Source organism: Cricetulus griseus, chromosome 2 (assembly GCF_003668045.3).
Source record: "Cricetulus griseus strain 17A/GY chromosome 2, alternate assembly CriGri-PICRH-1.0, whole genome shotgun sequence".
Classification (NCBI taxonomy): Eukaryota; Metazoa; Chordata; class Mammalia; order Rodentia; family Cricetidae; genus Cricetulus; species Cricetulus griseus.
Window position 1 is genome coordinate 342,597,424 of NC_048595.1, and position 288,358 is coordinate 342,885,781.

A 288,358-nucleotide genomic window follows, 5' to 3' on the forward strand; every position below is an offset into this window, starting at 1 on the left:
TAATTGAGTAGTCATATAAATAATTAACCACAGCTATAATAAATACTATAAAGTATAAGGTTATGGGTATGTTTTTCTGTCAGGCTATTATCAGTTCACAGAGGTGTGGTTATATATTATTTATGATCTAATAAAGCTTGCCTAAAGATCAGACTGAAAAGCTAGTCACAGCCATAGAGGCCGGGCAGTGGTGATACCTTTTATCCCAGCACTCAGGAGACAGAGGCAGACAGATCTCTCTATGAGTTCAAGGCTACCCAGGGCTACAAAAGAGCATGGATCAGTCTAAAAGAGAAACAGTTCACACCTTTAATCCCAGCACTAGAGGGAATATAAGGAGCTCAGTGCAGTCTCAGAGAGAGCTGAGGTTTTTGATGGAGAGCATTGCAGTCTCAGAGAATCTGAGCAGCAGTGCAGTGAGGAGCAGTCTGAGGTTCGGTGGAACGCCCACTTCAGTCTTAGCATTGGTAGAGGTGAGAACTCTCTAGTGGCTGGCCGCTTTGCTTCTCTGGTCTTCAGCTTGAACCCCAATATCTGTCTCTGGGATTTTATTATTTGTGTTACACAGAGGGACAACAGTCTGCCATATTACAATCCCAGTCTTGAAGAGAAAAGGGCACAATAACCAACTTATTAACATAATTATTTTTAAGTAAATTAATAAATGAACAATTCCAGAGGCAATGCCAGTTTTGTCACAATATGACTGTTAAAAGAAATCTTGATTCTCCCCTCCCCTGACTGCTGCGTCCACTGTGCCAGTTTGGGTAGAATTTTTGACACTTTGGAGGGCCTTAATTTGATCTTCAAATCTCTTATAGCTCTCTTTTCTCACAAACCTTTTTAGTCAAAGCTTCAGGCTTTGCCTACAGCAAGGACATATTTTTGTCCACAATCAACGGGAGTCTGACCTTTAGAATTCTTTCTCAATCTGAACTCAGTGACCTCTTAACTTTTGGAGCAGATCTGCAAGGCTGTGTAATTCTATGACTCAGATAGCTGGGCCTTGAGGGTTCTGGTGGTCAAAAGAAATGAAAGAACACAGAGGGAAATGGATTGTGTTCCCACCTCTGAAAGTCAGCCAAGTACACATTCCTCAAGCCCATTCCCCACCCAACTAGGATTTTAAAAAGAAAGACAACTGCAGTTAGACCAAAGATGATAAATAAATTTGGTAGAGTCCACAGCAGCCCATATTAAAGATGGTATTTCTAATTTCCTTTCAGCTAGCTATGCTCATGTGACTAAACACTGACCAGTGAGGGGAGAGGAATTACACATGAAATACACAGACCATAATAAGAAAGCAACGTGGTCCCCTTCACCCCATCTCATTCTAACTACACATGAAACACACAGACCATAATAAGAAAGCAGTATGGTCCCCCACACTACATCTCCTTTCTAACATCTGCCCATTGAAATGCAGGTATTATGGCAGAATAAGACAATACTCAATGGCTGGCAATATAACAAAAGAAGTCTGGGACCTTAACATCTTGGCAAAGACTAGCTGCCTTACCAGTACTGCTTTTGAGAAAGGAAAAAAAATTCTATGATTAAGTCCTAGTTATTTGCAGTCTTTGAGACACAAAGTCAAACAATGTTTCAACTGGCACAGAGGCCATCTGACTTAGTGGTCCTCACCATAGACAGGAGGTATGATTGTTTTCCAGGAAGCATTTGGTAATGTGTGGAGATGTTTCTGGTTGTCATACATGAAGCGAATGTGGAATATGCCACAACTATCTACCTAGGAACACTGTCAAACAACCAAAAGCCAAGGTAGCCTCCTTGCAAGAAAAGAATTGTGCTGACCCAAATACCAACATCTCTGAGGTTGGTAAACCACTGAAGCAACCCTATGATCTAGTGAGATTATCAGGTTATGGTGCCACACAGGTGATTGTGGTTAAGGCCATTGCCCAAGCCAGGCCATTGTTGATGTTTTAAATATACTATTTTACCAGTTGCCAGAAGAGATCTACTGTATGTTTGATATTTAAGTCACTCTTCATGCTTATAGAATTTACAATGCTTCATCACCAGATTAAATGCTGAACAGCTATTTAATCTGTCTAGGATGGTTTCCAGTCTGTCTAGTTGAAGAACTCACGTATGACAAGGGAAGATAAGCAGTGTAATGGAGCAAAGGGCAGTGTCCACAGGAATGTGGCTGCTACGTCAGAGGGAGGATATGGTAGAGTGCTCCAAGGGGAAGAATGTTGACTACAGAGCCAGGTTTTTAGGCCAGGGACTTCAGCTTTGACTGCAATGTTTTGAACATCAAAACCTTCACCTGTGCTATACAAATTGCTAAGCACAGGCCCTAGGCACAAGCTACTCACCTTCATCACTTTGTTCTCTTGTCATGGGTTGTCAACCTGCTTTGCCTGTGCAAGGCATCTCCTTCTAGTGGGACCTCAATCACACCTTTTATTATACATATTCTCTATCTTGCTTTTTGAGATCCTTTCTCTGACTACCTGGCCTATGTAAATGAGACATGGTGTCCTGTACCCTCTGGCTTTCATTTGGGTTCAGCTATTGGGCCAGTGATTAGAGAAACAGAATGAGTCAGGAATATTTCTCACAAGTGACTTCTCTATTGCTTGGGAGACAATTGGCTGTGTTCTACTGAAAGGCATGCCTTTTATCAAGAGGGCTTTCTGCTTGGCAACCACTCCTCTTTCCAGGAATCGCTCATCGAACTGCCCCTTCTGAATTCAGGATGGCAAGAATTCCTATTCTTGTTTGTCTTAGCGCTCCACGGTTGGCTTCCTTGATCCAGACCAGACCATTGTATGTGTTCTCAGTGTTGCACTATCTTAAAATTCTCCAGCTGAGTGTGTGCCATCTGTTTAATGCTGTGAATGTGATGGATCCCAAAGCCTATCCACAACTAGAAAAGTGAGGAGACATCCTAGTATTTGGTCAAGCCAGCTGTATGAGTTGCCTCATAGACTGGGTGTCTGATGTAAAACAGAACTATTTGGAGCCCTTCCCTGAGGTTTTGAGGAAGATAGTAGACAATCACTTCCTTCTAGTCACTAACTGGAGTGTATAAGCTTGTTCTGTCAGTGCTGGCTGCCTTCCCATGGAGAGAAAGCCCAGGTTTAATGGGATAGGACAGAAGATGAGACTGGTCTAGACTGAAGTAGAGATAGAGACCTGAGAACATCATTTGAATCCCTGGTCCAGGCACTCACAGACTTTGTGGTTGAGTGGATCAATAAGGTTTGCTCAGTTTTGTTTCCTTCTGGATAGTCAGGATAAACTTAATCTTAGGAAGTGAGTGTAATGAGAGGATGTGAGGTATCTTGAAGGTGGTGATGGTGGTTGTGTGTGTGTTACTTCCCTTGGGTGGTAGCAGAGCTGAGAAGGCCTGGAAAAGACAAATTGTGTGTTCATTTGCAGTTCTAGACCACAGTTATGTTAACCTCCATTTCTGTCCGTCCTTGGCAAGGCAGAATTATCATGATGGAGGCAGAATGGAAGAAATCTGTGCACCACAAGAAAGTGACAAGTTGGAAGGAGGAAAAGAAGAGGAAAGGGAGAGGGTGGGCAGAGGGAGAGGGAGAGAACTTGGGAGGCAGAGGCAGGTGGATCTTTGTGAGTTTGAAGCCATCCTGTTCTACAAATCAAGTTCCAGGACAGCAGGATTGTTATATGGAGAAACCCTGTCTTGAGAAACCAAAGAGAGGGAGGGAGGGAGGGAGGGAGAGAGAGAGAGAGAGAGAACATTTTTCAAAAGCCTGCCCCTAGTGACCTATTTTCTCCAAAGAGGCCCACTGCCTTATAACCTATTTGGTTATGAACTCATCAATATGCTAATGCTCTAACAAAGTCAACACACTCATGATCTGGTCACCTCTCAATAGTACCAGCAGCTGGGACCAAATCTCCAACACTTGAATATTTAAGGGCATGTTTCATTGCCAAACCTGTTACAACAGCAATCATTTCTTATAACACAACTGAGTGTCCTGACCAGATATGGCAAGAAGCTGCTGGTGGCTTCAGACAGAATCTGAAATGGTTCTTCACAGGACTGTGAAGATTACACTGGATGCCATATGCTTGCACTCTGGAACTGTCCTGAATGTGCTACAAGGACATGAACACACCCATGGACACACTTCCACTCATGGACACACATACTAGGAAAGCTTCTAGCCTCCCCTTCAACTTCAGGGAGCCACACTAGTAGAGTAACACAGAAAGGTCTAGATGATTTATAGTTGCCCACAGAAAAATAGTACAAAGTCTGACACTTCACAAAATCTCCAAAGAGCAACTGAGATGGCAGCTCCATCAGGACAAGTAGGCATCATCTGGGTTCTATTCTTGTGCCATTCTCTTCCCTTTAGAAAAGCTTCCTTTCGAACACTCCTCCATTGCTGGTGGGAGTGCAAACTTGTCAGACCACTTTGGAAGTCAGTATGGCGGTTGCTCAGGAAAATGGGAATCAGTCTACTTCAAGATCCAGCAATTCCTCTCTTGGGCATATACCCAAATAATTCATACAACAAGGACATATGTTCAGCTATGTTCATAGCAGCATTGTTTGTAATAGCCAGAACCTGGAAGCAACCTAGATGCCCCTCAACTGAAGAATGGATAGAGAAAATGTGGTACATTTACACAATGGAGTACTACACAGTGGAGAAAAGCAATGGAATCTTGAAATTCGCAGGCAAATGGATAGAACTAGAAAAAAAAATCCTGAGTGAAGTAACTCAGTCACAAAAAGACAAACATGGTATGTACTCACTCATATATGAATTTTAGACATAGAGCAAAGGATTACCAGCCTACAATCCTCATCACCAAGGGAACTAGAAAACAAGATGGATTCTAAGAGAAAAATGCATGGACCCCCAGAGAATGGGAAGGGGCAGGATCTCCTGAGCTAATTGTGAGCATGAGGAGCCCTTATCAGATAGCTGATGGAAGCAGAGGCAGACACCCACAGCTATACACTGAATTGAACTCTGGAACCCAGTTGCAGAGAGGGAGGAATGAAGATCAAAGGGGTTGGGACTAGGCTGGTGAAATCTACAGAAACAGCTAACCTGAACAAGGGGGAGCACATGGACCCCAGACTGCTATCTGGGAGGTCACCACAGGACCGAATCAGACCCCTGTACGTAGATGTCAATGAGGAGGCCTCGGCACTCTATGAGCCCCCTGGTAGTGGATCAGTATTTTTCTCTGGTGTAAGAAGGGACTTTGAGAGCCCATCCCACATGAAGGGATGCTCTCGGCCCCTGGCACATGGGGGGTGGGGCAGGTCCGGCCCAGGATGATGTGGTAGAATTAGGGGAGCCTCCATGGAGGGCCTTTTCCTCCCTGGGGAGTGGGAAAGGGGGGATGGGTGGGGGCTGGTGGGGCTGGGGGAAGGGGAGGGAGAGGGAGAAAGGATTGACATGTAAAACAAGCTTGTTCCTAATTTGAACTAATAAAAACAATAAATAAATAAAAGGAAAAGCTTCCTTTCTATAGTTTTGTTTCAAGCTAGTGTTGTCATTAGTCCTGGAACATTCTCTTGCTGTTCCTAGATGCACCACTCTCCTCTGTGATAAGCACACAAATTTGGTTCAGCGGTAACCTTCCCAGGATCCACAGCGTCCTGGGGAAAAGGCAGACAGGTAGTGAGACATGTCAACTCATTTTGTCCATGTTTGCACAGAAATCTGCAATGTTAGTTTTAGGGAGGTTGGTTCACAAAAAAATGCTGTATTAGTACTTTTGTTTTCTAAACATGACAGCTCAGTTACTGAAGTGTGTAACCACTTCTATTCTTGATGTGGCTGACTACAAGATCTTAAACTAAGGCCATGTTTTCTAATTAGTTCTGCAACTTGTCAATTCAATCATTACAATAAAAGGAAATGGTAGCTCAAGTGCTGCTCCAGGTCCCTAAGGCTTTGAATGTCCATCTTGCTCCATGAATTGTCTAATTACCTGCATTAATATTTATTTTGTTTATGTAAGTCAGTATGTTTATTAGGCTTTTGTAAACAGGTCTTTCCTTAGCAAGTATTATTAGTAATGCTTTTGCAATGGAGATATTAGGTCAGATAGAAAGACTGGGGCCATGCACAGTAGGATACAGATTATTCAGTAAACATGCCAGGAGAGGGCCTTCTGCTCACTCCAGAGAACCCTGGGAGATAAGGAAGTTGTAGGAAAACAGCATGACACAGCATTACAAAGGAATGATGAAGGGACATCACTCACACGCACACACACACACACACACACACACACACACACACACAGTCCTTGTATGCACACACACACACAGTCCTTGTATACACACACACACAGTCCTTGTATACACACACACACAGTCCTTGTATACACACACTCAGTCCTTGTATGCACACCACACACAGTCCTTGTATACGCACACACACAGTCCTTGTATACACACACACACACACACACACACACACACACAGTCCTTGTATGCACACAAACACACACACACAGTCCTTGTATGCACACACACACACAGAGTCCTTGTATACACACACACACAGTCCTTGTATACACACACACACAGTCCTTGTATACACACACTCAGTCCTTGTATGCACACACACACACAGTCCTTGTACACACACACACACACACACACACACACACACACAGTCCTTGTATGCACACAAACACACACACACAGTCCTTGTGTGCATACACACACAGTCCTTGTATGCACACACACAGTCCTTGTATGCACGCACACACACACACAGTCCTTATATGCACACACACACACACACACACACACACACAGAGTCCTTGTATACTCACACACACAGTCCTTGTATACACGCACACACAGTCCTTGTATACACACACACACAGTCCTTGTTCGCACACACACACACACAGTCCTTGTATGCACACAAACACACACACACACAGTCCTTGTATGCACACACACAGTCCTTGTATGCACGCACGCACGCACGCACGCGCGCGCGCGCTCGCGCGCACACACACACACACACACACACACACACACAGTCCTTGTACACACACACACACACACACACACACACACACACACACTCCTTGTATGCACACACTTGCATTCACAGAGAGCAGTCTTTGATGCAGCCTCTAATCACCCCTTCCACAGCAAAGCAAGCAGTGGAAATTTCCAGCAGGCAGTTTCTACTTGTTAACTCCCTGCTTCCTGAACTTGAGCAAGGCTGTATGGTAGCTTCAGTCTACCTATAAACTTCGTGTTAGAAACTGTAAAATTTCCATGTCTTTCTGTATCTGAGTGCTCCCTCTGCTTGCTTTGTGTTGGCAAACTTCCTCTCCTAATAATTAAGCTTAACTGCTATTGAGATTATAATGAGACAACTGGACAGATTTCTTTTAAATTGTATTTTAAGAACGCCAGTGCACAGTAGTACCAAATAGCAAGCCACAGCATATGTCCCTTGATGCTTAGTAGCTGGGTCAACTTAGAAAAGAGTCTTCTGAACCGGTGAAGAGACTAGACAAAACCTTTAACATCACTCATTACTCAGCCTGCTTACCTGGTAGGACTCTAAGGCTCATGAGGGTTTCATTAGAGGCTTTTGAACTTCCCTCCTTGCAAATAGATAGCAGCCTCGGAGTAGGAATGCTCTGAACTTTGATTCAAAGAGATCCTGGTGTGGCTGTTAGTGTCAAAGCTTTGTAACCACACAGGCAATAGCAACAATAAAAACTAGTAGAGATGACAGAGGTTTACTGAGTACTTTGCAAGGTACTAGCTACTGTCTTCAGCCTTGCTTTAAATTTGAGAAAATGAAGTTCATGCGGTCAATGGCTTGCTTGAGATCAAAGGTTTACAAGTTCAGCTCTTGGATTTGAGTCCAGGACATATAAAGGTCAAAAAAAAAATGGCTTGATTGATTTCTTTTTTTCTTTTTAAATGTGTCAGTGTAAATTATGTATATGTATATGATGCTCATGTGTATGTGTACACACATATGTATGCAATGTCCATAGAGGCCAAAAGAAGGTGTTAGAGCTGGAGTTACATGGGTGCTGGGAACCAAACTTTTGCCCTCTGGAAGAACAGCAAATATTCTCAACCACTTAGCCATTGCTCCAGTTCTGATGATGGAGTTCTTAACCACTACACTATCCATATGGAAAGTTTCTTATTGGTTTTTTTTTTTTCTGTCACTTGTCATCTCCCTTAGCACCCCAAATCACCTAGTTGTACTAAGGATGAAGATTATACCAAATAATTGATCCTGTCTTTTTTTGATACAGAATTGACTTTATTATTTATTCAGTTACAAGACATAATCAGGAACAGAAATCATCCCATATATATAATACACATCCAATCCCATATGGGTCTTCCAGGCCCTCTAGTACAAGGTAATCATGAGATTGATCAACGATTGATAGGAAATGTGCTAAAGGCTTGATCCTGTCTCTTAACTATTCCTTGAGATGCTGCTTTCTGGTTGGCATTCTGCTAAGCTATGGAAAGAACTTCAGAAATAAATAGCCAAGATCACTGATGACTTTACAGTCTTATGAAAAGGTAAATATATTTACAGACAGAGCTAGAAGACAAACTTAGGCAGAGAGTGATGCCATCACAGAAGTCGTAAGTAGCCAGGTAAAGAAGAAATCCATTCAAACAGGAGATTTGAGCTGTTTCAGGGAATTCTTGAGTTGGACTTTAGAGGATGGCTAGGACTTTAAAATCAGGTTCCCTACAGAGAACAAGAATTATCAGGAATAAATACAGTTCTGACACAGCTGGAGTCCTGAGCCTGCAAGGAACATATGCTTCTCCAGGGTGACTTCCCTACATACCATGGGGTGCCCTCAAAACTATGGGCTCAATGTAGTTCTCTTTGCCCATCTAAAATCAGTTGTCTAAAAATTCTTAGAGTAGACAAGTTGCCTCGTTCCCAGCATATCCCAGGCTGACCTAAGGTTAAGGAAGCACCTGCCTGGGTAGCAGGTACCCCTGTTATGTTAATTGGTGGCTATTCTGATTGCCTGGGCTTCTATCCAGGTTCGTAGAAACCCACGAGATTTTAAAAGATGGCTTCCCTTTAAAGGGTTTTCAATATCCTGAAGTTAAGGAACTCCCTGTAGATAAATTGTACTGAGTGTTGTTTGTTGTGTGTAACAGGCTGCAAAGTTAAAGTTAATTGTTTCACAAACTGCATATGGATAACTCCATTAATGAGTTACAAATAATCTTTCTTATTTTTCTTTCTTTATTTATTCAGTCTTTCTTTATTCAGTCTTAAGCTGAATATCTGCTTTGGGAGGAAGAATAAAAGCTGTTTTTGATGTTATGTGCATTTAATAACCCTGCAATAATTCACAGGAGCATAAAACAATGGCTACCTAGCAGAGCATGGGGATGAGCTGGTGAATGGAATAGAAACCGTAATAAAACCGTTCCTTCCTTGCAAGGAGGAACGAATATGAGGTCAGCAAGCAGGGAACAGAGGGGAGGGAGCCTTCTATTCATTCACCTGTTGAATACTTTAATTTCTGTGCCCTGCACATGCAATGTCTGCTTATAAATAAATGCCTTAAGAACAGCAGTAATTCTGAACAAGAATGACCCCTCTGACCCCTGTGGGGGCAGAGGGAACAACCAAAACTGCCCCCAAACCTTTAGCAAAACCTGTTCCTCATCACAATGGGAATGCCTGCCTGTCTTAAAGACTGTTTCCTCCCCTCAACTGCTGCTCAGACCCCTATAGTTTAGCCTTAACTTGTTACAAAATGCTTTGTTTTCTGTTTGGCTAGAAACAGCCACACATAGACCTTTGGTGGACATTTGCAACCTAACAGACAGGTAAATGCCACAATGGAAATATTCCAAGGGGAGCAGAAGAATCAAAGAACACAACAAGCCCCACCTTTCCTTGCTCCAATTACTAAATTTGTGGTGTGTTTAAGAAAGGGTCTCAGGAAAGGTTATATTCTTTTGAGTCTTGGTTTTTCAGGTTTTGCCCCCATCCCTACAAGATTAATACATTTCAGAACAGAGTTTAAAGCAGGAAGGAAAAGGGCAGATGCCAATGGGCCCCTCAGATGGGAAGGGGACCAACAGAAGAAGCAAGGTGTCAGTGAGAGGGTTCACCTTAATGGATCAATTGTACTGTTACAAGAAAGGTAATCAAAACACAGCATGCCCGACTCTTTAGGCAATAGAGCAGAAAAAGCCTGTCTGTTATGGGGCACTACTGGGTGAAAGCTGGCACTGTTTTCTGGCAGGTGGCAGATGGGGTAGAAGAAGGCAAGGTGGATCTAGGATGTCTCCTGTAAACAAGCCTTGAAAACACTCGTGTACAATGTTTTCTGGGGAATTCATCAGTACAAAGGAGTCCCTCCAACAAAAAGACTTCTGTGACATAAAGGGCTCTTTTTTGGAGTCCTCAAATAATAATATGTAGCTAACTCCAAATTTCCTAAATTAAAGAAGCCATGGGTATAGTCAGGAGTAGCAAAGTCTCTAGAGACTCTTGCTGAGAAATGTACTGTGGCATTGTGAGATGAGAAGATGGTTGAATACTGCAGTTCTTGTGATCTCACCATTTCCTAGAATCTTCCCTGGCTACACCCTGACCTGTTCTCTAGCCCATGCCAGAGGTACATACTCCTGACCACAAAGAATTGTGTAGCCTCCTCCAAATCCCTGCTCTTCCTTCTTGAGACCGACTATACATGGGTATATAGAGGGTAGGAGACCACAGATCTCCTTGGGTGTATGGAGGGTAGGAGACGACAGATCTCCTCTCTCAGATCCCTATCTGAACAGCAGAGGCAATTCTTCTCATAACTTCCTGAGACTGTTGCTTTCTGACACCAGTCTGAGACCTCTGGGCACAGCAGAGCCCAGGACAATGTTTACTTGCTTGTTTCTTCACAGTCTATGGGGCATAATCATCTCTGTGTTTGGGGTGTGGGGGTGAGGTGGGGGTCACCTGATTTTAGTATTGGAAAGATCATCTCACTCTCTGGGAACAGACCCTCAGCTGGCATAGTCATGACCTCCTGCTCCATCATTTAGACTCTTGCTGTAAGCATTTGGGGAAGAGAACATTTCTATCAGGTCCTCTTCTAAAGCTTCCAAGCTTTTTGCTCTGATTCAGCAGCCCTTCGAACCCCCTCATCCAACATCACAGATATTACTATTTTACTCATATTTCCCTTCCTGAAAATAACTCCTGGGGAATGTGCTTGCTCCCTGGGTGCTGCCTCCACTGTGTATGCCCCATATATTTTCTTTAGAATATATTGGGAGCACATTTTTCCTTCTGAGGTCCTGCCCTGCTCTTGTCATCCCCATACGGTGGATGGTACAACATACACTCGGGATACTGCTAGGTAGAAAGGTGATTGTCCAAGGAAGAAAGGAACTAGATCCCTTAGGCTCTGAGTATCCCAAACCCAGCCTGGAGAGGGGACAAAGGGAATTGTGCAAATATAGGAACAAACCCAAGTTTAGGGACAGGCTCAAGACTATTTTCTATAGACAAGTTCAGCTATGACTTGGACTGTCTTCAAGTTCAAGGGACCCCCCCCCCCCGGAACCAGCGTGCTACACCACTGATGAAACTGACTGTCAGAGTTGGATCCAGGGATCAAAGGACCATGGTAGAAGTGAGAAGGGCCCACAGAGAAGCAGGTGATGGACTTAGGGAGAGTGACTGGAGTTCAGAGCAGAAAGCTGGTTCAGGAAGAAGATATGGAAGAAGAAGGGTGATGAGGAGAAATGACAGGGAAGCCAGTGGACATTGTAAACTGTGACACCCAGAGGTGAAGAGGTGGTCCTAAAGTCCTGACCCACACAGCTCCCAGGGACGCCTAGCACTGCCCAGTGTGACACCTTATAATTGAAAGCCAGCCTCACCCCTGCTTTACTTCACAAAGGAACTTCAATTTCCTTCAAGAAACAATGCAACCCATTAAAGGGTTCATCTCCCCAGATATGCAAGGTGTTAATTCATATATAACCTGATTTCTGGGAGCACTGTAGGGAAAGTTTGTTAAAGGTCAGGTCTGTGGGCTTAAGTTTTTGTCCTCCGTCCTTTCTCCATTTTTCTGCTCACAACTCATACAGGATATCGAAAAGAAATAGCTGCTTAGTGAATATGGAGCCCACCAGGAAAGACAGTCTTTGGCTAGTAAACCATAGTTGTGGTTCTATTTCATATACACAAACCTGACCCTAACAGGAACAAATCTCTTTGGCAAGATGCTCTGAGGATCAGATACACTTGGAGACTGGAGACTCAGAGGTTTGTGGCAAATCCAGCAGGCATAGCTGAGCTTCTAAATACCTACGTTGGGGACTTGGCCTCATCTTAAGCCCTCTAAGGTGGGAAACATAGTTTCTTATACACTGTCTGTCCCCAACATGATTAGCACAAGACTTAGGGTGAGGGTAATCCTGGAAGCACCACGTAGCTATGTCAGTAAGCTATGGAAGTTGTTTAGGAGGGGAAAAAACCCATAATACGTCACACAAAGGATGACATGTGGTTCATGGGAACTCCAACTGCATTTCTAGAAATATTTCCCCTGATTATGTCCTATCAGTGGGTGGGGCCTTGGCTCTTTCACACTTCAAGTACATATTTCATCCATTTATACATAAATCTATTCATCCATTGATTCATCTAGTAAATACCTGTTGGGTTCCTGTAGAGTATCAGACACTGTATGAGATGCTGAAGAAACATAATGAATAAAACATACACCTACAGCTCAAGCATCTTTGAGTTCTAAATTCTTTAGGAAATCTTGGCTAGAAGATGAAGGGTGTATTTGGGGTTAATATGGGGAAGAGAAAAGGCTCTGTTGCATTTGCTGTCATTTTGTACCCTCTGAGTGACCCTGTAAAAACAATGTGCTTCAAGTTTGAGGAGATGGAGGGATACCTCCTTTCTAGACTGAAGTGGAAAGTTACTGGTATGCTCAGAAATGAGCTTACATAATTATGGGCTGAGCTCAGACAAACTATAGTCGTTAATTTCTAGAATTTCCTTGGGCTGTGAGTAAACTGCCATTTGACCCAGGTAAAATATGATGCCTCTTCGAGTGGAAAACTACACAGATGGTGGAAATTTTTTGTTATTTACCAACAGGAAGCTGAGACCTCCCAACTTTCTGACCAGAAGGTTGTGCAGTCCACCATTTTCCTAACAGCTCCCAGCAGAATGGCTTCAGGCTTATAGTGCATAGATTATGATTTGGAGGTCAGCCACTAGAGTCAAAACACAGGCCTAAATTTTAACTCTAGTCCTCACCAGCTTATGAGAAACTAACAAGTGCTGAGCATCACTGGGTCTCAGTCCCATCAACAAAGTGGACGTAATAATATTTCCCACCCAGGGTTGGAAGATTTTAAAATATATTTTGCAAAGGAAAAATATATTTGGCACAGGGTTAGAACTCAGAATGTGTAGACTGTAGGGGGATGAGGCAGGAGTGGGGTGAAGAGTGAGACATTTTTTTCTCAGAGATTTCTGGGCTGGAGTCACTTTCCCTCTGGTTGACATCCTTGTGTCACCTCTATCCAGACACGGCCTTATCCTCTGCAGACTGAGCTAGTTTAGTTTGTCTGCTACCTCACTCTTTCTCAGCTGTTGCTGAGAACATGGAGAAGTTTAATTATTTAACCAGAGAGCTGCCCACTGGGAGAGTGTCCATAGCTGAGGATGGGCTAGGGGAGGGCAGCTTTTGAGGGGCTATGAAATAGATCCAGTCCTCACTGGATAAATCTGCCACATGACGATAGATGACAGACGGTTGTTTATGGAAGATACCTCTAGCTAATGCCATCTTCTCTTTGGCATAAGAACTATGCTGACCTCATCTGATGCATGTGGGATTCAAACCAGTTAAAAGCACCCAGCAGGATTATGGGTAAGCAGGAGCTCAATTGCTTCATCCTTTGTTGTGGCCCTGCTCTGGTGACATGCTGGCCTAGTCCAAAGGAATATTACTGTTGATGTGCTCAAACTCACAGTGGAGGGTAGGTAGTAGAGTCACTTTTCTTTGTAGATGTGGCCACTGATGGGCTGACCTATTGTATCCAGAAAACACTGCTCCCTTATAGTAATCCACTGCCCCGGCTCTTACATTCTTTCTGTGTCCTCATGGGCATAATCTCTGAATGTTAGTAGAGCAGGGAAGAGACATTCATGGTACATGTTTTATTTAGGACTGAAATGTTACTGCTCTAACAAGCAGTTTTCTAAACCACAGCTTCTGAAACAGCATATACAGGTCTGGGAAAATTTGCAGCAAAGCTCATACATTATACTAAGACCCTCCACTATCATTCTTTACACTGTTTTTTGTAAAAATTATTGTCATCATTTATGGCACTTCATTCCTCAAATATGAATTCACAATGGTTGCAACAGCATGCACACTATCTGTGAAAGCCTAAGCTAAACCAAATCCCAGCACAGAGAAAGGAGTTGCTCCCCATAGCCATAACAATACCAGCAATAGAGAGCTGCTGGGAGAGAGAGGCAGTTTTCCCAAAGAGTAGTTCCTGGTAAGTCAACCACTCTCCAGTGGAAGGCCATTCCTTAAAAAACATTTGGGTGGCATAAATTGGTCTTGAGAGGTTTTTAAAAAATAATACTGAGTTGGTGCATAGGGAAGAGGGGCTAGATCTGGGAAGTGTTGGAGGAAGGGGTAAATATGATTAAAGTGCATTGTGCATAACTTTAAAAAACTAATGCAAATTTATAAATTTGAAATATATGGGAAAGTATGCTATAGAAGAACTAAAGTCAAACATATGGTACAACAAAGTTGAAGAGTAAGGCAGAATGAATGCTGAAAGAAAACAGTGTGCTTGGTTAGTGTAGGCTGGGAGTAAAGAATTTAGTTAAATTAATTAATTTAACTTAATTAAACTGGCCACTAATTTGACAAGGGTTGGGTGAATTAGCACAAGTAGAACTGAGATTGCAAGAGACTCTGGAATGACAAAGGAAGTGAGGAGATGTAGATAGGTCAGCAATTCACATATAGATGAAGACCTATGTGGATGTTGTCCATAGCCTTTATTTCAGAAAAACTCGCCTTGCTGAGATGTACAAGTTTCTTTGTAACTGACCTACTTGGAATAGGAGGGTGAGAAATAATCAAATCAGGTCCTTTGCTATGAGGAAGTGTCCAAATGACAGAGCATTCCTACCTAGATCCTTTGACTACTAAATGCATTTTACCACTCTGTGAGAATAAGGTTTTTGACTTTCTCCATTGCAGTCCTTGTCCACAGGAATGGGTTGGCATTGTGTCCATTGCGAGGTAAGCTTGGAGCCTATATAGACATGGAGCCCTTTCACAGTGGTAGGGCAAGAAGACGGACACTGAGTTGTGAAACATCAACCACAGAGGCAGGAAAAAGGTCTCTTGATCTGCCCTGTAGAGACATGTGTTGCTTTTTGGGTCAACGGTGAAGATAATTAGTGAACTTCAGTTCTACAACTTGGTCAGAGGCTTTGCATAAACAGAGAAACACCCTGGTGATGTTGGAAGGCAGATCTTGCCTCCTATTAAATAATCACAGCTTCAAAGTTGTTCATGCAGATCAGCCATTAAAATGCCAAGAAAAATATTTCTATGATCATTTGTTCTATTTCACAGAGCCAAGAGTCCTAGGTTATCACAACACCCGAGGACTTTCACACTTTTTGTAGTACTAAGTCTTTTCCTGTGACCTAACACAATCACTGTCCCCTCTCTCTCTCTCTCTCTCTCTCTCTCTCTCTCTCTCTCTCTCTCTCTCTCTCTTTGTGTGTGTGTGTGTGTGTGTGTGTGTGTGTGTGTGTGCGCGCGCGCGCGTGCACGGCTGGACACTGACTCTAGTTCCTGCCCTAGAGAAGATTCTATTATCTCCATTTTACTAAATAAGACCTCCAATTTATAGAGAAATCTCCTATTGTACTAATAATCAAGAGAAACAAGTATGTTGTTTAATCAAGCATGACTACACATTCTTGGCACTCCTTTTATAAGATACAGCAGCTTTCCTTTCCCCTTGGATCCGGGCTGGCCTTGAGTCCCTCTCTGACCAATAAATGCAGTAAAGGTTATATTGTACTTGTCATAGGCCTAGATTTTAAGGATGTCAGCATCTTCTGTCTTTGATCCCTCATAAGATTCAGCTACTTTATAAAGTGGCCCAGATGTCTTGCTGTGGAGACTACAGGGAAATGATATGTATATATGTTCCGGCCATCCTAAGGTTATGTTATTTTAAAATGTAGCCTTAGGACTACTGTGGAATAAAGTTCATATTGGCTGTGAGGAATAGAACTAAGGCATCATAGCCAACAGTCCTGGATCAGCTTCTAGGTAAGTTCAAACTCATAACTGACCCAGGCAGATTAGCAGAAGACCCAGTCAACTGCAGAATCATGAGAAACAACATAACTTAAGCCAATAAGCTTTAGACATGGTTGTTACACAGCAAATATAACTGAAATAGAAAATGAAAGCAGAGAACATGTGCAGGCAGCTTTGAATAAGTTTGTCTGAGGTCCTGCGAGTGGCAGAGACTGATCATCATGGCGGCCAAGAAAGTAGTGAAGGACTTGCTATTAGAAGGCAGAGGAAACAAAATTCTTACTGTGTGATGCTGAGTTATTTGACAACATTATTGACTATGGTAACTTGTTAATGCATGTATAGATCTGACTAAGGAAGTGGTCAGTGAAAACAATAAAAGTGAAACTTGGGTTCTTTGAGTGGCCCATGCTAAAGGATGGAGAAGCTGGCCACAGGAGAAAACTCTTCCTTTTAAAAACAGAATTAAGGGGAAAGGTTTCAACCTAGGGATTCACTGGATCTACTAGGGAGAAATAAGGCTGTGTTTATTTCAGGAGGCAAAAGGGTTGGTCCCTCGGCAAAGGCCAAATTCAGAGTCTCCAATAATGATCAACATTTGCTTGTGGTACACAGCCCTTAGTTAAAACCTCACAGGCCTTAAGAATGCTAGATTCAAAAACTTCAAAACATTTTTCCACAACACCAATGTGCAGTTTTTAAACAGACAGTTGTATTGAGGGAGTTTATGCCTATGACTTTCATTTAATGAAGTGAATTAAGAATTTCGATGTTCAAAAACATGCAAAAAAGTTTTTAAAAGGACTGAAAGAGATAGCATAGGATGGTGAGATTGCTCAGTGGTTATGAATATTTGTTATCCTTGTAGTGAACCCAAATTCCATTCCCCAAACTCACATGATGGTTTAAAACCAAGTTCAGGGGATCTGTTACCCTCTTCTGACCTCTTCAGGCAACACACACACACACACACACACACACACACACACACACACACACACAATAAATAAGTTGTGATAGTAAAATAACGATACACGGTATAGGGATGAAGTAGGATAATTTTATTGGGGAGAAATCACTTACCCAGGGTCAGTGCTCCAAGCATCCAATCTTAGCTGCCCTCTGAGACCTGACCAGAGAGAGCGGGCCTGCCTTCCCCTCAGACCTAAATCCCATATGCTCACCTGCACACCTTTGGGAGTGGTCAGCTCCACTGGAACCTAGAAGCTCTCTCATTACAATAAGTCTCTTTAAAAATGTAAGCAAGACATAGGGTAGTAGTACAAAATAAAACAGTCCATGTGGGATATGGACTTTACATAAGCAACAAGGCAGGAAAATCTACTCAACTACAGAAGCAGAAAGGTGGGCCTTGTTTTATGGAAGAGGAAGAGGGTTTCCTTAATGAAGGGGGGTTTTGTGATGGGCAGGAGAGCATAAAAACAAGATAACGAGGGTAGACACAAGGGGCTGGAGAGATAGATCATCAGTTAAGAGCACATACTCTTCTTTCAGAGAACCTGGGTTCAATTCCCAGCACCCACATGGCAGTTCACAACTGTCTGTAACCCCAGTTATTGGAAATTCAACATCCTCACAGAGTTCTATATGTAGGCAACACATCAATGCTCATGAAATAAAAATAAATTTAAAAAAAGAAGGCAGAAACAAGAACTACCAAGAACAATATAAAAATGAGCCAAAGCGTGAAACAAGAAATGGGGGCACAGAAATAGACTCTCATCTAGAAATAACAGTATTGTAGCGTTAGCCCAAGTAGATTTAAAAATTGCTATGGAGCAGTGGCTGTTCTGTACAACTCTTCCATCACTTTTTGAATGTAATTATGCCCTACTGTTCATTTTCCCTTGTGCCATCTTCCCATGCTGAGCTTTGGGGAGGCACATAGTTCAACTTTTTAATTCAGAAGTCGGTTGGTGCCACACTTAAGTGGCAGTATTCAGGGAATGGTAGTTTTGGAATTGCATTCAGATCTGGACCTGATTCTAATGACAAAAGAGGTTATTAAGCCTGATCGGTTGTCATTGTAGGATGAAGCTTATGAGCATCTTGGGAAAGTATGGTATATTTTTTCACATGGGAAGAACATAAATAACTTAGAACCACCGTATATTTTTTTATTTTTTTATTTTTTTCATTTGGAAAGTACTCTTTATTATATAATGAAACAGGTAGAAAATAATAGGGAGAACTGTAGCACATATATTCTTTTTTTAAAAAGGTGGTCAGAAATTCTATTAAGAAATGGTGTTTATCTCTCACTCTCTTTAGTGTGGATGACATTGTAAATTTATTTATCTAGTAGAATATGGCAAGTGTGACAAAAGCTTAGTCTAGCCTAGTATAGATTTTAAGAATTAACAGCTTTTGTTTGATGAAAGTCTTGGGACCCTGTGTAAGGAATCTAGCTATATTGACAGAGAGACCATATGGCCAGCCCCAAGCTACTGTGGCCATTTTATCTAAAATGCCAGGCATGCAATTAAGCCACCCTGAGATGTTTGCCTTGAGACTATTATTTTGTGAGGAAGCCAGGCTAGCCATACTGAGATGTCACATAGAGAGATAGCAGGTATTACATTTGTGGACTGACCCCAGATATAGTTATGCACCTGACCTTAGACAAGATTATAAGAAGTATTCATTTAACACACAAATTCATTAAGAATACTCATTATTTTAATCCACTTGTTTGGAAGAGGTTTGTTTTTAAAAATGGGTAACTGTCAAGTTATAAGCTGCAGTTGGCACATTCTTTGTGTGCAGTCTTAGCTGAAATGCCAGTTAAAGTAGCTTTGGTTTATATTAGAAGGAATTTTTCCCTGCATCTCAGGATGACATTAACAAAATTAAGCCTAAGATTTGTTTGTTTTGTTTAAGTGTTTTGGGGACCAAGATGTCCTGGTGCTCTCTATGGAACTTGGGATGTCTCACTTCAAACTTTTGATCATCCTGCCTCAGCCTCTCAAGTGTTGGGATTACAAGTGTGCACCACCACACTGGATGTTCCCATGATCCCAGTGTAGTGTAAAAAGAGAACTTTTATTCTACTTATTCTATCTTAGACCTGGATGGGAAAATTTACTCAGCAGATATTTACAAGATTACCAGGCTTAGATAAGCAAAAAGAAAAGCATCACCAGTTCCTCAGGAAAGGTGGGTTTTGATTACTTGAATAACTCAGTATTAGTCAATTTAATAATATTCATAACCCTGGACATTAGCGAAAGGACCTTCTTCTGTTTTCTAGAAGAGGTTATGTATGATAAGTAGTAAATCTTTCTTAAACATTTGGTGGAATTCTCCACTGAAACCTTCTTGGCATGGAGATTTCTTGTTTGTGAGTTGTGAAATTATGAACTCAGTTTCCTTAATAGTGTTAAGACTATTCAAATTATATCCTTCATGTTGAGTGAGCTGTCTTTCCTATAGTTTTACAAGGAACTGATCTATTTCATCTAAGCTGTCAGAGTTTCTGTACAGAGTTGTGGGTGCTATTTCCCAGTTACCCTTCCAGCATCCACAGGGTCTGTAGTTATAGCACCATCTTTAATTTGAGCACCAACAATTTCTATTTTCTCTTTTTGTCAGTCTTGTTAGAGTTTGTCAGCTTTGTTGGTCTTTTTAGAGCACCAACTCTTCTCCCTCAATTTTGGTCAGTTCTTTGAGAATTTTGTACTATGTGTTTTCCCAACATACATCCCCTCTCCAAACTCCTTCTAGATCCCTCCCTCCCTTTCTACCCACCTTATCATGTGTCCTCTCTTTTTTAAGCCTATCAAGTACAGTTGTGCTGTTAATATACACTAGGGTGTTTGGCCATCAACGAGAGCATAGTTGCCTTACTAGGGGACATACCCTCAAAGAAATCTGACTCTCCCTTTTCCAGCAGCTGTCAACTGTCAATAGCTCCTTAGTTTAGGGCCAGAATCTCATGTCCACATCCCTTTGAAGCTGGCATTTTGTCTATTTGGAGTTTGCATATCTTGTGCATGCTATCTAACTGCTCTGGGCTCATATGTGTATCTGCTCTGCTATATGTAGAAAACATTGTCTCCTTATATTTATCCACCACCTCTGGTGGTGGATAATCTTCAATCTTTCCACTCTCTCTTCCACAACAATCTATGAGCTTTGGAGGAAGGAATGTGATGCAGATACTCCACTTACAAATGAGAATTCCAGAGTCTCTTAGTGTCTACACCTAACCAGGTGTGAGTCTTGGTGTTGCTCACCATCTACTGCAAACAGAAGCTTCTCTGATAAAGGTTGAGAGAGGCATTACTTTATGGCTATTACAAAAAGACATCAGGAGTTAACTTACTAATATGTCCATTTAACAGAATAATGGTGGTAGTATACTCTCCCCTGAAGCAATGACCTCTCTATTTAGCCACAGGTTCTTGGCACAGCAATACTATCAGGTACTGGGCCCATCTTGTGGAGAGGGCCTTAAATATAATCAGAGAGTCGTTGGTTCCTCCCATTATATCCATGTCATTATTGTACTAGTGGGCTTGCCCTGTCACGCCAGGCATTATTGTAGCTTGTATTACTCACAGCTCAGTAAGATTAATGATTACTTTCCCCCCTGGTAGTATGAATAGCCCCTTCTAGCACTATGAAAGCCAACCATTATGGATGTAGCTGTCAGGTAAGTGCCAGCCTGTTTTCTACATGTTCAATGACTCAAGTTTATAGTGTCTTCTGTAATAGAGTCGTACTGTCAAGTTCTGGAGGATAACCAGGAATATTGGCAAAGACTTATAATGTTTGGGAGTATATGGAACTTCACTGGCCAACAACTCCAAAAGAGATTGATACTAAGCTTTTAATTAGTTAGTTTATATTATCTTTTAGGGCATCGTTGCCTCATATAGGATAACTCCATTTAAGCACATTGTATGTGCATATGTATATATTTTATGAAGCTTCTATGACAGCAGGCATCCACATGACTTTTGACAAATAGTTGACAAAACTAGCCAGTACTGTTCTCAAAAGAAGAAATGTGAATGGCTAAGAAATATTTTTAATTATTCAGTATATTAGCAATCAGACATATTCGAATTAAAATGGTTTGAAAATTTATATTACCCCATTCAGAATGACTAAAATTAAGAAAACAAATGAGAACACATGCTGTGAGGATGTGGTGAAAGAGGATCCCTTATAACTATTGGTAGAATGTGAACTGGTGTGGCCACAATGGAAATCGGTATGGAAGTTCTTCAAAAGGCTAGAAACAGATATGCCCTATGATCCAGCTATTCCACTCCTGAGCATTTCTCTAGGGAATCTGTGTTGTATGTACTGTAGAGGTACTTGCTCATCTATGTTCACTGCTGCTCTATTCATAATAGTTAATAAATGGAAACAACCTAAATATTCATAATGAAAATGTGGTGCATTTACACAATGAGATATTATTCCACTAACAAAAAATGAAATCCTGAAATTTTACAGTAAATGGATTAAAATGTTGCATGTTTCATCTCATTTGTGGGTGATAGCTTTGAATTTTCAGATATGCAAGTATCATTTGGAATACCATAGAGGTCAGGAAAAGGGCCATGGGAGAATTTCAATAGAGGGGAGATAGAACACAGTGTGATATAAAAGGGTCAAATGGGAAAATGACATCAACTATTTGATTAATTGTTTTTCTATGCTTTGTTTTTAGTGAATGAGTGTGTGTATTTGTTTTTGTGTATGTATGGGGGTGGGATTCAAGGGTCATGGTTTCTACATAGTGGGGCCAGAGGACAACATGTAGTTGTCCGTTCTCTTCCTCCACCAGGTGGGTCCCAGGGGCTGAATTCTTGGCATCAGGCTTGGGGCTAAGCACCTCAATGCACTGAGCCATCTTACTTCTTTCTCTCTTTTTCTACTTTCAATTTACTTATTTATTCTCTCATTTTTTCCTTTTATTTGTTTTGAGGCTTTTTTAGTCATATTTTTATAGTTTCTTGGGGCTTTCATTCTTCAGAAATATTATTTTAGTTAAGTATATATTTATTTTGCTAAATACAGTATACATTAAATATTATCAAACAATTGATTATTTAGTGGCTATGTGCTTTCCCATAGCACATATAATATCCTCCTCACATATTCATGAGAAACCACATGAGTATATTCAAAAATAATAAAACTTACACACTGTATGTGGATGAAGAAAAATCAATCATAATAGCACTTGTGTGTCTGCTGTGTTGGGAATGCCAATCAACATGACTTACACAATATCAGGAGGAACCCATCAATCTTTCCCTGCTGCTCTGAAATTTTCCCCTAGGCAGTAACCACACAGTGGAAAATCCCCAGCATGAAGGTTCATAGATGGTGTGTGCAAACATATGCTGGTTGCTAGATTTGTTTGTTGATGATGTTTCCAATAATGAAGAGCTCTTAGAACATCTTAGAACAGTAAAGGACTGAGTGGGATGAGCCTCAGCCCAGGGGCCCAGCTGCATAAAGAACAAAGTATGCTTCAAAAGGAACAGTTGGCATCTTTTCTTTTTACATTTGTATCCATATTTACTTAAGTTTTTAAGAAAAAGAATAAACCATCAACTGAGTTTTAAATTATTCTCTCTCTCTCTCTCTCTCTCTCTCTCTCTCTCTCTCTCTCTCTCTCTCTCTAAGACATAGAGAACCTGAGAAGAAACAGACAACCAGAACTATGGAGTACTTTCTTCAAAGTCATTCATCTGGGTGTAAGTGGAGCCTGAGTTCAGAGTCCCAGCCTTGTTCTACTAAGTTATTAATAAGTATTCATTGATGCTATAATAGTCCAGATACTAGGTTGCAGAAGAAAAACATTCCTGATCCTGTCAAACAGAGTAGGGAGAAGCGATAAATAAGGCACTAATGACATGACGTGCAGTTTATAGAATGGCGTGTGTTGAATGTGAAAGAATATGTAGCAGCAGGACGGGAACTAGGGGTCTAGGAGGGGTGGAGGAAAGAAATGATTCTAAATAGAGTCATCAGGTGTCCCCTTTGAGAAATTGTGAAGGAGGGAGTGCTTGGTGCATGGGGATTATGTGGGAGAGACAGTTCCTGCAACAGGTCATCCCAAACCACAAATGTATAGACTTTAGTGCTGAGAAAGCCTGGTCAAGTCCCACTTCTCAGATGAATCATGAATGCTCAGCACAGAGTAAAGACCCTCCTCTCAGTGGATTTACGAGTGTTCAGCACAGACCACAGATCACAATCATCCTGGCTCTCAGTGAGTGGCCCAGATCACACTGTCTTATACACCAGCTAACCCCTCCATCTTTATTTGGCTACGTTTGGTGGCTCAAAATTCTTAATGTGGAGCACAGAGCTGCCTCCTTTGACCTCACCTGTGATTTAGCCTCTACGCTTTCAGGCAGCACAAAACTCTGTTCAGCCACTGTCCATTATTCCTTTGTGATGGGACAGCTAGCACAAAGTTATGAATAGGGCTGAAGCTTCATGGGACTAAGTTCAGATACATTTAGACATTATTCAGGCTTGAGCAAGCTACTCAATCCCCTTAAATTTGGGGAAATTCTCATCCCAGGAGGCTGTTGGGGGCATCTGAGAGTGTACCTGATTTCAATAACTGTCAGCTGTCTGTGCATTTTTTCATCTGTCAGGTAACATATCTCTTCCTTGTGTTCTCTCGACTGTTGAAAGCCATTTTATGTATGTCCCCTAAGAGGGTTAATTTAGATATAGGAGCCTGGGGCTCTTTCTGTCTGTGCTCTCAATAAAATAATTTCATCTGTTTGGTCTCTTGATTTCAGTCAGACACAGAATACCCAATAGCCTTGGCTAGGGGCTGGATGGTTTTATGGTTTGCTCACCACAAAAAATCTGCTTCATTAATTTGCCTCTCTTCCCTAGAGAAAAGTAGTGAAGAGAGAAAAGACTTCACGGAGTGAAAATGTTCCAGATAAGTCACTCTGTTATAAGAACATTCTAGGAACTTCCAAGGGGGAAATGCAGGCAATACACCTCTTTTAGTCACTGTTCTGTTGCTGTGAAGAGACATCATGATCAAGGCAACTCTTAGAAATTCTTTAATTGGGGGCTTGCTTATAGTTTCAGAAACTTAGTCCATTATTTTGGCAGAGATCAGGAAGTAGCTAAGAGCTACATCCTGATCTGCAAGCAGAGAGAGAGAGAGAGAGAGAGAGAGAGAGAGAGAGAGAGAGAGAGAGAGAGAGAAGACTCAGAGCTTAATGTGAGCTTTTGAAACCTCAAAGCCCACCCACAGTGACACACTTCCTCCTACAAGGCCACACCTCTTAATTCTTCTAATCTTTTCAAACAGTGTCACTCCCTGGTGACTAAGCATTCAAACATATTAGCCTATTCAAACAAACCACCACAACAACTAAAGTACAGACTATGTGTACTCAGATGTTCAGAGCAATGTTATATACACTGAAGAGTCTTGGGACCATCCTGCTGCCTAAGTGAATTCTCAAGAATTTGGGGATGGATTCTACAGAGGCTCTTTGACAGATATTCTCAAACTAGGTATGACATAAAAGATTACAACTGTAATAGCAGAAGTAATTCCTATTTATTAGATACTACCTGTGTGCCAGGCACTGCAGATTTAAGGAATGTTTCTCCTTGAAAATATAAAATGCCCAGTACAGTGCATCTTCGGTCAAATTTCCCTTCTAAGAAGCAGCCAGCAGTGCAAAGACAGAACTACCACTGGCAACTCCCCTTTCTCTTCTCCAAAATCAATTTATTAGATCTAATTCAGGCAGAATTAGCCAACACACATAAAACCCTTCTTGTCAATAGTCATTGCTAACTCTTCCCATGACTGAAGATGTTCTTTGAATCTGGGTTTAAAAACCCCATTATAGAACCTTTCCTTTAGCAAGTAGAAATTAGTCACCCAGCAGTGTTATGTAAGTGTGGTTTGTGCTGTATGTTCAGCTCTGTGTGCACATAGTTTAGACTATCTGTTGTATTTACCCAGCAGCAGGGCAGCTGAATCAAGACAATTTAGAAAACTCAGACAACACTGTGGATATTCTCAGTATTTGTTAGTTGAAACATTCTGTCTTTCAAGTATGCATTCAGAAAATCCGGCATTATTACTTTAACTCATTATCCATTTCAACACTCCCTCAGGTTTCACCCACCATTCTTCTGATTGTCAAGCTCTCAGGACTCTCACTTGCTCTGTTCTTGACAGTCCAGCTTCAGTGCAGAGACCTTGAGATCCCTAACTGAATGATGGTGATGGGGATATTCTTTGTCGAGCTTGTGTTCCCTCCTTAGTGGACTCTACTCACCTGTTGTGAGGGGCAATCTAGGAAAGTCCATACTCTTAGAGAAAACTGACTGACTCACTCTCTCTCCTAGCAATCATCAGCTGCCAATAGCTTAGGTAGAGGTGTGGGCTCATGGTCCTCTCCCTGATCTACACTGGGATTACTTCCTGGTTTGACCTCATGCAGGTACCCACTGATGCTGTGACTCAGTGAGGACAACAATCATTTAATGTACAGAAGACAATGTTTTACAACATTTCTCCTCATTCTGCCATTCTTACATTCCTTTGGATGCCTCTTCTGGAACATTACCTGAGCCTTGCAAAAGTTGATATAGATGTCCCATGTGGGCCTGTCATTTCACAGCCACTTGTATTCTTCACTTTGACTACCTGTCAGTCTCTGTGTTAGCCACCACAGAAATGATGTTTTTGGTGAAGAGTGAGGGCTGCACTAATCTATGAATATAATGCTAGTATTTAGAAAGCTGTTTGATGCTATGTCCATTTAACAAAATAACAGTACTACGTTCTCTCTTAGAAATATGACTTCTCCATTCATAGATTCTTGGCCAGGAACTCATACTGTACCAGGTATGAGATTCCTCCTGAGAAGCAGGACTTAAATCCAATCAGAAAGTTGTTGGTCATCCAGTAACGTTCATGCCACTATTGTACCAACATTCGTTATTACAGCTTATTACAGTTATTACAGTAGGGTTCACAGCTGGGTACAATTGCTATGACTTTTCCACACCTCTTAGCATTATAAAAACCATCTGACAGGGAGGAATTTTCCAATGACCTAATTTCTCCATGACCTATGACCAAAAATTATGTGGTATCTTCCACAGTAAGGTCTTACCATCAAGTTCTGGGGGATGAGCAATAACAATGTCAATATTCTGTATTGTTTTGGGTGTAGTCTCTGAGACTCCATTGACAAACAATTTGAAGGGCGGTATCAATACCTGGTACTGGACTTTTGACTTAGTAACCTGTGGCTTTTGTAAGGAGCATTATTCCTTGTGTAGGATAAAGCCGTCTCTATCTCTCTCTCTCCATATCTCTCTTCTGATACCCACATGTTATATATTTTCCATTTACTCACCATCCTCCATTATTCTCACCCTTTCATATGGCCTGTGTTCTACCCCTCCTTTAAGCCCATCATGAACTCTTTCTAGTTTCCTGGTTTTTACAGGCACTTCTAGTTCAACACACAAATCTAAGGATCTGAAGCTAGGATCCATGTATAAGAGAGAATATGTAGTGTTTGTTTTTTCTGTGTCTGGATGACCTCACTTAGTATGCTTTGTTCCAGTTCCACCAATTCATATTCAAAAGTCATAATTATGTATCACATTTTCATTATCCATGGACATCTAGGCTGTTTCCATTTCCTAGCTACTACGAATAGAGAAGCAATGAACATGAATGAGCAAGTATCCCTATCGTACAATATAAGCTCCCTTGAATATGCCCAGGAGTGGTAAAGCTGTTTTATAAAGTATATCTTTTTCTATTTTTAAGAACTTCCACACTGATTCCCATAAATAGCTGTACTTATTAATCTTTCCATCAATAATGAATAAGAGAGCTTCTCTACATCCTCACCAACACTTGTTGTCATTTGTTTTCTTAATCTTAAGTAATTCTGATTGAGGTAGGATAACATTTCAAAGAGTTTTAATTTGCAAATCCCTGATTACTAATGATATTGAACACACTGAAAAATATTTCTTAGTCATCTGTATTTCTTCTTTTGAGAACTCTCTGTTCAAATCTAAAGCCTAATTTTTATTGTGTTGTTTTCTTGATACTTTGTTTTATGAGCTCTTTGTGTATTCTAGGTACTAACCTTTTTAAGAAGAATATTTTCACTCTGAGGGCTTTCTTTTTACTCAGTCTACTGTTTCCTTGCTAGGTGGAAGATTTTTAGTTTCATGAGTTTACATTTGTCAAATATTGGCATTAACTCTTGAGAATTTTGACAAATGGAGTTTGGGAAACCACATTTCTGCATATAGAAGAATGAAATTAGACCATTACCTCAATATAAAACCCAAAACTCTGAAAGCACCATAGGGAAATGTAGGGGCTATTGCAACATGCAGACACAGGTAAGGATTTCTGAATAGGACTACTTTGGTAATTAAAAGAATAACCTTAACTCAATCATCCATTTTAAAATATAATTAAAACCCAAGCTATTTAGTTTTCATTGCTTTGGCAGTCATGCCTTGGTATAAAGAATGAGTTTACAAACAAATTCAAATAGTCTGTTGAATTATTCTCCATACACATAAAATATGCAGTGTCTAATCCAACTGAAATACAATCACCAGCTACTACAGTCAAGAACCTTTCCAGGAAGACAGGTATAATAAGACATAGCATACTCCCATCAGTTATTCTTTCTTTGGTGTGCTTACCTCCTCTTCTGCACTGTTATCTTCCTGTAATATTTCAGGGAAAGGCAGTATGTCTCAAGCCCTCACCTAAACAAATCAGACTACTTCACTGAGCTCTGGATCCTTTCTACAACTCCAAGTCTCCCTTGGCCACTTCCCATTACTGGCAACCATTGTAACAAATGGCTTCACTGCAGATTGACTTGGAAAGAAGACAATTCTATTTTTATTATGCAATCAGTGTTTACTGAGTATTTGTGGAATAAGAATTTAAAGAGAAGACAAATATCAGTCAAGTACAAAACTGAAACCAATTCTAAATTACTATTTTTAGATATTATTCTTATAAAACTAGCAACTTCCTTATTCCTGGGAACCTTGCCAGCCTGAATTGATGCTATATTGTTTGAAACTCCCTCTTTTCTGGTTGTTTTTCCACAGGCAAGGGCTGGTATAGAAGGGAAAAGGCGGAATGCCTTAAAAAGACTGCGTGCATAGGATTTGTTTGTGAGAGCAGGAACCCAGATTGCATGTAGTGAAAACAACATCCGACATCCAACTAGAGTGCTTCTACTTTGTAAGTCCTTACACTTTACAAGTCCCCCTGCACCCCCACTCCCAAATGGAAATGTGTGTACCTCCAAGATTCTTTTTTTTTTCTCCCCAAGACAAGGTTTCTCTATGGCTTTGGAGGCTGTCCTGGAACTAGCTCTTGTAGACCAGGCTGGCCTCGAACTCACAGAGATCCACCTGCCTCTGCCTCCCAAGTGCTGGGATTAAAGGCGAGCGCCACCAGCCCCTCCCCTCCAAGATTCTTATTCGATGCCTAATCTCAATTGTGCTGGTATATGGGGATGGAGGCTTTGAGTAATAATTAGGTCATGAAGACAGATCTCTAACCTACCCTGTTAAAAGGAGCATTAGAGAAACAGCATCTTTTCTTTGATGTGTGAAGACTAAGTGAGAGCACAGATATCTGAAAACCAGCTACTCTCATCAGACATTAGATCTGATGTTGGACTACCAGCCTCCAGAACTATAACAAATAGATGTTCTACCCGCCCAGTCTATGGTGCTTCTTCTATAGAGGCTTAAACTGACTCACACATCTCCCTCAAACTGAATAAATAAGTACTACTCCCTCGAAGTCATGTTCCAATGTTTATGTTTGTGCCTCAAACTCATCATTTGATATAACCTCCAAAGGGCAGGGGCTCTCTTTGCTCTACTAACTGATGAAGCCTCATTTTTCCTAATAGGCCCCAAATATATATATTTTTGAATACAAGATTACATAAGCAAACACCAAATCCAACACCCTAGGATTCCCTAACCAGGAAATATGTTATTCCAAGCTACAGGCAGTAAGTTCTAAGAGACAGCTGCAAAAATATTAAGAAGACCATGGCAAGATAAGCTTTGTTTTCTTATTTCTGGAATGAGCACAATTTGATAAACAATTTTTGAATCAAAACATATCCCGGGGGAAACCAAATCTAGAAAATAGTTTTGCTTTGAATGCCTTCATGACTGAATTTGGTCAAAATAAACACCAAAGTGATCATATTTATTTGAAAAGTGAACTTTATAAAGCACATCAGTGATTTATCCAAACACTTTGTCTTCAGAGATTTTCTTTTCTAATTATGTTGGCATTGCCTCTTCTGGAATGTATCTCTCAAACTTCTTTGAGAAGGTGTACGAGAAAACTTTACAGATGAAATAAGAATTCACTGAGTAGTATTTTTGAGCAACTTTCCTTTATCACTAAAACGTATTATTTTCATTTATTTTCATTTATCTATATACTTCCTGCTTCTGGTCAGCAGCAGCCAAACTGACCAAGATGCTATTATTTTCCCTATTGAGAGCTGACTTAGCATTTTCCAAATCAACTGTGTATAAATATGTTAGCTTACTTCAGGATAACATATACTTCAGTGTATATGAAGATCTATTTACCATCATTGGTTTTGGTCTTTCCCTGTTTGGTTCCTACAACTATAATGAATCTTCACCAAGTACTACTAATTCTCTAATTTTGTTTTTTTTCTCAAAAATAAATTTGGTGATTCTATGTCCTTTCGATTTCCACACATTAGTCAATCTGCACAATTGTATTTATTGATACCACCAATTTCCTTCTGAAAATTCAGTAATTTTCCAGCTGAAATTACACTTAGACAGAATTGAGACTACAGCAATGTTGCACTTTCTGTCTTATGAACACAGTGTGTTTCTCAATCACTTAGGTCTTCAGTTTTTCTAATAAATGTCTAATAAAGGTTTTCAATGTTTGGATCATTCACATAATTTGTCAGATTTTCCCCCAAAGATTTCGTCTTTCTTGATATTATTGCCAATGGTATTGGTGAAAATCCACATACTATAAGAGAGATGCATAGAGATAATTATATGGTTTCAAATTTTAAGATTTGCAGAAATTTTCATGAAATTATTATTTAATTGGTAACTGTAGTAAGATGGTCTACTGCTGTTGTTTTTGGTTAAAATACTTTCATTTCATTGTCTAAGTTGAAAAATTAAAAACTGGTAGCTCACTCAACTAAGAAAAAAATTCCTGGCTTATCATATTTCAAAGTCTACAAAATAGTATTTGAAATGTCAAAGCTAAGAACTAGTAAACTCCAGATGGCTACGGAATCATTAATTTCTGGGATGACCAAAAAAACAGAACTGTTGAAACTTAACATAGTATTCATATTCATCATTTTTATTTCCAGATTCTAAAACATATTTAGAGCCTAATATCTGTTTGTTGAATGAATGAGTGAATTTTGTACCTAACCATATAATAGCCTAAGGCTGCTAGTCTGCCAGGCTCAGGAATTTTCCAGTCTAGCCCTCCTCCAATAATTGATCTACTTCATTAAAATGGAAACAGTGCAACTAATTGGCTTTGATACAGGTTATTTTCCCAGGTCATTGATAGGGCTGTCTCACACTCCTCAGCAGAGAAAGGAAGAGGGGGGAAGAGGGGGAGAGATAGAGAGAGAGAGATGGAGGAAGGAAGGAAGGAAGGAAGGAAGGAAGAAAGGAAGGAAGGAAGGAAGAGAGGGTGTTGTGAGAAGCACCAAAGGCTTAATCAGTAGAACAAAGTGGTGGGAATGAGAACAGACACAAAACTGTCAAAGAACTGACCAAACAGATGCCTACCTCAGAGGTTAAAATTGTGGATGCTTTTAAAACGTGGATGCTAAGCAACATGCCAGCGCGTTAGACTCAGTCTGTATGGAGGTAAAGAAACAGATATTTTCAAGTTCTTAGGTTATTCAGTTGCACAGAAATCATATATCAGTGCTTCAAGCTAACAAAATAATAACTTCTGTCTTTCTCCCTTGGTCGATATCCTCTCAATAAGTGATGTGCTTCAGAAAAACTCAAATAAGATGTGAACAAAAGGTCATATCTTTATTTTGCTCTGGTTTTCCAGCTCTGTTTTACAAGCCTGGCTCTTGCTATCTAGCTGAAAAATTAAAGCACACTTTGGTTAGCACTGATCTAATTTTATATATCTGTAGTCAAATTTAATATTTTCATTTCAATGACTATCCAGTTCAAAACTCCCTTGTCAAGTCTCACTGGATTTCAAGGGACAGAGTATTGTATTTGAGAGAAAAGAGCGAGCCAGCCCACTGAAGGCCGCAGAAGGCCAGCTTTAGAAAGACCTCTGCTGACCCCAGCTGTGGATGTTATCCCATCAGGTTTGTGGGTGTCTTCCTTCTGGCTCAGAATCTCTCTGGTGTCTCAGGCATCCTGGGACAGCCTTCTGCTTTATACATTTTCAGGATGGTGGTTGTCTATTCTGCCCCTCTGATGGTGGGGTTCTCTCATGCTTATCTAAATTTATGCTTGTTTAATCTTTCATGCTTATCTAAGAGGTTTGAGACAGCAGAGCCATACATTGTAAGTCTATATATTTAAGTGATTCTCCCCCCTGTACTTAGGGGTTGGGATCAAATACAAAACTTCAAGTGTGCTAGACATGCACTCTACCACTGAGCTATATAGACAGCCCTGCATTTAAGAGCAGTAAATCAATCTAACAAGTAACTAAATGAAAGGTATCCTACTATCCCCCGACCTCACAAACACACTTAAAGAGCATTAATTAGAAAAATGCATGAAGCCAAGTGTCATCAAATTACCAAAGATTATTGAGTTTAAGTGTGGTACATATAATCCCAGCACTGGGGAAGTAGAGACAGGAAGACTGAAGATTAAAATGTTGATATAAAATGTGAATTTTATTTATTGTTGTTTTAAATTGTATTCCTCCTTTGAAAATTTTGTACGTTTTCATTGCTCCTAGCTCTTCCCAGATTCAATCCCCCTTCCCTATGCACCCAACTCTCTCTCTCTCTCTCTCTCTCTCTCTCTCTCTCTCTCTCTCTCTCTCTCTGTGTGTGTGTGTGTGTGTGTGTGTGTGTGTGTGTGTGTGTGGTCTTTCTCTAATTGGTCCTGCTAATTCATGTAGTTTGTTGGTTTGAGATGGATTACATTACTGTTAGTTTTCTTTGTCCCCTATTTATGCTAGGGGTTTTACAGTTTGCTGTGCTGGACATGAAGTATTCCTTCCTAATTCTCCTTTGTTTATCTATCCCTCTTGGGAAGTGTATTCTCCTGCACCTGTGAATGTGTTTACCTTCTCTCTTCCTTGGTGTATAGAGTTCCTTTAAGTGTTTTTCATGGAGATGGCTTGGTTGTCATGAATTGCCTTAGTTTTTGCTTGCTTTGAAGTGTTCTTATTTCTCTATCAATTTATTTGGGTTTTTGTTTGTTTGTTTGTTTGATTGATTGGTTGTGTTTTTTTGTTTGTTTGTTTTCAAAACAGGGTTTCTCTGTGTAACAGCCATGGATGTCCTGGAACTTTTTCTGTAGACTAGGTTGGCCTCTGCCTCTCTAGTGCTGAGATCCAAAGTGTGCACTACTACACTCAATTTGAAGAGATAGCTTTGCTGGATATGAGTAGCTTGGCTATTATTTACTCTAAGTGTTTGAAATATATCATTGTATACTTTCCTGGATTCTAGGGTGCCAACCTAAAATCCAAGCAATGTGATGTTATTCTAATATATTTACTTTTATAGGCAAGTTGACATTTCTTCCTTAGAGCTTTTAATAATATTTCTTCACTCTGTATTTTTGACATTTTGATTGTGATATTTCCTGGAGTGGCTTTTCTCTAGTCATATCTATTTGGATTCCTAAATGCTTCTTGGTTTTGGATGTTTGGTTTTTTAAAATAATATTTTGAGATTGTAATACAATACATAATTTTCCCCTTTTAAGCTTGGGGAATTTTCTTCTATAATTTCATAAAATAAACTCCCAATGCTTTTGTGCTTCATCCCATTTCCTTCTTTTCTGTGGATTTTTAGAATGTGCCTCAGACTTCTTCAAAGTTTTGGCTATAGTCACTTATGTATTTTTCTTAGTATTTTTTACATTTACTTATTTGTGTGGGGAGAGGGCACATTAGATCCCTATGATATAACTTTGTTCTCTTACAGATGAACAAATTATATCGTATATTATATTTTGTATTTTATTCATCTATTCTTTTGTTGTTGGCCACATAGATTGTTTCATCACTTAGCTATTGTGAATAGTGCTACAATAAATACCGATGTGCAAGTATTTCTGAGCTATGTTGACTCAGCATCCTTTGGGTTAATACCCAGGAGAGGAAGAATTGGGTCATATGGTAAATCTATTTTCAGTTTTTTTGAGGAACCTACATATTGGTGTCCACAGTGGTTGAACCAGTTTATATTCTCACCAGAAATGTATCATGGTTCCTTTTGACCACAAACCCTTGTGGGCATGTGTTGTTTGCTTTCTCAAATACCACCATTCTGCCTGGAATGAGATGAAATCTTATCATAATTTTCATTTTGCTTGGCAAAGGAAACAGCTAACTGAATCAAGAGGCACCCTAAAGAATGGGAGAACATCTTTGTTAGCTACACATCTGATGGATGGCTACTATCTAGAACATACAAAAAACTCAAAAATAACTAAACAAGAAATGAAAAAACCCAGTCAATAAATGAGTTAGTAAAATGAACAATTATCAAACAATAGATTACAAATGGCCAACAAGGCTATGAAAAACCATACTAGCCACCAGAGAAATGCAAATTCATTTCATTTTTAATAAATTAATATCGTTCTAAAATCAATATAGTTATCATAAAAGAACTGAGTATGGGGAGAAATAGAGACAGAGAAGGAAGGGGAAGTAGATGGTATTGTAATTTAAGAAAAGCATCACTCAAGAAAGACAACAAATGACAGAATTCAAGCAGAGGGTTTTTTTTTAATTAGGGAAAGAGATCATAAAAAGGGAAAGAGGAGGGGGAAGACCAGACTCCTCCGGGGCCAGGAGCAGTGGGAGAGAGGAAAGAGGAGGGGGAAAAAAGGAGGGAAGAGAGATAGAAGGGTGGTAGGTGGGCAGGGCCCTTTTAAAAGGGAACATAGTGAAGGTGCACAGGTGGTCTCTTAGTGGCTGCAGCTGAGGGAGAATCCTGTCAGAACCTCAAGGACAGGCCAGTACAGATGGAACAATAACAACAACAAATCTCCTAATAAGGAAAGGAGTTATGAAGGGACCATCATTTGATTAGCATTTGATTCCTATTAATATAAACTTACATGAAGTAACAGAAGTTTGATTTTTATGAAGGTTTATTTTCATGTTTACCTTTAAAGAGCTCTGTTTTGTCACAACTCATTCATTCATTGCACCTGTGGACAATAGTCAGATTCCAGGAATCAGTTTATCCTTCCTGGAAGGTAGACATTTTGGCACCAGAATCAATGTATTTTGGGTATATTTTCCACTAAAACAATAATAAAACAGCTTTTTTTCCTCCTGAGCTTTGGTTTTACTTTGTTTTATTTTGATTTTGATCAAAGGCCTTCAATAAAGGTAGACAAAGTGTAAGGCTATGGGAGATTAAATTCCACTGCACAGCAACCAAATTTCACCCATAGGAGAATGATGAGGGCACTTTCCCACCCCTGCAGACCATAAACATTTCCTGAACTCAAAAACACTAGACTTGAAATCCTGTGGATCTCAAGTATCCTGAGGCTGAGGTGAATTAGCTACCCACTCTTGGATTCTGCTGACCTCCAGAGGGAGCCCTGCAGCAGTCAGAGCTTGAGCTCTTGGACAATAGTTATTCACGTAAGACTGTGTCTAGTAAAGCCATGTTTTCACGAATAATGGTGGGAATCCAGCCAACTCTATAACTTAGGAAACTATGAGCTAAAAACAAAACTCAGAATAACCTAAAATAACATGACTCTTGCTAGACACAGCCCACTTTCATGGCTATTTTATTATATGGAATATGCCACTGTAAGATCTTAAAACTCAGAATTACCATCCACAATGTCTGTGGTCAATATATTAAGGATGAATGATCTAAGGGAAAACTAGTATTGGCTTACATAAAGGAACAAAGGTTCTGTTACTCTAAATGATGGGAAGCCTAAAGCCTCAGCAGTAATTCATTAGTCCTCAACTACAATGGCCTTTTAAACATTCCTGGAGTTAGGAGATCATATTGAGGCCAGACTAGGTTCTCCAGCTTTCATCTTTATAATCTGTTAGAGGTTTTCTATCCTATCCTTTGAGGATGAAAATGACAAATGCCATACTATCGCTTTCTGCCATGCAACACCTTTCATCAAAGACTGTAAGCACCAGAGGTGGTGACTGAATCCTAGGAAATGGTGTCTTCTGGGCAGTACAGAGCAGGTGGACATATGAGCTCACAGCAGAGTAATTTCAAGCCAGACCAAATCTCAGTGCCGGCAGGGGAAGACTGACATGAAGTCCCACTCCTAGCAAAAGAACTACCGACAGTTGATGGCTTCTGAGAGACAGAGAATTAATTTTTGTCAAGAGTATTGCCACCACTAGGTTGACCGTGCTGCACTAGAAAGCCACACATCCAACAGTATACAAATGGCAGCACAAATAGGATGCCATGGGGGGATAAAGAGGACAACAAACTGGGTGGGTAGGGAAGAGGTGGATTTGAAAAAAAGGTGGGGGAGAGAGTGGACATGGTCAAAACTCATTGTATGGAATTCTCAAAACTAAACTAAAACTAATAATACATCCATAGACTTGATATTACAGATATATTTGAAATAAGCCAAGCTATGAATTAAATAAGTAACTTTCTTGAGGGTTAATGCCAAATGGATGCATTTCTGCTTTGTAAATGGTTCCATTAAGAGGAGAGAATTCTCCAATGAACTCAGTATTATTTATATTGTTCAACTGTATTGTCAACTCTAATCAGAAGATACCAAATTTCCAAGCATCTTTCCTGGAGTGGGAGCTGACAGGCCGCTTACCTGTAACAACACACCACTCCACTCCATCCTTTGGAGAGCACAGAGATGCAGGTTTCCAGAAAGAAAGAAATGACAGGATAGAGGAGGAAGAGCCCAAATAAGACAGTCTATAGGATCTAGGAGAATGTGCCCAGGGTAAGTACTTGCTATACAAACATTGTGGCTTGAGTTTGCATCCCCACCTGATCCTGCCCAAACACACCTATAATGTCAGTGCTGGAGGAAGGGATAGACGGATCCCTGTGGCCTGCTGGCCAGCCAGTCTAGCGAATACAGTGAGCCTAACGTTCAGTGAGAGACCCTACCTCAACATGTAAGGTGGACAGTAACAGGAGAAGACATTGGAAATCAAGCTCTGGTTTCCACATGGGCACACAGGGGCATGTGCACTCCCACACACAGCACACACAGTGTTATTCTTTGAAGAGATGGGGGTCACAGCAAAGAAAAATTACTCTTACAATATTACAACATATTTTTAATCAAATTGTAAATAAAAACAGCAATGGTTATTCAGTTTCTTGACCTAAGCAACGTTGCCATTCCAATGTCTTGCTTTTCCTTATAAGCAAAAACCATAGTAAAGCGTGGCTGTTATGAAGTAACTTGTTGGGTATTTATAAAAGTGAGTAAAAGAGGTGGCTGTGATGGAATTGCTCATGCTGCAGCCCTTATATGCTTTTTTTTTTACTCCTGTCACATACAGAGTTAAGTCATGTTGGATTCACTCCAGTAAAGTGCGGAAAACCCAACTCCACAAGAGCAGAAGTGTAACTCAACACTCAGGGAAAGAACTCAGGCATCCCCTTGATGCAGATGATTAGCCATAGGGTCACTACCTAGGACTGCACAGTGATACCCAAAGCAGACCCTTAAGGGTCCTCAACATCAGCCCTATCCTCTAACATGGTCGCACTTGAAAAGGTCTACAGGAAAGTGTCATTAATCAAAGAAGGCAAAAACCAGCTCTGTTTAAGAAAGCTTTGCTTCTTTATCTGGAACAGAAGAATTAAGAAACGCATACATTTGTGTGTGTGTGTGTGTGTGTGTGTGTGTGTGTGTGTGTGTGTGTGTGTGCCCACATGCAGGTGCACTTCTGTGTGCATAGATTCTGTATGAATCTATGGTCACAGAAATTTTAAAAAGAAAAATCATACATTTCATGAGTTTTTAGAAACCAAAATATGCCTGAGAAATTGTGAATTGCCTCATAGTGATAAAAACAAAACAACAGCAAGAGACACAATCCCCCTGCACCCAGATATCGTGAGGAAGGGGCCATACTAGGGTGCTTAATACCAGTCTCCAAACACAAACAGGAAGCCTCAGCATCCAGACAGTTCTGGCATCCGTAATTCTGCCTGTTACCTACTTTCTGATTCTATGAGGAGTGAATGCTGCAGGACAGGACCTATAGTATTCATTATGACTTCATTGAATTGAAGGTGTTTGGGGTTTGGTTTCCAACAGTAATGAACTGGCATGCACTAGGAAAATTCACCAGCTGTCTTGTCTTAGAACCTAGAGACATCAATGGAGGCTATACTAGAAGGAAAGGTAAGGCTCTGGGCAGTGTTTCGTGTGTTTATTTTTCTTGCAGAACTCTAAATAGTTGCTTTGGCCCCATAACTGTCCTGGAGACTCAGAGCTGTTTACGGAATCCAAGAGTTGCAGCAGTACATTTCCATGAGCTCATGAGCAGCCAGCCCCAGCTGTACCTTTTCCATTTCACACGTGCCGGAGAACATCCGTGCCACTCAAGCCCTGCTTTGGGTTTGTGCTTTAATGACAAAGCAGCAAAAGTCAGACGGTTAATTACTTCGCTCTCAGGGCTTCTTTACAATCGCTGCTTTGGTCACTATGTTAAAGCAATCAGAAGGCCATTTCTTGCCTGCCTCTTTATGCTAATTAGCTAGTTCTCTCTGCTCCTCCCCCTGCAGCCTCCCTTAAGAACTGTACACATCAGTTGTCACAGGGGTAAACTCTGACCAAGCAGAGAAACCTTGATTTCATCCTGCAGTACTTTAAGCCCCTTGCCTGTGAATTTCTCTGGCAGTCCTCTCTATGCTTGAGAGACTGGACTCCAGATGATAGAAGAAACCGAAAATAGCTAAAACTGACCGAGAGAGATAGTTTCTTTGTAGGATTTTACATTATAAAGGGAAAGTTTCAGAATGCTTTGAAACAAAGTAAGAACGAAGTCTTGCTTCTAGCCAAGTAAGTTGACATCTTTGTAGGCAGGAGACGTAACATTGGTAAATATTTACTGCAGGATTCTTAACCAGGGAAAACTCTGGCATGTTCTTCGAGGAGTAAATGTTTTACATGCGAGGCGAGATCTGCGTGGGCCTCTGTGTCCTTTCCAAGAGACTTCTGGAGACGCTTTTAGATGACTGGCTAAGACAAAATGCCCTAGTGATTCCCCAAGCTGCAGCCAGATTGTTGGTACCATGTCTAGCACACAAAGGAAAGAAGACGGCCACCTGTTCGCCAGTTTGGGCACGTGTCAGCTGAAAGCGCAGAAGGACCAGCAACAGCAAGGTGGGTCTGGCGAGCTAAGTCCTGTGTTTTGTGACTTTCTGGCCATTTGCATGTCTGGGAAAAGGGTGGGCTGCTGAAGCACCTGGCAAGCTCTGATTATAAAATGCTTTTTAAACATGGGGGAGAGGAACGACAGTGAGGCGTGACAGCGGGTCAACATGGTCTCACTGTTGCTTTGGAGGATTATCAGTAGAGTATCGAGAATACACATTCCTTGGAAATGTGCACTTAAACTTCTAGCCATTGTCAGTTGTGTAGAGTTTGACAAGTGTGTATAACTGAAAACACCGATTGGGGCAAGGTTGACTTGGCTACTGAAGCAATTTAGCAGAGAACAGCTTTGCTAGCCTGGCACTGTTCCCCATGTCTTATTACTGGTAAGGGCTTTCTTTAAATCTTGTTTTCTGTGAACTTGTGACTCTTTCATCTGTGGAAAATACATATTTTCGATACTCATTTTTTTTTTTATAGTCCCAAAAGAGCTGGAACAGATAGTGTGGTATTTTACCTGATGGGCATCTAAACTCCACACCACAAAGCTTTTCTGGGAATAATCTTTAAAAGCATTTCAGATTGCCTAACCCAAGCAGCAGACGATTGACATGCACAGAACAACTATTACCCTATTCAATTTTTAAGGACAGTAGAGGACACTTGTGGGAAAGGTGGTGTGCTGATGACATCACCCCAGAGGTTAACTTCTTGGCAGCCTGTGATGGATCTGTGATATATGGCACATGAGCCCCTCGTTTATTTCCCTGTAGACTCAGCTTTAGATTTCACTCTCACAGAGAGTAGCAACTAATGAACTGAAGCCTCCCATGTTCCAGGTGGCATCTGTGTGCTAACATTTGGTGGATGTCGCAAAGCACCTCCCTGCAAGAATCCTGAGCTGAGCCAAGTGATCTCATGTCACACAGGACTTAATATAGCATGGATAGGAGAAGATTCCTGCAAAATGACTACAGTGCAGACATTTCAGAACATGCTACGACATGATCTGGAAAAAAATTGTTTTGAACCAGTAGCCTTAGGCAGCACTATACACATAGCTCCTGTGCTGCTAGAAAATCTTAGTTTATTATGGTTTTGTCAATGTCTTGTTGCTTTTTTTTGTTTTTATTTGAAATGTTTAAGGCCTTACCTTCCCTCATTTAGATGTAATAATTTATAATTGAAAATTTTGTGAGAGGATCCTAAAGAAATCAGTAAAAAAAAAAGAGGGGGGAGGCCTTTAACTTACTACCTAAAGATAGGTGCTATGGACATTTTAAGAGGCAGTCTAGCCTCTTTTTCAATGTTTATACTTGGATTGTTACTTTGATTGCTTTTTAAAATAAAAAAATTGACTTGTTTGACACATAGTTCTCTGTTAACTGCCTTTTAATTAACAGTATATGATGGCCAAATTCTCATGTCATTATATGCTCTCCAGAGCGTTATTTTTTAGTGGTCAATGTCAGAAATTTTTCACTAAAGTTAGCACTGTTAAATATAAATTACTAGTTATATCTGTGCACAGATGATTATTTTCACTGGCTAAGTTCTTAGAAAAGCATATGTTTAAAAGATTATTGCTGTTTTTAAACCTTTTTTTCTGGCCAAGTGGTTTTTCCACTCTTCAATAATGAATGAAAGAGTATGATCTCAGTGGCACTGGGCATTAATTTTAAGATTTGTTTCCAATATTATAAGCAGAAAATAATATCCCACTGTTGTTTTAATTTAAGGAAGGCTGCCTTGATGGTTTCTCCTTTATTGGCCTTATACAAAGAAGGCTGGAAATACCATTATGATGACACATTTCCCCAAGTAACAAGAAGACTAGCAGCCTTCTCTGACTTTCTCAGCCTGAAGTTCTCTCCTTGGAATGTTTTGAAAGTAACCACATTCTTCTGTGGCCCACTCTCAAAATATCTGCCCACAAAAACCATAATCCATAAAGTTGTGAGGCATGGTAATGAAATCCAGACTAGCCATTTAGAGTCACAAGACATGTCAGCTAGAGGTCTGAGCTGACAAGTGACATTGTGAAATGCTGTTCCAGTTCCTAGAATCTGAAAGCTTCCATTTATTGCCATCTTGGTTTAAAGGTGCCCATTCACTGTGGCTGCAATGGTTTTTCCCAAAAGCTATGTTTGCACCTTGCTATTATGCAAAGTTCAGCAAAGGTTCAAGAAGGCAAAGCCTTAGAGTGATGCCTGGCTACAGATCTAAACACCAGCTCCCGAGTTCATGCCTTTAGCCTTATTTCATCCAGGTTGATATTTCAGCTCTCTCATCTACCATGTGCACTGTGATTTATTAATATGAAGCAGTCCAGCTTTAGTATACATTCATATTTCTAGCCCTCCATACAGTGTGTGAATGTGTTTTACTTTATTTGAGTCTTGTTATCTAGTCACTCAAGAAAATGTACTGTTTTTGTTGACTGCAGGGATAAAAGTTATTTATTCTTTGACTATTTGGACGACAACTGTGCAAAGTATTATGTCAGATGCTGGGTAGATAAATGAGCTAAGCTAATTCAGCTACAGTTTCCTGTCCATCCTGAGTTGACTCTCATTGGCACAGATACTACATTTGCCCTGAACAGAAATTTAGCACCTTCTTCTTTCTTCTTCCTCTTGTCTCACAGCTTCTTCTATGCTAATTTTAATCCATTTATCTGTAATACTGACCATGCTGATAAATATTAACGTTTATATTTGGGAGGTATGAATTACATATATTAAGCAAACAACCACCCTTGTCTTTTCTGCTTTAAAATTTACAAATGACTTTATATATGTTCTCTTTATATATGTTTAATGCATGCAGCAAAATAGTGCACTATTTGGGGTGAGAGGGAGGACAGTTATGGATGCTGTCAAGTCCAGGTATGAGTTTGAGCCTGATGCTGTTCCAGTTGACGTCTGTCCCTTGTTCAGGGGAAAGTAATCTTGTTTTATTCAAGCCTTAAGCTGACTGGGGAAGCCTGCTCACATTGTGGAGAGCCATTTACTTAACCACACATTTGAAGTCACTCAAAGCACTTGTAGACATGCTGAACAACTATTCTGGTACCGTAGCTCAGACACAAAAATGTTCTACTAAAAACCAGTATATGACCTCATTTTAAAGATGTATAGAAAGCCTCTTCAAGGCTAAATTACTTTTCTAAGATTATATAATAATTAAGGGCTATTTTAAATGTTATTTTTGTTCTATATAATTGTTTTTCAAAGCATATGCCTTAGGGTTACAATATTTAATCTTTTTCATAGGTTCATATCAAAGAAACTTTCTGACAATTATTCAAAATGCCTTGGAATGCCTCTTGATTTTCTTTGTGTGTTCTGATACCATTTTTCTGACACCAGTTCTTTGAGTATCCTGTGATTCAATCCACTACCGAGACTTAGGAAGGACTCCACAAGCTGACCACATCATTTCACAAGGATGCCCCATTTCACACACCCATCACTGATTTCAGGAGTCTGCAAGCTGCTTGTACCCTGCCAGCTCAACCACAAATTCAAAGTTTCCAAACACTCTCCCAGACTTGATAATTGACTGGGATGGCTCACAGAATTCTGTGTTATTCTCTACTTGTGATCACTATTTTGTTACGAAAGATGCAGATGGTTAACCAGGTTAGAGATGCAGACTCAAGGTCTGGGAGGACTATGAGTGCAGGAGCTGGTCTCCATGGAGTCAAGTGTGCCATATTCCCATATATTGATATATTCATCATCCAGGAGACTCCACTGATCAGAATATGAAGTTTTTATATGAGTTTCATTATGTAGGTGTGATTGATGATGTCATTGATCATGTCATCAGCCATTCTCTACATCCCTGGAGCTGAGTAGTTCAACCTCCAACCAGAGGCTTAGTCTTCTTGACGTGGCCTACCCTTAAAAATAACTAAGTGTCCACTACTGATCACTTCATTCACTTAAAAGGACATACCTATCACTCAGGAAATTCACAGCTTATGAAGTTCTGTGAAAGAAATACACAGAATATATATATTTATTATTGTATCATATTTGGCAATTTTCTGGATGTGCTTTATTCTCAATATTATTCAGTTTCCTAAAAGTTACAAATTGAAAGATATCCTAAGATGCTTATTTTCTAATGAGAAATAGGAAGGGGTGTGGATTCTTATAAGAGGGGAGGGGAGTGTGGAGAGCCTGGGAGGATTTGGGGGAGGGGAAAACATAACCAGAATATATTGTATGAAAAAACTTTTCAATTAAAGAAAAATATACAAAAATACAGGCCAACACCCTCAGCCTTTAATTTATAATCAACACATTTTAATTAAAACCTACCATGGAGTAGATGAGTATCAGACACTGAGAATGCAAACACATTTTTCTCCTAGATTTGTTTTCAAAATGTGGGTTTTCTGAGAAATTAAATATTAAGAACTGAGCAAATATTTTTCAACCCTTTGGGTAGACTCTAAACCATAAAATACACATTATATTTGGATTACTGTGAATGTGTGATTTTCTTCAAATGTTTCCTGTAGCTATGTATGAATGGCCCTCATTTATTACCTAGAGAACTTATTAAGTAAATGAAATAAACATACTGGCACAAAGAGAGACTTCACTGTTACTGCATGATTATAAATATTTAATTTCTTTTAGATGAGGTTATCACTAAATAGTGTTATGGTTCTCCAAATAGATTTGTACTTTCCTTTGTGGTTTGAAGCACTGATGCTGTGCACATAATGTGACATCATATGGATGACGCATAGTCAAAATGGACTCAGACCAACGATGGAAGACCTACACTTCAGTTTTCCTGCAACCCAAAGGGAACATTGAAGAGGCTTAAATGACCCTTGTTCTAGCTTTGCAGTACCACTTGCATTTAGAGTCACAAATTTATAGAGATCGGTATGGATTACTTTAAAAGAGCTTGGAAAGGGAGAAGCTTTAGGCTGAAAACCATTGACTCTTGTGTTGAAGCTTGTGCCTAGTGTAGGAATCCTTACCCTCGTGGATGGTGGAGCTAAGTGATGGCTGAATGACACAGTTTCTGTTTTGTAAGGCAAACAGAGCTCTGGAGGTGAGGAGAACATCAACATCAGTATCATTAGTTTTGAACTGACTGCTAGTGCCACAAGGATAAACATTGTAGCAAGTATATTTTACCTCATTTTTAAAAAGCCACAGTTGCCCAAGGCCATATTAATTACATATTTGAATGTATATTTAGAAAAACAAACAAACAAATGTCATTTGGTTTTCTAGTCCTGAGAATAAAATGTCAAGGCAGTAGTCTGCACATCCTTGGTTCTCAAAGGCTATTTATTTGAAAACAAACAATAAAATTTACAATCTTCTAACTAACAAAAAACTGCAAAACTTACTGCTAATACCATGAGTGTCATCAGTACTTTTTCTAAAACAAAAAAAAATGTGAAACAAACAAAATTCAACACTAATTGGGAAAATGAAAATCAAAATATTTAGAAAAGAAATGAGCTTTCTGAACCTGATGACAGCAGGATACTTATAAGATAAGCAACAATTAATGTCATTGGACAGAAGACAAAAGACTTGCTTCCTGAAGAACCGAGGGCACTCACTATCATCACTTCTAGTCAACACAATACTAGGGAGTGTACTAAGTTTTTTTAGAAGAAGTAAAAGGCTCAAAAATTAGAAAGAATTTAAAGTGCCTTCGCTTAGAGATGACTAATAGAAAATCCCCAAGGAGAATCAAGAACATCGAGTCAACACACAAAACCTACATTTTAATATATATATATATATATACATATATATATATATGTGTGTGTGTGTGTGTGTGTGTGTTTAAAGTATAATATATACACTTGCATGTTAAGCCAACAAAATATGTATAAAGTCTGTGCACTTAAACACTGGCAAGAGAAGCAATAGCTCACTGAATTATGAGAAAATATCTATCCTTGAGGACTGGAGAGACTGCTGAATGGTAAGAGTGTTTGCTGTGAAAATATGAGCACTGAGTTCAGACCCTAGCATCCACATAAAAAGCGGGGTGTGGCTTATAGGTGTTCCTGTAACACTAGTACTGTGTTGGGCTTTCTGGCCACCAGCCTAGTTCAGTGAGAGACCCTGTTTCAAGGGAGTAAGTTCTCTCTCTCTCTCTCTCTCTCTCTCTCTCTCTCTCTCTCTCTCTCTCTGTGAGGGGGTATTTGATATGGGGTGTGACTGTAACACAAAAGCTAAGTGTATAAAATTTCTAGATGAAAATGTATGAAAATATCCTTACTATTAGAATGGACAGATTTTGATGACAGGCATGAAAATCACTAAGCTATAAAAGTATATACATTAGATAACCAACATAGAAAGTATCTGTTGTTAAAAAGACACTAAGAAGGGAGATTGGGAGAAAATGATTGTGTCACATATACATACACAACTTGCAGCCAGAAAACACTGAGCACTCTTACAACTCAAGAAAAAGAATTTGATTTGAAATGTGGGCCAATGGTCTGACATATACTTCTATAACAAAACGGCCAAGAAGCATATCTAAAATGCCCAACATTGTTCTTTCTTAAAGCAATACAAAATAAACCCACCACAAGGCATCAACGTGCATCTTGAGTGCCATGGTTTGAATTTGGGCCGTCACCACAGGTCCATGCCTTAAAGGCTACTAAGCAGGTGTGGTACTCCTGGAAGGTGCTGGAGCCTTTAGTCAGTGAGGCCCACTGGAAGGCCTCATGGTGGTGAGCCGCATGCCTTTTCTTTTCTCTTTAACTTTCTGACCATAGAGTTAGTAGCTTTGCTCCCTCCCCTATGTTCTCCCATACTGCTGTGCCACTGCCGGCCCAGAATGATAGGATGAACTTAAACTGCTCAAACTGTGAACCAGAAGACATTTTTCCTCTTTCTAAATGGGTTATTGGAAAATTTTGTCACAGTATGGAAAGATGTCTAATGTAACCATGGCTAAAATTTAAACCACTGATATGATGTTTGAAAGAAGATGTGGAGAACTTATGCATTGCTATGAAGTGGTTTAACCAGTTTGAAAACTGAGTTAGTAGTTTTTTTTTTTTTAAGTTAGTCCTATGAACTATCACTTCCATTTGGGAAGTATGAAATGATTGAATGCACATACTTATAAATGGATGTACACAGATAAGCACTCTGTGGGTATTCATAGGTTGGAATACCATTTAGTAGTGTGCCTGGGAGGTTTTGCTCTCTAAAGGTGCCTCCAGGCCTCTTTTTGGCAACTTCCGTGAATAATGAAGGGACTGGAGAGCATTGGTGGATTTTAACTACTTGCCAAAGAAGCATGAAACATAATGGTGTCTTATGGGCAGTGTAGCCACAACTCGCTCAGCTCAGGAACTCTCAAGCCTTCGGTATGATACATGAGTCATTCCCTAGATGAGCTTAGTAATTAGTACTACTCTGTTGTTTAAGTGATCCCTGAGCTGAGAACTCCTAAATTAATAGCACAGTAATGTAAAATTAGCAAATCAATGAGATTAAGATAGATAAATTGAAATATGATAAATCACTATCTCATATCTTGGGCTGGTGGTAGAGATTAGTGGTAGATTCTGTGATAAACATGAATAAAGAATTAAATTTGATCCCATGAATCCCCCTAAAATAGTTAGGGAGAGATCTTAGCATTTTGCTTTTTTAGGAAGGCCTCTGTCTGGCATCAAACATCATTTGGAGTCAATGGCTTATCTGAAGTTTCTTCAAAATTCAGTTTTTTTCATTAAACCCACAGTATCTCATAAATATTCTTGGTGTAAACAGCAAAAAACAGACTATTTCATGAGTGCCCCCTACACACACACCAACTACTTCCCCTTGCTTAAACCCATGAAGTGCTTCATTCATCCTATTAAAGAGATGTTTTCTGAACCTCTGGCATGAAGACCTGTGTTAATGTTCTAGAAAGCAAAGCACTCAGAATTCCCTGCCCATGTAGCACCACTTTCTAACAGGCTGAAGGGCAGACAATAGAGAAAAGAAATAAAATATACAGTATGTGTGATTATACCACAGATGGAGAAAAACTGAATAGAAAGGATAGAGGGTGTCCTAGTGGAGGGTGCTCATTAAGAAAGCAGGCAGGCCTTACTAAGAAAGAGGAGTGTGCAGAGACCTGCAGGAAGTGTGGGAGAAAGCTGTGCAACACGGGGTCACAGCCCTCCGGGGTTAGTTTGGTGCAACAGCGTGCATGGGGAGGCTCATGAGTTAGACTCCGCATGTGGTTTTGGTTCTCGATTCACTTGCTTTAGTGCGACATCACTACACTGTTACCTTCATGTCCAAGGGTTGAATACACACCTATGATAAATTTTATTATAAATTAGGCATAGTGCATGGTTAAGACAGTAAGAGACAAAATCGAATACTCACAACAATATCTGAGAATAACTTGGGGGCTGTTGTATAACAGTGTGTCAGTTGGAAGTTTCCAAACTTGGGGGTTGCAGCTAGCATGTAAGAGCCAGAGGCAGGATTGTCAATTCCAGGCTAGCCTGGGCTACAAAGCAAGACTTTGTCTCAAAATCTAATCAACCAACCATCACCTGGGCACAGTTTTTGGAAGTTGCTAGGTTTTCCCATGGTGAATTTCCAACTAGAATGTCTGGGGGGGATGATGGACTGAGAATTTTCTCTTCTAACATGTTCTCATCTGCTGTTTGTGGCTGCTGCAGGTCACACTACAGTACCAGTGCCTTGGGAGGACCAAAAAAGGCATGAGTTGGCCAAGATGGATGCTAAGAACCTAGTGAGAGATGAGAGAAGGGATGGAGGGCACTTATATAATAAGATCTTTGGATTTGACTGTGCTTGAGACCAGAGTGACTACATACTAATTTGGCTTTTTGGTCATTTTACAGCCTTGGCATTTTTGTGGAGAGGTAACCACCAAAAAGTTAGAGATGTGGTAAAAATTGTTATTTCTTAACAATTGCACTGTCACATTAAAATAAAGTAAGTCTTAGGCCAAGCACATGTGAATGGACAGGCACTTATTAAGCAACCATTTATGGGCAAACAAGCACGAGATAGTTAATACGATGCTCAGAACTTTCTTTGCTTTTAGTAATCTGATTACATCTTTCCTACCAAGTTTGCTCAGACAAAACAGCATTCTGCAGACCATGTTTTGTATAGTCAGTCAGCACCTAGGAATTCTTCTGTTCACTAATGAACACTGGACCTTTCAGTAAAAACCAGTGGACACTGATCTTGGGTACAGACTGTGTGCCTATCCATTTGTGCAAGACTAGGAGGCACGCCTAAAATATTTTAGATAATCCAAGGTTCTTGAATGTCAATAATTTCACCACAAATTTATCTCTGATGCTTACTGCAGTAACTCTCACATTCTTTTGATGTTGAGATAGGTAAGTGAGGAGCTAGTAGTGAGAGTTTCCTAGTGTGAAAACAGGCCCATGTATACAAATCCCCAAGTAAGCCATTGGATACCACTGAAGGTAGTGAACTCTGGCTGTGCCTCCATGCATAAATCATAAGCCTTTGCTGATGTCTTCTGAAGCCAGATGCAAATATCATAAAGTGCATTCTCATGGGATATGAAATCAGGTGTCTATACAATGGTGATAAAGTATGCACAGCCCTCAGAAGTAGAGTCTGGAGGCTGCCACTGTGGGATGAAGAGGCAAGACCTTGACATGCTGCCACAAGTGGTCTAGGGAACGTGGTACTAATCTAACTGTAGTCCTTATTTTCTATACTGTGTTATGTAAGGATGATACCTTCTGACAGGGACTTACAAGATCCAGTAATTTGAGGAGATAACCCCGTGAAATAACTAATGTTTTACAACCTTTTTGAGAACAGAAAAGTAGGTTTGTATCTTGGTGCTCATCCCACAGCATTAACATGTCAATTATAAACAAATTGTGTTTACGGAACATGTGTTATATGCCAGACACCTCTAAGCAGTTCATAGATCTATTTCATTATGAAAGGTAGCTAAGATAACCTTGAGGCTGGCCTGAGTCTCAGTTGACTGACCCATACTCAACTGCCTGTTAGATAATCAGGTACATTTGTGAAAGCACTGCCCAGGTGGCTGGTGCCCTTGAACTCAATCTGTGCTTTGGTTGCTTCGAATAGGCTGTTACTAGGTCACTGATTAAATTCTATATGGATTTTGAACCACATCCAACTGATATAAGGAGGGTAATTTTTAGTCTAAACAAAACCAGTAAGAAAATGTAGCTGTGTCAGTGCAAACCTATGGGCTCTATGCCAGAAACTTGCTGGCCAGGCTAGCAATTTTGTTTAATGCTGAAAACGCGTGTCTTTTACATCTTATGAAATATTCAGCAAAGTAACACACCATTAAAAAAAGGGGGAGGGGCTGAAATGGCTTGAGAGAAACAATTTGGGTTTTTGATTATTCAAAGCTATACATTGAAAATGAGCTAAATAATGGTCATTGTTATAGTTCACCTTTTGTTTTTGACAGCACTAAAGATTGAACCCAGAGCCTCATACATGCTAGGCAAGCGCTCCACAACAGAGCTACAGCCCCAGGTCCAGATTTCTTTTTTAATTTAAACAGGAGACTACACTTCAAATGCTGGGTCAGCTATTGTCTTAAATCATTAACTTGTCTTGAAATCTTAATCAACATTTTGGCAAAGGAAGTTTCACACCTGAGTTGCTTTTTAATGAAGTCAATGGGCAAATCTAGCAAAATACTCAAAAGTAAGAATTTAAAATGTACTAAAATCTCTATCCATTGTACAGCTGCATTCCTTCAGGCCAGTGATCAGACACTTCGCCTGCCAGGGATGGTGACAGACAACCAAAAGGCCATAGGAATACTATCTAGACTTTCAACCAGGGTCGATGATATGAAGGGATTTGTACAGTGACATGCTGAAGTAATTGACTTCAAACCTTCTCTTGTTCCAATACCAGTTGCAAGAAGCTAGGATATAATAGGCATGATGACACATGCTTATGATCCAAGCCGCTCCAGAGACTGAAGCAAAAGAATCACCCAGCTCAAAGTCTTCTGGCCTAAGAGCAAGTTTTGTCAAGGGCAGCCTGGGACACTTGGTGAGATCTTGTTTCAAAGTAAACAAAGAAGAGAGGACTACAAACACATCTATGTGAAGAGTACCTACCTAGCAAGCATGAGGGCCATGGTTAAATCCACAGAATTGTCAACAAAAAGCATACAAGTTTAAAAAGGGGGTAGGGCATTGCCAATTAAAGAGAAAGAGCAAAGTAAGGAAAAAGTCTGAAAATGTTAGAAGTAGATCATTTGGCATTGGCTGTGTTACCCTTTCGTCATCTGAAGAGAAATGTGGTTGAAGATAGAGATGTATGTGTGTGGCGTGTGTGTGTTTGTGCATGTGCATGTGTGTGCATGTACATGTATGCTCATGTGTGTGTCCATATGTGTGTTAACAGGCCAACCACCAGCAAGACTTATACTAGCACGCAACTTTGTTCATAAGATACTTCATTCTCAAATATGGATAGAGTTAAGCATTTTTTTTTTTTTTTTGCTGTTTTGCTTTTTTGAGAACAGAATTAAGCTAAAATTAATGAAGGAGGGTGACAATTTTGATTGTGAAGAAACAATAACATAGGTCTGGAGGGAGTTTTAGAAAACAAGTGTAGCTACAAATTTAAAGATGCAGAAAAATAATGAAAACAAACCCCGTGTGTCCCTGAGGGGACAGGGGCTGCAGCCTTCTGGGTCTAGCCACAGGTTGGCTTCCTTTTTGCTGGCTAGGCCTGCAAGGACCTGACCAGAGTAGAACACTGTTATTCCCATGGAAATGGGGAAGCAAGAAGTCTAAACCCCTTGCTTACTCAAAGACTCAAGGCAGAGATGGATGGGTTTTAGAAACTGGAGAAAGTCCCATTCATTATTTTCATTCTGATCATGTTTTGTGAATCACGAAGGAATTTAAAAACAGTGTTATTTTTCTGTTGAAATGGATGAATGCATGAATATACAGTAACCTATCAGTAGTCTTTTAGAACAGTGATTTAATTCTTATGAAGGAGATATTTTTGCATCAAAATTACCTGCTTATTTTAACAGTAACACTGAGGGATGATTAGTTTCGATGGACGCACTGTGAACCAAGTGCCTTCTCAGGACACAGCTTCAAAGTCCCGTGAAGCCTAGAATGTGTTTCTGCTTCTCCCCTCCCTCAGCTAAGTGAGGAGCCATTTACAGCATATGGAAGCCTTTTCACACTGCGAGCTCTTATGAGGGGGAAATTGTGCCTTACAAATGCTGTCAAATGAAATATGTATTTCCAAATGGTGCTGGCTGACCAAGCACATCCAGGGACCATTCTGCCTCATTATTAGCCCTCCGGCCCAAACAGGGGAATGGGGTAGAGAAAGAGCAAGCAGGTCACCTGGGAATTATTCCTCCAGAGGCCCATATACACTCTGATAAATACATTTAAGATTACAGGCACCCTTCTTACAACAGCCTTATTAATAACAAAATAGTACTTTCAAATTATGGAGAAATAGGTACACTCTTGCAAAAGGCAATACTTTCTTTTGTTACTGTTTTGCCAGTGGCTCAACACAATGACATGAGGCTTAGAGTTGCCAGAGCCACCATGTTATTTACCTGCAGATACTCTCGAACAAAGTCCATGAGTCAGAATATGAACATGGAACAGAATAGATAAAAGACTCCTTTTTCATAACTTTATTGGCAAAAATCAATGTACAGGAGCATGCATGCAGCATTGGATCACATCTCCACCAGGCCTGTCCAGGTCCATGGGAGCAGGAAAGAGCCATTCTACCCCAGCCATACCACTCTTCAGAAACAACTGTCCAATCATCATAGAGCTCACAGTGGAAGCTCAGATGGAGGATGGACTAACATGAAAGCTGAGAGATTTAGAACCCTAGGTACTGTCTTTTGACATTGGCACATGATGTGATTTTAAAGTCTTAATTCCTTTGTGGGTAAAGGGTATACTAACTCATTCCTGAAGAGCATATCATAGAGTAGAGGCTGGAACTCTCTTCCTACGAGCCGAGCACTGTGCTCTGTGTTCACATAGTAACCTTTTTCAATCATTATGACTCAGTGAGGTAGGTCTTGTGATCCCCATTTCATAGACAAGGAAGTCTGCTCAGAGGAGCCAGTGACCTTCCAGAATTCACATAGCAAATTATTTGAATTTTTAAAGCATAGGTTTCTATGATCCATATATTCTGGCTCCTAGTAATCATTTATTTATTTGCCAAATATGACTATATTTAAATGTTTCACAATAGCTAAAGTATGATGCAAATGTGTAAGTCTTTGTACTATGGCAGTGCATAAAAGCAGAAGCCAGAGAACTCAGCCAGGTCTAATGTTCATAGATTTGTTGGGGTCATATCCAGTTAAATGTTTCAAAAGGCAAACAGGTGAAGACAAGCCAGGGCTTGCATAAGCATTTCATATGTCAGTTACTGCCTTGAAGAGGGAAGGAAGAAAAAAATTTACCCAAAGAATAGTCTCTTGACATTGAAACATGCAGTTCAGTTGGTTGTGAAATCCATGAAAAATCAAATCTATTCATTTATTGAAAACAAATAATTTTTAAAGAAGCATTAGGAAGAAAGCTTTTTCATTGCTGGCTCTTTTGCTTTCATATTTTTATTGAAAATAGATTTTTAATACAAAATAAAATATATTCTGATTATGGTTTTCCCTTTCCCCCAGTTCCTTCCAGATCCTCTCCACCCACCCAAATGTATTTTTGTTTCTCATTAGGATACAAACAGGCATCTAAAAAAACAATAACTAAGCCTGGTGTTGGTGGTGCACACCTTTAATCCCAGCACTCGGGAGGCAGAGGCAAGCAGCTCTCTGTGAGTTTGAGGCCAGCCTGGTCTCCAGAGCAAGTGCCAGGATAGGCTCCAAAGCTACACAGAGAAACCCTGTCTGGAAAAACAACAACAACAAAAAAAAAACCCAAAACAATAACTGTAAAATAAAATTAGATAAAACAAAAACAAACAAGCCAGAATAGGACAAAGTGGACAGAAGAAAAAGAGCCAAACAAAAAGCTCAAGAAACACACAGATGCAGAGACACACAGGAATCCCATAAAAACACAAATCTAGTAACCATAATATATATTCAAAGGTCCTATAAAGGAAAAAAGACAAGACAAAACAAAAAACAAAGCCCTGACAAGGCATTATGAGACAAAGGATCTCTAAAAATGCCATTGATTTCACTTTGTGTTGGCCATTTACTGCTGGGCATAGGGTCTGACCTTAAAAGTGGCTTGTATATCAAGTGAGTCTCCATTGAAGAAAACGAATTTTTCATTTGCAAACAGTTAACAGTGTGGGCTTGTGTCCTTTTCCCTTTTCAGCACTGGAACCCCACCAGGCCCAGACCTGTGCAGGCAGTGTGCATGCTGTCACAGTCTCTGTGTGTTCATATGTGCACTGATCCTGCTATTTTTAGAAGGCCTTGCTTCCTTAGGGTCCTCCAGCCCCTCTGGCTCTTAAAGTCTTTCTCCCTCCTTTTCCACAGGGTTCCCTGAGCCTTGAAGGGAAGGATTTGGTGGAGATATTCCATTTAGGACCAAGTATTTCAAGGTCTTCCATTCACTGCATATTGTCCTGATGTGGCTGTTGGTCTCTGTATTTGTTCCCATCTGCAGCAGAAGTAAGCTCTGATGATGGTGAAGTGAGACACTGAACTATGGACATATCAGAATGTTGTTGGAAAGTCATTTTATTGCTACATTTCTTTAGTAGAACAGAAGTATCTGGTTTCCCCTAGGTCCATGGCCTATCATTGGGTCATTGCTGTTTCAAATTTCCAAGTTCTAAATACAAATAAATCACTGGTCGCAACCATAGGCACAGGGAGCTCATAGCTGAGCTACACAGTTTGGAGTTGTGTCTGTACAAACAGAACTTTCAAGGGTTTGCTGTATTTTCAGAATCATAGCCAAGTAGGTGTTGGACACCATCTGATACTTCTTGAACAAATAAGACATGTCCTTATTTCTGTGTTGCTGTTTTTCAAATTTGCCCTCTGTCTATATCTGTCTATATCGTCCACGAGGAAGGGACTGAGGGTCTCTGGAGCTTAAGTGGATGGATCCCTTGAAGGCTCTCAGCAGGAGAAGCAAACAAGTTTGGGAAAGGACGAGCTAGGCAGGCTTAGGAGGGCGCTGGTTGCATTCATTGTGACAGAGTTCTCTCATCTCCTATACAGTTTCCTGCTGGGAAATGATTCTTTTTCCAAAAATGGCTTAGTAGTCACAAGAAGGGAAACAGTGTTCTTCACTTTCTTCTCTTTAGTATGTACTCCTTAGATATGAATCCAAACTAAAAATTTCCAAGTTTCCTACAGTTGGCATGTGACAAATCCTTTTCTAATAAAAATAGAAAATAGTGTTTAAAGCTGCAGAATTAGACAGAAGGGAGAAAGGGTTCCTCCCCCACTTTTCTTAGCATATTTCTGTACGTCTTACAATTGGCTGATATTTGTAATACACAGATTGCTCACAACCAGGCTGAAGGGGCTGTAGCAGGTCTACTCACTGAGTGTTTTGAGTGAGGCTGAGAACCTGCTTGTAGACTCCCTGATTCACCTAGGGTCCTGTTTTCAGCTTTCATGACAAAGAAAAGAATCTCATAAGGCAGAAATTAGAATGCTCTGTCATAGTAAACAATGACCTGAGACACTGTGTCCCACCATCTTCATCTATGGACACATGTTCTTAAATGTTATCACAGGCAATTTTCTGCTTATTTAAATCTGTGTGCATCTCACAGAATTCCCCCTTGTGTGGCTAGAGATATTATAGAACATTATATGTGAATTGGCACCAAGCTAGCTAGTGTTTTGTCCATCTTAGAACATCCTCAGGAGATTTTAATAAAGCTTTGGACTTTGTTTATTTTGTTGTTTCTTTAAATAAACAAACAAACACCCAACCCTTCCCAGGGATCCATGCAGTAATTGAGGTCACTTGCTTTGACTGTCTATTTTTCCTAAAGATGTGACCATTTTTCACACTCGAGACTTCAAATGATTCAAACTCCTTTTGAAGACTCAGAACTGTGACAAATACTTTTATGAAGTACATGCTTCCAGGCTAATTTTATTGAAATGAACATTTTAATTAATGTTTAATAATCTCATGCAATGACATCTAAGTTTTTTCCATGAAAAATGGTCAGATCCCAGACATATTTTTAAAACAGCAAACAAACTTCTACATCTCAAAGGAAATCATCCAAATCTGAATAACTGGTTTCAATATCAATAGTGACATTCCAATATCTGTAATATAGAGATTTCTTTTAAATTGATTAGAATGGCCTATGAATTCACATTGAATTACAATCAATCATAGTATAACGTTTGAATGGCATCATTTCCTTACTAATTGCAAACATTCTCAGCACATCCCACAGTTACTCACTGACCTCAAGAGTCTCTACCGCTATCTTTATAAATTTGACCTAGGTTGACAGAAACCCCGTGTTCTTCAAGACTTCTTGAATGACTAACTTACCAAGAAAGGATGTAGAGTATAGATTTTAATTCACAGTCCAAATCTCTAACAAACTCAGGTCAATGCTGCTGGTTTATCTCAACCACACTTTGTGTGTGTGTGTGTGTGTGTGTGTGTGTGTGTGTGTGTGTGTGTGTGTGTGTGTGTGTATGTGTGTGTATGATGCTTTTGTAGAATATATATACACACACGTGTGTGCACATGGAGGTCAGGGAACAAGTCCAGGAGTTGGCCCTTGCCTCCCACCAGGGTCTTTGTTGTTCACTGCTTCAAACATCATGTTAGCTGGCCTACAAACTTCCAAAGGTTATCTTGTCTCTGTCTCCCATCTTGTCATCGGAGTCCTGGGATTACCAGCTTTAAGTGAGTCCTCAGGATCCAAACTCTGACCTTTGAGCTGTAAGCATTTTACCCACTGAACCCACCAGCCCAAGGACTACATTTTGGGGAGCAAGAATTTCTAAGACTACTTCTGGTCACAGCTTGAATACAGAACCATACTGATAGTAAACTGTTTTAAAAGAGAGGTGGCAAGGGAGAAGATAGAAGAAAACTCAGGGTAAGAATAAGGAAGTGAGTGAAAAGAAAATGCCATTTTGAGGAGAAGTGACCTACTTCCACCAGAGCTACCACAAAGTAGCATGTCCACCACTGACAGCTTAGGACCCAGAGGAGGGGGCAAGGAATCCAAGGCTTTTGTTTTTGTTTTTGTTTTCAAGACAGGGTTTCTCTATGTAACAACCCTAGGTGTCCTAAAACTAGCTCTGTAGACCAGGCTGTCTTCAAACTCATAGAGATTAACCTGCCTCTGCTTCTCAAGTCCTGGGATTAAAGGCACCACCACCCACTAGGAATCAAGTTTTAATGAGTGTTTTCTATGCAACTTTCTAGTTTATTGCTACATGTTCACATAGAGAGACGTGCCATGTCTGGTTATGTAAGGAGATCTGTGCATATAGGAAGGATCAAGGATAGATAAATAGATGTTGGACACAGAAATTCTGCTTTGTTGCAAAAAGGGGGTTGAAGAAGAAACTGACCCTGTGCACAGGACTTGCTTCAATCCTCATAACAACCTTTACACACACACACACACACACACACACACACACACACACACACACACACACACACACGAACACTAACACAAGCCAGGTGGTGGTGTATGCCTGTTATTCTAGCCTTCAGAGGTAGGAGGATTAGTAAAGGCAAGTCTCTGAGATAGATGGGGAAAGAGAGAGAGAGACAGAGAGATAGAGAGAGACAGAGACAGAAACAGACACACATACAAACACACAGAATTTTAAAAACAAACAAAAACAAGACAACAGGTCTTGGACTGTCTTCAAGCTTTGACAGTAGCAGAAAAGGACAGGGGCACAAAGGAAGGTATTAGGGAATAGTGGATGTCCAAGGAGAAAAAAAATCAGAGAAAGAAACGTGACACCCACACATGGAAGATCCAGAAAGAAGGAAAGAGGAACAGATAAAGCCCACCAGGGATGAAGTCCAAGGGGAGAATTCCAGTTCTGGTGGCAATTAGAAGTGACCCAGTTGGCAGGGCTGGCCCACTGCAGAGAGGTTGCTATCACCCTCTTTCCTACTAGGGTAGATTGGTTCTGGCTAGTACAAAGAAGTCAGTTTCTACATCCCCTCAACTACTAGGCTGCAATGAGGAGAAGACTGCTTCCAGGTGGGGAACCAAGCAGCAGAAACCTGAGTGTCTGTAGGCTTTCAGACTCAGGATAAAGCTACTTCACTCTTGGTCTCTTTCTCTACTTTCAAGGCCCTTATTTTGGTTCAGTGAATCCTTTCAAATCCCTTCCTCTAAGAGGACCCATCAACAAAATCTCCAGCTACTTTCCTAGTGGAGATAGGTATATTCAACAAAATGGGTGTCAACTAGATATATGGAAATAGAAAGTTGAGGCAAAAACTTATGAGTCACCCTAAGTTTTTGGACTAGGCAAACTGTGGTATGTATTAAAATAACAAAATATTGTATATTTGTTGTGAACACTGTCACAGCACTTGAAGATCCTGAAAAGCAGGGCCATCACATATACACATAACACTGAGCTGAACTCTTGCCAGAGGATTAGATTGGGTGTCCTGGGCAAAAGTGAAGATCCTGGACTTCTGATAGGCTAGGAGTAAGACAACTGAGTTACTTTGTTGTCAATATACACAAGATCTTCCTATCTTGAGCCCAATTTAATCTCTTCTTCTAGAAGTTCTTAGTTCTATCAGTATTTGAATAGTGTTCCTAGGGGCATGCTGCTCTCAGTTGGTTTCCGCATCCCCACCACTTTCAGTTCAGCCTTCATGGTCTGCTAAATTGAGTACCACCTATCTTTCTGTTTCCCAGTTTCCAAAGTCTTGTTGTTATTGTTTTTCTTCAGTTTTCCTTTACTCTGTGGCTCCACACTGCTTGAAACTCTTAATTGCTTGTGTGTTCTGATTTCCTAAGGGAGTAGCACAAGACCTTGGATTCAGTTGAATCTGAATCCTGAAAAAAGAAAGAAAGAAAGAAAGAAAGAAAGAAAGAAAGAAAGAAGGGAGGGAGGGAGGGAGGGAGGGAGGGAGGAACGAGGGCTGGCAGGGAGGGAGAAGAGAAGAATAGTGGAAAGATGAGTAAGACTGACAGGGTTTTATGTGCTTTGTAATATTGTGTAAGACTAATTTTTAACCTAAATATTGAAAATGTGGTTTGGCATACAGCAATTCCAGTAAAGAGAGTATGATTCTGAGGGATTATCTCATGGATGAAATGTACTGCATGTCTGCCTCCTCTGCATGTTGGCTGGGTAATTTGTTTTGAGTAGTCATCTTTAGCCTCCAAATTCCTCCAATGGAGGTTCATTAGGCTGAGAGATACAATTTGTGCACCCATGCATGCTAAGTGTGTGCCAAGACAATATACTGATAATGACTTCATAAGCCTCTTGTCTCCACCTCCTAAGAGCTGAGAAATAGGCATGCATCACTGTGCCCAGCTGCTTGTACCTTAAGGTACAATGCAAATAGAACTTTTCTCCAATGAGACTTCTTACCCATTGAAATTTTTATTCTTAAAGATTTCTTAAGCACTGTCCTGATGAGATTCTAAAAATAGGCAATTTTGTTTATTTTCCTTAAACTCCTACAGCATGGTTTTGCTGTTGTTGTTTTGCTGTACATGGAGTTAAATCTACAACCTGAGCATGTTCCTTTAGAGATTATCATTCTCCTTACATACATACTACTATCACTTTCCTTGAGTATTATGTCTATTATCAACTGTATCCATCAGAAATAGTTTATATTCTACCCAAAGATAAGTGTTGTAGCTACTTTTCTGTTGCTATGATAAAACACCATGACCAAGGCAACTTATAAAAGAAGGCATATAATTTGGCTAATGGTTTCAAGTTAGAGTCTGTAATGGTAGAGCAAAAAAGCATCTGAGAGCTCTCATCTTGATCCATAACTACAAGGCAGAGAGAGACATGGAGGGAGGGAGGGAGGGAGAGGGAGAAAGGGGAAGGGCAAGGAATGGTACCATTCTCTAAAAACCTCGAAGCCTGCTGTTTTTCTTGGGGTTACTGTTGCTGTGAAGAGATACTATGACTAAGGCAACTTACAAAGGACAACATTTAATTGTGGACTCGCTTACAGTTTCAGAGGGTTAGTACATGGTTGTCATGGTGGGGAGCATGGTGGCAGGGAGGCAAGCATCACACTGGAGCAGTAGCTAAGAGCTCACATCTTGATCAGGCAGCAGGCAGAGAAAGACAGTGGGCTGGTACAGGCTTTTGAAACCTCAAAGCCCACTCCCTGTGACACACCTCCTCTAATAAGTCTGTACCTCCTAATTCTTGCCAAAAATTTCCACCAACTGGGGACCAAATATTTATAAATATGAGTCTATTAGGGCTATTTTCATTCAAATCACCACAGCAAGGAATATGCAAAACAAAAAAAATCTTCAAGTAGTTTTAGGTGGCATTAGAGTTGTCAGTGTGCTGTGAGTTCTTGAATATTCCATTCTTTTGCAGAAAAATATGTCATTGCTCAACCAGTATTTGTTTTTGAAAAAGGAGAACACACTTTCAAGGTAAGATCAAACTACTTTGGCTTTGATAAATATTAATTTAAGAATGTAGTTATACTAAGATATAGTAGCTGCATGATATTATCCTGTCCTCTGCTAGCTGAATGTTCATGTAGCTGCGACTCACAGACATCAGTTTGGTTGAAGTCTCTAAGTTTAGGTAAAGTGGTTTACCTAAAATAATATGCTTATTTGGAGTGTCTTTTAAAAAGTGACTTTAAAAAAAAACAACCAACAAACAACAACAACAACAAAAATCCAACCAACCAACCAACCAACAAAAAAACAGGGAAAGATTAGGAAGGTTAAGGATCTCCCTAGGTCCTCAATACTGAAAGAGCCTAAAACTGGGTATAAAAATCCCCAGCAAACAATATTAGTTTGAAAGGGTTTAGAGAGTGTGTCTGATGTTGAAGCATCATCCTGGAACCACAGGAGTTGGAAGATCAGCTATATCTACCAATTGTCTTATTGCGGCTGCAAGAATTCATTCTTATATGTAGCCATTAATATGTAAACATTAATTATGTTTACAAAATAAACTAACTTTACTCCTTTGTCCAAAAAACGGATTCTTACTCCAGATCAACCACTTCAGAATCCTGATAGCAGGTGCCTCAGAAATCTACATGTTAAACAAGTTTTCAAAATTATTCTACAGTCATTGAAATCTATAGCCACTGGGCTAGACTTCTCTGTTGACAAGTTCTTGGTGAAAAGTGTGGTGTGTCCCTTTGTCCTTGTGAGCTGAAGAGCCCTGGCTCCTGAAATCCTCTTGTATGGAGGCAGGGTGAAAAATGATGCAATAACAGCAAACACTCAGTTTTCACTGGCAGTTTTGTGTCTTTTCAGAGACCTGCAGAAGACAGCCTGGACGAAACAGCAGAACGTGGTAATGAATTACATTCTGTGTTGGAAAGCCCCAAACCCTAATCTTTATACAAAAAAAAAAAAAAGTAAAGGACAGCAATTGGCCTTGTGACACCGACTTTGTAAAACATAACAGGTTTCCTTGTTTCTAAGTGTGCACATGGACTGGCCTTTGGTTTGAAAGATGACAGGCCGACAGCTGAGAACAGCCTCTGTGGTTCTGAGCAGAACTGTAGCATGTGTATACAGTTCCCTGCCACAGACTCATTCCCAACTGTTCCACGCTAATATGTCTGTAGATTTACAATCACCTTAAGATCGCTAATAGTTAATGTGGGGCTCCATGGGTCAGCATGTGAAATGATTCTAGTCTCATACTGTGTGTTATTGTAAGCCCAATATTACGGTTCCTGTTGAATTTCTTTCAGAACTCAGTGTTTTCTCAAGAAAGCGTGTAAGGTCTTCGTCTGTCACGCTTCATACTACAGATTCTCAGTCTCCAGGAGGTAGGTATAGATTTGACTATTATTCTGCATGTGAAATTACTAAAGAACTTTCCAACTGGCCATTGGAAAGTAAACACCTCCAGAATAAAAACATGCTGGTGCTTTAACAGCTTCATCATACACTGTATTCTGAGCCAACTGAGAATGTAGTTTGTCCATGTGCACAACAATATACCCCAGTGCTGCTCTGCCTAATGGGTTTTACTGCCCTTGGGCTTTGTTAAGCCTCAGTTTATGTACAAATATCTCCATACAGTATGAGTTCACAAGTGGCATCTTTTTTTGTGTCTAATGTATGTCTAATACATGGTCAGCATTCAAGAAATACTAATTTGAGTGAAAATACGGTTGATTTATGATCATCAGAGGCAATCTTTGTTTCAACTAATAAAAATACAAAGAAAAATAGTTTTGTTTGAAATTGAGATGTAAACTTTTCTTCAAACAACAGAATCCTTGTCAAAATAGATAGAAGACACACTTCTTAATGACCTGTATTTTTTTCTTGTTTGTTTATTTTTGTTTTTTCTGTTTTTTTTAATTTTAGAGGCACTCATATTTACATATCCATCCCCCCATTCCTTCACCCTCCAATCCTTCCATGTTCCCCCACTCCCCTCCAACTCACCCCCACCTACTCTCCAAGGATAGTGAGGTCCTCCATGGGGGACTTTCAAAGTCCATCATATCATTTGAAGGAGGCCTAGGCCCTCCTTGTATCTGGGCTGCAATAGTATCCCTCCATAGGGAATGGGCTCCCAGAGTCCATTTGTGCATTAGGGATAAACACTGGCTCTACTGTTAGAGGTCCCAAAGACTGTCTTGGTCTACTAGCTGGCACTTGGGTTGATCCAATGCTGTTCCCCAGCTTTACGACTAGGTAGGGTCTCTGTGCTCTCACTAGGTCAGGTCAACTGTTTCTGTGGGTTTCTCCAGCACTGCCTTGGCTCCTTTGCTCATCCCTCCTCCCTCTCTGCAACTGGATTCCAGGAGTATGGTTCAGTGCTTAGCTGTGGGTGCCTGAATGACCTGCATTTGTGATCTGCTTTTTAGTGGCAGCTTTGTCTCAGACGCGCCTGAGGTCTTCATCATTCACTGAGGTCCCAACCTTCCCCCCTTCTGGGCCAGGTAAGGACGGACTCATAGAACCTTAACCCTGACACTGTGATGCCTCAAAATCATTCCTATCAATGATGTGTTTTCTTTGTCAGACAGCATACCATGTAATAGTTTGAGCAACAAATCAAGAGAGAAATTGTAGGCTCATGTGCAAGAGGGCTATCTAAAGAACATTAACTCACCAATCCATGCAGTCAATGTGTCTTTCATTTTTGGCAAGAATTTTGAGCTTGGAATGTTTTAGGGCTTCATATATGAAATAAACAGATGCCTACTAAAGGGTGAATTACGAATACAGAGCCAGGTAAAGATATTAGGGTATTTATTAGGGAGATGCCTTACTTACAGAGCAACCCAGCCAGCCGGCAGGGAATGGAGTAAGTAGAGCAAGCTGATGATGAAAGGGAAGAAGAAGGGGCTACCATGTTCATATCCCTCACTCTTAAACCTCCCTCATGTCACCCTGACCATATCCTGTAGCCAGCCCCGAGCAGGTGTGGTTATAATGTTCCCTACAGCCTACATTTAAAAAAGAATTCTGATCTGCACTGTATGCTCAGTCAGCTAGGAATTTAGTTTGCCTTGTTTGTATCAAGGGACTTCAGGAATTCTCTTCATAATAGGTCTTATAAGACTTTACGGCCTTTGTGCCATAAGCAGTACTTTATGGAAGGTATAGTTATAAAGTAAAAAATCTTGCTTTGTTTTATTCAGTATTGTCTATACATATAGCTTATATAGTACTCAGAACATAACCGTGCTTTCAAGTAATATTCTAATACTTAGAATATGATTCTGTTAAAGATTGCACTAATTAAAATATTGCTTTGCCAAGTAAAATGATTTTGTGATGAAATGTTTATCACAACAAAATGGTTGCTACTACCTTCACATTAAGCAATGACTTATATTCCTGGCTATTTTTATTTGTACTGAACAATCAAGTGCATTTTCTAATGTATGAAATTCTGTTATCTATCTATCTATCTATCTATCTATCTATCTATCTATCTATCTGCCCTTTTTATTTCTTTTTGATTGTCCTGTACCCCAAAACTGCAGTTTTTAAACCAACAAATGGACATTAGTAACATTAATTGCAATCACCTGAGCAACAGTGTATCAGACACTTTTAGTCACAAAAGAGACAATAGACTCTCTGAACCCACATGGCAAGCTGTACAAGAGAAATGGAGAGGTGGCCAATCCCAGAGGCAAAGCATTCTGCTTCATTATGTTTTTGTGTAAAGCAAAGGGACAGCTTTATTTTACCTATATACCTACTTTATTTAAAAAAAACAGCCCTACTTTACGCTCCCAGAATCATAAATGGTGCCCGAAATGAGAAAAATAGTACAATTTATGTGGTGTATTTCTTGTTCTGTTTCAAGTAAAAAAGATAATAAACCAAATCCAGCTTGGTTAGAGCAGCACTTCCATTACAACATTCATGAGATGAGGCACTTAAGTGTTTCTATTCACTTGTCATCTCCATTAGTCAGATGCTGGCCACGGCAATACCAAGGAAATACCCTCACTTTGAAAATATAGAAACCCAATGCCACGATCAATGGTACCCAGCAACAAACCCAGAGGAAAAAAATCTGGCATCATTGTTGCTGTAGTTTGGTTTGTCTTACTGTACAAGACGCCGAGAAGAAGCAGCTTAGGAGAGGGCGGGGTTTATTCACCTTACATCTTATAGTCCATCATGAAGGGAAGTCAGGGCAGGAACCGGGAGGCAGGAACTTGAGCACAGACCATGGAGGAAGCTGCTTCCTGGCTTACTCGCTTTAGCATGTTCAGCTTGGTTTTTCAACAGCCCAGGACCATGTGTCCAGGGGTGGCACTGCCCATAGTGTGCTGGACCCTCCTATATCAGTCATTAGTCAAGAAAATGTCCCCAGAGACTTGCCTAAAGGCCTAACTTAATTAGGTATTGTTTCAATTGATATTCACTCTTCCAAAGTGGTTCTTGCTTGTGCCAAGTTGACAAAAACATAAACAAAACAAACAAAACAAACTTACATCACAGTTGCCATCTTTAATTCTCTCCTAAGTATCACTAAAAGAGGATGTAAAGACTTTTTTGATAGTGTTAGAGCATGCTATGGGAGGTATACATATGCACACAGGATTCATTATCACTTCGGTGTTCATGATTTGCAAAATTTCTTATGGTACTAATCTATGTAATGACTGTAAATAAGATTACCTCTTCTATAAAAGACCTATTTTTAGATTTTTGAGAATTGAGCAGAAGCAGATAGCAAAAGTCACCTGGCAATCACATTTTTAACAGGACCGGCCCTCCCATGAGCACTGCTTTCTAGTGGTATTAGTGCTATAGCGACATCTACTGGTGATCTCAGAATAGGTCTTTTCTACAAAAATGTAAAGTGTTTCAAGAACTTTAAAGGTTTTTAAAATTTTTTTCTTATAGTGAGGAAAAACAATGTTTTTATGACATCAAGTCTGGTGCAAAGGAATATTGACATGAACAGTGGAGAGCAAGGTATGACTCTTCAGTTTCAAGAACCCCAGAAATTCTACATCTATCTATCTATCTATCTATCTATCTATCTATCTATCTATCTATCTAATGCATTTGAGGCACAAGGGAAATTGTGTTACAGATTAGAAGAAAAACATTGGGCAGGCAAGCTATAGAACCTCAGCAGATGCCTGACAAATAGAAAGGATAAAAGCCATGCCATTGAGGTCGGCAGGCAGGTCAGACACATGGTGGATGAGTGGCCACATGGCAAGGAGGGAAGCTTTGTCCAAAGGGTAAGGAAGCTCAGAATATTGGTATAAGCATGAAGTGTCAAGGGAGGTATGCATAGAAAAAAGATAGAAAGAAATAAACTAAACTTTAAGCTTGTCTAAATAATTTAGAAAAGTAGGTAGACTCAGGACTCTGTTGGCTGCAGTTTAAAAGCTTCATTTGCCATACATATTTTAATCTCTCTGTCTCACTCTACCTCTGTGGTGTGTGTGTGTGTGTGTGTGTGTGTGTGTGTGTGTGTGTGTGTGTGTGTATGTATGTATGTATGTATGTTGGGTGAAGGACAGAGTGACAAAACATGGAGAATAAAAATGTTTGATTAGACAAGTCATGCAATCAAAAGAAACACTTATTTGGCAAAAGCTAGGTAAGAACTGAGTGGCAGCCAATTCATGGACTACGTTGAATTTGACTAATTTCTAAAAACTTAGTTATATAATGCTTTATTATATTAAAGCATTATATTAAAAACAGGGACAAGGGATATTTCACCAAAATGTATTGATCTTTTCATTCTGCTCTTTCAAGGTCCTGTGAGACCTTCCGAGCATGTTTTAAGACCTGCTATTCTGCAGCCACCTCAAGCTCAAAGCTGTGAAAACATAAGCAAAACATTTGGTCACAGTGCATCCAAATCCTGCAAAATTAAGGAAAATACCAAGCACAAGGTATGAAAATCCCCTTTGGTAGGAGGGACATTGATATGCTCTTGGTACTGTTATTAAATTGGAGCATGTTCCTTGAACCAGAGTTTGTGGTTGCTGCCACTCCCAAGTGGGAAAACTGTGCAGCAAGCAGCAGGAACTTGTGAACATAGTAGGAATACCAGAATGCTGACGGTATAAAACTCGGGGAAGCAAGGAGATGGGCAGGGGTCAGAACCTATAGTCAAATATCACAGAAGGGGGTCCTGCATCCCCGCTGGCCAACACCATAGTGAGGCTTTGGCAGTCTAGGTTACACCAGACATCTTCACAGATAACAGCAGCAAAGATTCCATACACGGAATAGCTGTGGGTGGAGTAGGGAAGCTTGGCAACCTCCAAAGACAGATACGAACTCTCTATCTCTCCTAAACACTGAAGGGTCTGAATCAATCACTGAAAAGCTTTCCTAAGGCGATACTCTTTTGTTGGGGCATGCAGATGTGGGGTTCAGGAATGTTCTATGACTGCCACTGTAGCTATGACACTCTGGAGGAATGGGACAGGACTTTGGCAGCTGGAATTTGAACTATTCCATCAGCCATTTGATTTTCAAACTCCTGAGGTTGTTCAACTGGTTTGGTTTGGTTTTCACTGAACACAATGACAATAACACATGGAAGGAAATATATCAGTCATTTTGATTAAGGGAAAAAAATATGAAGGAAATAGTCTTGCCCTGCAATCACCTGTGCTTATCCAAACCAGGCACTCAACATTCTCCTTATCAGAGAAAAAAGGAAGATGAACTTGGTCAGCATTTCCCAAAATTGTTATGCTTCCAAAACCTCTTCTTCATAAGATATGATTTTGTGAGGCCCATTGTGAATTTTAATGATTTAATAAATTATATATGGCAGATGACAAGTGGTTTATAAGGTAAAACATTAATTTAAGATTTATACATTACTGAAGTTTTAATTAAATACAAACTAGTAATTACTTATTCTATTTAGGAATGTCAGGGAGAATGGTATTAAATCAGTCTTAAATTTTATAAGGAAAAGTTGACTAAATTTTGAACTGTTACATACTATTTTGGAATGGTGTGTACCATAGACAAAATTTTTGTTATATGTTATGACATCCAAGTGTAGTGATATTTCTTCCTTGTCATGACTTTCACAAATCTCATCCATGTCTGTGTGTGCATGTATGTGCATTTGGAGGCCAGAGAACAACCTTGCTTTTTGACACACAGTTTCTTATTGGCTCAGAGTTTGACAGGTTACCTGGTCAGCAATCCCAGAGATCTGTCTCTATGTTTGCTACTGCACCTGGCTTTCTGGGGATTGAATGCAGATCCTGGTGACTGCTATTTATTACTTTAAAATAATTTTCTGGCTAAATTATAAAACAAAATTTCCAGCTCTAGTTTTCAATTATTTCTTCACAATTTAAAGGTCTAATAAATAGAGATTACTCCGAGTTATAGAGGAGCCCAACTGAGTATGCCTGTTATTGGGTTTTCTGTTCCATGATGGTCTTTGATGTTCCAGAGACACATAATCTATGAAATTCTATGGTTTAAGTTTGACTAAATGAATGTAATCTTTAAACAATGTGAAAATTATGCTTCAGTGAATTATATAGAATTACCATCTTATATTCTTTATTGACAAGTATCAAAACTAGATAAATTAGTGTCCACCCTGCTATTTTTAAGTAAAATTATTTACTGTCATTCATAATTAAAAAACTACAAACCAAAAAGGGCTACCATTTTAATATACAAGTTTAATGAAAATATAAACTTTGGTAACACTGTTTCTTACAGTCTTTAAAAGGTTTCCTTTTGGCATTAGATAACCAGTTGGTCTGCTCTTTCCCGAGGAAGACTATTTCTTCAGTTCTCAGCATTCCTTAGTTGCCTGTTGTTCTTTGTATAGGATTGAGGCCTCATGGGCTCCTCCCCCCTACTGTCCCTGCCCTAGTCCACTTTAGTGTGTCTACTGTGGTCTTTGTTCAGCTCATGTTTAGGCAGCCATGTTGGTGAGACTTTACAGGATGGTCAACCCTGAAAACATACATGCAAGCACAACATTATACTGATTACACAGGTTATATTGGGAATTCTATCTATCTATCTATCTATCTATCTATCTATCTATCTATCTATCTATCCTGATATAGATACATGTATTATATAACAACAATTAGTGAAAATAGAGGCTGTGAATCTGAAAAAGATCAGACTGGAGTATATGGGAGGTTTTGGAGGGAGGAAAGAAAAGGCAATCATAATCTCAAAAAGCAAAAGAAATATTTTTAATTTTCCTTCTACAAGGTTGAGGATTAGGCTCAGTGGTAAGAGCACTTGCCTACCAAGCATGAGGCCCTGGGTTGGTAACTGGCTCCTGAAAAGCAAATTCCTGTTACTTAGCATACAAGATAATGGGACTCATTATGGCATTTTATGCAGACATAGCATCTTACTTGGCCCTTCATCCCTCCTCCTCTCCAACTGGTCCCCTTTCTTCTCCCAAATAGTGCTCCGGCTGCTTTCATGTCACATATTTAAAACTAAAACTACATCCTGCAGACAATGTCCACTTATTGTGTATAAATCAAACCAAATATACCTAAAACTATTTTAGGCAACAGAGAGTGAAAACTATCATTTAGACGGAAAGATCCATTATTTGAGTGACAAGGTCACCAGCACATACTTTGACTTAGATAACCGAGGCACATGCTCTCTTGTAGATATCTGTCAGCTTTTAAGTTTCTGTTACAAGAGGAAAACAGTCATACTTTTATTAGTTAGTATAGAAATTCAAGAGGAGACAGAACTGCCTGACTTTGAAAACATGAACTATTCCAGAGATGAGCTGAGTATCCTCTTACACCAGGTGGCTGTGGTAGCAAAGCTCTTAGGGTACTGCCAGAGGTTGAACAGCCCTGAAAAGTCCCCTACTATCCAGAAGTAGTCACTAAGCCCAAATAGGTAAAATAGCTAAAGGTATCAAAAAGCAACAAGTTTGTGAGTATTATGACGATATAGGAAGTCTCTAGATAAAGGCTTGCACTAATTGTCACTTCCACTTGGTTATGTGACTTGGGTGAATTCTCCAAGTTCTTTCTGTAAACTGTGGGCAGTAGAAGGACCAAGTGCACTGAGCTGTGGAGAGCACTTAAGATGAGACATATAAAGGGCTGGAGGCGCATGTTATCTCAACACAGGATAACATGTGACTATAACTGGTTTCTGTGTGAGATTTCTAGACAGGGCAAATCTAATGAACTTTCAGATGGATTTCTTTTCTCCCCTTTTCAGATACCTGAGTGGAACTCTAGTTTGCTAAGTGAAAATTTACCACACACAAGAAGTTCAGTCCAGCTGTCTGCTGATCTACACACCTCAGAGGCAACATCGAGGTAAAGTATACAGATTGTGCATTCCTTCTCCAAAGTTTTTGGGACTAGAAGTGTTTCAGATTAGTTTTTAGATTTTTGTAATATTTGGATGCATAGAATGTAATTAATATCTTTTAGAAGGGACCAAAATCTAAACAGAAAATGCATGTATACAGATTTACATACACCTTGAATATATAGTCTGAATATAATTATATAGAACATTTTTAAATGATTTTGAACCATCATATGAGACCAGAATTTTCAACTATGATCTTATGCCAGTGATCCAAATGTTTGAGATTTGGGAAAATTTTGCACCTCAGATTTCCTAACTAGGGATGCTCAACCTAATGAGAAAACCGAAATTGTTCCTTTTCATTTTTGTTTTCTTTGTCCCTTTAACTAGTCATAAGAAGTAATTTTCTGACACTCTATGAATAAATTGACAAGAATCTCATTTGAGAGCATGTTTTATAAGAATGTTAGTTGAGAAAGTTCTTCAGAATATCTCAGCTACTTCAGTATCATAATAATATTGGATTGCCTTCATTGCCTCATGGACTTGGCTCAGAATATTTCAAAAAGATAAGACTTCAGGAACAAGTTATCTTGCTAAGTGAAAGATCTCCCTTCCTTCCTCTTTTTTTGGACGTCCTCTCTAATCATTTTTGGTGCTCTCTATGATTAATTAGCATTAACTGTTTAGATAGAAGGAAAGCAGTATATGTCTGTTACGTGGAAAGCTAATGTTATTTAGTATTGCTGGTGATGAAGGAAACCTTCCCCAAGAACACTAGAAATGGCTGTGGACAAACACTGACTCACATGAGTAGGCACCATCCAGGTGAGGTCATGGGATGTGTGGAGAACCGTTAGAACATCTGCCTACAAATGGCTGCATGTTTGATTTTCTCATCCTGTGAAACAGTTTTAATATAAAAATCAATTTTCTTGGAGTAGAAGAATTAAAATAAAGCACATTCAAGTATAATTGATAAGACACCCTGAAGATCTTGGATGGCTAAAAGCATCATTGGCCACTTACGACAAAGAATAATGGTTAGGGATTGCTGGGATGTAGTAAGATAAGCGCTGGGCAGCTCTCCAGCTGGTCATGCAGCCCACATAGCGAATGGAATGAAGTCATCCATACAGGTCAACTCCAATGTCATAATATTACCCCTGGAAGTCTTTGGCTCATGTTTTTCCTTCACTTCTCATTCATTTCTTATGAACAAAGAGGTCTGATTATTCTTGAACTACTGGTTTATTTTGCCTGCTAAGGCTTAAAGTGGCTTAATTCACAAATTTAAAATACCGAATACTTATTTCTGTTTCACAGATGCCAACCAAAGGAAGATAACTGTTCTTTTAAAAGCTGCAGTTCTGACTTTGTTTTTGGAGAAAACATGGTAGAAAGAGTTTTGGTAAGAGTTTGGTAAATTATCTTAGAGAAACTGTCATTTCACATTTCTCAAGGCAAATTAATAGTGTTCAGTTCAAGAGTACTTCTTAGTTCTGGGCTAAAAGTCACAACTTCTTTAACTACAAAAGGCTGCTGGGAAGCATGTCCCAGCTGTTTGAATAACAGATGTGAAGTGAAGCCCATACTGCAGTGGTTGTCAAACTTCCTAGTGCTGCAACCCTTTAATACAGTTCCTCATGCTGTGGTAATCCCCAGCCATAAAATGATTTTGTTGCTACTTCAAGACTGTAATTTTGTTACTGTTATGAACTGTAATGTAAATATCTGTGTTTTCAAATGGTCTTAAGATTTCCCTTGTGACAGGGCTATTTGATTCCCAAGGGGTCACAACCCACAGGTTGAGAACCACTGTGACAGAGGAAGGAAACTATACAATCATTTCATTATTACAAATGTGAAGTGTCAAAGAGTTCTTTGCCTTGTGTTAAGTCCAAAGAACCCACTGAACTTGCAGAAACATGCAGCAGTTAGATAAGCTCAATTAGTAATATTTTAGTATAGTGTTCTCAGCAGTGCTCCATCTTTAATTTTTAAAAATTGCTTGAAATCTTTACTCAGTTATACTACAAGTTTTGGTCAATTTCAACACACACACACACACACACACACACACACACACACACACACACACACACACACACACACACACTGACTGCTGGCAAACACTGATATCTGAGGAAACATTAGGACCCCTTCTGTTCTCTCGGATATCTAGTGGAGTTTTCTTTCCTGGGAAGAACACTGCAATAGTGAATCTGTGAGACCACTGGAAAACACTGAAAATGAAGAGAATGGCACTTTGGTCAGCTTGGTAGGACACAGAAAGACAGCCACCTGCTTCCCAGCTACTCGAGCTTTCCTTATTCCCCTAAAACCAGACCCATTGGGGCCGGCTGGGATAAGTGGGTCCTTGCTTTTGAGGTTAGAACCAATGCTTCCTAACTATAGCCCAGTTTCTCTGTCAAGTGGGGAGGCAGCTGGAAACAAAAACACAGGAGCTATTTCTTTTGTGTTGTGTTGAAAAAAGAAAATATTTTGGTTTTTGGCTTACTGCAAATATCTAGGTATAAGATTAAAGAATGCACATTCTCTCCCCCCCCCCGCCCCACTTAGGGAACTCAAAAGTTCACCCAGCCTCCACTTCAAAACCATTCATATGCCAAGGAAAAAACATTCAGATCTGTTCTGAAATATCCTGATGCCGAAGCTTCAGATCCAAGTAAGAATTGGTTCCTTTGTAAAACATTAACTTTACTGTCTCCTATGGTTTTTTTTTTATGTACATGGGTGTTTTTCATACATGTATGTCAGTGGACTACATGTGTGCCTGGTACTCAAAAATATCAGAAGAGGGCATCAGATCCTCTGGGAATGGAGTTACAGTAACCATCTTGGAGGTGCTGGGAACAGAAGCTGGGTCCTCTGGATTAGCAGCCAATGCTCTTAACCACTGAATTATCTCTCCAGCTCTTTGTCTCCTACTTTTAATGACATTTACTTAATATCCAGACAATTTCAAAAGCCTTCAATCCAGTATTTAAAATTGTTTTGGCAAGGCTTAAAACACTTGATTAGATTATGGTACAAAATTGCTGACTTAATACCATGGGAGAGTAAATTAGGTGGTTTTAACTGACTCAAACAGTTGGTCCTTTAAAATATGAGGTAAGAAGATGTATTAACATGATTAACACACAACCTTAATGGCAGAGGAAACAGGGTCTTACATATTTTTTCCTCCTGCTTTCTCTTTGGAACAGACTCTATTAAAAATATATCCCTCATTGAATCAGCTGCTGCTTTTTCTTCCAAACCATCACAAAAATGCTTGCTTGAGAAAATTGATGTTGTAACAGGAGAAGAAACGGAACATAATGTGTTAAAGGTTTGTATGTGATGTATTACTTCTTCTAGTATTATATAGACTAAAGCTAACATCATTAGAGACATCTTCAAAAATCCTAGAAATAGAGCTTCATGAAGACTAAGTTACTTAAATAAAAACTGTTTGAGGCTTGTAAAACCTCATTGTTAAACTAAGACAGTATTATCTTCTTAAATTCTCCATCTCTGTACATGTGTGTGTGTGTCTGTCTCTGTCTCTGTCTCTGTCTCTCTCTCTCTCTCTCTCTCTCTGTGTGTGTGTGTGTGTGTGTGTGTGTGTGTGTGTGTGTGTGTGTGTGTAGGATTACAACTCATTCTAGTTGTTGAGAAAGAAAGAAAAGAGGCAATGAACCTAAGTTTAGGATCCTCTTGGTTTAGCTTCTGGAGTTCTGAGGCTTGTATACAGGGTGGTGGACTAGGATCCTGTCTTAAGTATCTTTAGACTTCCACTTTATACTTCTCATGTCTGCTCTCACAGCCAGTGTCATTACTATGATCAGCTCTACTAATACTGAAAAGTGACTTGATTACAATTTAAGACAAAAGCTTTTTTGTTATCATTTTTTGTTATTAAAGTGTGGACATTTGCATAAATAAAGAACTTCACAGGTGTACACTGTATCTGATATTGGGCTGAGTGGTGTTAGGGTACAATTTGTAACCTCACTGTTTGTTTAAAGGCACCAATCCCCTTTACCATTCTCTATCTTCTCCCATGCTCTCTCCACTCTTCCTTACTTCCAGCATGACCCAAGGATACTTTTAGTCTAAGTAAGTGCATCTCATGGTATAATTTTGGCCTAATTGAAGTAACTTCTCGGGGTCAATCCCTGGTCAATCCCTGCATTTTCATTTGAATGTACAGATGACTCCTTTTGCATGGGAATATTTGATAACTGATAACCATTAAATTACTACAAGGAACCCCGTGTTACAATGTCACAGCTCTCCATGTCCATGTGCTGTGTTTGAAATATCTTAGCATGCAAATCCATGAGTCATTTCTTTCAAATAGCATTATGTGGCTAAAATAATATCAAGTTTAATGGAGAATTTGGCATGTAGAGACATACTAAGTAAGAAAGCAGCAAGTATCCCTGGTATCCTCTAGTTAAAAAAAAAAGATGAGAACATATGTGTTGGTGTGTATCCCTACAACCATCTCTGAAAGGATAAAAAAGATATATTAGTAGCCACCTTTTATAGAAGTGGAAGCTGAAGAGCAAGGGTTGGGAATCTTTCATTTCACTCTATGCTTTTATTTTTATATTTTTGCAGTTTGAACTGCACAGAGATTGCATGTTCTTAAAAGTTAACTAAATCTAAAATTCTGGTTTAGTAGCCATTAACCAAGATTAGTACAAGATAAGCCAGATTTAATAGTTTTAGGGCACAAGAAGGGATTTAATCTGAAAACAATGTAATGTATCTGACATTTTAAATGATTGTCATTTAGATCAACTGCAAGATCTTTGTATTCACCAAAATAACCCAATCCTGGACTGAAAGAGGCAGAGGACTTTTGAGACTGAATGACATAGCAAGCAGTGACTGTGGAACACTACAGTCAAGACTAAGTAAGGAACAATGTTGCAAAGTAAATGGGTAAAATGTCTCATGAAGATACCTGTCAGACAGCATGGCTTCCATTGTTTCCTCCTCCACTGACTAACAAGCCCAAAGAAATGGCTTGGTCGTATAAATTCAAAATATGAATAATTATAGTCTGTGGTCTTTTCAGTGTTTGGGGGAATTCACTGAGATACTGTAACTCAAGTCTTCTGTGCAACGTGAAAATCTGATGAGATGCTGTGTGGAAAGCACCTGTGTCAAAGCTAAGCACACACCCAAATAGTGATATCATTAGTAGTGGAAGGGGTATGCAGCAAATAGCCTTGCAACATTTAAAGTGTCGAGGAAGGAAATAGCTGACACACCATGCATCCTTGGCATCCAAACACAGTGTGTGGCTGGGATGAAGGGTCAGTTTCTGAAGAAACCAATGTGTAACTATTGTGTTCTGCAGCAAATGGATGAGCAAAAGCTGGGGAAAGATTTCAGATGTTTGGCATCCAAAAGAGCACACTGGGCTTTGTTCAGAGGCCCAAACTACACACAAGCAAGGGCGGAGGACTGGTGTAGTGAATTCTCTTGCCAAACAGTTTGGAGAAGTCAGTTTTGAAGGAAACTACACACAGAATCTGCACCTGGGTATATGAGGGTCTGTTGAGTTTCAAACATCAAGCTCAAAAAATGTAAAGGAATAGAATCCAGATCAAAAGAACAAGAACAGGGTTTTCAACTTAGTAATGGACAAACAGGTTTCTAAGTAATGCAATTCAGGCAGTACTGGTTGTTCTCTACCATGATTTAGTTCTACTCTTTGCCAGAGAAAAATAAAGCCCAAATTTCCAGACACCTTTATTGTTGTTGTTGTTATGTGGGCAATATGGGCTCACTACAGAATGCAGAAAATCAATCAATCAAAGGCTAGATGAAACAGTATCAGGTCTATCTTCTAGCTACAGTTTGTTAACATTGCTTTCTATGGACATCGTTCTCAGTACACGTCTATATAGACAGCACAGTTTGTGGGTCATGGTGCTATACTGATCTGACATGTTTTACATAGTATTCCATGGTTGTCTTCCCATGTGAGTAGCTTTCTTCAGTACTGTCAATGAATTTTTAGTGTTCTCTCTAATGGCTGAGCTGTAATTATCTGACTCAACATTTTGAACACTTAAACATTTTGTTTCTCTCTTTTTTTTTCATTTTAACTTTTCTTAAATGATCTACATGTCACCAGGTCTTCAAAGAGGCCCTTTAAATCTAATCATTTAAAAATTCTAGAAAGAATAGAATTAGAACACTGAAACAAAAGTAAATAAATAAACTTTCTCTAAGGTAAGGCCCAATTTTAAAACCAAGTTATAATCTAGCTAAATTACCACTCACTAGTGAAAACACAGCTTGAAGGACAACTACAGGATTAACTTTTCCTTCGGAGATTTTTTTTTTTTTTCATGTTAAGGCATTTTGAACTCTAATCTGATCTGTTCATCTTCTAATCACAGTCATGCGTAACCAAGGTAGTCTGAGGCTGATCCTCAACAGCAGACTCTGGACTCAGATGAAGATTCAGAGAGCAAATCACAAAAATTTGCGGATAACTGCGACTGATTTAGAAGACGATGGTATAAAAGTGTTTTTAATTCAGGTAAGTTACAGATTTCAGCTGTGAGGGGGTTACGCTACTAATACAATAGTTAGCCTCTTGCAGTCCCTACTTCATTTTTTCATTTCATTGTAATAGTCTGCATGACTGGCACAGAAATCAGCCACCCATTATGGTTATTGAAAGTCTAATATGGTCTAACATCTATTCAAATGGACCCCAAAGTCAGTATGAATCAGCCGGTTCTCATTCTAAGACATTTGGATGTTACCACCTATCATTTCCTTTACTACTAAAATTATGTCAACAAGTTTATGAGCTCCCAGTGACTACATTTTGTCCAAGTGGCTCCTAGGAGGTCAGCAGAATCCTAACCTGCTACTTATGCAGTTACCCAGATAGAGGAGGCTTTGTGATCACAGCAAAGGAGCCAGTGAGGAATGGAAAAGCACAGGGCCAGCATGTCACAACCAGCCCAAAGGCCAATTCCAATTCTGAACATGAGAAGATCTCCAGGGTAACGGCTGGAAGCACAGTTGAGCTGTTCCCTGCTGCAGGAATGGCTGACCTCAAATACAAGATACAGACAAAAGAGAGCTGCCAAGAACAAAGCCTTCTTCCTGCCACCCCCAACCTTCTACCCTGCAACTGGGTTTTCTCCATAGTCCGAGACCTGGACGACTTGAAAAATATGAGGATATTGGTAATAATATAAGTAGATAGACTTCCACTAAATAATGAAGAAAAAAATTGGTATGTGACAAAACCCCTAAATTTTATTAACTTAAAGTCTGGTGTAAGTGACCTTTTGGGTTTTAAAATGTTAGGGAAAGTTCAGTAAGCAGCAATATCAAAAAAATTAAGAGTAAGATGATAACTCCTCTCTATCATTTAAGGACATAATGCTCCATCCCACTGGTTTTCAGTGGGCAAAGCAATGTGGCAGAAACTCAGATTGCCTCTATTCACCATCATCAGCTCTTGACCCATAATGGCTTTTAATTTGTGGCATATTCACAAGAGACAAACAGAATACAATAAAGATCATCTGTTGTGATCACCATTAACATCTTATTCTACACTAATAGGTTAAGCATCCTATTTTAAAATTTTGAAATCCAAAATGCTCCCAACTTCAACATTCTTTGAGCTTCAACATGGAAATTTCCACACCTGACCTTGTATGATGGGTCCTGGCCAACATGCAGGCACACTGAAATGTTGTAGAAATTTCCTATAGGCTATGTATACAAGGTCTATATAGATGAACCATAAATAAATTCTATGGTTAGATTTGGGCTCCGTCCACAAAATATCTTGTTATATGTGTGTAAATATTAAAAAATCAGGAAAAACTAAATGTGTACATATCCATACATATGTGCAATGTTGTATGATTACATGACTTCTGAATTACTTAGCTTTTACTAAACTGACTTGCCCACATGTACAATGAAGGCGACAGGATATATTTTATAAAACTGCTGAGATTAAACAGCTAAAATAGTGACACAACATTAATTTTTAAATGTAAATGTATTCTTTAGTGCTGTAACTTAGACAAGTCCTTTTCTTTTTCCCAGCCACAGTTTTCTCTTTTGTAAAGGGAAGTGGGATGAGTATACCTGTACTACATGGTTTTACTAGTGTAAATGGAATAAAAACACAACAGCAAATGCTATACCAGTATTAAGCTACTGCTGCCATCATTTTTATATTAATGACAACCAAAAATTAGCTTGGAGAAGTTTTGAGAAGTATGGTGTCTGAAAATGTCACCACTCCTCAGGAGCTTGGCTTCTCCACAAAGTTGTGTGTGCTGGAGGGTGGGTTAGTAAAGTGATGGGGAGAAGCAGAAGTCCTTTTGCTCCAAGCCCACAGAGCTCTACAGCAGAAGGTGGCAGCGGGACAGCCATCTTAAAGATCTCAATTCAAACAGGCTTCTTAGATCACAAAACTGCATTTGCTCCATTTAAAATGTATGCATTGAGATCTCACTGCTCACTTTGGGATACAATCTGGTGTAAAATGGATCAGCTTTACTTTTTAACATGTTCGGCTATGGACATTTATTTACCTTCCAGATTTACATAATACAATGTTATAAAGAGTGAGAGAGTAAAAAGATGTAAACATGGCTACATTTTCCCATTATTTATAGTCTAAGCAACTTCATTTTTCTCACAAAGGCTAGTGCCAATGACATAGGCTATCTGTATGCTGCAATACATCACCGTCTTGTTGCCCTTCGAAGCCTCCAGAAGCAGGCTGATGGTGATCCAGCAGAAAGCCAGTCGGATACAGTCCTCCAGCAGTTCAGCTGTGATGAGGATGAGGATGACTTCATACAAGTCACTAAAGATGGATCAGGTAAATAATTGTTGTTAGGTCAGAGCCTAAAAGCAGCATCATGAGCATAGTGCAGTATACTGAATAGGCTCTTCAACCATAAAAATGGTTGCTTTAAGAGCGGTGGTTGGGGTCTGGCTGTTTGTATCCAGAAGTAGGTTGGAAAAATCTCTGTCTTTTATGAGGGGCCTTCAAGTTGGCCTCCCTGTGACACCCGTAGGTCATTTATCTATAAATTCCATGAACAACTTCATTCACAACTTAAAGCATTACATTGCTGCCTTGAAAGTAACCATTACTCGCACTCATTTTCTTATGTTCAGGTCTATTATTAGCTATAACCAGAGGAAATAGAAATGTATGCATTAGGAATCCAGGTGGATCTAGTTTTAAGTCCTGAAAATTGTACTTATTCCCCTTTTGGAATTTGATTGCTTAGAGAAACACCTAAATGGTATAAGTATTATTTGAAAGATCCTTCTCTTACTAGGACAAAATTTACTACTTCTTAAAATTGGTTCAGGATTCATGAATGAACTAAGGCTGAAACAGAATCAGCTGTAAAGTGATTTTTAGATGTCCTGGTATATGGAATTAAAAGTAACACCCTGATACCATTATCGGTGGGGGACAATGCCAAAGATCTTGTGAGCACAGCTGTGTTCTATGGCTGTAGCTATTTTAACAGAGTCCTCCAGTCAATTTCAGTGACAGGTTCACTTACCCCATTTCTGTTTATAAGGAATTGAAAATATAAAGTGGTAATGTTATGAGCATTTTCCACTTTCAATTATTTTACAATCTTCAGGCTTCTTTAATCATGCATAATTTTAAAAGATGATCAAAGAACATATAAAACAGGATGAAAGACTTGGCTTACTATTAAAATTACAATTAAAAGGAAAGTTCTACTGTGCGTGCAGAGTAGGTTGCTTGACTCAGTGAGCCAGAGAACAACATGAGTATGATTTTTCTACTTTAAACAAACAATCCATTTAACAAAAGCTTTATGATTTTGCAACTGAAATGAAATGAATAAGTAAATTATCTTTCATATTACTATAGTTACAGTGTGCACAATGAAATGGATTCTATTAGGAAATGTCTACTTGAAATAAAGATGAGATGGCAAAATTTAATCAATGAGACACAATCAGGAAGCTTTAGGAAAGGCTTGATCTGCAACCATCTTACTGCTAAATCAATGGAAATAATACAAGGCAACTACCAATCACAGGACCCTCCTTGTGCTCGTTTCCCCTTACACAGCACCTTCTTCGGGAGGCCCTGAAGACAATGCTAAAATGTTAGGGAAGCTATAAAAAAATGCCTGTTTGGACTTTGTTGCCCATGAATTAAATAATGTCTTATTTGTCAGCAAATGTCATCTTTAAAATTATTAGTGACATTGTTGGTGAGACGATTCAGCAGGGAAAGCACTCGTCAAGCCACCCTGACAACCTGAGCTTGAGCTCCAGGACCCTTATAAAGGTGGAAGGAGAGAACCCATATCACAAAGTTATCTGTCCTCTGTCCTCTACAAATGCCTTAGCACACGTGTACCCCCCCACACACAAAAACCACACATACATACACACTACATACTCACACCTACAGACACACACACACACACACACACACACACACACACACACACACACACACACACAATGATGATGATAAACCTAAAAGCTGCAAAAGAATAGTACACACGTGCTAAAAACAACCACACTGGATATAGGGTGGGAGTGAAAATTATTAGCAACATTTTCTGACATTATCTAAGCATATACCAAAACACATATTTTATCTTTATTTCTTATCACTAAGCTACTTGTTTATCTGTATTTGATATTAAGTCTAAATATAATATCATGTAATAAAATATTTTACATTTATCACAGATCCTTCAAGGTGGAATCACAGACAGTCAGTTGTGTGTTCATAGCACTTTCTCCCGTAAACATGACATCTACAGAATCTGGTCACTCACTCTACTGAAATACCAAACCATCCTAACTGAGAAGATGCTACACATACCTTGAAGAATTTTATTTTTAAATTAAAGAAACACAATTTCTTGCAATTAAAGGATTTACGTTTTACAGTTTGATTATTTTGGACAAAATTTAAGAAATGAACTTCAGAAGATAAAAATTCATCATTTTGTGGATTAATCTATACTAGCATTTGATAAGTAATTTGGATTATTCATCATGTTGATGGATATAATAATTAAAGATACAAATTGTTGGCTTTGATAAATATCTAACTAAAGTATTTATTTTAGTCATACATTGTCTGGCTATAGAAAAAATTATTTTGTTAAATTTACAGTCATATCTTTAAAAATATTATAACATTCAAGGCATTTCCTTATATCATGTTTATCTTTTTTCATGTTTATCTTTTAAGAAATGTATATTTTCCATTACACATTGAGTTTCCTAATACAGATAGATATTCAAGTAGAAATTCTCTTACTAAAGTGTCCATTCATGGACTTGTATCCATTGCATCTTTTGTATTTGACTCACAGTCAGCCCACAAATGTTGGTGAATAATTAATTGAACAAAATGTAATATACTACCTATATGTCAAAATACAAAATACAAATATCAATGTGCTTTATGTGGTTGTCATTATAGAAAATGTGGCTGTGTAGAAGCCCTTTTATACAAAATGTATCATACATAGCCAAATGACTATCTCAAATTCCATCATTATGGTATAGTAATTTCAATAATTTTTAGCAGATGTTTTTACGCCTTTCTGATATTTCAGAGGTACTTTATGAATCACATGAAAATCAGTCTCACTACTTTGGGCCATATTTTATTTTCTTAGTAGCCCTAAACAATCCCATTCTGGGATAAAGATTCAGGATCCCAAATGGTTTCTGAATATGTTCTGAACTCTAACATACTTGTAATGAGAGTGCAACTTTACAAACTGCTACACTGAAGAAAATATTCTTTGGAAGTATACATTTGAATATATATATATATCTATATCTCTCTCTCTCTCTCTCTCTATATATATATATATATATATATATATATATATATATCAATGCTTGATTGCCTTCATAAGAGCACCCGCATGTGCACATTAATTAACCAAACCTCAGCTCAATCTCACAGTTGGCATGCAGCAGTTGATGAAGGCCTTTGAGAGTAGGATTTGGTTAATATGTTCAGAAGGAAAAATGTAATAGCATCGGGGAAGGAGCAGACACAGATAATTAAGATTATTTCTTTCTCCTCTACCCTCACTCACAAAAGTAACTAGTTCAGAGCACACTCAGTGGATAATTCATGCTAAGAATGTAATACAATCAGGGATGCATTTGAAGAAGATACGAAAGCACTGTTCACCTATAGGACTTAGCTTTGTTGGAACATTGTAATTATAGGATAATAGGAGTTAAACAGAGGACAGGGCCCTCCTTTATCTCTTTGTATGTTTCTCCTTGTTCTCATACTGGAATGAAAATGCAGCAATATTTTTTTCTGTGTCCCGACTATTTTACTATAAGTTGAATGGAGTCTTCTTTGGTCTTCTGTACAGACAGTAAAGGAGAAACAGACTTACTTGTGGCCTATGCAGAAATGCCAGGAGACCCCCAAGCAGGTTAGAATGTCAGCAAGGCAGAGACAGTGACAGTGAAGACTTCTGGATTATGTGACAAAGAACTGAAACATGGTATCTCTCTCAAGATTCCTTCATCTTGATCAAAAGAAACATCATCTAGCCCCCCTCTGCCTTTTTTTGGTGGGGAAGCTTTCCTACAACCTTTATGTCCTTTCAACGAGAAGTAATCAATTTAAAATAATATCTATCTTCTTATGTTATTCAGACAGGTGATTGCTAATCCTACATTCTGGATTTCCATACAAGCTATTTTTATTAACATCTGATTAACTAGGCTAAAAATATATCACATATGTATCCAATTTTATATTGAATTACATAATTAAGATAATCTAAAGATTCTCTTTCAATAGCATTTATTTCAATTGTTTAGCTTAATAATGAATCATTAAAATGTGTTCTGTTACAAAGTATTATTTTACATCCTTTATTAGTTACTATTTGTTGCTGTGATAAAGTATCAAAACCAAGGGGACTTACAGAAGAGAGAGTTTATTTGGGTTTACAGTTCCAGAGGGAGAACTCATAATGGAGCAGCAGGGAGCCAGAGCAGGAAGTTGAGAGATCACTTCTCCAACCATGTACAGAAAGAAAGCAGAGTAGACCAGAAGTGGGATTAGGCTATAACTCTCAAGGCCCAACCCCAGAGATGTACTTCCTGAAGGTTCTCAAACCTATCCTAGCAACATCAATCAGACACTAAGTGTTCAAATACTTGAACCTATTGGGGACATCACTCACTCAAACCACCACACACATCCATTATACCAAAGCATAGTGGCCTTTATCCCCTGAAAAAATATCTATCCAAGTGCTAGAATATATTAATGTTATAAAGAGGGTATGGAGCTTTTACAGTCACATGTACTTGAGTATTGTAAAGATTGGAAAGAATATGTCTTAAGGCATCTGGATATCTCCAAACTGAAGATATCAGTGACATGCAACGATTTCATAAAATGTTAGGGACCATAGTATTTGCTTAAGACATGGCTACAATGTAGTTGCCTGTATCATCCATTAGAAAACCACTGCTGGGTGTGACAGCATCTGCCTTTAACTCCAGCACTCAGGAGGCAAAGGCAAGTGGATCTCTGTCTATAAAGTAAGTTCCAGGGCAGCTAGGGCTGTTAACTCCCCACCCCACAAAAAAAGAAAGAAAACTGAATTGGCTTTGCCATACAAAACCACTGGGATTAGAGTTTGAAATCCAGTAACTTAAAATTTCCTGTTTGTCTGAGAATATGTGAAACTGATACCCTGTCCAATGAATACCAGGAGTTTTGTGTCAGATCGTACCTCCCATACAAACTCTACTATACTGATTGATTTCTTTTTTAATGTCAGACTTGTAGTTATCAAACTGAAATATAAGAACATGTTAGGCCTTCTAAGACAGTATTTGTAAACTGTAGTAACGGTAAAATGATTGATGAATGGTTTAGCCTATTGAGGCCTTGATGGTTTGATCATCAGAATATTCCTAGAGCTTAATTTCTACCTATCTAGTGGAAAAAATTTTCACCTTGACCTTAATTTGTATCTTTCTGATTTCAGGGGTTTATTTACCGAATATGTTTTTTTGTTTGTTTTTGAGAAAATTTTAATGATTTTGCAAAGCTAATTATGCCATCCTGTCCTTTCTGTTTCTTTCTAATATGTTTAGCACAAAAGCCACGTTCCTTACCCTGAAGAGAATACTTTGCTCTGTCTGCATCTGTCTGATTGCCTCCCAGTGTGGCCTACTGCTCACAGTTCACTAGTAATTCAGAATTGCTGCTTCATTGGGTCTCTATACATTTGTTCATGCTATTTCTTCTGCAGAATTCCTTTCTAATTCTTGGTGACACTAATGTTTTACTGTGTTTTAGTTCAAGATGTTTCCATGACATCTTTCCTAACTCTTATGCTGAATTAAAACCTGCTCCTTTGAATTCTTACAAATACTCTGCAGAATTCTACCATTGTACAATCTTTAGGCTCCCAAAGAACAAAAACTCTTTATCATTTGATTTCCAGCACCTGGTAGGGTGTTCTATTCAAATATAACTTAGTGTCCACTGATAGATGTCGTATATTTGAACTGAGGAGACATCCTATGGTAAGCTACAAATAAGGATTTGAAGTTTAGGAGAATGATATGGGCTAAAGATGCTGATAATAGCTGAAGTCATTTAAGGCAAAGAGGGCTATTATTTGAAGGGTATAAGTGGACACAGGGTTAGGCATTTATTCATTTATGCACAACTCTACAAGGTAGCCACTGTTTTATAGATGAAGAAATAGACTCAGAAAGGTTAAGCAACCAGTCCAAGGTTCACAAAGCAAAATACACACCAAAGCTGGGACTTGAACCAATCCTTGAAGGCCCAAACTCTTAATTACAGAACAGCAGATGAATTCACCCAGGGGAATGCAGTGGGGGAGCAAGTGAGAGGAAGAATGCTGGAAGAGTCAATGGTAGCAGCTACATCGCAGAGATGAGTCTAAGAAGAACCCAAGAGGGGGAACTGAGAGGTGGAAGAAGTGCCATTAGGGGCTGGTGTGCTGAGAAACAACAGCTAAATATTCCAGAACAAATTGAGCCCATTCAGTACTTCACACAACCAAGCGATTTAAGTACTAAATGATTATCTTCTGAGTTTCAATCTGGTCGTTTGGTAACTTTGGAAATAAGAGTAGTGAAGAAAGCACAGAGACATGATAAAAGGTTGGTGCTTCCCTCAAGGAGGGATTAGAAATGTAAGCCAACTAAGCCCCACCCCCCACCCCATTTACCCACCAATAAAAGTTTGGCAGCAAGAACGCATTGGTGACTGATTAGAATCTATATATGTAAGGGGAAAAGAGGGAACAAGTAAACAACAGGGGCTTGGAAGGTTCTTTTACTCTTTAAAGTTTTAAATGTCATACACATGGGTATGTTTGAGAACTTCAGTAGAAAATCCCTCAGGGAGAGAGAATTCAAGATGCATCCGAGAAGATAGCTTAATGATGAAGCGATGCTTGGGAAGAGGCAGACGAAAGGATCCAAAGTAAGGTTTGACAGGGATATCCCGCTTCGATGTTTCCAGCCAAGGACCTCAGAGGCAGGTGCCACATACTAGGATGTGCTCTGTCCTCTGTCTTATGACTTTTCCTTTAGAATAGCTTTCCCTTTTATTCGCAGTATTTTTTTTTTTTTTTTTTTTTTTTTACATCAGCCTAGATAGATCTCCATGGTTGTGTAACTGTCGCCACAGACTGACAGTCTGTGGCTCTGGCTTCCGAGACTACCCAACATTCCAAAGCCAGATCAATAATCATCAAACAGTGCTTTGAACTTGCTTCTTTGTGCGCCGCCTACAAGATAAAGTGCAAAGTGCGAACATTTTAATGCTTCAGCCCGGCCCTACCCAGTGTTCGAAGCTTTATCTTCTGCCAGTCTACAGGAACAGTCACCACTAGGCAAGACTCCTTCCCTCATTATCCTCCACGTTTCTCACTGACAGCACTGTCTCTCTAGGCTGGTGGTCTTTGGCGGTCAGAAGGACAGGGGCTTAGCTCTCTGAGCTCGTGTTAATGCTCTGTGATCCTTCTCTCCATCTGTAATTCTTCTCTAATAAAGGGCTCGGCATCGTCATTTGGCCGCGCAAACTACACCGCCTGGTGCAAGGTCAGTGTCCTCAGCTCTTACCGCAGCTAGCCAGCAGATATTGGTTAAAATTCACCCAACACGAGCACGGGACCAGAAAGCTAGGCAATCATGAAAGCACCGAGGTGAAGATGCTCAGAGACCTCGCTTTCCCGCCAGGCGCTCAAAACTCCGCCTGCACCCCCTAAGCCGCCTCAGACCGGTTCCAGCTGGATTTCTTCAGGCAGCTCAAATGCCGAATAGAATTCCTGCCCTTTCCTAGCCACAACCAATCCCTGCATCTCTTCGGGCTCCCGAACCTCCCCGAACTCTGATAGGCTATCGGAGTTAGCCTGGGGGCGGGCTCAGAGCGGACTCGAGTGGGGAGAGGGAGGTGGGGCCGGGCCGAGAGACCAGTGCGCAGGCGCAGGGAGGAAACGGATAAACAAACAAATAAGACCCACTACCCGTAGGCCGGCCCCGATCCCCGCCCCCCTCGCCCCACCCTCCCGGTCGTCCCCGGGCCTCCAGGCCCGCGCCGGCGTCTGGGCACGTCCTCCCTAGTGGCGCGTTCCACGCACGTCCCCGCACTTAACCTCTGCGTGCCCGGCGCGGTGCTGGCGTCCGGGAGTGCGAGCCTGCAGCGGCAGCCCCACGGACCATGACTTGCTACCGGGGCTTCTTGCTGGGCAGCTGCCGGCGCGTGGCGGGAGGCCGGGCGGCTCTGCGGGGTTCGGGCGCGGACGGACGGCGGCACCTGGGGCACGGGCAGCCGCGCGAGCTGGCGAGCCGTGGTAGCCGCGCCGACGGCGGCTTCCGCCCCTCGCGGGTGGTGGTAGTGGCGAAAACCACCCGCTACGAGTTCGAGCAGCAGCGGTACCGCTACGCGGAGCTCTCGGAGGAGGACCTGAAGCAGCTGGTGGGTCCTGGCGGGGACGGCCGGTTTGGGGGTGGAGTGGGGGATGAAGGATGGGGGTACGGCTGAGTCCCGCGAGACCTAGGGCACCCGCAAAGCTCGACGACCTCCCTCCGGCTGCCCGTGGGCCTCCCCTCGAGCGTGCGAGATTAGCGTCCGAGCTCTCCTTGGACGGGCCCCTGGGACTGGTACTTGGGAAGCCACGTGTGCCCTCGTGTCCTCGCCCCGGCCTCGGGGGCACAGACTGCGATCGCTGAGAAGGTGAATTCGTGTCCTGAGGGTTGTTCGCCTTGGGGACCTCTCCCCCAGGCCGCCCCTAGGAAAAAAAATTCCGGTGCGTGGCTGCTGGCGGCCGAGAGAGGGCCGAGGTGCCACGGACACACCCCCTTGACGCTAGGAGACCGAGGCCTGGCCAGGAAAGCCCTGCTGGGATGTGGTCGCTGGTCCAGGGTCTTTGGCCGCTTGAAAAGCTCCTGGGTCAGCGAGGCAGGAAAGTTGAGTAGAGATGTGTTTTTGTGTAGGAAGGTCAGATAAGGGACAAGTTAGCAGGATAATGGGTGTAAGGAAGAGCCTGTGAGTCTGAAGTAACAGTGCCTCGGTGGTACTCTGTATTTGGTATATTTACTAATAGCCTTGCCAGATGTATGTGTGTGGGAGGGATTGAACGCAGAGTTTTGGCTTCCCCATTTTTAAAAATTTTGATTTTTGTGCTACACAGTGACTTTAGGGAAATTGGCTGTTTAATAATTTATCTGGATTCTAGGTAAGTTTTCTGGATTCTAGAAAAAAAAAAGCCCATTGAATGCCTATAGTTGGTGATTCCAGGCATCCGAAGGCTTTAGAATAAATTGTATCTATCCATTATTCAATTATGTACAAGAATAGGTGATCATTTGTAATATCACTTTTTTTGGGAGACAGGAGAAACACATTGTAAATCTTTGCTTAGCTATAGCATCTTGTCTGTCTTGTTTGGGAAATTGAAGGGCCACTTGGTAGAAGTCAGTGTGCAAATTTATTTTCTCTTTCCCCCAAGTGCTTGAAAGTATTTATAGAAAACATTTGCAGTGACAGAGAATATCAGCAGTTTGTGTAGTTGACTGAAGTGAATGCAACGAGGTGGGGGATAGTTGGCCAGATGGAAGTATGCGGTTTCTATTTTGGAAAAAGAGGTGTGTCCTTTTGGTTATACTCCCAACCTTGTAAGGTTCACCTTTTATAAATTGTGAAATACCATGTATGCTTATTAACTTCACACAATTTTATCGAAGACTCTCTGGACTTACAGTGGTACACTCAAGAAACAAACAAAAGTGAACTGGTTCTCTCAAGTCTACAATACAGAGGGTGGAGCTCAAGGCACTTGCTCCCCGGTTCTGTGTGACTGACTTTGCATTTTTTTAACTTCTCACTGTAGTGTTAGCTTTCAAAAGTTCATTCACCTAGTTCCTGATGGGTTGGTCTAAGTAGCTCCCAAGGCTTTCTGGAGCTGGTTTTATGAAATTATCTCAAGGACTCTGGAAAACGGGCAGAAATCTGAATTGAGATTAAGTCTAGTATCTCTAAACTAGATCACTACTAATAAAAATTTAAAATGTAGGGATAGTCAGTGTCTTTGAAAACTTAAACTCTCTCTTGAGTAGTATTTGTCTGTCACTGGGTGATGCTATTAGAATAAGACAGCACTGAAGTATGACTGTATAGCACAGTTTTGTGATGACCTAGCCACAGAGGCAGGATAGGTTTTGTTGCAGTTTTATTGGCTTTCTTTCTTACTGATAGGAGTTGGTTTTGCATTGATGTTAAGGCAGTATTTGCAGTGAGAGTAGATCAGGTGTAGCCTGAATAAGAACAAGTAAGGGATACCAGGCTGCATGAAGTTCTTCTCCCATGGTATTCTGTAAAAGGTAGGAATGGAAAGATGTTTACATTGTTTGCTATATTGTTGGGTAGAACTCAGCTAAGGTGCATGAATTGGTTATAAAAGAAAAGGACCAATTAATTGATTGTTTCATGACACCAGTACAATGGCTACTGTGTTGTAACATCATGGTAACATGATTTTGTATGAAAACATTCTCTTTTGTTACGTTGGTTGTTGTTGGGGTGTGTGTGTGTCAGTCTCTATTTAGGGTGCTTGTTATAATGCACATAGTTGATGTTGCCAGAGTGTCCATGTAGTTTTCCATCCCAAAACCTCTGATTTTCTGACTTTGTAGAAAAGTCAAGAGTTACATGAGGTATCTTTTTAATTGATGAAGCCTGTACAAGATTAGGATTATATACTTCATCTTGGGGCAAAGGTTTGGCTTTGAATTGATCTTCCTGGTAGTAGTGCATTATTTCAGTCTTGCCTTTCTTCCCATTGGCTAATTAATGACTTATCTTGGGAAGAGAAGACTTTTAGTTAAGGATTTTGCTTCCAAGTCCCATGATCTTGCAAAAGCATAAACCATTATTGGGATCTGTTTGTGAAATAAGCTGGTGGCAGAGGCGAAGTTTTATTAACCAGACACCTTGACAGTCACACATTAGATTTTAGATGAAACAAAATTGACTTGGCAAGGATAATCTTGCCAAAAACACACTGTCAACCAAAGAGAAGGTTTTATTTAAAATACTTAATTAAATACTTAATTGTACAAATCAAATAAGAAATGAGCAGTTTTTGATTTACTTTCTCCCATAGTGTCGTAACCTCAGAGGAACCATCTCTAATGGCTTCCATTTTTAGATACAGTTGGATAAAATAAGTTCACTTAATGACACATCTATTGGATTAAATGATTTCTGTTTATTGTCTTCATAGCTGGTTCTTAGGTGGAGATGTAATGCCTTGCTTTTGTTTCCTTTTGTTTGAAAAAAAATGGGTGCCATAGGTTGTAGTAAGTCCTAGGCAGATTTTTCTTTTCCATATATATGTAGTCAGCTGTGTAAGCAGTTAGTGCATTAAAGAACATGATCTGGGGTACTGTTAAGACCTCTTAACTGAACCTTGTTACTGTCAGATCTTCTAGCCACAGGCACCAGAGCTGTCTATCTAAGGGTGAACATCTGGCCGCTTGGCTCGTTTGCTTGTCAGTACCCAGAGGCTCCCTTCATCCATCACCCAGGGAACCTAGCAAAGTACAGATTCCTGAGCCATTCCTCACGGTTTGATGCAGTGCAGAGGATTCCTACACTTGGCTTCTCTGAACCATATGCCTCAAATTACTATGGATGAATCCCAGAGATCTACATTTTTTTTTTAAACCAGTACCCTGTGTTTTCAAGGGGTTCCCAGAGCATACTTTGAGAAACACTGTGTTTCAGTAATCCCTTTGTAGATGGGGACTCCTGTCTACCTCTTGGACTTTAATGCTTGTTATTTCTGGAACTTCATGTTTGACAATCTTAATTTTAATTTTCATTAGATGTGATGATTTAAGCAGTACATTAAAATGTAAAGCAATGCTGTATAACCAGTCTTCCTTCTCATCGCCCTTTATTCAGTTTTGGCCCCTGCAAGTAACTTGTTTGTCCCTTTCTTGTGTTGTGTTTCCTTTTGGAAATAATCTCTGTGTGTAAGTGCAGTGAAGTGCCTTTTCTTTGTCTTTCTCTCTCTCTCTTTTTAAATTTATTCTTTGTGTATTTCACATAATGCATCCTGATCCCACTCATATCCTGTCCCCTCTTATCTGCCCTCTGCTTCTGCACCTCACACCCCAAAATAAAACAAGCTAAAATTTAAGATAAAAAAAGAAGGTAAAAAAATGAAGGGAAAATCTTGTCAGGGAAGCTGTGGTGTAACACAGTGAGTCACACAGTAAACCCCTTTTTCCATACATCTTTACATGAAGGTGTACATTGAAAAGAACCATTGGTTTGGATCCAGGCCTCTTATCTACGCTATACTGTGAACACTGGGCTCTCACTGGGACTCTTCCTGGACATTGTATTACTGCCCTGTGTCATGGGGATCCTATAGCCTCTGGTCCACAGGATCACCTCTCTCCCACTATACTCCAGCAGATCACACAAATGGGGTGGATGTTGAGGTGGGCCAACACTTATCTCTGGTTCTGGGCCTGGGTAGTTGCATGGTTGGTCAGCCCACCAGCTCTCCTCGGTCTTCACCACCAGGGTAAGCTCTCCAGCATTGCCCTGGCTAGTTCACCCCTTGTAGCCATGAGCAAGAGGTGGGGTCAGTTCTCTTGCTTTCACCCCTCAGGGTTGGCTCTCCTACACCTTCATCTTGAAGGCCAGCTCTTCTGTGTAGCCCAGTGACGTGTGGGTGTTGCAGCTGATGAGGGGCAGGAACAGGGCTCTTATGACCTTAGGGATCTCCCCCATCATTCCACCATATGACAGATGAGTAATGGGAACAGCTCTCCCATCTGCCTCAGGCATTGATGGGGGCGGTTTCTCCCCATCATTTCACCACATGACAGATGAATAATAGGGACAGCGATCTCATGCTCACAACTTTGGGGCTGGCTCACCTACACCTCCACCAACAGGATTGGTTTTATTGTACTGTCCAGGTGAGGTGCAGAGCCTGTTCTCCTGAGTGGGGGGCAGGGGCAGCTCTCCTTCTCATATGACCTCAGGGCCAGCTCTCCCACCTTCCTCAGATGTTGATAGGGTGTGGAAGGGTGTCTCTCTCCTTCCTATACCTCCACATGACAGATGAGGGATGGGGACAGCTCTCCTGTGCTTACAACTTTGGGACTGGCTCACCCACACCTCTGCCATCAGGGTTGACTCTACTGTGCTGTCCAGGTGAGTGTTGCAGCTTGTAAGGGGGAAGGTCAGCTCTTTCACCCACCACAGGTGGCAGGGGTAAGGAGGTGCTTTTTCTATACTTCATTCCATTTGCTCCGTGATAACGTAAATTATTCTTTAGCGAAGCAGTATTGATGCAGATTCTCACACAGAGCACTCTTATTCTGTTGCTTTAACAGCACATACATATTGTTCCATTTTGTGCATGTGTCTTGTTGTGATTGGTTTAATTTTCTATCAAATGCACCTACTGCAATAACCATCTATTTTTCAAATATATGAGAATGAAGTTCTACTACAAATACCCAAGAGTAGAGTGAATCAAAAGGCAAGTGCATATGAAATTTTAATAGGTCTCTCAGATTGCCTCTCAGTGTTCTTGTATATGATGGTTGTCTCTGTTGTTATCCTGACTGGGATTATGACCATCCAAGATACTCTCCTCTGAGTGGACCTATGAGGATGTTCAGAGTTGATTAGCTGAGGAATGTGGATAGCATCATGCCATGAACTAATGTCCCAGACAGAATAAAACCGAGCCTAGCATCAGCATTGATCTCTTACTGCTTCTTGATGGCAGACCCTGTGTGAGCAGTATACTCGGGCTGCCTTGTCGGTCCTGCTAAATTGAACTGCTTCCCTTTAAACCTCCATCTGAAAAATTAGCTATCCCTTCCTTCCTTAAGTCACCCCTTCTTTGTCACTACAACCAGGAAACAGCACACCATGTTATTTCCCAGTGGTGTATGGGAGTATGTACCTTTTCCTAAGTGGTTTATCTAAAGTTTGCATCTTTACTAACTTCATCTGCATCTGTTGGTGTCTTTACCTTTGCAGGCCAGTTTGTTTAATGTTTTTCTCTGTTCTCCTGACCTTTTGAGGTCAGGTTCAGACAGAACCCTTCAGAAGTCCTTGATATTTGCTATGCTTCCACCTACCAAGGTCATCCTGAGGATTATGAAAAATACCAGTCTGTGATTTCTTTTGTAGACTGTCAGCTATTTAGGGACAGATGTTCTGTCTTTTCTTCATTCTCCCTACCCTCCAACCCCCATTGAGATCTCAGGAAAGTGATGTTCTTTGGACCGGCTTCAGTTCTTTTCTTCCCCAGTCTGGCTCCAGGTTTTTCCCATCCCAGGCCTTATCGCCATCTGGCAGTATTCCAGGTTAGTTGGTAAGGCAGAGATTGCCAGCACCGGCTCTTTAAAGGAGTTTCGGGCTTAAAATGTTTGAGGAACAAAGTAAACAAAGGATGATTTTTGTTGTTTTGGCAGAAAAAAAGATTTTAAGCTCTGTAGAACATAATTTGGAAAACAAAGGCTAAAAGTATACTTCATCCCATAAATATTTGCATGGTGGGGGGGTAAGGACAAGCAAAAGATGTGCTTTCCTCTTTTCTTCTCTAGCTTTCTCCTCTGGCAGCTGCCAGGATTTGCAGCTTGCCTGCCCTTTTAAACTGAAATAAGATTGTCACTGAGCTTTCAAATAGAGAAAGATTGAATGTCACAGTAGTTGAAATGCCCTGGGTTTTAAATTTTTATTTATTTATTTTTTCTTCACTGTGAGCAGCGTTATCTGGGGAAGCCCTAATTTCAAGTGTGTGCCCAACCATAGAAGTATCAGTGGCTTTGCTTTCTAAACCCTGATCACTTTTCCTTAACTGTGGGAAGGAAGTTCTTTGTAGATGCAAGTGTTTGTTCACTGATGCATGTTTAAGTTTTAACCAGAGAAGTTCAAGTTGACTCTATTTCACTTTTACTAATATATAACAGAAATACATAATTTCAAATACCAGCCATTGTGACAGTTATTTCATGCCTTAGAAACATTACATTTTTTTCTTTCTGATGAACCACTAGATATTCATCATGTATGAAATTAGATCAATTTTTGTAACACATTTGCATTGTCACCCTACTGAAAGTTTTATACTTGGAGTGGCATTGATTTGTCATTCCAAAGCAGGTTGATTTTCTTTCTTCTTTTTTATAAAGATTGATTTGTTATTTTATGTGCATTGGTGTTTTGCTTGCATGTTTGTCTGTGTGAGGGTGCCGGATCCCTTGGAACTGGAGTTATAGATAGTTGTGAGCTGCAATGTGGTTGCTGGGAGTTGAACCTAGGGCCTCTGGAAGAGCAGCCAATGCTCCTAACTACTGAGCCATCTCTCCAGCCCCAGCAGGCTGCTTTTCTAAGGTCATTGAGGTGAACTAAAAAGGTATTGTATTTAACATTGTGCAGTGGTAGTTAATTTTATACCACTGGCATTAAACCCAGGGCCTTGTGCATGGTAGGTAGTGCTCTACTATTAAGCAACACTCCCCAGCTACATGGAGTGGACTTCCTTCCTTCCTTTCTTCCTTCCTTCCTTCCTTCCTTCCTTCCTTCCTTCCTTCCTTCCTTCCCTTTTAAGTAATTGCTTTGAGGTAGCTGTCATTCTAAAGTGCTGCCTTTTTCAGGAAGCATGTTTGTAATAAAGAATATAACTTAGGTTTACAGTATAAACACTTGCCAGGACTTATAAGATGGCTCCCTGGGTAAAGCAAGACTGAGGACCTGAGTGTGACATCTGGGACACACAGAGTGGAAGAAGGGAACTGACTACCTCAAGTTGTCCTCTAGCTCCACATGCATTGGTGGCACACATCAAATAAACAAAAGTGTAACCATTGTTTAAATAAAAACTTGCAACAGTGTAGTTATTCACTGTCATCAGCATCTAGAAAGGTTTTTTTGTTTACTTAGTGGTATGGCACAGGTCTGGAGGTCTGAGGACAATTGGGAGAGGTGGTTCTCTTCTTCCATTGTGTGGGTCCAGGTATCAACCTCAGGTCATCTGGCAGAGTCAGCTGCCTTCACCCTGAGCCACTGCACCAGCCTGACTAAATTTGTTAACTTGCTGTTTACCAGGCCATATACTGAACTAGGGACCAAAAAATAGTTTCCTGTGTTTGGAGGTATTTCATAGTATTCTAACTTGGTAGATAAAGTGGTCCATGAGCGTACAGAAAAGGACTGGGTGGGGTGCTAAGGAAAACATTTGAAAAGTAGAGTCTATGAATCAAAAGAAGATAGAGCTGATGGGGGACAGGTTTCAGTTACTAGCTCACTCGGGAGGCCAGATCTGGGGTTGGAGATAACTCAGGGAAATGAAGGGAGAGCTGAGAAGAGAGCCGAAGATGTAGCTGTGACCACACTAACACACGGGGAGGACATAAACAGAATGAGCAAAATGAATAGTGGTCAAGGCAGCTCCGATGAAGGTAAGGGAGCACCTGTTAGATAGTCCATCGAATCCCAGATCAGTCCATTCCAGCCAAACAAGCCGTCTGGAGTTGGTGCAGCGGGCCTGAGCCAGAGAGGCGTACAGTTGATTTTGTAGTTGCTGAAAAGGTGCACACACACCCTCCAGGCAGTTTTGAGTAATAGCCAAGTCACCTAGTTAAATGTGTAAAAAGATGACTGAATTGTGTCTAATGAGTTTATGTAGCACACTTTCATTATCCTACAAGATTGTGTATTCCATAGGTGTTAAGAACACTTTGTTGACCTTTCCAGAAATGAAAGAGTCCAAAGTCATAACACTTAGCTGGTAAAACAAGTTTTAAAAATTTGTAATTGTAATGAATTTAACTAAAACCAAGTTAAAAAATTAGTAATAATGTAAAAATGCTGAAGGCCATTTGGAAAATTTCACAATTAACACATGTGTAAAATGTGGCAGGTCTGCTCTCAGTTTCTATTCTTTCGTATCTCTGCATGTGTTAACAGCACAGCGGTGAGAGAAGAGGTGTTGTTGTTTGGTGATTTTTGAGGGAGAATATCACTTACGGTGAGATATTTTGTCTATAGATTTGTTTATTCTATGGGATTCTTCTACTTTTTCCAACTTGAGTAATCATTTGATTCTTTATTGGAAATAATACAGACATTTTTGAAAAAATATTAATGAATATATTTCTGAATATGAAATATGAAATACTGCAAAGTTGAGAATGTTCCCTAAATTTCTCTAACTTTTTAATTGTAACCTATTTTACAGGAATTCGTTTGTACTTGATATTTTTATGATGGTGAGTTTTTAGGTGTTATTTTCAGGGATATAGTTTGTGTTTTACACTAGCGTGAGTGCTGTTTACATGGTGGTTCAGAATATTCTAGTTGATGTTTCTAAAGTGTTTCCTGGAATGTTTCACCGCTAATCTGCTTAGTCCTTGTTAGTGAGTCCAGCTACTCCACCAGCTACTCCTGCAGCTACTTTACCAGCTACTCCTTCTTCTGTAGTATTAAAATACTACAGCAATTGCATTCTCTAGGTGGATGTTGAGTCTAACGTAGAAAGAGTGTTTCTACAAGGAGAAATATGAGATTAAGGCATTTCTGCTCCACTGATAATCTTTAGCTTAATTTCCTGCAGCTTGCTGAGAACCAGGAAGTAAGAACAGAAGTCTCTCAGCTTGTTTATGTCTCTTGTTCCAGGGTGTGTGTTCATACAATCCTACCAAAAGTTGGAACAGATGATACAGTATTTGGGCAGGTTGTTGAAGCCTGGGGACCAGCTACCCTTAAGTTTTATTTCTGCAAGTGAGAAACGATAAATTTGATGATACAATTGTGAAAGATTCATTGTACAGTCAAAATGCTTGTCATCGCCCTAGGCTATTTATAGTCTTCATTTAATAAATTTGATAGAACTCGACTAATATTTAAACAAACAGTAGCCGGGTACTCAGATACTTGCACACATTACATTTTTAAAATCTTAATTTCTAGCTTTGTGAAGTGTTCACTCCTAAAGTCAAATTATGTATAGTGTTACCATGACAAAATAACATATTCCCTCCCTCCACATCTTGGCCTCTCCGCAGTCTTTACCAGGTAGAGATTGCCTGCAAGGTCAACTTTGCAGGCAAGCTGTCACTCAGGTTGTCATTCTTGGCTTCTATTTATGCATTCTTGTTGCTTTTCTGAGACATGCATCCCAGCTGCATCCCCTCCCCCCAAACATACACGAGTGAATGAATGAATTCACTCAACAAATAACTTCTCCAGTATCCAGGTCCTGAGGGCACACTAGTGAACAAGAAAAGACCACTGCTCTTGTGTTAATTATATTCTAGTAAGGGGATATGAATGTGTTTTTTGTTTTTGTTTTTGTTTGTTTGTTTGTTTGTTTGTTTAAATATACTCATGGTAATTTTAGGTGTAGCAAATTCAGTGGGTGGAACTAACAGACTTTGGGATAGAGTGATTGTCTTCATCCTAAAAAAGTGTTTTGGTTTTGTATCTGTGACCAGTAAGCATTCTCAGGGCCTCGGCTGTGTTAATGGTTAGGCCGTCCTTGTACTTGAAGGCCTAGAAGAGCCGAGATTGGGCTGCAGGAGGGAGCTCATTCTAGCAAGTGCAAAGAAAAGAGTGGCAGGAGAGTTTCAGGGTGCTCACCGTTGATCACCCTGTGTTAAAGTGAGTGGGTGTCTTTGACCTAGGAGCTGAAGAGGCTTGTACAGTTGTCCCAATTGTGATGGTGATGAGTATAAAGATGTGCATTGATGGCACCTGTGACTTAGTAATTGGATATGGGGAGAAGGGAAGAGGTGGTCTCAAGTGTGACTCTAGCCTTGACTTAGAGTAGAAAATGAAGGGCTTGGTATTGAGTATTAAAAAATCCCTGTTAGCCATCTAAAGAAAGATGGTAAGTAGGCACATGGGCCAACTTGTGCCAAGTCCAAACTCTTTAGAGCTTGGAATAGCAATTGGGAATCCTTAGCATCAATATATAGATTTCTTTTAAAGTCATGAGAAGGGTGTCATGGAGAAGAAAGGCCTTTGGTCCATACTCCTTGAGAGATGGTTGATAGGAAGGTTTAGGCCTGAGTAGGGAGGGATGGTAATCTAAAGGTGAATGCTGTGCTCGTCCTTACTCAGAAACAAACTTGATTTGTGTTCATTTGCTTAAGGTCAGTGAAGGGTTTGTAGTTACTACTGTGGTCAGTGCTGATTTGGCCTGAACTCAATGGTTTTGATGAACAGCAGTTCAGTTTGTATGGCTGTCTGATGTAATTTAGCATCCATTTATTAATTTTCACAATAACCAAAAGTTTTCCTTCACTCTTCCTTTTGGGACCCATACAGTTTTCTTTAAATGGTAGAAGTGGGAAAAAAATATGTTAAAGAACTCTTAACCCAGCATTTGTAAAGAAAAAGCTGGGAAGGTAGGCATCAAAGTATTAGCAGTAATCATTCCTAAGAAATAACATATTTGGTTTTATATAAAAATGCTGTCCACATTAGGGTTATAGTTGTAATCTTGCAAAAGCAAAATACAGTTGTCAATAAATAAGTCAGTATTCTTTTTTAAAAAGTAAAGCATAAGCCAGGCATGGTGGCATTTGCTGCTAATACAAATACTTGGGAGGCTGAGGAAAGAGTGTAAATTTGAGGCCAACCTGACTCAGCAATTCCCAAAAGTAAAATACATACTAATTATCTTTTAGAAGTTGGTTTTACTCTGCAATTTAGTAAGTAATGATAATAATATATTTATGATTTTATATTGAACACATTTTACTTTTTAGATTATCTAATCTTTAGAGTATTAATGGTAAGATAAATATAAAATATTACTCAACTCAACTAGGAAGACTAATGCTTGATGATTATATGGTTCAACATATCTGAAAGTTACCCCTTCTCAGAGGACTACCCAGCCCTTTGTTTAGATGACACAGGGCAAATTCCAAATGGGGTCCAGATGGAACACACAGGAGCTGCGAACCCAAGCTGGCCAAAGGTCAGTTGACTGCCTGTAACAGTGCCAGCTTGTCTTTGGCCTTTAGGTAGCCATGTGTAATCTGGTGAAGGCATTTAAAAAGACACAAAGAATGTGGCTTTAAGAAACTGTTGACTGCATGTTTCACAAAACCTAATCCTGTATTTGATACTAAAATCAAATTATGATTTTCTGAAATCTGACTTTTAGTTGAATTTGAACTCGGTTTCATAGTAAGTTATTAAAATATGCCTTTAAAATTTTTATCTTGAATAGAGCTTTTAAATGGCATTGTATTATACATAATATTTGATGTAAAATAGCATTTCTTTTGTTCTGATAGCTTGCATTGAAAGGCTCGAGCTACAGTGGACTACTTGAACGACATCATATTCACACCAAAAATGTAGAACATATAGTAGATAGTTTACGGTAAGTTTGTGGGACGGGGTCTTAGATGGGATTTTATAGTCAGGATTTCTGATCTTATTTTGTACTAGCAGCTAATTCTTAGAATTTTTGTAAAATTTGCCACATTTTCAGAAGATTATATTGAGGTTAAAAGACTTGACTTTTTCATTTTCAAAGGAAATTTTTATTTTACTCTTAAAAGTCAGGTATTTCCAGTAAGTCTGTCTACTAGAGAAGTGCCATTACTACAATTAATTCCGTACACAGCATGCTTCCTCTCTGTGTGTAAAGTGCTATTTCTTGGACCAGAGTCATAGATACAAGTGTTCATGAAAGTATTCCTTGTGTATAAACATGGCCATTGTGGAATCTTCAGTTGCAGCTGAATAAGTTTAAGTGACTATAAAAGAGGAATCTAAGAAAACGCTAATTACCAAGTATTTTTTAGTCTCTGCCACTCCATGAATATTTGTTGAATTTCAGGCAATAGCTATTTGGCTGTATAATGAATGCATAAGTTTTATGTAATGAATATGAAACATTTTTACATCAAATTTCATCATCAGAAACAGAGGAAAGTAATACTGACCAATCAGTATTGCTGGAGTGATTCTAAAATGTGTTTTAATGCACATGGAGATTTGGTTGTCAACTTTTATTCATTTGTCGTAGCTAATGGCTACATAAGCCAACTTTACAAACTACACCTTAATTTGTTTTTATGGCAAAGATTTTTACCTTTTCTTGCTTTTCTTTCTGGTGATAATCTGCCTCTTGAAAAACGTTCGTGTCTTAGCTATGTCACCCGTGGAAAACGTGTGTAACTTCTTATCCTAGGGACGAAGGGATTGAGGTTCGCCTAGTAAAACGGAGGGAGTATAATGAAGAAACTGTTCGATGGGCAGATGCTGTCATAGCAGCAGGAGGTAACTGCGCCCTGGAGACCAGGCGCTGGGATGTGGGGTCTTTTCAGTGAGTGCTATCTCCACAGACCTGGATTCAGCTATTTTGAATCCTTCAAGTCCTGCAAGACAGGTTTTTTTTTTTTTTTTTTTTTTTTTTTTTTTTTTGTCTATTGAGTTTTTTTTTGTAACATTAGTTAATTTAGAATTCTTGATGCTGTGAGGTTCTCTGTGTTCTTTAATGTAGATTTACAGGTCATCTTCAGATTCAAAAGATGATTTGCTAAGTGTATTTTTGGTTTAATTACAGCAGTCTTAATAAAGAGCCAATTGTGATAACTTATTGAGGTTATTATTTGACCCCAGTATACCAACATGTACTTTTTCTTGATTTTTGCTATTAGTGGCCTTTTTATTCCACTTTAGATTAAAAGTAGTTGTCGAGAGAATATATTAAAGTAGGACATAGTTGGATATGTTTTCACTAATATATCATAATGGGATTTTATAGTCAGGATTTCTGATCTTTTTTTTTTTTTTTTTTAGGTTTTATAGGTCATGGAAGGAGATGTTTGGGATTAGAACAATGAAGTCCAGTTGGGTGGTATATTGTCATTTAATGGGTTGTTGAGATGAGATATTTTGCCAGCCACTCTAATGTGCAGGATAGCTGTAGGACAGCCTTCCAATGTAAACACTTTTTTTTTTATTTGTTTTGCCAGTCTTGGCACTGTTGAAATCCTGAATCATTGCAACCAGCACAACACAGTGCAATAAGCACAGCACGGTATAACAGGCACAGTACAACAGGGTCAGCATAGCACAGTACAGCAGGCATAGCACAGTACAGCAGGCATAGCACAGTACAGCAGGCCCAGCATAGGCCCAGCACTGTGCAACAGGCATAGCTTAGTACAAAAGGCATAGCATAATGCAACAGTCATAGCTCAATGCAGCAGGCATAGTACAACATGCTCAATACAATACAACAGGCACAGTACAACAGGGTCAGCATAGTACAACAGGCATAGCACAGTACAACAGGCCTAGTACAACTGACTCAGCACAGTATATTGGGGTCAGCATAATACAACAGGCATAGCACAGTACAACAGGGTCAGCATAGTACAACAGACTCAGGCACAATACAACAGGCACAGTACAACAAGCGTAATACAATGTAGCAGATTCAGCATAGTGCAGCAGGCTCAACCCAGTACAACAGGCAAACCACAATGCAAAGATGTAGTAGGTGGAGGGGAAGCTATAAGTCAATCGGCTAGGAGAGTGTGGTTGTTAAAATTATAGTTTTCAAAATAATGTTAAAACTGCTTTGTAAGACAAGTCTGGTTGTGTCTCGCACTCTGTTAGGTGATGGCACGATGCTTCTGGCAGCCAGTAAAGTTTTGGACAGACTTAAACCTGTCATTGGGGTCAACACTGATCCAGAACGGTAAGCGAGAACATGTTTATTTTGTGTCTGGCTTGTAAGACTAATTTTTAAATACTCTGTGCAACTATTTCTGCTTCGTTTTGTGTGTTGCCTATTTTTGATGACTTGTACTTTGAATCTATTCTATTCTCTGTGTAGTCATGGTATGGGGCTCTGTTGCTTCAAGGATTTTACCATAGTGCATGATGTTAAAGTAAAAGCATCTTTGTTCCTGGTACTGTGAACATCAGGACATGTTCCAAAAACAATTCAATGACAAAATGTGCAGTTGGCCAAGTGATTGATATCTGAGACCCTTGGATGCCTGAGTTCTCTGTTACATTTGTGTCAGTCAGGCCTGGAGTCAATCTCTACATTGGCTTCATTTGTCTGAAAGCTTTCGTTTTCCTTTCCCAGCTTTATGGATATTTATGTTTTTCTTTATTCTAGCCACTAAGAGCCATGATCCTAAGTGGACTTTATAAATTCTCATTTCTAGGAGCACACTCTCTCCTTAATGTCAGTCTTATCCCCTCACAGATCTGCCCTTTAGTATTCGGTGTCCAGGTCCCCTCTATTTCCTTCGTCTTGTGTATTTCTTTGATGGCTGCATAGATGTTTTAAAATAACTATCTTCCTGTTCAATTCTAGATCTGTTTGTCATCTTTTCATTCCTATAATAGGCTTGAAAACAAATCACCAAAAAAAAAAAAAAAAAAAAATCTTAGAAACTTGGGCTTGCTAGTACTTCCAACATAGAGTGTTAACCACTCACAGGGATCTTTAGACTTAGCCTTCTCATCTCAGCCTCTACCCAAGCCCCCCAGCCCACCACTCAGGAGGGCCTGCTTTCTTTTTTTTGTCTGCATCCTGTTCTCCCTTGAGTGAGCCCTCCCCAAATCACAGGAGATGAAGGTAGGAGATCTCGTCCTGTCACTGGCTCCCTTTCCTCTGTGATCCCTCTCGGCCCGCACTCTCACCCAGGGCTGTGCCTGTCCTGCTGCTTTGAGCCCAAACATAGCTTGTGTCCTCACTTTCCAGCTCTAAACCTTTGAGCCTTTTCTGGATTTGTCCTCAACAAGTGCACTGATACTGTTTAAGAGACCAGCGACACTTGAACCAAGCAGACACTGGGTTTTAAGCCTAGCGGTTGTAAGATTCTTTCCTTTCTGCCTCTGATTTCATCTTGGTGACTGTTTCTTTACAGGAACTTAGTTTTCATCACTCTTCTCTAATGCCCTTTCACAAATTGTTCTTTGTATTCTTTTGTCCTTCATTGTCTAGAGCATCCCCTGCTTCCATCCTCATCACTAGTACCCCACTGCAGTCAGAGGTGCTTCATACTGTCTCAGAGCCTTGCAGTGGTGCCCCATCCCACCAAGTAAGTCTAACTCTTCACTGTGATGAGCAGGGCAACTCACCCTACCTTTCCTTGGATTTATTTTATTTTATTTTATTTTATTTTTAGCACTTAGATCCTTTATCTTAGGAAATGGTCCATAGGTGGTCACCTTCACTGAATCACAAGACTTCATTATCTGCTGGTTTCTATTTTCTGTCCTAATTTCCCATTATTGTTGTTTCTCTTTTTCATGCTGTTCTAGCAAACTGGCTTTTCTTCAGCTGTATTAAAAAAACAGCTTGTTGTCTACAAATGGTCATTGCTTTTCTCTTTTGCTTCATTCCTGATTAATGGAACCATTACCTGTGATAGAGTTGTGACTACTTCCTTATCTTCTCATCACACTGCTAATAAATTCTAAGAATTTTGCCTTTGATTCTTCCTCTCAAAAAATTGTAGATGAATTCTTTGAAAATGTTATACTGTGAGTTTTTATCATGTTCTCAATAACTCCTTTCGTATCTACCTTCACCTCTCGCCACTCCCTCAACAACTCTACTTTTTGTTTTTATAAAAACCCATTTACTTCATATGTGCTGTTCCTGTACTTCTGGATATGGGGCTGTCCACTGGAGTGTGGTTGACCCACCAAGAGCCACACACTAATAGAAAACTGACTGCTTTCCCCAGAAGCTGTCAACACTCCATAGCTCTGTGTTAGAGCCCTCTCACTCCATGCCAGAGAGACTGACTTGATTGTGTGCAGGCCTTGTCCGCAATGTGCCATGTCCACAAGACACTGTTGAGTCCATCTCTTAGGAGTTTCACTACCACTAAACATAGCTCAGGCCTTCCTTCATAGGCTGTTGTTGAAAATATTTCAGTAACCAAGTGTTCAGATATAGAAGCCTGTGGGGAACATTTTACACATAACTCATGGTCTTTTTTCTAAAGTGCAATTCTGATTATAGTTATTCCTTAATTAAAATCTTTTACAATTTTCCCATGATCTTCAAGATACATTGTAAATCCCTTAGCTAATATATACATTTTTTTCCCATCTGTTGCTTCTCTGCCCTTCTAGTTTCATCTATCCTATACTCACAGGCACTGTATAATCTTCAGTTGAAAAAAAATGCATGTGTGGATTGAAACTTCTAGGAGCAGCCCAGAATCTTTGTAAAAGGCTCAGTGTGAATGCTAACCGTGTGAGCATCTGTTCACACCTTGGTTGGAAACTCACTCAGGCGAGAGCTTTGGCTCTGGCCAGAGGCTTTGTTGATGTATGAGATAGCAGATGATGAGAGAGTTCTCCAGAAGGCCCGTGCTATTTTCATGCTTCTTGTGCTCTTCTGCCAAGAGTGTGCTTGTGTTTGTGCCAGGCTTACCCGTGGCCGTTCCCCCCAAGATGGAGTCTAAAAATGTACTGCTGTGGTTCTTCCTTCTTCAGGCTTCAGTGGCCTCCCAGCTCCCTTCACAGACGGCACCTGACCAGCCTCTTCCTGTTCTTTCCTGCCTGTCTCTGCTGGTACACGGTGAATTCTTTTGCGTATACGACCTTGAGTCCTAACATCTCTAACATCAGCATCAGGTTTATACATAACATTCAGGAAATGTCTGAAGAGTGAATGTAATTGATATCAGGGAGCAGCCTAGGACTTCAAGTAGATCATTAGTTTAGTAATTAACTTTTGATTCCTTCAGTGTTGGTGCATGTGGGTTTTAGAAATTCTTAGTAGCCTGTTTTTTATATCATTAAGATAAGAGGTTGTTAACTTGAGTGATTTTATGGTGGATTGTATTTTCTTTAAAAAGCTGGCTGTAAGTCATAAGTGTGTCAGATTTTGAGGCCGTAGATTTGCCTATGGAGGCAAATAGAAAATAGAGAAAAGGGAGAGCTGTATCAGTACCTTGTCATGAGGTCAAAGGTCATCTAGGGCTGCAGGCATTTAAGGATTTCATTTGGGCTGGAATATCGGCATAATGATGGCTCATTCACATGGACTCAATCTGAATTAAAAATAGCATTCAGTTGTTCTCTTCTGTTGTCCACACTCACTCTGCTGAGCCTGGTAAACAGTTAGCCTTGGGAAGCCATATTATTCAGTCTCATTACTATCCTAATGTTTCCTCCCCTCTGTGGCTTCCATCTTGCTCTCTATGTTCAGTCAGGGTGGCCATAGTGGCCAGTGAAATGGTGTGACATTGAAAATTCTAAGCTGTGTTCTAAGTGATATATTGCAGCTTCTGTGTTGGATTGTTCTTGAACTGTTCAGCTACCACAATAGTGAGATGAGTATAGTTACCCTGTGAGGAAAGGCTCCCATCAGAGGAATGGAGACCTCCTGCTTGTAGCTGCCACTACAATCTGGGAAATGGAACTAATAGCCCGAGTCAGGCCTTCAGATAATACCTGGGGCCCAAGCTGAAGTCTTCGTCTGTGACCTCACAAGAGAGTGTGGCTTTCTGTGAACAGTAGTTTAGACTTGTACTTGACGTAAGGAGTTGCTTTCTGTCAAATGACTGTGTTACCTTTTATATAGTAAATGTCATGTAAATTAGTGGATATAAACATTTTAAAAGCCTGGAGGACAGATATTGTTCTAGTGGCCCAGGTTTACAACCTCAGCACCCAGACTTGGTAAGCAGTCTGCGATACTCTGTCTCAAAAACAAAACAAACAAGAAAAGCATACTCCCCAACCAAAACAACCCCCAATAACAAAAAGTTAAAAAAATGAAGTTCTGCTATTGACCTCTGTAGATAAATTGCATAACTGTACTTTGCAAAAACTTCTTTTTTTGACCATTAATTTATATTTTATAATTTTTTTTGCAAGACTTTTTGCAAGGTCTACTCATCCAATCCTTCAAGACTAGAGCACTTTGGAATTTTGATAGTGAAAATTTCTGAATATCATTAGGAGTCACATCTTGTCCTGTAGCAACTTAAAAGGAATCTTACCATTTTGTCATTTTCAGTTTTTTTTTGTTTTATAGATTTTATTGTGTTTTTGACTATGCACATGTGTATGTGTGTCTGTGTGGGATGTAGTCATGTGAGTTCACAGCCATCAGAATCAGAAAAGTTATCAGGTCCCCTGGAACTAGAATTACAGATGGTTGTGAGCCATGTGGCATGGTGCTGGGGACTGAATTCTGGTCCTCTGCAAGAGCAGGACATACTCTTAACCACAGAGCCACCTCTCCAGCTTTGTGAGTACTCATTGTCATTTGTCTTCCACATTAATCTGTGAATTCCCTGAAGTTCATCTTTAATAATTTTTGAGATTATTGAAAGGTTACACTGGGATAAGCTTTCTCAATTCTTTTGCTTAAGTGGTTCAAAATGTTTTCACATTTTGATTTCACACATTTCACAATTTGATCTTTAGAATAACCTTGGATGGTTGGTGTTCATCACAACTTTAGCAATAAGGAAACAATCCTAAAGTGACTTATGTGATATTAATAGTTAAGTAATTTAGAGGTAAGTTGACAAGGTGATTAGTAGCTGAATTTTGCTATTATTTTTAGTTTTATCAGTGTGGAGATATAGGTATAATTCTGTTTTATTAAAGCTGGTTGTGGACTATGATTTGTTTAGTTTTTTTGTTGTTGTTGTTATTGAACGTACAGACAATTTGTGACAGAAATGAAGTGTAGGATTGAAATTTAGAAAAATTTTTCTCTGATTTTTGTAGTTTAGTGAGTGATGCTCTGAATTTTTTTCTCCTCTACCCATTTTCCTCCACCCTTTGTACCACCTGAACATCCCGTGACATCCCAGGTCTGAAGGTCATTTATGTCTGCCTGTTCGATACACACATTCCTTCCCTGAAGCCTTGCAGAAGTTCTCTCGTGGTGAGTTCAGGTAGGAAGTTCTAATTCTCTTGTTTGGTTCTTTAGTAAATATGTGCTATTAATGCTGTTCAAAAGGAGGAGAGGCAGACAAACCAGGGCACTTCACTGATCGCTACGAAAGTAGCCGTAGAAAATGCAAGGAGTCAGTCACAGAGCTCTCCTACCTTCTCCTGTCCAGTAGAACAAAGTAGAGAAAGTGTGACAAGTGTTCCTTGGCCTATAAATTTACAAAATGATGATTTTACTCCTTCAGCCAGAGTGAGGTTGTCTCTCCGTTTTTTAGTCTTATTATTAATACATGTTCTTAGCATTTGGTAGAAAGATAGTTAAAGCTGTTTGGTAAAATTGAAGATTCCGTTTTATATTTGTACTTTTAACTGGTAATGAATGGATGTTTATGGGTTTAATCATCCTGGCTGTACTTCCTAGTATCTTTGTCTTTTCTATATACATTTTTTCAGCAGTGTGATGGGATTTTTAAAAACATATTTCTCTGAGCTGGAGAGGTGATCAGTGGGTGGGAGTGTTGTGAAAGCACGGGAACCACATTTTGAATTCTCAGCACCCACTTTTACTGAGTTATCGTTTATGTCTTTAGGAGTAGTAGGTAGCTTACATTTGTCATTTCTTAATCTCTTTTCCTAAAGTGTTTAATCACCATTGCCGGGCAGTGGTGGCGCCCATCTTTAATCCCGGCGCCCAGGAGTCAGAGGCAGGTGGATCTCTGTGAGTTCAAGGCCACCCTGGTCTACAGAGCCAAGTTCCAGGACAGCCAGGGCTACACAGAGAAACTCTGTCTCGAAAAACAACAACAACAAAACCAAAGCAACAACAAAATAAATCACCATTTTGAAGTTTTAGGGTACATTCATCTAATACATTCTCCTTAGCTGGGTACTGTTTGCCTTCTGTGATAGACTTTGCTGAGCAAACATACGCATATGTCCACCTCTTATGGTTTTAATGGTTTATTATTAAGATTTTAATTCAGATTACCTTGTAGGTTTTAGATAAGCTTCTTAGACATGACCAGCAACTGAAAAGAGAAGTAAACATCCATATAAACCTTTCAATGGGGACCTGTGGGCTTCAGAAATTTGTTCTGAAGTTACTCATGGGATAATTAGCTCCCTCCCCCACTTTTGGCTGGGTCTCATTATATAGATCTGGCTGTCCTGGAGCTAGCCTTGTAGACTAGGTTGGTCTGGAACTCAGAGTTCTGTCTGCTTCTATCTCTCCCTGTGCTGGTATTAAAGACATATATATGCCACTAAGCTCAGCCTATATAGCTTTCATATACATTTTCATATACATTTTCAATTTGCTGAGGTTATTGTAATGTCTAACCCATACTTCAGTGTATTTATTGTAACTTCCCTTTCTTCATGTTCAGGTGGCTGTGGAGACAGCGAATCAGGTTATATCTGGAAGGGACTGGCATAAACCCCACTCCTGTGGACCTTCACGAACAGCAGCTGAGTTTGAATCAGCACAGCAGAGCCTTCAACATCGAAAGAGCTGATGATGAAAGTAGGTGACCTGTACATACCTTTGGGCGGGCGCTATGTAACTTCTAAGGCTTTGAAACAATAATTTACATTTTAATTTGCTTTTAGTGCCACTAGTAACTCTTAAAAAATACTTTTTGCTGGCTTAAATTTTTGATGTTGTTCTTATAATTAGAATCTAAAGAAGCAAAACATGTTTCAAGATGAACTGTCTCTAGGACAGGTTTGAAAACTGGTTGATTAGGGATAAATTATTTAATGCCCAGCAGAACAGTTGATACTTAGGGAAAGACCATTGACAAATCAAAAGAAAGCAGGAGAGAGCAAATGAGCTGATCTGTGGGAGATCTCATAAGTATGTGTTTCTGTAGTTATGAGTGTACTTAACTCTCACTCTTCGTGTATTTGACTGTATTTAGTGTAGTTGTTGATTGAAACCTTTCTTTGTTGGAAGATTTTGCATCCAGCTTTGAGATTTCTGTTTCAGGTTGATGAAGGAGAATCCTGGCAGATGGAAATTTACAACTGTTCTGTATGAGGGTTAAAGTGAATATTCATCTTTGCTCCAATTTATGGATTTTTATTTTGTCATGTTTTCTTATTACTTCCAGTAACTCTGAAACCTACATGGTGCAAAAAAATCACAAAAGAAATATTCGCAGACTGTTATAAAAAGATTCTTCTCCTTGAAAAATTTCTGGGTAAACCTCAGAATGTTAACCCCTACCACTATATCCCCTTTCTGCTGGGTCCCAGTGTTGCTTTGTTTTTCTAGCATGTCTCTAAGGTCTGAGTTCATGGCATGTTGGAAAGATTCTCTTTCCCTTTAAAAAAAATCATTTGCTTTTATAATTCTTTTGAAGAATTATGTGCACATGAATTCCTATTACCAGTTTTAAAACTCTTTAGTAATTATTAAATAAGATGTAATTGACATAGCTAGAGATTTCATTTTATCCTTCACTAAAATAAGCTTCTCCTGGCCTGGGGAGATGGCCCAGTGGATGAAGCACTTTTGTTCAAGTGTGAGGAATGGCATTTGGATTCCTAGAACCATGTGACACCCACTCTGACTCCAGCACCCAGAGTAGAGGCAGGGTTCCTAGAGCAAGCTTACTATCAACTCTCTGGGCTAGTAAGCCAGCTCTGAGATCTCACCTCAATCAGTGAAGTGGAGAGAGACCAAGGGAGACACTGAACTGTCAAACATGGGGCCTCTACGTGCTCATTCACGGGCACGCGTGTGCACTTGCACCTGCATGTACACCGGAGCTGTGTACACACTTGGAAGCACACCACACCATGAAAAACATCAGTATCTTCAAAAGATGGTGATCACTTCTTTTCATCAATAGCTATATCTTCTGAGAGATGTAAAAAGTCATACAGAGATCATACCTAGAAACGAGTTGTTCACACTAAGTTGGGGTTCAGTATCTTGGATGAACATCTGAAAAATGTCAGGGCTGGGGAAGCAACAAAAACGTTTGCTGAAGTAAAGAAATAAAAAAAAAAAAAGTCTCAGAATTTTAGGCAATAATCTGAATTGAAAGAACTCAAAAGTCTTTATTGTAAGTAGCCATAGTAAATCCCCAAACCCAATGTGTGTCAGAAGACTGAGTGAGATTTCCAGGAGTGGAGGGAGCGCTGATATAGCTCTGTGTATAAAGGATATGGAATCAGGATAGTTTCAGGTTTGTCAGTAGCAGCATCGGGCCCTGATACCACTATAATTATATAACTGTCACTGTTAGGATTGACAGCATGGTGTTTACTATGTCAAGGGACTATTTTAGAGGGGTTTTTCGTAGAATTTATTTTTAATAGATGTATTTCTAAGAAAATTGAGAGCCATTTCAAGGTGTGTGTTTGATGTCCAACTTACGTCCTCTTTGTTAGCAGGAAACACTGCCTAGAAAAATTGCATAGGTTTGATATTATAAATATAAATAGTGATTTAGCTTTTTAGTTCAGAGCAAGACTAGTGAAAACACCTTTACATTTTCAAACTTAAATGATGCAACTTTGAACATTTTTGCCTTATGTAGTGTGACTTGTCCTTGCCTAGGTTTCTTGTTACAAATTACACACACACACACACACACACACACACACACACACACACACACACACAGTGTATCTTCAAAGGGGAAGGTGGGTTGATTTGTTTTTCTTTTTAAGTTTTAAATATATCAGTTAATAATTATTTGCAAGGCCAATTATATTCATTTGGGGACATGAATTAGTTTGATAAATAGCATCAGATCTGTCATGGCTTTATGTAGCATATATATCATTTCTAGTTCTTCTCACTGTACAAGGAGTGATCAGGCAGCCCAGGATTCTCCCATATTCTAAGAGCTTCTACTATATTTCAAGGCCTTTGTGTTTTCCACTTGATCTCTTGCATTTTTGTGGGAAGAATCCAGAGAACATGGAGGATCTTAAGGAAGCTGTAGAAGCTAGTCCTTGCTTCTCATTGCTTCTGACCGCCTTGCAGTTAGAGGGCTGTACCTAGTGTGGTGGACCTGGAACTAGGCTGGTAATAAGGTGACGTGAGAGGATTGCACAGGATAGCCATCTCTGCTACTAGTTTTAACAGTTGTGTATTTGTGTCAATTGTGACTTTGTAATTGATTGGGTTGAATAGAAAATTAACTGATACTCAGTTTATATTTTTGTATCCTTATATACTATATATCTTTATATATAATGTATGGTTATATAAATATTTAATATATTTATATAGAGTCAAATTATAAGTGTAGTTTTAACTGCTTAAGAGTTGGTAGTCATTTAGCTTGAAAAATAAAAGCATATGGCTGGGCGTTGGTGGCACATGCCTTTAATACCAGCACTCGGGAGGCAGAGGCAGGCAGATTTCTGTGAGTTCGAGGCCAGCCTGGTCTCCAGAGCGAGTGCCAGGATAGGCTCCAAAACTACACAGAGAAACCCTGTCTCGAAAAACCAAAAAAAAAAAAAAAAAAAAAAAAAGCATATGATTAAAGAAATTTTATCTGCTTCTCTACTTGACAAAAAAATTTGAAATGAAATCCAACAAGTACAGATATTTAAAGATGTGATGTAGCAGCCGAGTGTAGTAGCATATGTCTTTTAATCTCAACATGTGGGAGCAGAGGCAGTTGGATCTCTCTGAGTCTGAGTTTGAGGCCATTGTGGTCTAGAAAGTGAATCCTAGAAGAACCAGAGCTATATAAAAGAGAAACCCTGTCTCCAAAACAAAACAGAATACCCCCTCCCCCCCCCAAAAAAAACCCAAACATGGTATGGAGAGAAAAATAGAAACAGAGGTAGAAAGTTCACTCTATATAAAAGTACATGGTGGCAAGAGTTCATGTTTATTAATAATATTTGCTAAACATCTGCTGTATTTGTGAGGAATCCATGGGGATGAAGATCTAAAAATTCTACTAATAATTCATTTATTTAAGGAAAAATAATCTAAACAATAAGTTTTTAACATTGTATATTTGTCTAACTGTCCAATATGAGATTGCCTTGAACCAAATTGGGATAATATCAAAATAAACTGAATTATGGCTTTGAATGCAATAAAGTGTAGTTAAACACAGCACTTGAATATAGCTCTTTGACCAGGTATAGTTGTGTGTGTCCCTGCATTCTCAGTCCTCAGTGTGTCAAATTCTTTCTGTCGAGCTGACAAAGCAGGCAAATATCAACTATTCAAAGAACTCGTGGTACTGTAATGGGAACCCTTTACAGCTGAAAGAATAGTTCAGTCCCTTTAGGAGGTTAAAATTCAGGAGGAATGAGAAAAATACTGTATTTGACATAATAAGCATGTATGAAGATGTATGTAATGAGGTTAGAAGTCAGAGATCACATTGGCGACAGTGTGTATTCTGTGTCTAATGTGAGTTAGTTCTCTAGTCTATGTAATGCATTACTCCAATCTTTAGCATTGCAGGCATACATATTTATAAGCTCACAGGTTGTGAAGCTCGGAATCCAGAAACATCTTAACTGTTAGTTCTAGTTTAGGGTTCTTCAGGAGGTGACAATCAAGCTGTCAAGCTGAATAACAATATTTGAAGACCTTCCTGGGCCTAGAGAGTTCACTTGCTGGTTCCCATGTGTTGGTTAACAGAAAGGAGGCTTCATTTCTAGAGTGAGTGAGTGAGTAGTAAGAGGAAAGAGAGAGAGAAAGAGAGAGAGGGGGAGAGAGAGAGAGAGTGACAGACAGGAGACAGAGACAGACAGGCATACATAGCAAGACAGAGGAACACAGTGTCTTTTTTGTTTTTTTGAGACAGGGTTTCTCTGTGTAGCTTTGGAGCCTATCCTGGCACTCGCTCTGGAGACCAGGCTGGCCTCGAACTCACAGAGATGCGCCTGCCTCTGCCTCCTGAGTGCTGGGATTAAAGGCGTGCGCCACCAACGCCTGGCTGAGCACAGTGTCTTTTATGACTTACTTTTTTCAGAGGTAGGTGCATGATCAGAACATTTATGTTGCCTTCGTTGGAATGTAATCCACCCCTGGTTTGAGGTAATGGACCATGTGAAGGGTGTGAACACTGCGTGTCAGGTAGCTAGAGACTGGAGGCTGCTGCTATAACTGGGATGGACTAAGTAAGTGTTGACTTAGGAGAAAGTGTGAAAGGAAGGGAAAAGTGAACTTTTCCCATGGTGCTTACCCATGGGAGATGCTTGACTTGAGTAGTGCTGCTGCTGATGTGGGGCTGGGGTTGGCATTTCCACCTGAAAATTGATCAGCAATAGAAAGTGAAGGGAGTTCTTTAATGGTGACAAGATCAAGTTTAATTTCCCAACAATAGTGTACTGATGGAGAACACTTACTTAAATGGTGCAGATTAAACAAAAGATGAGGATTTTTACAGATGTGCTAATGTTTTTCTGATTGTCATCCTTAAAAATATTTTTGAGATTTTTTTCTGATGAAAAAAAGTGCTGTTTCCTTTCAGTCTTAAAATTGAGATTAGAACATTTTCCCTTCCCTTTCTTTCCTCCAACCCCTCACATATACCCCTCCTTGTTCTCTTTCAAATGCATGGCTTCATTTTTCATTAATGGCTGTTAGTTACATCATATATGTATATGTATACACACATGTACATTCCTAAGTATAATTGTGTAATGTTACTCACATGTGTGTTTTCAAGGAAGACCATTTGGTAGTGGATAACCCGTTGCTGTTCTTTTCCTTGACAGAGACTATTTGTTTGCTCTCAGCATTCCTTAGTTGCCTGTAGTTCTTTGTATAGGGCTGGGGCTTTGTGGGCTTGTCCTTATCCACCCTGGAATGTTTTTGTTATTGTCCTTGTTTGGTTCATGTTCCTATAATCATGTTAGTGAAACTTTGTAGGTGTAGCTGTGACATTACTAGATCTATCTAGGTTGGTTTCCAATATGAGCCATGCAGGTAACTTGTGCCCTAAATCCAAAATGGTGCTTCAGTCAATTCCTCCTCTAATGCTGACCAGGTAAAATTCAGTTAATATTATAATACTTAAAAAGTTACTTCAAGGATTACAGTTAGAGAGACAGGTCAGATTTGTTGGTATAGGTTAGGTGACTTTAGACTTTATTTTATGACCAATTTAAGATGCTTCTGTGTTATTAAAGAATGCGATGTTTCTAAACTCTGGAGTTTGACGAACTTGTTGTATTTTAAAAGTTCTGAAATTCAAGGAACTGTCTTGGATCTCTCACCTTCTACTGCAGGATCTGAGACATCGGGACCTCAACTTTTGCCAGTGCGAGCCCTCAATGAGGTCTTCATCGGGGAGAGCCTGTCATCCAGGTACCTAGAAGCTTGTGATCGCAAATGTGGAATTCACTGTTTAAGCATTTCTGGTATTTTTATTTAATTTCTACAGGCTGGTATATAGGAGTAATAATATAAGTAGGAGGAATCAATTATTTAATAAAATTACTTCCAAAGCCCTCATACATGCTGATACGAGGACATAGAACATTGTATGAGGAAAAGCTTGGGAAACTTCACATTGGGCAGTTCCTCAGAGTCCTTACTGCACTGCCTGCCGTTCTTTTCTAAGTGCTCGGGAGGAGAGTGAGGTCCTAGGCGTGCATTTGCAGGTGACACATTTCTTAGGTAGTCTGTATCCACACTTCCCGTCTAAAACTGAGTGTAGTAGCACATTGCTGTACCCCAGCTGCTCAGGAGGCCTCTAACAGTCTTTTTAAAGCCTTGGAGCTTAAGGCCCTGCTTGGGCAGCATAGTGAAAACCTATCTCCCTCCTGCCTCCCCCCTACCCCTTCACAACATAGGGAAAACCTTACACACACATACACATTCATACACATTTTCTCTCCCCTTTCTCACATACATACATACTCTCATATACATGTCTCACATATGTAGCTCTCACATGTTCCTCACACATACACACTTTCTCACACATACACGTCTCTGTCACACACATCTCTCTTACACAGACTCACATACATATACTTTTTCTCTCAGACACTCTCACATATACATTTCTCCCTTACAACACATATATTTTTCTCCCCTTCTCTCTCAACACCCATAAACACACATACATGCACAAGTGGAGGAAAAATGTCTTTACTTATTAGTGCTTTTAAAGCTGATTTGCTTATTTCTTCTTTTAGCACAGGATCCAATTACGAATCATACACTACATTTTGTTATTGTGGCTTTCTGCTTATAAAATTAATAACAACTGCTCATTTTTGTCATTTGTGGTACTAATGCTTTTGACCTGTCTGGGCCAGTTGGTTGCAGGACACCCTTTATTTTATTTCTTCATAATGTTTGCTGCATAAGCTTCTGATAAGGCATTTTTTGATCATGCTACGTAATTGTTCCGTGTTTAATGTAACCCTAGGGCAATTATATTGACATTTCAAGGTTAATGTCTTTATTAAGAGCTGGAGACACATCTTAGTGCAGAGTATTTTTCCAGCATGTGTAAGTCTCCAGGTTTAATTTCCACAAATGTGCATGCTCACATGTGAGCACACACACAGATATCACCATTGTTAGCAAAAAATAATTTAATGTAAAAATGTGATACCTAAATATGACAGCTTTGAAATGCCAGCATTTTCTTCCACTCTTGGAAACATGTGGATACTGTCTGTGAAATGACCACCAGAAAGTAATGTCAGTTTCACTGTGGTACGTTGTGCTTGGTTCCCATTGTGTGATTGTATAGATGAGGCACAGAGAGAGACTGCAGGTGAGTTCATGTCCTGCCTACATGCTACCACAATCATGTGACCCTGTGAGTGCTGTATCATTGAATTCCTAGTTGTAATGTATGGATGATTGTTAATTTTCTTTATTGCAAGTTATGTCCTTCCATAAGAAATTTATGATGAGAGATTCGTCATAACTAAAACTGAATATCCTCATTGCAGCTAATACTAAGTAAATAGCTTTATATTATCAAAACAATTGACTTTAAAATGGTGACTAATGAGGCAGAATTATTTGAATAATCCTTTTGAATTATTGTTATTTTGTTGAATATAATATCTATTCAGTAAGGATATTTTTGTGCCTATTACATACCATGTATCACTAGGGATACAAAGATGTGTATGAAAAAGGTTGGTAAAAATGTAAGTTTTAAAAATTTTAGAGTAGTCTTTTAAGAAATAAAATATTTACAGAAGATTAATAACTTAAGTGTAAAATGTATTTATCTTAACATAGGAAACCATATGAGGTATGTGTCCATAGGTTTTATCTCATGCTACCTGTAAGACTTCACACAGTATGGAGATGATCATAGGTTTTGATGTATAGAAGAGGAGGAAAGGATGAGAAAGGCACAGAGAGCATCCATTAAGTTGAAAAGGTTTGATTGTCTGTGTTTCCTATGGGAAACCATCTGTAGCTTTACTTTAATGTTTTATAGAGAAGGTGCCTCTAGCCGAAGGAGCTGCTACCTTTATGGCTGGATACTTTGTATTTACTGAAGAGATAATGTACAAGAGGAGGGAAATTGTGACCAGGAGGCAGATTGGGAGTCAGTGAAGTCTCACAGGGCAATGCCTGCTGCTGCTATTTTGTTCTTTGATGTCTCTCCTTAGATCTTTAGTAAGATAAGCAAGCAGTAGTTCCACTTTGAGGCTGTTGAACACAGTGTAACTATTATAGAGGCTTTAGGGCTTATTTTTAAAAACTGTGACTAGACCCTTAGGCAAAATGCACATGATCACATGAAGTGTCTGCTATCTGTCAAGCTGTGTATATTGTGTTCTATTACTTCATGCTCTGATAGCATCCCCTGAGGAAGGAAGCTATAGTTACAGCAAGAATAGTGAAATTCAGAAGGGTCAGATAAGTTGCATAGGTCATGTAATTATTTAGAACAAAACTGTCATTTGAGCCCATTATTCTCCATCCCAGATAGGGGTTGATGCTTGCTCCAGAACCTTACAGGCTTTGCTTGGGAAATATGAAGTGCAGCAATGTTTTTCCTGCCTCACTTTCAATGTTCTTAGATTGAAGAACATTTTAAAAGTCCGTGTTTTTCTTTTCTGTCTGTTCTAACCTAGAATGCCTTATTGTTGGGCTGTAGCAGTGGACAATTTAAGAAGAAGTATACCCAATCTAAAGGGACTGTGAGTTTTATTGCTGCCTTAAAAATAATTTCCCCCAAACAAAAATCCTGTGAATTAACTAATCCCAATAAACCTGCATGTAGAATGGCACTAAATTTGCTCATCATTTTGGGCTCAGCATTTCTCACCTGGGTATAATCTTCTCATGTTCTCTTCTGCTCCTCTCCACCCTTCTTCACTCTTGTTTCGGCTTCGTTCTAGCACCGTAGCAGACATTGCTGGGGATTTGCTGGGTTGTCTCAATAGTAGGCTTCTCATGTGCTTTTTAAGGAAGAAATAACTGACCCATGAAATAGATTAAAGGTGACTATTAGGTGCTGTTGTCCTTTGTAAAGAACAGTAATGAAAGCAACAATAAGAAGTTATATCACGCAAACCTCATATTAGGAGCCTGGAGAAGTTGTTGAATAAGAATGAGAAATTACTAGTGTGTTAGTGTTTGCAAATGTGTTTAATAACTTACTTTGAAAATCCATATTTTATTAAGAGTTTAACTTCTTAATTTGCTGAAGAAACAGTGTAATGTTTGTGAGTGACACCTATTGTTTTAAGATAGCATTTACACAGTAGACTTTTTACATATTTTAGAAGTTCTTTCTGTCGTTCACTCAGTATTTAAAGATAGTGTCATGTGTGCTGCTGTCAAAAAACCCATTTTATATTTATGGAATATTTTAAAACATTAATTGTTCAAGAAATTATACTTTGATATTATTTTTAATTTTGTCTGCTGATACAAATTGAGGATTTTCTTTACTGTTTTATATGTTAACCCACTACCATTTGAAATGATACACTAGAACATAGTTTAAATAAGAGTTTAGCAGCTACTGTTACCACAAAGAATTAGATGTAGATGGTGTTATGTCAGGAACTAGGTGCCAAGAATGACACCCACCTAAAGATGAAATTGCTTGAATACTAAGGAAGCACTGTGTGTGTTGGGTCCCGAAGAGCAGAAGCAGCACTGTTAGAAATGTATGAGCCCTTGTCTGAAACATTAAGGTATTGCTAGGAAAGGGGCATCTAGCTCAGAAAGGCATGCAGATAAGCGAATGTTTTTTCCTTCTAATTTTTTTTCTTAATCAGTACTGGAATTAGCCCAGTGATGTATGTGCCTACTAAGTCCGATGTCTTGGTCAAACTGATTTACTTAGATTTTAGGAATTTTGAAGACCGTTATTTTTCCCTGGGGTCCTAACACAGTTCAGCAAACACAGTTTCCTATTTTCATTTCATAGGGCTTCGTACTATGAAATTTCAGTTGATGATGGCCCATGGGAAAAGCAGAAGAGTTCAGGGCTCAATTTGTGTACTGGAACAGGATCAAAGGCCTGGTGAGTTAACTTGGATGTTGCCTGTCAAGGTGTGGAACTATTTTAAGCTACAAAATTGACTTTCTGTCTTATATAGATGTACCTGAGTCCTCTAATTTGCAGGGACGTCACACTGTTGTTCAGTACATTCAAACCTGGTCTTACTGTCTTCGGGTTTTTTCCCTTCTGTGTTACATGCAATGTTTGCCTCTGTTACTGTTTTCTCAGACTCCATTACTAGAGGAAAAACATTGCCTTTTAAAATCTCACTCTTTCTTTCTTGCCGTCCTTCACTCTCCCCTCCCCACAAACCGGTCTCAAAATCCTGTGTTTTGCAATTTCCAAATCTTTGCCAACTATTTCAACTTCGGCTGCTGCTCCTTTGGTCTGAGCCCCATCTTTTTTGGTAGATATTCTTTGTGCCTGACCTCTTTTTCTCCTGGTTGTCACCTAAATACTCCCAACAGAGTGGTCATTGTAAAGTGCAAAGTGGTATTTCTGAATGGGAGTAGAGAATGTCTGTTTTTGGCTTTAACACTTTGGCTGGCACTGCTTAGTCTGACAGGAACACCCTGGTAAAATGTGGCCATGGCCATCTTACTTTTCTTTAACCCTGTCAAACCCTTACCTTACCCATCAGCCTCTGGAGACACCACAAACTGCTTGTAATTCCCAGCACACACCTTGTTCTTCTTGAGCCTTTTGTTTTTGTTCAATGCATCTTCTCCCTGCTTTGAATTTCTGAACACCCTCCATTTCCCATCCACTGGTTAAAGCATCCAGCCTTCAGATGCCATTCTCTGAAGGAAGCCATCATTAACTAGGTTTCTTTCATGGGCACAGTGGATGGATCCCCTTTGTCCTTCACCAGTGCTTCCCTTAGTGCTGCCATAGCACCAGTCATATATCACTGGTCTAACAGGCTGATGGTACCCAACTAGTTTGGACATTTTGAAGGTTTTGATATGGTAAATCACACATTTCTCATTTTTAGTGTCTTTTTTAGGATGGAAGCAAGGATTCTGTGCTTCTTCTTTTCTAGGTCATTCAATATCAACAGGGTTGCCGCTCAGGCTGTTGAAGATGTTTTAAATATTGGTGAGTACCGAAACAGCTATTCTGTATTATGGAATTATTGTGTACGATGTAATGTCCATGCTATGTGTTTGCTATTCTGTGATGTACAATAGTAACTGAAGATGTTTCCACCTTTCCTTTGTCAATAGCAAGACGACAAGGAAATCTGACTCTTCCATTGAACAAAGAGTTGGTAGAAAAAGGTTGGTACCACCTTTATTTCTTTATTTCTGTCAGCTTTGAGAAAGAACAGTATTATGTGCATCCACTTAATTAGATGTTACAATACTGTCTCGTTAAATGAAGTTAAAGGAGGGCTTTCAAGAAAAAAATTTAAATTACTATTTATGTATTTAGTGTGTGTGTGTGCACCCATGCATGGCTGGTGCTTGTGGAGGCCAGAGCACAGCTTACAGGTATTGGGTCTTTTCAACAAATGAATCCCAGGGATTTGAACTCAAGTCATCAGGTTTGATGGCAGCCATCTTCACCTGTGAACTGTCTTGCCTGTCCTGAAGCTGGAGTTTTATACTGTCATTTGCGTTCACCATGAAACACAGCCCATATATAAAGATATTATAACTGTAGCTATATCCTGGGTGATAGAAGAATTGTGTGCTGTAAATAAGGAAATGCATATCTAAAGTCATACTGTCCCAGTAGGTTTTTCCATAGTCATGGTCTTGCTTCTCAAAGTATTAGCACTATCTAATAGATTTTACTCATTTTCAATTTGAGACTTAAAGGATTTTAATCATAGCTTGGCAGTTAGCAGTAGCACTAAATTGGTATCAAGGAAAGGGAGATTGGCACTTGTAATTTCTAGTTACATAATTTTTATGAGAACTAAGTAAAGATACATGGTGGTAGATATTCAGAGTCTTCTGAGTTGCACTCAGAAGTGCATATGTGAGTCAAATAATCACCTTGTTTGTGCCATCTGTACAAATATATACTAACATTATATCAAATGCAAACCTCAATACAGTCAACATAATTTAGCTGAAATTTATAATTTCTATTGAAGTTGCACCCACAACACAGGGATAGACATTAAAATGTGGAAAGGCTTTACTGAGTGAACACTCCTTTGAAGATTGTGTTGTCTACAGAAACTAAAAGGTTATTGGACATCGGAGTCACAGACATTCCTAGAACCATGCTTGATGTCTCTTTCACAGCTTTTAGAACATTTATTAAACTAGAAGGTCAGTGGATTCCTAGAACCACACGTGAAGTTTCTCTCACAGCTGGCACATTTCCTATTTTACTTTTTGTGGTTAGATGATTATTTTGTTTTTTTAAAGAACCAAGTGTAGTTTTTCAACCTTAATAAGGATTTTTAAAAGATGACACTTTTAGTAGTTCCCAGACTTATGTTGCTATGAAGTAACTCCGGGGGTCCTGTGCATGGCAGGGGACTGTAGTGACCTGGTCAGACACAAGGTAAACAGGACACAGCCCCTCTGGTGTTCTGTGCTGTGGTGATGTTCAGGAGGCTATGAGCACTAAGTAAGTTTTCAACTTGATGTATTTTCAAATCATGATGGGTTTATTGAGATATAACCTCATTGCAAGTTAAAGAACATAGCACACGCATATAAAATTCTAGCAGTAGTTCCACAAATAAGGCCTATTATCAGATAGTCTGTTTTTTTTTTTTTTTTTAATGTGGTACTTGGCTAAACTTTCACTTTTAACTTCTTGTATAATTGTCCTCTTTTCTTGTTTTCTTTGAAGAGATAAAAATCTGGGTGCAAAAGCTGGCCTCAAATTACTCTTGGGCTTAAGCCATCCTCCTGCTCCCCACCTCCCACAAGTAGCTGGGCTGTAGACATGCAGTGCCGTGCCTGGCCTGTATTAGTCTTTAACTAATTTATGTTTTGCTTGCCATGCCTCAGGCACTTCTTTGTTAGATACAAAATGGGTCTAAGTGTTTCTTCAAATATCTTGAGATGTTTAGCCTCACTGGAGAAAACTTAACCACCTTTCATTGGCTGAGACTGCATTTTCCTCTTCTTATTAACTCTGATGTGATACTTAAGGAAACCTGACAACTCATGTTTCAGTTTTGAGTTTGTCTTACTGCTTAATTCCTAGGTTTGTAGTATTTGTTTCTCTCCCTGCCCCAGTTATACCTGTTTCTTCTGTTGTAGGTGATGAATTCTTCTGTGGGTTAATAATTGAACCTAATAGTCATTTATTTCTAAGGCTTTTTATGGTAGAGTATGTAATATGAGTTCCCAAGAGATAACGCTTTCAAATAGCCTTTGAACACATGCTTGAAATTGGAAGCAGTGTGTTGTTCACGTGCTTCTCGGATGTGCCTATCCTTTATTAAATCTGCTGATTTTTTCCCTTATAGTAACAAATGAATATAATGAATCATTGCTCTACAGTCCCGAAGAACCAAAAATACTTTTCAGTATTCGAGAGCCAATAGCAAACAGAGTTTTCTCAAGCAGCCGTCAACGTTGTTTCTCATCAAAGTAAGCATCCTTGGTCACTTCTTTCATCCCAGTAAAATATTTAATAAAGGAAAAACAAAACAAAACCCACAGAAATAAACAACAAAATCATCATTTTCTTTTTGAGACATGGAGACCACCTAAAAGGAAACATCTTAGCCTTTGCTTTATTCAATTGAGATTTAATTTATATTTACAAATCAAACTCGTTTGTGTGTATTTCTTACATCTTAATGTCTTATGTTTGAATGTTAACTAATATAAATAGAAGGCTTCATGACATATGTGATTGGAAAAGACACTGTAAACATACCATGAAATACACTTGAACAACAAAAGGTTGATAAATTGCTCTAAACCAGGATTAAGAACTCCAAAGAATATTCCATTAAGGAAACAAAACAGCAAGGTACAGAGAAAGATATTTGCAAAAGATATCTGGTCTATCTCAAGGTATTTAAGAACGGTGTGAAGCAGTGAAGTCACTGCTCCAGTAGCCAAAACTTTGTGAGCATAGACACTGTGCCACAAATGGGATTCGGAGCTTTACTTCCGTGATTGTAATCACAATGCAAGTGCACTGGAAAGTGTGTTGTATTAAGTTACTTGAGGATGTATGTACACTAGATGTACAGTGTAGGTGAAATGTGAATTTTGTTTAGATTTGGGTTTCATCCCCAGATACCTCTTACACACATGCACGCACACATGCATGCATGCACACATGTAAATACTAAAAATGTGGAAATCTTAATAAAACATTTCTGTTTCTAAGCATTTTGGTTAAGGGCTACTCAGTCTACTTAGAAAAATTCTAGCAAATCAATAAAAAGCAGCCCACTGCTTTAAGAAAATAAGAAGCTGAAGATGTTTGATCTTTCTCAAAGGCATATTTAATAAACATCTTATTCATTTGAGGAATGAAAACATCCCCAAACTAGCATGGCTGGTATGAAGTTCAAGAACGGACAGTTCCCTACAGTGATAGACAGTAGGTACACTTGAGAAGAGGCAGGCAGCTGCTACTGGGAGAAGGAATTGATGCTATGTTCGTGAACTGTACATTAGTGAGTTGTCTCTTCCACTCTTACATTATATAATCCTTAAGTAAAATTTTACATGAGAATGCACTCTTGTTCAGCACTTAAAATCCTTGTATTGGAAATAACTTAGAAGTTACATGAAAGTGTAGGAACCGAAGCCGGTTTCTACATGAAAGTAACCTAGCAACCACACCACGTCTTTTTTTTCCCACTGATAAATACTGAAGCAAATGGTTCTACCTTGAATTTTAAACTTGAGATGTTGATAATACACCCATATTGTTGCCAGTCACTGATTGTCAAATCAGAGAGCAACTAAATTCTTAAAATCAAGGCCAAATAAGCTATTGGTTATGCCAACAAAAAACAGAGTTCATTTAGTGTTAAGATATTTAATGTTTTATATTTAATGAGACATCTCTTTGCCCTTAGAGTTTGTGTCCGTTCTCGATGTTGGGATGCCTGCATGGTTGTGGATGGAGGAACTTCTTTTGAATTTAACGATGGAGCAATTGCTTCAATGATGATCAATAAAGAAGATGAGCTTCGAACTGTGATTCTAGAACAGTGAAGGATTTCCTCAGATGACACATTTGATTACTAGAAACATATTTTTTTTTCTGCAGATACAGATGACCAGCCATAAACCTACCTTATTTTGGTCCTTGCTCAGACTGGCTACCACTAGAGTCAAAGGTGACAAAGTGGGATCCATGTCCTGTTCTGTTCCATTGTGATAGACAAAAACTGTTGACCTTGTGAGAAATGATGGACTAAATGGATTAGAATTACATTGGTGAAGTTTCTATAGTATTTACAGTTGGTAACCAAGAATATTGATATTCTTTAGAGAGGCAGGTTAAATAAAGGGTTAAGTATTTAGGATTTCAAATTTAACTGTTTTATAAGTGTTTTGGTTTTATTTTTTTTTTCTTTTTCCTAACTTTGTGGAGTTGGCTTTGTGTCATTAGTGCATTATTTTTATAGTACCTAAGGGAAAGATTTTTTAAAAATTTTGATGATGGAGAATTTTGATAAATCATGATGTAGACCTAACTGAAGTTGGTAAATGTGCTTTTATATATGCTAAGAATTTTCTAATTCTAGGAAATAATGATAAAATCATTATTGATTGAAAAAAATTGAATCATTTTTAAAATTATTTGTAGATGAATTCTGACTTCTTTTGATTAGTGTCAACAATGCTAGATAAAGTACATCTGTTGGGACAAATGATGCTTTGTAAATGTATTAATTTTTCTGTACAAATTGTTGGTCATACAAACTTAATAACTTGAGTCCAATATCCCCTTTCCTGTCTTTGAATCTCTAGTATGAACTCAAGAATTAGAAAGATAACCAATGGATATGTTTTGTTAGGAGTTTGGCAAAACATTCAAACCTTCCTTTCGTTTTAGAATCGTCAGTAAGAGAATTGGACATAGTTTTGAAATTGCCTTACTATAGTATTTTCCGTATTCCAAATTTTAAACAGTAGCTCTGTAGGATAAAAACACCAGAGCTTCCCCCCCCCACCCCAGTGTAAAAACCACTTTATTTTTGAAGGAAACTATTTTCATTTAATTCTTGATCTTAAAAGTAACTAGTTTTCACAAAACGTTCCCATTGCTAAATAATGAAATGGTATTCTCATGCCACTTACTTACTCAGTAGAGTCATTTTCACTTGTTGGTGAAATTGGTTTTCATTGACAAAGTATTTATTGAAGATGCATTCTGTGCCTATCATGGCATGTCATATAATGAAGTGTTGGATAGACACTGAAATAGACTGTTGATGGGACTTGAGCCTAGTGAGCTCAAAAGTCAGTGCTGAGAGCTAGGATGCATGATCAGTTCAAATGCTCTTAGCTTTGCCAAACTCAACATGCTGCTCTTAACAACTAAAACATGAATGTCAACATGCAAGGCAAGCTAGGTCTGTCTAGGTTTTGTTGTTTATCCAGAATGTGTTCCTTCAGAGTATCTGCAGGAGGAAATATGCTAGTGTTTTTGCTGAGCCAAGTCTAATTTCTAGTTTAATTTTTTTAAAAAACATGATATATTTAAGATACCACTTTATATGGAAGTTAAATTCCACACTATATAAATTCCCCCCAAAGGCTTAAAATACTTTGTGAGGGGGGGAAAATGCCACTTCTGCCATTACTGTATCCAGGAGTCTGGTTGTCCATGATTTACCACAGATCTATTAATATGTACTACTAGCTAGTAACTAGCTGTGTGAATTGTTCATAAGCTACATTTGGAAAAGTATTAAAATTACTGACTACGTTTGCAGTCTAACTTCTGCTCTGTTGCAGGAAGGGTTTATTTGTAATAGATGAATGGCAAAGGATGTTGGAGTATCAGAACTGTCTTCTTAATGGGTTAACCTTTAATGACCACTGTATGCAAATAAAATTAAACCATTGTCTGTTCTTTATTACTTTGTTTCTTATTTCCTAAATAAGAATTTAGGAATTCTTATGAGATCACTAAGTAAACCAAGTTTTCCCTGAATACCATGTTTCAAGTCTATCCCCACAGCCATGTCTTCTATGTCCTGTAGTCTCACCTGGTTCATTTCCATTACTCGGCAGAATGATAATTTGTTCATTCAGAGGGTAAAATGCTTAGTTCAAAAATGTATTTTTCATATAATTTAGTTTAATATTTTTTATGTCCCAAAGTTTCTACATTCTGGAATGGATAGCTTTGATATACAAAACAATTTCATTTTTTTTTTGTAAGTAAGATAACCCAAATAATTACTTACTTTTGTAAGTAAGATAACCCAAATAATTATAAAATGTTCACTTGAGCTGAAAATATCAAATAAAAAGTTAAGGATACAGGGACTAAGGAGATGGCTCAACACTTAAGGCCCTTGCTGCACAAACAGGAAGACCTGAGCTCAGATCCCCAGAAGCCACCAAAAAAGCTGGCTGTGGTCGGTCGCACTTGGCCCACATCGAGCCTGGCAGGAGGGGAGCAGTTGTTGTGGTAGAGAAAGAATTGCTGGAGCTTGTAGGCTGCTAGTCTAGGTCCAGGTTCAGTGACTGTCTGACAAGAGTAAGGTAAAGAATGATAGATCAGACCACCTGACATCCTCCTGTGGCACCCCCACACATGCATGTTCACATATTCTCTCGAACAGTGAGAAAAAGTATTTAAGGAGATGTAGTGCTAAGCTATGAGAATAATACATTAGAATTTCTGTCACCAGGAGCTCTTTCTGCAGTGTGCATATATCTCTATCCATATGCTTAAGGGTACTAAAAATATCCCATGGATAACCACTATGTGAAATAATAATCGTGGGGGAGGGGTAAGAGTAAATACATTGCTGAACTGTAATCCCAGCCCTTGGGAGGTGGGGCTAAGATTGTGAGTTAAAAGTCTTGCTTGGGCTATGTAGTAAGACCTTGTCTTAAACAGTGAACCCTCCAATAACATTTCAATTATGTTTTCAAATGCTTTATATTTATGAGGGATTAGCAGGCATAAGTCAGTGAGAGGCTATTTTGTACATTAAGGAAGGTGCACTCCAAGTTATTTTAAAGAAAATCAATGATTAGGTAGGGAGCTAAAGAAAAAGCACACCCTGTTCTTGATGAGGACCCAAGTTTGGTTCTCAGCACCCACATCAGGTAGTTCATAAGAGCTGATAACTCCAGGTCCATGAGGTCTTCTGGCCTCCACATGTACTCACACACACAAGTAAATAAATAAAAATTTATGGTTCTCACGGAAAACGGAGCCTGATACAAACACCATTTCAGATCTTACCGGTGTCTCCTGTTGTGCAGAAGTCATCCCTGACCTAGCGCTAGATCTAACTGCAGCTTAGGAAGATGACCAACGTGGCTGGGGCAGCTTAACCTGTTTGGCATTTTTTTCAAGGATGACGTCACTACAACCCAGATTGGCTGTAGAATACAGAACACATGATCTAGCTTCAGTACATAAGTTCCCAGGGATGAAAGAAAACCTAAAGCTTAACTTTTGAAAGAATCATTGAATGCAACACGTAAACCACGCTAGGAGACTGATCAAAACAAACTAGGAATGGTGGCATAAGCCTGTAACCCCAGCCAACACCTGGCAGGCAAAAACCAACGAGTTCAAGGTCAGCTGGAGCTAACAGCCATCTCGGGGCTCGTGTGAGATACATAATGAGCTCTTGTTTTAAAACCAAAACAGTTCAAACACACACAAGGAAAACTGGGAGACAGCTCTTCAACCCCATCCCTCCATTCAGTGTTTACAGTTAATGTTGGATCTCTATCTTCTACACACACTGAGGTTTTGTAAAATTGTCTTCATATGAGGGAACGGTTGAGATCACATTAATGAGGTTGACCAGGCGTTAAAGACGGCTGTCACGGGATGGTGAGGCTATATGGATATACTTCACATTCTCCATCATTTAAAAACAAAAACTAGCACTATAATGGTACTGTAATTTTTTTTAAAAAATCAGTAAACTTTATGGATGATTTAGAACTACCAGCCTGGCATTTAAAAGGAAAGGTTCAAAGGGACTGAACTACTGCAAGCTCTGGCATGAGCTATTCACACCATTTCTAAACCATGGAAATATCCAACGTAAGTTGACCCAGTCTGTACTTAGCATTACATGACACCAGACACTTGAATTCAGATACTTTGTAAATGTCATTATTATTGAGAGCACATTAAGATTGACAAGCCTGTATTTAGCACTTTTCAGAATGCACCATGAATTTGTTTTGACAACACGCACATAAAGTAGACAGGTAGATTGGGGTTGAGGTTGAAATCTCATTTTATCTACCCAAATGGCAACCCAAACTGGTGCTTTCTAAATTTAATGACTGCACAAAAGAGGGACACCAATTAGCTCAAATACTTGTTTTTATAAAAATGTACTTTATTTTAAAATGAGTCTATAAAAGTAGAAATCACATACAAAAATACAGATTACTACGACATGTTGGCAAAAGAGCTCCCAGAGGGACTTGAATAAGGAAGAACTGGTGTGGTGTGTCTGAGGGCAGCTGGAGGCCAGTGTCCTACCAGAGCCCACTGGCAGCCCATCACTAATCTGTAAACAATAGTTTCAAGTAGTAGTTAGCACTTTAACTACTCGGGAATTGAAGCATAATCATTCCTGTGTTACACTTTTTTAAATGTTCTTTAGGTCTGAGCAGATAAAGGCACTTCATATTATTGGAAACAGTAACACTTCTTGATGAAAAAGTTAATAGTACTGTTGTATTCAAAAGAGGTAATTGCCTTAATTTTTTTCCTTTCCATTTTCTAAGAAACACAATTTGATCTTTTTGCTTTTGTGTATCAGGTGTTAAAAGTGTTAAAAAAATAACATCTGTTATCAAAGGTTTAATGCCCAGTGAGTCTCAAAATCATGTAGGCGAAGTGCAAGTCGTGCCAGCTGCTTGGAAGCTGCACATGTACCTGCTTCTTGTGCATTTCTGGTGGAGAGAAAACAGCAGTTCCACTTAAGGAACTTTAGATCCAGTAACATAATGGGCAGTTTCAAGCCACTGTGAAAGAATTTCAAGTCCTTGATTTCAGAGTAATACACAAATAAGTGCTGCACTAAGAAGGAGGAAACAGCAGACAAGATCAGCTCAGAGTTCTGTCCGACCTCTCAAGAATGCTGATTAGAATACCTTAATTCTAAAACAAAGCAAGTACTTTAAAAAGCTAAACAACCCATATAACATACATTGATTATAAGGTTTAAAAAGCACAACTGGATTCCTTCACCTAATTTAGAATTCTGGGAACACAGCATAGTACCTAAAAACACTGCAGGGCACTTCATATTAACCTGACTTTAGGAAACAGCCTTTTGAGGCTTCAAATCCTCTCCCGATTCTGTCCTTTTGGGTGTGTCTCTCTCTGTTTCTCATTTAGAGTTGAAGGTACACTATGCAGGGCTGTGTTTCTAGTCAACTGACTTCACACCTGCACACAACACCCATAGGTGTTAATTCCCAGAAGAGGAGGCCTGAGACGCTACCAGCCCATGATTCTTTCCTTTCAGCCCACCATACGTATAGCTTATTGTTCTTCAAAATCAAGTTTTATAAAATACTGAATAATTAAATAGATAAAAAGTTATGACAAACACCATGAAAACTGTTAGCCAGCGGTAATTTTAAAAACCTGATTCTAAATAGACTTAATGTGAAGGGCACTTGGAAGAGTTGGCTCAAATTTCGCTTTAAAAAGCTATTTTGAATAATAGGCTCACCTAAAATTTCCAAAGACCTAAACACTTGTGCTTTGAGGACACAGCACTGACAGAATCATCTCTATATTCTTGAAATGGCTCCCTATCATACACGCACAATGAAGGCTATGGTAAAACCGATAGGAAAGGTAAACCAAGGTCTCCAGCAACTGGATTCGCTGCCGGTGTTCCTCATTCCAAAGGATGAGGAGACATCATTCTGCAGCAAGCACTTCATACACAGCTGGGCTTTTGCAGAGTCAGTCGGCACTTGATACCCCAAATCTCTGGGTTCTTTTTGTTGTCCATAGTTGGCCTTGCAATGGTGGTGAAATAGGCACAATTAATCTGCAGGTGAGGAAGGGCTTCTCTCAATAGCTGCAGGGTAGCATCTGGCACGATTCCAAAGACTTGTAGTGTTTTTAGTGTGGGAATTTCTCCAAGTTCACTGGAAAGGAAGAGAAAATTTCGGATGTATGGCAATTGCTAGACTAATTATTATAACCCATTGTTTGTAATTTATATCAGTCTACAAAAAGCAGCCTAAAAGCATAATTTATAATAAATGATTATAATACCACAGGGATATAATAGCTGGGAAACACGGCAACCCGACCCATGTGGGTACAGGAGACAAGCCCATGTGTCTCATTCCTTGTAGCTACTATGGAACTATGAAGTTTATTGTAATTTTTAATTGAACTGAATTTGCCTCTTTCTCCGTTCTTGATCTATACAGATCTCTGGAAGGGTTACTGTGATGTGAGCTATTAATCGAGAAATGGTCAATGTTTCACTGTGGTGTCAATTGGAACCATCCCAAGATTCATGTGATTTAGGAATCTGGCCATGACCTTTATTTGAACTAGGCTCTCTCAACAGAAGAAACCAGCAGCATTGATGGCTTCTTAGTAATGATACCCCACTGCAGTGGGACCCACCAGTGATTTCCATAAGGTATTTTTTAATGCGGGATTACATAGACCACAGATGAAATAAAAGGGGGGGCAACTTATAGCAAAGACCTCTTCTCTACATAGTAATTTTTTCCCTGTTAAGATAGGACAGACCTTTTTATATGTGTTTCATGGTAGGTGACATTGTGTTAACAGTGAGACGACTGGGGTCACACAAAATTGACCCTGTTTAGCAAGGAAAACACTTTGTGGCTTTGGTACTGACTCTTTTTAAAACTGGTCTGTATGCCCAGCTTCATCTCACCGACCATGTTTGCTTTAGGTTGGGACACAGAGCAAAGTCTCAGGAAGGGGAACATTTATTTTGGAAATTCAGCAAAACACCCTGGTGATCAGTGTGCCCAGCAGTGACCTTATGTTGTCACAGTCAATACGTATTCAAACAAACCAAGTTTGTACTGTCACTTGGCTTCCAATGTCTCAGCCTTCCAGCATATTCCATGCAGCATTCAAGACATCCTCCTGAACAGTTCATGTCATTCACCTACTTCAGAACTCCAGAATGGTTCTAGAATCCAAATGGTTTATTAGATCTAAGGACCATCTGTGCTGAACAGGCTCCATGGGGTTTCCCATTACCCTTCTCAATGTATAAATGGTATAGGTAAGCACCACGATATTTAGTGTATGTTGTGGATTACAAGACAAATGGCAAATAAAAGCACTACCTAAAAATGCTTCTCTGGGCAGTGAGATCAGGTCATAAGAGATCAAAAGGAAAGTCAAGAGGAACATATTGTGTCTTTAACTTCTGGAATGTAGAAACAAATATACAAGGCTGTGCACCGTAGACCATGTTATACTCATCAACACCAAAAATGACAGCAATCCTTAGCACAATTCCTATGTGAAGTCGGCATTTGAGAACAGGGTCAGACTTGGGGGAATCCAGGTTCTGGGATAACCAGGCAGCCAAGCTGTGAGTCATCTGCAATGGATGCCATCTAAAAGAGGAAACTGGGTGGGAGGAAGAGAAAGAAGAGTGATGGCAGATGGCAGAGAAGGACGAATTTGTGTAGCAGAACTAGGAGAAGGTTGATGAAGACGGCTGTCACATGGTGCTCTTGGCAATAACTCATGAGAAGGGAGCTGCAGAAGATGGGACAAGACCCATCAAAAAAAAGCAAAAACAAAAAAAACAAAAAAAACCATTGCCTCTTGTGTGTATAGATCACAATGCAGAAAACAAAGTCACAAGCTTCTCTGCCTTTGCAGAAGAAAAGAAAAGGGAACCATTTACAAGCCACTCTTTGTGTGAAATAATAATAAGGTCTTTTAAGGCTCTTCAAGTTTAGTAAAAGGCATTCATCACACAAGAGGTTAAAGCTAGATCATAGGCCAGCCTGGGGATAAATACTGAGACCCCATTTCATGAACAAGAAAAAAAGACACTGAAAAACTTGCAGGTTTTCTCCTTATCTCACCTACACAATCCTGTTTCCCTTTAAATACAAAATGCCTTACCCATTGAAATTTTAACTCTTAATTTCAAATCAGTTTTCTTTCAAACTTGGGTTTATTATCATGGACCAAGAAATAGGGAGTATTTAAATTCAGTGGGAAATAAGACCAATTAAGGCAAGAGTCACTATAGCAGGGTCTGCAGCAATGGGGAACCTGAGGCTTTTAAAGTATTGTAGAACACAATCAAAGACTCATGTCACTTCCCCACTTCTGAGATAAGACAACTATTTTGCAGTGTAGATGCCATTCTGTGGATAGTATTCCTGAGACACACTGGGATTTCTACTAAGAACTTCAAATGCATTAGTTGCCAGAATGATTCATTTTATGAAAAGGACTCAAATAAATTCATCTTAAAAGGTCTTCAACATAAACCAATAGTATGTCTATGATGCTCAAGGATAACATCATCTTGTTCGTATTCTACTCTGTTGCTCAGCTAGGAAACTAAAGCCCCTGATGGTCTTATTTCTTTAAAGATCAAGCTTTGACAAGTAATTAGGCTGAGGTTCACACCTCCGCTGAGGGCTTCAGCTTCATGCTCTTCCCCACTGATCCACGTAGGGACGACTATACAGGTAAACCATGATGCCACTGGATAAAGGTGAGGCATCACAGCCTCCCCTTGTCTCTGCTAGAGAGAAAGCAAGCATTTAGGTACTGCTTTTCACAGTGGACAAAACCCCAGACTCACTAAAGAAACCAGAAAAGAAAATTCTCCTAGCAAGCTGCCCAGGCAGACTCAAAGCTCACATGGTATGAATGGATGACAGAGAAACCTTTTTGTGCAGACACTAGAAGTTCCTAATGTTCTGGATGCCAGAAAACACAGGCAGGAATTTGGATCCGAGTTCCATGCATATAAGTTTGAGTCGCAACGTTTGAGAGACACTCAAGAAAGGCAGTGTTTTTCCAAAGGACATACTACTAGCTAAGGCTCATGAGACTAGTTGACATGATTAATTCAGTCACATAATTACCAGACTTCCCAATTTCACTGAACTCTCCACAGATCATTTACTACTCAAATTGTATGATCTAATCCATACGAGGAATAAATATTTTTTCAAGTTCACCATTTTTAGGTGAATTATTGCTGACAACCTGATAGCAAGATAAATAATAGAACAATCTTACTCAAGCCATATGACTCTGCAGTAAAAAGAAGGGCACCTGACCAAGTGCAAGATACTGACCTCTTGTGGTTTTCAAAGAAATTGCTATGCGTTCACATTTGGTATAAGGAAGACTATTATACCCTTTGAAATGAAATAAGCAATGCCTAGAGATAAGAGACTTAATTTTCATGGACCCACATAACACACCCTCTGTTTAGATGGCATCAGACTCTCATAAATGTATGCCAATTCTTCAGCTTCCTTGGCTATCTGGGACTCCCATCAGTAGATTATAGAACTTTCCTGTAAGCCCAGACACAAGCTTTAAGAATGAACAGGAAATATCTGAAACAATCCCACTCACATTGGGTCTGCTTCCCAGGCTCACAAAGGTTCCTTTTGTAACTCCTTCACAGATACTAAGATAGCACTCTAACATGGCAATGCTGACAGTTAAATAATAAATACTAATGAGCTCAGCCAGTTCAACTATACCAGACATTTTTGGGTTTTGTTTTTTTGAGACAGGGTTTCTCTGTGTAGCTTTATAGACCAGGCTGGTCTCAAACTCCCAGAGATCCACCTGCCTCTGCCTCCCAAGTGCTGGGATTATAGGTGTGCGCCACCAACGCCCGGCTCTGTACCAACCTTTTAAGCAAACGTTCTGTGAACTATTTTGATATTCCCTTAGACATTTTGTATCATATTAATATTAATGTTCACATTACAAGTATCCATTAGTAATAATAGATTTTACTACGAGTGTTAGTCCCTGCTGTCTACTAGCACAAACACAAAACATACTTACAGTAGAGTTTCAGGTATTATATCATAGCACCGGCTGAGTGAGAGGTGTTGGAGGTAGTTGAGTTGGAAGAATTCTGGGAAGCAGTCATTCTTTAGCATGATACTGTCACTGTAACAGAAAGGAAGAAGATTCAAAACCACGCAGAGGTGGAGAGTAGCAGTGCTTAACTCCTCGTTACATCCTTTCCCACTTCAAAAACAACCAACATATTCCAAATTGTGATCTAAAGCAAACAGTACCTTAGGTCGAGGCGGACAAGGTTGGGGCACCGTTTAATTAAGGTACAAAGATCTAGGAAAAACAAACGATGGTCACTGTTAAATAAGGAAGGAGAAACGGGTATTTGCTTTTGTTGCTGTAATTCAACATCACACTGGAAATTGGCAGCAAGGCAGTTAGAAAAGGTCTTCATGTAGAAAGTTGCCTGCTGAGAAAATCTAGGTGAGCACCTGGGAATCTACAGTGAATATGAAACCCCTGGATAACAACTATTTTATGTAGCAACAGTAACTGGCTGAAGAAAGAAGAGGAAAATCCCAATTCATGATAGCCAAGGAAACAAACCCAAATGCCAGTACATAAAGGCAAACAGTATTATATCAACATGGCTCTTCAACTTAGTGAGGCGTAATCATGAACTATTTGCTAAAAAACCTGTTGTACCACAAATGTAAAATGAGTTTCCAGCTCAATTTACAACCCAGTCAATCCTACACATTTTTAAATTTTAAATGAAATTTTCAAGGAATTATTTGCAGAATCTTGGGTTAGATAAAGAGTGTCTAAACAAAGAAAAACCATGTAATCTACAAAAACAAAAAAAAATCTTAAAGTTCTACCACTTACATCAGGCATGGTCATACAGACCTATAATCCCAGTACTGGGGAGGCAGAGGTTGAAGAATTGCTGAGAACTGTAAACCACTCTGGTCTACACAGCTAGTTCCAGGCCAGCCAGGGCTAGACTGTGACACCTGCCTCAAAAATCAAAACCTAACAAAACTCCTGCATGTCAGAGCATTTAGAGAATTATCAGAAAATGGTATATATTCAGCATAAGTTAAACAGATTAGTAATTTTCTGTAAGAAATGGATAAACAATAAACCAGGGTCATAAACATGTATTTATATAGCAGATAGAGAGTAGGAAATACTTAAGCAAATAGCTTCTGGGCTGGAGAGAAGCTTGGAGGAAGAAAAACTCTCCCTGGCAAGCCTGACAGTTTGGTCATCCCTAAAACCCACAGGTGGAAGAAGAAAGACTCCAGCAAGTTCTCTGATGGCCACACATTTGGCATGGCACACTGCCCCAGAGCTTCCACTTTCCAAAATGAATAAAATAAATGTGAAACAAATGCCAGGAAATGTTTTGCATGAAAAACAAAACAAAATACACATAGATACACAGTGCACTGTAATCTTAATTTAGTCAAAACACATCCACATAAACTCATATAAATAGAGAAAAGGGAAAGGGCTTGAAAAAAAACACTCCAAACTATTAATTGTGGCTAGCAAGTCCTGACTTTACAGGCTTTGCAGAACTTGGAAGAGAGTAACATGAACCGAGCTACTTTGTAAGCAGAAAAAAAAGATTTTAAATGTTACTTATTTAAAATCATCAAACTCCATTTAATGTTTGGATGTTTCCTTTCATAGCTGTATCTGTAGCCACATTTTCCCCTATATCAGTTTTGTACTTTCAAATGCTTTCTCAACATACACTGCTTTGGCTATGTGATAGGCACCACAATTTGTTTAAAACAGTCAGTTTCTGCCCTAAATCTGTCCCTTTCCTCAACTCCTTCCTGCCTTAGTACTTTATAACCCCAAGGACAGTGCCTGAGACCCAAACCTGGGAACCTCACTTAACAGCTTTCTCTCTTTCCATATCCACTCTGTCCCCAAATACTACTAAGTCAGCTTCCCAAAAGTGCTCAAATATGGTCATTTCTTAGCACCTTAACTGTTACCACCCTAGTTTCCCAACTGTCCGCCCTGTTCTCGACATGGCATGGCGCCAGAGTGAACCGCATAAAGCCAGACCGTGTCACTGCTCTCCTCACCATATTCCACGGTCGTCTGTGCCGGCAGCCTTACCCTCGCCACTGCCTCTTGTATTTTAGCTCTCACACCACAGGCCTTTGTCCTTGTGCTTGGTCCTTTGTTCCAGAATGTTCTCCCACAAGCCTCTGTGTAGCCCCCTCATCTAAATGAAAGGCACTGTCTTTGATCACTGCATCTAGCTCCAGAATGTTCTTCCATGAATTTATGTCTCATGCCATCCGGGCTTCTCTGACCGTTCTACAGAAAGTTACTCCCCTCCCGACACATTCTACCCATCCACTCTGCTTTCTTTTCCTACTCATATTTTCCTTTTTAAAGTTTATTTATTTAATTTATTCTCCCCTCATACAATATACTCCCACTTCAGTTTCCCCTCCTTCCACTCCTCAGTCCTCCCCACCTTATATTTTCAACTCCATGTACACCATTTAGGAAGACTGCTCACCACAGATCTGTTTGGCTTTGTGTATTTTTATGCTATCTTGATTTCTGAGAATAACTGCATAATTCTATAATTAGAATTTAAAGTATTTAAAGGTAAAAATCTTTAAAGTAGGGGCTGGAGAGATGGCTCAGAGGTTAAGAGCACTGGCTGCTCTTCCAAAGGTCCTGAGTTCAATTCCCAGCAACCACATGACGGCTCACAACCACCCAGAATGAGATCTGGTGCCCTCTTCTGGTCTGCAGGGACACATGCAGACAGAACACTGTATACATAATAAATAAATAAATAAATCTTAAAAAAAATCTTTAAAGTACTGGATAGGGAGAGTGATAGGAAATCAAGACATGGCTGCAGCTTTTAGGGGTATCTCTGTCTGAGTGCAGTTATTTGCAATGATGCTTGTTCAAATGCGAGTCCTTATACAGGGAATGGATTTAAACCTCTGGCCACTCACAGAGACCATCTATCTCTATTTCCTGCAAGCCTGATGGTTCTTACTTATTATTAAGTAGTTTCCAAATACCATTTAATGTTTAGAAACATTTCAAGATGTTTGCCTCACAATAAAACCTTCAGTAAGAAAATTACCACACCTAAGTGAGCCAACAACACTCTTGAGACAGGGTTGATTTGAGTATTTCAGTTAGTTTGGCTTTGTGTAGCATTGATTGAATATTAGCTGGAGACTGAGCTATGAAGCTGTTAAAAAATAAAAATTCCTCTTGCAACCACTTTCGTGTGTAAATTAAGACTCTCAGTGTTACATACACAATACAAAGCTCAGCCAAGTGTGAGGCTTTATCAGCACCACAGCTGCTACCTACCCTACTTCAAACGCCTGTGTTCATCAACACTGTCTCTTAGACTGAATCAAAAAGTAGAAGGTGTAAATATGAACTTATTAACTGGGTTCTAGCAGGAATTTTCAATCTTAACTGCTGACATTTTGGGTCAGATGACTCCAGAGTTAATTGTTCTGTGCTGCTCAGCAGCACTTCTGGATTCTAACCACTAGATGGCAGAAGAACCCCTACACTGAGACAACTATTAAAAAAAAAATCTCTCCAGACTTCGAAAAAGCTATTCCCAGTTGAAAACAACTTCTCACACAGTCATCTTTTTGTATCCCTAGGGTTTGACTCCAGGATCCCATTTGGATTCTCAAATCCAAGGACACTGAAGTCACTCTACACATCCTCTTGCTGATTTACAACACCTAACGTGATGAGTGAATGTATATTTTTTTTTTCCTGAAAAGTATTGATGCATTAATAGTTGAATCTGGATGCAGAACCCATGGGTACAGAGGGATGACTCTACTGTATCTACCTACTTGTACATCAGGGTTCTGCATAGTAATTTTGTTTATTAAAAATAGTTCTGGGGCAGGGGAGATATAAAGTGCTTGTCTGTAAGCACAAGGGCTTGAGTTTGAGCTGTAGTACTCTTGTAAGAACACTGGGTGGGAAAGCATCCACCTGTAACCTTAGGATGGGGCAGGCAGACACAGGAGGACCCTGTGGGCTTGCTTGCCAGTCAGCCTAGCAAAAATCAGTTGAGAGACCCTGCCTCAAAAAATAAGGTAAGAAGGCTAGAAAGATGGATCCGGTGTTGAGAGCACTTGTTGCTCTTATAGAGGACCTGAGTTTGGGTCCCAGCATCCACATGGCAACTAAACTGTAACTCCAGTTCCAGGAGGTCTACTCCCCTTTCTGGCCTCTGCAGGCACTGCATACATGTAGGGTACAGGCATGAATAGAGGCAAAACACCCATACATATAAGATAAAAAATACATATTTTTTTTAAAGGTGGAGAGGTACTGATGAAGTCACCCAGTGTTGACCTCTGACCTCCAAGTACACATGCACTGGCATCTACAGATGGATACACACACACACACACACACACACACACACACACACACACACACACACACACAAGTTGCTTTAAAAGATACTCTGTCTAAATCCTGAACTCACAGCTTGATTCTAGTTCAGGAGCTATTTACCTTTATCAAACTCTCCCTCTGCTGAAGACATAAACAGTATGCATTGTGGACTAAGGGAGACAATTAGGTAGCAGAAACTTCATAGGCATGCCAAAAAGCAAATCTATAACTCTTACAGCCTCAGTGGCCCCGGCCTGGAAGCTCTAACCTGTTTTCTGGAGGTTCTTTCGGTAGCCACTGAGGTTGAGCTGGGTGATGGAAGCTGATAAATGTGCCACAGCCGCTTGCACATGCTTTTCGGTAAACTCAAAGCACCAGGAGAGATTCAGTTCATCCAGTCTGCATGAAGGAAGGGTGAAAGGGAAAGCACGAACCCATCAGAAGGATGAGGGTGACTTGAGCTACACATGCCAAAAACATAAAACCAGCTTCTTTACCACTTCATGCACAGACCTCCTGTTCTGCTCCGTTCATTTGAAACTGCACTCTCTCCTCTAAACACCTGTGTGCCTGCAATTTACCTGGCAGTCATAGCAAAGATGGAAACAAATACTGCCTCCTCCTGAGGATGCAGGTTGAAAACGGTAGCCTGTATGTTTCTTTCTCAAACTACCTAGGTTGTTATCAAATGTTTTATAAAACCCATGGATTGACTACTAATAGAAGAGACAAAGATGCTACAAAAATACAGTTCTCCCTGCCAGGAGAGCCAATGAGTTTAAGTCAATGTCAATCTCCCTCACTCTGCACTTTGCTGACTTAATGCAGTGCTGCCTATTTTGTCTGCCTCATCATATTCTGATCCAAAGGCAATTTCTTTTTGAGAGATCACTAAGGAGACATAGATGCAAATGGTATTCCAGAAAGACAAAGAGACAGTTAATACAAAGAGCATATATACCATGTCCCCTCTCACTTTGCAGTACATGGGATCACCCATATTAAGTATGGTTTAGTTAAATATAAATCAACCACATCGTGATAAACACATTCCTCCACTTCCCTTTAACAGTAGCAGAGAAAAGGGACCACTATCCAAGTATCTTTCCCTTACTTTGAGTTTAGCCTGAATGGTTTTGTGGCAGACACTACATTGCCCAAGTCAAGAACATGGCATCACTCACATCCAGACACCCAGACACAGAAGCTCAACTATATTGGATACAGTTCAGATCATCTTTCCTACCTGCAACAGCTGCTTAGCAGAGTGGCCACTGCAGATTCGGAAAATCCAGAGCACCCACAAAGGTTTAGTCGCACCAAGTTTTCATTCTTCGAGAGAGTGCTAGAAAAGAGAAAAATTGCATCAAAGCTGAGCCGGGGAGAGAGAGAGAGAGAGAGAGAGAGAGAGAGAGAGAGAGAGAGAGAGAGAGAGAGAGAGAGAGAGGAGGGAGGGAGGGAGGGAGGGAGAAGGAGAGAGAGAGAGAGAGAGAGACAGAGAGAGAGAGAGAGAGAGAGAGAGGTGAGTCAGAAGTGGGCTTAAAAGCTACATCTCACTCCTGGGACACAGCAGAGTAATTTGCTTCCATTACTCATGTGCAAACTGGCAAGAGCAGTCTCTTTTTGTCGGGGTTAGAAACAAAGTTGAGTGACATAATGCACTGAAGGATTTGCAGAGTATTTGCAGTGTAAATGCACACACAAAAAAATGCCAATGAATGTATCTTTTAAGTTCAAAGGCTTGCCTTCCCCCTGCTAGGGAACGTTGGTGATAAAGAGCCATTGTTTTAAAGTGAACCTGGACAAGCCGTCAGCCTCTCTGTGCTTCAGCTTTCACAGAAGGGAGAGGGAGCGAGAGCTTGTGGCAGGTGCTTGCTCTCAGAGTTACTTTTAACTTAGTGTCTGCCACATACTTGCTACCATTCTCATTCCATTCTTTCTATCAGGTGTCACTGGATCTCATCGGAATAGCACAGTGGCATAACTGGTATGTCTAACTAAGCCCATGTGGTACCTAGCAAATTAATCAAATATGTTTCAATTTGACATGGCTCTTCCGTCTTCAGAGCTGTGAGCACCATGCTTCATGGCCTCTTTGCAAGCTATTGGTCTCCACAGAAGTCATTATAATGCAGCCATGATCCTCCTGATCGCCACGCTCCAGCAACTACCAGCTACTTAAGAGTCCAGCGCAGCAGCAGCTTTCTTGAGGCTGCTTCTAACATCCTATAACTTCTGAGATCTCCTACCTGGATATCGTTAATGGCCATCCTACTCTAAGAAGTCTGTCCTCCTTAAATTCAATTAGGCCTCCCTGTATGTGGCCACATAAACACCAATGCATTTAATGAACACTCGGTACTGTAATTAGCTGTCTCACCCATGATTGAGACACAGACCACATACTGTTTGGCCTTTTAACCTATCACACCTATGGTAGGGCTTGGCATATGGTCAGTATTTGAACTTCTGCTCTCTTGAAGGTCTTGGACAGTTTTGGATATTTGGTACATCCTTCTGGACATGTATATAAGGACACTATAGTCATTCACAAGAAACACTGCCATATAGAGCAATGTCTTTGTGACATACTACAGGTGCCACTCACTTGACTATAGGATCCGAAAGCTGCAGCCCTTCCAGGCTTAGATTCTGCAACTTGGAGCACTCAGACAGAATCCCAAGGAGGTTTGACACATTTATAACTGAGTTTGACAGGTCCATGTGCTGCACACGAAAAGAGCTGAATATGGAAGAGAGAAAAGAGGCCCTGTAAGGTGGCTCACACAAGCACACTCAGATCCAATCTGACCCCTTCCTGTCCCCACATGAGCAGGCAATCACAAATAGGACTAAATACACATTTTAAACACTGAATAAAGATCTGGTCTTAAAAAAAAAATTGCTTCTAGCTAATTCCCATCCTCATTCATTTTTAAAATTCAAGATTTGCCAAGTGTAGATGCTGCTGCCAACATAGTCCAGTCAGAAAATTAATAGGCGGATAGCATAAGAATGAACTAGGTACACGTGCCAGGGAGTGGGGTACGCCTATGATGACTCCCTGTTGCTGGCGGGGGCTGAGTGGGTGAGCAACAGTGTTTACTAAGACAGGGAGGACAGCGGAAGAACCAGTTTTAATGGGAGGGCATGTTTACTTCTAAATAGGCTAATATTGAAGACTCAAAATTAATCCAGAGGTGGAAGCTTTTAGGTAATTTGTGAAGAGGACCAGGCTAATGTGAGGGTTTGAGAACCCTGAGCATAAAGGTGGGTGCACAGGACACGGCTTGTCTGAGGACAGCATGTGGAGAAGGACAAATCCTGGCGTGGACATGGGAGAGGCTGAGGAGGAACAGCAGTGTGGGTAAATAAGGGCTTCGGGGAGAAGAGATGGACAACGGAAAGAAGGGGAAGGCACTAGGAGGGAGACATGCTCTACTGTCTTCAGCTTGCTTTTCCCTTCCATATCTAGATATTCTTAGGCATCAGATAGCATTCCATAATTTGCTGCACCAGAGAAGTGTTTTGTCAAAACAGTCTACAAAACAAAAAGGAAGGCAATCTTTTCATGTTGCAAATCTGTCCGTCATAGGACAGAAAGCTCATGATGAAAGTATGAAACTCCCTCCGCCCCCCGCCCTTTGTTATGGAGGGCTGTGTGGAGGGAAGTAGCCAGTTTGCATTCTCTGATGTGGCCCCAGCACAGCTCTGGCCCTAAGGATTCACAGCCCCACAGCCCCACTCACACTGGGTGACTAAAGGAGCACTGTTTTCCTTGCAGAGAATGGGATGGACCCAGGGTCTTTCATGTGCTAGGCAAGTACTCTGCCACTGAGCCACACCCTCAGATATCCTATTTGAACATCTCTGACCCTAGCGAAAGTTCACCAGTAGCTCTTAAACCCATGTCATACTTCAAGCCAGAAGCCACATGGCACAATATGCAACTGACAGCCCACACTCCAGACAGCCCCTCACAGGCTTAAGTCTCAACAAAGAACAAAAGGAATGTCAGCTGTTTGCGCCTCAACATTCCACCATTTCTCTTTTACCTGAAACTTTCACCCAATGGTTGCTCCATAAAGGACCGTGGGCAGCGGAAGGCAATCACCCCTCGAGAAAGTAAGCGAACTGTCACATCTGGGTGCAGATTTTTACCTGCCAGGTCAAGGGATTGCCAGAGAGACTCATCGAGCCTAAAACAGAGAAGGTGCTTGATTTGGTAAACTGGCCACAGTGAATTCTAGGGACCCCAGGGACACATAAAAGTCACTACAAACACAGGAGCCACGGCTACCGAATCTCCTTAAAGAAAATCCGAAGAGCTTTTGCTTCCAAGTTGACAATGCGATACTAAACACTTCTTGGTTACAGTATCTAAGTTTTCATCTGTCTCTTTCTATATTTTCAATCTAGATTACCAAATGCTAAAGCTAGAACTGCAAATAACCTGGAACTAGAGAATAAAATCCTACCATTAAGCGTAATATGACAAGTTTAAAAAAAATCACTGAAAAATGCTTATTACTAGTTGAGTAAGTTCCAAACTTCCCAATCAATCAATCCTACTGTCCATTCTGTTAAGTGTTGACAGGTTGCCACAGTTATACCAAGGTCCATGAAAATATAAATGAAGGAAGAAAAGCTAGTATTAATTTATGAGACACATCAATCACACAGCCAGGGCAAAGTCACAGATTGGCTCTGTTCCACATTCATGTGGACAAGTGTGAGCGTGCATATTTATATTAATGCTAAAGGAAAGAGGTAAATACCACATTATATGCAGTTTCTAACATAAAAGGTAGGTTCCCAGACTGGACTGAGCTTCAATCAGTGTTTCTTCTTTAAGCTCTATTTTGTTTTTATTTACACGTATATGTCTGTGTAAGCAAATGCCATATGTGTATAGGTGCCCTCCAAGACAGTTGGAACTGACTGAAGTGGGTGCTGAGAAATGAACTCAGGTCCACTGGGACAGCAACCAGCCCTCTTAACCACTGAGCCATCTCTTTAGCCCCTACAGTAAGAGTTTAATATCCACAGCTGAATTCAGTTAAGAAAGCAAGAGGAAACATGAAGTGCAAGCACATTAGGGGACATTCTAAATGCCTTAGTTGCACTAGAAATTTCTCTTTTTAAATATATTTGAAATAAGCACCTGATGGGCCAGTTTTGAAATAATTTTGCTACAAAAAATCTGCTATGATTTGGCTATTAAAAAGATAGACTATAAATATGATATCCTTAAGAAAGTGGCATGTATTGTATCTTTTTCTTGTCCACACTGAAATCTACTTCAAAGAGAGACAGAGAGGGGTGGGGGGAGGGGGGAGTAAATCAATTCAATTTTCCATTATCTCAGATCTCAATGTCTCTCCTTTCAAAGAAGCAGACAACAGCTGGCTTAGTATTCTAGAATAACCCAGGACAAATCTTGAAATATTCACTTTGCCCCAAATAACATAGTGTTAACGTGGAAAAGGGAAGATGAATTCAGCAGCCATCCAAATCCTAAGCCAAATGTAACTAGAAAGTCTGGGAAGCTGACAAAACCTTAGTTTTATTTTAAGTTTCACTTCACAAACTACTGATCTTGACCCTGTAGTTTCCACAACTCACAAACTAGAGTAATACAAAACTGTCATCTCGGCCCATGTGGAAGACTAAATTGTTAAGTGAGATATTATTCTAGCACAATGGAGATGATCACTGAACCACAGGGAAGATGGAGGTCAAAGGCACTAGGTAGGTACACAGAATAAACAAGTCTTTGGGAACTAATGTACTACCTGAAGACTAGTAATATTGTTCTGGCTTTGGGAATTTTTGCTAAAGAGCCTATTTTAGGTTCTTTGGCCACAACCACATCCACTGAAAAATAACTATGTTAAGATTATAAGTATGTAATTTGCTTGAGCACTTAGTGACATATCTATAGCAAAACATAGATTGCATACCTTAAACATGTGCAAGTTTTTATAAAGGTTAATAGATTTTTTGCATGGTGTCTGTCAACAAATGCATATCTGGTGGGGAGGAAAAAGTCCCTTGGGTGGGGATGGTGAAATGTAGCCACTATTGTGCAAACTTTTTCATCCCATAAAACAACTGCCTAGGCTTGGGCCTGGGGGAGTGTATAGCTCAGATAAAAGCTCTTGTCTCACATGTCTGAGGCCCTGGGTATAATCCATAGCACACCAGAGAACAACAAAAACAAAAATCCCTGATTTCATCGCTGTCACTACCTTCCTGGTTCACATCCCCCTCCCCCCACATAATTTAAGTGTATCCAAGAGCCTGCTAACACTACCCCAAATGGCTCATGTTAGGCATGTCTATGAGCCAGGCAATGACTGTACTGGCACCTTTCATGTTATCCTTATGACTATCCCATGATGAAGATGCAATTATGGTCATCTTACATCCAATGTAGCCAGGTTTAGAGGGGACAAGTAACTTGTTTAGGTCACACAGAGCATATGTAAAAGAGGCTGGGTTCACACCCTGTCCAAGGACAGAGTCTTGTACCCTTCCCCTGTGCTCCCAGCCTGGTCTTCAGTACTGGGCTGTCTTGCCATTCTCCACAACTCCCCTGATCTTAGAACACTGCCTGGCCCAAGTAGATATACACCTCGCAAATGAGTGCAGAGCTCAACATAGGGCAGAGAGGCGGTCAAAAATGGGGTAATAGACCTACAGGAGACTCCTTGCTCCAACTGGGAAATGAGGAAACAGACTTAGAACTACAGTAAAAAGGTGTCTAGGTGGCTTGGGGCAGCTTTGTTCTTCTTGGTTGTTGGTTTCTCCAGACTCATATGAGCATATAACCTTCACCCTTCCCAAGGGGTGAAAAATACTCACGAGAGGCGGTACCACCTCTTGCAGACCCCCGAGACTCTGAGCAGCTCAGGGAGGCACAGACAGGAAAAGATTCCAAGGAGCAGCTCATCTGGAAGGGAGTCCCAGGAAACACCTGCAAGGAGGCAAAACAGGTTTCCCGTCACTGAATTCTTTCTTGGCAAAGTCACGGAGTCTCTCCAAACATTTATCAGGCACATGCCACTTAGCTTAAAGGGGGTTTCAAGCAAACTGAATTTTTTATCCTCACATTTATTTTTCCATACCATACACTGAATTATACATTGCAGTGGTTTGAATGACATATTCCCCATATTCTTGGACGGTTAGTGGTGCTGTTTGAGTAGGTTTAGGAGGTGTGATTTTGCTGGAGGAAGTATGGGACTGGGGTAAGCTTCGAGATTTCAAAGCCCCATGCTACTCTCATTTAGCTTTTTCTGCTTTCTGCTTGTGATTCAAGATGTGAGCTCTCAGCCTGCCCTGCTGCCATGTCTGCTGTGTGCTGCCAGGGCTTCCTGCCATAATGGACTCCTCTCCCTCTGGTACTATAAGCCCAAATGAACTCTTTCTTCTGTAAGTTGTCTTGGTTATGGTGTTCATCACAGAAGCAGATAAGTAACAAAGACATCCCACCTTCTTAGCAGTGAGAAACAAGACTATTTCTCCTATTGTTATTCTCCTGGGCACTGGCTAGCCAAACACTGGCAGGGACAGCTTAACTGCTTAATTGCCAGATTAACTGGTTGGCTGGCAAATCCCCAGCCAACCAACACACTGTGATGCTTGAAGCTATAAAGTGGTCCGCTGGTGTAGACTTCTATAAAGGCAAATGGCCCTTCCTCTCAGAGAACAGAAAGCATATCCCAGTCCATGCACCTAAAAAAGCAATTTTGGAAAGATGTTCTCATTTCTTTTTTCTTTTGATTTTTGGAGACAGCATTTCTCTGTGAAGCCCTGAAATTCACTCTGTAGACCAGGATGGCCTTGAACTCAGAGATCTGTCTGCTGCTGCCTCCGAAATGCTGGGATTAAAGGTGTGTGCCATCACCGCCCAACTCTTGTTTCTTAATTCAACAAGTATTTCAAGATTCTCTACTACCTGTGGTGCCAAGGATTTCAGGTGTTAAGGGAAGATTAGCAGATAAAAGTAAGACCAATGAAATACCTCACCTGATTGCATTATTCACTCATCCGTTTAGGCCCCACTTCTCCATAAGATCTACATACTAGGAACTAAAATTTGGCCCATTCATATATTCACTGAACATGAGTCCCATGGTTTGTTCTAGGGATACAAAGAGAACCTAAGCACAGTCCTGTTCCTTAATCTATGTAGAATCTGAGAGACAAAGAAGACATTCCAAGGATTGTGCTTGGATACAAGAGGGCCCAAAAGTCTAGACAGCATCTAGGGCAGAAGAGTGGTCAGGGAAGTTTTCTGGGAAGCAGTGGCTCTTCATAGCTCAATCAGGGCCTGTCATTGTCCCTTTCCTTTGTTTTTTAAACAATTTCCATGTTTGAGGCAGGGTCTCAATGCTGTATACGCCACTAACATTGAACTCAGCTGGAGGCTGATTCTAGAGCTTCAATTCCTGATTCTCTTGCCTCTATTTCTCAAGTGTTGGAAGTTGAGATTTTCCTATGATTTACAGAGAACAACATCCTGTCCCATACCCATTGTACCTGAGAATTACTATACTAAGGAAGAATTCAGCTCTCATTGGAATCCTAGCCATGATGCTCCCAGTCTGTGAAGTTGAGTAACTGAATCTCTCTAGGCCTATAGGAAGAACAGACAGATTTACCTTGCAAAGCTATTCAGTGTGGAGATGAGGTGATGCAGATTTTAAATAATGCAGTTAGAGAGGCAAGATGTCCTGCCCAGATGGCCCTTCTTTCCTCACCAATCAGCCATTTAACTTATCTGATTTTTTTTTCTTTTCTTTTCAATGCTTCTTTGGATATTCATGAACAGGCAAACCCCAAGATCAGAAGAGTGTCTTTACAAACCCTTACCCAATCCTGTCCCTCCCTCTATCTGAGCTGATGATCTCCAGAAGCAGGTCCTGAGGGTTTGACTTCAAGGAGCTCATCTTGCATTTACATAATGACAGGAAGCTCTGGAGACATGGGGAAGCCAGACACTAGTGGAGGGAGGCCAGCCATGGCAGGCTAATAATAAGCAGCTTGTTGTTATCACCAGTTTAGACCTTCAGGGTTTCCTGGAGACCCTGTGGAACCTGCCTCTGAGCTGTCCCACCTGAGGGTATGGGTACAGGAGTATGAGTTCCCCAACAGCTGTTGATCATTAATTCTGGACTCAATGTCAACCTGCCCAGAGAAAGCCTTAGAGCACAGCTGCATCTGTGCTTAGGAGAGAGCTTTGGGCACTAAGGAAAAGGTGAGTTGCAAGGGACTTACAGGCCAGCCAACAACAGTGTCCCTTAAAGATGGCATGGGGAAGGAAATTAGAAAGGCAAAGTGGGGAAGAAAACTATATGATCATATTCGGTGTTACCCATCTTATTATGAAGAACTAAGAAAGAAGAAAAAATAGAACAGTAGGAAGTGGTCACATAATAGGAGTAGCAGCATACTGCTGAACGCAAAGACAGCAGACCCAGCAACAAGCCTTGCAAGAAAACAGTCCAATGTAAGGAAGGCTTTGAGGTACAACTTGTCCCAGATTTCAGCTTAAGGACACCTGCTCAGAGAAGCATTTCCAGGTCACCACCAAAGTCCTACTCCTGGGTTTGCATATCCAGCAATGTGCAGTGGCCAGCATGTGATTGACATTTGATAAATATTTGCTAAGTGCATCGAACCTTTATTCCTGTTAATTCTTAGTGTTACTGGCTAACCTTCTTTAAACAATTAATAACATGTGTAATGCTAAGAACAGAAGCTGATATTGAATATTAGAAACCGCCCGATTGATATTTCATGTAGGAATGACTAATACCTCAGAGAAGAATGCTGGTTTTATTTTCAATATGGGCAAGACTGTTGGCCTCATTGGACCAGTTTCCTCATTTGAACAATAATAGATTGGCTTGTAACAAACACTGTAGGTGGTTTTTTGATTAATAAATAGTTTTGAGAACTGGGTATGAGGCACAGCTCATATCCAGTAGCCTCAGTGCCCACTGGGCTATTAAATAAATATATAACATAACAATTGAAACTTCCATCTACTAGAATCCTGAAAAACTCTTGCTATTTGTAAAAGTACACTGATGCTAATCTTTGCAGCAACCTATATACTATATATTATAATTCTCATTTTTATGTATGAGGACATTTATCTCAATGATGCCAAATAATTTCTCAAGGGTGACATTATTAGGTAGATGGCAGAACCAAGAGGCAAACTTGGGTTCCTAGATTCCCATGCCCCAAAGTAAGGTATGTGGTCACAAGAGGTGGAAGTGTGATGAAGTTCCTGGTGGCGGAGGAGGGTACTGCAGGCATGAGTATAATTTGTCAGAAGATAGCACAGCATACAAACCATACCTCTGGCACATGGAAGGGATGGAAGACAAAAGAGCTCAACAAAGCATGTTGAGGTGCTGAGAGGTATCAATGAGTTTACCACCAAAAGGTGGGGGGCAGGTCCAGGACATAGAGCCTTAGCTAAAAGCAAGATAACTAGGGCTCCATTAAGTTGACTATACAGGACAACCCCAGTTCTGAGGCCCCTGGGTGGAGGTGGATGAGCCTGGAATTGGCTGCAATCCCAGCAGATGGGGCAGAAATTTGTCTCCAGGAGCTGCACTGGTGGCTGAAATCCAGACTGTGATACACTTAATCTAATTTTTCTTGCCATATTTAATTCTCAAAACATCAGCCATCTGTTTCCTAGATTCTTGACAACATGGGTGCCTGGTCTATTTGCAAGCACAGGAAGGGAATATCTAGGTCTTTTCTCCACTTGCTTCTGCAAAAACCACCAAGGCTTTGCCCCAGTGGTGTACAAAGGTAGCTAACCCCATGGCTTCCAATTTCTCCTCAGATGCAAACCCAGATTCCTCATCTGTGACCAACTCCCCATTCCCTTCAAACTTCCTGGGAATGAGGGTGTGTAAGATCTCTGAGTATAGTTAACTTTGTCTTATTTGATCAATTTATTTCTCAGCATGTCACCAACACTCAAGATTCAAACTGCCTATTCCAAAATGATTCTAATGATATCTTAAATTTTAATTATATGCACAGATATATCTGTAAGCATGTATGCATAAACATAGGTGCCTACAGAGGCCAGAGGGTTGGATCTTCTGGAACTGGAGTTACAGAGAGTTGTGAGCTGCTAATAGGAATCCAGTTGGGATCTTCTCAAAGATCGGTAAGTGTACTTCACTGCTAAGCCTTTTGTAGCCTCTCCAAATTTGACTTTTAAGATTGCTCTTCACACACACACACACACACACACACACACACACACACACACACACAAACAAATACACTATTTTCTTCTATTTAGCCTTTTATAATCAAATTGCATGAGAAGGCACTGAGACCCTGATACTAATTTTTTGTTTAATGATTTTATTGAGTAGGCACACATCTTGACCACTGACCACTTATCTGTGGGATGTGATACTCCATGATTTTTTCCTAGGGAAATGACTACATAGATTTTGACCATTTTGCATGAATTTTCCCACAAACAATAAAAAGACAATATGAGGTTGTACTAGTTATTATATATTTGTATTTTGGGTGCAGTGGGCCAAATATGTCTATGGAAGAGTTGCTCACTTTTGTGGGATGTGAGAAATACTAAAGAAACAAGGTCAAGCAAAGTATGATAGTTGGGCCTTTTGTTCATTCATTGTTACTACTATTTTCCCAATCCCTAGAATAGCATTAAATAAATATTTGCTATGCCAGGGCTGGTGGCACATGTCCATAACCTCAGCATTCTGGAGGAAGAGACAAGACTGAGGGATGTTGAAACCAACCAGATCTGAACAATGCATTCTAGTCAGGGTTACATAGGGATACCTAGTCTCAAAGTGAATAAATGAATAAAAATAAGGAGGCTGAACGAATGCAAGGAAACTATAAAGCAAAGATGACCAGATATATGCCTAAAATGACTCCTATAACAGATTTGGGAGCTGTTAGCTAAAGTTACTGACGGGTCATACCATCAGTTTGATGTGTCTATTATTATTACTTTATTATTTCATTTTGGATAAAACATTTTGCTTTGTGTAAGCAAGGATAAGGGTGTGAAGCTGGCTATCTCCTTCCACTTTGTGGATTCCAGGGATGGAACTTAGGACCTCAGGATTGATGGACAAGCCTTCACTTGTGGAGCCGTCTTCCCAGCTCTACTATTACCAACATCTTAAGAATGGAGTAGAATAGAACAAATAACATCTTAGGGAAAGGGAAATGATAGTTCAATGAAACTCTTGCTTCAAATTCCCTACTGCAGTATGAATTATATTTCTTAATAGTTAAAAAGGCATCGAGATTAAAAATGTTTGCCTTGGGATATTAAAACACAGATTCTCAGGCTCAAGAAAGTCTTGGATCAGAATCTCATGAATTCTGCACTTTGAACAAGATCCCTTGCAGATTCTGATGTACTCTGAACTTTGGAATTTCCAGTCTGAGAGAGAGAAACTTTGTAGGGTCTGGAATGTGAAGTGGTTTAACAGGCATGGAAGGGCTGATCAACACATTAGTTCAACCACATTTTCATGGTCCTCACCTATTTAAAGGACAGGGAATAGGCATTTAATGACCATAAATAAAATGTGATTGCCCTCTTTCTGCTGCTGGCTTCACTTTGGGACTGTTTCCTCCCAATTCTTTCTGTACACTGGCCCCAAGAGCCAGCCAGAACTGCTCTGCTATAGGATGGTTACATAGCTTTAATTGTCCCACATAGACAGATGAGGAGGAATTAGGTGCCAGATGTGAGGCTGGAATGCAGCCTGTGGGGAAAACTTGCTTAGCAAAGAACCAACAAAAGCCCTGGGCCAGTCACCAGATCTCCAAGTACAGCAGGTGGAGCCTGTCCTGCTCTAATCCTGGCAGAGTTATTAGCCACCTGTCCTGACAACTGCAAGCAAACCTCCCCGCAGGGAGAAGCCAGCTACACTGGGGTCTATGCTGGCTTCTGGGGACTTGGTGGGACTCTCCTCTAGCAGCTGTCTCTCTCAGCTTACAGCATGAGCCCAATCCTCATCCACAGCAATTAACCAATGGATGCATGTGTAAGTCCATGTATGCATAAATGTATGCCATTGCCTTCCCTGTCTCCTAGGTCTCAAAACCCCTAAAAGTCATGATTTTTCCTCTCTCATTTTAAACCTACATTTTAAAAGTCAGTCTAACACCAAGACTCATTCTGGGCTGACTGACTATAATTTGAGCACCTGGGAAACCGGAGGAAGACAAGACAGGACTGCCATGAGTTCAAAGTCATCTTAGACTATGAGAGTCTACTAAACAAACAAACAAACTCTGGGTATGGCATCTCACAGCTGCCATCCTAGCACTTGTGAGGTAGGCTGAGGCAGGAGGGATGCTGATATTTCAAGACTACATAGTGATTACGAGATCAACCAGAGTTACACAGCTAGGTAAGAAAGAAAAGAAACAAAGACAACCAAAAGGAGACTCATTGATTGACCCGTTCAGTTCCTCTCCTCCATACTTCACTTCTGCTGAGTGGAGAAGGACTGCACTCATCTGCTGGGATGGTAGGTGAGTTACTAATGCACAAGGAGCTCTTTCTTCCCTCCCTCTCTCCAGCCCCACGGCACTCTAGCCCTCACACTGCTCTCTTCCTGATAGACATATTGCTGTGTGGGAGCTGCTATGTATTTTGTCTTTCCTCCTCAACTCCATTTTTAAACTGCTAGGCAACAGCAAATCCTCCCGTATCTTCTGTGTGGTCCTCACAGGGCTTTGCTTCAAAAGTGACTCTGACTTAACATCCCTGGGCATGTGAATGTGGCACAGCACAGAGCAGCCATATTCCAGACCCAGAGCTTTCCATAACAGGCAACATAATCAAAATCTGCTCATCTTAGGAAGGCTCTCACCACATTTGGCTGGTCAAACACCAAATTCTAGTGTTAAAATCCAGGTGCTAAAAATAGTCACAATTAAGTTTTAAAGAAAAAGAGTTCTATATGCACAGAGTCAGATTAACATTATCGAATGTTATATGCCCTTTCTATAATAAGAGCTTTACAGTTTTTTTCAATCTTCACAGCAACCCATTAAGTAGGAATTATTGCTTCATTTCACAGATAAAGAAACTAAGGTTCAAAAACCTCAAGTAACTTTTCAAGATAGAGAAATGGCAGCATCAGGATTTAAATTCGGATTTGTGTGAACTTACTATTATACTTCTCTAGTCAATCTCATATATTTTCATTATCTATTCGGTTATGTTTCCAGTTCTGAGACAGCAAAGCTCACGCTTTCCTGGAATTCCCTATCCTCCCACCTCAGCCTCCTAAACACCAGGACTACAGACGTGTGCCACCAAACCTAGCATTAATGTGGATTTGCATGCCACAACTTGAACAAGACTCCCTTTCCTACAGAAGTTTTGAAAACCAGAACAGCCCAGGCTGTCCTCTAACAGCAGGAGATCTGCCTGCTTCTGCCTTCCGAGTGCTGGGATTAAAGGCTTGCACCACCACACCAGATTACGAAACAGGTATTTTAAAGCAAGCAACAAATCAGCCTACCACCCCATCTGCAGATAATGCCAGATGGGAGAGCCTAAGAATATACTTATTTACATTGGCTCTGTAAGACTTCACTCTTAAGAATCTATTTTTCAATCTATTTTTCCACTCATCACCCACCTAATTTCAGTTTACTTTGTTTACCTCCTCCACTAACAATCTCAATACCCTTCTAATTTCTATTGTCTCTAAATTTGGACTCTATTCAGAATCTGGCCACTGCTTATTATTCCCCACATCTTAACATGTCTCTAAGCTCTGTTGTCTATACTCTACCTGCTACAGTTTAGTCTCAGTTTACCAATGTATTCCTTTAAAGGGTTCAATGAGCATCTGGGTGGTGGCCCACATTGCTATTCTCAGCACTGAGGCAAGTAGATCAATTAGAGGCCAGCATGGTCTAGAGTGCTAGGACAGCCAGGTCTACACAGAGAAACCCAGTCTCAAAACAACATGAAAATACAAAAAAAGAAGGGGGGGTTCAATGAGGTAAGATCTTAAAAGAAGGGGGCTGTCCATATTTCTCCCTACTCTACTTTTACTATATGGCCTAGTCTTTTCTCTGGGAAATTTTACAGTGGCTGCTCCTTTTGCTTAAGGTTCTTTACACCAAGAGACATTTTCATGACATACTCCTGCTCTCTCTCCACTTTGCCTTTGTTTGCTTAAAGGTCACTATCCAATTAAGGGTTTTAGTTAATACCCAGTTTACAATCTATCTTCTGACTGCAGGGCTTCCATTCTCCCCCAGCTTGATCTGTTTCTGTTTTTGGCTACCATGGCCTAACCCATTACATAGAATAGCATGTCTAATGTGTTTATACTATTTCCTCACTGGAAAGGAAGTTCTAAGGTTTAGAAATGTGTATGATTTGTTCACTGCTATATTCGTAGCACTATACTGTGGAAACCATAGTGTGTTTTCAGCAAATATTTGATGAATCACTCTCTTTTTTTTTTGAGACAAGGTTTCTCTGTGGCTTTGGAGGCTGTCCTGGAACTAGCTCTTGTAGACCAGGTTGGTCTTGAACTCAGAGATCCACCTGCCTCTGACTCCTGAGTGCTGGGATTAAAGGTATGCCCACCACTGCCCGGCTATGAATCACTCTTTTAAAAGACAAGAAACAAACAAAAGAACCTTGTCAACGCCTCAAGTCAATACACTATATTTACCCTATGGCCCTGGGTGCTTGAGTCTTGATCTACTTGGGAGGCATTTGCTTAAAAATATTTGGGAAATAAGGGAATGGGAGTCACTAGTAAGGGGATAATTTAAGGTAAATTCTATTTTAATCAATCCATTTCACCTCTGGGTGACAGAACTGAGAAAAAAAAAAGCTGAAATTATAAACCCATTACAATAATTCAGGAAGAGATTGTGAAAGCTTGGATCACTTGTCACAAAGGAAGGAAAGGTACAATGACTAGATGTCAATTGGGGGACAATAGGGGATCAGACTAAGTAAGTTTTAGGGCTCTATGATTGTAACTATAATGCCACAGAACTGGAAACACAACACCCCAAGAGCCTGTTGGAAGTGGAGCAGGGAGGTAAATCTCCTCCCCCTAGATTAACATTTACCTTCCTAGTGTGCCTCCAAATAACCTAAGTGATTAAGTTATAAAGTTCACTCTGGTACAAAGCAGTGCATTAGAGACTAAAGGAATCCTCTAAGATCCTGCTTGTATTCCCATTCATCAGTGTGCTGAGCTGAACTTTGAGCAGGGAGATTCCCTTGTAAGGAAAAGGGGAGGAATGCTGTCTTGTGGGTTAAAAGTTTCAAGTCAATTGTGAACCAGAAGATAAATACCTACCAAGATTCCAGGAGACTTCAACGACTGGTTTCCATTTCACGGCAACACTTCAAAACTAGGCAATTTTAGGTACCCATCCTAAAGATCCCCCAAGGAAATCGTTCAATCAATTTAATTCAAACAAAGCAGTGCAATCCATTTCTTATATAATTTGAATTTTAGTATCATACTTTACCTGGAAAGTTCTCTCGATTGAGCTTAGGCCTACGGATGATCACAAAGTCTTTCTCACTGCCTTTGCTCTTTAGCCTTTTCCTTGGAGGGCTCTGGGGGTGGCCGAGGTTCGAGAGCAGTTCATGGGGAATGTTCTCACTGTCCACCTCCTCCTTCTCCAAGGCAGAGACACCCATGCCTGAGAGCAGTTCAGAGGTCTTGCTGGAATCCCATCCCCATGTGAAGCTAGTGGTGACGTTGCTACTCTGGTCCGGAATCTCCTGAAGGTGCTTCCTGCAGAAGGGCACACATTCCCCATTCCTTTTGAAAGCATACCCCTAAATAATTCCAAGGTAGGAATGAAAGAAGCGTCAAGTATGCAGTGTAGAAAAGTTACAGTGAGTAACAGTACTGCATTTTTAACGTGCCTACAGCGAGCTCACAAGAATGAAAGAAAATCGGAAACACACACTCCACTTCGAAAGGCTTTGGTATTTATGGTCCCGCAGAAGGCCTCAATAATTTCTTCCCGTGGAGGGAAAAAGAGGGAAGGCATTCATACCATGATTCAAAATAGTGGGAGGAAAACCAAATTAGGAAGCCAAATTAAACGGCACATAGATATTCTCACGAAAGCATGCATCCATCCACTATCTTCAAAAAGGGGGCTAAGCAACCATTCACATAATAAGATGAGCAAGAAGCAACATTCGCGGCCTAAAAGAATTCAAACGGTTCATTCATGCTTTGCCCGTTTTTGCAATCGGTTTACCTGTGCATTGCGTTCACGGATTGAGGGGTTTTGGATGCGTGTATTAAGTGAAGACCTGCCTGCCTCCCAGATTCCCGTTCCAGCGCGCGCCGCAGAGTAATGCCCCGGGGCCCCAGCAGCCGGACCCGCGAATTAGCAACGTTCCATCACCACCGCGCGCGCGGAGTTCTGCATCCCGCTCTCCAGCAGCCGCCTTCTGATGCCCCGTCGCCTGCTGGGAATTGTAGTTCTGGGGCCTGGCTCGCAGTCCGACTAGGTTCACTCCTCCTTCCTCCGCTCTTACTTTTTTTTTTTTTTTTTTTTTGCCAAACCCTCCAGATACCCACAACCCCCCGCGGCGCAGGGTGGCACTGGGGCTGGGGAGAGGACAGGCAAGCGGAAGTGGGTGGAGCTCAGACTGACGGGGAAATGTCAGCGGACTGACCGGGTACGGGTTTTTCTTCCCCCGGAGCCCACAGGCCTTTGGGTGACCACCGCCGCGGTCGCCTTGGACTGTGGGTCTCTGACCCCGGCAGGCTGCGGCGGACGCGAAGCTTCTCAGTCCCTTCCAGACGCTGTCTGCCGCGATCCGAAGGTGAGCCTGGGGGCGGGGGAGATGGTGGTGAGGCGGGTCGGGGACTGGGGTCCCGGCCCAGGCTGGCGGAGATAGATTGGGGGGTTCGACATGTTGAGCGGCCTCCGCCGCCAGGCCCATCTCCCTGGTCTCGGTCGCCCGCCAGGTGAGAGGCTGTGGGAGGCACACCTGCCCTCCTGCCAGACGGCTACTTCCTCCACCTGGCAGTGGGCGGCCCTTAGGACTGGGTCTGTGGACACCATCCTTACCTCAGCTGTAAAATAGGCTCGGGGACGACGCACACCCCACGGGCTTGGCCTGAGGATCACATCAGATAACGTGCGTGTGGAAGCCCTATGAAGCTCCAGCGCAGTTCCCAGAGAAGCAGTGGTTAACTTGAGGGCAGCAGGAGCCAGCGGTGGTTCCCGCGTGTATCCTTGACGGGTCTCTCAAATGCAGCCAAGGGAATCAGATGACGACCCTATGCTTGCAGTGAGAGACCACCCTGAAAAGCTGTTATGGTGCCTTTGACTCAACCCACAACTTCCCTTTGGTTCTCTGCCTAAAAGCTAAGCTAATTTAGGCTCTCTGAAGAGGTCGGGGGGCGGGGGCGATTAGATTGGAATGACCATGCGAAATGCTAGTGTGCAAACTGTGCTAAAAACGTGACTCCAGGGCCACAGGGGAGAGGGTAGGGGATGCATTTCAAGTCCAGTAAAAATGAAGAGGGTTTATAAAGTTGATGGACAAAAGCAGGCTAGCTCCATCATAAAGTTAAGAATATTGGTTCATATGTTAGATGACATGCCCCTGAGTTTCTATGAGGGGAGGGGCCAAGACTGGTTTTATAACGGAATTAAATCCCTCTTGCTCAGGCGTGTGTTTGTTTCTAGCGTGGTTCTTGCATCAATCCCCCTTGGCAGAGGGAGGGATTTATAAACTCTTCGTTTTTAAAAGTGAGATTGGTGTAAAAGTGGGAAAAAAAAGAAAAGCGTGCTGGCCTAGTGCACACCTTAAAGCTTATCACTCAGGAGGCAGAAGCAAGTGAATCTCTGTTGATTTCCAGGCCAGCTTAGTCTACAGAGTGAGTTCCAGGACAGCCAGAGCTGTTAGACAGAGAAGCCCGGTCTCGAAAAACAACAGAAACAGGGGAGGGAAGAGGGAGAGAGACTTTGTTTGCAAAGTGATTTTAATTGAAAGAAAGCAAAGTCTACTCCTGAGGCAGAGGCAGACAGATCTCTGCGAGTTTAAGGCCAGCCTGGTCTGCCTAGCAACTTTCAGGACAGCCAGGGCTATACAGAGAAACACTGTCTCGAAAAACAAAACAAAAAACCAATCACACAAACAAAAAATGACTAGTATTCACAGTTCGTTCGTTCGTTCGTTCATTTGTTCGTTCGTTCGTTCATTCAACTGTTGTGGTAAGAAAGAAAGTTAAAATGAGACCCTCTGAGGTTTTATATAAAGTTACCTTTTGTTACCTTGGAAAACTCATTTACCTTCTCTTGAACTGTGACCCTTCGGTTATGATTGTAACTCATTCAGAAAAAACAAATGCAGTACAATCTTGAAGGAGAGTCAACAAGATGGAGCTTGCAACCTAATGAAAGAAAACACAACAAAAATAGCTTAACACCATGCTGATAAACGGTGCTGAGCTAGAAAGTAATTAGTAAAGGCCACCTCAAAGATCTGGTGGGTGGGAAGGTATAACAGATGAGAAATTTCTAAATTTAAGCATAAAATATAACCGCGTTCAGCCCTAGGTTTAACTAAGGGTTACCAGAGAATGTGTAGGATCTTTAAATTAGTGGACACAAGGTCCTCTTGAGGACGCCAAGGACAGCCTATCAGCTTTGAAATTAAGAACCTTTGCTGGAACTATTCTTGTTTAACATGCATTTCTTTTTTTTTCCCAACTTTTTTAATTTGAATTAGAAACAGGATTGTTTTACATGACAATCCCAGTTCCCTTCTCCCACCTGTCTGTCCTCCCCTACCCCCGCAACTAAAACCTATTTCTTTTTATTTCTTTTGCATAATTTCTTCTAATCACAGCTGTTTCCTTAATATGGTAAAAAAATTAAGGTTTAAATTGACACACATGATTCCTTTTGACAGAGGAATTCTGTCCATTTAGATCTGAGATTATTAGCTAAAGACTGCCCTCTAGTCTCTTAAAGGACTATCATTATTGTTGCTAATGTAAAATATTTTATTTCCTGATTGGTCATAATTAATCTTACTCAACACACATTTGCATTTCATTTTAATAAGTCTTGAAACATATTTTTAGCATTTGGATTAATCTGACTCCAGAAACAAAGAAACATATTTTATATAACTGAAAATATTATATTATTAGGTTGAATAATACCCAGTGCTCTTGGGAGCTTGAAATAGAACACAAAGTGACATTATAAATTGAGAAGCATGAGCTGTTTGGAAAAGGCATTAACAGTGTCCTTAATGCAGCTAAAAACACAGCATAGTTACAAGGCCATCTATGTTTTCAGGGCCTAGGAGAGGCTAGAAAAGACTGGCAATCCTAACTGGCTATGATATATATGTACATGTATATGACATATGTGTGTATGCATACATGTGTATAACTATGTCTACATAGCCATCTATTCAGTACTAGTTGGTCTCATTTTTGAAAATCAAATATAGCCAGAGAGATACAGTTAAGCCTATAGGCAATATTGCATCATAGAAAGAAATTTAAAATTTTTCCCCCTTTTTGTTATTTAGCTTAAGGGAACAAGTACTGGAGACAGTTATAGCAAAATGTTTTCGTTGCTGGTCAAATTTTATAACTGTCCTTTTCTCTTACTTGGTTTTAAAGTTATCTTCAGTTTATTGGATTAAATGATCTGTGATGGGCAGGGTTAGATCAATAACAAAATTATTTTTTCTGTTGTACTTTGTACTTCTCCCATGAAATTTAGAAAAAAAATACTGTAGTCTAAATGAACATATTAAACATGATTTTTTGTTTTTAGCATTCTGTCTTGATATGTCTGGAAAAAATAGGAATGTTTTATTTTTATGAAAATAGAACCATAGAAATTACTTAAAACAAATTTCGTTTTTAAAGAATGTCTGGATTGGAGGTGAGACATGAAATTGAAACCCGTCCACTGTGGGCAGAACACCTCAGTTTGGATCTGTTTGGCCACATACGGCTGTGAGGACTTCCATAAGCTGCTTATCCACCCTGCCATCTTCTCCTTATTAGTATCAAGAATTCTAGCAATCTTTCCTCACTAGATTGTGGAAACTAAATCAACAAAACAAATAATGTGCAGTGTAATATCCTAAACATTGACTAAATCTTAGAGTTCCTTTGTAAACACATTACCTTGTTATAAAGGTTTATCTCTGGATAAAGTAATTCTTACAGTTTCTGCAGCTGAAATTATCAAGGGTTTGTTGAAAGGTTAGTGTTCCCCTTACCCACTGACCTGGTTGCCACTTCAGCCTTTCAAGCCAGTGACAAAGATGAGTTATCTGCTTGTGCCTCTTGCCATACTTTGGAATCCTTGTCACCTGGTTTGTCAATTCCTCCCAGATGGACCAAAACAAGAACTAACCATTCTGACCTTTTGTCTTTTTAAAAGTGCAATAGTTGTTTGTGCTATTGTTCTGAATGGAATTCTAGCCACACAGTCTTTAACCACAAGAATAATGGTTATATTTAAGACATTTCTTGTTAGTGGTGGGAAATTGCTTTCTTTTACGTTTTATGTTTCATTTATTCTGCTCATTTTAATTCATGTTGTTAGGCTCTTGAGTTATCATCTAGCTTTCTTTATGCCATATATCTGAGTTAAAATAATTATTTAAATTGATACTGCAACTAGGATGTGGCTTAGTGGTGGAGAGTTTATGTAGCATCTCAAGGCCTGGAATAAAAGAATACCTTAAAACTAACTCTTCTCAAGGAATTTTTTTTATTGGTTTCAGAATTTGGGGATTTGACAATGTTTTTGCCAGTTATTTGTTTGTATTCTCATCAGTTAGTTCAGATTTATTTATTTATTTATTTATTTATATTCTCTTTTACTTGAGCTCCCTCTTTGTCCTGTCCTCTTTGTTTTTTGAACATTTGGAATTCCTCAAATTCCAAAATTATCTTAATCTTTAAATTTTTCTTTCACAGTGAGTTTAGTCTGCATAACCATTATCAGCCACAATCCTACATAGAAAATAGTACTCCTGAACCATTAATTTTAGCAAGATGGTTATAAAGGCATTTGAAATAATATTGAATAATATTTTGACCATTGGAAAATGATGCAACTGGGTTTTCAATATTTAAGGCTTTTGGACCTGGTGTCTTGAAGGGTACAATCTAACTACATGTACGGCACAAAAATTTGACCAATTAAGTCAATTGGCATTTTGATTTTGAGTAAATCAAATTTGGTGCTACGGTGTTAATACCAACCCTCGAAAACTAGGATGTTTCCAAATATTAACCATCATCTTCTCCCCAAACCTGTTATTTTAATATTTGAAGAATATGATAAGTCAACCTTTGTTGTGGTCAAAGGCAATTTTTTCCTTTGGCTCTTGCAATCTTTTATAGAGTTACACACAGTTACAATTTAGCAAAAGTTCTGTAATAATTAACCCACCCTGATTATATGCTTAAATGAAAGACATTATCTTGTCTGGCACTGGTGTGCTAGATGTACCTTCTTGACATGGTTCTGAACTATATTTAGTTTCTTGCCAGCAGACAGATTAATTGTTTAGCTACCTTGCACACTGAATGAAATAATGCTAGTTTGTTGCAAGGGAGCAATAATCTTTTTGAGCCAGGCTCATTTCTTACAAAGGGATGAGGATGCACTTTGGGAGTTGTGGTAACCACAGAGACAGAAGTAAAATGCAGTTGTTTTCCTTTCTTATATACGTTCTTGTGGAAAGCAGACTCTTGAGGCTGAAACCAATGCTTTGAGACCATTGGGCAAGTAGGCACTATCTAGAAGACAGCAGAGGTAAGCAGCTAGCACATATTCAGAACCTGCTTTTTGTCTGGAACGCTTCCTTAGTGTTTTATGCATATTGATCTTTATAGCCACAAGTGGGAGGTACTCATCCTCATTTAAGAGCTTATATTGCATAATGTTTCATAGTTTCTAAGCCCAGGTTTTACAAGATGTAATAAAACATGTATTTTAAAAGAATTGTAACATCCAGCACAATCTTTGTCTGTGTACTTAATACCACATAAAATATTGACCTTAAAACAACTTTTAATTACAAAGTGCTGTTATTTATTACTGAAAATTAAAAACACACATACAAGAAGGCATAAAGAAGAAAACAGAAACCATTTTTTCTTTCTTTTCTCTTTCTTTCTTTCTTTTTTTTTTTTGTTTGTTTTTTGAGACAGGGTTTCTCTGTGGCTTTGGAGGCTGTCCTGGAACTAGCTCTTCTAGACCAAGCTGGTATCAAAATCTTTTTTTCATACACCATTATTACCACTTTTTGTTTTATTAAATCTTCATTTTTATGTGTTCAATTGGCCATGGTGAGACTTGAGGACTTCCTGGACTAGTTATTGCAACCATTTAGTTGTTCTGTGTGTTTATATATATGGCTATAGTGAAAATGAACATTGTAGATAAATCTTTAATATCCATTTTGCTGTTTCTTTTGTGCATGTGTGTGTATGTTTGTACACACATACTTGTGTGTATACATGTGTATTTATGTGACTGTACAAGCATCTGTGTGCATGTGAGGCCAGAGAGCCACCTCTGCTGTTGTTTCTCAAATGTTATCTACCTTATTTTTGAGAAGTGTCTCTTTCTGAAGCTTGCTGATTAGGCCAGGCTGGCTAGCTGGCAAGCCACCTGTCTCCTTCCCCTTAGCACTGGAATTTTAAGTGTGTGTGTGTGCTCTCACTCTCAGCTTTGTGTTTTGGTTTTTCGTGAGAATGATTAATTCAAAAAGGAATGGATGCCACGCCAGTATAGTTTGCTCTCTCTCTCTCTCTCTCTCTCTCTCTCTCTCTCTCTCTCTCTCTCTCTCTCTGGATTTTGATATGTATTGCCAAACTGCTGTTCCATTGTTAACAGCACCATATTTTTAAAAATTGACAATTACTTTTACAAACTATAATATATAAATAACTAGGTTAGGTAGAGAATAAAATAACCTGCCTTTCAACAGTTATTTAGTTGCAGCAACCAAAACAATCTATAAAAATTCATAGGTAGTCATAGAAAGTATTGTCATTCTATACTTAAAAAGTAATTCCTTATTTGAATCTAGGAACAAGATCAAAGATACAGACTTTAAACCCATATTCTTTCAGGTTAGGGAAACCCAGTGAATCTCCAATTTCATTGGACTTCACCTGTGTCATGACACAAAAAGAGACATAAATGATGTAGACAGAATACTGGACCCATAAAAATAGCTACCTCTTAATCTCTAGAAATGAAGTGAGAGCATCCAATGCATGGACTTCATATGTCACATCAGCCTTGATGAGGGGAACTAAAGTTTGTTCACTATGAATTCTTAGGTTCTTCTTCAGGGAGGAGTATAAACCTGCTGATGCCTTGAAACCCTAAACAGAGAACTCAGTTGAGCTATTCTGTGCTTGGAATTTTGATTCACAGAAACTACGACAATGAATAGTTGTTCTGCATTACTGCACTAATAGAATAGTACCTGACTATGAGGAGGGGGTACAGACAAACCTGTCTTTTACTGAGATTTAAGACCCATAGTATGTTTTAATCTATAACATTTTAAAGTACAGAGACTGAGAAATTGAGAAACATAGTAAAAATATTAATGTGTCAGCCACACCCGCTTGGGGGCTGGCACAGGTGACGTAGACCACACACACTTGGGCGTGGTCAGAGTGACCTAGCAAGACTTTAAATATGAGGGTCACATGCATGCAGCTCTCTCTCTGTTCCCTCACCCACCTGGTTGTACAAGACTGACTCTGTCACATAAATACACTCCTAATAAACTGTCTGCTCATCAAACAGGCTCTGACTCCATTGAGATACACATTAATTGTTTTTCACATTACCTGGTGTCAGAAGTGGGATTTTGATTCTGAACACATGGGTGGGTTTTGGCTTTTGACCGGATTGATTCCCCTGCCACGTCGCTGCCTGGATAACCTTTCATCTTCGACCATGGCACTGAATGCCACAGAGTGTCTCTGCCACCTTTTGCACTGAGTGGAGCCCACTCGATCAACCACCTGCCCATCCAAGCAGAACCAGCGCCTGCCTCGCCCTGCCGCTTAGAGGTTTCATTCCTCCAGTCAGTCTCCCAACTCCAGTATGGTCTCTGCCCTGCACCTCCGAGCCCATTCCAGCCAGGCCTAAAAACCTGCTCGGGCACTAAATACTGTTTGGCCTGAACTCGGTTTCTACCCCATTGCTTCTGTGACTTGGGACTAAGACAAGCCTGGCCACATGTGGTTTCTACCCCATTGCTTCTGTGACTTGGGACTAAGACAAGCCTGGCCACATGTGCCATCAGTGGGTCTCCTCCATTTTTGGAAACCTGAGGCTCCTCCCCTTCCATGCTGGCCTTCACAGCAACAGTACACATGACCCGCTGCACAGCGGCTTGGCTCCAGATAATGCTTGGCCACATTGGAAGAGTTTCTTTTTCTCTGCAGGCCTCTGCCCAAGTGCCAAGCATTGCAGCCTCTCACGAAAGAGACACAGTTTCTGCCTGGCTGAGTCGTGTGGTCGAGAGTCATCCGCAGGTACCTGGAACCCCACTACAACCCTGAAGGTTATCCAAAACTTTTCTGCTAACAACAGGCAATCCTTTCTGTCCATTCTAATAGTTTGGAAAGTGTTTAGGTATTTTTCAGGTAGTCTTAAAACAGACTTCACCTCCAGTTCAGCAGGAAGTAGAATGGAGAATACTACCCCTTTCTGCACTGTTGATACCTAGTTAGGGCTAGTTTCCTATTGTTTAAGGTTGGCTTTGGAAGGAGGTGTTTAAGCTTAGACATCTCATTGAGATGATTTTAAGGTTTAGTTGGAATAGTCACAGTTAAGATGTGACATTAGTAGACTCTTTTATTTCTTGTTATTTACCCTTATGATTGTTAATGATAGATAATTTACACTGTTAAGTTTTAATCCTCTTTTAGACTAAAAGGGGAATTGTAGGGGGAAATGCTGACCACACCCTCTTGGGGGCTGGCACAGGTGACTCAGACCATGCACACTTGGGCATGGTCAGAGTTACATAGCAATACTTTACAATGAGGGTTGCATTCATGGGCTCTCTCTGTTCCCTCAAGACAAGAAAAGACAAATGATAGTCCCCAATTTTTCTCCTATTCTGTATTATATCAATTGGTTTCTTGATATAATACAGAAACTCTGAAGTTTATTTTAACAACATGCTTAGATTTAGGAGGAAAGCCAAATCCAACTCTAAAGTCAGCAGTGGTTTAATTGAATAGGGACTAGGAAGTAAAGAGAAATAAATGTAGAGTTATTTTTTGAATTTTGTTTGATGGTTATAGCTACCTTCTCTTCTTTAAGTATCTACCTCTGCAGTGTCCTTGACTTCTAGAGATAAGTTTTTCTGTGAAGATAAAAACAAAACACTTAGCCGGGCGTTGGTGGCACATGCCTTTAATCCCAGCACTAGGGAGGCAGAGGCAGGCAGATCGCTGTGAGTTCAAGTCCAGCCTGGTCTACAAGAGCTAGTTCCAGGACAGCCTCCAAAAGCCACAGAGAAACCCTGTCTCGGAAAAACAAAACAAAACAAAACAAACAAACAAACAAAAAAACCACTTGCCTTTCCTTTGGAAGTTTTCTATACAGTTTATGAGATATACCTTGTTATATTACCTATCATTCTTCCTCGTTGAGAGGTTATTCTTTTTCGACTCGAATTTTGATTAACTTTGATGGTATCCAAAGATTTTCTTCTGCTGTAGAAACAAAGACGAAACAACTTCCCCAATGTGATAGATATCCTGGTTTCCATACAGAGGTCAGTACATCTTTGAAGTTACCGGCTGATTCAGTTCTTCAGTTTTTTCCATAGTCCAATGTCTTTCTGCAGCTGTTTGTCCTTTCTCATTAGCATTAAGAATGTTTAGTGTTAATAAAGCATTATGTAACCTATGTTTGGGGGGTTTTGTTCCCCCAGCCTGTTTATGGAGCATTTCTTTTAGTGTTCTATTAGACCCTTCCACCACTGCTTATCCTATAGGATTGTGTGGTATACCGGTTACATGCTTTATGTTATAATATTTGAAAAACTGCTCCAATTTAGTGGAGACATATGCTGGAGCATTGTCAGTTTTTATTTGTACAGATATACCCATAAGGGCCATCAACCTCTAACAGATGTGTAATAACAGAATTGGCCTTTTCAAAGCTAAGAACAGTATCCCATTGAAATCCTGAAAATGTATCTATAGTATGATGCACATATTTTACATTTCCAAATTCTGCAAAGTGAAAGACATCCATCTGCCAAACCTCATTTCTCCGAATGCCCTTAGGGTTACAGCCTGCTGGCAATGGAGCTTGATTTTAAAAGGAACAGGGAGGACAGTTTCTCACTATCTCCTTGGCTTGTTGCCAAGTGATGGAGAAGTCCTTTTTCAAACCTTTGCTATTTACATGATGTTTCTTATGAAATTCTGAGGCTTCTAGCATACTTCCTATCAATCTCCTCATTGCCTTTTGCTAGTGGGCATGGCAGACCCGTATGGGATCTAATATGTGTAATATATTATATATATTATATATATATATATTATATATATGATGCATATATAGGATTAATTTTGTTCTTGAGTGTTTCCTGTAATTGTATAAACAGTGAAGTTAATTCTGTATTATCATGAACAAATTCTGCAGTCTCAATGTGTAACACCACTCTCTCTCTCTGCATATTGAGAATCAGTAACTATTTTAAGAGGCTTTGTAAAATCCATAAGAACCACAAGAATTTTGTATAATTCTGCCTTTTGTACAGAGTTATACTGACTTTGAACTACTTTACTTACCTCTCCTGATTTATAACCTGCCCTACCTGATTTGTTGTCATCAGTGTAGAAGGTAAGAACTCCAGAAATAGGAGTTTGTCATACAATACGTGGAAGGATCCAGATTGTCTTTTTATGAATTTACTTCTGTCAGTTTTGGGATAATTGTTGCTAATTGTTCCCAAAAAGTCAGTAAGAGCTATCTGCTAGTATTCATTGTCCTAAGGAGGAAATTTCATCATTAGTTAAAGGTACTATAATTTCTGCTGGATCTTTTCCAGTCAGCTGATGAAGTCTTAATTTGCCCTTTAGAATCAAATCAGAAGACTTTTCTTTGTACATCTTTAGCTTTTTACTCTGTTTATGTGGCAATAATATCCATTCCAATATAATATCTTCCCTCTGCATCAGAATCCCTGAAGGGTATTCTCTGGATCGTAAGATAATCAGAATACAGTCTAAATTAGGACCACATGGTCTATATGTGTATCCAGTATTCTGCCTTCCACCCATTGCAATTCTTTTTTCAGCTTCAGCGAATAATATTCATGGACTGTTTAAGTCCTTGTCCCCTTTAGGGGCCATTTTTAAATGCTTTATGTCATGTCCTTGCACTCCAATTATCGTCCGTAGTTGAGAAATTTCCTCTAGCAGCTTCTTAAGACTACTAAGAGTTTGATAAGGATCTCTTCTAATTTGTACTTGTTGAGGTATGATTCTTTGTAAGTTTATCTTGTAACCTAAATAATTCATAGAATCTCCTCTCTGTATGTTTTCTGGGGCAAACTGTAATCCCCAATGAGGTAGAACTTCCTTCACTGTTTCAAACATTCCTTCTAATGTTTCTTTATTAGAATTTGATAATAAAGTATCATCTATATACTGATAAAGAATGGATTGTAGAAATTTCATATGAATTATCTCTAAAGGTTTTTGTAGAAAGTGCTGGCACAAGGTAGGACTATTCAACATTCCTTGTGGCAAAACCTACCACTGAAATCTCTCAACTGGCTGTGAGTTATTAAGAGTTGGTACAGTAAACATAAATTTTTCTCTATCATTTTCTTGTAATGGTATTGTGAAGAAACAATCTTTCAGATCAATGACTATGATCAGCCATCCTTTAGGAATCAAGGAAGGCAATGGCATTCCAAGCTGCAGAGAGCCCAGTGGCTGAATTACTTTGTTGATGGCTCTCAGATCAGTCAGAATTCTCTACTTACCTGACTTCTATTTGAAGACAAATACAGGAGAATACAGGAGAATTCCAAGGGCTGGTAGATGCTTCTATATGCCCAGCCTCTAGCTGTCCCTGCACTAACTTTTCTAAAGCCTCTAGCTCCTCAGAGGTCATAGGCCATTCTTCTACCCAAACAGGTGCATCTGTAAGCTACTTTAAGGGTAGGGTCTTTGGCTCCTCTGAAGGTTTATCATTTGTACTTTGTTTTTGTACAGCCTGGATAGTTGGTAACCGTTTTCCATAGGGCCTTACTATATTTTGCTTTATGCCTTGAAGCTCGAAGGCTTTTCTCCCTCCCTCCACAGAGCTCTCCACTGTATCTGAGTCAAATTTTTTAGCACAGCTGATGCTAGGCATTCCAATTCCATGGGCATCACCCTATTAAAATTTGCCCATGAATTTAATAATCCTTTCACATGAGGACTATGAAGACCATATGAAACAATTGATTCCTTAATTCCCTTAAGGTCTTTCATTTGGATGGCTTCCCAGTGATATGCATCTGGCCATGTGAATGCTTTTTAGACGGTCGTTTTTCTGTCATAATTGCTGGCAACACCATTGGTTTACGCATAACAACCTTAGGAAAGTTTTCCTAATGTTTGAACGGAGTAGGTACATCGTATAGGGTGTAATTTGATTCTGTGTCATCCAAAGCTTGTAACATGGCAACCATAGTCCCATGTAGATGTTGAATTTCCTGTGTCATGTTAGATTCTAATAGTTTCACAGAATCAGCAAGTTTATTTTTACATCTACCTGTGCTTCTAAATCTTTAATGTTCTCACCCTTAGATAGTAACTGAAAGGCATGTAAACTCTTCCCTATATGCAATCCTAGATTCCAGCTTTTCATTTGTCGAGGTAGATTCCTCAGACATGGAGTGAACCGCCTGTGCTAGTTCACCAATCCTGTCTCAATTCATATCTATTTTTGCATTCAAATCATCAGACATTGGCCAAAGTTTGGTTTCTATTTGGCCATTTGTCTTTTCTACTTTTGTTAGTAAAGTTTTACGGCTGTTCTCAACTTCCTTTCATAAACGTTCCAAATCTTCTATTTTAGGAATCAAATTTTCCTGGCTGGTTTTCATATCCTTCATCCAATTTGCTAAACTGTCCATTTTCCTGTGTCTTAATCCTCTGGTTAGAGATGTCAAATGAAGTATAAAGCTGATTGCCAACACAGTATATAGGTACATCACTGGCAATTCGTAAGCCTCCTTTAACATTGAATTCATATAAATAGTGAGACTATTCCCAGTTTTCTGCATGGTCATGTATTCCGCCATTCTGCAAGTTTACCTGTACCACAGTTGCTGTCCAGCTGCAGTAAATGTTTTGACCAGCAGGTGGTGCAGGTGGCCGGTTGTGATGGTCCAGTGGGTGGCAGGTACACAGGAGCTGTGTGCCAGCAGGTCACAGCGTTCAGCTGAGAGAAGTGGAGGTGAAGTCTGTCTCAAGACTACCTATGAAAAGTAGTGGGGGGAAGCTGCACTTGGGTGCAGCAATCCAGTGCAGTTTTGGGGCTGGACTTAGGTGTGCTGCTGGGTGGGCAGCTGAGGCAGGCTGAGGCAGCACTGGCTGTACAAGGGCCAAGTCCAGCGGCTGGTTTTCGTGAGTATTCCCTGTTAAGGATAGGGAGCTGCTGAGGGCGGCTGCAGGTGGAAACTCTGGCTGTAGCACTTTGAGGCGGTTTGAAGTCCTGCAGAGAAAAAGAAACTCTCACGGAGTGGCCAAGCATTATCCGGTGCCAGGTGCCTGTACGGTGGCTGTGAAGGCTAACACGGAAGAGGAGGAGCCTCAGGTTTCCAAAAATGGATGAGACCTGCTGAAGGCACATGTGGCCAGGCTTGTGTCAGTCCCAAGTCACAGACGCCATGGGGTAGAATCTGCAGTCGGGCCAAATGGTGGTTAGTGCCCAAGCAGGTTCTTAGGCCTGGCTGGAATTGGCTCGGAGGTGTGGGCCAGAGACCAGACTCGAGCTGGGAGACTGACTGGAGGAATGAAACCTCTAGGCGGCCAGGGTAAGGGAGGTGCTGGAGCTGTGTGGAAGAGCAGGCAGATGGCTGTATAGGTTCCTCTCAGCACAAACGATGCCAGAAATATCTGTGGCAGTTAGTAACAAGGACAAAGATGAAATGTTACCTGGGCGCCAATGTGGCAGGGGAATAAATCCTGCCAGAAGCCAAGACCCACCCATGGGTTCAGAATCAAAATCCCATTTAATGACACCAGGTAATATGAAATGCAATTAATGCGGGTCAAAATGGAGTCAGAGCTATTTTGATGAGCAGATGTTTATTAGGAAAAGTACTCACACGACGGAATCAGTCCTGTACAACCAAGCGGGTGAGGGAACAGAGAGAGCTGCATGCATGCGACCCTCATATTTAAAGTCTTGCTACCTCACTTTGACCAAGCCCAAGTGTGCGTGGTCTGCGTCACCTGCGTCACCTGTGCCAACCCCAAGTAGGCATGGGCATCATTTCCCCTTACAGAGTGACATTTTTAAAAAAGCTGACTCTTGGAGGTAGTACCAGGTTTCATATTCCACCTTTCACTGTCACCTGATCACTTAATGTATGGTTGCTTTATAAATATGAGGTCCATGTTTTTTTCTCTAATATGATATTTAAATTATTCAGTCGCAGTTGATAAGATACAAAGCAGTAGATATTAATTTATAAATTTGTAATAAAAAGTTTAAAATTACTTTTGAATTAAGCAGTAATAGAAGTCAGATGTTGTGGTTAACGTTGAAGATCAGAGAAGCAAAGCGGGCCAGCCGCTAGAGAGTTCTCATGTCTACCAATGCTCAGACCAAAAGGGCGATCCTGTCCTCAGACTGCATCCTCAGACTACTTAAGACTGCACTTTTTTTAGACTGCACTGCTTCTCAGGCTTCATTGAGCTCCTGTCTCCTCCTGCCTTAGAAGTTAGTATATAATGAATAAATATAGTAATAATAAATAAAAAAGGAGCTGTGAGGATGGTTCTGTGGAAAAAGTGCTGATATACAAGCATTAGTACCAAAGTTCCGATTTCTAGAACCCACACAGAAAGCTGGCACATGCCCTATTGTTGGGCAACAGGGGCAGAGACAGGAGAATCTCCGAAGATATTAGCCAGCTCATTAGCCAAACTACCAAACTCCAGATTCAGGGTAAGGGAAAAGATATTGTTTTCAGTTAGCTTTTCTTTTCTTTCTTTCTTTTCTTTTTTTTAGAAGAGAAAAATCATTTGCTGATGTTTGTGTTATACATTTACAGTTAAAAATGTTTTCCAGCTGAGTGTGGTGTCACATGCCTGTGATCCCCCAGCACTTGGGAAGTGAAGGCAAGAAGTATTCACAGTTCATTTTTTGCTAGAACTAGTCTAGGATTCATGAAACCATGTTTCAAACAAAACAACAAAAGTATCTCAATACTGAGGAAGGAGAAGTAGTAGAGTTACAAGTTCAAGGCCATTCTAGTCTATATAATGAGTTAGAGGCTAGGCTAGGCTTCCTAGGGAGACTATGTCTCAAAAACTTGGAAACAAAAGAAACCTAATGACTCTTTTGAGTAATTGTTGGTAAGACCAGCTATGGTGCCACATGCCTTTAATCCCAGCATTCAGGTAATTTAAAGTAGCAGATTGATGAGTTTGAAGCTAATCTAGGCTATATGATGAATTTCCAACCAACCAGTGTGGTCTAGATAGTTTTTCAGTAGAAGTAGCATCAGTAGCTTCTTTGTACATTAAATGGAAAAGAAGCTTTCTTAAGAAGAAGTAAGATTTATACAAATTAATAGAAAATGTTAACCTATAAAGTAGATCATATCAAACTTTAAATCATGAAATTGAGTATGACAAAGCATAAAAGGAAAATAATGTTTCCAAGAAGTTTTTTAAATGTTTCTGTTGGTGACTTTCAGGGACCCCAGAAGGTTGAAATGCTAGTCAAACGCAAAAAAGGAATTTAGGAGCTCTTGGCAGACTCTGTTGCAGAGACAGGGGGTGTCCACATCAGCTGGACTGGTTCACATCCACAGCAAGTCCAGGCTCGCAGTCTACTTAGAACAGCCTATAGTCAACAACTGATCCTCAGATGTCTGCCAGAAGCAGAAACGTGTTTAAGATATGTTTAAACTAGGAACAGAGGTTAAAACTTATTTACTGAAGCCCACAGTGCAGAAAAAGCAGATATCTGGATATCTGTTCAAACAGCAGGAACATATAATTTTGAGTCCTAGCAATAACTACAGATTTGGGCTAGAAGCAAGTACATTTTTCTTCTGTCCAGAGAGCCAGGTATGGATTGGACAGGGTGCCTTTGGCCTGATAAAAAGCCCTTTAAGTTTATACTTAGATGACAACCAAAATAAACTTAAAAACCTTGAACTTGTGACTGAACAGTAGGTAGTCATTACTTTATCAGCTAACATGCTGAATCTGACAGTCTGATGCTGTCAAGCTGACAACCATTAATATTTCAGAGATCTGAGAAGGGTATATTTTATCCAAATCTACTAAAACGTGACAGAAGCCAGTTAGAAGCCAGTCCATATACAGTTAGCCATACCCAAGTTTCTCCATTACCGCTGGAGGCAGATGTCTCAAAGAACAGCAATCTTCGCCAGGCCTATAAGGTGAGAGGTTTTTTTTTTTTTTTTTTTTTCCCTCTCTGTGGAAGAGGGACCTGGAAAAGACTGGCCTTGTTTTGTCTAGGCAAAGGGGGTGCAATCAATTTTCCAGCATCCAGCAGCTTTGTCCACAGTCTCAGCCAGGTTCTGGCAGGCGGCAGGTATCACATCTAGGCATCTTGCTCACTGGTCCAGGTGCAGGAACTGGGTGCCTCATAATCTTCTTTGGAGACTTTGGGTCACTGTCAGGATCTGGCAGTCTGTCTGATATTATAAACTTTAAAGATAGCAATTTAAATGCCATATTCTTGAGGTCTCTGCAGCATTAGAGGTCTGTCTGTCTGTTTTAGTTACTTGCCTTAAGCACACAGGTAGCTAGGTAAGGTCTTATTTCTGTAATTAATTTTCAGTCTGACTGTAACTGGTTTTAACTTAGTAAAATATTTGAAACTTAGCAGAGCTGAATTTAAAACTGCATAGAGTTACCTTATAGTTCTTAAATAGCAGCTACATGTACACATTTTAGCTGCTTGCTTAAACTTCTTTCTGAGAAAGTTTTTTTTTTTGTTTTGTTTTTTTTTTTTTTATCTTTGTGGCTTTGGAGCCTGTCCTGAAATTGGTTCTGCCGACCAGGCTGGCCTTGAACTCATAAAGATCCACCTGCCTCAGCCTCCAAGTGGTGGGATTAAAGGCATGTGCCACCAAGGCCCTAAACTTAACTTCTGAAACATAAACTGCAACATCTTATAATAGACTAGCAGCCTCTACAAAACAAGAACTTTACCTTGTCAGGCTTTGCTTAAAAAATGATTTAAAATTGAAGCTCTTTAAGTACAAACATTAATAAAAAAGACATTTTTAAAAAACAAACATTTAAAAAACTGGTTTTAAAAAGAAATTTAAACTCCCTTAATGTCTTTCTGTAATATATAGAAGTATTAACATTTCAAATCTTAACTGAAAAACTTGTTTCTAAGCTGGTACCTCTAATTTCTATGTGGTCATCTTTAGTCAAGATGGCGGTTTAAGTATTTTTTTTTTTAACTTTAGCAAAATGGCTACCAGTCATTTTGTGCCACGTGGCTGGCTACAAAATGGCGGTGACCCTCACCATTTGTTTTAGCTACATGCTTGTAACAGAACTTAGGTTATGCCAGGAAACAGAACATTTGAAAACAAGTATACATAATTTACATGATAAATAAACAGGACTTTTTAAACAGAATTTACTTAATATGGTTAAAATTTTAACTTATATTACCAATTTTTGAAATTTACTACTTGTAGACATAAGAAACCATGGCAAACAGTTTACATTTTTTTTTTCTTTTAACAACCTTTTCTCTGACCTTCTACAACTTGCTTTAATCCTCTATAACTTTTTATATACCTTTGGTTTATTCCTCTGATTTTCTTAGACATTATTATACAAATTTCTCTTTCCCTTTCTCTCTTTATTACTTGAGTACATTCTCTCTCATTTTTCAGTCAACATAAAATTTTTTATCAAAGTCCCTTTTATAGTTTTTAATAACTTTAAGGCCTTTTTTTAGAACATCCAAATCAGACTAGATAGTTCATCCGCCCGAGCTCCATGTGCTCAGGGAAGAGACCTGGGGGTGGGGGGTGCTGCTGCTGGTAATACAGAAACAAAGACCCTTGGCCAATGCAGGGGTGGGAAAAAGACCCTCGAGGCCCCCCTGCATAACATGTGTGTGAAGCACAGAGAAGGCCAGGCAGTTAGGCAGATTGCGGCCTTTCAGCCATGTACCCAGAGCAGGGAAACTCCTGCCACAAGCCAGGACCCACGGCAGGATGGTAGTTGGGGCAGAAACAGCCCCACTTCGCATGCCTCACAGACTGTCAGGTGAAGATAGAAAAACAGACTCACCTACATTGGCCAGGCTCAGCTGTAAGGGCCGTAGCAATGGTTGGAGTTCAGAATAGCAGCCTCAGGGGACTCGGCTGCAACATATCAGATAACACAGATAACAAACCTGCTCCGTCATCCAGCCCATTCCAACCCTCCAAGCCTTACAGAAAACATACAGAAACAAAGCCTGGAAAAGAAAGTTACCTAGTGTAGTGCCACATGACTCAATGAAAGGGGGTATCGTGGTGGATCCTGAATTGAAAACCAACGATGAAAGCACAGAGACAGAATAGACAGGAAAGAACAGATGCCAATCCAATCCGCCAGCGCCGCTAATAAGGCAATGGCTCCGGGAAGATGTGTCGGCAGAACCAGGCGGCTACAATCCCTGCTAACTGAGAAGGGTCCAAGTGTTCTTGGCCTCCATTCGTTCCTCCTGGGTGTCCTCAGGGCAGCAGTCTGTGATCCTCCAGGCACATCTGCCGATCACAGTTTAGGTGGAATCCGGGGATGGGGGTGGTTAGTAAGGAAACAGACACTAACAGCAAAAACAGGACAGACATCAAACAGGATGCCCAAAACCAAAATTACAAACAACCCTTGGACTTTTGTCCAGGTCGGAACCAAGGGTTCCAGAAACACGTCTGCTTCTGACGAACATCTGCTTTCCCTATAGTCCAAATCAAACGACCCTCGGACTTTTGTCCAGGGCGGGACTTCAGAGTCTCAAAACACGTCTGTCTCCCCCTGAGGTCCAAATTACAAATCCAAATCCAAGCCCAAATGTGAGTCCTTCGCAGGCACAGATCAAATTCAAGTCATGGCACCAAACCAACAAAACAGCAAGAGACATAACAAACAAACATGGACATAACATTGAACATATAAGTTTCGAGTTCAAATCATCTTACCTCTAAGATCCACTCATGTGAGGGGTGGTTGCAAATCCAGGACGAGCCCCCCACATGTTAGACCCCAGGAAAATTCAGGCCTCCGGGGTCTCTGCCCAGGACCACAGTCACCCCAATCACCAGGCGGATTCGAAAGCTTGCTGCAAACTGCATGAGGCTTTATTGTTGTTTAACGAGCTAACCCCATGTTAGCTCGGGTCTTTCACCCCACCCGCCATGGCGGATGGCTAGCAAAGACCTGTTTTAAGTTCTTTTGAGAGAACATGAAGTTGGGTAAGTAGGGATGTGGTGAGGATATTCCAGAAGTTGGGGGAGGAGAAACAGTATGATTAAAATGTATTGTATTAAAAAGGTTTTAAATTAAAAATTTAAATATTTGGCTAGCATTTTTAACATTAAGAAACATACTCAGTATTATATTAAAACTGTTCATATCTTAGTATTAACAATTACTTAATTTTTTAATATTTTTAAGAATGAGTATGACTTTTAGTATTTTTCCCAAAGAAATTATGTATATATTTTTAAATATACATAAGGTGCATATTTAAATATATATAGATGCAATATGGCAATGAGAAACATAAAGAATACATAATATATTTAAGAATAATGAATATAATATATGTATATGAGACAGAGTCTTGGTATGTATATAGTCTAGGCTGGCCTTTAACTTATGCTCCTCCTCCCCTAGCATCCAAAATACTAGGCTAAGGGTATGTGCTAGCACCCAGTCTATTTGTGAAATTTTAAAGATGTAGTTTAAAAAGCAAGTTATAAAAAAAACTTGTCATTTCATCTTATTCACAAGCCAATGTAAAGTTATACAACCATTTTTCCAAAGATTATTAATATATTAGTAAAGTAATTAGAACATTTCCAGATTGTTGTTTCCTGTGTTAATTTAGGTACACGTCTCTTTGTTTTCTTTTTCTTGTCTAGTGAACAGATATGATCCAGAACTGTACATGAATCACTTTGGTTGGAGATCGTGAGCATTCAATAATGAGTGGTGCAGCTTTAGGACTTGAGATTGTTTTTGTCTTTTTTCTGGCATTGTTCCTCCTTCATCGATATGGAGACTTTAAGAAACAGCATAGACTTGTAATCATTGGAACACTGCTTGCTTGGTATCTCTGCTTTCTTATTGTCTTCATCCTGCCACTGGATGTCAGTACGGTAAGAGTGAAATTGAGATACAGTTTAAAAGACAGTTATAATCATACAATTTGAAATATGCTTTGAATATTGCTTTGTTAAAGTGACAAAACTATGTGAGGTTATCTTTACATTTTGAATTTCAATGTTTTAGGAATTTAGTTATTAAACAGTATAGCCAGTAAAATAGGTAGGTAGATTTATGAAATACCCTTTAACTACTTGGTGAATTCTTGGTTCTCATTTTAAAACCTTGTATTCATTGCTTTAGACAATATACAACCGATGCAGACATGCTGCTGCAAATTCCAGCCCTCCTGAAAATAACAATGTTACAGGAGTGTATGAACCTGTCACCCCAGCTCCAAGGTACTTTTTCCTACTACTTTTCTGTTTAATATTGCAATTGGTAGTTTTACTATCTTTTATATTTATAAAATTTTCCTATTCCCTATTGTTCCTCCTATTTTCATCCTTGCTAGTATATTTATTATATTGCATGGTGTTTAAATATACATTTTAAATCTATATCAGTATACAATATGGTAGTGAGAAACTTAAAGAATTCTGTTTTCACCCTTTACTAAAATCTAAAACCTCGTATTTACCTCAGTCTGTTTTATATTTAAAAATCATGGACATTCCCAAGTTCCAGAACCATAAATAAATTATAAAGGAGAAGCATTTTCTATTTCATCTAATTTACAAGAGTTCACACAATGCACAACTATAACTCAAGGCCAGCCTCACCTACATAGTTGAAGACTATCCTGGGCTACATGAGATCTTGTTTTTAAAACCTCCAAACATGCACACACACACACACATACACACGCACGCACGCACGCACGCACGCACGCACGCACACACACACACAGAAACTCATACACACAATTAAAAATAATGTTTAAAAGAAACATAATTTCACATGAAGAATAAAGAAATTCAAAATTTCAAAAGGTTATATTGAATTCCTATTAAATTTCCACATCAGAAATTATGTCAGTACTTTGGGGAGTATTTAGGTGCTTCTTTATGCAGATTTTAGAAGAAAATCTTTCTCACTAGGGTCTAGTGAGAAAGCTCAGTCAATACAGAGCTTGCCTCACAATCATAATGACCTGAGTTTGGCCCCCAGAATTCACAGCAAAATGTGCACTTGTCATTCCAATGTGGGGCTCACTGAATGATAACCAGTATAGCCAAACTGATGATCTCCATACCAATTAGAAACCCTGTCTCAAAGGAGTGGAATAGAGCTAATGAGGATAACACCCAAGGATGTCCTCTGACCTTCTTGCACACAGGCACTTAGTTCACACATAGTCATGCAAGATCATCTAACTTGAATAAGGGTAGAATGTTATTCTTTGACTCACCACTCAAAACTAGATGTACATCAGTCATAGTTTGAGGATTTACAAGTCTTTGAATTAAAAAGAGAGCCCCATGGTCTAGAAAACTTTTAAATGGAAGAGTTTATTGTCAGATACTTTTCCTTAGAAAATATGAACAGATTGTGTATACATGTGGGTACTTTTCTGTTCAGAAGCAATAGGGTATCTAATTTAATTAGCATTGTATCCTTCAGGAATTAATCACCTAAATTTCTATTATATTGAATTCCTATTAAATTTCTGTTCTAACCTTCACTACTATATAAAAATAAAGGACAAAATATAGCCAGCCCTACAAATGAGATAGGGCTACAAATGAGATATTTTAAGTGTAATCATTGAGTATTTGATTCCATAAATCCATTAGTTTTTCAAAGCTTTCCATATTATCAGTCATTTAGTTAAATACTAGGGCTTCTTTTCCCTAAATAACTAAAAAATACCCTGGAAATTGAAAAATTAAATAGTATTCCTTTTTAGAGTAAACAGTTTTGTTCCTTTCATGCATAGTGTTTTGTTTGACAGCTTTTTTTAAAATTTTTCTCAGGTTGTTATGATTTGATCAGTAATTATTAATTTGATGTAAATGAACTTTGCTACTCACAAATTTATATAACCTTTCATTTAAGAAATAATTATTTGTGATTAATTGACTTTAAATTGTTATAATAGACAACATCCATGTTTCAAGCCATGGAGTTACATTCCAGATGGGATCATGCCAATTTTTTGGAGGGTAGTTTATTGGACATCACAGTTTTTAACCTGGTAAGTGGCAGTAAAGGATGCATTTTTGGCTAAAGTGATTAATTTTTAGTCAACCTTAATATTTTGAAATTTATATATCCCCTTTTTACTGACTCAATTTTCTCCTGTCTTTAAAAGACAGAATAAAGGAAAGAGAAAAAAGGCAGACAAAAATAGAAAACAGAAATGAAAATTTTTCTTGTGACTCTTCTTTCCATGTCATCCTTGTTTGACCATCAGTCCAATCCTCTTTTAGCTCTGTTATTATATGAAAGTGCTTTTATTAATGTCACCACTTTCCCTTGGTTTCCTTTCTTTAATATGTTTTTGATTGAAATAGAATTACATAACTTCCTCTCTTTCCTCCCTCTGGCCTATTGTGTCTTCTCTTACACCCTTCCCACACCCACACCCACACCCCCAACTCTCAAATTGATAGCCTCTATTTCTTTGATTATTAATGTTTCATAAATCAGTTTCTGTTTTTGTGTATATGGTTACAGCATTGAGCACTCTGCATTGGACAACCATTAAGGGGCTCATCCCTGGTAGAGGCCAATTTAATTCTCCCTCTCCCAGCAACTCATGAGTTGTCTGTAGCTCCTGGGCTCAAATAGTGGTTCTCAATCTGTAGGTCATGACCCTTTTGGGGTTGAACAACCCTTTCAGAGGTGTCACCTAAGACTATCAAAAAACACAGGTATTTACATTATTCATAGCAACAAAATTACAGTTATGAAGTAGTAATGAAAATAATTTTATGGTTGGGGAACACTACAACATGAGAAACTGTGCTAGAAGAGTCACAGCATTAGGACAGTTGAGAACCACTGGTCTCAAAGTAGCACCCCACAAAATTTTCTTCTTTCTGTGTTAATATGTCCATAAAATATTGCCACTATTCTGGTTTTATTCATGCAACTATTGTAAGAGAGACTGTTTCACCACAGACTTCTGGTATTCTGCCTCTTAAACATCTTTCCTCTTCCACAATGACTCTCAAGGCATAAATGCAAGAGCTGTGATATAGACTGGGTTGGGAATGGGCTCCCCCTGGTCTCTTGATCTGCATTGTGTCCACTTGTATTTTTCTGTAATGGTCTCCATTTGCTGGAAAGAGAGGCTTCTTTGATGAGTCATAGTAGCTACACCAATCTGTGGGTATAAAGATAAGATTCAGAATATAATAAGGTATTATGCTGGTCTAGAAAAGTGGCAATAGTAGATTGTTTTCTTATGTACATGTCCTCACTAACCTTAGGAAACTGGGTAGGTTTTCAGTACCAGGCATGATTTCCTTCCTGTTGAGTGGACCTTAAATCCAATTAGACAGATGTTGGTTACCACCAACAAATGTGAGTGCCATTATAGATAGCCAGATGCCATACTGGTTATTATTGTGATTCATAGATGGTACAATTGGGTAGGAGGATTTAATTGTTTCTTTCTCTTGGCAGCTTGCATAGTATTTTCTGAAGGAGGCTAGACTGGAGGAAAGAAGCTTTCATGTTAGACCCAGCTCAAATAATCAAGTCTTGGGTCCTAAATATACAACGTCTTTTGCAATAGGGACTTACCCTCTATCCCTGCCTGTGCAAGGGAACCTGTAGCCACGCCTGCTTAGGGGCTGGCTACAGGTCTGCCTGAAGGGCGTGGTCAGGGTGATGTAGAGTGAGAGGCGGTCAGTGGCTGATCACTTTCAGTTTTGCTTTTTGGCTTGCTGTACAGCCTGCTGCCATGCCAGCTGGCTAGGTCGCTCTGTAAGTAAGGCTTTTCCCTATTAAATACCCTTATATTTCTACCTGACTCTGTATTGGTAATTTCCCACTATATGCCTGCTTGCTCATATATTATCACTTCCTTCATGTATGTTTCCTTTATTTCTGTGACCCAGTTCCTAAATGCTGGTCTTCCCTTGAGCCTTATGTTTAGTCATCTTTACTGCATGTCCCCACATAGCATCAATTACAGCTGTGGTTTTAATAACCAGTAATATACTCCAAGTCTATTTCTCTGCAACCCAATTCCTCATGTTCCCATCCCCACTGGTCCCCAGTCTACCCAGGAGTTTTCTTCTTTTTCCCATTCCCAGGGAAATCCATGCATCCCTGTTGCACTTCAGGCCCTCCTTGTTACCTATCCTCTATGGGGTCGTGGATCATAGCACAGTTATTCTTTATAGCTATTATCTGTCTATGAGTGAGAACATGTTTTTTTGAGTCTGGGTTACCTCACTTAGGATAATTTTTTTTCTAATTCCATCCATTTGCCTTAACATTTCCTGATGTCATTGTTTTTAACAGCTGAATAATATTTCACTGTTTAAATATACCATATTTTCTTTATCCATTCTTTGATTGAGGGACATCTAGGTTGTTTCCAGGTTCTGGCTATTATGAATAACACTGCTATCAACATAGTTGAGCAAGTGTCCTTGTGGTATGATTGAGCTTCCATTGGGTATATGCCCAAGAGTGGTCTTAAGATAGATTGATTCCTAATTTTCTGAGAGACTACCATTTTGATTTTCAAAATAGCTGGCCAACTTTGTATCCCCACTGAGCATCCTCTACTGCATGAGCTGTCACTTGTGTTTTTGCTCTTAGCCATTCAGACAGGTGTAAGATGGAATCTCAGAGTCATTTGATTTGCATTTCCCTGATGGCTAAGGATGTTGAACATTTCTTTAAGTGTGTCTCTGCCATTTGAGATTCCTCTATTGAGAATTGTTTAGATCTCTACCCCATTTTTTAATTTGGTTGTTTGGGTTTTTTGATAACTAGTTTCTTGAGTTCGTTAAATATTTTGGAGATAAGCCCTCTGTGAGGTTGGTGAAGATCTTTTCTCATTCTGTAGGCTGCCATTTTTCCTTGTTGAAAGTATCCTTTGCCTTATAGAAGCTTTTCAGTTTCATGAAGTCCTATTTATAAATTTTTGATCTTAATGTTTATGTGTCCTATTCAGGAAGTTGTCTCCTGTGCCAAAGCATTTAAGGTTATTTCCTACTTTCTCTTCCATTAGGTTCAGTTTAACTGGATTTATGTTGAGGTCTTTGATCCACTTGGACTTGAGTTTTGTGCTGGGTAATAGATATGGATCTATCTGCATTCTTCTACATGCTGACATCCAGTTATGTTGGTACCATTTGTTGAAGATGTTCTCTTTTTTCCATTGTATAATTTTGGCTTCTTTGTCAAAGATCAGGTGTTCATAGGTGTGTGGATTTATGTCCAGGTCTTCAGTTCAGTTCTATTGAGCCCCTGTCTGTTTTTATGCCCTGTGTTGTGGAGATCCTGCAGTCCTGGTCCTCAGGCCTGACCCCCAGCCTCCACTCCCTATGTTCCAGCAGACCTTCACCTCATCTAAAATCCTGTCCTTAAAATAAATGTGTAAGTTAAGTTTCCTCATCTTTTGAATGTAGTCCAAAGGATGCTCTAAAGGAATTATGTTGTTATTTATGTCTTTGTTTTTGAAATGGGGTGTATGTGGCCCAGGCTGTCCTCAAAGTCAACAGTCTCCCTGCCTCAGTTTTCCAAGTGCTAATATTACATCATATACCACAACTCTGGCTTCTTCATGAGGGCTCTAAAGCCTCATTTTAGACCTTTTAGAGAATCTAAGTCACTCATGCTATTCTACTCTGCAAATTGCAGCCCAATTTGCTGTCTTCTGCTTTTAGGACCTTTGTTTTTCCCAAATTTAGTATTATAAAATATTTATTATAGTTTATTCAGTATTAACATGTAATTACTCAGAATAAAATTTATTGGGGTGGAGAATTATACATGGAGATTTATGTATTTGTAATAATTTAAGATTGAACTGATATATCATTGAGTCTTTAATAATATATTTTCCATCCAACTAGGATTCTGTTACCTTTTATGCAGTCATATGCAAGATCTGGAGGGTTTTCAATCACTGGGAAGATAAAAACAGCCCTGATTGAGAACGCAATCTATTATGGCACTTACTTGCTGATATTTGGAGCATTTCTAATTTATGTGGCTGTAAACCCACGTTTGCATTTAGAATGGTAAGAAAAGTAGTCTTTTTAACACTATTGTGTGTATGGTTGTACTGTTTTCAATCAACTTTCATTGCATATATGAAAGTATACAGACACACATGCCAGATTATTTGTCTTATAGATATCCCTCAAAGAATATCTGAATAATGTATGTTACTAAGAAAATCCAGAATGACATGTTTAAATATCACTATTAGGTGGTGAATTAGTATTTTGACAAATAGCTGTATGATAAAGAATAATATTTTTAACAGAATTTCAAATTTTATAAATGCGCAAAAATGAGTCCACCCCACCACAGCAACTTATATTTTTTTTCTTTTTAACTAGTAGTTTGACAGAATGATTTTTCTATTATCTTGGGTTCATGTATTTCAATAAATTAAAATCTATTTTGTGTATATGATTTCTAATGTGTGTATGTCACCCCAAATTTATATATAGACTAGAAGCACTAGGTCTCATTGTTGGTGTAAGTCAACCATAACACAAGTAAATTCAACTGTTTACAGGGCTCTTTTAGTTAATCTTGATTTAGGAAGCACCTAGTAAAAAATTTTTATAAAGGAAGCGTGTGTGTGTGTGTGTGTGTGTGGGTGTGGGTGTGGGTGTGTGTGTGTATGTGTGTGTGCATGTGCCATGATTTAATCTATATTCTAATTTTGACTATAATTTAAGCAGTTTTTCTTGTATTAAAGTCTATTTTTACAGTCACACTCTGTCTTTACATTAAAAAACATGAATTATCTGCTGTGACTGAAGAGTTGAAAATTTCTTTGTATGAAATCCTACTTTAGAGTTTTCTCTAAAAAAAAAGAAAAGAAAGAAATCCTACTTATCCTTTTGGACAGTTTTCTGGAAATTTGTTTATCACAAATGCCTGCTTATATTTTCTATTTCTTAGGAACCAACTTCAGACTATTGGGATAGCTGCTGCTAACACATGGGGTCTGTTTCTTCTTGTGTTATTATTGGGGTATGGCTTGGTGGAGATTCCTCGGTCATACTGGAATGGAGCCAAAAGGGGTTATCTACTGATGAAGACTTACTTTAAGGCAGCCAAACTGATGACAGAGAAAGCGGATGCAGAAGAGAACTTGGAGGATGTAATGGAGGTAAGCAAATCCTACAAAAGCAGTTCTGATTTAATAATACTCTGTCTCTGTTGACTGTTCTCTTGACTGCAAATGATGTCATGAGCGGTCTGTAAATGTTTTTTCAATGAGTATTGATCAATTTTAACTTTCGTGGTAGATGCCTGTTTTATGATAGTAAATAATAAAATAAGCTACCATATGTATATCTTTTCTTCATAGATAGCTCCTAATTTGAAGAGTTACTCAACATTTCTAGGTTGTATTGATCCTTTGTGAATTTTATTAACTTATCAGATTTAAAAAAATTATATGCATGCAAGTAGAGTTGCACAGTTCAAATTCATTTTTCAAGGGTCAACTTTATTTCTTACAACTTTACAAAAGAAAATTTCTTCTTAATCCCCATTTTATAAATGAAGATAATGAAATCCTGGGAGTTGAAGTAACTTCCTTTTGTGCACACAGCTAATATAGGTAGCCAGGGGACTTAACTTTAGTTCACACCTTAACAGTAACCATCTGCCTTTTTTAAAATATGAAGATGCAGATGGTAAATGTTTGAGGTTTTGTTGCCATGTGGTCTCTACTGTGGTTGCTTGATGATTGTGGTCTGAAAGCAACTGTAGACTCTACATAAGTGAAGGAGTGCAAGCTTGTATCTCAGTTTGAAAACAGGTGGGAGACCACGAGATTTGCTTTGATTTGATGACCCCCAATTCTTAACTATTATCCTTTTTTCTGTCTCTGAGCCTTCTGTTCACAGCTTACTTCATTTTCATGTCTTCAGAAACAAGAATTCTTCAGGAAGCCCTTTGTATTAGCAACACTTGGCTGCTATAATAAAAGTACTACAGACTAGTGGCTTAGAAAGCCTTGTTGTCTCTAAGAACATGGTTTCAAAGTCAGTTTCCTCTGAGTGCCATGATGAACATTTTTACATTTAGTTTGTTATACAAATTTGAAACTTCTGAAGAAAACCTTTAAGTATTTAAAGATTTATATTTGATTAAACATTTACATTTGATGAAAGAAGGTAATTTTTATTTGATAGTGTTCTGCCCAAGAATTGGTATTAAATTAAATTGTTACAGATTTGAAGAATTTGCATTTTGCCAGTTCATTTACTGTTTCTTAAACAAATACAAGTCAAATGTATTGTTTAGGTTTTTTTTTTCTTACAGTACTACAGATTGAACCAAGTGTGTCACATACACCTCAGTAGTTGCATACCATTGTATTATATATATATCCCCAACTTCTTGACTTTATATTTTTATTGTCTTCAGATAGTGACAGGTCTCTGGAAGGTATCTACTGAGGCTATGAACTCACTTTGTATTTGTGATCTAGCTGCCTGAGTAGCAAGGATTGTAGGTCAGCTCAGATGAACCAAGAATGTCTGAATGACATAGAGAGATGCTCTGTTGTTAGATAGAAGCCCATAGGAATAAGGCGTGAAAATGAAAACCTGGCATTTTTGCCTTGAATGTTATTTCAGTGTTCTATTCATCAGTTGAAAGTGATATGATCTAAATGTTTTTTGTAAGAGAAAAATTTCTTTCTTTCTTTCTTTCTTTCTTTCTTTCTTTCTTTCTTTCTTTCTTTCTTTCTCTCTTTTTTTAAATTTGAGACAGGATTTTGTAGTCCAGGGTAAGATCACAGGCCTATACCACCATGTCTGGCTGACAGCATTCTTTTTTAATGGATGTTTTGAAAATGCAGCTATTCTACATAGATAGAGAACTGTGCTCATGACTATATTAATTGTCTAGAATAGAATACCATACATTCATTCTCTTATGGTATATGATAAAAGTGAGTGATATACTGGAAGTGCTTTAATATGAATTAGTGTCACAAAAATCTGGAGAGAGATCAGAAAAAAAAGAATTGACCAGGGATTTAAAGAATTGCTAGAATGTTGATAGCTAACAAGATTCTAATCAAATACCAGGAAGTTGAGTGGATAAGGCACTGGCCTCCTAAACAAGCTAATATTTCAAATGCCTCCCAAACTTTAAAAGTTAACTGTTGAGTAAATCTTAAATTTATAACAGATAGCAAATGTGTAAGGTTAACTGTTTCAGTACTTGCTTTTGTTTAATGGGGCTAAATAATTTCAAGAGGTAACATACTATTTCACATATATAGTTAGATTATGTATAGTTAACAGTTAAAATAAATAAGTTTGTGCTAACTACAGACTTTAAGGAAACTTAGAAATGGTAAAATATAATGTCAAGCATCCAAGGTGACCTTTGAAAAGCACTGGTGTGATCTGGGCATAGTAGCAAAGATGCTTGTAATCCCTGCTAAATAGAAAAGTACTCCAAGGCCAACCCAAACTACATAGCAAATTCAAGTTAGAATGATCTATGTAGGGAAACGTCTCAAAAAATTGTAAATAAGTTAAAAATCTAAAAATAAAGATTAAATCTAATCTTACCAGACATGTACTTACAACAACCATATCTTAAAAGGAATTGCTAGTAAGATTTCTGGGAGATCTTGGATATTATCTCTCTAGCCTGATCACATGCTAACCAGGCCTTTGTTGTCCTTTTCTCTGTAGTCATGCTGTTCTTTCTCTCTGATACAGCTCTTTCACTTCTGTCTGGAGGCCTTGGTACTCACTGTCCTTGTCTTTCTTGTTCTTCCTTTTAGTTTACTGAGTCTTACTCATTTTGTTTTGTTTCACTTTAAATGATCAGTTCATCAGAAAGACTCCTAAACTAAATTTTGCTCACTCAGAACATCCTACACTTGTTTTTTTATAACATTTCTATATCTTTTTTTTGTTTGTCTGTTTTCCTCAATAAGCTAAGTCCCTTAAATAATTGATATCAACAGGAGCGGTGTCTGTTGATATCAGTTATTCAAAGTATGCATACATTAGATTTTCATGGTTTCTGGTAACTCTCCAAATAGATCACTTTTTACTGTAAATGATGTTGGGTTTGATATGAGCTTTCTTATTACATGGTATTAAATGTTTTATAATTTTGTAAGAAAACTCATTTGGAATTTGGGATTTTTTGGAAGCTTGAATGTCCTTTTACATATTTATAGACCAATTCTATTTTGTATTCTCATGTTTTAATATTTGCTAACAAGAAAGCTTCACATATTGAGGTGACTCTGCCATTTAAATTTTTTCATACTTTTCTTAGTATATGAGATGGTTTTTGATTCTCATTGCCTATCACTTAAAGCCCTTCTCTAATACTCCAGATGTTCTCTTAAAATTCCCTTTGTTTTCTCTTTATTCCAGAGCTGTGGCATGCAGGATTTTTTGTTTTGTTTTGTTTTGTTTCTGCATATAGAATACTTATCCCAACATTTTACTTCACAAATATTATAGGATATTTGATTCCTAGGAAATACTAATTCCAAAGACTCTGTTCCTAACCCACGTGTGTGTGTGTGTGTGTGTGTGTGTGTGTGTGTGTGTGTGTGTGTCTGGGTGTGTTCATATGTGTTCACATTTGGAGACCCAAGGTCAATATTGCATATCTTTTGTTTGATCTCCACTTTTATTTTTTGAGATAGGGTCTCTCCCTGAACCTGAAGCACATTGATTCAGCTAGACTGGCGGGCCAATGAGCTTCAGCAATCCCCCTGTCTCTGCCTTCACAGTTCCAGGGTTACAAGAGAACATCATTATCCTTGGCTTTTTCTATGGGTTCTGGAGATATGAACTGAGATACTCATGCTTGCATGGTATTACTTTACCTAACAAGTCATTTCCTTTTCCCTTTTATGCCTTTTAATACTCATTAAAATACTCATCACAATGTATTATTTTTAGTCAGTAAAATTGCCTTCTTACATTGGTTGCGTTTCATATTGCTGTGATAAAGTAACTGACAAAAATCAATTTGGAGAAAGACAAGACTATTTGGGGTTACTATTGAAGGGATAGTCCGTCATGGCAAGGAAGTGTGGTGATAGGAGTGTCAGGCACATGGTCTCCAGTTAGGAGGTGGAGCAAGAAATGTTGCTGCTTAGCTTACTTTCTCCTGTTTACTCAGTGTAAGGTAAGATGGGTCTTCCCACCTCAATTAACCTAATGTAGAAATCTTTCACAACACTCACAGATCTGTCTCCAAGGTTATTCCAGACATTGTCAAGTTGACAATCAGTGTCAGCCATCACAAGTCTACCCATTGTCAATGTGATATCCAAACATAGCACTTTTAAGCTAGAACCTTCCACTCTTTGTGCCCATGGGCTCATGGTCATCTCCTAATGTAAAATGAATTAAGTCCAATTTCAAAAGTCTCCATAGTCTTTAACAGTTCCAACATTGCTCAAAAGTGTAAGTTCAGAGTCTCTTCTGAGACATGAGAAATCTCTTAAATGTGAGTCCCTGTACATAAAAATGAAGTACATACATTTGATGGTACAGACTAAACATTCCCACCCCAAAAGAAAAGAGTGGGGGCACAGTAAGGAAAGCTTATACTAAAGCAAGACCATAACACAACAGGAAAATACTAAGTTCTGTAGTTCCAGGTCAGGCGTCTGGGGCTCATGCTAGAATTATCTGGGCTCTGAAGAGCTTGCATAGCCCCTGTCCTCCAGCTCTGCCACTTGTAGCACACTTAGTGTCTCTTCTGGACTAGTCTGGTATGTGACATTGCTTTCCTTGGTAGACTTTCCATGGTCCTAGCATCTCCAATACCCTTGAGTTTCCATTTCAATTTAGGCTTACAATCACAGTTTCATACAAGTGGCCCCAAAGGGCCTTCTTATAGGGAATCCGACCTTGCCACATACGGCCTGTCCTTAGTTGCCTTTTGGAACCTAGGCACGGGCCTCTGTGACCCTTTCATTCTTTCATCCTTCATGCCTATAAAACCTATACCTTGTGAATGAAACTGCCAAGTTCTGCTGCCAAGTCAAGATGAAGCCCAGCCCTTTTGGACCATTGCTGCTGTGTTTTCTGTCTGCTTAGATTGTTTCTCTGGAGTAGAAAACCCCTTTACTGGCATTCTTAGTCCAGACTCTCTTTTCAAATGATTTTACATTTTCTCAGGATCTTCAGTGGAGGGTTCTTGTCCTCAGAACTTCTTCCCTAACTTTATAGTTCACACATGTTTCTTCACCAAACCTGTTCTATAGCTCTTTTGTCTTTCACTGTAGAACTGAATGAAAACAGTGAGCATTAGCCATGACACAACTTGAATGTTGTGCTGTCTTGAATTTCCTCCACCAAAAAACTTAGTCCACATGAACTCCTAGCAGCTGTGATTGCATTCGTAAGGTCAGACTAGCCAGAATCCCAGCATAAATGGAGAGGGACTATGAAGTCTCATCTACAGTTGAGGAGCTATTTTGGTAATTCATTGCTACAGGGATAAGGGGAGTTGGTTTGCTTTAAGGATATGTAAAGTGGAATGCAGTGGAGTCAGAACTAGATTGATAACAGATGGTTTATTAAGAAAGTACTCATGCAACGGAGCTAGTGACCAGGTTTACACCGGATGCCTGCTCGTCCATTCAGCCAGGCGGGAGAGGGAAAAGAGAGGTGCATGCATGTGTCTCTGATATTTAAAGCCTTGCTACATCACTCTGACCACGCCCAAGTGGGCATGGTCAGCAGCACCTGTGCCAGCCCCCGTGTTAGCCCCCAAGTGGACGTGGTCATCATTTCCCTTACAGTTGCAGTCCCTGAGAGGCTACCCATACTCCCATAGATGTCCCTACTTCCCTGTACATATAAGAAGCACTAAGTGAACTCAGTGGATTAAAAAGAAAAAAAGCATATGAAGTTGGGAGGAAAACATGGTGGAAAGCATAAGGGAGGAATTAGAGTAGAGGGAATGAGGGATGGATTTGACCAAAACACATTATATACATATGAAATTCTCAAGCAGTAAAGAAGAAAGGAAGTTACATATGAAATCAAAGTCTTACCTAAGTTTTCGTATGTTGAGTTTACAATAAATTAATTAATTAATTAAAGTAGTCCATTACCTTTTACTTCAGCCTTGTCCAACTTCTCAGGACATTGTCAGAAAGCAGCCAGATTCTTTGCCAGAATGAAGCAAGCTTGGCTTCTGTCCCAGATCCTGATAGTGCCCTTGATCCCCTCTGAACCCTCCTGAGTTCACCCTCCACATCTGTATTTCTTTTCGTATTCTTGTCTTCTGAACTCCCACCAGAATGGTTCATTAAGCTTTGCTTATAGCAACTGTGCGGCCTCTCTAGGCCACAGTTCCAAAGAGCCATGTGATCAGGTTTATCACAATAATGATCCCACTTCTACCAAATTTCTGTAATACTTACTTTTCTTGTTGTCGTCACAAAATACCTGTGGAAACAGTTGAAGGAAGAGAGCATTTATCCTGGCTCACAGTTTTGTCTGAGGGTATGGTACATCATGGCAAGAAAGGCATGGCCGGAGGACATAGGACAGTTGTTCACATTGTGCCCACAGTCATCAGGCAGAGAGTAATAAATGCTTCTATTCAGCTAGCTTTCTCCATTGAATGCACAATACAGCCTCAGCCCATGAAATGGTGCTGCCTATAATTTGGTGAATCTTTCTACTTCAGTTAACACAGTGTAGAAAATCCCTCAGATGTGCCCAGAGATTTGTTTCTAAGTGATTCTTAATGCTGGGAAGTTGGCAATCAATATGGACTGTCACACATCTTCTCATCTTATATGGTAGTCATTTAGTCAGCACACTGCCAACAGGTAATGTGGTCTCAGTAAACAAGGACTAAGTCACTAAGTGGTGAATACTCTAGACTACTTTTAATGGGAAACAGTGGGAGCTTTGTGAAACATGTCTTTTCTGCTTTCCATAGTAATTGATGTTAATTGATAATGAGATAATTGATTCTGATCAGCAATTTAACCCTGTTCTCTTAGAAACATAGAACTTGACAGATCCTTTGTGAATTCTTATTATTTCTTTTATTTTTTGAGTTTATCATTACTTCATTTATCCTTCCCTTTCTTTCCTTCAAACATTCCCAGTGTTCCTCCTTTCTCTTTTTCAAATTTATGGCTTCCTTTTTAGTAATTACTGTTACAAATATTTGTTGTTAATATTTGTGTGTGTGTGTGTGTGTGTGTGTGTGTGTGTGTGTGTGTGTAATCATATATATTCTAAATACACGCTGCTTAGTCTGTATAAAGTTATCTGTATTTAGGTTTTCACGACTGCCAGCTTGGTATTGGATAATCAATTGGTGTGCTCTTTCCTCCTTGGGAAAATTTCCTCATGTCATTCTTAGCATTCCTTAGTTGCCTCTAGTTCTTTGTGTAGGGTTAAGAATTCATGCCCCACCTTCTACTCCCACCCCTACTCCGGTCCACATTGGCATGCCTATTGTTACTGTTCTTGTTATGCTCATGTTTATGGAGTCATATTAGTGAGATCTATGGGTATATCTTCTGACAATCCTAGGAGACATGACCTCAAAACAACTCTTTAATCCTCTGGCTCTTAGTCTTTGTCTCCCCACCCCCACACCTTCCACAGTGATCACTAAGCCTTTAGGTGAGGAGTTTTATTGTAGATGTATCCCTTGACTTGGCACTTGGCTCTAAACTATGTATTTGATTCATTGTTGTTTTCTGTTGTAAAGGGAAGTTTGATGAGGAGTAACAACTACACTTGACTGTGAGTTTAAGGAAAGTTGCTATCATGCCATGCCATTCCATGTCTTAGGTATACTGGCTGAGTAGGACTGTTGGTTGCTTTTCTCCCATGGAAGCTTTCATGGCATCTTCTGGAACCATGAAAGTTAGTCCCCATGAACAAACTTTTCAAATCTGTTCTTAGTTCAGGGGTTTCTTAATCCTGTGTCTTAAGTGCAGAGTGTCTTCAGCAATAGAGATTTAAAAGAAATAACAATAGCCTAACCCTGACCAACAACTCAAAAGGGGCTTCTCATACCTGTGTGTTGAGGTTTTGTTAGATGCTCTTTAGCTCTTGGAGGGAGCATTGCCAGGCCACATGGGAAAATTTCATTTAAACTATATATGTATATTTATACACACATGTATCACAGACTTTTGAACTGTTAAATAATGCTTAGTATTTATTGTATGAAGTAAGCAAACAATGGAGAATAAATTAGAAATTCATAAAATAGCAAGAATATAAATTCAGCTTTTTGAATACTTTGTAATTTTACACCTGTCTTAATAACCTTTATTCTGTGAAAAAGACTTCTTATATTGCTAAATAATTTGAGGTGAAGTTAAAATCTGAGACTTAATAGTATTTAGTGCATTATCATTTAAAATGTCTGATTTGTAGAAATTAAATATTTTTATTTTCTCACTGTTTTATAGGAGGTTCGTAAGGTAAATGAAAGCATTAAATATAACCACCCATTGAGAAAATGTGTTGATACAATACTTAAAAAGGTAATTATATTATAACATTCCCTTTATTTCTTGTGACTACACCTTATGTACTATTATAAATTAATATTTCACATAGGAAAAGTAAGATAAAAACATATGGTTGAGGTGTTCGAGATGGATTTTCATATAAATCTTTACCATAAACACAGAGTAATTGATACATAGAATTTTTCTTATGCATTGTAAGTTTGGTGGTAATTACTGACAGTGTTTTCCCTTGAAATGTGAAGATAGCAGTAATGTTGAGTAACTTGCAATAATTGCATGGTACGGTGACAGAGGTACATCTTTACTGTACCATTGTGTGTTAACATTGAAGGCTCTCTGCTGAAAGTAAATGGAGGTCTCAGTAATTCTTGCAACCAGCTTCTTACACGTACTTTTATGATGTGTGTTATGAAATAAATTACATGGATATTTAATAAATAAGCCATATTGCTATGATTTTGATGGGGCTGTATTAAATTTGTATGCTTCTAAAATAATTATTTGAAAGTTCTACAATTATCTTTATGTACCCAAGTTACCACCAAGTTTTTTCTTCTCCTGAATTCTAAATCTGTTCTACTGGTTATTATTGGCTACTGTTCCTTTAGCTAAAGTCATAGTCATAAGAATAAATTTTCTAACCATTTCTCTCATATTTGCTATTTTTGAGACCTATTTAGGAAGGTTTATAAACTTGTACAACTCCATATAGGTAATAACTAACTGGCAGTATGGTGGATAATCCTAATTATGTATCTCTTTCTCATACTGTAGCCTTCAGAACTTTAAAATGTTAAATTTTTCGTGATTCTTCTTTGTTATTTAGTTTAGTTGATAATTTAAGTTTCATCAAGTGCCTATTATTAGAATAATCATCTCAAATAGTTATTACCTCATATAGGTAGGGTCCCTCACCTTTCCCAGTCTCCAGCTAGTATATCTAAGCATAAAGATAATATTAATAGAAGTAAAAAGAAACTCAAGAGTCCAAGAAGACACTCAGCACACCTTTGAAATACTTTTTTGAAAATGTTAGCTAGTGAGAAATCTAACAATTAGAGATGTCAATAAAAGAAGAAAATATTTTTGAGAAAATTAAAATTTTCCAGAATGGAAGATTTTTAATAAAAATAAGTTTTATTAAAGATTTGTTACGATGTACTAAATTTTTAAATTTTTATTAAAGAATTATTAAGATTTTATAAAATTTTTCTTTTAGTGCCCTACAGATTATCAGGAAAAAATGGGTAGAAATATGGATGATTATGAAGATTTTGACGAAAAGCGTAATACCTACCCAAGTGAAAAAAGTTTGGTAAAATTGCATAAACAGGTAACCTCAATTATTAATTGTAGCTATTTTACATGCAATTAGAGAATATGAATTAGTTTAATAATTATTGCTCAGATAAAAAGGCTACGTGCATGTTGGCTCATCAGTTGAACTGCTTTAATTCAAGCCTGAGGAACTGAGCTGTCTCCAGCACCTGTAAAAAGCCAGGCAGAGTGGTGTGCACCTGTTTCCAGTGCTCTGGAGGCAGAGCTAAGCCTAACACTGGCCAGGCAGGTTAGCCAGGTTCAGTGAGAGACCTTGTGTCAAAAACTAAGGTGAAAAATGGTGGGGAAGACACCTGATTCTGGCTTCTGCTTACCATATGCACATAATCATACATGCAAGTACCCAGTCCCCAAATGTATAATGCATGTTAATGAAATATATATCCATTACTATTGATCTGGTTCTTACTATTGTTGAAGTGTTTTAACTTTGTGTTTCTGGGCAAGGATACTCTTGGCAATTGGATACTCTTGGTAATTCTATATCAAGGAAGTAGTTTGTCATTTCAAACCATTAACATCCTTGGCCACATTTAGAAAATTCCATTAGTGCCACTTTATTAAGACAAACACAAATCCCAGTCTCTAGCAGAAAGTTGACCCCACTGTTCAGTCACACTGACAGACTTATCCTTCTTCTGTTTTTAAGGTCATTTATTCAGTTCAAAGGCACCGTCGAACTCAAGTGCAATGGCAGATTCTTTTGGAACAGGCATTCTATCTAGAAGATGTAGCCAAAAATGAGACGAGTGCAACTCATCAGTTTGTTCACACCTTTCAGTCACCTGAGCCAGAAAACCGATTTATCCAATATTTTTATAATCCTACAGTTGGTATGTAATTTGACATAACTTTCAAAGTTAGTATTTTTTCTACAAGGAAAATGTGTGTTTCATCAATATAATACTGACTTTTATTTGTATATTAATTTGCTCCATAGGGTAATATTAGATATCTGATAAACTTACCTCAAAATAATTATTTTACTTCTAATTCTCATCGCAGAAGTCACTGGTTGCTTTAATTCTTTCTCTAGGAGTGGGACTCGATGAAATTTTCCCTCTTCTAAATTAGCATGTCCGTTGTTAATATCTTCTAAGTTAACATTGCACATTGCCATTGTTCCAGTCTTGTTGATATAGCCATTTGTAGGAAAGATTGTTTCACTATGGACTTCCTGGTGTTCTGAGTTTTACAGTCTTTCTGCTTCCTCTTCCATGATGTTCCTGTGCCATAGATATAGGAGCTGTGGTATATTTAAAAAAAAAAAAAAAAAGATTTACAGATAAAATATTTGATAACAAATAGGTTATAATTCCATATAATTTTATTGAAGCTATTTGAAATATCCATTGTCACTAACAATGAATCTCACTATAAATTTGTATCATGACTTGAACTATTGATATAAAACTTTATTAATTAACTACACTTTAAAAATTGAGCATTCTGAGTATTAACAGAAATTTCTACAAATTCATCTACAGTATTTAAAATATTGTCTGCAGGATATTTGATGGCATTTCTTTCAACACAATGATTATTTTAAAAGTTTTTTTTTGAAGTTTCTTAATATATTTATGCCTACGATTTTAAATACACATACATATAGAAAATACAATTTAAACCCTTTGCGTACATGATCAAACATATGCTTAGAGACCAAGAATAAATAAATGAATAAATACTAAAAAGAAACAGAAAAGGGTAATAGCTGTGGTTAGTGAGGGGGTGGGGGACTTGAAGTGTAGCTTATAACTGGAGAATAATATTACAAGAGGAAAATTACTAAAGCCATAGAGAACTCTGGAGCAGAATTCATGGATAATGGAGATGAAATAGGAAATAGTAAACAATGAACAGAATGGCCTTGCATTAGGAAGTGAGACTGACAGACATATGAAAGTGAGAAATGAAAGTAAGAAAATATAGTGGTAAAAATGTTGGTAAGTCTTCTGACTGCTTATACTCTCTTGGGAGTGTACTGACTAAATTCAAGAAGGAGGGTTTTCAACAAGGCACAAAATAGTCACATGGGAAATGGAGAATTAAAGTAAGCTGTCCAGGTGTGCTAAGGATCTGTTTGAAGTTGGCGATAATTTAAAGTGAGAATAGTCAGTAAAGATGTGTCTTTCTTCTGCAGTGTACATGTATACAGACTCAGAGTAACCAAGGAGTTGGATCAAACAGTGTGGTTTTAACCAAACAAATACAGTGAAGCAAGAGAGGGTAAAGAAATTGGGACTGGAGAGTAGTTATCTTCAAAGACTGTGGAATCTGAGCTGGGAAAGGAAGGAATGACATTAAAATTGTTCAATAACAGTAAAAAGGTAAAAGAATAAACGTTTTGTTTGTCCTCATAGTCAGTCAGTATAGTTGGATACAGATGAAGGATGATGGAATTGGGCTTTGTAGAAAGATTGCCATTGTAGCAATAAAAGTTTTAGGAAAGGACATTGGAATGAGTAATCAAGTTAAAAAGGAGTATTAGAAGGTGAAGTCATTAGAGAGAGGAGATGGAAACAATGAAAAAAAAAGAATTGTCTATGTGGATATTTAAATAATCAGGAATTATGCTGAGGGTACAGTGGAAAAGTCAGCGAGCTTAGCTTTTCAATAAATGAAATGAAAATTTGGCTTTGTTGCAAGCTGTAACCCAGTGGCAGATACGTTTAGGTCACACTAACTCTGGGTTCAATCTTCAGTGGGATGGATGATGGATAGATGGAGATCTTTTTCAGTTTATTGAGCTTTCTTTTAACTTTTATTACTGAAATTCAGATAATAAAACCAGCTATTCTCATATAACTAACCAGGTTCTTTATATGTTAACATTTTATTATATTGATTTGCTCTTCCTTTCTCTACATATATTTTTTCCTTAATCTTTCATGAGGCCTTTTGTTCCCTAGGAATTTCAGTGTATACTTTCTAGGAATACAGCTTCTCAAGTGTAACTCTATAATTAGAGAATTAACATTAGTAATTTACTATTACTTATATCCCTTATGCATATTTTGATTAATTATGACAGTGATACTCTTTTTTTTTTTGGTTTTTTGAGACAGGGTTTCTCTGTGCAGCTTTGGAGCTTATCCTGGCACTCAATCTGGAGACCAAGCTGCCCTCAAACTCAGAGATTCACTTGCCTCTGCCTCCCGAGTGCTGGGATTAAAGGCGTGCTTCACCAACGCCCGGCGACAGTGATATTCTTTGGGAAAAAAACAAAACAAAACTAAACTCACACATTGTATTCAGTTGTTATTTTCTTAATCTTTTAAAATCTGGAACAGTTTTTCTGTCCTGTGTGTTTTAGCCTCTGTGTATTTTATAACATCAATGTTTATGGGCAGGACAGGCTGGTTCTTTACTGATTGTCTCCAAATTGGAGTTTGCCAAGTCCCCATGATTAGATACAGCTTACGAGTATCATTTTCAGGAATACTACAAAGATGACGTCATGCTCTCCCGAGTACATCAGAGCAGGAAGAACATTGGATATCAGTTTGTACACTGCTGTTGGTTATTTGGCTAGAGTAATGTCTGTTTTTCCACTGTGAAGTTACTACCTTTCTCTGTGTTGTCTGATTGGCTGCTTGTTTGAAAGTCTATAAGTACTCTTTTACTGATTTAGTTTTCCTAATTGTGTTTTCTTGTGTTTTTCAGAATGGTACTGGGAATGCCTGTTACGTCCATGGTTTCACAGGATCCTTGCTGTGGTTTTGTCTGTCTTCTCTGTGATTGTTGTGTGGTCAGAGTGCACCTTCTTTAGCACGACTCCTGTCTTGTCTCTCTTTGCAGTCTTCATACAGCTGGCAGAAAAAACATACAACTATATTTATATTGAGGTCAGTTTTTTCATATCTGTCATAGATACATATCAGTTCATGCAGAAGCTTTAGCTGTTGGTATCTTTTCCCAAGTTTCTTCTAATAAGAATGAACCTAGTGGAGTTTCCCTCAGTTCTGTTGTTCAGACTTCCAAAACTGGTGTTCATCAATTTATCCAGACTATAAATACTAGGAGCTGTAGTTGAAGATCAATGAAAAAGAATAGGATAGTGAAAAAAAATATTGGATAGTATAGGAGGTTACGTTGATCCTCTTTTGTCATTGATACTAGGTAACTTACTGTCTTCCAGTAGAGTTGTCAAGAGAATAGGTAAACAGTTTCTTTCAAGGCTCAGAGTCAAAACTTTGGATCTAGAAAGTTGAACTGGTTGAAATGTAGATTTATATTCAAAATTTCATCTTAGCTATTAAAAAAAGATACTATTGTTGTATTTATATTTCTAGTTTAGAACATCAGTAAACGTATTCTGGGCTAGTGATAATTCTTATGGCAGTAAGTAAAGTAATAAAGTCTTAAATCAAGTTTTAACTGTTTTTTCCAGATTGCTTGCTTCCTTTCCATCTTCTTCTTAAGTATCTGTGTTTACTCTACTGTGTTCAGGATTCGAGTATTTAATTACTACTACTTGGCTTCACATCATCAGACTGATGCCTACAGTCTTCTTTTCAGCGGCATGTAAGTAGACTTGAGCTTAGGAAAAAGAAATGTTTCCATTTAAAGTGATAATTATCAATTATAGTTCTCTTAGTTCTTGTTCATGGATGTTGCATGACAACATATTTGTGAGCTAACTGATTTTTTTTTTCTTACTATTAAGTGGGTATTTGTGATCACCAGCTAAATTCTGCTTGACGTTTATGGCTAAATTACGAATGCTTTGTTAGGGAAAAAGACACAGTGAGCCTGAATTTACAAATTTGAATCTTAGTATATGAACAATTGAGAGTTTAAAGGCTATGCCAGATGTAAAGAGTGTTCTCAAAATGAGTGGCCTAAAACTGAATTGCAGTTCTAAGAATGCTAAGAGGAACATTTCTTTCCTGGAGAAATGTAGAGGTCTGGCTTTAGCTACAGGTAATCGATCCAGGCTACTTATTAGTCAGGTATATTAGGTATTTATAAGGACTAGGCTTTGAGAAGTTCAAAGTAATGTCAGGTGTCAAAACTTGGTCTTATAAAAAAAATCAAAACCACTGGGTTAGTGTCTTGTGACTGTTACAAAATACCTGATACAAACAACTTGGGGGAAGAAATATTTGTTATGTTTAAAGGTTTCAGAGACTTAGTCTACCATTACTTGTTCGGACCTAAAGTGAGGCTACACTTGGTAAGGAGAGTACATTGGAGCAGAGCTATCCACCTCATGGTACCTAGGAAACAAAGACAGACTAACAGGACCCCAAACATGGTATCTTTCCATTTATAGTGTCAGGTGACCTGCTTCTTCTAGCTAGGCCCTACCTCCTAAACATTATACCATCTCCAAAAATAGAGCCACTGAGTAAAGGTGAACTCTTCAACACATGAGCCTATGGCATTCCTTCCATATTTAAGCTATAACGTTACAGATATACTGTATAACCTTCCTCAAGCTTTTTATCATGGTGACATTGTCTGTAGTTGCTGTACAATACCAGACTAGGAAATTTATACTGTATATTACTGTTAGCAGCACTGTAGGCTTTAATTAGTTCTTACATTTCATCCTTCATTTGTGTGTAGATTCCCACAGCTATCACCACCATCATAGAGCTTTCTCTTACTACAAAAGAACTCTTGTCGATAGTACTTCCTTATATTTAAACCCTTCCATTCTCCCAGCCCCGTTCTCCTTCTCCAACCCTAGCAATGTAAGATACTCACTCATTTTATACTTGATCTTAGCCAGAATGCTGAAAGCAGGCACCCCGAGGTTGCAGTTAAGCATATAGGCACTTGTGTCCTTAAGGGAAATGTAATTAGTAGGATTTCAGAATGTGTCTCCAGTAAGGGCAGTTCACATAAATAAACAATATATAATATGCAAATATATAAAAATTATACTTACAATGATCTGAAATGTTTTAAATATATTATACATGATATAACATAAATATGTATTTACTATAGTGTAAAATTTGTTTTGCTATATTTAAAATATATGTTGGTACTTTTAATTGTTTATTGTAGGTTATTTTGCCGTTTGACTCCCCCTTTATGTCTTAACTTCTTGGGATTGACCCATATGGATTCATCCATCTCTCACCAGAATACTCAGCCAACTGCCTATACATCTGTAAGTGTGATTCTTTAGGTTCATTATCTATGTCAGGTGTTGTTATGAGTCATCTTCTATTGTCAGTAGACAAACTCTGTAGCATTATTGAACACCTATTTATTACTAAAGCCTTTACTTAGAGACTATGTATGTAATCACTAATGAAGGGGTTAAAATAATTTTCCTTATAGAATTATAAAAATGTTTTCCTTCATATAGATTACTTAGATGCACTGCATTAAAAACTTGCCTCATACTAGTATTAGCATATGTAATTTTAATGCCTAAGGTTTTGTAGTAGTTGTAAAATACTAGATTTCTTTAGAAGAAGCCCTTAACAAAAAGAATGTTTAAGAAATGCCTACCACACTGGGCGTTGGTGGCACATGTCTTTAATCCCAGCACTAGGGAGGCAGAGGCAGGTGGATCTCTGTGAGCTCGAGACCAGCCTGGTCTACAAGAGCTAGTTCCAGAACAGCCTCCAAACCTATAGAGAAACCCTGTCTCAAAAAACCAGAAAAAAAAAGAAAAAAAAAAGAAAAAGAAAGAAAAGAAAAGAAATACACTTAATACACTTGGTATTTTGTTTCTAAATTTTGAGAAGTCTAATTTGTTGATATAACTTCCTGGGGGTAAATTTCTAATGATAGGAAGGAATGAAAATGTGAAACTGTGCTGATTTAACTCTTCTCTTGCTCTTCAGATCATGGGTTCCATGAAAGTTTTATCCTTTATTGCAGATGGATTCTATATATATTATCCTATGTTGGTGGTAATTCTCTGCATTGCTACTTATTTTAGGTAAGCAGCTCAACATTTCTTTTTCTCGTGCTCTTAGTTGGATATAAATATCCTTTCCCCTTAAAACTCCCTTGAATATTTACTGGCTTGGTTTTAGTTATTTGTGTTTTGGGAGGTTATGAGAACAAGGGTAGTTTGAAGGGCCCTTTTGAGTGTTTGAGTCATTCTGTTACAGTTAGGTAGGCTACAGTGATAAGATTAATTGCAGGATGGTAAAGTCCTGGTCTCTGATGCTGACAACCAGCATGGTTTATAATACCCTTTCATATCTACCTTCATTACTGTAACACAGTTTTGGGTTTTTCCCATAATTGTTCCTGGGTTCTAAATCCTGCAGATGATAGCCAACACAAAGGGAACACTTATAATCAGGAAATATGGATAAAGTTTGAAGCGAAAAACTTCTCTATGCCTAGAAGGTGCACAGGCTACTCTTCTTGTGGACTCAGAAGATTATAGAGTCTTTGTAAAGGTAGATTCAAAGGGGTTAAAGCTGTTATAGTAATGAACTCATACCAGCCATAGTTACCCATACAAGACCTATACAAGATCAAGTCAGCAGTAGTGCCTGCAGAGATAGGGATTGATCTCCAGGCCCCACCCAGCCTGAGGATCGTTTGGCAGTTGATAAATGCTCTGGAAAGGAGACATTCTTCTTTGAGGCTGAGGTAGGTTTCCCATGCTCCAGTGGCTAGCCCTACATCCCTGCATATATGGGAAGCACTCATTGGATTTAGTGGATTATTGTTTTAGAAAAAGATGCCAAGTTATGTGGGGAGGTGTTAGGAAGTATGATGACAAATTGGAGGGGGAAAGTAGAGATTGTGTATAACCATATTAATTCCATACATATATCACATTCTTAATTTTAGAAAAAGTTAATGGAAACATATGCTTGCCTTAGCACCCTGTCTCTTACTTTCTCATTACACATTCCACACACTTATACTCCTGCCCCTGCTTACTGCTTCAATGTCCCAAGAAATGTCCAAATTTATAAAAACATTAATATAAATCAATTTGCTTTTCTTTTTATTATTTTAATTACTCATATTTACATATCCATCCCCCCATTCCCTCGCCCTCCCCTCCTCCCATCTCCTCCCATGTTAGCCACCCAACCCACCCAACTCCCCCTCCCCCACTCCCCCGACACCTCCCCAGGGATAGTGAGGCCCTCTACCAAGGACCTTCAAGGTCTATCATATTGAGAGTCTAGACTCTCCTTGCTGTATCTGGGCTGCAATAGTATCCCTCCATAGGGAATGGGCTCCCAAAGTCCATTTGTGCTCTAGGGATAAAGACTGGCTCCCCTGTTAGAGGAGCCATAGACTGTCTTGGGCTCCTAGCTGGTACCCACATTCAGAGGGTTTGGTTTGTTTCAATGCTGTTTCCCTAGCTTTATGACTAGGATCTCCATTTTATCACTTGGTCAGGTCCACTGTTTCTACAGGTCTCTCCTTTGCTCCTTTGCTCAACCCTCCTCCCTCTCCACAACTGAATTCCAGTAGTATGGTTCAGTGGTTAGCTGTGTGTGTCTGTTTCTGCCTCGAACAGCAACTGGATGAAGACTCTCCTTCCTTTCCCTACTCCCAAGCTCCAATTTGGTCAGGGGTTCTTTCAATTTGCTTTTCTAATGAAAGAAAGTTTTATTAACTTTTATTTAAGTCCTATGTTATTAGTACATTAATACTATAAACAACATATCAACATACTAATATTAGGGTAATAAGCAAGCATGTTGTTTAAATTCTCTACCAAGTTAAACATTTTTACTTTTTGATAAAATAGCTAAAAGATTATAATTTAAAGCAAGACTTAGCTGAGTATCATGGCACATGTCTACAGTCCCAGGGTTTTGTAGGATAAGACAGGAGGACCCCAAGTTCTAAGTCATCTTGGACTATATAATAAGACCTGTTTTATATATAATATAGACCCTGTTTATAATATATATAATATAATATATTATATAATATAGACCCTATATAATAAGACCCTGTTTTAAGACAAAAACATAAAGTAAAATAAGATAAAAATATTAACATGAGCTGACACTAAAACTGTTGTTTTGAGTTTTGCCTTTAAGGTAGAAAAACAATAGCGGACTTTATATATTTAATGCTGTTTTGATTATATGTTTACTTATTTAAAAGTTTTATAAAAGTATTAATGGAATATCATGAACTTAAGTGCATCTTTTCCTGCTAGTTGTCATATTGGGAATATTTGCATTTTGAGATCAAATGACTCTATGGCTCAAAATAATATAAATAGGATAGTGCTTTGTCAAATATAAAATATTAATATAAGAAATCAGAAAGGATATTGTTAAAAAATAATCATTATGGGGCTAGAGGTGTAGCTCAATGATGTATTTACCTAGAACGCCCAGAATCCTAGGTTTGATCACCAGCAGCATTGCACACACACACACACACACACACACACACACCAAAAAAGAAGCAAAATCATGAAAGGTTCTTTCTAAGCTGGGAGTGGTGGTGTGTGGTATATGTTGTAACCAGGAAGATCCTGCCTTTTTGAGAGCAGCCTGAGCTGCATAGTAATCTTAACATGCTAATGTGAGTTTCTCTCAAAGAAAGGAGCTTTCCTCAAAGGCATGCATACATTCTGAGTTAGTCAGATATTTATACATTTCTTAGCAGAAATCAGAGATTTTCACTTTAACAGTTGTTTTCCTTTCTTCATACACATATCTTTCTCTAGCCCCTCAGTTGTGTTTCCATGCATGTAAAGGATACATATTTATTTCTTAGGGTTATAGTGTAAGCAACTGAGTGTTATAGCTCTGGAGTTGCAAAGGTATCCTGACTTACTGGGAAGCCAGGCTATACCTAGAGCCACTATAGGACAGCTCAGCTCTGTAGGGAAAGGTATTCTGACTTGTTGGGAAGTAGGGTGATAACCTAAAGCTGGGATGCGATTGGAGATGGTCTCCCTGCAGGGTATAGCAATCCTGCTCTTCTCCCAGGGAGAGCTTAAGAGCTTACTAGCAGAGCACCACTTCTCTCTGGCTCGAGATGTTGTCTTTTCCTCTTCACTCTGCTAAAGGGGAATCCTTTGCGGAAATGTAGCAATCTCCTCCAGCTCCAGTGAAGTTGGTTTTTTTTTTTTTCTGCTCATCCTTGCTCAGCCCCACCCCCACCCCGAACCCCACCCAGGGTCTCAGTAAGGTTTTTTTTCTACTCAGTCCTCTAAGGGATGTCTCAGTAAGGTTCTTCTATTCTGTGCTGACGAATGAAGATCTTCACCCAAGACTCTTTTGAGAAAGATTTATTTGGGAAGAAGGAATCCAGGAGAGAGGCTGCCTCTGCCAGGGTGGGAAAGCACAGCCCGCAATTGAACAGACAGAGGGACTTATATAGGGCTTTTTTAGGGGTGGAGTTTTCCCCACGGAGAAGTTTTTTCTGCTCAGAGATTGGTTAGTTTTCCTGCTCAGGGATTGGTTAGTTGGTCAGGGGCAGAGTTGGTCCTGGTTTCATGGCCAAACTGTGTTTCTTTCACTGGCCCTTTTTAGCTTTTTTGCTCTATTTTCAGGGCTAAGGCATATGTCTTTTCACTGACTGTGGTTTTAGGGCCACAGTAGGAATTGTGTGATCCATAATAGGATCTTAGCAGTATGTATTGCTTCCTCCCTTGTGTGCCATGGTACACGTGTCCTATATGACAATCAGATTAAAATGCCAAATAACATTTTAAGTAACTAGCCTCCAGACAAGATATAATTATCATTTATATTATATAATAGAAACTGTTTAATTGTTGAGGGACAACAAAGCATAACATTAAAATTTGCATAATTGAGGTATTCCTAAGCCAAGCAGGGTGTCTAAATCTTGCAGTCACAGCACTTGAGAGGCTGAGGGAGGAGGGTCACCATGAGTTTGAGGCCAGCCTATTCCATATAGTGAATTCTAGAACAGCCTGAACTCCAGATTGGCACCATGTCTCAGAAACCAAAAGATTTTCTAAACAAGAAATCTCTTTATGTAGAAACACTAATTTTTATATGTATTTTGGGGGTATTATAACTGCTCTTTGAATATTTTTAAAAGAACAAGTTTATTTTATTATAGCTATTGCTTAACATTCTAGTATAATTATTTTCTAAAGATGTGCTGATAGTTTGGCCTGTTTACTTCTCTGTAAATATAAGAAGTCTTACTCTACTGAGTGAAATATGCAACATTAAGTTTATTTTGTTTGAGACATAGTTTCACTGTAGCCTCAGCTAGCCTTAAACTCATGACAATCCTTCTGCCTCACTCCACCAAAAATTGCGATTATAGGCATGAAATTTCATACAAGGCTGCACATAAACATTTTTAAAAGGAAGAGAAAGAAGTGCCTTGTTAAGAATGACTAACTGCATTGCTATGCAACTTGCCATGAAACTAATAATCATGGTTTCTTCTGGGGGTGACAATAGTAAAGATCAATTTATCAAACTATTTACAAAGTGAAATAATGCTTACTGTTTTGAAATCTGCTTCCATTAGTTTGGGAACCCGTTGTTTGAATCTGCTTGGTTTCCAGCAGTTCATGGGAGATAATGATATGACATCAGATCTAGTTGATGAAGGAAAAGAACTAATCAGACGAGGTAAGATTTGTTATTTTAAGATAAATAAAGGGACAGTTTTAAGTGCTAAGACTCAAACAAAAATTAATGTTTGCAAAATTTGCGTATAATTTTTCTCCATTTTAAGAAACACAGTGGGCCTTTTTCCTCCTACTGGGTTACCTTGTGCAGCCTTAATGTGAGAGGATGTGCCTAGTTTTATTATGACTGAATATGCCATGATTGGTTGATATCCCTGAGAGGTCTGCCCTTTTCTGAAGAGAAAGAGGAGGAGGAGATCTGTGGGAGTCCGGAGCTTGGAGGAGGGACTGGGTAGAGAGGAGGGAGGGGAAACTGCAATTAGGATGTAATATATGAGAGAAGAATAAAAAAAGTACATAAACCTTTTTTAATTTTAAAAAAGAAATACAGTGGTTTAACCTAAAATATATATGTAATGTAAGATTTATGGTGAAGACATTCTGCAGCATAAATTGTTAGTTTATCTGCAACTAGATAATAACCACTTATGATCTTGGAGTTTGTGACAAAATACCTGAGGTGGTTTGCAGGGAGGAAAGACAGCTTCTTTCAATTCCCAGTTTTAGTGATTTCAGTCTATAGTCACTTGCCCTTCAACCAGAGTAATACGTAAGAGAGCAAGCCAGTTTATCATATAGAACCAATATAGACACAGGAAGTTGATGTAGTCCCGTAATCTCAGTTTCCCCCAGTGACTTAACTTTCTTCCACTAGGCCCTTACTTTAAAAGCTCCACCACCTGCCAACAGAAGCACAACCTGGTGACCAAGACTTTAGGGATGTCCAAGATCAAAACTATAGTAGAGCTGTTTAAGTCTTTGTCTTGAAACATATTTGCCAAGTTCTATACAACTGTAAAGCTTATTAGTTTAGAGTTAATTTGTTTGCTACTATGTGTGAAATTATTCAAGCTGTCTTTTCCTTCTTGGAATATAATGATCATTGGTATGAGAATGTGAGTACTATTAAAATATATAGAGCTTTCCCAAAACCCATTCACAAAGTAGAAAATATTAAGTTTTCTTTTGTTCAAGTGGTATTAGGATGGGTGGGGACATTGTTTCTTAGTCTCCAGAATCTAGCTTTCACATGCTCTTCTAGGTAAGTAGTATCTATTTGATGCTATAATTCTGCATTTGGCATAGCACCTCCCCTCCCTAATATTAGAATGGTAACTTGGGAGATATTGACAAAATCACTATTCTGTAGACTATCTTAAGGGGAAAAGAGCCCCAAGCACTGCACGTATAACCTGAAGAGCTTATAAGAGAACAGAATTATACAAAAAGTATAAATCTAACCTAAAAGAAATGTCCAAATGAGAATAAAAGCTACAGAAAAACAAATTTGAGATCACCATGAGGCCGGAGATTCTTCTCTAAAGGTAGACAGGCTACAAAGCCATATCTAGCAAAACTGGGAAACATCACCTATGTCATGTGGTTAACTTCCAGGCCCTTTTTTTTTTTTTTTAGTTTTTTTATTTTTTATATATTTGAATTACAGACAAGATTGAATTACATGACTTCCAGGCCCTTTTTAACAGTAACCTATTGCTTTAATTGTGTAGTAAACTGGAGATACTATGGTCTGCTCTCCTTGCTTCGGTTACTCTGTATCTAATTAAACCATGTTATACTCAATATGAGACTGTTTTTCTTATCTTTAGAGAAAAGAAAAAGGCAAAGGCAAGAGGAAGGTGAAAATAGAAGAAGAGTAAGTACATTATTTTATTAAATTACTGTTAACTGAAACATCTAGGAAACAACCTAAGAATCTTACTTGGAATGAGTGGTTGAAGATGGGAAACAATAGGTAAATGGCAAAGGATGTTTTTTCCCTTTAATGTGTGAGAGTGTTTTGCCTGAGTGCATGCCTTTGAACCATGTACATAACTGGTGTTCAGAGTACACAAGAGGGCATTGGCCACCTAGAACTGGAATTACAGACTGCTAAGAATTGAACTTCCATTCATTTGGAAGAGCAAGTACTCTTAACTACTGAGCCATCTCTCCATCTCTGGGTGTATTTTTTTTTAAGAAGGGGGAATTTTAATACTTTTACATATACACATTATCCTGTCAGATTTGTTCTTTTAAAAAGTCATTAGTAGCAACTTAACTTGAGTCCAACATCCATCAGTTTGCTGACTAAATTATGTATACACACTATTCAGTGGATAAATTCATGCAACTTTGTTAATAAAATATTTGGGTTGCTTGAAAATTAATATGCTTTTTAATGTGGCATTTTTATTTTCCTCTTTAATTTCTCTTGAGTTCTCCATTTGCTGAGACAATCTTCCTTGAGAGGATGAAAAAAAGAAAGAAAATCTATTTACAATTTCTATAATGTTTTAACAGTGACATGTTTACTCTGGAAAGTAACTAAGAGGAAATATCATAGTTGTCTTTGCATGTTCTAGTATATGCCATGTAAAAGAAGATTTGTATATTGGGTATGGTGGCACATACCTTTAATCCCAGCACAGAGGCAGAGACAGGCAGATCTCTGAGTGCTAGGCCAGCCTAGTCTACATTGCAAGTTTAAGGCCCACTAAAGCATAGTATGACTATGTCTCAAAATAAAAAAAAAGTATTTTTTAAAAGATTGGTAGATTTGTTCATTATTTCAAAAGTAGATGTGTTCTTTATTTTTAATTAGAACCAAACAGTAGACATTGCTGGAGATAGATTTCACCTTCTATTAGGACAGTGGTTCTCAATCTGTGGGTCATGACCCCTGGGGTCAAATGATCCTTTCACAGGAATCACATATCAGATATTTACACTGCAATTCATAACAGTAGCAAAACTATAATTATGAAGTAGTGATGGAGCTAATTTTAAAGTTGGGGGTACCACAACATGAAGAATTTTATTGAAGGGTGGCAGCATTAGGAAAGTTGAAAAACACTGTATTAAGATTTCTAACTTCTACAGTTTACCAAAATTGTAATAGACTGACTACATAAATATAAAAAATAATGCATTCAAAGTGCCAAAAGTATCTAGCATGAATATATCCCTGCTTGTACAAAACACTGAATAGGTGGCTCTCAAATGACCATTCCAATTAAATAACTATAATGTATAGAATCTCAGTTAACGAGACCATACTGTTTTTCATGATAACTCCTAAGTCTTTATGAGTCAGTTTTGTTATACTTGTATACAATGTTAGTTACAAGAAAAAAAAATGACTTATCAGATCTCTAGTATTTGTAGCTTGCTCAAGTAAAAGGTTTTTTAACATTATAACTTTTACATGGTCAAGGTAAGCTTGCTATCATGTGTTTTTGAAGTTTTAGATAGACTATGTTAATATAATCATAACCAGCAAAATGTTTTTGTTAAAAATTAAGTTATAAAAATTGATTCTAAAGACGCTGTTAAAATTATTCTGATTTCCAATGAATTTCTCATGAAAAATGGTTATGTTACTCTGCATATAGAATGTTGACTGTATAACTTTTGTTACATATTTGATTGGGCTGCTTGCCCTAGGAGTGGAAAGAACGTTATGGACACAACAGAGAAGATTCCACTAGGAACAGAAATGTTCATCCTGACCCCAAAGAGCCAAATTTCTCAGATACTACTACCAATTGGTGTAAGTAGCTTATTTCCTAGTTTTCTTAGGAATTGCTTTCTTAATGTTTGTGCTACATGTAAACCAAAACCATACCCATCTCTGGACTCACAAATATGTCCACAGTGACTTCCCTTTGTCATAGCCCTTAGTGTGTACAAGGAAGGGGAAATGGACATCAGATAAGTAGTTGTAAGTATATGAATCTAAATAACCAAATTATTTCCAAGGCATGTTCTAAGAAGGTACTTATTTCTGCTATTTATCTTGAGTTATCTTTGCTTTTCTACCCGTTAATGTAAGTTGCTCATTTATTTTTATAAGTATTGGCTAACTCATATTCAAGTGCTTTCCAGTGTATACAGTGAGAAAAAAAATAAATTTCTTGTTCCCAGGATGTTCATAATTTAGGAAAGGACTTAAGTTAGCTATAAGCCCCCTACCACTGGTGTGAGTTAAGAAACCTCTGTGTGACACTGACACAAGGAAGAAACAAGCCCTTTGCCCTTGGGAAGATGCCAGGAACCCTGTTTTTGCATAGAACTTTACACTGTAGGAGACAAAGTTTTGTCTTTGGAGAAGATGAGATATTGCTGAAGAAGCTGCACTGCTAAGGCTTCTGTGAATAAAGTTTTGTTTGCGATTGAGGCTGAAGCAGGAAATCTGAGCATCCTCTCCCACCCAGCTGTTCATTTACACAGCAATAATGTGCTGTAGAGGAGGACCAGAAGCATGGGTATCCTTTTAATGGTCTGAGAGTGGACAAGTACTGAAAACATCCATTTGCATTTGAGAGCCATCTACACTCAAAGAAAAACTGAAATGTGTAGAGACTTAAGATAACTAAGGCAAAGTCTGAATTCACAATAGGTACATTAGATTAATTCAGTCCCTCAACATGGGTAAGCCAATAAAAAGAGATGTGCCCCATTGAACTGAACTTCTATATTCTTTCCAATGAAATGCCTGCTGTAACAAAAGGTTCTGAGGAATATAAGAAAGTAAGATATGGCCCATCTTCAAAATAGGAAAAAGTAAACATACTAGGCCTAAATGTGACTCAAGAATTAGAATTATCATTCAGCTCATTGATGAAAATAACTAATTAGTATGTTAAAAGATATAGTGGGGAGTTTGGATAACATGCTTAAAAAGATGGAGAATTTCACCAGGCAGCTGGAAATTTTAAAAAGGAACTAAATGGAAATGTTAGAAATATTTTAATGGCAGACTCCAATGATGTTGCACATGTCTAATGAGAGTTATTACCAAAGAATACACACCTTATGCTGAAGGAAATTACCTTGGGGAATAGAAAAAGTGTTGTGTTTTAGGAATGGATATTTATACCAAATATTTCTGTAATAAAAAATTGAGCTGAGTATTTAGAAGTGAAGGATAGTTACCCAGATGAAGAGGGTTTTAATTTGAAAAACAGTAAGACATAGTGATGGAAGAGAATGTTTGGGAAGGTGTGTTTTTCTCATGACTAGAGTTTAAGGATGAGGAGGCTCAGAAGACAGACCCCAGAGAGTTCAAAAACAGATACTGTCATGTTCACAAGTATGGATTTTTTATTGTTGGTAACATTTTTAACTTGAGAAGAGACATGATATTTTTTAATTTTACTTTTTATTATTTTAAATATTCATACAATATATTTTGATCATATTCTTACTACTTTCCCATCTCCTCCCAGATCATAAATACATAAGAAGAAAAAATAAACACTTAAAAAAATTAAAACCAACCAACCAACCAAACACCGTAAAGTATGTTTTGTGTTGGCCAACCTTTGGTGAGCATGATACCTGCCCTGGAGTTCGGTAGATAGACCCATTGTCACTCCATTTGAGGAAAACGATTTTCTCTCTTGTAGCAACTGTCAGTTACAAATAGCATCTTGGTTATGGGTGGGACTTTGTGCCTGCCTTTCCTTCTGCATGCTGGGATTTTGTCCACTATGAACATGTGCACATTCTATCATGGTCTGTGTGAGTTAATGTGTGCATCAGCTCTATTGTGTCTGGAAGATGTTCTTGGAGACATTCAACAACTCTGGCTCTTGCAATCTTACCGCCCCCTCTTCTGCATAGGTTCCTGAACTTTGAGGAGAGGGGAGTGATATAACAATATCCTACTTAGGGATCAGTACCTCAGAGTCTTTCACTCTCTGCAAATTGTCCAATTGTGAATCTCTATATTAATTACTGCACGAAGAAGCTCTGTGGTGATATTTTGTTTGCGCTCTAACAAATAAGGCTTTCCTGAAGATCAGAAGGTGGAGCTAGTCACTAGTTAACTATAGAGACCAGGCTGTGGTGGCACAGACCTTTGATCCCAGCACTTGGGATATCATGTCTTTAATCCCAGCACTAGGGAGGTGGAGACAGGAAGTGATATGGCTGGGTGAAGAGAGGATGTAAGATAGGAGGAGACAGGAGCTCAGCTCCTTTTCATTCTGAGGATTTTGTAGATGTAAGAACTTTAATGACTGGCTCCTTTACTTCTCTGATCGTTCAGCATTTTTCCCAATATCTGACTCTGGGTTTTTATTATTAAGACCAATTACAATTCATTCTACAAAGCTCCTCTGCTGCTGAGGGTTCAGCAGTGCACCAATCGATGGAAATAGAAATATGTCATTAGTAGTCATTTTATTGCTATATTCACTTAGAATAATAATAGTAGATTTTCCCCTAGGGTCCATCACCTATCCAGTTTCAGTTTCTTTGTCACTTTAGTGGTGTCAAATATGGGTTCTATTATGTGCAACAAACCTTAAACTGAATTTTAAAAATAGTATTTGGCTCCTCCCATAACATTTATGCCACTGTTGCACCAATGGGTGTATTTTTCAGACAGGTTGCTGTTGGAACTCACAGGTTTCAAAGTGGGATAAGATGGATGGTTACTTTTCTCCTCCAGTAACATGAATAGTACCTCCCAACACTATGGCATTAGCATTAGTCAGTAGGGATAAAGCTTCTAATTGAGAACCAGCTCAGTTTCGCAATGTTCAATGATAAGAAGCATGATATGTTAATTTTGTTTAGAAAGCATTGGATAGTGAGTTGGAGAACCACTATTTGCTACAGGAATAAATGCATGAGAGAAACAATGAATAGACTTAGGGTGAATGGACTAAACACATTCATGATTAACTTTGAGTCACCAATAATGCCTTGATGTCAAATTAAGAAAAAAAAAGAAAAGCACTTTTCCATGGACTCATTTAACTTAGAATGATTCCAGATTTGAATTCTCTACTTCATACTTACTGGCTTCCATCCTCTGTCTGTCTATGGTATGAGTCTGAATCTACACCTGCCTGAAGGCTGCCTTGTGAATTTGTCCCTGTGTGAAGGTGTGTCTTTCCAAGGGTATGTGTGTGTGTGTGTGTGTGTGTGTGTGTGTGTGTGTGTGTGTGTGTGTGTGTGTGTAACAAAGGGTTTATTATGTATTTATTGACCAGCATAGAAAGAATCACCTAGGGAAGGAATAGGATACTACAGTTTCTCTGTGTATCCTTGGCTATCCTGGAACTAGCTCTGTATACCAGGCTGGCTTCGAGCTCACAAAAATCCATCTGCCTCTGCCTCCCTAGTGTTGTTATTAAAGGTGTACACCACTACCACCTGGCTGTTTTACAGAAATCTTGAACAGTTTTTCAAAGAATTCAGTCACTGGTTCCATCTGATCCCAACAGACCCAAATAACAAACAGTACCTCAAACATCAATATTTATCAACCAATATCCATGGATAGATATTCATTTTAGCAGATTTCTTTCAACCTTTGTATTTACTGCTTTTAACAAATGATACACATACATTGTCCCTGGTCAGGGACATGGATGAGTATATGACTTAAGATTATAGCTATGTAATACCCTAAGATGTAAAAATTGATTACATGGGAAATCCAAAGCCAGTAAGATTGTTACATTGCTGTCTTAAATGAACAGACTGAGTACACATAGGATAGCAATAGAAGTGACCTCGGGGTGTGTTATTAACACTGGCTGGGAGGTCCAGCAAAGGTTTCAGTCTCTTAAAATGTAATAGATATTTTCATAATATTGCATCACCACATTAAGAAAGAGACCAAGAAGACAAAAATATGATACAAACATCTTGTCTAAGTTTTCCAAAAGAACTGTTTCATAAAGTTGAATCTTTTAATCTCTGTGTATGTATATGTGGGTTGTATATGTGCATGCACTTGAGTGCACTGCAGAGGGCATCAGATTCCCCTGTAGCTATGTGACATGGGTGCTGGGAACTGAACTCTGGTCCTTTTAAAGAGCAGCAAATGCCCATGACAGCTGAGCCATCTTTCCAGTCCCATATTTTTTTTAAAGATACTTGGCTGCCTAAATGAAGACTTGGATAATGTAAATTGTTTGTAAGAAATTCATGTGGAAAAGGTAGACTTACTGACTCTGTAATGACCTACATGGCAACCATTACCCACTTGGGACCACTAACACTTGTGATATAGATTCCTCTGTATTTGCAATATTTTAAATCTATTAGGTTAAGAGTAGATAAATTATTTTCAGCAGTATCTTTTTACTTTTTAATATGGTGGATATTCAAAGTAAATATAAACATATATTTTATTTTTGTTGGCCAGCATTGCACTTTTTCTTGCTATATAGAAAAATATTGTCTTTTCTTCAAGAGTTGAAGTGATTATATCTCAAATTTCTAGCCAAAATAAATAAAAGTTCACTATGAAACCAAATGAGGTTTGATTTAATGATAAACAACTTTATTATGGTGATACCATAATTCAATATAAATTCTAATTTTTACTTTCTAAATCTTCATACTACCTACTTTGAGCTACTAGCTAAATGGCTCAAGAAATTGTCCTCATTAGTTTGTATTACACTGACATAATTTGAATCTTATTTTCTAAGAATAAAACAACTTAAGTTTCTTGTCTTCACCATTTAGATGCAGTCTTGATTTTTTTTTCTGTGATCTATAAAGAGACAATAGAGAATTAGCCTTTTTTTTTTCTTCTTCTGAGCAGCATCCAAGTACACCAGGGCTAATAACAGGACTGAAAGAGACCGAATAGAACTTCTCCAGGATGCAGAACCTTTGGATTTTAATGCAGAAACATTCACTGATGATTCTCTGGAACCTGAATCAGGAAGGTAAGTTCTGGCTGGGTCACTTGACTGTAGTATGCCTCTGAAATTTTAATGGTGTACTGAGCTTGAAAACAAAAGATAATTAAGTATGAGAAAAATATTAGGCTAAGGATAAAGTCTGGCGGAGTATGTTTGTCTGGTATGCACAAGGCCCCAATTGCATGCTCAGCATAGCAACAGAGGAAAAAAATTCCTTTTCACTATTAATTCAAAAATTTGAAGTAATGTTTAATACCTTTGTTTTGTTTTGCTTTTTGAAACCAAGTCTCATACAAGAAGGTTGCCTTCCAGCTTGCTGTGTAGCTGAAGATGCTTTTGATCTGATCTCCTTAAGTTCAACTCCTGTTACAGGCATGCACCACCACACTCAGTTTATCTAGCACTGGGGAGTTAAGCCAAAAGAGTTGTATATCCTAGGCAAACATCTACCAACTAAGCTATATCCTTAACATTTTATACCTTTTTACAACCTCTAATTATTTTATTTTTGAAAAATTAGGACATTTTGCCAGATGTGATGACACCTGCCTGTAATGTCAGCATTTGAGCAGCTAAGATAGGAGGAACAAAGAGAGTCTGAGGCCACTCTAAATTTATGCAGTCTCCTGAATGTGTCTTACATCACCCACTTTGTTTATGTCCGTCACTCTGTGATACATGCATATATATATATGCATGTCTTCAAAACAGTTGCTGGTTGATTTACAATTAAGTCCTTTTGGATTATAATTCTGGAGATAGGTTCTACTTTTTGCTACTGAATAAATTTTACAGTCTTTACAAATTTTGTAATTACTTCCTTTTGATATTTTCTCATTTTTCTTTTCTCTTATTTTTGATATTTTAGATCATTTTTGTATGTTTCCCTTTTAGGTATCAACCTGGTGGACGCTATCTCTCCATGTCTTCCAGCATAATATTTGAAGATATCTAAAGTCTAAAGAAATTCATGGCCCAAGTAACCAATGTCATCACATCAGCTCAGCCTTTATGAACATCTTTGTGCCCTACAATTCCTCTGTTCTCCCTGTGAATATTAAGGATAACACAAATGGCATTGAAAATGGATCACATCTTAACAAAGTTAGCTTATTTTTGCTTGACTAGAGTATCATCTTTCCTGATAGGATTTATTACATACCATCTGAGGTGTCTCCCTTAGAAGTGCAGTTAAGTGGAAGGATTCAATTCATGATAAGCATAGAACACGGTTGGTTTCAAGTTAATTTTTCTTTCAGGGGAGTTTGTTTTTTTTTCTTTTGGTTTTTCGAGACAGGGTTTCTCTGTGTAGCTTTGGAACCTATCCTGGCACTCGCTCTGGAGACCAGGCTGGCCTTGAACTCATAGAGATCTGCCTGCCTCTGCCTCCCAAGTGCTGGTATTAAAGGTGTGGGCCACCAACACCCGGCAAGGGGAGTTATTTTAAAGTCCAAGGAAACCATAAGTCATACTAAATACTACAATTTTATAGGTATAATTAAAATGTATTCAACCTACATTTCCCAAAGAAGTGAAAGTGAACTGAGACCTCAGATAATTACCTTATTCACAAAATTCACATCTTAAAAAAGGCTTCCTTATGAGACATAACTGAATGTAAACAACTCTTCTTCTGGTCTGTATACAAATTAATGGGATTTTGCATGCATAATTAAGATTATTCTTCAATTGATAGTGTTAGTGTCTTTAGCATGTGTATTCTAATTTGGTGATGTGTTAGTCTTTTCATTCTTTGTGGTAACTGAATCTTTTTATGGTTTTGATATTACTGCTTTATAAAAAGATTTTCATTTCAGAAAAAAACATTCACCTTTAGCATTTAGCATATTGACTTGACACTGATCATTCCAACCAAGAAAAAAATCATAAGTATTAATGGTAAATAATATATATATATATAATATATATATATATATATATATATACATCCAAAAAGTTACCCAAGTTCTCTAATACTTAAAAGATGCCTGTTAATAGTCCTTGAAAAGAAAATGTCTGGCTATTTTGGCTATTCAGAGGTAAAAAGAAAAATAAGCCATTTATGATTATTGTTAGCACTAAAATTGTAGCTTAGAAAAAACAGAAAAATGTATTAGAATAGAAATGTATAGTAATAATTTCTTTGTTAAACATGCTTATTATTTTAAATTGGTAGTTTCAACCTTCACATTTAAGCCAAACTTGGGTATTACATTTTAAAGAGCAAGTGTTTTATTACAAAGTCAACATGGTTGAGTGCAACATGTTTGCAGGGATTGTTTTATGGTCCTGAAGTATTTGTGTCTCTTAAAGAATCCATTCTACATGAATGACCAGATTTGAACTTGTCCAGAACAGTCTCCCATCTTTTTCCTTACAATTATTACTAGGGCTCAAGTGTTGAGGACATAGTTCTATATTGGTACTGAAAGGAAGGATGCATCATCCTCATTATCTTTCTTTTTTAATAATTGCATTTTATGACCTTTCAAATAGATCCCCCTTTAAGTAATTATCAACAGATAGATTTATTCTGAACAGATGGTTGCATAGCCTGCTTAATTCAAGGACACGTAACGCATATAAGCTTTTACTGTGAAATGTGGTCAGAAAGAGGTTGACCAGAGCACTGATAATGTAATGCTGTTTATAATTTCGTGATTGGTTCCTGGAATACATTGGGCAGATCATGGAACCTTTCAGTGAATGAAACTTTCAGTGAATGAACTTTCTTCATTTTCAGAATGAAGGATGTATTTGCTACTTACATACTGATCTACCTCACGAAACTGTTGTGAGGGGTTAGGTTGATGTCTGTGTGCTGGGGTTCTGCTGGGCTGTTTTATTTGTTTGTACTTTTTTAAGTAGTACTTTGAAAGGGATGATTATCACAGTAAGGGGTCTTTGAGAAGCTTTAAAGTTCCCAAATTTGTTTAAAGTCCCTGAAATAGTGTTTCATCATTTGTTCTGTGGGTTTACTTTGGAATATTTTTCTTAAATACATTTTTGTTAAATTTTTTTTCTTAATACTCAGACGCTATTGTTGGAATAGAAGGAAAAAAAGAAAGGTCCAATTTTACAACTAAGTTTGATAATGCACTAAACAAATAGATAGGAATGTGTAAAGGAATTTGGGTATTTTCTTTGAAGGTTACACTAATAGAAGCATACATATATATGCTTACATATGTATGCTTCACAGATAATACTGGGTCTTGTTATGGCTTTTGAGTTATTTCCACAGTGAATTTTTGCCGTTTCAGTGATCCAGAATGTTCAAATTTTTAAAGCGTTTCTCTTACTGGATTTTGTACGCAACTATCAAGAAAAGTTACTTTGCTGGGTAAATTTAGTTTAGAAGGCAATGATTTCATGCTGGGAGACTGAGTTTATTTCTGATGGATTACATTAATATTTATTAAGCCACTTTGTGTAAATCATTGGTAGCATGTACAATATTTTTATTTTTTGAGACTTATTAATACATAAAGATACAATCACAGAAATATTACTACAGAGTTCACATGCTTTATGTGCAAAATGATTTTCTTAAAGAATTATTTCTGGTACTTTTTATGTCTTTCTTACATACTAATAAGTACTTGATTAGGATTATCTAAAATTTTGGTTTTTTGAGACAGGGTCTCATGTAGCCCAGGCTGGCCTCAAACTGTCTATATAACTGGGGATGACCTTGAATTTCTGATCCTCCTCCTTCTCCTCCCACCTTCTAAGATTAAAGACATGTGCCACATCACCGATATCAATATTTTTAAATAATTGTTAGTTAAGAATACTTAACTAATAACTCAAAATAAGCATTATAGAAAAAAATCTATAAATTTCAAGAATCATTTATATGTATTGTTAATTTACTTCTTAAAACTACATAATCATTTTATTAATTGTACAATTTTGTAAAAGAATTTTAAATAAGAATTAAAATATAAATATAATTATATTTGCTATCATACCACAATCATACAAGAGTTTTAGAATAATTCCATCCCACAAAAGGGTTTCATTTCATACAAGCGGTGAAACTTAAGTCAAAGAATGAAAAGTTCCCATCATAAAAACTGACCAGATTCAACCATTTAAACATCCAAAAGGAAGTGTTACTTGTTGGTGTGTTTCTGGCCTCTACCATTTAAATTGTCTAATCTAAAATCGAAGCATAGTATATGTCCAAATTAAGTGTAGGTGGTAGAGTCACTTTTTAGTGCATTTTTGCATTAGAATGGACACATTTCATTATGCTTATTTATAGGCCTCATTTTATATCTTTAAAAGGCATAGAGAATGTTTTTGATAGTATATTGATTATCATATTAAGGGAGAAATAAAACCTATAATTACAGTTCAGGCTATAAAGTAAGATTTGTACTTTCTGAATGAGCCATGTCTAAAAAAATCACAAGGATGAAAATATATTTGTACTAAGAAACAAAACATGTCCTTGAGAAGTCATAGCACACTTGAATTTTCAAGGTGCAATGGACTATATAAATTTAACTTTAAAAGCTAAGAAGTAAGCATATTTAGGGGTTTACCTTTCTTTTGTGCCTCCCACTCTCCCACCTTCCCTCCTTCTCGCCGCTCTTTATTGACTTTTAGTATGCTGACAGATTTTTCTCCTTTGTTTGTCTTATGTACACATTTATTTTTGATGAGCAGTACAGACAAAAGGAACTACTTCTGACTTTAAATCCCATTACTTGAAATGGCAGTATTGTACCTAAAGTAGTAAAACAGACTGCTGGTCAAGCGAACAGTGTTTGTCTGTATAGAAGCATGGTGCATACTAGCTCAGTGCATTTTCTTTTAAGTGACTAAGGAGAGCACTGCAGTAAAAATTATTTTCGCTATAAAAATTTGTATAAAATTACTTTAAAATGCCCAACATTAAGAACTGTGAGGTATTTTATCATAAAAAGGAACTTATAAAAATACTCATGTTTAAAAATTGAACAAAGAGTTACAGGGGCCTTTGTGAAATCTGAATTTTTTTACTTCTGGATCAGTGACGTTTTGTGGCTATTGACTTGGAAGACTAGGCAGGTTTAGCCCAACTTCCAGCCCCTGGATCCCAGCACTGTGAGCCCTCTACCCAATGGGGTAGGCACTACCCTCCTTTCCACTGCCAAGGAAGCAGGCTCACCTCTAATCACTTCCAGATTAGCCAGTGTAACAACACTTCAATGGATTTATCCATTGAGATCAGGTGTCATATTGCTGTAATTTACATTTTTCTTAGTAAATAAGACTTGGTATAATTCTGTCATCACTATCCTAAAAGATGATTTGGTTTCTTCCCCTCAAACCTTTTCTTTGGCAGTTATATTGATTATAAATAATGTTGTAAAAGAATTTTACTGTGTTTGGTGCACAAGTGTAGGGAGAATAGCTGACTGTGGCAGACATGTAAGGCAAATCCACAGCGCATTAAGTGCACAGCTTTTGGAGTTGGCATCACGGCATATGTCTTCTGTCTTTATCAGAAGAATACTGCTAACCTCTTCCTTGTTTGGCACACCGAGTTGTTGGAAGAGACTGTGTTATTTATTTATTCTGTTAAGCAATCCAATGGATTTGTTTTTGTCTATATTTTGGGAGCAACTTGAAGGATTTTTCTCATTTTAGAAGATAGAAAATATGTATACCTATCTTTTAAATACTGTAACCTAATATATAAATTATAGCATTGAAAAGTAAAATATCTCTAAGTATTGATGCTGTTATTTCCTGGTATTTAATTTTTATAAATGTTTTGTAAGTAAGTAATTGTAGTAATTCCTTTTAAATAGTTTTAAAGTCATCTTTAAGTTCTGACCCAACACACTGCCTTAGTACAATATTCTAAAGTGCAGTATTCTGATATGGATTTGAAACATGCCTGCATTTCCTTAGTTTTTTCATATGTATGTATACATGCACCACACACCAGTACCCAAGAAAAGCATACCATAAGCCTAATTTCCACATTGCATTGATAAAGAGCTTGGTATTTTGCTTTCATATAATTCAGTTGACTAGATGAAATAGAGCATAAATCTTTTCAAATTGTATCCAGTCACAACTTTCAAAATGGTAACTCTTCATTTTTGGGGTGCATGATGCCAACTTTATCTTTCATCAGCCTTTATTACTGGATATTACTGGATGTATTCCTACCTGGCCAGTAGGCTGTAAATTTAACTATTTTTCTGTAGATTCTCACTACATTTTCAAATCTATCTTTGGAAAATACTGCAAAGTGCTATCAGTAAGTAAGTTAGCATCTTTGGCCTTATCTGTGCATAATGTTCCTTAGTTTGATTTTGACAAACTCATTAACTCACAATTCCTTTGTAGTATTGTAACTGACTGTGATGTAATGAACTTTTTGAAGTGTTTATATGATTCATTGTTAAAATATAGGATATTATGTAGCTTTGCATGAAATAAACTACATTTCTATGAGCTACAAATTGCTGGTTATTTATGCACCTTACTTCATTGAGATTAAGCTGTTTAGAGAAGATCTAGGTATTCTTTATTTATTAAAATTCACTGTCAAAGTTTATAAAACATTTAAAAATGAATAATTAAATAGGTATACTCTTAGTATCATCTCTGTCTTGTGTTACAGTGAAAACAGAAGTAAAAAGAAACTTCATGTTAATGGCAGTGAAAATGGAGAAGCAATAGAAAGTTAACAGAACCAAAGTTGGCTGTTTGAAAAACATCAGTAAAAGTGATAAAAGTCTAGCCAGCCTAACCAAGAAAACAAAACAGGTTTCTTTCCTATGTGTCAGATATAAACAATTGGGATTTGAAATTTAACATACTGTAACATTTCTGTTAGTCCCCAAATGAAATACTTAGGTGTAAGTCTAACAAAATCTGTACACTGTATATTTCAGAAAAATTAGAAAATTGATGAAAGTAAACAGCTAAGTGAGTGAAGAGATAGTCCATCTTTTGGCTTAATAGTTTATAGATATAAATTTTTTCCTAACTTGAGCTTCAAACTCAATGCAATCAATTCAAAATCATAGTAAATTATTTTGTGGATATTATCAAACAGTTTATGGAAGAAGCAAAACTCTACAAAGGTCAAATTGATATTGTCCAGAAGCAAAGCCTACAAACACTACCTGACTTCAAAGTTTATTGTAGAACAGTAAGAAGGCATGGTAGAATTGGTGGGGAAATTACCAGATGATTTGATTCAGAATAAGGAACCTAGAAATGAATGCACATGAGTAGATTCAGCTGATCTATGATAGAGGAACAAAGGCAACTTTGTGGAGAAATGAGTGTTTTCCACAAATACTGCTGGAATAGTTAAGAAAAGTATATTACTATAGATGCCAATCTGACACTTTCTACAATAATTAAAATCATGGTTCGGAAGCTCAAAACTATAAAAATAGGTTACATAGTGGGTAATATTGGTGATCTTGGGTTTGACAATAATGTTTGGATCTCACACCAAAATGAATTCACAAAAGGAAAGCTTGGGGAAAAAAAAGGTTAGAAAGTATTCATTTCTTTTTAGGGGATGGAGAGATGGCTCAATGCTTAAGAGCACTTACTGCTGTTACAGAGGACCAGGGTTTGGTTCCCAGCACCAATATGGCAGCTCATGACCACCTACAAACTCCAGTTCTGGGGAATCTGATGCCCTCTTCTGGACCCCATGGGCACCAAACCTTCATGTTATACACATACACAATCAGGCACACATACATACACATAACATAAATATAAATTTTAACACCCTTTTAAATAATCACTTGTTTTTTTAATATTTATCACACAAAATTGTGTTTTGTTATGAGATATACAAATGATTGTATTTACTAGCTTCCATTTTCCCAATAGTTTCTTTCCTAGTCGGTCATATTCCCCCTTCTACTACTTTCATGTAGTAGAAGTGAGTGAGTGAGAGCACATGACACTTGTCTTTCTGCATCTGGCTTATCTGACTTAACCGTATGATCTCCAGTTCCATCATTTTCTTTCAAGTGACACAACACTATTCTCAGTAGTTTGATAACACTCTTCTATGTACATATTCCACACTATCCATTGATTCATTGATGGACACGGACTGTTTCCATAATGTACCTTGTTAAATGAATAGCTGACAGATTTTCTCCCACTCTGGGCTGTCTCTTCACTCTTGTTGCTTATTTTACAGAAGCTTTTTAGTTTAATGCAGTCCTGCCTGTCAGTTCCTATTCCTGAGTTAGTGTTTCTATTGCTGGGAAGAGACATCATGACCATCACAACCACTGAAAGCATTTAATTGGGGCTGGCTTGCAGTTCAGAGGTTTAGTCTATTATCATCATGACAGGAAGCATAGCAGCATGCAGGAAGACATGGTGCTGGAGGAGCTGAGAATTGTACATCCAGATCTGCAGGCAGCAGTAAGAGAGACTGGGCCACTAAGCCTAACTTGAGCTTCTGAGACCCCAGAGCCCACCCTCAATGACATACTTCCTCCAATAAAACCATACTTACTCCAACAAGGCCATGCCTCTGGATAGTGCCACTATCTATGACCAAGTATTCAAACACATGAGCCTATGGGGGCCATTCCTATTCAAACCACCATAATGCCTATATCTTGAAGTGTCTCTTCTGTTTTTTCCCTTTATTAATGTCAATGTTTCAGGTCTCATAATCTGATTCCATGAGGTTTTTTGTTGTTGTTGTTGTTCAGGATGAGAATTAAAACAAAGACTGTTGAGTTAATGAAATGACAAGCCACAGCCTGAAAGAGTATTTTCAAAAGACAAAGAACTTAAAATAAGCCAGGTGGTGGTGGTGGCACACACCTTTAATCCCAGCACTGGGGAGGCAGAGGCAGGTAGGTGGATCTCTGTGAGTTTGAGGCCAGCCTGGTCTACAGAGCAAGTTCCAGGACAGCTAGAACTATACAAGAAGCCCTGTCTTGAAAAACAAAACAAAAAATCTTAAAATATGCAAGGTATTCTTAAACTGAAAAATAAGAAAGCACACAGTCTAATTTAAAAGTGGCTAAAAAGTTTGCACTGATACTACATATAGGAGATATGCAGGTAGTAAAGAAACCCTAGAGAAAATAATGCACATCATATGTCATTAGGGTTAGAGTTAGGCACATAAGGCAACAATGATGTGCCATATACAGTCCATATGGCCAAACTCTCAAACAGTAACCATTAAATGCTGACAAAGGGTATAGAACAACAGGTACAGTGATTCACAATCAGTCACTTTAGAATAGTGCAGAAGGTTCTCAACCACATGGACACAGCCATGCCTTATAATTTGGTAGTCATGTTGGAATTTATCCAAACAAGTTGGTACTGATGGCCACATAAAACCCTGCTGTCATGTAAATGCTTGTAGCAGCTTTACTCATAATTGTCATCAATCTACCCAACAATTCTATAGAAGTTCATATTATTTTTTCCATGTATCATTTGTTGGTCTAAAAAGTTTGACTAACAAATTAAGAGTGGCCAAATCATAGATGATTGGAGTCATATCTCAATGGAATGATTCACTTATGCCCAGATTGCAGGGTCCTCCAAAAACTTATGAGGTGACTGAGCAGGAGCCTTTATTTAAGCTCAAGCATAGACTCTCCATCTGTCCAACACAGCGGTTGACAGCAGAGAGTGCCCAGCCCAGGCAGGGTAGAATTGTTTTTTTAAGTTTATTTTTCTTATTAATTTTTTACATTCCAATCCCACTACCCACCTCCCATCTGCTCCTCAGAGAGGGTAAGGCCTCCCTGGAAATCTACTAAGGCTGTCCCATCATCTTGTTGAGGCAGGACCAAGGCACCTCTCCACCCCCACACTCCTGTATCTAGGCTGAGCAAGGTATCTCTCTATATAGAATGGGCTCCACTAAATCAGTTTGTGCACTAGAGTTAGATCTTGGACCCACTGCCAGTAGCTTCACATATTGTCCCAGCCTCATCATTGTACAGAATCAGCTAACCTGAGCTAGTGAGAGATCACTAGTCTCCCTTAATATAAGTGACAATGGCATGGTAGAATTTTTGTCTTAGTAGAGGGTTGGGGGTGAGGGGACTTTCAGGTTCGAGACCCTGATTGACTGACATTTAGTCAGGGATGGCTTGGTGAAAGGGGAATAGGTGCATGCTGGGATCAAGAACATCTGGTGACCTTATATAATCTTATCTAATGGCTGGGACATTTGGAATGTCAGGTACTTCCCCTTAGATGCTAGCCCTCTCTGGGTGGTGTCAGCTTATGGCTTTTCCTGGAACATGATGCTACCTGCCAGGAAACTGAAACCCAGGCCTACTTTTTAGCTGATTTTTATTAAGCATGCCATAGCAGCAGTGAGCCCAAGCTGTTCTGGACCCCACAGAAGAAAATAATATATTCTAAAAAGACATTTTAGTGACTGTTCAATTGCTGTGAAGAGACATGACCAAGGAAACACTTATAAAAGAATGCATTTAATTGGAGGCTTGCTTACAGTTTCAGAGGTTTAATCCATTTCATCATAGCAGCAGCATTATTCGTAATAACCAGAACCTGGAAACAACCTAGATGGCCCTGAACCAAAGACTGAATAAATACAATGTGGTATATTTATACAATGGAGTATTACTCAGCGGTAAAAAAGCAATGACATCATTAAATTTGCAGGCAAATGGATGGAACTAGAAAAAAAATCATCCTGAATGAGGTTACCCTGATCCAGAAAGACAAACATGGTTTGTACTCACTCATAAGTAGATGTTAGATGTAAAGATAACCAGGCTACAATCCACAGCCCCGGAGAAGCTAAATAACAAGGAGGACCCTGTCCCTCGCCATCATCTTGCCGGCAAGAACGACACAGGACACTCAGATCCTTCTGCAGTAAAGCTTTATGCGTCTTGAGAGAGAGAGCATAAGCTTACAAAAGCGGAGACCCCGAGCCAAGAATCCCGTCCCCTAATAAAGGCTGGCAACTGCCGCCTCGGACGTGTTACCCCATGATTGGCTGTAGCTCATCGGACCATATGACACCACGGGAGCGGCAGAGACTAAGGGATGGAAAGTTACCCAGCGCCTGCGCAGTAACTTGTTTACATTCGGTGCCTGCCGGATGCAGGCGCCATCTTGTAATGGAGAATGCAGGGACGGCTTCCTACATCTCCCCCTTTTTTATTAATTAATGATAAGGGTTTATATTTTTACAAGCAAACAGGTCACCCAAATGTTGAGGGATAGAGGCAGAGGTTGTACCTTCCCAATCAAACATTAAGACTGTGTACAAGAGTCGCCATCAGGCTGTTAGCTTGACCCGAAGCGCTCTCGACCTGTCCTCTGCCGTATTTTTGGGAAAGGGAGACTAGGGCAGGCAACCCTTATGCAGGACAACATGCCTCTCAGAGAAGCCTGCATACTGGGCAACTCTCTGTGCGATGCCTTGCTCGACATCCCTCATGGGCTGCTCAAGCCAGGCACTCTACCCTGTGCAATGAGCCTAGGCTCCGGGTGTGCAAGAGCTGTCTGGCCAGCGGCCTATTGCATAAGCATAGTTAGCCAAATATCAGTGGAAGCCCCTTGTTTCAAAGCTACAAGCGCTTGGGCGATAACCACCTTGTCTCTCTTAGTTTGAGCCCTGAGCCTACAGACCAGCCAGAGAAGCAACACCAATCCACAGCAAACGGCTGCACCAAACAATCCCACCCCCACCCATTCCTTAAAATAGGAGACAGCTGAAGTGATCCATGATGACAATCCCTCCGTCAAGGACAGGTCAAGGCGGGTGGAGTTAATCTGGATAATAGCGGCTCTCAACTCCCGGGGAGAAGGTGGAGTTCCGACTTTTGAGGGTCCGAAGGGGCTCTTCGGGTGAGTCTTTCCGGGATCCACAGGGGATTCTCTTCATCCTGTGGAAAAACACATATAGCTCCCCTGGATCTTATGAGAATAGGATCCGGGCCTCTCCAAAGACCAGTTAAGATATCTTTCCATTTTACCATTTCCTTTGGCCTTTTAGGTTCTGAGGTCTGGCGCTTGGCCGCAGTATGGCCCTGATCATCAATGTTTAGAAAATTAAGGGTAAAAAGTGCCATGGATATTGTAACTCTTGGCACCGAGGGTAAGGATGCTCCCATTCCCTCCTTTTGTTTGATTAAATAAGACTTAAGTGTGCCATGGGCATGTTCCATAATGTCTTGTCCTTGAGGGTTATAAGGTAGGCCAGTCAGATGGATAACCTCCATCTGTCTGCAGAAGTGTCGGAACTTTTGAGAGGTATAAGCCGGCCCATTATCTGTTTTTAAGAAGCACACAGGTGGCTAGGTAAAGTCTTATTTCTGTAATACATCTGAACTTAAAACTATATAGAGTTACATTATATTTCTTAAACAGTAGCTTAACTTCTTTCTGAGGCAGGGTTTTTTTTTGTGACTTTGGAGCCTGTCCTGGAATTTGATCTGCCGGACCAGGCAGACCTTGAACTCATAAAGATCCATCTGCCTCTTTCTCCCGAGTGTTAGGATTAAAGGCGTATGCCACCAACTCCCTAAACTTAAAGGCGTGTGCCACCAACACCCTGAGCTTAAAGGTGTGTGCTATCAACATCCTAAACTTAACTCTTAAAAATATAAATTATAACATCTTATAATAGATTAGCATCTTTTATAAAACAAGAAATTGAAGCTCTTTAAGTACAAACATTAATAAAATCAAACATTTGAAAACTGGTTTTAAAAAGAAATTTAAATTCCCTTAAGATCTTTCTGTAATATATAGAAGCATTAACATTTTAAATCTTAACTGAAAAACTTGTTTCTAAGATGGTACCTCTAATTTCCATGCAGTCACCTTTAGTCAAGATGGCGGTTTAAGTATCCTTTTTTTAACTTCAGCAAAATGGCTACCAGGAAAAGGAACATTTTCTCTGACTTGTAACCTTTTCTCTGACCTTTAGCAACTTTAGGATATAACTTCAGCAAAATGGCTACCAGGAAACAGAACATTTTAAAACAAGCATACATAAATTACTTGAGCAACTTTAGGATATGAGGCTTTCCCCAGGCACCCCAGGTCTCCAAGCAGTGTTGAATAACATGTGCGGCCTTTTCCCCTGTCAAAGACTGGGAAAGCCATCTGTAATTTTCTCCGCTCCTTTAATGGTAAAAAGGAGTCGGTACCAAGTTTTTGTAATGGGGGTGCTGATGGAAGTACACCCGCTGGATTAACAGGTCTCTTAAATTTACCGGGGTGTGACCGGTTATTCCCTATTTTCTCTCCCCCCTTTTTTGTATCCTGGGGAGGGCCTTTTTTCTTAGACATGTCCTTCCTTTTTTGAGCTCCTAATCTCTCATCTCGTTCAGTTTCTGATATATTATCCTGTACCTCTTTAAGCGTTTTTTGACTCTCTGCTATCGTGGGATGGCAAGCCTCAATCTCTAGACAATTTTTAATTAGGTCTCTCTGTTTTGAAGAGCCCATTATGCTGGCGGCTACCTGGGGTAAGCTTGGTCTCGAACTGGAACACCAGCCACGGTGAGCACAATATAAGACCAATGTGAACAAAAGAAGAATAAAGACTAGAATTAAGGCTTTTACTAATCCATCCCATGGTGGTAACAAATTAAGAACAAAGTCAAAAAAGAAGGTGTCAGAATAAAGCATACCTCTCCAAACTTACCACCCTGCAGTTCTGAATCCGCCCCATCCGAGGGGTCTCCGCGGTCCTGGTGATGTTAACAAGTTCCCGGGTTTCGGCACCAGATGTCCCGCGCGATCATCTTGCCGGCAAGAACGACACAGGACATTCGGATCCTTCTACAGTAAAGCTTTTATGCGTCTTGAGAGAGAGAGCATAAGCTTACAAAGCGGAGACCCCGAGCCAAGAATCCCGTCCCCTAATAAAGGCTCATAAGCTCTGATCGGTGCGTGTACAGCTGGGATAGATGGATGACTCGTCACCCTATATGACGCCATGAAATAGGCGGGGCTAGGCAGTGGAAAAACACTGAGCACATGCATACCAACGTTGTTTACTTGATCCGGCAGCGGATGTCAGTGCCATCTTGTAATGGCGAATGTGAGTGCGGCTCCTCACAGGACCCTAAGAGGAACATGCATGGATCGTCCTATGAAGGGGAAATAGATAAGATCTCCTGGGTAAACTGGAGGTGGGGGAAAGGGAGGGGATGAGGGATGGGAACATGAGGGAATTGGATGGTCAAGTTGGGGGATGGATAGATACAGAGAGCAATGAAAGAGACATCCCGATAGAGGGAGCAATTATGGGGTTAGGAAGAAACCTGGTGCTAGGGAAATTCCCAGGAATTCACAAGGATGACCCCAGATAAGACTCCTAGCTACAGTGGGGAGGATGCCAGAACTGGCATTCCCCTGTAATCAGATTGGTGACTACCTTGTCATCATAGAACCTTCATCCAGTAAATGATGGAAACAGATACAAAGATCCACAGCCAAGCACTGGACCAAGCTCCTGGAGTCTAGTCGAAGAGAGGGTGGGGGGGTTATATGAGCAAGGGGGTGGCGGTGGGGGTCCTGGGAGTCATGATCATGAAGGGGAAACCCATAGAGACAGCTGACCTGGGCTAGTAGGAGCTCATGGACTCTGGAATGATAGCTGGGGAGCCTGCATGGGACCGAACTAGGTCCTCTGAATGTGTGTGACAGTTGTGGTACTTAGTCTGTGGGATCCCTAACAGTGAACGAGGATTTATCCCTGGTGCATTAACTGGATTTTTGGAGCCCATTCCTTATGGTGGGATACCTTGCTCAACCTTGATGAAGTCGATGGGGGGGGCGTTAGGTGGGGAACAACTTGGTCCTGCCTCAACTCAATATGCCAGGCTTAGTTGACTCCCCAGGAGAAACCTTACCCTCTCTGAGGAGTGGATGGGGAGTGGGAAAAGGGAAGTGATGGGGAACTGTGGTTGGTATGTAAAATGAATAAAAAATTTAAAATAAAAAGGAGCCATCCTTGAAGAGAAGAAAATATTACTAACAAATACAATATGGACTTATTTATTCCTATAGCAGATGGTGGGGGCGTGGGATCACGTGAGTCTGTGGAAAGAAGATTCGGAGACACTTTCAAGAATGAACTTAGCATTTCACAGCTGCAGGGTCTCCAGCCTCCATGGACTGAAGCAATTTCCCTATGCCCAGGGCATTTTTATTTTTCCTCCATATTTACACTGTAGCCAGTTGATTACCATATCCTCAGAACAACTTGAATGAGATTTACAAAAAAAGAATGCCAAGTGCAAATTCTTGATTCATCAGGTACCACACACAGTTTTCCAGGTTTCCAAACCAAGTTTTACATAGGCTTTTGTATCTTTGGGAAACTCCCAAACAAGGTTCACAAAGGGGGACAAAAGATCTGGTCAACGAAGGATGGATTATGGCTAAGGGCTAACTCTCCAGAGCTAGGGCAGGTGTGGCCCAGTGCCGGACCAGCAGGATTCTGCCACACAATACACATCCTTAGGTATCTTTTGGGATTTGGCCCCAGGTTACACTTTAAACCATTTAAAAGAGACAGGAGACTGCAAGACAGGTTGGCCACTTGAGCAGATTAGAGGTTTACACAGCAAAGACATTGCCAGAATTATTTTTAGTGCATCAGCATAGTTCTTCTCAGATAGTTGTTACCTGGGTCCATCTTGTCCACCCTGCAGAAGTATGCTCTTCCTGGTGAGAGCACAGGGGACTTGATGGCAGTCCAGGACTTAATGGTGGCTGTGACCCCATGTTATCCCACTTGAACTAAGCCTTCAGAGACAGGCTCTTTGATTTGGAATTGCCTAATGGTCTAATGGTCGGTTGAAAGTCAGGGTTGTCTCCTTTTGTTATGGGAATGGAGCCTAAGTGGAGACCAATTTTGGTGAATAAACATTAGTAGAAATTTTCTTAAACCTAAACCTTGGTGCAGCATTTCCTTCCTCATAGTTTCTAACAAGTCTGATTAGTGAACTATTATCCACCAGTCCCATTGGCAGCAGCACTCCATTAGCTAAAGTCTATTGTCTGTAACTTAATATTTCCTAAGCAAATTGATTAGTAAATAAAGCTTTCATTTTATTACTTCAAGCTTCTCTGGTGTCATTGTTGCACTATTATGATCACTGATGCTCTTCCAGTCATTCTGTTTTTGAAGTAGAGCACATTATTTGTGCTCTGTACTTTTTATTCACTATGTCAGGCAAACAGACCTAAACTGTCAGTTTCCTTTTCTTACATAGAACTATTATGTTTTAAAATCCTTTAAAAGCACCACAGTTTGTTATATCCAATTAAAGGGGAGCCTGAGACATTTGGCATCCCTTGAATACGTAAGGTACTCATCATCTTCCACATGGAGGTGTGGAATGCACAAATCCTTATCTGCCTTATTTAATTTTGGTCCTTGAACATTTCCCTTATCCATCAAGCTGGTGCTGTGATGATTCATTTTTCACACAGCTTTTTTTGTCCACTCAAATGACCATTATCAATGATTTTAAAATAAAAAATATTATGCTTCACTCTACTGTGTATGTTATTTGTTGTGAATTTCTAAATCTGCCCAAACTCTCTGCCAGGTCTCTTTGAAAACTCATTCATTCAATAAGTTAAATATGGTTTTACTGAGGTCAGTGCCTTTCTAAGAGTTCCTAAGATTCAATTACTTCACATGATTTAATTTTTAACCATTAAAGAAATAAAAACATATTGAGTTTATATACAATATGGCAGTATTCTATGTGTAACATAGCTTTAAAGGTACAAAAAATGAAAACAAACACTGTCCCCTCAAAACAATTGTATCCTCAATATTGAGGTTTTCAATTACTAAAATAAATGATATTTATTAGGTTAAAAATAATTATAAAAAGTAGATGAAGGGACACTAGCCCACTAGAGCATGTAGCTCTGAGATCCCAAGTGCTGAGATCTCCCCTTTGTGTGAGCTGTTTCTCTTTTAGACTGATTCACTCTAATGTAACCCTGGGTGGCCTTGAACTCACAGAGACCCATCTGCCTTTGCCTCCTGAGTCCTTGAATTAAAGGTGTGTGCCACCACTACAGGCTTCTATAGCTAACTAGTGTGGCTGGTGTAATTAAAGATGTGTATCACCATGCCCTGGCTCTATGTCTGTGGCTAGCTTTGCATTTTGATATGCAGTGGCTTTATTAAATCATAAACAATATATCACTACAATTCCCCTCTTTTGTCTAATACAAAAAGGAAGACTATAACTAAGATTAGAAAAACTGTATACAGTAAGTACAATTAGTATATAAACTATATAAAGGCAATAAGTATCAACAGTGTGTAGTCCATTTGCATTTGACAAATTCAGACAAAATACTCCATTATCCTATCTTGGTGAGTCCAAAGTCTTATACTTAATTCAATTTCTATTCTAATTGCATTATCAAGTTATCTTAATGTCTCTCAACCTTTTATACTTTACACTTCTTTTGTGAGTTCTTTTCTGAGTCTGGCAAACAAGGAAAACTATAACTATCTAGTCTTCAACTCCTTCAGAAACCAGAGAAGGAAATAATATTAACTGAGTAAGCTGGAAGTATGAGCAAGAGACTTCACAAAAAAATGAAAAATGACAAAAATGGCTGGCTACCTGGATAGTCACCCAAGGTTCCTCTATAGTGTTGGGGATTCCATCTTTGGCCTACAGGCCTAGCATCTCTGACAGACTTTTCTGTGAAGCAGGATTTTCTGAAGGACTGTCCTGCCTTGTTTTGGCAAAATTTGCAGTCATTCTCTTTTGTGTCCTGCTTGTACTGTCAGCAGTTGAGGCAAGGTCACTTTCTTACCCAGTGGCTAACTTTTGCCACAAATAAAGTAAACTCCATGTGGGAGGTTCTTCAATGCCAGCCTTTCTGAAACTGATTGGTGCTGCCAGGAGCAGACATGTCTCATTGCCATAAAAAAGAACCTATGCTATTAAAACTTCTTAAATGCTGTATTCTGTAGATCTCTGAAGTATTCAAAGATAACCTGTCTATTTAAAATATATGTCTGTTAGACCTTGTAAACATACTTTATGTAACTACAAGTTTGATTGTAATAGGTAACTAGTTACTAACCTGCATTTCCTTATTATCCTACATGGTTGGTAAATAACTTTCAAAGATTAGAAACTTGCATTAAATTGTTAAATGAGCTATATAGGTACAATACCTCGAACAATATTAGAAACATGTACAGTATGCTTTAACAAAATTAATCTCAAATTGTACCAATATACAATATTTGTATACAATATACAGAAGTCCAATCCAATGTAAAATATTTAAGACTAGTAGTTGCTTTTTAAAAGTAGATTCAATAATCTACCCTTTTATCCTATCATATCTGTATCCATTTTTTTACTATTACCGATAACAACTTGTAACCAATCCCCCTAAACAATGACAAATATCCATAACCAAATGAAAGGCTAAAAACCACTCACTCCACCTCTTGGTAATGTAGGCATCATGTTCTTAAAGTTACTTTATACTGTCTGGGGGCAACGGCATCTCTAGGGGATTCTGAAAAGAAAATTTTGGGTTAATTGTCAAGACTTGGAAGAGGTAGATCTATCATTTGTTGTCCAGTCTCTGCATAATGGAAAATGCGTGACTTGTCTCAAGTCCTGGCTAGAGTAGTCTGTGAGGCTGGATCATCTCAGCTTGTCACCTCAAAATTGTTCTGAGTGTTTATAGACCAAAGATGATCTTTAGTTGGTGTTGTACAGCTTAATGGTGTTATCATAGTCCTGGTGGAATTGTCATCTGTGGGATTCCATCTTCTTTTTTTGTTTCTTTGTTGTTTTTTGTTTGTTTGTTTGTTTGTTTGTTTTTTGAGACAGGGTTTCAAACCTGTCTCAAAACTGTTTGAGACAGTGTTAACAGTCTTGCCTGTCCTGAAACTTACTTTGTAGATCAGGCTACCAAATCACTGAGATCCTCCTGTATCTGCCTCCCAAGTGGTGGTATTAAAAGCTTGTGCCACCACCACCAGGATAGGGTTCGGTCTTCTTTACGGAGACTTCAGAGATTGCATTTGCTCAGATTCTTCCTTTTTTTGGTAATTATTTTCCTGATAATTCTCCCTTCTTCTTTGGATGCTTATTTGTCCAAAGTCTTTAAATTCTTCAGATGGTTGTTTTTGTTTTCCTGAAAAGACAAAAGCAAAACCCTTCCCCAACCCTAACTTTGGGGAGGCTCCTAATCTCATCTTTATCAAATTTGATTTATGGTTTCTTCTGAAATTTTTGTTTTTACTTTGTAGAGCTTTTCTACCATCCAGAGCAGTATGGTTTCTTACAATAGGCAGTAGGTTCTTTAATTGCTCTGGGAAGGAGTTTCCATGGTGACAGGAAAGAACTGAGCCAGATTTGGCATAGGCGCTTGCAAGAGGCCCCTCAAGGAGTTTTTTGATGGCAAAGGTTTGCCCTGAATGTCTCTTTTTGATTTATACTCATTTGTCCAATGTCTGCCTTTGTCACACCTTCTGCATAATTGAGAAGGGAGGGATGTTCTGTTTGGGTTATGTTTATAAAAATCATTTGATGGGGGATTGATGGGAGAAGTCCTTCTGTGTATATGTTTGTCTTATTGGTTGATAAATAAATCACTGTTTGCCAATAGGGAAGCAAGATAGGTGGGACTAGGAGTCGAGGAGGATTCTAGGAAATGTAGTAAAGCGGGAGTTGCTTTGTGATCCCATGAAGAGAGGACACTTTCCGCTGGTGGCTTCGATAAGTCTTTATAAAATATATAGACTAATGGTTATGGTTGATACTTAAGACAGAGCTACCAAATGAGAAATCCTAGTCATTGGCCAGCAGCATTGTAACATAAGACTCTGTGTGTTATTTTCAGGCCCTAACGTGGTGGTGGAACTCAGGCGGCTGGTGGAAAGAGTTATCGTTACAGGGGATGGCCTTCTGTATGCTGTGAATATATGTTTATCTTATTAGTTGATGAATAAATCTGTTTTGGCCCATGGACAGGCAGTAGCCAGGCAGGAAATATAGGTGGGGCTACCAGACTAGAAGAAGGCTGGGAGGAGGAACACAGAGAATGAGGCAAGAGGGAGATGCCATGTAGACACAGGGAAGGTAGCATGCCTGGACATTCTCACGTAAGCCAAAGCATGTGGAGATACATAGGTTAATAGAAAACAGTTTATAATTAAGAAAGAGCTAGCCAATAAGAAGCCTGAGCCATCGGCCAAATAGTTCATAATTAATATAAGCTTCTGTGTGTTTATTTAGGACTAAATGGCCGTGGGACCAGGCAGGACAGAAACTTCTAAGAACACCCTGTTTACAATCCCATTTCGAGTGACCTTGTTTGCCACAATTACGATTTGACATTGATTTTTCTTCAAACCTCTTGAAGGACACCTCTCCTGTCCATGCATCACCATGGTTATGAGCTTCAATATTAATTGTATCTCAGATCCAATCCCCCAAATGTAATTATCTTGCCTTTTAAGGCCTAATTATCCTTTTGCATTGAGAATTAGCATTTTTAAAAGCCAGACTCTCAATTATTTTTCTAGCTTCTGTGTATGATATAATTCTATTTACTGCTAATGCCAATCTTTGTAAGAAAATTGTGAAGGCTTCCTTTAGGGCCTGTATAACTTTTGTAAATGATTCAATTTTTTTCCTACTTCTCCAATTCTGTCCCAAGCATCCAAAGCTGCTGCACAGCATAAAGCCAAGAGGTGGTCACCATATAGACATTTCCTTTCTAAAGTAGCATAATCTCTTCAAATAAGTTGATCTTAGAAGATATACATACCTTTGGCTTTAGCCTATTTTTAATAGTCTTAGCCTCTTCTCTGAACCAGGAAGTCTACTGTAATTGTGGACCAGGCTCTAGAACATCTTTAATCATCCAGTCTATCCAGTCTATAGGGATAAGTTACAGACTGACCACGTGTTTAGCATCTGCTTCACAAATGGTGAATCCATGCCATATGAGACTACTACTTCCTTGAATTTCCCTAATTCTAACATTGTCATAGGCATCCAATTAACTTTTATAATACCTCTATCGTTTGGCACTTCCTGTAAGGTTACTGGATATATTATGGTTACTGGATATATATGGCTTAAGACCTTATACCATTCCTTTTAACTTTATAATTCAATGTTGAACTTGGTTGTCCATTAAATTTCTCAATCTGGGTTTGAATATCTTTATGATATGCTTCAATAAGTTTTTCTAAGGCTTCCATCTTGGCACTCATATCAACCAACTTTTTCAAGATAAACAAAAATTATCAAACCAACAACAAAGATTATCAAAATGATAATTAACAGTATGTCAATCCTAGTTAAGTTGATTAACCCTTCATTTATTTGTTTTATTTTTAAAACATTTTTAAATCATTTATTATGTAATCATACATTTGTTATGTAATCTAACCATCTCCGTTGTAATAATGTTTCCCATTATTAATTTGGGAAGTACTCTTTTTTAAAACTAATTCTTTCCTTTAAGAATTCTCAATAATCTTTTTTGGGGGGCAGTTCAAGTCAGGGTTTCTCTGTGGCTTTGGAGGCTGTCCTGAAACTAGCTCTTGTAGACCAGGCTGTTCTCGAACTCACAGAGATCTGCCTGCCTCTGCCTCCCGAGTGCTGGGATTAAAGGCATGCACCACCACTGCCTGGCTAAGAATTCCCAATAATCTTACAAAATCTGCAGACAGTATCAGTGGACTGTAAGGCCTAGAACGTCTGAATCAGACAACAAGCTTTTGGCCATGAGCTGAGGATGTCAGTGAAGAGAGGGGCTGTAGGGAAAGCCTGCATCCTATTTGCGGGGTGGGGGGAGGACTATCCAAAAAAACAAGCACATGGAATTGTTAGGAAGAAAAGCATGGCAGGAACAGCTTGAAGGCAAAGCCTCTGGAGTTTGAATGGCAGCTGAAGACTGTTTAGACAGACTACAACAGGAAAATCCCAAACTTGCTAAAAGACTTGTGGAGAAAACAAAAGAAAACCTACCTGGCTGGCCAGGGACTCCAGGAGGAGCCCAGCCCACAGCTCAGGCATGGGCCTGTGCCAGTGGCTTCAAAGTGGCTTTTTCATGATTTTGTACCAGTACATTGGGTGCCAATTTATAACATGAATAACATAAAACCAGAGACAGATATTGGGGTTCAAGCTGAAGATCAAAGAAGCTGGCCACTAGCTCTTATCTCTACCTCAGGCTGAAAGGGCTGTCTGGTCCTCAGCATGTCTGAAGGATAAATCTCTGAGACTGAATATTGAATGCCCCACTCCTGTCTAGAGCTGGGATTAAAGGCATGGAATCCCAAGTGCTGAGAGCTCCTTTGAGTGAGCTGTTTCTCTTTTAGACTGATTCACTCTAATGTAACCTTGGGTAGCCTTGAACTCACAGAGATCCATCTGCCTTTGTCTCCTAAGTCCTTGGATAAAAGGTGTGTGCTACCACTGCTGACATCTATACTTAACTAGTGTGGCTGGTGGAATTAAAGGTGTATATCACCATGGCTTGGTTTTATGGCTGTGACTAGCTTTGCATTTTGATATGTAGTGGCAATAGCAGAGAGGCTACCTTAAATGCCCTTCTCCCATAATGAGATTGATGACTGCCTTATATGCCATCCTAGAGCCTTCATCCAGTAGATAATGGAAGCAGAAGCAGACAACCACAGCTAAACACTGAGCTGAACTCTGGAATCTAGTTGCAGAGAGGAAGGAGTGATAAGGGGTCAAGACCAGGCTGGAGAAATCCACAGAAACAGCTGACCTGAACAAGGGGGAGCTCATGGACCCCAGACTGATACTGGGAAACCAGAATAGGACTGTTCCAGACCCCCTGAATGAGGATGTCAGTTTGGAGGGCTGTCTGGTTAATCTATGGGGCCTCTGGTAGTGGATCAGTATTTACCCCTAGTACAAGAATTGATTTTGGGAGCCCAATCCACATAGAGGGATAGTCTCTCAGCCTAGACACACTGGGGAGGGTCTAGGCCCTGCTCCAAATTATGGCAGACTTTGAAGATTCCCCCATGGAAGGCCTCACCCTCCCTGGGTAGCAGAAAGGGCATAGGTAGGGGATCGGTGGGCGGCAGGGGAGGATGGGAGGGAGAGGAAAATGGAATTGACATGTGAAAGAAGCTTGTTTCAAATTTAAAAATAAATAAAAATTAAATAAAAGAATAAAAATTTCCCTTGAAGGATTAGTTTTGATCCTTCTTGTAAAAGGTTTTTCTTTTTAGACTTTTATTGAACATTTAGTCTTTCACTAGCAAGGAGTAGGCCAGGGCAACATGTTTCAGTCTCTGAATACCTTTACCCATACAAAGGAACAGAGATTATTTGAAAATATGTGATTTGGAGAACCTATTTCCTACATAACAGCCCTGTCCCCTCTGACAGACAGACTGATTTCATTCTACACAAGCCACACTGGACTTCCAGACACCACCATGCTCCTGCCCAATTTGTTCTTCTCATATATGAAATAGAACTGACAAAAGAAGTCTACATGCTGGGATCTCATCACAAAGGACCATATATATATATATATATATATATATATATATATATGTGTGTGTGTGTGTGTGTGTGTGTGTGTGTGTGTGTGTGTGTATGCACATACGTATATACATATATAAGTGTATATAAAGATCAAGGCAGTAGGCAGTATCCAGCCCCCAAATCTGTCAGGCCTATAGAATATTTGCAAATGAACATTCATACCTGAGTGAATCCTAGGATGCAGAATTTAAAAGGAAAATTATAAACTTCATCAAAATTCATGGACTTTAAAGAAAGTACAAGGAGACAAAAGCACAGCATTCAGAAAGAATTTAAGGAGAATAAATAACCAAGTGATACCCATTAACAGCCTGGCATGGATGAAGAAAGGAAGAAGGGGCCCTACTACTCAATGCTGAACTATTTGCTGATGATATACCCTGGGAGAGAGGAGTGATTGTCTTCAGTCATGTGTCCCCTGGTGACTCAACCCAGCTCCGATGGAGAGCTCCAAACCAGTGGTTACACCAACAACCCTCATTAAACTAAATTAGTCAGAAAATAAGACCCAAGGCCATGAATCTGGGAAAATGATTGATGGGAGGGGATGATTGGAGGGAGAAAAGAGGATGACAGGGAGTAATCAGAATGCATTACGTAATGTATGAATTTGTTGGAAGTAGCTGTTTGTGCAAGATTGATTTCCATTTTAAATGTCCTGAATATGAATAAGTTTTATTTGGGTCAACAATTTGATTAGCCACCCTTGATTAATTTCAAGGTCATCCAGAGTACTGTGATGGGAACTTCAGGAGATGCAATGTTGAACAAGACTCCCCCCTGGTCCTGTGGGGGCTCCCAATTGTATTTTATTGTTTAATGATCAATTAAAGTCAAGGGTTATCTGTCCTTGGTGGTGCTTCTTGTTCAAGTGGTCAGTACTTACAAATTAACTTTGCCAGCTCTTAATTTCACTCGGTGAAAGTAAAATGATGCAGCTGGGGGTTCCTGTGCTGTGTGAAGATGCTCAGACTCCCGTGGGATGGAAGTGGAAGCACAGTGAATCCCTGCTATGTCTACACTTTCTCTTAACTTAAGTGCCATGTTGTACAGGAAGGAGACCCTGAAATGGTGTCTGGCACAAAAAGAGATAAAGAAAGCAGTTTTTGAACAGGTGGTTGTTTTCTTGACCTTCAGAATATTTCATTAGAAATTGCCTCAACTAATACTGACTTTTAAAAAATAAATTTCATTTGGTGTCTATGTTATCTTCCAATCATACAGCTTATTTTAATGATCTTAAAAATCAAGACCACCCTACTCCGACAATACACAGGTAAAATCCATAACAGAAAGTGGAAGAGAGGTCTTTCTAGAAAGTTGGTCCTAGTTCCTTGTATGATTCCAGGATGGAGGGAGCCTGTGGGTGAGAGTATGGAGAGAGGGTAGACGTCATAGATATTCAGTGTAAGAAATATGGCTTAGATATATTCGCCCACAGCAAACAACTAACGAGCCTGCTTTTGCTCTGGCAAAGGTATTGCTAAGAACAAGTGTGAAGTGAAAGCAGAATAAAGAATTAAAATAAAGAAGCCAAACAAAACGAAACAAAACAAAATACTAGGGCATTACCTATAATTTCCTCTGCTTGCTCCTAAAGGCAGTGGTTTCAGCCCTCACCTGGCCGTAAGCCATTCAGGGGGTCAGCCTTATAGGGTCACCAAGGAACTGCCTGAAACAAATCAGTCGATTCACCAAACATTTCATTTTTAAACATGGGAGACCAATTTTGATGCTGTTGTAGAAACTGAACAATTGCCAATGGACTTATGCCTCTCATTTCTTGCAGAACAAACAGCTTAGGCTTTCACAGTCACTGGGATTTCCTGGGTAACAGGAATGTAAACTTGAGGAAAGGCAGGACCAGTATACGAATGACAGCGAGCTGAGTCTATCAGAGCATGAGTCTGCTGCAGACTTTCCAGGCCATCCAATCAGCACTGAGAGCTTTGAAGGGCAAGGACACCTTAGGAAGACAGGTAAGAGGGAGGAGACACAGGGCCAGAGGAGAATATTAGAGTCCCCAGGTGCAGAAGTCCGTTTCTATAGTTTCAGCTCGAAGCACCCTGTGGCTACAGATTAGCATTTCAGGTAACATTATGTTCTTATTTATTCTATTAATCCTGCAACTTTTGCTTCATTTTTAACTGTGAGGTTCTATTATCTAAGAGAAAAGTTAAAAGTTATTGAGAAATCATGTCCATCCCTAGGCTGTCAGTGCACAGAGCTTGGCCCTGGGGGTAATTTCTTGGAAGAGATGCTTAGACAATAATCAGTTTCCTTCAGCAAAATCCAAGGAGACATTTTCTGAGTGGCGTCTGTGTGCTGGGTTCTTGGATGAGAAGTGTTTAGATGATTGCTGTAAGTATCATGATGCCTCTGGTGAAACTAAGCTTAGGAGGATTCTATTTCCAAATTACAAGGCAATCAAGCAGATATACACTTTTATTCCTATTTATTTTGTGATGTAGTTTTTACTGATTATGCCACACCCCATGGATTGATGACAGATTCAGAATTAAAATTAGGGTTTTTATTTAATTTCTTGGTTGACTGAGTATCTTGTAAACAGAGTACTATATTAACATAACTTCCTTCCCGCCCTCTCTCCTCACCACTTCCTCCTTTGCTGTGCTCACTCCTCAAATTTTTGGCCTCTTCTTTATCATTGTTGCTTGTAAACATCTCTCTCTCCCCCCTCTCAATCTCTCTCTCTCTCTCTCTCTCTCTCACACACACACACACACACACACACACACACACACACACACACTCACACACACAGACACACACAGACAAACACACACAGACACACACTAAATAAATAAATAAACAAACAAACAAATAAATCTATTTAGTGATGGCAGTAATTTCTTGTGTTTAGGGTTGACCACAATGTATGGATAACCTATCAGGGAACTTTTCCCGGGAGAAAAAGGATTTCCCCTTTTTCTTCATCCATTGATTGCCTGTAGCTCTTTTTCTTATGATTTTTTAATTTAAATATTTTTTGAAGATTAATGTAATTTTAACCATTCCCCCTTTATTTTCCCTCCTCTAACCCCCCAATGCACCCATTTGATCTCTTTAAAATTTTTGATGTGTTTATAAACATTAACAGTATTTTGGTAGCTCTGAGAATGCTCTTATGTGCAGTTTTGTACAAAAGAGACTGTATGATCACAATACTGTGGAGTGTGTATGGAATTTTAAGCATTTAATGAACCTATGAATGGATTAAAAATAGAGGCACCCTTTACAGGTCTGATCCAGACCTGAGACAACTTTTTCTCAGCCCTAGTAAGGCGGATCCAGTTGAGTGATGGTTTCTATGGTGTCAGTGGTATCTTTGTGACAGATCAGCATAGGTGCTTACCTTTAACAGAAAAATAAAGGTATTAGTGTGATTTTTATGAGGATGAAGCAATTGACACCTTCTGGCAATACTGTTTATGCTTCATATTAAAAACACATGAAATCAATGATGTCCAGAAAGATGAAGAAAACACAATTTAAAAACTGCCCTTTATGATGGTAGGCAAGAGGAAGAGAGACAGACTTCAGTTGGGATACCTCAAAATTTCCATTGGGATACTGTTATTGTTTTGTTTAAAAAGAAGAAAGAGAAATGCTGAGACATGAGACATATTGACTATAAGTTTATTATAAGGCCCAGCAGAGTAGGGAGACTAAGAAGAGGAACAGGGTAATGGCTGACTGCCATGGTCGGTAGCCATAGACAGGCAGAGAGAGAGGGTAGGTGGGAGACAGAGTAGAGAGAAAGCAGAGACAAAGCAGAGCGGGGAAACAGAGAGAGGAAACAGAGAGCATAAATGGGCAGGGACCTGTCTTTTAAAGGGGTCCTCTGTATCTGCGTGCAGACTTAGTTCCCATGAAACCTTGGGCTGACCAGGGTACTGCCTGTTCCACCAGGTAACAGGGGCAGGTCAGCATAATGCCTGAACCTTTCATTCCCACCTCTACTTATTATTTAAAAAGGTGGGGTGTTAGACATGGCAGGTTAAGGAATAAGGGCGTTGAATTCTCAAGACTGCTTCCTGCTGACGTGGGGGGCGTTGACCATCTTTGGGGGACCCAAGAAAGTTGGGGTGCTGCCACGTCCTGGGTTAGCTGGTTGTTTCATTGCAGTTCAGGCTGTACAGAACTCCCTGTTGCTTCTTAGACCTGGCAAGATGTTGACAGAGCAGAGGACAAGGTTAAGTTTAGAAAAAAAATTTTTTTCTTAGGTCCTGTCACTTGAGGGGAAGATTGTAAGATGAGGGAGGAATTCCCGAGGAGTCCCAAGATGAGTGAGGGGAATTTGGGACCTGGGAAAGGTTGAATATTACCTGGAGTGAATCTGACCTGTTTGGATCTGATTCGGCTCCCTGGAACTTACAAGAATCCTTAGAGTTTGTGGAAACATAAGTATTAGACATGTTAGAAGCATATTCATGTTAGAAGCAACTTGACTGAAAGTATTATCATTCAAAAATAGACAGTTTTTTTTTAGGACAATGAAAAGCATTTTAATCTTGACTTTGTAGTTATGATCCTATAGTGGTATTGGTGAACTTTATTATGAACAGTAGCATGAGAAATAGAGAAATCAGGAATATATTTTATTCTTTTTAATGTCTCAACTTACTTTATCATCACTTAAGCCTTTTTATTCTCAGGCCTTTGTAACTAAGTACATTCTCAGACCTTCATACATCTTAGACTTTCCTATCTTCACATAGATAAACCCTAAAATACCTGTTACTGGAATCTGTTTTGCTTTAAGCCGGCAAGACTACCAGTCATCAAAAGCATCAGAGTTCTTGAGAAGGATAAGATTTTACCTGAATCAATGATTAAAGAATAACAGAGACTTGCCAGCAGGCTGCATGGACAGCCATCCCCAAGGTCCTCCATCCATAGTGGTGGGCAGTAGAACATCTGCCTTCTTGCTGATAACTTGTGACCTGTGGATTACAGACTATAGGAAGACTCGCCTACCATTGGCCCAAGCAACTCGGGGAAAGTTGATTCCATTGTCCTCATGTCCAAGGTCTGGAATACTTTGTTAGCAGTTGAGGTGAAGGGCAGGGTTGCTCAGTGACCAGTGTTGTCACTGACTTGAGATGAAGTTTCTTCAGTGACCATCAGTCTTCTCGGAGGAAATGGGGTGGGGCCAGCAGCTGGCCTATCTCTCTGTTATAAAAAGCTTTTTAAGAAAACATTTTAAATGCCATATTCTCTAGATCTCCGAGCATTTGAGGGCTGTCGTCTCAGCAGTTAAAAGTTTGCCTTTAGTTAGAGAAAAATCCCTTTTTGTAATAAAAGCTGTACCTTTGTAAACGGCTTACAGGATGGACTGAGTGGTATAAATATTTTGTTAGTTTGAAATAGACCTTTATGGTTTTAAACTTTCATCATCATTTAAAGATATATGAGTTAAATTTAAGTTGTATAGACTTAGCTTATATTTTAAGTATAGTTAAATTAGACCTTTATGACTTTAAATGTTTACCATCATTTTAAGATACATAGTAATTTAGAAATATGAGACTTAGTATAGTTTAATTTAAATTGTATATAGAGCTAGATAAGTATAAAGTTAAATTACAGGTACAGAGACAAACAGGACTGGATAACAGTAAAGGGGAAATAGAATGCAATCTCTGATCCGTACATTGTAGCAAACAGACAGGAGATTTAAAGGGACAGAGTAGACTTAAACAGAGGGCCCTGAAAAGGCACAGTATTTAGTAAACAAGCCATGAACAACAGAGCCAGTGAAAGAAGAAATCACAGACAAAAAATAAAATAAAATAAAAAGCAAAAGGATCTGGCAGAAATCAAAAATCTGGTAGACAGGTTTGCTGGCACAGGCTGCTGGAGCTGGGCGTGCCTACAGGTAGGTCACATGACCAAAACGGCGGCAAGCCGCTTTTGTCTGTTTACCTGCTTGTTGGATGAAACCAGAAAGGTTCCTCTATGCATTTCCCATGGGTGAGGCAAGTGGAAAACCAGCAAAAAGCTCCTCTCCGGGTGCACATCTGCCCGTGGGAGTTGCCAGGGGCCTGTCTCAGAAGGGGACATAGCTGTCCCGAAACTGAAAAAGGACCCAGTGGTCCCAACTGAAAAAGCAGAAAAACCACCGCTCCTGGAGCGGGATCCCATGCCTGACCTTCAGGAAATGTACCCAACAAATGAAGAAGAAATAAAAAGTAAGATGTCAGGTGTCAGTGCTTGCCTGTGCAAGTCAGTGAAATGAGTGGGCAGGCCTAAGCTAGGTCACCTGGTTATGACCAAGATGGCAGCCCCCAGTTTAGCCCACGTGGTCGAGATGGCGGTGACCATAAGCACATTCTCAATTGCCAGAAAAGTTTCAAACCTCATTCATGTGGAAAAATGAAAACCAGCAAACAAACAAAAACTCTCAGAGTGTCTCAAGCAGACATTGCCAACCAAGAAGAAACACAGTCAGAGATAGAACAACCAGAACAATGAGGGACATTCCCAGGTGAAAGAAAGTTCCCACTGGGAGGCAGAACTCCACTCATTTACCTACTCGCTGGCAGTAACCAAAAGATCCTGTAAAAATGTATTTCCCGTGGGCAAGGCCAAAAAATGGCACAGATTGCCCTGTCTGAGAGCACTCGGCCCGAAACCGAAAAATGGACCCAGAGTGAATAGTGCTGGGTCTGCCCCATGGGAAAGGTTCTGGGTATCTTACCGGATTGCAGCGAATAGGCAGATAAGTGAGTTCAAGACATCCTTAGTTGGAAAAGCAGCAAGTTGAGTTCCAGCATCTCAGGCTGCTGCAGGCAGGAGGAAGTGCCAGGAAAAGCAGAGATGGGAGTAGGTTATGAGTTCAGATTTTAGGATCTCCGAGATTTCCCGTGCTCCTGGCAGGAAAAGTTACAAAGAAAGACTATCCCACCAGCTAGCTTTGGGAGAGGGTCTATGGAGAGAGCCTAAACTAAGTCAGGCGCCAAATGTTATTGTTTTGTTTAAAAAGAAGAAAGGAGAAATGCTGAGACATGAGACATATTGACTATAAGTTTATTATAAGGCCCGGCAGAAGAGGAACAGGGTAATGGCTGACCGCCATGGTCGGTCGCCATAGACAGGCAGAGAGAGAGAGCATAGGTGGGAGACAGAGTAGAGAGAAAGCAGAGACAAAGCAGAGTGGGGAAACAGAGAGAGGGAACAGAGAGCATAAATGGGCAGGGACCTGTCTTTTAAAGGGGTCCTCTGTATCTGCTTGCAGACTTAGTTCCCATGGAACCTTGGGCTGACCAGGGTACTGCCTGTTCCACCAGGTAACAGGGGCAGGCCAGCATAATGCCTGAACCTTTCAGCCTGAACCTTTCAGATACCATGCATATAGAGTTAATTTATTCCAAGTCCATTAAATATGGATTACCTATATTTCTTAATCAAAAGTTTGAATTTTTATTAAAGAGTATTAACATGACATTAAAAAATATATGAGAGAGCCGACTTGACTAATGATAAGTTGAGAATGACCTTAATGAATGTAACCCCTTCCACCATTCTGAAATGTAATAACTATTTTAGTCTAGAAACTCATCTTCTCAGAGCTTTTATCTTTTTTTCCCCGTCAAATACCTTGCCACCACAAAAAGCTCCTTAGTTTGTTATAAGCTCCAAATTTGAGAATTAAATTTCATTTGTTTGTTTTTTTCATCAGTAGGTGATGGCTGTAATCAAATCTGTCTTAGCACTTTTGTTGCTGTGAAGAGACGCCATTGGAGCACAGGCCACAAGGAGTTTGCAGGATTCGTTGATTGGACAGAAGGAAAAAATTAGGAGTTAGGGGAAGAGTTTTATCTTTGGTATACCTTTAGGACTTCTAGGTCCAATGTCCTTCCAGGTTTAAGTTGATTCCTGGAAGCTTACAAGATTTTGTTTCTTTAGTTTATAAAAAGAGATGTAAGTTTTAGATATGTTATCATTACCACTGTTGGTAATCTGTATTGAAATCTGCATTGTACAGAGAAGTAGACTTATACCTTCAAGTCATAAGTAAAAACTTTCAGATCTAGAAAAGATGTGGAATTAAAAGTGCTAACACACTTTTAAGAGTGCTGGATATATAGATTGGACAGAGATGCTTTTAGCATGATTGATTAGCACTTTTAAGTCTGTTCTTAGAAGACAACTAAAAGAAATTTAAAATCTTGAGCTTGTGACTTGGTTCATAGTAGTCAGTGCTTACAAGAGCTCCACTGATGAATGTTAAAACTCTAAATTTTTGAAGTCTTAATAAAACAATAGCATAGAGAGGGAAAGAAATCTGAAAATGAGAAATGAAAATTTTCTCCTTTTTCACAAACCTTAAATCATTCTCTTAATCCTTTACAAATTGCATTTACACACCTTAAATCACCTTCTTCAACCCTCACAATTTAAGCTTTTGACCCGTCCCACAGGTCCAGTCATTCAGGGTTCTGAAGGGGGGCTGCCTGAAAGAGTCATGGGCGAGAGAAAGAAAGGAAACCAATCAGTGAAAGAAAGGACAAGAGTCTGTCTGTGCAATGTCAAGGTCTCGATTTATTGGGGCTTAGAGTGGGCTTAAATAGCCCTGCAACAATAGAATTGGGGGGAATAATAGAAGGAACATCAGGTATTTGCTGGGACTGGAACATTCTTCTTATCAGCCAGAACATCTAGTGGTCTTCCTTGGAACAGCGAACAGAAAAGCCCCAGACCCTTTCTCGGAACAGAAGCAGTTAGCAGTTCCGCTTGGCCAACCTGTATCTAATTACAGGTTACAGGAGGCTCACAGAGCTAGCTGGCTTTAAGCCGCAAACTTAAAGGTCATTAAAAGTCTTACAAAGGTGGGCTTTAAGCCGCATAGTTTTGGGCCCATGGCCCCTTACAAGCTTTCACATCCTTAGAGCTTCATAACTTGCATTTACATACTTCAAACACTTTCTTAGACCGTTATAACTTGAATAAGCTTTTGACTTTTTCTTTCCATCTAACTAACCATTTACCATGGGATACAGTTAGTAGGTTCATGAGAGCAGTCTTTGCAAAACCAGTTTCTTTAAACAAAGGAACCTGTTTTGTGACTTTATTTCTTTTCATAGTCTGGTAGCAAGGCAAACTGTGTCTTTCTTGGCTGGATACAGTTCTCGAAAAGTGAGGCCCCCAGGCCTGATTTTTACATATGAAGGGACTGGGTTGGCTGCTGTACCCTTGTGGGAGGAGCTGGTATGGTTGCTGCTATTCCACTGTCAAAGCTATCATTGGCCTAGTAGTGTAATAATGGCAGTAGTGGGTCACTGCCAAGGTTTCCTTGCCACTACCACACCCTTGGGATGATTGGGCCATGCTGTCCATTGCAGTTCATAAGCTTCATGGCTTCATAGGCCTGTTGGTTGCTTTCTCATCTGAAGGATTGCATGACAACTTCTGGTAACATGAAAGCTGGTCCCCAAGAAGTAGGCTTTAGGTCAGTTCCTGTTCAGGGGCCCTGTGTCTGAAGTGCATGGTATTTTCAGCAATAGGGAATTACCTTTCACCTCTGGAAAGGCAATAGCAACAGACTGCAATGTTTTAAGATTATCTAATACAGAGGGCTTCTCATGCCTGTTGTTGGAGTTTTTCTCACATGGTGTTTGACTCTTTGAGGGAACATGAATGGGAAAATTAAGCTATATATGTACACTAGCATACTCACTTACATGCTTTATATGTGTTGTGTCGTGGCCCGACATGTCTCAGCCCCAAACCACAGAAGCCACATGGTTCTGCCTGTGTGGGGGAGCATGACTTGGAAATTCCTAGCAACCCAACCAGCGATAAAGACTAGACACAGGCATCTTGTCATCTTTAGAGAGCTCTCAGTTCCATGCTGCAAAACTGGAGTCTCTTCTTTATTCAGCATCTTCCTGGCTGTAATATAACCATTCTTCCCTGACCCTGAGACCATTTCTCTTCCATCTTCCTAGACCCTATCAGCAGATCTCTCTCCACTGTCTCTCCTCCTGTAGACCAATACCTCCTAACTATCTGTCCTCACTCATCTCATAGACTTTTTCCTCTGCCCTGGTGCAGGCCTATTCAAATGATTAGTTCTGTAGAAATGCAAAACTAGGGGACATTCTCCACTGAGGCTATGCCATCCAAAAGCAAATCAGCTAGCATCTGCAATACAATGGAGACTGTAGCTCCGGAGCTTTGGACCCTGAGAAATCCTCTAATAGCACAATATTTGGCTCTGGACAGTATTGCTAGGTAAACAGCTACTAGGGTGATTTCTTATGATGTTTTCAGACATCCTTACATTTATTTTACTCTCCTCCCTCTGTTTCCTGCTTTCTGCCCTTTCTATCTTAGAACTCTTACCCTATTTTTCCTATTTCTCCCATCACAACACTTGTGCCCTACTATTCATCACCCTATTGTCCATCCAGTCCCTTAAACCAAGAACATTTCCTTCTTAATTTCCTGGCTTCTGCAGTTATTCCAGGATTTGAACTCACACCAAGAGATTTAGAGCTAGGAGCTTCTGATGAGAAGACACAAGTGATTTTTTTTTTTTTTTTGGATCTGTATTACTTCACTCAGTATGTTGTTTTCTTGTCTCATTTATTTACCTGCAAGTCCAAGGTTTCAGTAATGTGAAACGCAATTAATGCAGGTTGCAATGGAGTCAGAGCTAGTTTGATGAGAAGATCGTTTATTAGGAAAGTACTCACACAAAGGAGTCAGTCTTGTACAACCAGGCAGATCAGGGAATAGGGAGAGCCACATGCATGCGACCCTCATATTTAAAGTCTTGCTATGTCACTCTGACCACGCCCAAGTGTGCATGGTCTTTGTCACCTTTGCCAGCCCCCAAGTGGGCATGGCCAGCATTTCCCCCTAAATTCCACTTTTAGTCTAAAAGAGGATTAAAACTTAACAGTGTAAATTATCTATCATTAACAACCATAAGGGTGAATTACAAGAAGTTATAATAATCTACTAACGTCACATCTAAACTATTCCAGCTAAACCTTAAAGTCATCTGAGAGAGATGTCTAAGTTTGAACACCTCCTTCCGAACTCAACCTTAAACAATAGGAAACTAGCCCTAACTAGGTGTCAACCATGGGGAAAGGGGACATAGTATTCTCCATGCTACTTCCTGCTGAACTGGGATGACAACAGCCTCCTGGGGTCCTGTGGGAAAAAATGTTAGTGTAGTGAAAGCCATGAATGGCTTATATCCAGTCCATGTCTGGTGGGAGATGCTTGATTGAAGGTCCAGGTTGAAGTCCTTATCTTGATTAAAGTACTTGTGTTGATTGAAGTCAGTACCCAAAGTTCTGGCTGGAGTGTCAGTTGAATATTAATCTGGGTATTCCATTGCTGTAATAGATCATGACCCCAGAGATTTATAGCTATGTCTGCTACATACTGTTTTAACCTTCCTCTCTGACCTTCTGGTCCAATGAAAACCACCCAGTTAACACTCTGGTGAACTCTAGATAGAGTTCCAATCCCTAAAATTGTACATTAACCTCTCTTAGAGGCCATCTCTGAAGCCAAGACTTTTGAGTAATAAAAGTTACGTCTGCCCCAGTGTCCACTAAACCAGTAATAACTTTATTATTAATTCTTACTTTCAACTGGGGCCTCTTATCACTAATAGAAGTTTGCCAAAAATATGTGTTTTTAATCTCCTCCAGTCATATTTGATTCCGCATTAGTAGCCAAACTACCATCTAGAATAGTATCATTTTCTTCAATAGGCAATGTACTATTTGTCCTGTGAGAGATTGTCCTCCAAAGTGACTGGGAATGATTGGACCTTTCTCGATGTGGGGGCCTTTGAGAGTCCCCTCAAGGAGTTTCCCATTTGTAACAGGTTTTCTTGCATGTGTGTGGTCGATCTACATATATCAGTCCAGTACCTGGCCTTCCCACATCTCCTACATACCCCAGAAAGCTGGGGGCCTTCTATGTGAGACATTGTTGGAATTTCCTTGCCTACAATTCCTCTTGGCATGTCCTATTCTGCTACATTTGAAACATCTAGATTCCCGGTACCTTCTTGGTCCTCTGGGGATGGCTCTTCCTACCCAAGTTCCTGTTCTACTACAATGATAGCATCTGGCCTCTTGGTGCCTATTTTGACCTCTGTAAGTTACTTCTTCCCAAGATCCTGCATCATTACCTTGAGGACATTTAACCTCTTGGTGTCTCTTTAAACTTTTTGAGATTGCCTCTTCTACCCAAGCTCCTGAATCTTGTACATTATAGTCGAGGTTAGCTGTATGCAAAACCCATTCTTCCAGCAGAGCTGATCTGATCTTTAAAGGCAAAAGTATTCTTTTACATATTGGGTTTGCTATAAAGTATATGATCCCTTTTCTAGTTTCTGGATCTGTTACCTGTAATTCTTTTGCCGTGGTTAGTCTTTGTAAAAAGTCATGGGACTGTTCTGTCGGACTCTGTTCTATCCTGGTATAAGTCTCCACCCTTTCCCTTGCTCACGAACCTTGTCCCAGGCATTTAAGGCTGCTGTCCTGCATAAGGACATATGTTTGCACTGTCCTGTGCTCCTGGGGGTTGGACTTGGCACTACTGAGATGGCCTGCAGCCCTTGAGAGTTCTAGGGGTTAGGATTCTGTACTCTCACTACCACGAGCCCACCAGTTGCCACCAGCCACTAGGCACCACAAGCCGCCTCCTGCGACTAGTCAAGCAGTGGCAGACCCTGGGCAGTTGGCAGTAATGTTACAAACTTCCATGCAAACTTCACAAAGCTGAAAAAGGGGTATTGGAAGCAAAAGAACAGAGACAAGCATGACTTCTTGGTAGCAGCATTTCTCTGGTGGTCTCTGTTTTGTTAGAGACAAGCAGAGATTCAAGTGATTCCTTTAAGATAGGCTTCCTGACTCACAAAAGCAGAAAAAACCACAGGGCTCCCTTTAAGAGGCCCAGCTAGCTCAGTAGGTGGAGCATGAGGCTCTTAATCTCAGGGTTGTGGGTTCATGCCCTCCCTACACAGCTGGCAGTGGCAGTGACCACATCTCCAATCTAACAGCATGCTCCTTGGTGGCACCATAGACCAAGGCAGAGAGCACAGCTCTCAGAGCTGGTGGTAAACATACCTCCAACATCTTGAAAAGACAGTGGCTAAGAAAACCGACTCTTTAATTTTGGCAGTGTTGTTTAACAGCTAAAAGATTGTGTGGACAGAAAAAGGTAAAGATTTACAATAAAGACAGATTCAAATGAAGAAAAACCTCTAAAGATTCATGCTGTGTTTAAAAGAAAGAAAGAAAGAAAGGAAGAAAGAAAGAAAGAAAGAAAGAAAGGAAGAAAGAAAGAGAAGCTGCTGGTGGTGGCGCACACAGGTAGGATTTGCTGAAGGAAGCAGAGGCAGGCAGATTTCCGCAGAGAAACCCTGTCTCATAAAAGGAAAAAATAAAAGTAAAAAAAAATTAGAGTAATAAAAACCACTTCAAGATGGAAAATACACAGAGAGTCTGGATACTATATCCTATATTGTTGTCTTTAAATTGTTTGCTGAAGAAAGCAAAAGCTGCTAAAATACATTTGATTATAAATGCTGCTGAAAAATCCAATATATACATTTTAAAAATGCTTTGACTTCAAAATTTAAGTCTAAGGATAGGCTACTTGGATGAAGAATTTCTGCTTTTGTTTCCATAGAAAATGGAAAGCTATGGTTCCTTCCAGACTAATATGGTTTAATCAAGCAAGACCCCCTGAATCAGTGGTCCAACTGATCCTACATCCAAAAAAGCTGAGATGATGCAGCCATAGATGATTACCCCAGATTTCTGTGTTTTATCATGATTCCCATGGTATGGACATCGACCCCAACCAGCAGGAAGCAGTTTGGATTGAACAACGCCCAAATTCCCAAATATTGTTTTATAAATGTTTGTTTTCATTTAAATGGAGTTGGTTATAAACAGTAATGAAAACCCTTCTTTTTATTTAGACAGAAAAGAGGAGATGATGGGGAAGGTCCTTCTGTGTATATGTTTGTCTTATTGGTTGATAAATAAGATACTGTTGGCCAATAGGAAAGCAAGATAGGTGGGACTAGGAGTCAAGGAGGATTCTGAGAAATGTATTAAAGAGATCCAGGTAGGAAGTGACATAGCAGGCAGACTCAGAATATAAGCAGGGACAAGAAGGGAATCATCCTCTTGCTCTTCCTCTTCCTCCTGCTCGCTGCTCTGGAGTTGCCATATGATCCCAGGAAGACAGAACGCATTCTGCCTGTGTCCTCCATGAGATAAGTCTTATGATTATGGCTGATAATTAAGAGTGAGCTAGCAGATGAGAAATCCTAGGCATTGGCCTGAAGCATTGTAAATAATATAAGTCTCTGTGTGTTGTTTTGGGCGGCCACGTGGCAGTGGGGCTCGGGTGGCTGGCAGAAAGATATATCATTACATTTCAGTTTTGTTTATAGCTGAATAGAACTGCATAGGTCTATATGAAAGGTTCAGGCATTATGCTGGTCTGCCCCGGTTACCTGGCAGAATCCAGTCAGTCAATACCCCGGTCAGCCCAGGGTTCCATGGGAACTAAGTCTGCACGCAGGTGTAGAGGACCCCTTTAAAAGACAGACCCCTGCCTACTTACTCTCTCTTCACTTATGCTATCTCTTACCCTTTCTCTCTCTGTTCACTAATTCTTCTCTCTTACTCTCTGCCCTGTTCTGTTCTTCCATTTCTCTCTCTCTTCCCCTCTTGCTCTCCTGCCCTATAATAAACTGGTTAATGTGCTCTCTATAGTGCATGTCCCTCTCTCGACCTTCTAATTTAAGCAAAAACTAAACACCATGTACCATATTTCCTTTTCCTAGCAGTAAGAGAGCAGTAAGGAACATGACTGAGCCAGCAGCTGCAGAATTGAGTACTCAGTCTTTTTGGAATATGCCAAAAAATTATATATGTGGTTCATCTGGTACATTTATTGTTGGCATTTTGAGAATGCTCCACACAGATTTCCCAAGGGGCTGCACAAGTTTTGAAATCCTACCAACAGTGAATGTGGGTTTCCTTTTCTCCACACTCCCCCAAGAATTTGTAGCTGATTGTTTGTTGAGCTTTGCCATTCTGAGTGGGGTGGTATGAAATCTCAAAGTTGTTTTGATTTGCACATTCGTGGTTGCTTGGGATGATGAAAATTTTTTGAGACATTTTCTAGCCATTCTTTTCTCATTTTGGGGGGAACTTGCTATTCAGATCCTAGGCCTACTTTTTGAATGGGTCATGTTTGTTTGTTTGTTTGTTTTGTGTTTTATTTGACTTTTTAAAAAGTTGTTCTTTAAAATATATATTCTTACATTGATCGTATCTCAGATGAATAGTCAGCAAATATTCTTTCCCATTTTGTAGGCTTTTTATTTGGCTCCTTGTTTGTTTCTGTAGCTGTTAGAAACTTCTCAGTTTTATGAAATCCCAGTGTTGGACTTATTTTTGAGCAAATGGAATCCTATTCAGGAAGTTTTTTCAGACACCTGTATCCTGTAGGGTACTGCCATGTTTTCTTCCAGCAGTTTCGCTGTTTCAGGTTTCATGCTTAGGTCTTTGATGTAAATGGAGTTCTAATTGGTCTAGGTAACAAAAAGCCAGAGTCAGATATAGAGGAAAATGCTGAGAGATCCGAACAGAAGAAGGAGCAAGCCATGGCCACACCTTACCTCCTTAGCATCTCAGCAGAGAAGAGAGCGAGTTCCTGTTTCTCCCTGATTATATCCTGTTTCCACCCAGCCATCTCACTTCCTGTCTGTCTCTACAGACCTCCAGACCTCTATGGTTATCGAGTAAAAAGCTCCATTCTCTGACCTTCAGACAGACTTTATTTGTATAAGTAAGATACTACCACACTTTGATCCTTTTGCAGAGTTTTTGTGCAAGAGGATAGGTATGGCTCTAATTTCATTCTCCTGCATGTGAACATTTAATTTTCCCAGCACTATTTGTCAAAGATGTACAGCACCCCCCACCAAGTTTACATTTTTAGTGTCTTTGTCAAATATTTAGTGGCTGAAGTTACATGTCCTAATTTTTGGTTTGGTTCTTTGCTTTTGTCCCATTGATCTATCATATCTGTTGTGATGAAATACCATGACCAAAAGCAAGTTGGAGAAAAAAAGGTTTATTTTGTTTGAATTCCACATCATAGTCAGGGCAGGAACTCAAACAGGGCAGGGACTTGGAGGCAGGAGATGATGCAGAGAGCATTGTAGCTGGTACCATTACCTGGGCAGGTGGTCATGGGCTGTATAAAAAGGCTAGCTAAACATAAACCTGAGTGTCCCAGCCAGCAAGTAGCATCTGATACAAAGGTTGTTATTCTTCTCTGGCTGTGAATGGGGCCCTGGTTAGAGCTGTGTGGAATACCAAACAGAGTAGCCTAGGAGTTTCTGTTTGAATGCCTGGCCCTGGCTACTGTCAATGGTGGACTGCAGTTTGTAAGCTACAAGAGGTCCTTCTCTTTCCTCAGAGGCTCTTGGTCAGTATCTTTATTACAGATATAGATGAGAGGCAACTCCATGCAGAGAGCTTTGTAATGTAGGAGGATCTGCAATGTCAGCCTGTGTCTACATAAGATGCTCAGGACGGGCCTCTCCCAGGGACGCTGTGCTGACAACAAGGTCTTGGGAGGAGTGGAGTTGTTGACTTTATGGAAATTTGAGAATTTCTTTCCTCCCTGCAATCTGGTTTTTTAAGTAAAGCTCCATGCTACTGAATTTTTTAAAATAAAAGTTTGCTCTTGATCCTGTTCTGACAGACAAACATGTGTGCACAAAAAGTCAGGGAATTCAGAGAGGCAGTTTTCTGTGTTCTAGAGACAAGCAGGTACTTGATAGAAGGGAGCACTACAAGGTGCATGCTAACAGTTGAAAGGCCACAGGTTGTGCTCTCCTAGTATTCCCAAGAAATTTTCTCTATTCCTGATAGCCTTGGGAACAGATTCTCCTGTGTGTTTCCAGTACCCAATGTCTTGTTTTCACTTTTGACTGTGAATAGTTGTTCCTCATCTTTTGTATTTTGTTCAATCTAAAGGCAAATGGAATAAAACATTTGTAAGTGTTGCAATTTAGAAGGTGTACTCTGAGAGCATAGCAGTCCTTTGTTGGGGAGGAGATGGCAATGTCCCAGTACCTTGGGCAATGTCTCCTCTGTAGCAACAATGTGGGTCATCAAGAGGGAGGCCATGCTACTCTAGGAGGCTATGGTGTTACCTGATTTGCAAGACATGCTTTGTTCAAATTTTTGTGTCCTAGATTTTGTTCTGTGAAGACTACAAAAGGCTCTTTGTTAACAAAAGAATGTTTTCTAAAATGTGAGTAATTTATACATGAGTATAGTTAACAGTCTTGATTTGCTCTTAAGCCTTTGAACATGCATTATTTAGTTTTTAAAATGGGTTTAAACTCAGGATTTAAATATGGATTTTCTCTAATGCATGCAAATATAAATTGAAATCTCTAAGAGTTATTACCAGAATGTACTTTATACCAAATTCAGGGAGAGGAGAGAGAGAGAGAGAGAGAGAGAGAGAGAGAGAGAGAGAGAGAGAGAGAGAGAGAGAGATTTTTCTTCCTATTATTACATTACTTTATTTCAGTCAGGGGACATGGAAAGTGTCATGGCATGCTTGTAGAGGACAAGGGAACACTTGCTATAATTGTTTTTGTCCTTCGACTCTGTGGGTCCCAGTTGGAACTCTGTTTGCCAGACTTGGTGGTGAGCATATTTGCCCAGGAAGCCACCTCACTGGCCTCAAATAAAAACAAAAGAAACAAACGAAAAGAGAAACTCTTTGTTAATTAATTGCAAAACACAGTTCATACTATAGCACGTAAAGCTGACAGAGTGTGAGTGCTAAATAATATTTCCTATTTCTCTTATTTTTAAATTTTGCATGTTGTTTTTCCATAAAGGCAATAATAAATAGTCCAGACTTTGTGCCATAAAGTCTTTGAAGCAACTTTCATCTTTGTAGTTTCAGCATGAAGATAGACACAGGCCCTGTAAGTACACTGCTTTCCAATAAGTCCCTATTTATGGAAGAAAGTAAAGTCCCAGATTTGGTGTATGGGCTTTGCTTTGATGTGCTAGAGTGAATACCATTATTGGTTACATTTTTGTGAATACAGAGTATCTTGTTATGGCTGTTGGGTAGCTCAGAGATTCACCATTATCATGAGTAAATTTTAACAAATAAGAGGCTTTATCAAATATTGGCAAGGACTATGGATGTTGGACAGGACCATACCCTGAGACTCAAGACACTCAGAGTATGGCTCTGATATATTGTTAGTACAGGGTTTATAAAGAAAAAAAAAAACCACAATGTTACAAAGTTATAGCATTTTGCGTGTCAAATTAGCTCACATCCTGCAGTGCCTAATTTTTACAAAAGCAAAAGCAGTGGTTAGTTCTTCCCAGGACCCATTGTCTTGCACGAATAATAGAGGCAGTAACATTTATAACAATTAGCAGTTTATTAAGTTTAACTTGATTATTCCAGGGAAGTGGTCTATCTTGGCAAGTCTGCTGAAGGTACAGTTTACAAACTAGTCCCTTAAAAGCTGTAGCAATTTTCTCAAGTATTCCTTAAGTACTACAGTGTTCAAAATTGAATATGTTATTCATTGTCACAAATTCAACTCTGGGATGTTTATATGGCTTGAGGAAATAGTGGTTGGAAATTGTGAAGTCATTGCTGTGGTAAATTCTGAATTTAGTCTTCTAAATGTGGATGTTGTGGGTGCTTTGCGTGCCTGTAGGAAGTTTAGATTGTAGAAGAACAGTGGTTCTCAGCCTCCATAATGCTGTGACATTTTAATGCAGTTCCTTGTGTTGTGGTGACGCCCCTGCCATAAAATTATTTCATTGCTACATCATAGCTGCAATTTTGCTACTGTTATGAATTGTAATGTAAACATCTGACACACAACCCCTTGGGGGGTCACGACCCACATGTTGAGAAGCACTGCTGTACACTGTGTTGGGGCATAAGCTGGTCTAGAGTCGCCACATTGTAGCTTTCTGAAATCACTGCTTCTTCTATCTGCCGTGGTAGAAACTGTAGCTTGCCAGTTCAATTTCAAGGTTCCTTTTTATGAACAGAACCTTGGGGTGGGGTGAAAACAAAGTACTCAGCCAAAAACCAGGATCTCCAGTTTCCTTTGCAGGAGTAACCCATAGATTTCCATAGTAGAAGCTGAATGAACTTTTTGGAAAGCACTTACAAGGGAGCAGGCTTAGCTGGGCAGTGTCTCTTGATCGTTCCTGCTGCCTGGGGTATTTACTTGGATGTATTTTCTGGTGTTGCTTTGTTATAGACATTTAGAACACTTTGAGCATAAAAGTCAGTCTTAGAGGATGGACTGACTCTAATATCTTGGGACTAAGGTGACTGTTTTGACTCCCTCCAGTCTTTCATACATTGAAGGAGATCAAAGTCTTATTCTCTGCTATGAGTAATGACTATGCCAACAATCCATACCAGATATGCCAGCCTATATCAATGTTGCATAATGACATTAGATTTCTATCTACTGATCCTTCTCTGTTTTCTGGAAATGTCAACTGATGACACACACACAGAAAAACCTCATTGGATTTATGAGTGTCCATATATTAAATCTTATAGAGCAAATGATTTCCAGAGAAACACTCTAAAATATTACACAAGTGACTTAGTGATTTAGGTGATTAATGGCTACAGAGATGCAAATTCCAACTGTGCCTCTGGCTCCTTCTGTAAATGTCTCTTGTGTACCCCTGCCTGTGCACACCTAGCAGACCCCATACAAATGTTTTCCCAGCAGGGAATGCTAAGGCACAGTGCTCTCAGCTACTTTCCTCCCAACATGGAGTGGTCATACAGAGGTCAGTGGCGGGTCACATGGGCTGGCCATTGGGTTAGTCCCAAAACATTTAGGGGCATTCAGATCCCACTCCTGACACTAGAATGTAGAGAGAGATTTTCTTCTCCTATGCATTGGCCGTAACAGCTTTATTCATCAACCAATAAGAGCAACACATATTTTCAGCATACAGAAGAGACTCCCATATCACGCCCGTGGCTCTTATTGCATCTGAACAAGGTGAAAAAAAGCTTTGCTTGGAAGTGGAGTCGATACCACTGCCTGAGACCATGTCTTTTTGGCAATAGAAAAATGTTACTTGCTTGTTTACATTAGCATAGTATTGAAACCATGAGTTTGGAAACATACATTCTATTTTTTCTTTTCTGTAGGCTTTGTTAATCTATTTCCTGTCTGTGAACAAATCTCCTAGACCTGTGTTCACCTTGGGTAGAAGTTACCTATATCCTTACTTTGTTCCTTTAAGAGTTTTCACCTGGCAGGTTAATTAGACTCAGAATAAACTGCGAGTTAAGTTCTGACCAAAGCAACAGAGACTCAGTCCAGTCCAGGATTGAGTAAGATGGAGGAGGAACAACAATGAAAGTGTTTCCCTTATACTTCTGATAATACCTGGGAATCCCAAAGGTGCTCCCTGTGAGGAAAACTCAATGTAACCTCTGTGTTTGAATAAGTCTGGATTGTGACTGCATATGTAAGTCTCAGGAGTCCTTGAATGGCATGCTGAGCAGGTCTCTCTCTCTCTCTCATAGTCAGAAGTGCCAAAGAGGCTGGTATTGAACAAATAACTTTTATTGAGAGTAGAAGTTTATAATGAAGCAGTGTCCCCATCTTCCACTACTCCAATTCTTAGAGATAGCAGTTCATCCCCATAGCCTGTGTAGTTGCTTCAGCCAGATTAAGGTTAATATCTAGAATCAAATCAAATAAGGTTACTGCAGGAATAAGTATTTGTCAATTACGTCAAATCAGAATACTTTAGGTGCCAATATCAGAAGATTGACCGTCAATATGTCAAACAAACAATACAATGATGGTTGATGTTGGAAGAAACAGATTACTGTGGGTGGTGCCTTGGGCTGGTAGTACTTGGTGCTATAACAAAGTAGGACGAGCAAGCCATGAGGTGCAAGCCAGTTAAGCAGCTCTTCTCCATGGCCTCTGTATTAGCTCCTGCCTCAAAGTTCCTGCCCTGTTTGACTTCCTGTCCTGACTTTCCTCAGGGACAAACTGTGCTGTGGATTGTAAGATGGAAAAACCCCTTTCCACTCACTGTTTGGCCATGGTGTTTTCTCACAGCAAAAGAAACCCAAACTAAGATAATACTTAGTATTTTTCAATTATGTCCCATCACAAACTTAAGGTGTAGTTCTTAATTTTCATCCTAGTATTAATAGAAAGACTAAAGAACTGACTTCTGAAGAACATAGAGCTCACAGCCTCACAGTGAAAAGAGACAGATGTTCTCACCTGCCACTAAACTTCAGGGCCTTGGTCTTGGACTTCACCCTGTAGAACTCTAGGGAATTAATTTCTTTTCTTTATAAATTTCCCAGTATGTGCTTTTTGTTAGAGGAAGGGGGAGGAGTAAGAAAGGGGAGACAGATCAGTAGCATATAAGGGACCCTGTAGAATAGGATTTAGATCCAGCACGAGCCTAGTCAGCTGTGAGGAAAGGCACCGCTAAGCTCTTGTCTCTGACCTCAGCTTCGGCCATTTGGGTGCAGTGCTAAACCTAAGAGCCCATCAGAGTTACTGAACCCTGCTTCTGGAATTAGAAAGCTAAACAGACTTGTACTGAAAACAGTTGTGAAGGCAACATTAAGCGTGGTGGTGTTCCTCGGGATGAGGTCTGAGGTAACAGTCAGGAGGAGAACAGAAACAAAGGCAAGCATGCTTTCCTCCTCAAAATGTCTTCAGCCCTGCTACCTTAGTCAGTAACCCCCTGCTCTGCAGATGCTTTTCTACTCTGTTGTGCAAATACAGAACAATGTTTTAAAACCGTGGGAACTCTTACAGCCACACCATATCCTTCGTTTTTTGGAAAAGTCTAATGTGAATGCACAGACACTTAACAAACACAGAAATGCCTAAAATGGCAATTAAGGTTAAAAAAATATTGCTCGGTACTGCAGTAGTGAAAAAACAGCTTTACAACATTAAAAGGATGGAATGACCTTGGGAAAATCAGTACAGCTGTGCAGGTACTTGCTGTTCATAGCTGCTGAGCTCATGCTACTGCCACCTAGTAGGACGGTTTTCTTACAGCACACATTCTCTGTCACTCAGCCACAAGGGGGCAAAGGAAGACTGGCTGAAACAAAATGAAGCCTAGCCAGTCATTGTAGTCATTGTAGTGTACATCCTCACCAGCCGGGGGAGCAAGCATCTCCCTCCTTGGCACATAGTCCCTGCAGCAGCCCTGTACATCCGTTGCTCTGCTTTCCATTATGTAATTCTGCCCTCTCTCTCTCTCCTCTCTGCATCTTCCACGATTGACTTCTTTCTTGTAGTTTTATTTGAGCAGGACAAAGCTGCTCCAGTTCCCTTGACTATGGGCCAGAGAAACCAAGGGCAGGGCTGCATTTTTGAAGATGCTGTAAGACATTTCTTTGGTCTTAATAATAACCTGAATGTTGTTAAGTGGTGTTTTAGGATGTGTCAGTTAATATGCTAGAGGGCACTTTGGTGGCTGGGTGTACTTTTGTGTTTACAGGTTGCTGTCTGTGTAGAGAGGGAGAGAGGTAGGGAAGGAAGGGAGGAGGGAAGGAGGAGGGAGGAAGGAGTAGTTTAATTTTCTGCCACCAGGTAGCACTAAAGAGAACCCAATGAAATGCAGCAGAAGTGTAGGGCAGGGCCTTAGTGAGTCTCTGTTCTCCTAAGGGTCAGCCTAAACAGAACCTTTAAGAAATGCTCCTAGAGGCCTCACCCTCCATGAGGAGTGGATGGGGAGTTGTTGGGGGGACTGGGAGGATGGGAAGGAGAGGGAACTGGTATTGGTATATAAAATAGGATTGTTTTTAGTTTAAATAAAAATTAATTTAAGCTGGGCGTTGGTGCCACATGCCTTTAATCCCAGCACTTGGGAGGCAGAGGCAGGCTGATCTTTGTGAGTTCGAGGCCAGCCTAGTCTACAGAGCGAGTTCCAGGACAGCCTCCAAAACAATACAGAGAAACCCTGTCTCAAAAAACCAAAAAAAAAAAAAAAATTAAAAAGATTTCAAAGTTATTCATCACTATCAAAAAAAAAAAAGAAAGAAAAGGAAAGAAAGAAATGCTCTCATTTCTGCATTTCCACATCCCACCTGAGAAGAATGTTGGAAATCCAATATTCCACTGAACTCTGTCAGTGGAAGCCAGCTATACAAAAGAGCAGTGGAAAGAGACAGCCTGCACAGGACCAGTGCCACCAGTCTCCTTTGAGGATGGCTGCTCCACTCAGTGTCTGCCCAAGAACTTCAAGGCTAGCCTTTTGCTGCACTGTGAATGTCCCTTCATCTGCCATTGTGGGTATGGGTTGATTGATGTTTGTGGGGGGAGGCAGAGGGAGGCAACCAACAACTCTAGATATAACCCTAGTCCTTTCTTACCCTCAAACCTCAAGTTCAGTCACTTGGCATTTTAAATGGATCCGTCACTATCTACAGGATCCAGGCAGCATATTGGACACAACAAGCTCATCTAGCCTGTATGTCCCATAATCTGTGGCTTCTCATAGATATGACATACATGTACACAGAGACACACATACAAAAATGAAGTAAAAATGAAACACCGTACTTCCCTACTGAGGCTGTTTACTCTTTTGCTTTGGCAAAAGTATGTGGCACACAAGCCATCTAAAATATATGGTGTCCATCCTGGTTGTACAACCACAGCCCTAGCCTAGGTATTTTTTTTTTTTTACCTTCTCTTATGAGTAAAATGTGGGCATTTCCTCTCTGGTGTCTCAGAAAGTCCCCATGTAGAAACTGTGGTACCTGTGCTTTTTTGTTGTTGTTGTTGTTGGGGTTCAGGAATGGGACTAGAGGGAGATTGCCAGCTGTGAAGACTGTCTGTGACACCTGTTGCCCCAGACCTAGCAAACTAAGCAGAGGTTTGTCGGAGGAACGGACTGAACTGTGCCTCTGAAAAGGGAACTGTACATTTTAGATGAGCCAACACATGGTGGTGCTATGGCCACATGCATTGGTGAAGACTGCCTCCTAAAGCTAGTTCATTCTGACAGATTATACTGTTGTGACCACAGCCAGGAATCTTCTGGAGTCAGACACACTTTAATTGGGGTTGTTATGTCAGTGACATCAGGACATCATATACAGAGACTACAGCGGATGTGTGATTCAAACCTCAGAGCTCTGCACAGGACCAGTGCCACCAGTCCTGTGTCTTGCCAGTCTTTATTGGAAATACTGCTCTGTCCTGCCTTCCTCTCAAATCCCAGGTCTTGCAAATTTTATTTCTTTCCTCTTCTGCCTTAATATGAGGCTTCAGATTTCAAGTGAAGATTCTATGCCATTCAAGAGCTTGATTCTCTGAGTTACCCCTCACACTCCTAGCTTCTGCCCTAACATGGTACATTAGCAAAGAGGACATAGGTAATATTGGCTGTTTGTTGATGAATTAAGTGACTAAGTGATGAAAAATGATTGTAAATTGGGCACTTCAAGTACCATGCTTGGCTGTAGTTTTTCCTCTGAATTTATGTCCGGAAGCATAGTCTATGTCACCCCTGGTGGAACTGGCCTCCAAAGGCAGAAGTGGTTGCAGTTTAAATCCCAGTGTCTGATCTTCCCAAAGTCTATTTTGATTTTGCATAAAGGAACTACCAGCAGATTACACTTTGAATTTCTTACATATTGTTACATATGGTAGAGGAGAAAGAACCCTGCTGGGACTCAGGATTTATAGGAAAGTCATTTTACCTAGCCATACTAGGTTTCCTGCTGTGATTTAATGTGTCCTCCCAAATTTATGTGTTAGAAACTTAATTCCAAAGTTTATGTGTTAATGACACTTTCAAGTGGGACCTTTGTGATAAAGTTAAAAGAAGTGCACAGAGTGGGGCTCCCACTATGACTACCGTGTGATTTCAAGAAAATAGAAGGGGGCCTGGGACTGACATGCTTGTTCTTCTATGGCGTGTGTTGCCCTCTATGATTCAGTGAAAAGTCCCTCACTGGGTGCTGAGCAGATCCAGATCCTGGTACTGTGTGTTCTCTGGTCTTTACTCTCTACTGTCTACCCTACATTTCTACTGTCACAGGCAGTAGATAATGGAAGCTTTATCTCAAACTCATATTCACCAGGGATAGGTCTAGAGCAGTAGGACCAAAGTCCAAGTTTCTAGGTTTTTGGTTTTGGGTTCTTCCTACTGAAGTCAGAGTTCTGAGAACTCAACTTTGGATTGCCCAGGTCACTTTTCCTATTTCTGAATATTTCTGAAAAATATCAACTAGGGGAGAAAATGTGTGTGTGTTTGTGTGTGTGTGTGTGTGTTGTGTGTGTGTGTGGTGTGTGTGTGTGTGATGAGAGAGAGAGAGAGAGAGAGAGAGAGAGAGAGAGAGAGAGAGAGAGAGAGAATTGTATTCTTTTTTTTTTTTTTTACTTTTTTCTTCCATATGAACCTTGTTTGTTATCAAGGAGCATTAGTCTACTAAAGAGAGTGTGTGAGTTATTTGTAAGTATCACTAACACTCATGTTGAGAGTCTCAATGAAGACAGAAGCAACAGAACTAAGCATTTAAACCACAGAGGAGAACATTAAATGTAGGATCAAAAGGATATAGGGTATTATAAATAAATAACTATAACTGTAAATATATATCACAATTGGTTCAAACAAGTGAATAATGAGAAATTCACTATTAATTCCTTCTAATGTTACAGGTCACATAGTTTCTCTCACTTCCATATATACATATGTCCTGATTTGTTCAAGTTTAGCATCCTTAGCAGCTTCTAAACTCTTTCCCTTTGTCCCTTTTCCTGGCCACTTTCATTTCACTATGGGGGATCTGGTTATATGGAGGAAGACAGGCTTTAGAAAGATCAAAGTGTATTGGGAAATGTCTGTGTACTTCATTATTGCCCAGAGTGAAGAGAACATGTACCATTGAAACTAGATAAGTTGTAAATTTGCCAGGCACACAATTGGCATAGTTAAAAATTGTAAATTCTAGGAAGTTTGAGGCTATTTCCTGAGGGCAGGATGACAGAGCGCTGTAAGTTTTATTCTGTCGATTGTCTAGTGGGTAGTAGGGTCTGAATTCCATTAATGTGCTATGGATTCTTCTTTTAGATGGCAGGAACTGCACGCCACGACCGTGAGATGGCAATCCAATCCAAGAAAAAGCTCTCTACGGCTACTGATCCTATTGAAAGACTTCGATTGCAATGTCTAGCCAGGGGCTCTGCAGGCATCAAAGGCCTTGGCAGGTAGGATGGTGTCTTAGTTACTTTTCTACTGCAGTGACAAAACACTATGACTAAGGCAACTTATTAAAGAAAACATTTAATTTGGTGCATTAATGGTTCCAGATGGTTAGAGTCCATGACCATCATAGCAGGAAGCATGACAGCAGGCAAGCAGGCATGGCACTAGAGTAGTAGCTGAGAGCTCACATCCCAATCCACAAACAGGAAGCAGAGAGATGTAACTGGGTATGGTGTGTGCTTTTGAAACCTCAAAGCCCACTCCCAGTGATACATTTCCTCCAATAAGGCCACATCTCTTAATCTTTCCCAAACAGTTCCACCCCAATGGGAACCAAAAATTAAGCATATGAGCCTATAGGAGCCATTCTCCTTCAAACCACCACAAGTGGGATACAGTGAAATGAAAAAGAAAGATCAGAATTGTCTAGGGAAGCCTTATGCTGACTTTGTGTTTTGGGGCAAATCATATCCTTTCAATGCCTCAGTTTCGTATCTGTGAAATTCGTTGTTTGGGAAAGCTGATCTCTGAGTCTTCATGACAGTGTTTGGTTCTTAACCCTCAGTTCAGTAAAGCATGTGTCTGTTCCAAGGAAGGGAAGCTCCTGAGGCAATGGAGGTAAAGAAAATCATACCAAGAGTGTGGACACTTGGAAGTACAAGAAGAGAGCCCCCCCCCCAAAGCTGGGGTAGAAGAAGTAGGAGGAGTAATGATTAAATAATTTGGAAAAATAGGAGTGGTGGCACATGCCTGTTACCCAAGGAGGCAAAAGGATCAGCAGTTCAATGCCATTGCTGGCTACATAATGAGTTGAGGCCAGCAGACTTGGCTACATGAGATCTTGTCTATAAGAGAATTTGGAGTTTGCTCCCAGTCAGGCTGTCATGTCTCACTTGCCACTGTAACTGCCCATGGGATAACTCCGTGTTCACCCCCTGCAGTATTCTATGGGTCAGATGATTCTTATTACATTCCCTGATATTTGATAGTATGAGCAGATCCCAGGACTGAAAATCCAAGGAGAATGGAGACTGTGAGCCTCCTAAGAATGACTCTTGTGTATTTTAACAAATTATAATGAATGTCTACCATAAGCCTGGCTTTGTACATGTTTGGGGGGCCTTATGGGTGGACAAGCTTCTGCAAGTCCCATGGAGGACTGAGACTAAGGGAGTAAACATGTTCTAAATATGCGTCTCAGTGGTATGAGAAGATGTGTGATAAAGAAGTACAGTACGTCTAAGTAAGGAGAAGCCAACCTCACACCAGGAGCTGAAGAAACTTTATTCCAGTACTGGGCACCTGGGGAAGCCCCTCCAAAAACTCCCAAAAAACAATTACACAAGGCACTTCCATGCCTTTCTTAAACTAAGCTTGGGTCTTTTAGAGTTTCAAGGCTGTAGACACATGGATGTTGCTATACATGCCCTCACAATCACTTCCTTTTAGTGTTGTGTGGTTCCAAACTCTAGGTCCATTTTGGATTCACTTCCTTGTCTTGAGTGCAGACCTATGAGGAACCCTGATGTGTGTTCCACTAATGATCCTGCAATTGTGTTCTTCCTGCTGCCCACACCATTCCCACCTTTTGTAACCACTCCATCTTCATAGCCCACTGTGAGTTGCTACGATCGCACCCTGCCTGGGCTTTCTGCTTAAACTGCCTTCTGTCTCACTTATTGTTGGCCTTGGTCTCCCTGAGTCTGTCCTCTAGCACTCCCTTTTCTTCTAAGTCCAGATCCCAGTAAATATACTCCCACAAACACAAACATTCTCACCAATCTTTCCTTTGAAGAATATCTTTTTAGTTAGTATCTGCCATCTATCAAGCTCCAAAGCGCTCATTCTGTGGAACATACTCTTTTTTTTTTTACATTACATATTTATTAGCACATCTGATATCTTTAGCCTTATTTTTAAAAATACAAAATGAGAGGGAGGAGGTGGCTTAGCCAGCCAAGTGTTTGCTCAGCCAGCATAAGGACCTGAGTTTAGATCCCAACAGCCATGCAAAGCACCAGCACTGCTGCACAGCCTGCAATCCCAGAACTGAGGAAGTGAACTTGAGGATCCCTGGAGTCCACTGACTGGGTCAAACGGCATCAGTGAGCTCCAGGTTTAGTGAGTGATCCTATCTATAACAAGATGGGGAATGATAAGACACCCAGCATAAACCTCTGGCCTTCAGAGGCATGTGCACATAGAGTGTGCATGCACCTGTACATATGTACATACATAAACGCACAAATATAACACACAAACATAAAATATCTTTCCAATAGATTAAATTGGAGTAAACACATTGCTAGTGTCTGAGAAACATTTTGTTTATATTACTAACCACTGCATGTAGAATTGGGGCTGGATTATACTGAGGACATTTCAGTTATGTTAGTGTTTAACTTAATTTAAAATATTTCAAATTTTAATGTGGCCAGGTTGACTGCATGCTGTATCACAGGTGGGCAAATAGTAGTCAGAACCCTTCATTGTAAAGTTGCTAAATAACTTCACAGATAAATGTTCTACAAATGTACAATGAACTCAGCTTTGCAGTAATTTCTGTAAAATGTTCTCTATGTATTATCAGATGTACCAATTATATCACAAGCAAATTCCTTCACCAATATCAAATTCTAAATATGTATGAAAAGGTGAGTGAGGGGAGAGTGACAGATTGCTACAGTTGAGGGGGGAAAGCAACTTCCTTTTTGATTAGTTGGTATTTTTAGACTGTGAGCCAAAAAGTACCATGAAGTACAATACAGATGACTGTTCATTTGTATAAAGGTCCTCAGACTTAATTGGCAAAAGGTGAAATAAGAGAAGGCCAAACATAACCAGCACTGTCAGCATTTAAAATTTGCTTCTCTAAGTGATTGCTGTATTAGACTCGAAGCTGGCTTTTACATCAGAGAGGACGATTTTAAAATTTATCTAGTATTGGGCAGGCCCTCGTTGCATACAGGTTTCCAGTTTACACCTTTTAGCAAAGCACTATTATAGGTCTCTCTGTGATCCCAGGTTTTCTTGTGCTGCTGTTGTTTTGGTTTTTGTTGTTTGTTTTGTTTTTACTCTTTGTCCCAGCAAGTGTAGTGCTAAGAACACCCCTCCGAATCTAGCCATCCTCTTGGTTCTGAAGTGTTTCCTGTTCACTTAAAGTATTCCTTCCTACCTGGAAGAATGTGCTCACTGACCCCTAATGAGGGGCAGGGACACAGTGGATTCATTCGTTTTTTAAATTTCATTCGTTCAAATTAGGAACAAGCTTGCTTCAGATGTCAATCCCTTCTCCCTCTCCCTCCCCTCCCCCCCAACATCCCACCTGCCCCTAGCCATCCCCCCTCTACTCCCCAGGCAGGGTAAGGCCCTCAAAAGGGGCTCCCCAAAGTCTACTGTGGAGCATACTCTTGTGGAAGTATCTGTTCACCCTGTCTTAAGTATTTATTCTGAAGGTCAGCATCAAGATGATTCTATTACCATTTTAGCACCTTTACTTTTTGACACTGAAGTCAATAGTATATGTTCTTCCTTAAACGCTTTCTGCTATCCAAGAAATACAGATAGCTCCTATTTCCATAGCCAATATCCTGAATTCAACTTCTGTTTTATAGATGGCAGATAGAACTTATCTTTACTCTGTCTCCCTGTGCACACCAGGCAGAAAACCCTCTCTTGAGCTCTAATTTACATTTAAATCAGAAAAGACATTCTAAATTTTTAGATAATTGGCAACTAGTGAAAAATCACAGATACTTGCTTTACTATTAAAAAGCAAGATGAATCACTTCTTTCTGTAAATGGAGCTATCAATACTCATCATCTCTTGAGCTGGAAAATTGATAATTATCTTCATCAGTCCACCACACTGATGATTTGATTTCTATAGCATGTTGAGGTGTCTTCTCATACTGTCATCTCAATTGCTTCAACCACCTCTTTTTAAGGGCCTCTAAAATTTATCTTGTTGATATTCTGCTTATAAAAACTATGCAGTTACTTTTTAACATGTAACAAAGTTTAGGCCCTTTAGAACTTGAGGGCATTAAAATTCTTCATATTCTTCTATTGACCCATTTGTCCATGTTTATTGCATCTCTTTTAACCTTTGGGAGCTGTCTTCTTGCTTCCACGGATGGGCAAAGGATGTTCTACAACCCACTTTTGATCTGAAATGCTTCATTTGCAAGAACTCAGAATAGCTGATTGCCCCATCCCTCCCATATCTCTATCTCTGAATGAATTCCTTAAGGATAGAGTCTGTGTTTTGTTCTCCTGTGTATTTCACATTACAATGTTTAATCCAATGTTTGTCAGGTTATAAGATGCCTAACTGATGTTGAAGTTTGTTGAACAACCCAAGATGTGTTAGCAATTTATTTATTTCAAATTTATCATTAAAAAAGAAATGTACCAGCCTATTTCTTGTATTGGGAAGTTTATTCGTTAACTCATCTACCATGGTGACTATTAATAGAGTGACTGCTACACAGTTAATTTATAACAATAAAAAACAGAGATGGGCTCTGCTGACCTATAATCCATGGTCAAGTCTGTATGATGTACTTATTTACTTATACAATATCCAAAGTGTTCTTTCTAGTTTTAAAATAAAATACGAAATATAAATGAGTAAGACTCTAACATTTTATTTATTTTTATGTTTTTCATTGCCATTCAGTGCAAATAGTTTCATCATGGTATTTTATACATATATATCTCCATTCTTGTTAATTCCCTCCACATTGTTCTCTTCTATTTCTTTACTTCTTCTTGCTGGTTCCCTTCCTCCTCACAGTCAGGCATCTGCTTCTATGTCTTTTGTATCTGAATTTCTCATCTTTACACAGAACTAGAGAAGAGAAAATTGTAAGTCATAACTTAGAAATTGCACATTATTTTAGCATTAATTAGAAATGAAGGGTCAACAGTGTAAACTTTTGTGGAAAAGTGAGACCCAGTTATACTCATGTTTACATAGCTGTTGTTACTGTAGAACTAGAACTCAAGCTCATCTTTTTGAAATCTCAACTGATAATTCTGTCTGCTATGACTCTAGCAAAAATATAATTCTTAGGGCTTTAGTATGGGGAATGGTGTATGGTGGAGGAGAAGGGAAGAGTGGAAAAGGGTAAGATCATCACAGTATTGTATGATATTTATAGAAAGACCTTAAGTATCACAGGATCAATGAGAAGGGTATAGCATTTCTTTCTTTCTTTCTTTCTTTCTTTCTTTCTTTCTTTCTTTCTTTCTTTCTTTCTTTTTTTCTTTCTTCCTTTCTTGTTTGTTTTCAAGACAGGGTTTCTCTGTGTAGCTTTGGAGCCTATCCTGGCACTCACTCTGTAGACCAGGCTGGGATTAAAGGTGTGAGCCATCGATGCCCAGTCTGACAGCATTTCTTTTATACAAGTTATAGTACCTTGTATTTCGAATGATTAGACTCCTTGGCTATAACAGATGTGGTTCTAAACAGAGGCTTCCTGTAGACAAAACAGCATCTATATGGTTTATGTGGATTGTGCACATATGGTGGAGAATTAGAAGCTTTATTTATGCTTGATATTAGTTTTAAAATATTTTACCAAGATTAATACAATTAATAAAAAAAAACCTATGCTTCAATTGCTTGTTTACCTTTTTTGGCATTTGTTTAAGATGAGGAAACTGTTGATTTATTAGCAAACATGGATTCCTGAAAAGGTTACCTTTATTAGTAGCTCTTTATTATTATAACAAGATACCAGGGATAATAAACCTATAAGGAGAAAAAGTTCATTTTGGCTCACAGTGTCAGAGGCTTCAGTTTATGATCAATAACTTCATTGCTTTGGGCCTGTGGCAGGGCAGTGCCTTAGCACAGGGAGCATGCAGTAGGAATAAAGCTTCGCCTTCTTGGTGACTAGGAGGGAAAACAGAAGAAAGCAGGCAGGGTCCAGGCTCCTTTGCAAGGGCATGACTCCAATCATCTGACCTACCAATCTCTGGCAGTGCCATTGCACCTGACAGTCAAGCCTTCACACCTAGATGTTTGGGAGACAGAAAAGATAACCATTGCACATGTCATGCAATTAGAATCAAACAGTGCAATTATAGCCTTCTCTGTATAGGTGTGTCTATGTGCATGTGTGTTTGAAGATTTGCTTTCCCGTAGGACATGTTGACAGCCTCTGAGCTCAAGAGTGAGTCTGGAGAGAAAAATCTAAAACACTGTATTATATTTGAAAGCAAACAGCAGTGGTTCACTTTTTTCATCTTCACACTGACACATTGTTCTTTGTGGGTTTTTTTTTTTTTCATGTTGTTATCTTCAGAGTGTTTCGGATCATGGATGACAATAACAACCGAACCCTTGATTTCAAAGAATTTTTGAAAGGGTTAAATGATTATGCTGTGGTCATGGAAAAAGAAGAGGCGGAGGAGCTTTTTCGGAGATTTGACAGGGATGGAAATGGGACCATAGACTTCAATGAGTTTCTTCTCACATTAAGAGTAAGTTTGTTCCCCAAACCTCACCCTATGAATCCGCATTTTCTGTTGAGGAGTTTGGGTTTCATGTGGTTTGGGCTGGCTACTTCAAGGTTTTGTTTTCAGAACTTGCTAGTACATTTCAGAGGGGTGGGAGTAGAAGACTGAAGCAGCTGAGGGACTTTCTCAAGTATCTCACTTAGAGTTCACATCACGGATGGTAATAATGAATCATTCTAATGTGTATTTATCCAAGCATGTGTGTTTATTTTTATTTTTTAAATTTATGTAGCCCCCAATGTCCAGAGCCAGGAAAGAGGTAATCATGAAAGCTTTTAGGAAGTTAGACAAAACTGGAGATGGTGTTATAACCATTGAAGACCTACGTGAAGTTTATAATGCCAAACATCATCCAAAGTACCAAAATGGGGAATGGACAGAGGAGCAAGTCTTTCGGAAATTTCTGGACAACTTTGATTCACCGTATGACAAAGACGGGTTGGTAAGTGAAAAAGATGATTCTATATGCAATTTATCTACCCACATTGAAATTGTAAATGAGAAATAGGTTCAAAGCCTTAAAAAAAAAAAAAAACCTCAACATGTTGACACCATAACTGTTGCAACTAGATAGAAACATTCCTACATTCCTTTGGGGCCATCTGAACTGTTAAAAACTAAAGTGAAAAAAATATGTTTCAAACATATACTGAGACAGACATATCTTTCTTGTTAGGGGATCCACGGGCTAATTGCTCATCATGGAAAATGTGGTGTTTTGAAAGTCAGCCCTCACTGTTTCTGTACTTATCATATACCACTAGCTATATTCTCATGAATTTGATTACAGCAAAAGAGTGCTTAATTTTAAATAGGACCAAGATGCTTTGGAACAGATATGCAAGGCTTTTCAGGATGTTTGGTTCCTTTTTCCCCTTGTCCTTAGGAGTATCATTTGTCATCGAACTTTGTTGTGTGAAAAAGCAGCTGGCGGTAAAGGGAATCCCAGAGAATAGAATTGACCCTGACTCATCCTTTAGCAAACTTTGAGATTAGCTTGTACATCTAAATGGCAGTGAACTTCAAGGCAAAAGCATTCACTCTATCTTCATTAATCATTGCCTTCAGCTAAACAAAATGTTGTGTATTGGAAGAGATGGGCTAAGAGCCCTAGCTACTTGTTTAAGGACTTGGGGTAGTTTTTGTCTTGGAGGACCTGAGAGTTAGGGTGATGGGGGCATCCCTCAGCCTCAGCAGCAACAGCACCTCTTAACCTTTGGTCTTACCAGAAAAGGTAAGTGGGGCAGTGACTAGGAAGGGGCTGTGCTTGTGGGAAGGAGAAGCAAGTCTCCCTCTGAGGGGAATTTCCCCCTCCCTTTCCCATGAAACCTAATGGCTTGTCTTATTATCAAGGCACAGGATGTAGGAAGGGGAAGTTTCCTTCCCACTGACATTTTGCAAGTCAGAGATGGAGAAGTAGTTGAAGTAGTGTCCCATAGGGTGAGGAATTGTGACAGCAGATACAAAAGAGTCCTAGCTTCTGTTGGGCAGTCAAATGCCTAGGGCAGAAATAACAGAACTGTATGTTTCCTCTAGGGCTGCTGCCTTTGATCTACCAAGACGTCAGAGAAAAATAGCCAACTGCCATTTCCCCTAATAGCTCAAGTCTACTTGGGTCCCTGTTGCTCTGGTTCTTTCTGCAGGTGGTTCCTCCTTGTCACCAGGGGAAATGTCAGCTGCCTTTGACTAACACGTCCAAGCAGTCCTTTGTGATTCAACTGATTTAACGTCCCCACTTCAGCTCCTTCTGACTTTTATCTCAATCAGCCATGCTGATCTCTCAAATTCTCAAAAGGTTATTGAGGGTTTTTTTTGTAGTTACAGTATTTGATGTTGCTTGAATACCATAGACATTTTAATAATGTTGAATATTAGCTGTTCATTGTCATTGGGTGTGTCTTGAAAACTCAGATGGCTGGTTAAAGCGAGGCAACATGAAGTCTGACAAAGTCTTTGTATGTTTAATATATGTTCCATTGGTGCTTACACAACCTGTATTTGAGATCCTTAGATGTAAATATTAAAAAGTCTCATTTTTATTACTAAACATAATATATTCGCAGCCTTATTTAGTATGACAATCTGATAACAAAATAAATATGATCATAAAAGCAATTCAACCTTTTGTGGGTTCTGGGAATTAAACCCAGGTGCTCTTAAAGAACAGCCAGTGATCATAAAGATGAACCATCTCTCCAGCCCCCAAACTTTTGTGGTTTTAATAACATCTTGAAAACATAAGGAATTGGCTGGGTTTTCTTTTTTTGTTTGTTTGTTTTTGGTTTTTGGAGACAGGATTTCTCTGTGTAGCTTTGGAGTCTGTCCTGGCACTCACTCTGTAGACCAGGCAGGCCTTGAACACACAGAGATCTGCCTGTCTCTGCCTCCTGAGTGCTGAGATTAAAGGTATTCGCCACCACCACCCTGCTAAGGAATTATAGATGTACACACTGTAGATACACACACACACACACACACACACACACACACACAACCAATGGTAAACTCTTTCATATAGACAATAATTCCCAAGTGTTTATTTGTGTTTACAGAAGGATGACCACAGATCCACCATTCACTGAGTTTAGGGTCATTTTTCCTGATATCTTTTACTGGTGTTGAGGGAGGAGGTTTGGGAAACAGTATAGGGAGACATTGTAGCTTTTGTTTGGTTTTTTAAAAAAAGGCATGTTGTTCAATGAGCCCCTATAGTACATAAAAGATATAGTAATGGTCCCAAAGATTAAGCTGTATGGACTAGAAACAATTCTTCAGTTCTTTATGAGTTTCCTTTCTTGTGATGCTTTTTAGTCTTTTGCCTGAGAGGTTGGCCAACTCCTATTAACTCAATAGACTTCTTTCCTTTTTTCCAAATGGAGAGTTCTCTGAACCCTGGTATGGATAGACACCTCTGCTGATATTCCAAAGACAGTCATGTGCACAGAGTAGAACCTAGGGAGTGGTGGAATTACCTTGAATGAGCAACTCATACCTTAAAAACACATGGAATCTCATGTTTTATAAGAAAATGCATTCTTTACCCACAGGACAAAGCATTCCTTGAAAGGTGGGACATTCTTCTCCTGACATTGGACATGACTTGCTTCCGACATGTGCCAGAAAGACAGTATTAACTGCAGCTGAAGAACACCTACTTCTTATTCTGAGTTTAGTCTCTATGTCTGAACCAACAGGCCCCAGTTTCTTAAAGAAAAGATGACAACCCCTGCCTCACTCTCCACTTAGGGTGACTTAGAAGTTTTCAAGGCTTATTTCTCCTGCCCTGAGCCACTCTCACCACTATCCTTAACTTAGTTTGGTCTTTACGTTAGTTTTAGGTCTGTTCCTCAGGATAATCCTTGGTGGTCATGCCTCTTCTCTTTACAGGGATGGAAAGGAGGCCTCCATTAAAAACAGAAACAAAGTGTCCCTTCTCTTTCTAACTTCTCCTCTACAGGTGACCCCTGAGGAGTTCATGAACTACTATGCAGGTGTGAGTGCATCCATTGACACGGATGTGTTCTTCATCATCATGATGACAACTGCCTGGAAGCTCTGAATGCCTGACCCTGGGAACCAGGCTATGGAGATGGCCACATGACTCCAAACGATTAACCCTCAACTCAAAAACTCAGAGTGATGCTTTATTTAATCTTCATTGCACAGCTTCTTCTTTGCCAAAACAGTGTATTTTCTAGGGCTGATCTAAGGGCAGAAATAAAGTCACTGAGTAATTAACTGTGGATTTGCCTCCTCTGAAACTGTTTTCTCATCTCCAAAATAGGAATTATCAAAGTTACATCTCTAAATCTAACACTGTGACTGAGTCATGCAGGTAGTCAATCAACTTGGGATGTCTTCTTTGGTCATTAGTGAAATTTTGAGTATTGTAGTTATGACCTCATGCTTGCCTAGATAGCCAATATATTTTCTCCTTTAAGCTAGGTGTGAGAATAACTATTCTCTTGGTATATTTATAAAATCTTACAGGTTTTAGACTCAATTGGGGGGTCAGAATGAAGCAATACACAAGATTCATAATTTCTGCAAGTGAATCTGGGTCCATGGAAGCCTCCTTTTGACAAGTAGATGGAACACGACTATTGATTTGTTGGTTTCTATTGGTTTTTAAAATACTGATGTAATGGTGGAGATCATTTTGTTTGATGGTAGACCTATGGCTGTTCAACACCTCCCTGGACTTGTGAGCCTGGTATGGACTCTACTATTTTATGTGGAACAACTTCACTGTGGTAACTAGCAAACTTTCTTTTGGTACAATGTTCTAACTCTTCCCTGTTGTCAGACAACCATGTTGACAGTTCTGTTTACTGAAACAGGATGGGCATAGCCCAGACAAAAATCACAGAACATTCCAAAGCAGAGTCTTCATAATACTTGATGCTTCATAATTCAAACCCTCCTTCCAGCACTCATCTCTGCTTGTATATTATGGACATGGGAGAATCAACCTATGAGGGACTAATATATATAAAGGAAACCTCAGAAATGAGAGACATACAGCCTGAAGCTGCAGTTCCTACTCTGTATGATCTGTGCTTGGGGCCACAGACAACACAGTGAGCAGCCCTTGGTTGTGGTGTTGGGACAAATTCCTAGCTGTGTTTGTTTCTCAAAAGTCCTTTCTATAGACCCCATCTCCAGTTGTCTATGTGCACTGGTTTAGGAACACGAATTTGCTTGATGGTGTCTTCATGATCTGAATTTAAATGGCTCAGCAGAGTGGGTCTGAAGATAGTTTGTAATTTTAACTTTTACCCCATTATTTACCTTTTATCTTACACACTTTTCTAGGTTGTGATCAGGGTAGATATTGATTTAAAACATGTGAAAACATGTGTTCCAAGATAATCATAGTACCATCTCTTTATTGGTGTATCTTGCTTTGTTTCTTGGAGAAGCTCAACTTATTTATCTTAATGACTCACTGGAGAAGAGGCCTTTATCTTGAGAGTGGGCATGTCTTCATATCATAGGAAGCCATCTTTCCTCCTATTAATTGTATAAACCATGCTTTCCATTGCATTTGCTAACTAGTCTTCTGTAGAGAATGGCAGGGCAACCAACACCAAACACGACGGAAAAATATTTAGAAATCACATAGGAAGCACAAATATGCACCAATGTATATTTTAAAGCATGCACCCTGCAAACTGTGGCTAAGGAGAAGTCTGATATTTCCTAGGTATGATGGTGGATTTCAAGCCTACTGCTCTAGATAGATTCATGTCTTTGATTCTGTGCATGACTCATGTCTTGCTTAATGTGGCCTACAAAGTGAACATGTGGTTCTGGGTTGCAGCTATCAGCTCTGTCTCTTCCAGTGATACTTTGCTTCCTGTCTAATGAAGGTACAGCACATAATGATCTAATTTCAGATAACTGTTGTGGGATATTTGTACACTGTGTGAAGGTGTGTTGCTGTGATTGGTGTAATAAAAAGCTGAATGGCCAATAGCTAGGCAGGAGGTATAGGCAGATTTCCAGGGAGAGAGGAAGAGGAGGAGGAATAAGTGCATGGGAGATGCCAGGACATATGGAGAGGAAACTGGAGGTGCAAGATGGAAGAGAGGTAATGCCACATTATAGAATGTATATTATTATAAATGGGTTAATTTAAGTTATAAGAGCTAGTTAGAAATGAGCCTAAACTACAGACAGAGCTTTCATAATGAATAAGAAGTCTCTGAGTCACTGTTGGGGAGCTGGCTGGCAGAACAGAAAGAGACTCAGTCGTTACAGATAACTCTTGTCTCACAATGCAAATTCAGTTGCCTCACCTTAGAGCTTTAAGTGCTGGAGACAAGAGGAAGATTCGACCAAGGCCTCCTCACCTTAGAGAAACAAGACCTCTTGAGAACCTAATGTCTAAGAAACACTGTGCTCTTATTTTTAAAATCTAATTTATGATTTCAGAATCTAATTTTTAAGGAACACTGTACTCTTATTTCTGATCTTATCTATTATTTCTTATACACAGTCAAGCCTGACTGATTAAATCACTCCATCTAGTAACGATGGAAGGAAGAGAGAAGAACAATTGAAAAATATTTTCTAACAACTTATCGAACACTTTTTCAATAACTTCGAGATTTTGAGCACAGTTCCATTTGTAATATGAAAAGTAACCACTTGGTTCAGAAAGCAAGACACAATAAAAGCCCTCAAGCATTCCTAGGAAGCACTATGTTACTGGACTTGGACCCCACTTGGGAAAGAAGAGAGGGTAGAATCAGCAGATTCCATAAAACTAATGCATGCAAACATTCCAAATTAGAATTTTCAGGCCAAGCCAACCTTAATAGTACTGAATCTGGGCTGTCTCCTTCAGAACATAACCTTGTGTAAGAATAGGAAGGGACTTAGAACTGTGTACAATGTACTTGGGTTCTATTCTCAGTGTAGAAGAGAAACAAAATGTGCTGAATTGTGTATGGACTGGAGCAGAATTCGGTCAGTCTGAAGGACGACTTTTTCACCACTGCCTTGGCCTTGGCAGGATCTTCCTACCCCTGGATAGCAGTTTATTTTCTCTGTGTTGTTTATACACATGAACATAGTTATATTTCAAACTCTAACATCAGCGTTGAAGTCAGGAACAGGTACCCTCCACAGAGCCTGCCAACTGACTCAGCATCTAACATGCCTTGCAGGTAAAAATATCTCATTAATAATTATTTATTGTGCTCCATGCTCTTCTATGGAGTGGGGATGCAGCAGCAAATTAGATGCAACCAGTGGCTTTTAAACCAACCTAGCATCCAACAGTTGTTAATAGATCTGAGAGGGTAGAAAGAGAATACAACACTAGCATTGACATTTCCCTCCCCACCCCTTATCCAGCTCTTCAACCCAGATAGCTGGAACCTATCATATGGCACTGTAAGTAAACTATCTTGAAATCTATCAAGACAATGCAAGCATAATCCCTTCCTATTCTTGGAGGCAAATAGTTGCTCTATCTCTTTAGTTGTCTTAGGCAATATAGATTGCTTCATTGGACCATGAGAGTATAAGCAGGAAGTCACCCCACCCTCACGAATCTATCTACAGTTAGTCTGTTTTGCCTATATTTAATCAAGGAAAGATATTAAATTGACCAAATACATTGTTAGCTAGTATGTGGGTACTCTTCTACTTCTGCTTGATAAAATTGTATTAACATCTTTCGACTCACGTATGCTCTAGATTTATGCAAATCTGTTTTGAGTACAGAAAATAAAATACATGACTTCCAACTTTCCAAATTGGCCAACAAGCTTACTTTCCTGGAAATTACTGTTATTATTTTAATTAAAAAAATCTATTGGATGAAGCGGTGAAAAGTTCAGTCACAGAAATGCTCATGACTCAAGGGGAAAACAAAGATTTTGAAGGGCTTTTAAATGAAGAGTTTCCTGAATGCAGCCCCAAGGTTTTAAATCTTAGAAATGCTGTGACTCAAAGGAAAAACAAAAGCTCTAAGGGTCTGACATATGATTGATTCATTTGACAGACAGTTTTCTCAGCGATGGCTTGACACTTACAAGTTGCTTATATGAAAGCTGTGTACTCAGCTTAGAGCTGGTTACATTCTTTTCTTACAGAAAACCTCTCCACGTCAATGCTTCAAATGGCTTCTAAAATAGATGACGGGTGGAATCTGTTGAAAGATATATAAGCAAATGATTGATGGGACTTCTGAGAACCTTGCTGTGAGAAGACTTGTTTCTGGCAGTCTGGGTTGATGCGGTGAGAGACTGTGGTGAAACAGCCCTTCCTCTCTGAGAATAGCACGGGCCTTCTTTAATTCTCACACCTGCTTTGCCAAAGCCAGTGTTTTCTTCCCCTCAGAAAAATGTAGTGGAAGTAAAACTCACTGAAAATATAAGCAGTTGAGTTTCTGACATGGATTTCACATCTAGCAGTGTGGCAAAGTGCTGCATTGGAAGAAACCCCTCCAAATGCCATGATTTTTTTTTTTTTTTGTCACTTGTATTGAATTCCTCTCCCGAATCTTCATAACAGAATTCACTGACCTTATCACTTGGCACTCAGACACTGGTATTGATCTGGGAGCATCTTGTCCTAGATAGAGCTTGGAAGGTTCCAGGGGCTGGTATCTTAGAAATGCTCAGGCTGTATGTGCAGAACTCATGATAACCAGCAGTCTGAAAGAGACTCAGAACAGAATGGGGACGGAAAATTGAGAGAAAATGATGGAGGGCAGAGTGGCTTGCTCCTTCCAGAGCTCTCTTGGGTCTTGGTGCTTCTACACTGATGGGATAAAGTACTTCACAAATGTGGGGTATTATCCAATGGCAGGTGCTGCCTTACTAAGCCCAGGACAGTCCCTTCGTTTCCAAGGGAATAGAGAAAGAAAGTACCACTTCACAAGTTTCATACTTATGTCTCAAATGTCATTTAAAATCCATTTACTTAAGATCATCATTGAAGCTGGAATTTCATATGGTAAATCACTGAGAATTTCAGCTTCGCTAATTGAAGTCATTTGGAAAGTGTTTGAGTAGGAATTCACTTTTATTACATCTAAACTAAAAACAAAGTTAAGTAACCATTAGTATTGTAACAATGCTTACAAGGGCTGTGTCTGCCTATAACCATATGTTTATGGGAGATATCTATTTGCCTATAATCCGTATGTTAGTCATGAAAAGGACCCACATATGTCGGGGCCCAAATATAATATTTTGGAATAAGCCTCAGATTCCAGGAGCTTGAATCTCCCATTGTCTTTTAGATGTTACCTCCACTGGATGGCCTGGCCAGGGTGGAGAATGTCTCCTAGTTTGTATAACAAAAGACTTAGGCCCTGGGTGAATCCTGAGACTGGTGAGAGGTACCCTTATGGAATGCCTGAGGACTTGAGTACCTGCCTTCTAGGACTATCTGTGGGATTAAAGGAAATGTTTCCTAGTCAGCCCTTTATACATGATAATAGATGTCTTCTGCCATTACCAGCCCCCTCCCCCTTTGGAAAGTTATTTAAGACAATGCTAAAATAAACCGTGGTCTCCAGTATGGACTGAGAGCCCTCCTGAGTTAAACAAGATGTCTCTGTCTAGTCCTTAACACCGTTGGGTAGCTAGGACTTCCCTCATCCACACTCCCCAACTCAGGGCCAAACGGTTCCGATTGCAGCCCCAAAGACATCAGTCCAGAATAATTGGCTTCTGAGTCATGGGACTGATACAGGCTGGACCCCGGCACACACAGCTTTGAAAACAGTCTGAGGACAATAATAAGTTGTCATTTTATCATAAAACTGTAACTCAAGCTATTTTCTATACAGTGAGATGTTTCCATATGTAATTCTTATCTTGATAGCATGTAAGTAGAAATGCAATAAGCATGGGTTTCAAAATAGCATAATGCATGGTAAATAAGAATTTTTATGCTATTTATTCTACAAATGCTTATTATTTTATTTAAAGTAATGTGTGCTTCTAGTGGTAAGCTCCATGCATATGGAGATACCAGCTTATCATAATGGAAACAACTGGGAAATATCTGTCGTACCCAGAAATTGAGATTTTTATGAGCTACCAGTTTAGACCTGACTTAATATATAAAAACAAAAAACCTTATAATTTGCGCAATTTCTCAGTGATTTGCCTTTAACAAATCCTGATTTAGTATTTTTTAAACTAAAGCTTGGAAGCAGCAACTGTTTCAGTAAAAGAGAATGTCTGTTTCAATAAAGTTTAAATCTATTTTCAAAGTATGTTTTATCTCTTAGCTCACATGTTACTTACCCAGGTTCCCTGCCTATGCTTTTGTTTTGTTTTCCTTTGTTTTTGATGAAAATGTTAACACATTATTGCAAAGAACTATATAGAAGTTATCTGAAATGTATGGAGTTTTGGACTAGGCAAGTGTTTATTTTTGTGGCTACTTTATTTTAGCTGTGTGATGTTTTTATTGATGAACACATTACAGTGAAGTAATTGTGCTTTTATATTATTTATAATATTTGTAAATATTATTGGTTTATAAATGAGATTTATAAACCATTTATAAATATTATTGGTATGTTTCTGTTACAGGTGATAACATTTTACTTTGAAAGTGATGAGTCTTTTTAAGATGTATAACATAATTACTCATAAGATTACTATTTTGACATCCAAGAATGAGACATCAAAAGTGATTTACTATTTACTCTTACTATTCTTTTCTGTTCTTTCCACAGGCTCAGACTATGCCCACCTAGTAGGATCACCAATTTCTCAGCATTTTCAGCCTTGAGTTGTGCTTCTAGGATCAAGGGGGAACGAATAACTCTATTACTAGTACAAGAGATGGCTGAGAGGAAGAAAGGGACGGGAAGGGAGGGAGGAAGAAAAAAGAGGAAGGGGACCTAGGATCTGATTCCTATTCTTTATTCTCACTGCCATCGCCCAGCATAGAAAGCAAATGTTGATCTAATTATGAAAAAACACACTTCTTGGCCAGGCTGATAAGCTGGCCCCAGTACCTACTATATGGCAGTAGTCTCACACCTGGCTATTGCCCATTGAGTAATATATGCATCCTGTTTTCCAGAGTGCTCCCTGCAAGGTCCTTCTTCCTTTAGTTCTGTCTTTACATATGTTTAGCCTAGATTCTCCTTCCCCAAAGTGATTATTATCTACTTGTTTATGTGAAAAAAATCTTTATCCTGAGGTATAATCATCTCTTTTTTATCCACAGAATATTTATTCCAGGACCTACCACAGATAATAAAATTCTTAAATGCTCAGGTCCTTTATATGAAATTCCATGTTTGATCATAAGCTACATGCATCTTGTACATATACAGTATAGATGGAATTTTGTTTACTTTAAATTCATCCAATAAAAGCTGAGTAAATCAATGGATAAAGAACCCATGACTAATTAATAATGACTAGAATAATGATCACAAGAATGGCTTATATATACTCTAGAGCATAATTGTCTCATAGAACCAGTTGTGGTGACAAACTCCTCTCCATCAGTGTTTTCCAGTATGCCAGTTGTGGGCCCAGTTGTAGCTGGTGAGCAGGGGGAGAATGGTTAATGCCCCCAAGGAATGGAATTTTTCATTAAATTAGACTTCATTTTAATTAGTGTAAATTTGAACAGCCATATGTGGCCAATGGCTACCTTATTGGGTGGCATGGTAGAGATCTCTAGATTTTATTTTATTATAAATAGTGATGGCTTGAGGAAGGAAGTTTAGATGACTGAGAAACAGGGGAGTCATTTCAGAAATCAATTTCAGAGGGGAAATACAAGGCAAGTTCTTCTTGATGTAGGCAGTGCTGCATTATTACCTGTTGCAAATCTCAGCTATAGTTAGCATTTCAGGAAAAATGAAGTGTTCTGTGGCTCACATATTTTGACACTTGTCTCTTCTGCCCTTTCCTTTTTCCTTCCTCAGGTTTCAGAAGAAGACTTCCTGAACTACTATGCAGGTGTTAGTGCTTCTATTGACACAGATGCTTACTTCATTTTGATGATGACAAAATCATGGAGATTATAAATTTTGTTTAACCATCCTCTTGGAGGGAATTGGGAACTCTCAGAGAGCAGAATGATTTTGTAAGGAGTCCAATCTTATGGATTTTAAATAAGATGCAACTGAAGACTGAAAAGAGAAGAACTTGCCTCCCAGCAATGAGACCTCTGATTAGTTATCCAATATAATGTGGTCAGTCCTGAAATAATATACTCTTAAACAGAAAATATGGGCTTAGCAAGTTGTGTTCATATATTTGTGCATCTATCTATCTATCTATCTATCTATCTATCTATCTATCTATCTATCATCTATCTATCTATCACAATCATAAAAGGAAAAGAGGGAGGGGACATGAGGGGCTGTAGGGAGGTGATATGGAAGAGGTTGGGGGGAGGAAGGGAAGGGGAGAAGTGATATAATTAGATTTTAATTAAATGTATTTTAAAAGATACGAAGTAAAATGCTTGAAAAATCTGGAATTTTAGTTGAAATAGACCTTCAGTAATCTTATTAAGTACTGGAATGTATTCATTACCACAAATGTTTGGGAATCTAATTTTAAATCAGTATGAAAGGAAGGAACAAACAAGTGAAGGAAATCATGAACTGAGATTGGGAAGTGGTTTCTGCATAAAAAGAAGTCACTTGTACTAGATATTTCTGTTGTAGAGATAAATATAGATGCTCTCCACACTTAGGTTTTTCTTGTTTTGACGGGAGTCATATCTAACTGCAACATTTCATGAATTTAATTATTTTGCTGTTTCTCTTGGAAAGAGAAACAAAGCATATTTTATTCTGAAAACTATGATTTTATTTAGTTCCAAATTTTAATGCAAAGCTTTAAACTCAGCAAACTCCCATTCCATGTACAAGAGACACAAATATTTGAGGAAAGGTAGGTGTGCTGGGGTAATCTACTACATTGTATAATGGGCTTTCATGGAATCAGCTCAGCGGAGGAAAAAGGGAGTGATAGTTGAGTTTTGAAGCTTCACCTTAGACTACAGAGATAGGTTTCATACTATTTGGAGAATTTTTCTTCAGAATTTTATGTAAGAATGCTGCATTTACATTATTTCCACCCCTCTAAGTCCTCCCAGATGCCTTTGGATATCTCTCAAATTCATGATCTCTTCTTGTTTAATTATGATCGTTACACACAGATAGACAGACAGACACACACACGCAAACACACACACACACACACACACACACACACACACACACACACACACACACACACTCACACACACACACACGCTCCCCTACAAGTCCATTTCATTTAGTGTTTAGGGATGGCCATTGGGATTGGATAATTTACTGGCGGCGGGGGTGGGGGGCGGGGGTCTTGTCTCTGAAGAAAACTGATTCACCTTCTCTCAGAAATTGTTGATTTATTGTAGTTCTTAATCTAGCAGTGGGGCGTTGTGAAATTCCTCTCATCCACATTGACATTTTGACTGGTGTCCTGACACAGGTTTTATTTATACAAACATATTGTTGAAATTGCATAAGTGTATCTAAATGACTTGCAGGTACCTCACAAAATATGTATTATAGGTTTGGAGATGAGTTCTCTTTCAGTGATAATTTTGTTGATTGACAGAGATAGCTGAACATGACTCATGTCTATAGGCAATTCATGGCAAAAAACTGGAAGAAATGAATGGGAGAAAACATGGTAGCATACAGCAGTACTTCTCATACTTCACTGAACACATGACCACCTGGAAATTTTGTTAGCATGCTATTTCTGATTCATAAGCCACTAAGCTTCAGCCATTTAACAAATTTTATTATGATGTTGATGTCTCTGGTCTTCTGAGAAGTTTTTAGGTAGAGAAGGGAAAAATGATTACAACTGGTGGTTTTGTTTTTTTTTTTTTTGTGAGTGTGTTTCTTAGACTATTTTCCCACCTTCACTTGTTCATCATAGTTTATAAATTTTGACTGCTGGGTCATCTGTCTCTTCCAAGTCTTTAAAATCATGAGACTATAGAAACAGTTTTACATAGGCATGGGTAGGGGAGAAACAAAAACTTCCAACTGGAGGAATTTTCAAAATTCAGAACTTGATAATGCAGACTCTTAGCTCATAGCAGTTGGTGCTAAAACTAGAGTTCTGGTCCTTGGCCAACTATAGCAAATACAACCCTCCTGTTTCTTTATTGGACCAAAGAGTTTCCCGATTGGATCAAAATAATAATCATAAAGGAACATTGAGATCATGTCAACTCCACCAAACGAGAGTAAAGGTCCTCAACCAAATTTTTGGTGGAATTAAACAAGATTTATTTTCTTCCAGACAGGACTGTCTCCCTGATGGGGGAGGGTCTTCTTTGTATATGTTTGTCTTATTGGTTGATAAATAAAGCACTGTTGGACAATAGGGAAGCAAGTTAGGCAGGACTAGGAGAGAAGGAGGGTTCTGGGAAATGTAGGAAAGGGAGAGAGTCTCCATGTGATCCCAGGAAGAGAGGATGCATAAGGCTGATGTCCTCAGTAAGATAAGTTCTTATAAAAATATATAGATTAGTAGTTATGGTTGATAATTAAGACTGAGCTAGCAAATAAGAAGTCCTAGTCATTGGCCAGCAGCATTGTAACTAATATAAGACTCTGTATGTTATTTGGGAGCCCTGAATTGGCAGCAGAACCCAGGCAGCCGGCGGAAAGAGTTATCATTACATGTCCCTAAATCAGGGCTGGAAATAATAGTAGTAGACACAGGAGACAGTGGGTTTATCTAGCTTAAAAAACCTGCAAGATAAGAGGGCTTCCAAGGGTTTGGAAATATTTTGGTTATGTAGGAATTTAGTTGAACATTTCAAAATATTTGGCAGAACATCTTATCTTATCAGTATCCTGTATGAAGTACCCTGTATAGCTCTCAGTCAGGATGAAGAAGTGCAAGACTGAGGTCTTCCTGTCATTAGCAATTTTAGCAAATATAAAACTAACCTGAATAAACTTGCAAGACAATGGTTTTCCATTTAGCAAATACTATCACTTGGACCTATTGGTATCATTCCAGCACTTAAATTTATACTACAACACAGTAACAGCTCTTCATTTATCTGTCTCCATGGAATGCAGGGAGATAATTCTCATCTATGGAAATTAGGGGCTTTCTTTCCGAAGGGAATTGAAATTCTGTCCTATCATAATACTGTAAACCAGTTATTTATTAATGCTGGTGAATGAGAAAAATTTTATTCTAGAGGCAAGCTCATCATTTGAATACTAATTATAGTCATGAGAGATTTTCTTAGTCATTATAATCAGAGAAAGTGGTTTGAATATTAAAACAAGATGAAATTAAGCTGTTTTCTGCACACATCTTGCCATTGAGATAATAATAATTGCATTACAAGTCTCTGAATAAGACTGTAAAGAAGTTCACTGGCCTTCTTTTTGAATATATACCGTATAAAGGGCACTTCATTTTAGTTTTATTAATATAAATAATCATGAAATTGCTCAGGATACAGCCAACCTTGACTACTAGTGATGCTTGGCTTCAGTAGCATATCTTACATTTTGTTATAGTAATATTTTTCATATGTTGAACTCTTTAACTCCCCACATTCATGGCTTTGTGATATGGGAGTATTTGGTGAGACATTTTAAAGTCATGTACACAGAACACTTGTTAGTATAATTAGTCTCACAAAATTAGCTCAATGACGTTTGTTCACTGCATTCTCCATGTAAAAATACAAGAAGATACCACCAAGAAATTGGCCTTTGAACTGGGCAACATACCATCTTTTAGTGTCTTGATTTTGCCTTACAGCTTCCAGACTGTGAGGAACAAATTTATTTTGCTTATGAGTAACAAAATCCATTGTATGTGGCTACATCAGTCCTAGCAGAATAAAGCATGGGATTTCCTATTAGTTTTCTTTAAATAAAATAGTGATATCAGTGTTTCTTTGTGATTATTTTTATGTTTCTTGAGCGTACATCAATGTAGCTCCAACTAACTAACCACAGAATTCAACTGCTTTGCTTACGTCATATCAGTGGCAATGGGAAATGAAGAAATTGCATTATATAGTTATATAATCCCAAAAATAAAAAATTGAAAAGTGAATGAATTTTATCTGGAGGTCATTAACTAGGATAACTAACACATCGAATTTGATAAATCAGAAGGAGATGGCATGTGCTTGCAAGTAAGATAAACTGATTTAGTTGTGAATAAACTTTACAGTTATAAGAAAAAACCAGAATGAAACTAAAATTAATAGATCTAACACATAACATCAATTTCTAAAACACAGACTGCAAGATTACACTTTCTTTTGTTTCAAGAACCCAGGTGATAGACAGATACACATGCTATTTGCTTTCACTTGGAAACCTAACCATCTAGGATAAAATTCATCAGTCATTTTCTGCCATTTGCTTAGTCTGACTATCTCAACACTGTTTTTCCAACTTAAGCGTACTAAGCATAGTAGGTATCTTTTTATTGATGTGATTATCCACCATGACCAAGGCAATTTACAGAAGTGTTTATTGGGGGATGTGCTTATAGTTTCAGAGCATTAGAGTATATGACCATCATGGAGTCATGACAGGAAGCATGGCTGCAGGTAATGTGATGGAGAAATAGCTGAGAGCTTATACCTGATCCATAAGCATAAGGGAGGGAGGGAGGAGGAAGGAAGAGAGAGAGAGAAGAGAGAGAGAGAGAGAGAGAGAGAGAGAGAGAGAGAGAGAGAGAGAGAGAGAGAGAAGTGTTAACTGGGAATTAAGTGAGTTTTTGAAACCTCAAAGTCCATTCCCAGTGACACATGTCCTTCAAGAAAGTCACACATCCTAGTCATTTTGAAATAGTTCCACCAACTGGTCAACTGGGGATCAAATATCCAAATATATTCATTCAAACCACCACACAGTATGGCAGCTTTGGGAAAAATAGTTGACTCCTCAAACCACAATCCTAAAATCCAAATGTTTGCTACAATACTAAAATACACATAGATGTGCACGAGTACACACACACACACACACACACACACACACACCCCACACCAATGGAAACAAAAACCAAACACAAAATCAATCTATGTATGCATGTACCTATGCATGTATGTATCTATCTATCTGCTTTTTTTTTTTTTTTTTGGTTTTTCAAGACAGGGTTTCCTGGAACTTCTCTGTACACCAGATTGGCCTTGGAACTCACAGAGATCTGCCTGTCTCTGCCTCCGGAGTGCTGAGATTAAAGGCGAGTGTGCCTGTATTATCTATCTGCTTCTTGCACAACAACAAAAATAAAAAGCAAAAAAAAACAATGTTTGAGGTATCACACTACCTGATTTCAAATTGTATTATAAAGAAAGAAACATGGTAACAAAAACAACATAGTATACATACATAAATGAACATAAAGGGCAATGGAGTGGAGTGGAAGATCCACAAATAACCTCATATGTATCCAGTTCTAGACAAAAATACCAAAAACATTTGTTGTAGGAAAAGCAGACCTTTCTAAAAATAGTAATGGGGAAGCTGGATACTTATACAAAAGGGTTAAATTATATCCCCCATGTCACCATCACAAAAATCAATTCAAATCAATCAAACACTATCGGACCCGAACCTTTGAAACTACTGGGAAAAAAGCAGGGAAAATTTAAGATATAGGCAAAACCAAGACTTTCTGAATACAACTCTAATATTAGAGGACATACAGTAAGAAAATGTAATATTGAAATTCAAAGGCTTTAGCACAACAAAGGAAGCCGATGAGTGAGGAGATATATTGGAGAATGGGAGAAAATTTTTGTTGAATATTCATGTGAAAAAGGATTGATATTAAGACCATATATAAAAATATAATAAAAGAACAAATAATCCACCAATAAATTGGCAAATGAATTGATCTGAAAGTTATCAAGTGAAGCAAGAATTGTCAATAAATACATGAAAAATGTCCAAAATCCTTTGCAATAAAGCAAATGCTAATTTAAACTATATTGAAATTCTATCTCATTCTAGTGAAAATGATTATCATGAAGAAGATGAAACAGGGCCTTGAGAGAGGGATCAGGGCCAAAGAGCAATTGATGCTCTAGAATCCACATAGCAGCTTACGTTTGTAACTCTATATCTTGGGTATCCAATACCTTCTTCTGATCTCCATGTGCACAAGGCATGTACACAGTGCACATACATCCATGTAGATGAGTACTACCCATAAATACATAAATCATTTTTAAAAGAAAATAATGATTAGTATGTAATTAATAATTACCCTTGGCGAAAATTCAAATTTCCATTGCTATAGAAATCAGCATGAATATTCCTCAAAAGATGAAAAATAAAACTACCATATGATTTGGCTATTTACATAAAGGAATCAAACTCAGCACATAGAGGATGTTTCTACACATTTGTGATTACTTCAGGATTATTCACAATGGGAAGTAAGAAACAAACATAAACACCCATCAATAAATGAGCAGATAAAGAAAATGTGATGTATCTGTGTGTATCATATATGTACACATACAAATACATACATAAATACATACATACAAGGTAATGTATTATTTAGCCATAAAAAGCATGACCATAAAAATTTTGTTGGCAACTATTTGTTGGCAATTTTGTTGGAACTGGAAAGAGCATCATTAGGCCAAGTAAATCAGACTCAGAAAGACAAATATCACATTTTTCTCTTAAAGTTGAATCTGTATTTAAAAAGAAAGATAGCTGGAGGAGAAACTGAGGGCTTGCCTACTCAAGCTGCAATTGCCCTGCCCAGGTGCCCAGGCCAGTCTGCATGGGCATGCTTGTGGCAGGCACTTCCTCCCTGAGCCAGGCCTATCTCTACCCCAGAGACTGCTGATGAAGTGACACCTGACTAGAGACACCAATGAGAAAATGACAATGCAGCAGAGCCTGAGCCAATGGGACCTTGGGAGGGGGTATAAAGGCAGGCCTAACTTCCTTAATAAATGGGTCTGCAGCATGCTCTGCTACTCACTGACTCCTACTGCCTGTGTTGTTGGTGCTGCATCTTCTCACTCCCTCCCGCAAGGGGTGTCCAAGCATGCTCACCCACAGCAGATAGCTGCCACTTTTCCTAAATAAGTATAATTTTTAACTGCAATCTAAATATGTACCTTGTACCCACAGAAAAATATGGCTCTTATTCCTCATCAGAGAGGCTTCTTTTTATAGCAGATGGATGACAACAGAAATCCACAACTAGTCAGAATGCAGAGAAGTCTGATAAATCTACAACACGACTACTACATCTAAGGCACAAGGAACACCAGAGGAAAGGGACCAGAAACACTGCAAGAGCCAAAACACCAGGACATCTGCTGTGAGAGATCATCTGCATATGACAGGGGAGCAGCATTCATGAAATTTCAATAATGTGGTTGTCTGAATAAGACCTGTGCAGTGACACTACTAGTTGATACTCTAGCATTGAGGGGTTAAAAATCACAAGGTCCAACCGGAGAATAACAGCTACCGGTCACCAATGACAGCTAAAAGAGGGAGAATTATTCTTCTCTGGGGATTTAAAGTACTTGTATACATATACGAAAATGTCACAGTAAAACAAATTGGAAAGTAGAAATAATATATACTAATAATGTAGTCACTTTGACAAGCAGAGATGATGAGTACATTAGCAAGTGAGGATTAAAATGGTAACAGGTATGCATCTCTGACAGCTGTGTGTAACAACCAAGGAAGCTCTGCACAAGCACTTGCTATTATTTGATATCACTTATTAGAATCAACTGTTTATACTTTTGTGACTCTTCTCTCTACATTTTCAGTTCATCTTAAATTTTGGAACAGACCCTAAAAAGTTACTCTTCCTACAGTCTTACACCTTTCTACCCTCACAACAGTTCTCAAGCCTAACACTCATTCACATCATTTCTTAAGTCATTAATAGCCATCTATTGGAACAATTAATTTACACGTGTTATCTCACTTGTAAATTCAGACATCTCAGCTGGCAGTTAAGTTATCCATGATGTCCTCTAACTTGCATTTTCAGAGGCACCTTCTATGGTGTATTGTCATTTCCTATGCTTCATCTACATGGGCATGGATGGAAAATCTGCTTAGTGTTTTGGTTTTTGTCCCGAGTTCATGAAAACAAGCTTCTAAAATCCCTGTATTTACTTATCGTTGGGCATCTATTAAATGACAACACCTTCATAGATTCAAAATGTTACTGATTAGTAGAGAATTCAGTCATCTGTGTAAAAATTCCAGACATTCATCAACCTATGCTCTAAGGAGAGAAGGGGTATCAGAGTTGAAGTTCAGGCACATGAAAAATCATATATCTTGTCATCTCTGTGGTAGGGCACCTACCAGGCAGCCTCATCTGGTCTGAACTGGTTTTGTATGTGTAAAGCAAAAGAGAAATTCAATAAAAGGCAACTTGAAGCCAGCTACTTTCCAGGCATTCTTTGTGATGTAACACACATTTATGCCAGTTTTCTGAATGAAAATGGCAGCATTCGTGGACAATAAGATAATTTCTGATGTAGGCTGTTCGTGCCTCCTTAAGTACATAAATACAAACGTAGTGACAACCTTTACAAACAGCTTGGAGGGTGGCTGACAGGAAAGAGATAGCAGGAGCCTCCCTCACGAAGGCAAGACATTATCCTCCAAATAAGGAGAAAATCCTGTGTCATAACCCCCAAAGGACAGCCTGAAGTCTGAAGATCAAAAGAAACATGGTACATGACGAAGACACATGGGAATATGAGGAAAATATGG

The 288,358-nt window shown here is 39.3% G+C and overlaps 5 protein-coding genes and 1 long non-coding RNA gene across 21 annotated transcripts; 4 read left to right on the forward strand and 2 right to left on the reverse strand.

The window, feature by feature from the left end:
- Positions 1-38,258: 38,258 nt before the first annotated feature.
- On the forward strand, positions 38,259-80,545 carry Ranbp3l (RAN binding protein 3 like). Of its 6 annotated transcripts, none has more exons than XM_035440605.1 (15): positions 38,259-39,030; positions 49,974-50,114; positions 59,623-59,681; positions 60,515-60,570; positions 60,977-61,054; positions 62,108-62,182; positions 64,617-64,688; positions 65,490-65,629; positions 68,943-69,043; positions 70,368-70,452; positions 71,625-71,730; positions 72,272-72,396; positions 73,852-73,972; positions 75,473-75,615; positions 77,763-77,951. In XM_035440605.1, the coding sequence occupies exons 2-15, from the start codon at positions 50,010-50,012 to the stop codon at positions 77,949-77,951; spliced, it is 1,455 nt and encodes a 484-aa protein (XP_035296496.1). In that variant the 5' UTR covers positions 38,259-39,030; positions 49,974-50,009. The 6 variants fall into 6 exon arrangements, with proteins under 6 accessions (XP_035296496.1, XP_035296497.1, XP_035296499.1 ...); XM_035440606.1 differs by lacking the exon at positions 64,617-64,688 and adding an exon at positions 79,827-80,545 and having other exon boundaries at positions 38,261-39,030; positions 77,763-77,943; XM_035440608.1 differs by lacking the exon at positions 49,974-50,114 and adding an exon at positions 79,827-80,545 and having other exon boundaries at positions 38,269-39,030; positions 77,763-77,943.
- LOC103161682 lies at positions 67,383-71,620 on the reverse strand. Its single transcript, XR_003482445.2, has 2 exons — positions 69,851-71,620; positions 67,383-67,682 (listed from the first exon to the last, which is right to left on the reverse strand). It is a non-coding gene; the product is annotated as an uncharacterized LOC103161682 (long non-coding RNA).
- A 5,133-nt stretch (positions 80,546-85,678) lies between the features above and the next one.
- On the forward strand, positions 85,679-124,068 carry Nadk2 (NAD kinase 2, mitochondrial). Of its 8 annotated transcripts, none has more exons than XM_027401305.2 (13): positions 85,681-86,109; positions 97,983-98,071; positions 98,888-98,976; positions 100,324-100,405; positions 105,516-105,599; positions 106,983-107,119; positions 112,822-112,900; positions 115,654-115,719; positions 116,961-117,056; positions 118,030-118,133; positions 118,262-118,315; positions 120,478-120,601; positions 122,056-124,068. In XM_027401305.2, exons 1-13 carry the CDS (start codon positions 85,852-85,854, stop codon positions 122,192-122,194), a joined length of 1,401 nt encoding a protein of 466 aa, XP_027257106.1. In that variant the 5' UTR covers positions 85,681-85,851; the 3' UTR covers positions 122,195-124,068. The 8 variants fall into 8 exon arrangements, with proteins under 8 accessions (XP_035296502.1, XP_027257106.1, XP_035296500.1 ...); XM_035440609.1 differs by having other exon boundaries at positions 118,042-118,133; XM_027401306.2 differs by having other exon boundaries at positions 85,683-86,109; positions 118,078-118,133.
- A 2,440-nt stretch (positions 124,069-126,508) lies between these two features.
- Skp2 (S-phase kinase associated protein 2) lies at positions 126,509-154,170 on the reverse strand. 2 transcript variants are annotated; one of them, XM_027401309.2, is made up of 10 exons: positions 153,963-154,168; positions 153,213-153,484; positions 143,502-143,613; positions 140,690-140,833; positions 139,243-139,377; positions 137,881-137,979; positions 136,903-137,033; positions 132,473-132,524; positions 132,234-132,341; positions 126,509-128,314 (listed from the first exon to the last, which is right to left on the reverse strand). In XM_027401309.2, the coding sequence occupies exons 1-10, from the start codon at positions 153,968-153,970 to the stop codon at positions 128,101-128,103; spliced, it is 1,275 nt and encodes a 424-aa protein (XP_027257110.1). In that variant the 5' UTR covers positions 153,971-154,168; the 3' UTR covers positions 126,509-128,100. The 2 variants fall into 2 exon arrangements, with proteins under 2 accessions (XP_027257110.1, XP_027257111.1); XM_027401310.2 differs by lacking the exon at positions 139,243-139,377 and having other exon boundaries at positions 153,963-154,170.
- A 160-nt stretch (positions 154,171-154,330) lies between these two features.
- Lmbrd2 (LMBR1 domain containing 2) lies at positions 154,331-218,076 on the forward strand. Of its 3 annotated transcripts, XM_027401302.2 has the most exons (19): positions 154,332-154,536; positions 162,188-162,277; positions 174,133-174,369; positions 174,620-174,717; positions 176,418-176,513; positions 180,361-180,528; positions 181,427-181,637; positions 189,936-190,010; positions 191,218-191,331; positions 191,986-192,169; positions 195,003-195,184; positions 195,730-195,863; positions 197,358-197,463; positions 198,149-198,246; positions 202,770-202,873; positions 204,543-204,589; positions 206,380-206,485; positions 211,508-211,634; positions 212,505-218,076. In XM_027401302.2, the coding sequence occupies exons 3-19, from the start codon at positions 174,196-174,198 to the stop codon at positions 212,563-212,565; spliced, it is 2,085 nt and encodes a 694-aa protein (XP_027257103.1). In that variant the 5' UTR covers positions 154,332-154,536; positions 162,188-162,277; positions 174,133-174,195; the 3' UTR covers positions 212,566-218,076. The 3 variants fall into 3 exon arrangements, with proteins under 3 accessions (XP_035296493.1, XP_027257103.1, XP_027257104.1); XM_035440602.1 differs by lacking the exon at positions 176,418-176,513 and having other exon boundaries at positions 154,331-154,536; XM_027401303.2 differs by lacking the exon at positions 162,188-162,277.
- Positions 218,077-257,542: 39,466 nt separating this feature from the next.
- On the forward strand, positions 257,543-271,809 carry Capsl (calcyphosine like). Its single transcript, XM_027401300.2, has 5 exons — positions 257,543-257,706; positions 261,409-261,545; positions 267,858-268,035; positions 268,304-268,513; positions 271,529-271,809. The coding sequence occupies exons 1-5, from the start codon at positions 257,662-257,664 to the stop codon at positions 271,628-271,630; spliced, it is 672 nt and encodes a 223-aa protein (XP_027257101.1). The 5' UTR covers positions 257,543-257,661; the 3' UTR covers positions 271,631-271,809.
- The last annotated feature ends 16,549 nt before the right edge of the window (positions 271,810-288,358 follow it).

Excerpts from the sequence above, each read along its gene's own strand:
- Ranbp3l (XM_035440603.1), top strand. The coding sequence starts at position 50,010 with ATGCTTATGATCCAAGCCGCTCCAGAGACTGAAGCAAAAGAATCACCC. Across the intron at positions 69,044-70,367 it reads ACCTCAGAGGCAACATCGAG|ATGCCAACCAAAGGAAGATA; the intron begins GTAAAGTATACA and ends TCTGTTTCACAG. Across the intron at positions 73,973-75,472 it reads AACACTACAGTCAAGACTAA|TCATGCGTAACCAAGGTAGT; the intron begins GTAAGGAACAAT and ends TTCTAATCACAG.
- Nadk2 (XM_027401305.2), top strand. The coding sequence starts at position 85,852 with ATGACTTGCTACCGGGGCTTCTTGCTGGGCAGCTGCCGGCGCGTGGCG. Across the intron at positions 105,600-106,982 it reads TTCTCTCGTGGTGAGTTCAG|GTGGCTGTGGAGACAGCGAA; the intron begins GTAGGAAGTTCT and ends CTTCATGTTCAG. Across the intron at positions 115,720-116,960 it reads ATACCCAATCTAAAGGGACT|GGCTTCGTACTATGAAATTT; the intron begins GTGAGTTTTATT and ends TTCATTTCATAG.
- Skp2 (XM_027401309.2), bottom strand. Across the intron at positions 143,614-153,212 it reads CAATCGAGAGAACTTTCCAG|GTGTTTCCTGGGACTCCCTT; the intron begins GTAAAGTATGAT and ends GCCTCCTTGCAG. Across the intron at positions 139,378-140,689 it reads CCATTGGGTGAAAGTTTCAG|CTCTTTTCGTGTGCAGCACA; the intron begins GTAAAAGAGAAA and ends TTCCATATTCAG.
- Lmbrd2 (XM_027401302.2), top strand. The coding sequence starts at position 174,196 with ATGAGTGGTGCAGCTTTAGGACTTGAGATTGTTTTTGTCTTTTTTCTG. Across the intron at positions 181,638-189,935 it reads ACTTGGAGGATGTAATGGAG|GAGGTTCGTAAGGTAAATGA; the intron begins GTAAGCAAATCC and ends ACTGTTTTATAG. Across the intron at positions 195,185-195,729 it reads ACAACTATATTTATATTGAG|ATTGCTTGCTTCCTTTCCAT; the intron begins GTCAGTTTTTTC and ends TGTTTTTTCCAG.
- Capsl (XM_027401300.2), top strand. The coding sequence starts at position 257,662 with ATGGGCCAGAGAAACCAAGGGCAGGGCTGCATTTTTGAAGATGCT. Across the intron at positions 257,707-261,408 it reads GCTGCATTTTTGAAGATGCT|ATGGCAGGAACTGCACGCCA; the intron begins GTAAGACATTTC and ends TTCTTCTTTTAG. Across the intron at positions 268,514-271,528 it reads CGTATGACAAAGACGGGTTG|GTGACCCCTGAGGAGTTCAT; the intron begins GTAAGTGAAAAA and ends TCTCCTCTACAG.